Source organism: Lissotriton vulgaris, chromosome 7 (assembly GCF_964263255.1).
Source record: "Lissotriton vulgaris chromosome 7, aLisVul1.2, whole genome shotgun sequence".
NCBI classification, from domain to species: Eukaryota; Metazoa; Chordata; class Amphibia; order Caudata; family Salamandridae; genus Lissotriton; species Lissotriton vulgaris.
The window spans coordinates 544,714,170-544,958,726 of NC_141695.1; the positions used below are offsets into that span (position 1 = coordinate 544,714,170).

Here is a 244,557-nt window from a genome sequence, read left to right on the forward strand (position 1 = left end):
TAGCAGGAAGGGTATCTAATGTAGTAGGGTTATTAAAAATATCATCCAAAGGAGACGATTTAGGAGAACTAGCAATGTTGCGTTTTATGGTTACAATTTTCTCTCTGAAGAATTCATTCAGAGAGTTACACAACTTCTGGGTGGGGGCTATTGAGGGGGCTGTCCTATCATCGTCACAGAGCTCATTGACTATGTTAAAAACATCTTTAGTTTAGTTGGAAGAGGTTAAAATTTTTGGGGAGAAGTAGTTGGTTTTATGTTGGAGCAATGTTTTTTGGAACTCCTTTCTTGCGGTACAGTACACTTTCCTGGCTTGAGAGGAGTAACTTTGTCTCCATTTCCGTTCCTTTTGTCGAACCCCCAGTTTAAGTTCTTTCAGTTCTTGAGAGAACCATTTGTGGGCTTCATTCCCTCTAATATTAGGGACCAGTACCAGGGGGGCTGAGAGGTCAGCTGCGTTGCGTAGCCAATTAGAATGCGCTCTCTCACCAGTGTCCAGGTCATCGTGCAGTGGTGGTACGGTTTTACTTAAAACATCAATGAATCCCGGAAGGTCCACAGATTTCCATTTGCGGAATTCTTTGCTCTTGCATGGTCTGGACTTGACATTTCCTCGTATTTCTAATGTGAAATAAATGATAAAATGATCCGACCATATACATGGACTGATAACAGGGTTGGGTAGAGATAGGTTATGCGTCCAGATCTGGTCCAGACTGTGGCCTTTCTGGTGGGTAGGTGCATGAATGTGCTGGTTTAAATTGAGATCTGTAAGCAGGTATTTTAGTTCAGCAGCTTGAGTATCTGTGTCTGTGCTGTCGAACCAGTAATTTAGGTCCCCAATAAGGATGATTTTAGAGTAGCTGACTACGTATGAAGCCAGCTGCTCCGCCAGGATAGATGGATATTTGGCCATGTATTGGGGGGGGCGGTAAATCAGGACCAGGATGAGGGACCCACTTTCAGTGTCAAGATTAATCACCAAGTTCTCGGTGTCCGGAAGGATCAGAGAAGGTAGTTCCCTAACATGAAGGGATTTCAAAATTATAGCTGCTACACCGCCTCCCTGCCTTCCCGGGTGTACGGTTGTATCCCCGCATACCTTATAAAGCCATGCTCCTCTTAGCATTCAGTTTTCGTAGCTCTGCAGCTTCAATTCTTTGTTTTGTTAGCACGATTTTGTCAACTTGTAGCTCTGAAAATAATGTCTGAAAATTATACTGTTAGCACCAGTCATGGCCGGTGCAGGGTGGGGGGGAAGTTGACAGATGATGGAATAGGGAAAATAAATTAACAAAAAAAATAAACCACTTATCTTTTGCTCACAGCATCGGCGACTTAGTGATGCAGCAAGCACAAGGTAAGTAGTTTTCTTTTAATTTTACGTTCCCGATTCGGTCGTCTGTTGATTTGCCCCTGCCCCGCCCGCCCCTGCTGCACCCCACCCTTGCCCCACCCATGCTCTTACCTGCACCAGCCGTGACTGGTCACCATTCAGACTATTTGTTTATAGGCCCTAAGCGCCTCTCTGCCTCTCTCTCTTGCTCTCTCTCTCTTTATCTCTCTCTCTCCCCCTCCCTCTCTCATGCCTGCATACAATCAGGATTGGCTTGTATATAACCTGTATATTGTTTGTGTATACCTCCACCCCGCATGACAGTGCACCTGAAAAACCCAGTCCTTCTGTAATTCCTTACTCCATATATACAGCTGCAAAGCATAGGCTTGAAGATGCTTTAGGCTGAATTATGAACAGTAAAAAGCTGTGAATAGTGCATATTACTGGGAACATGTGAGGTTTACCTTTTCGGTACAAGTGGTTGCACCGGCTTGGGGTTAGTGTTGTTTAAGGTTGGGAACATCACTTCCCAGTAAAAGCAGCTGAAACAAGTCACTTCAGTATTTCCAATGGATCTTTCTCATGAGCGACTCAGTAAAAATGACTCTGGATCATAAGTAATGTCTTATTTAGTATAGCCATGAAGGAAGGAGGTAGTTTACACATGTCTTTCCTTTGTCCTGATCAGGAGGAGGGTGTGGAGTCAAAATGCCTGAGCTAGCTTTTGTTCAACAATCCAGGCAGTGGCGGTTTCTCTCTGAGGGCGTCGGGGCTCCGCCCCATAACTAAAAGTGGCATGCTCAGACAATTTAAAAATCAGTTTTGTAAATAATAGTAAGTCACAGTAATCTCTATATTGTGGCTGCCGCAGCACTGTGATAGTGAGTGGCCGTTCGTTGTGGCAGCTGGCTGGAGGCATGTCACTGACTCATGTGACTCTGCTTGACTGCTTGCATGCTCCCCCTTGCAGTCCCAAAAAAGCCTTTGCCAGGCTGCCAATCTCATTGCCCTGAAGGCTGTGATGTCATAAGCTCGGCAAAGACCTAGCTTCAGGGCCCAGTCTCCACCCCCTGATGGCGTGGAGGCAAAGTTAGCCTCAGGCTTTTTATGTCCATGCCCGGTATCGCTAACCCTCCACGTCAATCAGAGAGTGGAGAGCTTTCCCAACTCATTACAGGGCGTGGTGGGACCAACCCTTGACGAGTTGGGAAAGGGATGTGGCAGGCAGGAAGCCAAAGATTTGAGTCTGCGCAGACTCGACCCTTCCAGTGCGTGTCCTGTGGTGGAACTGGAACTTTCTGGAAAGGCAGATCACGGTCGGAGTGGACACGGTCTAGCAGTTCGCCCCAATTGGGTGAGACTGTGACTCACTCATCTCCGTAGAGTTAGTAGTTGGCATAGCAGTTCACCAGAAGCCCCTGCCCAGGTAAGGCCCAGGCGGGCATTTTTTGAAGTTGCTAAGAGGAACAGCGCTGCGAAGGCCAGTGGATAACGATGCCAATGTAAAATGGTATGTTTAGTGTTAAGTATTTAGTGGCCTTCTATTTTTGTACAGACCTTCCAGTCCCTAAAACTGAAGTGACGTTAAGGTCCCGGCTTTAGCATGGGCACAGATATTTCAGAGTACAGTTGCACGGCTCAACAGCAGATGGCAGCAGGAGGATAGTGGAGTTGCCGTTTTCAACAAACAGCTTTTGAAAGGTATAGTTCAGCGTTCATAGTGTTCATGTCACGGTTTGGAAGCAGGTTTGAGTCTGTTAGATGCGCAACAGAATACTCATGGCACAGTATTGTATTGTAGTTGCATCTATAGTTATAGTGGACTTCAGTGGCATGACGTAAAATGATGCCTCCGCCACCCGTGCAGCGTGTGATGAGGGGGGCTTGGAGTCTCCCATATTCCACAGATATATTGGCCATGGCCGCAATGCCCCCCACCCCCAGGTTTGGGCTGCCCTGGAGGTTTGGGATGGCCCCCTGCACAGCTATGGCTGCTGGTGTCTGAGTTACACATCCCTTCCCTGTCTCTTACACCCCTGCTGACCGCCGAAGCGCAGTATTGCGCAGGTAGCACTTTGCCTTGGAGGCAAGCCTGGTTGGAAAGTTGTGCTTGCTCTGAGTCTGTCTAGGGTGTGTTTGATGCTGCGTGTGAGCGACTGGTGGGGAACCTTGTTTATTTTCCCTTCTTCACACTAGGGGCAGACTGAGGCAATATCCTTGCAAATATCTGAGAAATCCCAAAAGGTAGAGCTCACTGAAACATCATAAAAGCCGACAATCTCAATTGACTTGCATTGGTCGACAGCATTTTTTCCAGAAAGTGTAAACATTTATTTAGAGAAAAACATAGGAACACCTTAAATAAACCACCCCCTAAGCACCTGGGAGAGCTCAGGAGAACGGGTAGTCTGGATGTTTGAGGAGCCTATAGTTTGATCTTCAAATCAGCCTTGCACTGTAATGCATTGAATTGTTTCTTTTAATCTACACTCTGCCATGCCATTTTACACTTTTTGTTTAGTGTATCATTGACAATGACTAGGCCTCTTGGTGCTACAAACACGATTGCATCCAGGCTCCTATGAAAACTTTCGACAAGTAAACCAAACAAAAATATGGTACTGAAAAGGTCTGTAGTAATAATCAAATAATTCCAACAACAAGAGAGAAAGGGTCAGGAAAAACACTCTCATGCCCCTTATAAATCCATATACCAAACAACAAGAGAGTTTTAATATAAACATCAGTTGCAGTATACAAGAAAAATTATTTTCAAAATGCTTCTAAACCTTAGAAAAAGATTGTTATTCCAGTAGGAAAAATAGAGTGCACGTGCTCAGAGATCTAGCTAAAAGGACCCTCAGGCCCCAGCTTAACGCTGGTAGCCAGTTGTCTTCATTGGGTCCTCCTTAGTTGCTAGGAAAAGTGAAAGTGCGTTAAAAAGAGTGTGGACTACTCCTCAAGACTATTTTAATGAGAGGGTAGCTCTAACTCTATTAAAACCAATGTTTGAAAAACGTGATTATTTTTCAGGACTACTATGAGGTTGTGCAAATTTGAACCAATGAGTCCCTTAATTATGTGAAAGAAGAAAAAGAAAAGTGATAAAATACGGTCAACATCTTTCTGCTTATTGAGCAATAACTCAGCTCAGCATTCGTCAGGACCAAGAAGTAAAATACAGTACCACTCGATGGTCGGAACACCCTAAAGGGCTCAGACCTAAAGAATGGTTGCAAGGAACAATACGACCTGCAGTTGTCGAAGCTCCTTTAGGAAATTCTTCCCCAATTTCAATTAACTCCTCATTATAGGAGAAACAGAAAAAATCTGTAGAAATAAACAAATACACAAAGGCGTCCACATTACAAGCCCTTGAAAAAATACATCTACATTGGTAGTCTCTGATCATGTGCATGCGCCTACAGAGACCATGTTACGTGCGCTTTGAGAAAATAAATTTTTCTTTAAACTATTAGTAGGAAGAAAACATGCTTGTAATGTAACTATTGTACATGCAGCATTTCAAACAACGTCTTAACTTTGTCCGTTGTGCAAAGAATACCCACAAAAAGTGAGTGTTTACATAAAAACAGTGCTCGACGAACCATCAATGTAGTTTGGAAACTAAAGTGATGACACCAGAAACACCTTCACAAAGAGCATCTAGGGCACAGTACACTCCAAAAGAGGAAAAATCGGCCAGACACTTACATCATAACATGGTTTAGTGAACCCCATGGGCGTAGCGGCAGGAGGAAATCTTCACGTTTGGATCTAGCGTGAAAACAATGGGAATGAGTTTTTCTATCCTCTCGGAGCCGCTAATAAAACCATAATGGACTGTCGTTGCTAAAGGTGGAGATAAACTTACTAGTTTCCAAACGGCTCCCCGCTGGAAAACCTACGACAGCCACATCCGCCGCCCGTATCAACAACCGCGGTACTGATTAATGATAATAGTAAGAATAGTCTCTTGGTGCAGTCCGGCCTTCTGCTGCGCAGCGAGATAGGTGACCATGGGATCCCAAATATCCTTTGTTATAGATCACTAAGGCACCATCTCCTAAAAGTTGCTCCTGGCTGGCCGAATGCTTCATCTCTCAGTCAGTGTTTAAATAGTGGGACAGGGTTCTTGCCCTAGTGAATGGTGACCCTGCGCTTGGCCAATAAGAGCAAGATGGTGGTCAGCCTTCAGGCCCTCGAGGGTGCATCCTTCACATCACTAACCAATATGATATTCAATTCTATCAGGAAAAAGTACGCATTTTACTCTTTTGGGCCATCTTGAAAGCCACTTTATCTCACGCAGGCACTGGCTCAGTAGACAGAGCCAACCTATTTATGCGACATTGTTAAAATTAATTGTGGTTAATTGCAATTTAGAATGGTTTATTCATGAGACCTTGGAACTGAGGATAGTTTGAGGGGAGGCTGTGGCCTGTTTCTGTTTAGCACAGTGGTTTCCGAAAGTCTTGAAAATGCACCATTTGCCCACTCACGTTTCAAAATGTTCGGGGGGGGGGGCGCGCAACCCCCGAACCCTCCTTAGGTCGTTTGGGCTCACTCGCTGCACTCGCTTGCCGTGGTGTGCTCCACCACTAATTTTACGTCTCATCACTTTCAAGTCAAGTCAAAGTCAAAAGATCTTTATTCGGAATAAAAAACATCCATAAAAGTACAGACAAAAAACACAATACATTTTTTAAAAACATTCAATCGATTCAATTCAATAATTGCAATTGGAGAATTATCCGAGAACAAACGAGCAAAATCAAAATCCATTTACAATGTCCCAACTGTACAACATATATCCCTTCATAATAGCAAATCAGTAAGTTTTTATAAAAGAAGAGAATATCATACAATATTATTTAAAAACACTGTTTAAAAGCACTATTAAAAACACAATATTAAGACCATTATTAAACCATTATAAAAAGACTATCATAAATAAAAAGTGCAGTGTGCAATAGTTTATACATCAATATTAAGGGTGATTCTCGATCTGACGGCAGCTTTGAGAAAACAGCTCATCCTAAAAATGACTTCATCTGATCCTAATACCAGAAAGGACCGGAATGCCAATTTAAAATTAGTTAATCCATTTTTCTTACAATAGGGCATGAGAAAATGTACAGTGTATTTTTTGTAGAAACCACAAAAGAACAGGAAATGCATAAGACTTTGCTTCATGTCAGGGTTACAGGGGCAATTTAAGGTTTCGAGATGTTTATTATATCCCATCGGGAAGTTCAATAGATTGACTATACTCCCGTCTCGAAAACGAAACAGTAAACCCCTTACCCATCTTCCAAGATGCAAACGCAAATATCTGTACGGTGGGCCAGGTTTTTTGACGTGTAGATCAGAATAGGCCAAATATTTTACGACCGTGCATTTAGTCAGGTTCTTTCTGTCACGCTCTTCTCTGTATAGATCATACAATGCCCTTAAAATGATGGTCTTATGGGAGCGGTTTATTAGGTTTGGTGATGTGAACAAAGAGGCCAACCCCACACTTACAAGGCACTCTTTTACTGCTTTCAGCCATGGTATGTGATGTCCCCTGTCACACTTTAGACAATCCAGAATAATTTCGCGGGTCAATGTAGCAGCCGTGTTGTTCCAGATCTTTATCCAGAAAAGTGCTGGTCTGGATCTCACAAAATCCTCAATATAGGGGATATTTAATTCGTTATGGCATACATAGTTTGAAGAACAGATAACCCCCCCCCCAATACCTTACGACAAAATCTATTCTCTTCTATTTGAATAGGGGAACAGTTTGTGTAACCCCAAACCTCAGCGCCGTAAGTGCCGGTAGGCATACATTGGGTTTGGTATATCTTGACCAGGGGAGTTATTACATCAGCTTTGTTGGGCTGTCTCAAAGAGGTTACACAATTAATAGCCTTGCCCAACTTGTTCCTGGCATAAGAAACATGTGCATGCCACGTACCACTATTTGAGAATAACAGCCCTAAATAGGGAAAAGTGCTGGTGCTTTTTAGAACATTTGACCCTGAAATGATCTGGGGGATTTTGTGATTTTTTGGACCACAGCTCATGATTAATGATTTTTTAAAATTAGTTGTTAGGCCTAAATCGGCCATAAAAAGGACAAAACCTGAAATTAAAATACGGAGTGACTTGGGGGTGCGGCCCATCAGGACCGCATCATCCGCATAAAGTAGTGTGGGTATAGGGACTCCATTAATGTAAGGCACATCACTAGTTAAGGTGCTCAAAGTGCTGCTTAGCTTATTAATATATAAAATAAACAGGAGAGGGGCCAGCACACACCCTTGTCTGACCCCCTACCAATACTAATATCGTCAGAAACTTCACCCATTTGATTCACACGTACACAAGCTTTAAGATCACGATGTAAAAAAGCTAAAAAATGTACCAGATGGTCATCTAAGCCATATTCAAGGAGGGTAGACCAAAGCCGGGAACGGTTAACAAAATCAAAGGCCGAGCTCAGATCCATAAAACCAAAGTATAAAGGGGATTTCTTTGCGATATTATATTTTGCCATGATCAGGTTCAGGTTCAAGCATTGTTCCACTGTTCCGACATTGCTACGGAACCCGAACTGGCTCGGATGTAGGATGTTATTCTCATCAGTCCATGTTCTAATCCTTTTAAATAAGATTCGTCCCAAAACCTTTAAAGTATTATCTATTAAAGAAATTGGGCGGTAACACCCAGGATCCAGCCTGTCGCCCTTTTTAAAAATAGGAACAATAATACTACGTGACCACGTTTCTGGGATTTCCCCTTCAGTTAAATTATTAAAAACATTGCACAGCAATGGGGCCCAAAAATCTGGCTCACATTTTAGCTGGTCTATGGAGAGCCCATCAGATCCGGGCGCTTTATTCCCGGCGCTTTCAAGAATGGCATCAAATACCTCAGATGTGGAAATAGACATTGGGTGTGGAGGGGGTAACAGTAGAGGAAGACTATCTGGTGTTGCATAGATTTCACCAAAATGAGCAACCCAGGTGGGACCGGTAATATTACAATTAATTTCGGTCAGGGTCGAACCGATGGATCTTATTTCCTTTACCTCCTTCCAGAACCCAGTGGTATCTTTTAGGTCAGCAGATCGTGCCAGGGAATCCCAGTGGGTTTTCAGTAGATCGTTTGACCTAGTGCGTAAAGCACGCTTGTACTCTGCTCTGAGCAGCCTTACCCGTGGTATATCCCTAGGTTCAGCTTTTAAGGCAGCTCTAAGCATCCTGTTTGCTTTTGAGCATGGGGCATCAAACCATCTAGGCGATTCCTCAGCCTTACTAGAGGCTGGTCTGGAAATTTCGCCTTTAATTGTGGTGCAGAGTTCAGAGAACGCTTTAACCACGTTGATCCCAGAGTCCTCTGTGCTTAGACAATCTTTGATCAAACTTGGATGTTTTTTACATACTTCTGCCAGGATTCCCTTATTGTCTACTCCCTTCCAGATTACCCTTAACTTATCTGTCGAAACTTCCAGACCCGTTGCACCTATTTCACGTCTTGAACATTTACCCTTCGGCAATGATAAATGAATGGCAATTGGATAGTGATCACTGTGAATTTCACACACTACTTCTGCCCTTATTAATGCATTTGCAATGGCATGTGAAACGAAAACATAATCAATTGTTGTACCACCCCCATGTCCTATAAAAGTAGGGAATGGGGATGCATGGTCTTCCTTACCTACATGTTCCATGCAATTAACAAATTCACTGGTAGCAAGAAGATCTAACAGTTCTTTCCCTCTTTTACATGGGGGATTTCTTGGATGTACATGTGCATTAAAATCCCCCCCTAAACAAATGCCATCAAATTTCCGATGTACCTGACCATCCATGATTTCATTAATAAAATCAAATAAGAGAATAAAATTTCGGTTAGGTTGGGACAAAAAATCATTATTGTAGAAATTGATTAAACACAATTTTATCCGCTCGGTATACGAGAGTGCCATGAAACTAGGACAATTTGTCTGTAGTTCGTCAATTTTAGTTCCAGCACAAATTTTTATCCAAATGGACAATCCACCGCTAGGACGGCCAACCAAAGGGGCCGGGACAGTTCTGTTATGGCAGCTATACCCCTCAAACAATAGATCCTTCACGCACCAAGTTTCTTGAAACATCAATATGTCATAACAATTGACACAGTCCCGCCATGAGGGAATTCCCAACTTGGACTTCAGGCCCGCAATGTTCCAACTGAGGATGCTTAGGTTATTACCATTGTTGTTCCTTGGACTGGAACCCAGATTAATACTTGAGGCGGATTTAGGTGTGACATGTCCCTGTTGAACACTTAATGGACCAGATGAAAAAATCTCCTGTGTTAGCGGGTACGCCTCTCGAGATGGTTCCATTAACTGAACTACCTCAGGGCACACGGAAAGTAGTTTGGTGTTTTTGGTGGGCAGTCAGTCCAATGTGTCCAGGTCCTGGAAAATTCCAAACCTATTCTGCAATGGGAAAGCTGGGGGGGGTTGCATCATCTTGTGTGGAGGACGGTAGAAATATTTTAGTGGTAGTGGGGTCACCACAGTAGATGGGCCCTGTCGACCAGGATTATAGTTCAACAGGAATTTTGCAGTGCCAGGGTTTCTGAAGTTGATTACAATACAGTCCCCATTAATATTTTTGTAAAGGGGACCAACCCAGGTTACACGCCGTGTGGTTATGATTTCTTTTGAAATATCGTACCCCACTCCCTTGTGCTTCGTTAACCAGTCTATACACTTATTATGGAGTTGAACCCATGATTCTCCTTGACCTTCCTTAAGCGGTGGGATGCCAGCCAGCACTAAGACATAAGGACAGGCCTCAGGTGGGAGATGTAGGGCCGGGCCTTGATGTTTATTAGGTCTAGTGTCCTCATGCATGATCTTTTTATCGTGCTGGCTGGGATTAGCAGGACCCTTCTGTACTAGTGTGGTCTGTTTTGCTATAGTACCCTTTTGTGCAGAATTCATAGCTGCCCCGCTTAAGTCATTAGTGGAGACAGAAGGTTTGGATGAAATGACTTTCCCATGTATAGGGTTACTTGGTAATGAGGGAGTGTTGGTTTGACAGTCAGGCAGATTACTGCCAGTTATACCCTTATTTTTAGTCACCTTAGGTGTAACAGACTGTGTTGGGGTAGAAGTGGCTTGTTGTTCCACCATCCTGATGTTACCGGTGGTGGTGACACGAGTAGTGGATTCAAGGTCTTTTAACAGACGTTCTACTCTCATTTTGTCCAAGTTCGCTATGCCTTTTCTCTTTGCATCCTCGTTTTTGATTAAATTCTCCAATTTATCAAGTCTTTTAAAAATGTTATTAAATTGTTTGATCATTTGACCTTCCAAATTTTTAAAAATTGTCTCTGCAATAGTCTCGATAAGGTTCCCTTCTGACTTAGCATAATGACTAGGTTTGACATTTTCGTGGGGGGACTCAGTCTGGGTGGAGATGGATATATGATTTGACCCCTCGTTATTTATAACGATTGCATCACCCAGATGCGGTTGATCCTGTATAGGTGCTATGTGTTGGACCAACTTCTGTCTCTTCCCCTTATTCCACATGCTTTGTGGAGTTGGTTGGTTGACAGTCCGTAGGGGCTGCTTCCTTTTATTGTGGGTTATTTTGGCAGGGCCCCTCTTTCTCTTTGCTGCAACTTTACCCAATACCTTATTAGCAGACTCGATAGATGTTGTTTCTAAGGTATGGCCAAGAGTCACTTCTGGTGCTATGTACGTGACGGTGTCCTCATCGTCTAAGACAATTGGTACTTCAACAATGGGATGTGAGGGTTTTACAACAATTATTTCAGGGTTAATATGGGTGTGGGTATTGCCATTGAGACTGCTCATGGCAGGTGGTTGATTTATACTCAATGGGCCCATAGAAAATCTCCTTTCAGTCTCAACAATCTCGTTGAAAGCAGTATCTATCAATGCCTCAAACGACGTTAGCAATATTGCAGGGGATTCTGCGTCCTGAGTGAGAATGTCAACATTAGTGCATGTAGCGGTACAATCAGCCATTATAGGGATCCTATTGGGAGACTAACCTTCTTCTGAAGTGTTGGTGGGGTAGCCCGCCCGACCACTGTTGACCTCTGAGGGCCTCAGAGGGCCCGCCCTTTGCCCGGGCTTCGCCCCGGGCGTCCCGCGACGCGGGGGTTCTCCTCCCTTTGTAGGGCTCTTGCGCCCTCAGCAGCGCGACGACCCGCGTCACTGCACACGCGCCGCCGCGAGGCCTGCCGGGATTTGTGGTCTCCCGGAGCGGCGGCGCGGAGTCCGGTGTCCAGGGACTCTTGGCGGTGGCGGCGGAGATGTCAGCGTTCCTTTCTCGCCTGCCCAAATTACTCTCGTGGCGGTGGCGGCAAAATGCAGGTAAGTATGGCTCCCCCCGCTCTGCCGGGGTTCTCCTCCCTTTGTAGGGCTCTTGCGCCCTCAGCAGCGCGACAACCCGCGTCACTGCACACGCGCCGCCGCGAGGCCTGCCGGGATTTGTGGTCTCCCGAAGCGGCGGCGCGGAGTCCGGTGTCCAGGGACTCTTGGCGGTGGCGGCGGAGATGTCAGCGTTCCTTTCTCGCCTGCCCAAATGACTCTCGTGGCGGTGGCGGCAAAATGCAGGTAAGTATGGCTCCCCCCGCTCTGCCGGGGTTCTCCTCCCTTTGTAGGGCTCTTGCGCCCTCAGCAGCGCGACGACCCGCGTCACTGCACACGCGCCGCCGCGAGGCCTGCCGGGATTTGTGGTCTCCCGGAGCGGCGGCGCGGAATCCGGTGTCCAGGGACTCTTGGCGGTGGCGGCGGAGATGTCAGCGTTCCTTTCTCGCCTGCCCAAATGACTCTCGTGGCGGTGGCGGCAAAATGCAGGTAAGTATGGCTCCCCCCGCTCTGCCGGGGTTCTCCTCCCTTTGTAGGGCTCTTGCGCCCTCAGCAGCACGACAACCCGCGTCACTGCACACGCGCCGCCGCGAGGCCTGCCGGGATTTGTGGTCTCCCGGAGCGGCGGCGCGGAGTCCGGTGTCCAGGGACTCTTGGCGGTGGCGGCGGAGATGTCAGCGTTCCTTTCTCGCCTGCCCAAATGACTCTCGTGGCGGTGGCGGCAAAATGCAGGTAAGTATGGCTCCCCCCGCTCTGCCGGGGTTCTCCTCCCTTTCTAGGGCTCTTGCGCCCTCAGCAGCGCGACGACCGCGTCACTGCACACGCGCCGCCGCGAGGCCTGCCGGGATTTGTGGTCTCCCGGAGCGGCGGCGCGGAGTCCGGTGTCCAGGGACTCTTGGCGGTGGCGGCGGAGATGTCAGCGTTCCTTTCTCGCCTGCCCAAATGACTCTCGTGGCGGTGGCGGCAAAATGCAGGTAAGTATGGCTCCCCCCGCTCTGCCGGGGTTCTCCTCCCTTTGTAGGGCTCTTGCGCCCTCAGCAGCGCGACAACCCGCGTCACTGCACACGCGCCGCCGCGAGGCCTGCCGGGATTTGTGGTCTCCCGGAGCGGCGGCGCGGAGTCCGGTGTCCAGGGACTCTTGGCGGTGGCGGCGGAGATGTCAGCGTTCCTTTCTCGCCTGCCCAAATGACTCTCGTGGCGGTGGCGGCAAAATGCAGGTAAGTATGGCTCCCCCCGCTCTGCCGGGGTTCTCCTCCCTTTGTAGGGCTCTTGCGCCCTCAGCAGCGCGACGACCCGCGTCACTGCACACGCGCCGCCGCGAGGCCTGCCGGGATTTGTGGTCTCCCGGAGCGGCGGCGCGGAGTCCGGTGTCCAGGGACTCTTGGCGGTGGCGGCGGAGATGTCAGCGTTCCTTTCTCGCCTGCCCAAATGACTCTCGTGGCGGTGGCGGCAAAATGCAGGTAAGTATGGCTCCCCCCGCTCTGCCGGGGTTCTCCTCCCTTTGTAGGGCTCTTGCGCCCTCACTAGCGCGACAACCCGCGTCACTGCACACGCGCCGCCGCGAGGCCTGCCGGGATTTGTGGTCTCCCGGAGCGGCGGCGCGGAGTCCGGTGTCCAGGGACTCTTGGCGGTGGCGGCGGAGATGTCAGCGTTCCTTTCTCGCCTGCCCAAATGACTCTCGTGGCGGTGGCGGCAAAATGCAGGTAAGTATGGCTCCCTTCAAATGTCCCCAGCCGCCACTGAATCCAGGTGGAGGATTGTGATTGTGTTTCGTCTAATGGTGCGTTGTGTCACATCTCAAGAGTAAAGCTTGGAAATATGTTTTTTACTGAGTGTCGTTTGGTATTTTGCTTAATACAAAGGTCTAATCCATTGTATTTCTACTAGAAGGTGTCAGCTCATGCACATATTTTTATGACGATTTATGCATAGGACCACACAGCTCATTACCCATCAGAGCTATTTTACTGTATGATAGCCTGAAACTTGCCACATACTTTTTAACATTTACGGAAGTTAAATGTTTGTTGCTAGAACATCTTTACTATCCTTAAGAAAATGTCTCTGTGTCAAAGTTTGCAAAATAAATCTTAGGCGTCCTGTCGTTGACTCTGCCCCTTAGTAGCCCTGCCTCTTGCCCTTCATGGCTCTTCAGCAGCTATTGTCACCCCCACTTTATGGCTCCCGAAGTAATTATTTTTAAATTTCCAGCATTGAACTTTCTTGCGTTTGCTGTAACTTGTTAGTCCCAGGGCACTTTACTCATCTTAAAAGAAGAAAAAAGAGAAAAAAGTCAAACACAATTTAAACATGACGGATCGACGGAACTAGTTTTCAGAAAATGTGAGTCCTTCTGACACCCGACTTATGAAGGAACCTCTGAGGCCTCTCGAAGCAGCCCCTTACACGTATTAATGGGTTAGCAGCAGACATACAGTTTGACTTAAATGTCACATCTGCATTTTCATGTAAAATCCGGTAGGTGGCAGCAGCGTTCCAAATATTCCCCCTTAGCTCTGTCAAAATGTACTTGAGGCAATTACGCCAACAGAACTTTTGAATCAGGATGAAATTAAATGCTATGGATAAAAGGAGATCTACCTTAATGCCTGACCATGAACTGGAAGGTCTTACAGCGCTTAGGGTAGCACAGCCACATATAATTCCTTGTAAAGAGACAACAAGCCATGCCTATCTCTTATGTTTTTCCACTCATCCCTTTCACAATGACTTGTCAGGAGTTTTTGCTAGGCCTGGGACAATATCTAATTTAGAGAACCCGGTGGGCACTGCCTCCATATTTTCCAGGTGCCATACTCACCTGTTTCAAAGTATTAAAAGAAAAAGCACTCCAGTGAAAGAGAAAACATTGCATCTGGCGCCCTCCAGTGGGAACGACAAGTAAACTGCTTTTTTATTACATGATGGCCTCGGGCTTACTTTCCATTACAAATCTATTAATGCATTTTGCTGAAAGAGGCAGCGTTCTGTAAAGAGAGAGAGGCCTGGTACATAATACCCCGCTCTGAGCAACCCTTTGAGACAGCTCTTGTTTTACACTTGATGTTAAATCCCTATGTGGGTATGGAGCCCTCGTGCTTTGTAGCTAGGGTTGAAGTCTATAAACCTCTTCAATTTTTGCAGGTTTTGGGAACTGGGGAGCGAGAGGAAGGTGAAGAACTGACCAAGGGGAAGGATAACGTGGAAGTTAAAAAGCACTAAAAAGGTAATGTTTCTCATCTATAACAGTTGTGCTTCAGATTAGGTATACGCAGATTACCACATTTATAATATCCATGGTGTGTCATAGTAAACCTGAAAGTAAGAACAGTAAAAAAACGCATTTCAAGCTCATGAATCTGAAAAGTAGTCATTATTGCAGTAGAAAACTTTACTGCGATTTAACAATAGATTGCATTGCAGGAATCCATCTTTTTTTATTCTATTGGATTTGTAGAGTGCATGGCTACCCAATGGGCCTCCCAGCACTAAATGACCAACCAGCACTAATCCAACACTGAGTCCTATTGGGAGTATTTGTAAAGTACTGACCTAGCCCAGGAAAGTAGCAATACCCTTTATATAGAGTACAGAATTATGCACCATTACATGTTGGTAATATATACATTGCAAATATTTCAAAAGAAGAGCACGGAAAGACAGGCGCGGCTCATGTAGATAAGAGCGGTGGGGCAGTGGGGCAGGGCATGGTATGGTGGGGGAGTCAACAAACGATGGAATAGGGAAAATAAAATTAAAAAAATAATAAAACCACTTGCCTTGTGAGCGCAAGGGAAGTGGGTTTCTTTTTTTACAATTTTATTTTCCCTATTCCATCGTCTGTCGACTTAAACTCCAAGCTCTTTCATGCACCGGCCACTCCTGAAAACAGTTTCATCTTCAAAATGCACATGCCACTCTCTCTCTCTCTAAGCCATTGTTAGATTATTAGACGAAAGAGCAATTGTTCCCTTGCCTCTAATCTAGTTTCCATCAATTTTTCTGGATATACTTCTCTTTTTTGCCCAAGTCTGTACAATGTTTGTGTCAAAAGAATGCTCCCATTCAAACTTTCGATGAAGAAGCAGAAAGTGAGACATTTGGGGCCTTCGAGACCATCATAGCCACCTCTGCAGTCAGTAATGTTTTGACATCCAAGCTAATCATGGCAGCACTTTCTCCTGTATGTCACTTCCTGCTTCCTCTTCCAAATGCTTCCTGTTTCACTTTATTTCTGGAGCTGAAGGTCTCTGGTAACATAAAACTTGAAAATTCAGGGGCTTATTTACAAGAAAGTGCTGCAGCGCGGCACCGCAAGCCCTTTGGCTGTGCCACGCAGCAGCACTTTCAAAACACAGGGATACATCACATTTACAACAATATGATGCATCCCTGTACATTCCCCTGCGCTGGCGCACTATTGACTGCCATGCACCACGAAGGCCTCCAACCGCCATGGTGCAAGGGTCCCTGCGTTGTAGGGAGATTGTTTCTGTTCAGAAAGGGGTACCTTCCTGCACACAAACAATAACAAAAAAATAAAAAGAGGTGATTTTCTCTTCCTATGTGTGTTGCAGAATTCAGCACCCCTAGAAAAAGTCACGCCCCTTTCACACAGTGTTGCATGAGAAGGGGACATATTTACAAGAACAGGAAAAGCCACGCAGGGTGGCTTTACGTGTCCTTGTAAATATGGGGCAGGAGGATGAGCCAGCGGTGCGTCACAAAAAGTGACGCACTGGTGGCTCAAGGGGCTTGTAAATAGGCCCTTAAGTTTTGGTTCTGGCTCAAAACCACTGAAATTCTCTAGTTGCGGTTCGCAATGCTCACAACATAGCCATACATAAACCACAGGTATTTACTTACGGAAAAGTTTCTCAGGCTTTAGGCGAGTGACTCGCTACATCCCGCCATAATTTACTATGTGTACCTGTTTGACAAAAACACAGGGGCATATTATCAAGGGCCTTAATTCATGTGTTAGCGACCTTTTCCGGTTGCTAACGCATGAATTAATTATTGCCCTATTATCAAAGCTCCGCTAACTCCGGTTAGCGACGCATTTCATACGTTATTCATCGCCCCCACGCTGGGGGCCATGAATAACGCTAATGAGATGCAGGGTGGGCGTTCCCACGTCCAACCACATGTAAAATGTGGTTGGAAGTGGGATTGCCTTATTCACAAGAAAGGCCTTGGGAGAAGGAGACCTGCGATAAACGTGTCTATCGCAGGTCTCCCAACGCCTGCTTTTAGTACGTTTTAGGCATTGCTAACATGAGGGGGTGGATCATAAAGCTGAATCCACCCCCCCATATTATCAAGGCACACATTAGCGTGTGAAAACAGCGCTTGTTTTCACGCGCTAATGCGACCTATCGACGATTTCACATCGCCTGTTGGCTTTAGCATTGAGAATACGCTGCTAACAGGCGATGTGAAATTGGCGATAGATTTTTCCACGTTATCAACTCTGTGCGATATTTTTTGCACAGCGTTGATAATATGCCCCACAGTTTTTTACGAAAATAAATATTTATTTTCTGTATTTCCACAGCAAGTAGTTCTCCCTTAACACATCATTTATTGAATTCACTCGGGCTATCCTGTTATAGATAAGATGAGCTTTAAAAAGCATTTTACCCTTATTTAGAATGTACTCTTAGCAGCGATCAGAGATTTATTTGGTACTATTTTCTTGTAGGCGGTTGTTTTCTTCCCGAAGTCCAGGTATGCATTTTTTGCGCTACTCTTCATTGTCAGACAGGCACTTTTGCTTGGGAAACAGCCACTACAACGAAGCCGTTTCCACGAATGCAGTAACCACGCATGCTTTACAACGCATGCGTGGTTACCACTATAACCTTTACCACGCATTCCTTTACTATGAAATACGTAGTTAGGAATGTGAGTTAAAGGTCAAATAAAGAAGAGGGGGCTTGGGGGGGCTGGGGGGAGGGTCTCCCCCCCCAAAAAAAAACACGAGCGGAATTAAAAAAAGAAAACTTACATTAAAACGGACTTCAGTGCCCCTGTCATCAATGAAAGAGCCTCCACAACGTCATAGCGTAGCGTGTCCGTCATTATAGCAGTCCTTTTTTTATTTTCTTAGACGTGTTTTGACGCTTGTTTCTGTGGATGATGGAAGTAAGGGCTGCTGATAAAAGGGTGCAGGTGTCGGGTAAGAAAAAAAATCTATGATCAAAAAAATGACCCTGACTTAAAAGTAAGAAGTGTTTCTCTCCTTTCCTTCTGTAGACTGACCCCTCTCCATGCCTCATTTCCCTAGATATAGCCTACTAACGCTAAAAATAATAAGCACACATTTTTTAGCCTATCACTATCATTATGTACTATGGACGTAAGATGTTTCGAAGATGGTTTTTTCCGTAGAATAATCCTGCGCACAAAAATGCTGCGTGCAAAAGCCACTTGCGAAGTAAAATTCGCGTGGTAATGCCATGCGTGGTACTGGTTAGCATGGTATAATCATATAACCCTTTTGCTTATCATCCCGTCTAGATTTCACGGTGAATTGGCAACCAGGGTTAAGAATCTTTCTCGACTTTTCACATTGGACAACACGTAACTTTATTGACATCAGCGATTAACACTCAGTATGCTGATTTTAGCACTTTTTCAACAATCTCTTCTTTCTCTTCTGTTTGAGCCCGTCTCTCTTATGCAGTTTCTTTTCATTTTGTATTTATTTCACATCACAAACATGAATGCGAGTATATTAACCAATTGTTGGGCCATAGGATTTTTTCCATGTAAATATGCACACAAGTTGGTAATTGGTAAATTTGTTTGATTTCAGATATACCCCTGAGGAAGGGACAGCAGAGTTCCGAAATGCATCGGACTTCATGTTAATGGGAAGATAAAAGCTGTTTGTGCAAAGATTGCAATAGTTGTATACATTTTGGTTTTGATTGTAAAATCTTGTTTTAATTTACATGTAATTTTCTTGTCATACATTGTATGTCATACATTGAACATAGCAGATTTGATAGTGTGATTAATGTTATTTGCTATGCAATAATAATTTGAGAATGATACATAAACAGAAAATGTCTTCATTTATTGATTTTTTTAGTAATTCTGTATTACACATATGGGATTGTTCAGAATAATTATAGAACGTTTAGCTCCAAGTGAACCGTGCTCACTACATCCAGGCTTTGGGTCCTGTTAGATCCACTGTGTACAAGCTATACCAGCATCTATTTATCTGAAACAAGGATGTAAACTTTCATGCATTGTTTTTGCACCAACAGGACTGGCTTCTACAGTAGCAAAGGTGTAACAACTCACAATTCATTACTTAATGTCTCCTGCTGAACATGACAATAAGTTTAAGTTCAACAAATTACTTGCAGGGATATATCATGAAATGAATTGCGTGTTGTAGGAAGTGAAGATTTTGATTATTGATAAAGTGAGCTTCGTGCAGATGGGCAACGACCATTGACCTGAGAGTGCTTTAGCCCCCTCCCCTGTCAGCTGCTGTGGACAGGGCTAGTTGGGCTGGGGCTGCAGGCCGACAATCACATTAAAGTATTTTCTCCTGTAGACATTTAAGCTTGAGGAACCTCCTTTTGGCTTTTTTTTATTTCCAGCTGCCAATGCTCCCTGTTGTGCCCCCGCTGTTATGTTATGTTATGTTATGATAATTTATATAGCGCACGATTACCCGGAGGTGTCCTGGCGCTAGTTATCTTTCCAATACCCAGATACAAACAGAAAACGTAAGGAGAAAGAGAGTCTGTCATAGTTCAACGGAACTATTTGTGAAACAGCCATGTTTTCAGATTTTTCCTGAAGGATGTTAAATCAGTCGAATGTCTGAGATAATCGGGAAGGTCGTTCCAAGCCTACGCTGCCCCAAGTACGAAACTTCTACCTCCCCAAAGTGGCTTTTTAGATAGCTGGCACGGTAGTCAACTTGGCCCCCGAAAAGCGAAGATTCCTTGTTGGTGCATACCATATGAATTGTATTCTTAAAAATTCCGGTCCAGTACCATGTAGAGCCTTATAGACAGTACACAATGCCTTGAAACAAACTCTGTTTCTCACTGTGAGCCAATGAAGTTTTTTTATACCTCCAGAAATTGAGGCAAACTTTGGCGTACCGGTGAGAAGCCTAGCTGCAGCATTCTGCAGCATTTGGAGCTTGTTCATAAAGCGTTCCTGAATGTTTAAATACAGCCCATTACAATATTCAAGCTTTGATAAGAACAAAGCAGTAACCACGGTCTGTTGACTACCTATCGGCAAAAAAGGCAGATTTTTAAAAATTGTTTTAATAACAAATGTGGTTTTAGATGAAACTGCATTTATTTGGCCTCCAAAGTTGATTTTGTCATCCACAATAACACCTAAGTTCTTAGCCTTCTTCGTAGGTATAGGAAAGGAACCATCGATGGCGGCCAACAATTAGGAGTCCATCAATTATGGTCATTACCAAATAAAACCACCTCTGTCTTATCAGAGTTCAATTTTTTAACAGTTGTCCCCCATCCAATTGCCTACTGCTTCCATGCAGTCCTGAAAACGCCTCTCAGTCCCAACTTCCTGCCCGGGTAGGAGGGAAACCACAAATTGGGTGTTGTCAGCATAGGTTGTGCCTTTGTGTTCCCCCTTTCATGGTAAAGAAAGAACAGAGATGAGTTCTTAATGTTTCTGTGGTTAAAGGTGTGAAAGAATCAGCAGAGACAAAAGCTGCTTTTATCGGATCCTATTCAATCCACAAATATATTATAAAGAACTGGCGATAAAATTATCGCCGCTTTAATATGCTCTTGTGAATTCCTATAGCAGCCCAGGTTCTGGTGTTAACCTGGGCTGCTATGGGAATTTACAAGAGCATATTATCTAGCCCATTATCGCAGCTTTAGCGGCAGTTTCCTGCCGCTAAATCTGCGATAATTTTATCGCCTTTCTTGATAATATGACCCTAAAAGCACACAATAAGGATTTTTGACTCCCAAAAAAAAAGATATGAAATTAGTTGTACATGACATCACAAAATCAATATAAGCAGTAGTTTATTTTCTTATTGCTACAAGACGACTCACAATGTACAGAGTAGCAGACTCCTCAAATTAAGTAAAGTCAAGAATGTTCTATTAACTGGCTATCTAATCCATTGTCAGAGCTATAAAACGCTATATACATGCAGTTGCCAAATATGTAAAAATATGCATCAATATTTACATATGCATAGTGCCTTCTTCAGGGATCTAAAACCTGCAAGGCATGATTGTGACTTCCATCAGGAGCATCTCAGCCTTTCGTCCTTCTGACATTGGTAGAATGGGTATTACTATGGCACACGCCATACTTCTACATGGTGAAGAATTAGGTAAAGGAAGAATGGAGCCTGCTGTGAAAATGCACATTTGTTTTGTACACCAGGGGCAAGGGGAATGGTAAAGAGTGCTTTTCACAGTGAGAAAAGTCCTTTGTCTACACCCCACCAAATCTGAGGGTGATTCTTACAGTTCCCATTCTGGGAGGGAAAACAGCGGGAAAAGGTGAGATTTTGGCCCGGGAATGCCCCCTAAAAATATGATATTATGGGTGGTCCCAAACTTACAAGGCTAACCATGCCTTGTCATGCACACTTTCCACCTCTCTGAATGGGATTTACTATTGCAGATTCTCCACACTTGTGGGGGAGAAATCTGTAGTAAGAATGATTCTGATCTGGATGGAGGTTAATGAAGAGCTGGATGCCTTTTAAAGCTTGAGGTGGACTACTGTCCAAGAGCGATCCATCTCAGATGGTGAATTTGACAGTATTGTTGAATCGTGTGGTAAAGAGTTGCTTGAAAGTTGCCACAATCTATTGTGTACCAGAGGATATTGTTTCATGCTTCATGGTCTGAGAACTGAGGTTGCTGGTTTACTTTCTTCTCAAATAGTTTTCCAAGGTATCAGTTTTCATGGCTGATGGTCTGCAAGAGCATCACACATACTTGCAGCACTGGAATCTTGCTAGAGTTCTAGGCCGAGTTGTGGAATTCTCAGAGGATTCCCCAAAGTTTCTTCTATTGGTATTATACTTCAGACCTCCAATGGGTGTAGGAGCCTTTCTGCTTTTTTGATGGCCATTTTGTAGATCCTTTTATAATATAGTAAGTGGAGCTTGTCATCACAGCCATTTGACCCTTCCATTGACTTCAAAGGTTTTATTGTCTGTCTTCAATTTATTTATTTACATGTGGATTCATGCTGCATGGACCTTGCTCTAAAGTGGTAGAGAAGAGCTTGACAGAGGAAGAGTAAAAATGAATTCTAAAACAACACAAGAAAGACTATAATAAACATTGTAAGAAGTAGTACCTAGAGGGACCCAATTTGGTATGAGTTGGAAACAAATATATATTTACAAAGACTGAAAATGGTCCATGAAATAAGAATATTCAGGCACTGATAGTTGAAAGGTGGGGAGAAAATCAATGGTATCAAAAGTCTGCTTCATAGAGTTATGTGCCTGAAGTTAAGGGGTAGCAAAGAGGTTTAAATACAAGGACCTTACGGTCATTATTGGAATTTTCTACAGTCCTAGTTTGATCTGAAGGCAGGGGATAGAGTTTCAAACCCCCAGTACACTCCTGTATAAGGACTGTCTGAGAATTCTTGATTTCTTGAGGGAGGGTCTATTGAGCAGTAAGTTGTCGGAACTGTGTAGAGAGTGATGAGAATGTTTTCAGCTAGTTAGTGAGGAGTGCCTATGTAAATGTCTTATGTTTGTGTTGAGCCTGAGTGTCTTCCATCCATTGTTTGATCGTGTTGAGGCCTTGAGTGGTATAAGTTTGTTGAATCATTCAGATAGCCTCCACATCGGTATGTTACTGTTACATCGCAATTTTTACAACGCAATGCTGTTACAACGCAGCTTTTACAACGCTGGTTCCATTACATCGGATGCCATTACAACGCAGGATATTACATAGCAGATGCTATTACAACGCATACCATTACATCGTAAGTATTGGTAAGTATATGATTTTTTTTATTTTATTTAATATTATATAATTAATTTAATTATTATTAATTATAAATAAATATATTTATTTATGTTTTTCAATATTATAAATTAAATATATTAATGTAAGTAATTTTTTAAATAAGTATGAGTATAGGAGTATATGTTTTGGGGTACTGAGGTATATGTTTTGGGGTGTTTGGGTATTTTTAGGTTTTAGGGCAGGGTTTGGGTTTTGGGGTACAGGGGTATTTTTAGGTTTTAGGGCTGGGTTTGGGTTTTGGGGTACAGGGGTGTTTTTAGGTTTTAGGGCAGGGTTTGGGTTTTGGGGTACAGGGGTGTTTTTAGGTTTTAGGACAGGGTTTGGGTTTTGGGGTACAGGGGTGTTTTTAGGTTTTAGGGCTGGGTTTGGGTTTTGGGGTACAGGGGTGTTTTTAGGTTTTAGGGCTGGGTTTGGGTTTTGGGGTACAGGGGTGTTTTTAGGTTTTAGGGCAGGGTTTGGGTTTTGGGGTACAGGGGTGTTTTTAGGTTTTAGGGCAGGGTTTGGGTTTTGGGGTACAGGGGTGTTTTTAGGTTTTAGGGCAGGGTTTGGGTTTTGGGGTACAGGGGTGTTTTTAGGTTTTAGGGCAGGGTTTGGGTTTTGGGGTACATGGGTGTTTTTAGGTTTTAGGGCAGGGTTTGGGTTTTGGAGTACAGGGGTGTTTTTAGGTTTTAGGGCTGGGTTTGGGTTTTGGGGTACAGGGGTGTTTTTAGGTTTTAGGGCTGGGTTTGGGTTTTGGGGTACAGGGGTGTTTTTAGGTTTTAGGGCAGGGTTTGGGTTTTGGGGTACAGGGGTGTTTTTAGGTTTTAGGGCAGGGTTTGGGTTTTGGGGTACAGGGGTGTTTTTAGGTTTTAGGGCAGGGTTTGGGTTTTGGGGTACAGGGGTGTTTTTAGGTTTTAGGGCAGGGTTTGGGTTTTGGGATACAGGGGTATTTTAGGGTTCAGGGGTAGGTTTGTGTTTAGGGCTAATTAAATTATATTTACCATTTATAAATTAATTAAAATATATTTATTAAATTAAATTAATTATATTACATTAATTACATTTTTTAATTAAATTATTTAAATTAAATAAATTATTTTAATTAATTTAATTTAATTACAATTTTAAAAACATTTAAATTAAATTAATTTCATTATATTAATTAAATTAATTACAATTTTTATTAAAATTAAATTAAATAAATAGATTTTATTTTATTAAATTAAATTAATTACTATTTTAAAATGTATTTTAATTAAATTAATTAAATTAAATTAATTAAATTAAGTTAATAACATTTTTTAAAAAAAGGTATACTTACCTATACTTACGATGTAATGCCATGCGTTGTAATAGCATCTGCTATGTAATGCCATGCGTTGTAATGGCATCCGATGTAATGGATCCTGCGTTGTAAAAATTCCGATGTAACGGAATGCGTTGTAAAAAAACGCGTTGTACCGACACCAATCCTCCACATCTGGTATGCAATTATGGTATCAAGGATGCAACAAGATGAGGTTAAGATTGTTCCAATGCCTGTTGAAGGTCTTGTTGCTCTTTTCAAAGAGTTGGTCGTCCACCCGGAACACTTTTGTGCAGTCATGGTAGAACAACAACACTCTTTTTGAGTTCAGATGGTGGAGACACTCATCTTCCTTAGAGGGATGCAGGGGAGTAAAGAAGGGGAGCAGCATGATGGATTGACCCAGATGGATAGGGTTCCCAACATTTGGCTAGTTAGTGAGGAGTGCCTATGTAAATGTCTTATGTTTGTGTTGAGCCTGAGTGTCTTCCATCCATTGTTTGATCGTGTTGAGGCCTTGAGTGGTATAAGTTTGTTGAATCATTCAGATAGCCTCCACATCTGGTATGCAATTATGGTATCAAGGATGCAACAAGATGAGGTTAAGATTGTTCCAATGCCTATTGAAGGTCTTGTTGCTCTTTTCAAAGAGTTGGTCGTCCACCCGGAACACTTTTGTGCAGTCATGGTAGAACAACAACACTCTTTTTGAGTTCAGATGGTGGAGACACTCATCTTCCTTAGAGGGATGCAGGGGAGTAAAGAAGGTGAGCAGCATGATGGATTGACCCAGATGGAAAGGGGTCACAACATTTGGCGAAAATTAAGCACGGATGGGAAGCACCACTTTGTCTGGGAAAGACATCATGTCGGGTAGCGTGCATGATAGCGCCTGCAACTCACTCACCCTCCGGGTAGATGTTATCGCCACCAGAAAGGCTGTCTTGATGGTAAGCAGCTGGAGGGGAAAGTTGTGCAAAGGCTCGAAGTGAGCACACATAAGAACTAGATTAAGGTCCTACTGTGGCATACCAAAGGGTGTGGGAGGAAACAAGTGAGCCAGTCCCATCAGAACCTGGTCTGGCAGTTGCAAAAAAAAGCAGAAAGATAACCCTTGAGAGGACCCAAGGCAGAGCCCTGCTGGGCAAGGGTTAAAATGATTCGAAGAATAGTGGACACAGAAGCAGAAAAAGGGTCAATAGACCTTTCTGTACAGTATAATACAAATTTCTGCCAACAGCAGATGTAGATCATCTTAGTGGAGGGCCACCTGGCCGCCAAAATAATATTGCATACCTCGGGAGGAAGGTCAAAAGCCATCAACTGCTGCCGCTCAATCTTCATTCTTCATGCATGAAGGCGCAGAGTTGACGGGTTCAGGTGGAGGACCCTCCCCTGCTGCTGTGACAGAGGATTCTCCCGAAGGGGCAGCCTGGTTGCAGGATCAATGCTCATTTCAGAAGCTCTGGATAACAGACTTTTCTTGCCCAGTCTGGAGCCACAAGAATGACTTGGGCCCAGGCACTCCGGGTCTTCTTCAAAACCCTGGGCAGTAGTGGTATGGGTGGAAATCCGTACATCAGGCCTGAGCGCCACTCACGAGGAAAGGTGTCACTGAGTGATAGCCTCCTTGGAAACTCCAGCACGCGGTATTGCTGACACTGCACATTCTCTTCAGAGACAAACCGATCTAACCAAGGATCTCCCCAATGCTGAAAGAGACCTCGCGCCATCTTTGACTGGAGATGCCATTCATGTTCCGCTAGGCATCGTTGGTTGAGCTTGTCTGCCTGGCATTTAGAGAACTTGCCAGGCGTTGAACCACTAGGTTTATACCCTGCTGGTCCAGCCATGTCCAGAGACGCAGGGCCTCTCTGTGGTAAATATTTTACCGTATACGACCTGGGGGCAGATGATCAACGGGTGGTACAGGTACAGGTGGTACGGGTACATTGGTATATGCGGGAGCTACGTCGTCTAAATAGGAAGAAAGAAAAATGTCCGCTGCGGTCTTGTGACGTAATTTAGTCGGAACCAATGGAGGGGGCAGATCTTTCGGTATTTCCGGGGTCGCCTTGGGCAAGCCCTTGGCCAGGACTGGATACAGTCCTGTCATAATTACGTTGCTCTGTCTTTCGTGTTGTTCTATTCTGACTCGCTGTCCTTCTTCTAGTAGTTCTTTTTCTTTAGCTTTTTCGGAATCCTCTCTACTTTTCTCTACTTTTCTGAATGCTTTCTCTGTCCGTCTATGTGATTCTTTACGCCATAGTTCAATGGCATCTTTCTGTGACTGTCTGGCTTTCTTTTTCCATAACGCTTCCTCTACTCTCATGATGCACTCGGCATCCCATGTCCCTGTAATGGGCCATTTCTGATTCTCTGCTAAGTCTTTCGTATAATCCACCCACAAGTCTAGGTATAATATGGCGTCTAAGCCGTGCTTGTGGTACATAAAATGTCCAGGAGTATCCCTGGGTGGGATGGGAACTGCTTTTTCGAGTATCCCTTTCCTAGTTCCTATTTGTCGCAACTTCGAAAATAAAGGCATGGCTACCTTGATCTAGACTCTATAAACACAACAAGAAAATGCAAACAATCACTCATACCACGACATTAAAACACATTGAAACATTTCGGAACGAACAACAATAACTAGATAACTGGATACTGGATGTACTGCTAAACAGTACAGATACACTGCTAAAACAGTGCAGACCGGATCTGTGTACCCAAACCCGTCTTGACCGGACACAAATTAATGCACCCGTCTTGATGCGTCCCCAGCAACGGTACTCACCGGGAAGCACGGAACGGAAGGCCTCGGAAACTCGACTGGACTGGACCGCTACGACGTCACTGCTGCTGCTGCGCACTACGCATGCGCCTCGACACTACTGGTGGGCCTCTCGATACCTTGGACACTGCTCTCTCGGCTGGGCTCTGGTCGGGATCCTCCGCACTCCTCACCGCCTCATCTGGATGTCCACCGCAGTCTCCGTCATCTCCGTAGGCCTGAGGGAGATACAGGAAAACCTGCAGATGCGCATGGGGTCCGTCACAGCTGTAGTCGGGGCGAAACCTGCGACGCATCGCCGGCGCGTGGGGTGGGGGAGGGGTCCCTATTCGGGCGCCAAATTATGTGGTAAATATTTTACCGTATACGAGTTTGCCAGATAATTTCGGTCAAGTAAAGAAATAGCTCAATCAAATGAGAGGCAGAGTCCGTGGCATCAGAGTCATACGGGCTTTAATCATAAATGATGACTCGAGTCATGGAAATCTATTCCATCAATACAAGGGTTCGGATATGCAATGATGGCAGGAAAGATGTCAACGATTTATTAACAGTACATGACATATATAGTAAAATGACACAGTAGCAGTGAATACAGTAGGCGTGACAAGTGAAATGTATATGATAAGAACACATGTGCGTAGCAAAAAGGCGTGAATAGGGGTGTGCACAGAGGCGTGTACTAGAAACGTCACAGAAAAGTGTCATATGTGGGTGGATGCATAGAGAATTCTTGCAGAGTCAGCTGAAACCTGTGACCTGAATGCGCGCGCAGTTTATATGACGTGTGATTGACGTGCATCTGGAGGAAGCTAAGGGTCTGACTTTTAGCACTAGTAGAGGAGACAGAAGTCTGGCATGTCAGATCGACCTGTCCCTATAACATATCTGATATCTAGTATTTAGGGGATGTTTAATCTGGAGTAAAAGGTCTTTCGGGCAGAGGCTATTCTATACTGAATGTATGCGTGTCTAAGTGCAATGCACGGAGCTAGGGGCCTACCAGGGTAACGGGAACTGTAAATTTCATGAGGAAGACAGGAAGGCTTGGCCCTTTGCTCTGCAGCCGGGGATATGTTTACCTAAATCACTAGACAGGAATGTGTTTTCGAGGAGCTGAGCTGGCTACGCTGATAACTCGAAGGTAAAATACTGTTTTTGGCAGGCAGACCAGGCCGAGCCGGGCATCAGCTCGCTTGGCAGGAAGTAAGGCAGAGGTCAGGGATGCATCTCCATGCTGCAGCTTTCAGAGGCAGAGACAGAAGTGGCTTGAAGACAGAATTCAGGGCCTAGCTCGGCAGAGCCAGGAAAAACGTGAAAGTGCACCATGTAAAGACGGTAGCACGGCATACTTAGGAACTGAATTATCGATCCATTCATGGTGGATCTGATAGAGGACATGTTAACGTTGGACGCAAATGTATTTGCGTCTTCAGATTCGGTTGTGGAGGGAAATTACATGTACTTGAAACTCGTACATGGAGCCGTTGGGTTACACGTTAGGGGACACAATTGACCATAAAAATTTCAATTACCTCATTCCCTCCTTGTCCCCTACGGACCCTTCATGATATGTCGATGTTCATGAGACCATCAATCTGTTCATATAACATCATTTGCTCTTCTTTCTTTCTTCTGGAATGGGAACGTGAACTTGAATGGGGAACACAAGCTGTGGCGCACAAGCCGCAAATCGCTGGCCCACATTGCAGACATAGACAACAACTGAATACTATGGCCAATATGATTCCTAGGAATGACAGTAGTTTCCATCCCCAAGCTGTGATCACACTCCAGAGCCAACCGGACCAAGTCCAGGAGCCTGGATTCTGGTGTATCAGATGGGCAATTTCATGAAGTCGGGTAATGGCCTTATAGACTGATGGCGCGTTATTTGGAATAAACACGCAGCAACTGGATCCGATGACTCTACAAGCTCCGCCCCTATCGGCCAAGATGACGTCAAGGACAAGGCGGTTCTGAAGAACGACAAGCCTCATAGCAGACTGCTCCTCTGTTAAGTTGCCCAGGGCAGAAGTAGTCTCATTTACTACAGCTTCAAGTATTCTGGTTAATTTGCGTATCAGTTTACTATTGGAGACAGTGCCTAGATAGGGAAAGAATCCTTTATTGAAATCTGTGTATTGTTCCCATGTAGTTTCAGTCTGATCAACTATAGGGAGGTCTCTCTTGTGTCTAACAATGTTAAGGCGGGAATTCCTGTGATAGTCAGATGGGGCTAGGAATACTGGTGGCAATAAGAATGCAATGAAACAGGTACCATCCCAGTCTGGAGGTAAACGGACATAAACTGTCTGACCACAAATGAAATAGGAATGTCGGGAAGCTTTGAATGTAGACTTGCCTTTATCACTGAATTCGACCACAGTAGTACAGTCACTGTGACCTAGATGTACTGAACCTTTCTTTCTGACACATAATACACCTTTCGCTGGTAGAACTGATATGGATGGCAAGTCTGGACTGGTTTCTGACTGAACATTTAGAATCATGAGGTTAAGTGTAAAATTGCCTAATCCATACACTTCGTTTTCTAGATCTGTCCCTGTCATTTATGGAAGACCCTCCTTGTCTGGGAAACATGCCTTGTTCATGACTGTGTTCAGATTTCCCCATATCCAATTGCTTTGGGAAACTCTAGACTCGGTGTTTATAGAGGATATTAAACTAAACCATGCACCACAGGAACCATTATGTGTGAACGGGTAAGGAAAGAGGGGCAGAGCTCCCTTGTAGTTCTGATAGGGAGGGAGTCGGCCACATATCCAACAATTAGTAGCATTGTTGATCTGATGAGAATGGTGTAACATACGAATAAATGTATTGTTGCGCAGCGCAAGCCTGTAAGACAATTTGTGTGGAGGAAGAGCACTAAACGTGTGCTCGACAGTGTCATTAGAAAAAGAATGTGCAAGAGGAAAATACATGTATAGCATCCAACTCAAAATGATAACCGTAAGACTCAGAAAAAACATAATAAGTAATGTGCAGACGCATCTGCTCCGGAGACTTTTACAATATTTTCGTTTCTTGGTCTCCTGTCTATCTATCTCTCTATTTGGGTCTAACTTGTACATTGTCAGAAACTGCCTAACCGCTTCACCCGAGGGGGACTTAAACAATTAAACTGTCTGACTTACTAGACCTCAATTTCTGTCTGTACTCCTCTTGGGGAGTTTTCTCTAGAAGGGGGAGTTTGGTATCAGTCACTGGTACGTGGGAGTTCTGGGATTCAGATTTTGGCGGAAGTCCAAAGAATCTCTTGACGTGACTGGAGTGCACCCAACCCTTGCGCCCCTCCAGTTTAACAGCTGTCCTGGTTGTTAACAAAACGATCTTCGGCTCCTTCCAGCGGGGCTCCAAAGGGCTTGATCGGTCGAAATTCCGAACGACTACGATATCACCCGGGACCAGTTCATGTGGCTTCACCTCGGTGTTGTCTGGGAAGGCTGCCGCGACCTGTGAACGACATGATTGTAGTGCAGACATCAAGGAAGCAAGGTAATCTGTCAACATAGTACTATCAACATCAGTAATTTTTCGCGGCAGAGGTGTCCCCCACATATTAGGAGGCCTACCGAAGACCACCTCATACGGGGATAGCCCTGTCCTAGAATGGGCTACCATTCTCATGTAAAAAAGAGCAACTGGCAAAGCTACTATCCAATCTACACCCTTCTCTTTACACACTTTGGCAAGGCGAGTTTTCAGAGTCTGATTGTGCCGCTCCACGAGACCTGCCGCCTCAGGATGCCGGACACAGTGAAACTTCCACTGGTACCCCAATAGAAGCGAGACTTGCTTCATAAGCTCGGATGAAAATGGCTGACCGTTATCTGAATACACGACACGGGGCAAACCGTATCGAGGGAAAAACTCATGAACCAGCTGCTTGGCAGTGGTCGGGGCAGTGTAATCTGGGACGGGATATGCTTCTGTCCATCGGGATAGAGCACAAACGACTACGAGGACATACTTGAATCCTCGGCATCTTTCCATCTGGATATAATCCATCTGGAGGACTTCAAAAGGATAGTCAGGAGGATGAAATCCACCTTGCGCTACGGGAACACCTTTTCCTGGGTTGAACTGACAACAGATCATGTAGGTACGCACTTTCTGTTTTGCTGCTGCTCGTAAATGCTTGTTGAACCAAAGGTTCTGTAAACTGTCTAACATGGCTTTTTCTCCTAAGTGTGCTGGACTATGTGCTGTATTGATGATAACCTGGACCATAGAGTCAGGGAGAAACCATGTGGTCTTTCCCCTCGTCATCCATCCCTGATCTGTCTGGACCCCTCCTTGTTCAGCCCATTTCTTTATTTCATCTGGAGTAGCATGTGTCTGTATGTCAATGACATCTTGTGTAGGATCTTTGACTGTCATACTATGTGTCAGTGAAGTTACATCAGTCTTTGTCATGTCCGTCGTTTGAGTCTGAGTCAGTGCTGTATGTTTCGCTATTCGATCTGCAAAATCATTGCCCTGAGAAATCTTGTCTGTGACTTTCGTATGTGCCTTGCACTTCATGATAGCTACAGCTGTAGGCAAATGTATTGCCTCTAACAGGGCTTGAATGAGGGGACCATGTTGTATCTTGGATCCGTGAGAGGTCAAGAAACCTCTTTCTTGCCAGAGTACACCGAAGTCGTGTACGACTCCGAATGCATAACGTGAATCTGTGTATATGTTTACTTTCAAGTCCTTGGCTCGTATACAGGCTTGAGTCAGAGCAATGAGCTCTGCTGCTTGGGCTGACAAGGTGTCAATGCGATGTGCTTCTATGACTTCAGTTTCAGTGGTCACTGCATACGCGGCCACTAACTCTCCTGTACTTGTTCTCAAACATGAACCATCCACATAAAGTGTCAGGTCTGGATTGAGTAATGCGACATCTGTCAAGTCTTGTCGGGGTTTCGTAACTGTGTCAACTACATCTACGCAGTCATGTGGAGTAGGATCTGTTGTGCTTGATGGTAGAAGTGTAGCAGGATTCAGTGTATTGCAGCGTCTGATTTCTATGTGTGGTTGGAATAATGTCAATTCATAACCTGTCAGTCGTGCTATAGTCAAGTGTTGAGTCTGTGTTCTGTTTAGGAGAACCTCTACAGAATGTGGAACTTGTACTGTCAATTGATGTCCCAATACAATGGAATCACTTTGTCTGATTGCTAGAGCTGTTGCTGCAACTGATTTTAAGCACGCAGGCAAGGCCTGAGCTACTGGATCCAATGTACTCGAAAAATAAGCACACAGTCTGTGTTTGTCTGCTTGAACCTGAGTGAGAACCGACAACGCTGTGCCATCGCGTTCTGTGACAAAAAGCGTAAAAGGTTTGCTGTAACATGGTGTCGCTAAAACTGGTGCTTGACATAAGGCTTTCTTTAATTCGTCAAAAGCTTGTGTATGTTCCTGAGTCCAAGGGAGGACAGTCGAAGACGCTGCCTCCTGTGTTGTCAACTGTATAAGTGGTTTAGCTAGGAATGCATATTGTGGAATCCATTGTCTGCAATAGGAAGTGAGTCCAATAAAGGCTCGTACTTCTTTCTGTGTCTTGGGTTGCGGAAGATGTGCAATTAACTGAATTCGTTCGGGTGTCAGCTGCCTACCCCACTTGGACAGCAAGTGCCCAAGGTACACCACTTGCTGGGCACAGAATTGTAGCTTCGAAGGAGACACCTTGTGTCCCTTGTCCGCCAGGAAATGCAGAACTGTCAGTGATGCTTGTTCACATTCTGGTTCACTACGGGCGGTGATCAATAGATCATCGACGTATTGGAGTAGGGCAGTGTTGGCAGGCATGAGAATACTGTCAAGTTGTCTTTTCAATGCTTGGCTGTAGATACTGGGGCTTTCTGTGAATCCTTGAGGTGCGCGTGCAAATTTGAAGCTTCGGCCATTTAAACAGAATCCGAAAAGGTATTGGCTTTCCGGATCAATGGGGACGCTAAAGAAAGCGTTCTTGAGATCTATTACAGTAAAGAACGTCGCTTCAGAATCAATAGCTGTCAATAAGGACGAAATGTCTGGGACCACTGGATACTGTGGTACAATGCATTTATTTAATTCTCGTAAATCGATCACTAATCGATAAACTGGAGGTGCCTTTGGATCTGTACGTTTAAGAATTGGAATGATAGGGGAATTACAGACATTTGAGTCGGTTTCTACAACCACTCCTTGTGCAATGAGCTCGTCAATGATTTTCAGTAAAGCCACTACAGCATCTGGGGGTAACTTGTATTGTCGGATGCGTGGTAGTACTACTCCTGGCTTGAGTGTGACACGGTATGGAGTAATGTGCATACAACCTACATCAGTGGGGCCTTTTGCCCATAAATGTGCAGGAACATTCTGTAATCTGGGGTCAAAATCTCTCAATACATAATGTCCCTTAAAATCACGAAGAAACAACCTGACTCCTTCCGGAGAACAACAAATTACGGCTCTTAGAGCTTTCAGAGTCTTTATACCAAGCAAGTTTTCTGGACATGATTTCGTGAGCAATAAGTCTGTAGTACGAGATAATGGACCAACTGCTAGGGGAACAGGTTTCGAAACTTCATTAACAATAGGCTTTCCTGAAAATCCAAGGGAAACATTCTGTGAGTCTGAGAGGGGTGCCCCTGGAACCTCGTCATGACTGATGGTCGTTCTGCTTGCCCCTGTGTCAATCAAAAATGTTCTATCCTTTCCTAATACCTGACTATGTACATAAGGACCCTCTTGATCTACAGGAACCTCAATAAGAGGCAAGCCAACCTCCCTCTCTAGGCTGTTTCATGTGTATTGCTGGTAATCGGGATAGTCAGATTGTGCATACTGGTACATCTACTGTGTTACATGTTGTGTTGCGGCAATGGGTTGTGGCTGTGGTATCGCTACGGTCTGTTGTGGAATCTGCATAGGCTGAACATTCTGTGGAACGTGTTGTTGGACCTGGTCCTGTCTAGGAGGACGCGGTCTCTCTTTAGTTTTACCTGTGGCTATATTGTGTTTCAAGACTGCACAATCGTTTACATAATGACCTGGCTGTTTACAATAGTTGCATGGGCCTTTAACAGGAGCTGCTGAATTTGAATTATTGGATTGCGTCGTACCCCTTTTATGGCCGTCAGCTGGAACTGACTGAGCCACTAGTACTTTCATTTTCGTGTCTTTCATACGTCTCTGTTCGTGATCATGTTCCTCCCTAATTCTGTTCTGGTGGTACTGTAACATCTGTAACATTTGGGAAGGCGTATTTGCTTGCCATGTGCTCTCGACCTTCAATACACGATTCTTAACTTGGGGCAGGGAATTCTCGACTAATTTGGTTACGAAAAGGTGTGGGTATGACTCGCTACTTGTTTTCAAGCCACTATTAATAATAAAACATTTCTCGAATCGGGAATAAAAATCACTAGTGTCTTCGTCGTGTTTCTGTTTACAGGCTGAGATTGCATCCCAATCCTCCTTTTTAGTTGCCAATAACCGTGGCAAAACTTGTACTAACAATCCTGGTAATGCTTTAGTTTTGTCCCCAAGACCTAAACCTGGGGTTCGACCAGTTTCTTCTGCTTCTAATGCAGCCCAATTATTCTTTTTGTCTCCCACCTCCCATTCTTTTTCCTTGAGTTTCTCGTAAATTCCGGCAGGCAATAATACTTTCAATATTTTCATAATGTCGGGATAGGTGTAATCTCCCATGAGTAACATGTCTTTTATTTCACGGTGGAAACCTGCAGGGTCTTTATCATGGCTGGGCACTATTTTCTTCATTTCTAACAATTCCATTTTAGTTATAGGCGTGTATACAAACACGCGTTCAAGGGTGTCATCGGATTTCCTGACTGGATGTACTTCTAGTAAAGGATTCTGTTTGTCTAGGTGATATGGTTGTCTAACTGGGGGTGGAACGGAAACAAGATGTGGAGTAAGGAAAGTTCTATACTTGTGACGTTGTTCTAAGATTATTTCAATTAAATCGGTACCTAGACCTCTCCATCTTCTCATGAGTAAGTCTTGCAATATATTATATAACGGACCTGGGTCAGATGCTTGGTTTTCATACTGTATAATGAGGTGTTGGGTCATGTATATACCGGCTAGTCGCTGTTCTTCTGGAGTAAGACTCAAAAATGTTTGCACTACTGATTCGTCTTTATATATGCTGTCATCCCCGGCCCACTGTACTGCGGACCGGGCTAGTTCCTGATCACGTAAGGTATTGAGTTCGTGATAACCTACTCTTTCCTTCAGTACTTTATCAGTGGTTTGAAAAATATGTTCAAGGGAACATTGCTCTGGTATCGGACAAAGGTATCGTTTCTTGTTTTCTAGACGAATGGGTCTGTCGAAGGGCCTATCAAGAGGATACTGTCTGGGTAGTTTCTCTCTACCTACATACGCTATCATGCCTTCCCTCGCCTGTTGCGAGGTTTCTGCTGGATTCTCTGGTTCTTCCTCCTCTGACGTTTCTTTATCGTCTGACTCAGAAAGCCTTTCAGATTCTCGTCGGGCATGTATTGCTATTATTTCTTTACGGATCTTTCTAACCATAGCATGTATACTTCTCTCTCTATCATGTTTACCCTCGGCAATATTCTGACTCCATCTGTTCAATCTATCCATCTCTTCTTGCGGAAAACTGGGCTGGTCTTGTTCCCTTATCAAACAATTAACCAAAAATCGCATTATTAAACCTTGTGTCTCAACTTTCTGATGTGACATGGCTTCACCAACACACTCCGGTCTTTCTCCTGTTCTAATGAAATGATATATATTGTCTAGATGTTTTGGCATTTCTGGTAATAATATCAAATAATCTGTAACACGTCTTAAACGTAGGGATGCTAACATCATGGGTCCTGCTTTTCCAGGCACTGTGTCATATCTGCAATCTGTAAGCTGTTCTTTAAGTTTTTCAGCTGGGGCAGCTTTAGGTGTCCGCTGCATTGCTAACTCTCTCATTGTCACACGATGTAACTGTGGCGGGGTGCGATAACCTCCTGTAGCACCTCCCGAGGCGGAGGCTTGAGCGTAACCTGGCTGTAGGGTCGGTACTTGTAACGGAGTTGGGCCCTGAACAGCGCCAGGCCCAAAGGGATTAAGCGGATGAATACCAGGGAGAACAATAGGGGAAGTGACAACAGGTGCGGGAAGCGGTGCGGGAGGGGTCTGCTGTTGTGGACCTGGGGGCAGATGATCAACGGGTGGTACAGGTACAGGTGGTACGGGTACATTGGTATATGCGGGAGCTACGTCGTCTAAATAGGAAGAAAGAAAAATGTCCGCTGCGGTCTTGTGACGTAATTTAGTCGGAACCAATGGAGGGGGCAGATCTTTCGGTATTTCCGGGGTCGCCTTGGGCAAGCCCTCGGCCAGGACTGGATACAGTCCTGTCATAATTGCGTTGCTCTGTCTTTCGTGTTGTTCTATTCTGACTCGCTGTCCTTCTTCTAGTAGTTCTTTTTCTTTAGCTTTTTCGGAATCCTCTCTACTTTTCTCTACTTTTCTGAATGCTTTCTCTGTCCGTCTATGTGATTCTTTACGCCATAGTTCAATGGCATCTTTCTGTGACTGTCTGGCTTTCTTTTTCCATAACGCTTCCTCTACTCTCATGATGCACTCGGCATCCCATGTCCCTGTAACGGGCCATTTCTGATTCTCTGCTAAGTCTTTCGTATAATCCACCCACAAGTCTAGGTATAATATGGCGTCTAAGCCGTGCTTGTGGTACATAAAATGTCCAGGAGTATCCCTGGGTGGGATGGGAACTGCTTCTTCGAGTATCCCTTTCCTAGTTCCTATTTGTCGCAACTTCGAAAATAAAGGCATGGCTACCGTGATCTAGACTCTATAAACACAACAAGAAAATGCAAACAATCACTCATACCACGACATTAAAACACATTGAAACATTTCGGAACGAACAACAATAACTAGATAACTGGATACTGGATGTACTGCTAAACAGTACAGATACACTGCTAAAACAGTGCAGACCGGATCTGTGTACCCAAACCCGTCTTGACCGGACACAAATTAATGCACCCGTCTTGATGCGTCCCCAGCAATGGTACTCACCGGGAAGCACGGAACGGAAGGCCTCGGAAACTCGACTGGACTGGACCGCTACGACGTCACTGCTGCTGCTGCGCACTACGCATGCGCCTCGACAATACTGGTGGGCCTCTCGATACCTCGGACACTGCTCTCTCGGCTGGGCTCTGGTCGGGATCCTCCGCACTCCTCACCGCCTCGTCTGGATGTCGACCGCAGTCTCCGTCATCTCCGTAGGCCTGAGGGAGATACAGGAAAACCTGCAGATGCGCATGGGGTCCGTCACAGCTGTAGTCGGGGGCGAAACCTGCGACGCATCGCCGGCGCGTGGGGTGGGGGAGGGGTCCCTATTCGGGCGCCAAATTATGTGGTAAATATTTTACCGTATACGAGTTTGCCAGATAATTTCGGTCAAGTAAAGAAATAGCTCAATCAAATGAGAGGCAGAGTCCGTGGCATCAGAGTCATACGGGCTTTAATCATAAATGATGACTCGAGTCATGGAAATCTATTCCATCAATACAAGGGTTCGGATATGCAATGATGGCAGGAAAGATGTCAACGATTTATTAACAGTACATGACATATATAGTAAAATGACACAGTAGCACTGAATACAGTAGGCGTGACAAGTGAAATGTATATGATAAGAACACATGTGCGTAGCAAAAAGGCGTGAATAGGGGTGTGCACAGAGGCGTGTACTAGAAACGTCACAGAAAAGTGTCATAAGTGGGTGGATGCATAGAGAATTCTTGCAGAGTCAGCTGAAACCTGTGACCTGAATGCGCGCGCAGTTTATATGACGTGTGATTGACGTGCATCTGGAGGAAGCTAAGGGTCTGACTTTTAGCACTAGTAGAGGAGACAGAAGTCTGGCATGTCAGATCGACCTGTCCCTATAACATATCTGATATCTAGTATTTAGGGGATGTTTAATCTGGAGTAAAAGGTCTTTCGGGCAGAGGCTATTCTATACTGAATGTATGCGTGTCTAAGTGCAATGCACGGAGCTAGGGGCCTACCAGGGTAACGGGAACTGTAAATTTCATGAGGAAGACAGGAAGGCTTGGCCCTTTGCTCTGCAGCCGGGGATATGTTTACCTAAATCACTAGACAGGAATGTGTTTTCGAGGAGCTGAGCTGGCTACGCTGATAACTCGAAGGTAAAATACTGTTTTTGGCAGGCAGACCAGGCCGAGCCGGGCATCAGCTCGCTTGGCAGGAAGTAAGGCAGAGGTCAGGGATGCATCTCCATGCTGCAGCTTTCAGAGGCAGAGACAGAAGTGGCTTGAAGACAGAATTCAGGGCCTAGCTCGGCAGAGCCAGGAAAAACGTGAAAGTGCACCATGTAAAGACGGTGGCACGGCATACTTAGGAACTGAATTATCGATCCATTCATGGTGGATCTGATAGAGGACATGTTAACGTTGGACGCAAATGTATTTGCGTCTTCAGATTCGGTTGTGGAGGGAAATTACATGTACTTGAAACTCGTACATGGAGCCGTTGGGGTACACGTTAAGGGACACAATTGACCATAAAAATTTCAATTACCTCAACAAACCCACGACCCCACCCCACCCTGATTGATGCATTACCACATGGCGGTGATGTTGTATGTGAACACCTGCACTAACTTTCCCTTGACAGAGGGAAGAAATGCCTTTCATGGCAAACAAATCGCTTACAGCTCCAACAAATTGATGTGGAGCCACGACTCTGCCAGAGACCAGCGTCCCCTAATCTCCACCTTTCTCAGATGGCTGCCCCATCCCAGAAGTGACACAATTGTCATGACTGTGAGATCTGTTTGGGGAAGGGAGTGGGGTCTGCCATTGACTAATCACGTTTCATCAACCACCACCGCAGATCTCTTGCAGTTCCTTCCAAGTTCTGGACCACCTCTGTGAGATTTCCTTGATGCTGTGCCCAATGGAACTTCAGGTCCCAATGCAATGCCCGCATACACCACATGGCAGGCTTTACCCACAGGATCCAGGAGGACATGAGGCCCATCAGCCTCAAAGACAGTCTCGCCGAAATCTAGGACAGAGGCTGAAACATCGGAATCATAACCTGAATATCCTGGACTCATTGCTTGGGAGGATAGGCCCAAAACTGCACTGTTAGACTCGGGGGTCTCTGGTTGGCACAGGTATGCACTTGTGACAAACAGGGACCCTCTCCTCTAGTCAGGGTAAGAGAACTACTCCTTTTGAAATAACCCTTGCTCACCCTCTAGGTAGTGTGGCGCGAGCAGACAAGGTTAATCTTCAGGGCGATAGTTAGTTAAGCATTTATGATCACATACAAGAAACCCACTGACCCACCACAAACGGACGCCAGTCGTAAGATTGTATCAAAAATACGTAGACTTTATGTAAAAATATATGCAGGTTTATCACAAGACCATATAACGTTTAGCGAATGAAGGCCACCAGATTTAAATAGGCAATTGTTCGTAAGTGTTCTTGATTAGCAAGGTACGATGATAGGGAAAACAAACGTTGCGGACCCTGGATCCGATGCGAACTCGGGATGGAGTTCCAATGTACCTTGTGAGGAATGTCCGAGGTGTTTCAGGCGCGGCTACTGGTGAGGGCGGACCCTGGACAAGGCCAACGGTCCTCCGAAGGATCTATCCGGCTCGGAGCCCCCTCGAGGTGCGAGGCGGGTGAGGGGGATGGTGTGGAGGGTTGTGGCGATCCGGGATCTGAGGCAGCTCACGGGGCGAGGCGCCGTTCAGGTCTCCGGGGCGTACTACTTCTTAGCACACCAGTTCGTACCTGTGGATCTGTGTGGGGCGTCGCGTTCTCGGGCAGATGGGTGCAGCACCAGGCGTTCGGTACCGCAGTACATAAGACCTTCTTGGAGTGCGGCACAGCCTTGGTATGCAGGAGGGCAAAGCGAGACAGTCAGGTACGTTACGACGTACGGACCTTCCGAGGCTATCAGATGCGCTCCGTGCAGATTCCGGCGGGAGAAGATGAGAGGCGCACAGCGTGCTCCGTAGCAGGTGAGGTGACAGGAGAGCGGGCGGCCCGGCACAGAAGCGGAGAGCGACTCAAGCTTGAGCGGGGCTCTCGGCGGCGGGCGACCAGGCTCCGAGCTGTCACGACCTTGGAGGGCTAAGGCACCCGAGTCACAACTCTGGCCAGGGAATAAGAACTAAAGGCCTAACAGCAGATGGGCACAGGCAGAATAGAACCCAATGGTCCTGGGGTTCCGTTCAGGGGGCAAGCTTGTGATCAAGCCCATGGAGATAGTTTCAGGCACAAGTCTTCAAAGTCCTTTCTTGTCTTTTCCTCTCCGTTCTCAGCAAGGCACCACTGCAGGATTCCTTCTCCTCAGCTTCTCTTGGTCCTTCTAGTCGGGCAGAGGTTCGTAGTCGTCAAAAGTGGATCTGATTTCTTAGGAGCAGGGCTCCTACCTTTATACTCGATTTATTTTATCTTAGCAGGCCAGGGGGCCTGAGCCTGGTTCAACCCGGTTTTGGAGTACTCTGTTTAAGAACGCTGCAGTCTTCTTTCAGGGTGTAGGGCAGAGACATCAGACGCTCCACAGGAGGTGGAGCCAGCATTGTGGTGGTGGAGCACAACCCTATTCAAAGTCAAGGACTACTCCGCCCACCCATCCAGGTGTAAGCACTCTATCCACCACCTGGTCACCCTGCCTGTCCCCAGGAATTCCCCAGCCCTGTCACTCACACAAACCCAGACAGCGGATACACATCCTGGCAGAGGCGGGCTGAAATAGTCAGGCGAGCAAATGCTAACTTTCTAAAAGTAGCAGTTGCAAACACAGGATATTAAAATAAACCTCGCTAAAGGAAGTATTTTATTATTCTGAGTTCAGGCATACCAAACTCGACATGCCGCCGTGTTCTCTGAGCCGGTTGGGACTATAGGGTGTAATACTTCCAGCCGCTCACTTTGGCCTAAGAGGACAGGCAGCCCTTCAATAGTGAAGAACGAAAAAGGCGGTAATTCACTACTAGGACACGCCACACACATCCGGCTTGTCCTACCTTACGCTTACAATGCACCCTGCCCGTGGGCCTACCATAGGAGTGACTGATATGAAGGTTAGGGAAGGTTTAGGAACTGGCAAGTGTGGGCACTTGCACAGTCAGCGTGACAGTACCAGACTATACGCAGGGTCTGCAATGGCGGACCCGATACATCTTTTACTGGGCCGCTTCTGTGGGTGGCGCAACCAGCGCTGCAGGCCCACTAGCGGCATTTGTATCTACACGTTACTGGGGACTGACAGTAAACCAAATAAGCCAATCATGGCAACCAATTACGGATACACTTTACATAGGGAGCACTTGCACTGCGGCATGGTTTGGCCGTGGCGCAGTGCCCTGAGCATCGAAAAACATCTGGGGAACATCAGCAAAAAGTGGAAGGGAGACTCACGCCAAGGTGCCAGGTCTAACATGCACTGTGTCCAGAACAGCCACAATGAAACAGAGCATCTGAGAAGGAGTCAGGTGCGACTTTGGCACCTTTATAGAGAACACCAGCAAATGCAGGAGGTCCGCCATAGTCTGAAGGTGGGAGACGACAGCCTGGGCGAGGATGCCTTCAACGACCAGTCGTCAAGTTAGGGGAAGATTGACACCCCTAACATTCGCAGATGAACAGCGACCACCACCATCACCTTGGTGAACACCAGAGGGACATTGGTAATGCCGAAGTGGAACACAGTAAACTGAAAGTGCTTGTGGTTTACCTTAAACCGCAGATAACGCCTGTGGACCAGCAGTATGGGGATATGGAAATGCGAATCCTGCAGGTCCAACATTACCATCCAATCCTCTTGGTCTAGGGATAACAAGACCTGAGCTAAAGTGAGCATCTTGAACTTCTTCTTGAGGAACAGATTGAAGGTCCAAAGATCTAAAATGGGCCACAACTCTTTGTTCTTCTTCGGAATCAGAAAGTAGCAGGAATAACAGCCACTGCCTCCTTCTGAATCCGGGACCCTCTCTATAGTTCCCTTGACCAGGAGAGCTGCTACTTCCTCTTGGAGCAATTTTTAATGATCCTCCGCCAGCCGTTCTTGATTTTTCTGAAAGGGAGGGGGAAAAGAAAGGAAAAGAAGAGAACATTCCTCCTGAATGATCTGCAAGACCCACTTGTCTGATGTTATGGACCTCCAGCGGGAGAGATGATGATGGATTCTCCCGCCAACTGGAGTGGTGTGGTCTTGCAGAGTCAGACTAGGAGTTCTTGGAGGCTTTGGCTGCCGAGGGCAGGGTGGCGGACAACTTCTGGTTTCCATTCCTTGGTCAGAATGAACCGCGTCCACATCCCCGCACAACATGGAAAGTCTGTTCAGGACAGTGGCTGGGATAAGGTTGACACAGCTGGAAACCCCTTCTGTTGCCACAAAATGGGTGAAAGGTAGACTGGCCACGTGGAATGGACTAGGGCCGAGTCTGCCTTTTCCCCAAAAGACAGGTTTCATCAAACGGCATGTCCATCAGTTTGCCTGGAGATCGCCGGAGAAGCCAGTTGTCCTAAGCCAGGTGTGGCTTCGCAAGGCCACTATCGATAAAATCGCTCTGCCCAGTGAATCAGTTGTGTTAAGGCCACACCTCATGGCAAATTTTGCCTCATCTCTCCTGTCCTTAACTGCCTGAGAGAGCACAGTCTGGGCCTTCTCCAGGACTTGTGGCAGCCCTTGAGCAACTGTCTCCCAAAGGGAGGGGGAGAAACGGCCCAATAAGCACGCAGTATTCACCGAACGCAATGCCAGGCTGGAGGAAGAAAACATCTTCTTCCAAAGTGCCTCCAGCCTCTTAGATTCCCTATCTGGAGGGGTGGAAGGGAATGTGATCTGGGAGGTAGAAGCCTGCACCACCAAGTTTTCAGGGGTGGAGTGTTGGCTGAGGAACTCTGGGTCGCCCAGAGCTGGGCTAATATAGCATGCCACAACGCATGGAATTACATTGCGTTCTGTAACAACGCGGTCTTTACACTGACGGAGTTGTTACAAAGTGATGCCATTACTACGAAAGTCATTACATCGATTTGCAGTAGATGGCACTGTAGCATTAACTCCAGCCTACGCAACAGTAGGGAAGGTGTTGAAATAGTAAATTATATTATTCCTTTTGTTAGAGCGCCATCTACTGCAAGTCGATGTAATGACTTGCGTAGTAATGGCATCAGTTCTAACCACGCGGTCGTTGTAACAACCACATTGTAAAGGCATTGTGGCCTAATGACCGCGATGTAAAGGTTGTTTCCCAGCTGGGCGATGATGACGTGTAATGGTCCTATTCAAAGGAGCCCCTGTGCTAGGCTTGCACCACGTTTCTAGAAGAACATCAGTAAGTGCCTCATTGAAGAGCAAAAGGGGGTTCGGAGCTGGAAGTCCCAGGTTGAAGCCTATTCCTCTCCAGAGCCTAAAACATCCTCGAAATTTTCAGGCAACAACATTTAACCCCGGGGTTCAACTTCGGAATCATCACTGAGGGATGCTGCTCCAAATCCGTGTAATCGGGGATAAGGATGGGGCTGGTACCGCTGGTGGGCCCCAGTGGCACAGAAGGCACCGACTTTGGGTCCGACGCTAGGGAAGGTCATCGTCCTGGTTCCTGGATTGGATCCCTGAGGCCCCACAAGTGCTGTGGGCAGAGCCAACGATGTTGAATCCGATGGGGCCCCTTCCAACTCTGCAGGGCCCAAGGGCACACCAGAGGGGTTGGCGACTCAAATACGCGGCGCATGGCCTTGTAAAAATCTTTAATTTGAGCATGGGTCGTTCCCCTCTTCTTCGATTGGTATCAGGACCTCTGCGGGTTCTCACTGGTTGGTGTGGACTGTCAGGCCGCAAGGAGCTTCATAGCCCGCTCCTGCAAGGCCTTCGGAGCCATAGCCTGACAGTCCGAGCATGACTTTAAATCGTGGTCATGCTCGAGATACCAGAGACAGATGAGGTGGGGATCGATAACTGACATTATATGGTGAGAGGCACAGCATGGTTTAAATCCTGTCTAACTCGAAGACATCTTCGTACATGATGTTGAAAAAAGTCTATCAAAAAAGGCCTATCAAAAAGCGACAGGGGGTAGGTCTTCCCAGATCGGCACTTAACTGGCTAGGGTTACTCCCCCGTTAAGGGCACTAGTTTTGTATACGTTTTTGTCAGTTACTTTGTCCGCATGCCGGGGTGGCTCCTATATAGGTGATTGCAACGTCATAACCGACACGAACAACGCCGACGACATCATGCGGAGCCGAATGGAGCCACCAGATGCCACATGTAAGGGGTATTGGTTGAGAAAACTTTTCTGGATCCAGCCTGACGCCTGGGAAATTCAAAGGTAAGGAATCTGCAGCTACAAGTCGCTATCAGATACGCACCTTTAACCGCCAATCGCATTTTAGGGTGATCTCTTGTCCCTTACGTCGCTCTTTAACCGCCTCTTATTAACTGCCCAACAGCTAGATGTCTGGAACAGATTGTAAAATAAATAAAATAAAGCTGATCTTTTAGAGTTGTGTTTAATTTTTGATCCTGACGCTACCTTCCTGAACTCTGAGATAAGAGGTGGCAAAGAGGGTATGAGAGATTTCAAATAGCAAGTCATCCAGAAGTAGCAGCTGCTATCTTTGGTAACCCCAAACTGATTTCCATGTGTGATGTGCTTACCAGTTTCTGTCCTTCATGCACATTATTACTACAAATCTTTCTAAACATGAGTTGCATTTCAGTCTCTAAGAGTAACTGAGTGTTTCAAAACCAAGACAGGAGTTGAGCCATGAGTAATCACTGAATACAGATTCAACATCATATGCCTTATAGAGCTGGGACATGAGGCATCCTCATGCTCCTGGCAGCAAGAGTTGCCTCCCAGGCCAATACTTTATTGTACAAATAGTATGAAGAACACGTTACTTACCTTCAGTAACGCTTTTTTCTGGTAGATACAGTATCTGCCTGTGAATACCTCACCTTGTGAATATCCCCCTGCGTCAGCAGCATTCGGAAATCTTTTTGTAGTGTTGCGCCGATGTGGACCGACGTCACAGAGGCACGGCATCGCGCGCGACTCCGCTGACGTCACCGACACCATATTAGGCCCATGCCAGCGTGATGACATCAGTTCCGCCCTTTTTTCCGTGCCTTCGAAGCACACGGACGGACCGATGACAACAGAAATATACACAGTATACACAGTATACATATGTCAAGATAACACACAGTGTGGAACCAAAGCAGGAAATAAAACATAATAAACATTTCCTTTGACAGTTAAAATATATATTTACAATACAACAATACAAGTATAGAAGAGTGGACAACGGGGAGGCGGGTGGGTCAGTGAGGAATCCACAGGCAGATACTGTATCTACCAGAAAAGCGTTACCGAAGGTAAGTAACTTGTTCTTCTGATAGATACATCTGCCAGTGGATTCCTCACCTTGTGAATAGAGTCCCACAGCAGTCCCCACTCCCGGAGGAGGGTGTCCACTCTCCTATACCAGAAAATCCTGGAGGACAGCACACACAAAGTGGCCCTCCCTCCTCACTTCAGTATCTAAGCAGTAATCCTTCGTGAAAGTATGGTGGGAGTCCCAAGTCGAGGCTCTACAAATGCCCTCAACAGGAACACCCCTAGACATTGCAGATGTTGATGACTTTGCTCTAGTAGAGTGAGCTCTTATACCCTCTGGAGAGTCCTTACCCGCCAGGGCGTAGCAGATCTTAATGCAGAGGATAATCCACCTCGAGAGAGTGCGCTTGTGCACCGCCTTCCCCTTCTTGCAGCCAGCAAAACCCACAAACAGCTGGTCATCCAACCTGAACTCTTGTGTCCTGTCCAGGTAAAAGCTCACCGCCCTCTTAGGGTCCAAGCGGTGAAGTCTCTCCTCCTCCTTGGAAGGGTGAGGGGGAGGATAAAAGGTAGGGAGGGTAACAGACTGCCCCAGATGGAAAGGAGTTACCACTTTAGGCAGAAAAGCAGCCCTGGTCCTTATAACTATTCTTTCAGCATGAATGGATAAAAAAAGGGGGCTTAGAACTAAGAGCTTGAAGCTCACTTACCCTCCTTGCCGAGGTGATTGCCACCAGAAAAATTGTCTTGAAAGACAAAAGTCTCAAGGCACATGTGTGTAAAGGTTCAAAAGGTGAACCCATCAAAAACGTAAGAACAAGGTTCAAGTCCCATTGAGGTACAATAAAAGGTGTAGGGGGAAATTTGTTGGTAAGGCCCTTAATGAAACGTAAAGCAATAGGAGATTTAAAGAAAGAGGGCTGGTCTGGCAAACAAAGGAAAGCTGACAAGGCTGACAAATAAGCTTTGATAGTTGCCACCGCAAAACCCTGCTGGGCCAAAGAAAGAGCAAACTGTAGAATATTGGACAAACGAGCCCTTAAAGGGTCAACGGACTTCCCCCTGCACCAAGCAACAAACTTAGACCATCTATAAGAATAAATGGACTTGGTGGAGTCACCCCTGGCCGACAAGATGACATCCACCACATCGTGCGGAAGAGAAAAAGAACTCAGGTTGCCCCGCTCAATCTCCAGGCATGAAGGTGTAAGGTCTGGAGGTGGGGGTGTAGAACCTGCCCCTCCATCTGGGAGAGGAGATCTGCCCTGTGAGGGAGACGGAGTGGAGGACATGAGGAGAGGTGGAGAAGATCTGTATACCACACCCTTCTTGGCCAATCCGGGGCGATCAATATGACTTGGGCACGGTCTTGGCGTATCTTCCTCAGAACCTAAGGAATCAAAGGTATGGGAGGAAACGCGTAAAGGAGTCGAGAACCCCAACTCAACTGAAATGCATCCCCCAAGGCTCCCTGCATCGGAAACTGGAGGCTGCAGAATGACGGGCAGTGAGCATTCTCGCGAGTGGCGAACAGGTTTACCCGAGGAGTTTCCCACATCCGGAAGACGTGACGAACCACCTCCTGGTGAAGCCTCCACTCGTGGTCGGTGGAGAACTGCCGACTGAGATTGTCTGCACGAACGTTCAGAACTCCGGCCAGATGATTTGCCATCAGACAAATCTGATGGTCCTGAACCCAGGACCAGAGACGCAGAGCCTCTCTGCAGAGACACTGCGACCCCACTCCTCCCTGTTTGTTGACATACCACATTTCGGTCGTGTTGTCCATCAGGACTTGAACTGACTGACCGCGAAGGGAAGAGAGGAAGGCCTTGAGAGCCAGACGTATCGCCCACAACTCCAGAAGGTTGATGTGAAGCAACCTTTCTTCTGGAGATCAAAGACCCTTGATCTCCAGATCCCCCAGATGAGCACCCCACCCTAAAGTTGATGCATCCGTTATCACTGTGGCCACCAATGGAGGCAGTTAAAAAGGCTTTCCTTGTGACGGATTGCCTTCCACGCTCCACCAAGACAGATCCGCTGCAGTTTCTCTCGAGATCCTCACTGACTCCCTGAGATCTCCGCCGTGCTGATACCACTGCCTGCGGAGGCACCACTGGAGTGCCCTCATGTGCCAGCGTGCATGGTTGACCAACAGAATGCAAGAAGCCATCAGACCGAGCAGGCGAAAGACCTTCAGGACTGGGATGACCGCTCCATTGTGAAACAAAGGAATCATTTCCTGTATGTCGCGAATCCTTTGAGGAGGAGAGAATGCACGACACACAGTAGTGTCCAGTACCGCACCTATTAACAGGTTGCGCTGGGAGGGCACCAGGTGAGATTTGGGTACATTTATCGAAAAACCCAACCTGTGCAACAACTGAGTTGTCTCTTGCAGATGATGGAGCACTATCTCCTGAGATTCTGCCTTGATCAGCCAATCGTCCGGATACGGCAATACAGGTATCCCCGATCTTCTAAGATGTGCTGCCACCACAGCCATCACCTTGGTGAAGACTCGAGGCGCCGTAGTAAGACCAAGCGGAAGAACCGCAAACTGGTAGTGTTGCGATCCAACCGTGAAACGGAGATACTTTCTGAGCGACTTCAGGATTGGGATATAAAAATAAGCATCCTTCAAGTCGATCGACACCATCCAGTCTTCTTCCAGCAGTGCTTGAAGAACCTGAGCAAGGGTTAGCATCTTGAACTTCTCTTGTTTCAGATAAAGGTTCAAGTGTGGAAATTAGCAAAATTAATGTACATAAGCGGCGTTCATTTGCCTTCTCCCGTCCCCCTCCCTGTAGGCACCATGAATACCGTGAAACATTGACCGCATCATTCCGCCAGTAAAAGCCCGTGCCCATATGTACATGACAGCCATTTTAGGCACCATGGCCTTTTTGCCCGCTCATTGGAATCCCCGGCTTCCCTCCTGCGCGTATTCGAACACCCCCCCCCCTCTCACATGCATAGACCATAAAACCCTCTCCCTCTGCGCGACCCTGCTCTGAAAAGCAACCCTCCTGCTTGACCCACGCAACCCTCCCCATTTCCTCTCGAAGAAGCATCCTTCGCCTCAGCTGACATGACCCCCCCCAGCTGTACCTGACTGCCCCCGCTCTCTCATGTACTGGTCATAAGACCTCTCTCTCTGTGCGACTCTGTCCCTGGGAATCACACCCCGTGCCTGACCATCACCTCCCTTCATCCTATGAATACCCCTCCCTTGATGACCCCGCCACTGAGCCCGATTGTCCGCACGAACCACTGGTCATCTCCTTCGCCTGAGGATACAGTTCATTGCCCACCTGTATGCACTCGTCCCTCTTCAAAAGAGCTACTATTGATCACGACCTCCCCACCCCTCCGAGAATCGATCAGGCGCACATTCCAAAGGAATCAGCGGAACACTCAGCTGAGCAATAGCCCCCTCCCATTGTATGGTGTGAGGACCTGTACTGTAGCCACGTGTTGGATTGCGCCAGAACGGGGAGGGGTCGGGGATGTCTTTTCCTTGCCTCACAATGTCGTTATTATAATAAGGAATGTATGTGATGTATAAAAGGCGATGCCTCAGAGAACTTGTTAGAGCACCTCCCGAAAGACACTGTGTTTCGTGTCCGAAATGACAGGCTCTCCTCATGAGAAATAAAACTCTGTTCTTATGATCCTGCTTCCAGCGCCCGTCTCTGTATTTGGTAAACTATTCAGAATGGGAACTAAGAGGCGGCTTGCGCCAGCAGCCTGGGCATTGGTTGTAAATTGGGCTGACTTTCCACAATTCCCGAGATCCTTGAAAAATGGGATATGATTGGCATTAGTAGGGTGAGTAACCTATGGGTCAAGGGTAAAATCAAGACCTTCGAGGCACTGAAGGTAGAGTATGAGTTGAGTGATAGAGAATACTTCCGTTATGTCCAGATTACCCATGCGCTGCGTTCGGTTTTTCCTAAGGGCATGGACATTCCCGAATCCTCCCGAAAAACTAGAAGATCGGGTGCTTGACGGCCACGTGCCCGACAGCACCATTTCTTTGATATATAAGAAATTGATTAATAATCGAGTGGATCTGTTGGTGCGGCTTCGAGAGGTCTGGATTAGCGATGGTTTGGAATTGGACGATGAGGACTGGCAATCGGCGCTATCCTCGCCGAAAGAGGTCACGATTCCGGCCCGTCTCCGACTTGTTCAACTCAAAATCCTACACCGTATATATGTCACCGGCCCGCGCCTGATACACATGAGTTATTCAGTGGATGGGTTATGTAAGCGTGGTTGTGGATTGGTTGGTACCTTCCTCCATATAATTTGGGAGTGCCCGGGAGTGGTGGTGTTTTGGAATCGTGTGCATGCTGGGATGGAAAGAGTCACAGGGGTGGCATTGCTGCCCGAAGCAAGGTGTTGCCTGTTGAATGTCTGGGAACCGAATGACTATGATGTGGCACAAACTTGGTGGGCGACCCTTGGGAATATGATTGCTATGAGATACATTGCGCAGTTGTAAGGCTCCCAGCGGCCGTCCACGGTTTTGGCCTGGAAGGAGAACATGGACTGGTGTATGTTTAGAGAGAAGACGGTATATGTGGCACGAGGTAAACTCAAGAAATGGAATAAAATTTGGAGCCAGTGGAACTCCTACTGTGGGAACATATTCACGCCTCCGTTCGTGGAGACCCCGGAGGTTCCCCCTCTCCCCCCTCTCCCCCTGATCCGACATTCCAAGTATTGTGTAACCGTTATGATCACTGCTATTGTTTCCTCACTGGCCCCCCCTCCCCTATGTCAACGAAGTCTGTGTTAAATTGTTCTGCGGTCTCCTTCCCTCCTGAACACTTGTCGAATGTAATGCTTTATTGCCTTGTGTGTAAGTTCTTTCTTAATAAAATAAAAATTATACCCAAACAAAAAAGGTCCTGAGATCCAGGATTGGACGGAGCCTGCCATCCTTCTTGGGGATCAGAAAATACTGGGAGTAGCACCCTGACCCCTTTCCTGCTCTTGAACCACCTCTATTGCACCCTCTTTGAACAGAGCCAGGACTTCTTCCTGCAGGAGCAGCAGATGGTCCTCCGAACAATAACCCTGGCAAGGAGGGTAATTTGGAGGAAACTCCCGAAAAGGAAGAGCATACCCATTCTCCACGAGATTGAGAACCCAAAGATCTGATGTAATCATTTCCCAATCTTGTAGAAAATGAGTAAGCCGACCCCCAACTGGGCCCACATGATCCGGAATGGTGGATCTAGGGCTGCTTTGTTGCGGTGGCTGGGGGCTGGGAAGGGGAAGAGGAGGAGGAGGAGGCTTGACGACCTCTAGGACGAGCTCGTTGTCTTCCTCTGTATGACTTGTACAGCGTGTTTTGTTGTTGTTGTGGCTGCTGCTGCGATGTTTTATAGGAACGAAAGGAAGACCTGCCAAATCCTCTGAAGCGTCTTCCAGTAGAACCCCTGGTCTGAAGACCCAAAGATTTTGTTGTGGCCCTGCTGTCTTTGAAACGTTCTAAAGAGCGTCAGCTTTCTTGCCAAAACAATCCTGAACCATCAAATGGCAAGTCTATCAAAGCAGACTGAACATCTGCAGAGAACTCCAATGATTTCAGCCACACAGCTCTTCTAGTGGCCACCGAAGAGCCCATGACCCTCGCCACCGAATCAGCCGTGTCCAGCCCACTCTGAATCACCTGTCTCGCAGCAGCCTGAGTGTCCGAAATTACTTCCTGAAATTCCTTTCTATCCACTTCAGGAATTTTTGGCACCAACTGCTTCACGGAATCCATCAAGGCATGGATGTACCGTCCCATCAGACAATTTTCGTTAGTAGATTTTAATGCCATACTGGCTGAAGAAAAGACCTTTTTGGCCGCCTGATCTTGCTTCTTGGGCTCCTTTTCTCCAGGAACCTGCGGAAAAGCCCCAGCAGACTTCTTTGAGCAGGCAGCCTGGACAACTAAACTCTCAGGCAGGGGGTACGTTGATAAAAAGTTAGGGTCATTAGGAGCCACACTATATCTCCTGGCCACAGACCTTGAAACCGCAGGAGCTGTCAAAGGCTTCTTCCAGACTTCATAGATGGGTTCAGCCAAAGCATCATTAAATACCAGCATTGGCTCAATAACAGAAGAAGGTGAGTGAAGGACCTCTGTTAGAAGATTAGACTTATACTCAGCAGTGGGCAGAGTGATATTCAACAAGCTTGCTGCCTTTTTAATAACAACGTGATGTGGCATCACATCCTTGGAAGGCACGTCTGACACAGAAGCCAGATCCCACTCAGGAGACAGTTCAAGTTCACTGGCCTGTCTCAGGTCCTCAAAAGGATCATCAGAATCCCCTTACTCAACATCTGCAAACCGATACCTCTCTTCCTCCAGAAGTCTCTGGGCTTCACGCCTCGACCTCTCCTTCGTAAACGAAGCCGACGGATCCGGAACCGACTCCGCCGGAGCCGGCGTCGAACCCGAAGTTGGGCGAGGTATTTGAACCCGAGGTCGAACGGAATCCTGCCTCGGAGTCGTGGGCACCGGCGTTGAATGAATTGGCGTCGATGGATTCGGCGTCGACGGTTTCAGCGTTGATGGCTTTGCCGGCGTCGGAAAATGCCACTGCGGTGCTAGAGCTGGCATGAAAGGCATGAAGGGTGCAGGAGCATAAGCCTGGGGAACGCCCAAGTTAAACGCCATAGGACCCGTGGGACTAACAGGTGCACCAGAGGGGTACATTGCCCTGGAGTAAACTCCGAACATGGCGTTCAGCAACTGAGATGGATCCTGACCTGGAGCCAGAAAGGCTGGATAAGGGCCGCCTGGTTGCTCTCGAGGAGGTGGAGTCATATCGACGTCGATCTCCTACTCAGCCTGTGGCACCGGGGTCAACGAACCCGCAGGCACTAGAACCTCATCATCACCAACCTCTTCCACCTCACCTTCATCCTCCCGACCAGAAGGATTAGACGGATCCGGAGAAGGGTTCGCTTGCTGCTTCGGGTACCCTGGCGAATTTGCACGCGAAACCTCACCATCAGTGTCATGAGCTTCCGACGCCGAAGCCTCCGCTTCCTTACGAAGTAGCCTCACTTGCGACTTCGGCCTCGAACTCGAGTCCTTCCCTGAGTGATGACGTGACTCATGACTACTCTTCTTATAATTCTTCTTAGAGGTCTTTCAAGCATGAGCGGATGACGACTCTGAGCATGACCTCGATCGAGACCTCGACCTCGAACGCCGAGACCGAGACTTCGAAGTCTTCTTATCTTTCCTATTTTTTAGCTTTGCAACGAGGAGCTTCGTCTCCCTCTCCCGAAGGGTCTTTGGAGTCATCTACTTGCACGATGGGCAATCCTCGACATCATGGTCAGAGCTCAGACACCAGAGGCAGCACTCATGCTTGCTGGTCAGGTATGGACATAGTCTTGCCACATTCCCCGCAAGCCTTAAAACCAGTCTTCTTTGAAGACATCTCGACAGAAGACAAAGATACAGTGAAAATAACCACAGAGTAACAAAGTTACTACAAAGCTACTGTACGATCCCAGAAATCCGTTAGCGTCGACGATGCGGAAAAAAGGGAACTGATGTCATCACGCCAGCGTGGGCCTAATATGGTGTCTGTGACGTCAGCAGAGTCGCGCGCAATGCCGTGCCACTGTGACGTCGGTCAACGTTGCCGTGGAGCTACAAAAAGAATTTCCAAATGCTGCTGACGCAGGGGGATATTCGCAAGGTGAGGAATCCACTGGCAGATGTATCTATCAGAAAGTGTTGTGTGCAGGTTAATGCAGCATGAACTTTAGAAGGTAGTATCTGCCATAGATTTTTCCATAATCAATAGCATTCCACACTGTACCCAGTCTACTGACGTACGTGCATTATCCCCTTGCGTGCTGATGACAGAACGGTTCCGTCATCAGCATCGGTTGAGCTGTGCTGATGACGGAACCGTTCCGTCATGACTCCGCCCGTGCAAGGCGGAGTCAGCACAGGCGGAAAATACGCCCCGCACGCAAGGGGTTAAACAATGAATAATGACATTAAAGCTTATTATGGTGTGACTGTGAACAACACAGTGGCGGTGCGTCCATTGGGGGTGTTGGGGCGTTGCCCCACTAGCCTGGACGACCGCCGCTGACTGCACTGCCAAGATAAATAAGTGTGACTGCGTATTTTATTTTAAATTAAAATTAGGAAAAGCCGAGGGCACTAAGGCGCCGGGAAAAGCCCGACGGGATCGGGCATCCATTAGGAAGTGGGCCGGCTGCATGGGGGGCGGGGCTGCGGCAGAGAGTGACAGACAGGCAGGCAGGCAGCGCACAGGCAGAGGGGGTGACTGACGAGTCTCAGTCTGCGCATGCTAAATGCCGGAGAAGTCAAGATTTCGACTGGCCCGCGCATGCGCACATTTGAGACCTCCCCCCCCCCTCTACCTGGTGTGGACACATAGGCAAGGACCCGGGCCACTTGTCTGAAATGGGCAGATAGCAGTCTGCTCTTAGCCAATGCTAGCGCAGTGGCGCTGCTAACGCCGCGCCAGGATTGGCTACTTCAGCAAGATGGTGCCGCGCGTGGGTGTTGGCTGCTCTGAGCCATTGTCTTTGGTGATTGGCCACACTGCGCGTGCTGGAATCATGCCAGCAGGACAACAACAACAGTAAGTGAAAGTGGAAGTGGTCTGATGACTCATACTAGTAGTGAGGGCGCGTGACTGTGTTATTGCTGCTTGTCAGACTCGTCGTGACCAGACGTGTGTTGGTGTGTGTTGTGTACACTCACTGCTACTGGACTCGGACGGACCGCCTCCCTGCCTGCCTGGACGGGACCTCTAGTGTGTGAGACGTGAGACCGCATCCCCCCCACCCACCCCACGTAACTTAACTTTTATGACCAGAGTCTCCACGTTCTGCGCGGTGTGAGTCACGGGCTGCGGGATTCTGTAGTGTAGCCTACATTTGGATAAAGTGTCGGACACCCGTCACGACAACTTTGAATTGAAACCAATCCATTTTACCTGTGAAACAACGTTCAACTTCCCCAGCCCCAGGCTCAGGACATTCCCTCCGGCCTGTCCTGGCGAGAAGAGATGTGAGGGGTCGCGGGTCGTGTTATTATAGTGGCATCCGCACAATCATCAAGGCTCTCTGGGCCCTACGTCCGTCTTCGATCGATCACAGTAATAACTGATGCTATCAGTATCACTCACATTACGTATACCGGATTACTACTACCATGGGGAGTGAGCGGTGCTGTCGCGTGCAGGCCCGGTAACAGTTGTACACAGCACGTGCTGGTGCAGTGCAATCTGCCGCGGGAGGGGGGCACAGGAAGGCAGACAGGGGCTGAGAAAATATTCCATCGCCACTTACTCGGTAGTACTATTCCATCTGACTTGCAATCTAATTCAGCACACAATTTCGATGATAGCGCTGACACTGTGGTGGGGACCCTGGACCATAACCTGAGAATGCTGGGTGCTACTAACTGCCTTATTCGTACCGATGTCCCTCCGCCAGCATGCTAGGCTGTTTCACCAGTGGCACTACTGCATCACTAACTGAGACACCTGCTGACACAGCGAGCTCTGGTGATACGATTCTGGAGTTTGGGCACTATGCTATTACATGACAATAAACGTGCCAATCATCCATAGGTTTTTCCTTTTTTATATGCTAGTTTTTTAGGGAAATCATCTCTAAGAAGTAATGGTTAATTTCAGAGCCACTATTAAATCCTTAAAGAGTCTTCTCTCTCCAGTAATGCACACGGTTGTACTTTTGTCTCTATTTTTAGGTCGAGCCTGGGCAGCGCATACAATGCTCTGCGGCATGCTGTAATGGACTATGGAATAGAGGCCCTGCCTAATCTCCACCCATATTTGTCATTGGCTTGTGTCATTGTCCTTCGTAAATGATGCCTTCTGATTCCTTCATAGGCTTGTTAGTCCCTCCTTTGTACTGCCTTGTCTTCATTCATAACCTCTTATGAGGACTGGCCCTTTTACTTTGGTTGTTACACGGTACGTCTTTTTTAGTCTGTAGTGAGTTTCTCTTAATGCAGGCATGACATGCTTTCCTGCAACATTCAAGGGGCCATGGGTACTTTCACTTTCCGAGCACGCGGCTGAATGGCGGCCGCTTCCTTGATTAGGTCTCATATTTACAAGTGTTTGAGCTATCGACATTGTAAATGACAATGCCTTTTATTTATGTGTTAATTAGCAAAACAGATAAATAAAAGGCATTGTCATTTACAATGTCAATAGCTTGAACTCTTGAAAATGCAAGACCTATTGCATTGAGAATGGTTGTTATATTTTGCCATTCAGTCCTCTCATCTCCCAATTCTAAGCCTCCTTTTCTCGTTGAGTCACTCTTCTTATTTTCAACTCTTCACATGATTCTTTGTGCTTTAAATTCTGTATTAATGGTATTCCCTTGCTCCCTTTGCCACTGGATTCAAGCTAGCCTGGCTGATGAAACCGGCCCCAGGATGTTTGTTTCCAGTTCAGGGAAGACCTGGCTTGGCAGTTCGGGCTGGATTGTTCCCATGAGGCACAGGGTAAAGACTGATTTGCATATAGCTGGGTCTGAACTCAAGTGGAGAAGTGAGCTAAAGAATGTTGATGGATTCAACCTAGATCTGTAACTGGGGGTGAGTGTCTGAAAAGTTTCAGCGCTCTATCCATCATCTTCTTGTGTTTGCTTTGTTCGCCTTAAGTTGGCAGGGTATGCCCAGACATGGGTCCCATGCTCACTTTAACACTGAATTCAAGCTAGCCTGGCTGATGAAGGGTGTTACCCAGAAACCCGTCCAAGGGTGCTTGTTTTCTGTTCAGGGAAGACCTGGCTTTGCAGTTCGGGCTGGACTGTTCCCATGAGGCACAGGGTCAAGACTGATTTGCATATAGCTGGGTCTGACTTGAGGTGGCGAAGTGAGCTAAAGAATGATAATGGATTCAACCCAGATCTGTGACTGGGGGTGAGTTTCTGAAAAGTTTCAACGCTCCGGACATCATCTCCTTGTGTTTGCTTTGTTCGCCCTAAGTTGGCAGGGTATGCCCAGACATGGGTCCCTTGCTCACTGTGCCACTGGATTTAAGCTAGCCTGGCTGATGAAGGGTGTTACCCAGAAACCGGTCCAGGATGCTTCTTTCCAGCAAAGGGAAGACCTGGCTTAGCAGTTTTGGCTGGACTATTCCCATGAGGCACAGGGTTAAGACTGATTTGCATATAGCTGGGTCTGACTTGAGGTGGCGAAGTGAGCTAAAGAATGATAATTGATTCAACCCAGATCTGTGACGGGGGGGGAGTTTCTGAAAAGTTTCAACGCTCCGGCCATCATCTCCTTGTGTTTGCTTTGTTCGCCCTAAGTTGGCAGGGTAGGCCCAGACATGGGTCCCTTGCTCACTGTGCCACCGGATTCAAGCTAGCCTGGCTGATGAAGGGTGTTACCCAGAAACCGGTCCAGGATGATTGTTTCCAGCACAGGGAAGTCCTGACTTAGCAGTTTTGGCTGGACTATTCCCATGAGGCACAGGGTTAAGACTGATTTGCATATAGCTGGGTCTGAACTGAGGTGGCAAAGTGAGCTAAAGAATGATGATGGATTCAACCCAGATCTGTGACTGGGGTGAGTGTCTGAAAAGTTTCAGCTCCCCGTCCATCATCTCCTTGTGTTCGCTTTGCTTCATGTACTGTACACATATGTGTCATTCATAATAAATGTGCCTCTGCATACTTTTATTTATGCATCTATGAGACTGTGCTTGTGTGAGGTTGTGTAAAGGTGAGTCAGTGTGTATGAAAGTATACATGTATATATGTGTGTGAATTTCTGTTTCTGTTGATGTGTGAGTGTATGTTTGTCTGAGTGTCTAGAAGCCAGTGCATGGGTGTATCTGTCGCGTTAGTGCATGTGTTTATGGTTTTGTATACGTTTATGTAAAAGTATTTCCGTAATGTCAAATCAAAACACGTTTATTTCTGGGATAGCCCTTTAAACTTACTAAAAAATCAAATGCGTAGGTTTCATAATAAATACATGTAAATGCAAATGATAAAACGTATATACAATTTATACTCTATGTTCAATATACATAATTAAAGGTGCCTTTGTAAAAACATAATACAAAGATTTTAGTTCCATCAACTACAAATCATCTCTTAAATCATACAGTCATCAACTAAAAATCACCTCTTAGTATCATGCAATCATCCATTGAGACATTTACATTTTAAATCATTAATTTACAGTAACATGACCGTAACATTGTCCCCTGAAAATTGAATGGAGACGCCAAGCAAAGAACATAAATATGGTCAGGGCAAAAACAACGTCAGGGGTATCTGACATCATGATTTTGAGTGCTTTGCTATTTTGCCTTAATCCTAACAATCTGCAAAGGGGCCAAATCCATTCCTTTCTGATATATTCATATATGTTGCAAAAAAAGTAGATGTTCCTCTGTTTCTATGCCGGACAATTATCAGAATTATTGTTAGTCAACAGCCATTTTGGACAGAGGCTATTGATGGGTAAGGTCCCCAATCTGACTTTTACAAATAAGGATTTTGCTGCTGCTGGTATGATGTTATCAAGGTAAGCTTCAAAGCTGGGCTTATATTTATGATTGAAACATTTCTTAACCAGACAACTGCTGGGTTGCTGTTCTGTAACAGCAATCCAATATATGGGACCAGTACCATTCTTTGAACAGTCTCACTACACCGGCACTAATGGGGATAGAGGGAGGATCATCCAACATCACTCCAAAGTTCATGGAATGGAGCCAGTCCTCCACATATCTAAGCCAAGGCATGCTACAATTTTTGTCCAGGGCTCTTGGCTGTACAGCGCAAGTTGAAGAGTAGAACAGCGACTCATCCAGTAAAGTAGAGGTTTAGGGTTAGCTACATGGGTAATGTTTCTGAGCACTTGATCAACAAACATATGCCATGCAATAGGTCTCACATTTGCAAGAGTTTGAGCTACTGGCATTGTAAATGACAATGCCTTTTATTTAGGTGTTTTGAAAACCTGCAAGCGGTGCGTAAACATGCACTTTGTACTTATAGTCCTTGTTTATGAAAGGCAAGACTGGCAGTAACTGTGCATCTTTTACTGCCGGTCAGCAAATCAGCTGGAGTTTCTGGTGAATGTGACACTTAAAAACAAAACGAAAGGTAGATTATATATAGTTTACCCTTTATCTGCACTAGGACGTGCCTGTAGTTCGAAGATGTAGCCTTAAATCAACATGAATGCTCAATAACATATGTCAGAGTACTTTACAGCTCACAAACAGATAGTTACTGTTTTTTGGGGTTGTGCGGATTTGTTTAGAAGTCTTGTTTGGTTAACGTCTCTGAATGCAGGCGCTGCCAACAGAGAAGAGGTAGTTTCTTTGAAAGCAAGTTGCTCCACTCCCAATGTAGAACATATCAGACATAGGCTTTCCACATTTCTTTTGCTATCTGTAGTTACACTTGGTGAAACAAGACAAAGAGGCGGAGGGATATGACAGGCTGCAAAACAAACCAACTCTGAGGGCAACTTTAACTTTCCATTTCCTGAATTGTTGCTCCATGACATGAGATCCGGAGAAAGGGTATTGCTTTAGTGATAAGATAGAAAAGACACAGATGGGAAGGGCGTAGAATCACACATTATTTAAATAACCCTATAGTCACTGACACAGAGGACCATCCAGGGGCGGCTCTAGGCTCATGGTGGCCCTGAGCAGGGAGCGTAGGTATGGGGCCCCGGAAGAGAGGGTCCGGGTGGGGCGGAGCCCCCCCCCCTCGGAGCTCAGGAAGGTGTTTGGAAGTGGAACAGAGCCGGAGGCCGCCAAATCCCTGCCAGGGGCCACCACGCAAATATGTATCCATCCTCAGAGGATTATTATATTAAGGATATATATTGGTGTGGTGGCCCCTGGGGTTTGGTGGCCCTGTGCAGGTGCAAAGCTTGCACATGCCTAAGGCCGGCCCTGGACCATCAATCACCCAGTAAAAGAGGGTCAGACAAACTTGCAGAGGAGGTGCAAGCAAGTCAGTATTGTTACAATTCTGACTGTTGTACGGCCCCTTTATTTCACCTCTTGCATTTATCGTTGTTGGAGCTTCAGCAGTGCATACCGGTGTATCTAAATTATCTGATATTCAACCATATGTGGTGTAATGACCAGAGCTGCCGACATTGGAACTTGGTTTGAGTCTCGGCGGTGGCTTACTATCCTGTGATTCTAGGATTGAAATATACAGGAAACAATGCGTGCTCAGGAAGCTGCACACAGGCTGGGCGCGGAGTGGGAGGAGACAGACTGTGGGAGGTAGAAGGGGTGTGAAGGAAACAGAGAGCAAGCACAGGCAGGCGCGACGGGAAGGGAAGAAAAGAAGCAATAAAAATAAATAAATAAATAGAAAAATACCTTCTGTAGGCCGGCAGCGAGCGTTGTAGCCTATGCAGCTCTGATATTAGGAAAAACCTCCATGTTGATCATAGAGTGTGCGAGGAGCAGGAGGCAGGAGGCAGGAAACACATTTTAAAAATGAGTTCTCCCACAGAACAGATAAGGAAGGAAAGTGCAATGAAACTGTACTTTACCGGTGCGCCTCAGCCTTGAACAGAAGTGACCTGTTGGCAAAGCGATGAGTTAGGGGCAGCAAAGAAGAGTGACAGCAGAGTGAACCAATGGTAAGTCGCAGGCTGCTTTTTTTTTATTACAACAGGTCTTGCAGACAGCAGATGTGCACTGAAGCTCAACCTAAAAATGATTTTATAAACTATTCTCCTCAGTTCAAATATAATATCTATGATATTTTGACTCTGTGGCAAATCAGTGGCTCAGAATTGGACAGAGTCGCTGCTCTGTGTTCGAAAAATTCTCTTAGACAACCATGCAGTGATGTTTGTGCTGCGAAGATCCCACATTATTTTTTATTGTGATTCACTGGATCAACCACAACCATAATTAGGGCTTCTCTTTCATTCTTTTGGGTTCTTTCTTTAATTTCCTTCAGAGTTTGACCAATTGTATATATTCAATTATGCTTGCTGGAGACCTTTAGACACTTTATGGAAACATATATTTTCGATCTTGAAACTATCCTGATGATGACTCATTCAATTACTACAGGACTGAAACATCATTGCCATTTACATTTGTACCAAGGAGAATATTTTATAGAATGCTGTGATTATCCTATACTAGGTTTCTACCTTAACACTGTGTATTCATCACAAGCACTGAGCACTTTTGTTGTTATCTAAATAGAAACTATCTGAATAAATATTTTGGTTGATTGTGCAAATCGACTGCTTCTACAAATTGACACTTTTGTACAATCGGATCAATACAGGTCAACTAATAAAAGCAGTGTGATGAATTAATTCCTAGGGGACCCAGGTTTCTGTTATATAGAGTTACACTTATCAACGTTTACAAACGTATACGTATTGATGGACGCAAACATGGCAAAACATTCACTTATAATGAGATTAATCATTGTCACTTAGATTTAAATAGAAAAACAGTGAACCACAGCCAAAACACAAATAAATATTATATGTTTATATTAATTACATTACATTAACATAATGTACTATAGTCCCAATCCTAACGTAGCGAAAGCGAAATATTTAATGATATTAATTAGGTTAAATGACATTATTTGAAATAAAGAAAGTTGGTAATTATACCCATTCTATTATGATATAAATATTTAGTTACTTTTACACTAGTTATTTGTTCACTCCAAGCAATGGTGTTGATTTAATGGTAGGACACATGTTGTAATGACTACAGGGCCATTTTACAAACGAGAGCATAGCTTGATCTTTTTATGTCTGGCATTAATAAAGACCTTTTGCTCTTAATACAATGTCAGCCCTCTTCACCTATTGGTCTGCTGTAGTGTCATTCACATTTCGCTTCTGCCCACCACAGCACACGGCATGGGGCAACAATTTACTAAACTTCAGCCATCGGCAAGCCCGATTGAGTGATGGCGTTCTGCTCTTGCAAGCTGACGGGTACATTAACTGCCCAGGAATGGTACACATTTAAACATCACTTCCTAGCAGAGTAACTGTTCAAGGACACACCTAAAAGTTGATAGATTTCACCAATCACACAATTTAACGAGCAATAGCCGCCTTGCTTAAAACCACATTGTTATGTACACACGAACAGTATCAGTGCTGACGTAAACACTCAGCTTTGCCTCTGTGAATGTCTAAACATCATTCATTTGCTGCTAGTGTCAGCAGCTGTGTGTACTGTCCTGCTTTCAACAGTTTCTTGCAGGCGCTATATATAAAGGTATTTTATAAAGCTAATTAAGTTTAAAAGAAATCATTAAAAACAATCACTAAACCTTACTGAAAAAGTAATGTCTCTAAAGATATCATCTTATCAGCACACAGACACACTATATTAAAACGATTCACACTTGGAGCATGTTATTGCTACTGCAACAGTCACTGAACCTCACACTTCACCCTATGATTCACAAAGAACGTCGCAAGTGTATGCCCATATACGTACTCCTAAACACGGATGTAAATACACAACCTTTTGCAATTCCCAGACATTGGCAAAAGCACTCCAGGGGAACTGCACCAGTCACAGCTTTCCACGCGCCCTGCGAGGAGTGTCATGTGACCTTTGCTATGTCATCAAATGCAGCCGGACGTGTAGTATTGTGGGATGTAGTCTAGTGGTTGCAGGGTGGAGTCAGAGGGAGGAGCAGGAACAGGAGGAGCCGGGGAATAGGAACCAGGGGACAGTTAGAGTAGGGACGGGGCACGGAGAGGATGTATGAATAAAGAGTTGAACTTAGATCCCGGTGTCCGTGTATCATTGTAGTGAGGACACTACAACTGGCGACGAGGGTGGAATGTGGCTGGCTGCCATCCCGAGACCCTAGAAGATGTATTGTCCGGTCCCTGAGGGTCGTGCTGGCCGAGTCGCCGTCGCGACCTGTGAGCCTGCCGAAATCGCTGTTGGAAGACCAGCGATCAGCCCGTGTGCTCCGCGAGTAGCGACTCGCGTGGAGCTTCTCCCCCCCCTCCTCCTGGCGCAGCTGAGCAGAAGGCTGCTGAAGAGCCAGTGCGGGGAATTCGTTTTCAAATCTGGCGCAGTTTCGCGCCGAGAATCGACCCGTGAGGCGAGAGGCTGAAGTGGGCAGAAGTAACACTGAGAAGAGATCGGGAGCCCACCCCAACCCTACTGTGGTGCCTGGAGTCGCGCAGTGACCGCCGGAGCGCCGGGAAGACGAGCGCTGCATCGCCCAAAGGAATCGTGCTGCCTGCCGAAAAGACCTCACCCCCGATGCGTGAGACATCGCATCCGTCGTTGGAAGAGAGAATTGAGCCGAAAATTCAGCTTACCGTGATGGTGGGGAAGTGACAAGTCCTAAAGAGAAGTCCTGGACCAGAGGGAAGCTCAGGGTGAGTCCATGTGGAGTCTGCATGTGGAGTCAGACTGAATGCAAGCACATCTCGTGTAATTTGGGCGGCCATCTTGGAGTCAGGCAGCTGGGAAGGACATCCCCTGTGAAATTTGGCGGCGGCCATCTTTAAGTCAGGCGAGCAGTGTCTGGGAATAAGCATTGGTAAAGGACAAACAAACAAACATTGGCAAAGACCAAACAATCATTGGCAAAGGCAAGAGACATACAAACAAGCATTGGCAATTGCATGCAAACAAACATTGGCGGAAGTGAATCAACAAGCATTGGTACATGCAAATAAACAAGCAGTGAGACATGCAATTAGACAAACATTGATACATGCAAATCAACAAGCACTGGTACGTGCAAAGAAACAAGCACTGATCCATGCAAAGAGACACAAGCATTGATACACGCAGATCAACAAGCATTGGATAAATCGCGGCAAAGAAAGAAAACAAGTATTGCTGAAAACCAAACAAGCACTGGCGAACATAACAGAATCAAGCAGTAGCAAAGACCAAGCGAGCACTGGCGAAGGCCAAACAAGCATTGCTAACGTCCCAGCACATGACCAGACCGCAGGTTTCGACTAAATAAAGATCAATTACGAAGACGAGAAGACAAATAAACAGCCCGTGCCCTGCGAACATGATCCATCAAAATCCTCCTCTTATGGCGGGGGAAGAAATCGCACAACAGTTCAATCCCTGCTTTGAAGCACCACCCCCAGGGATGCAGACGGATACCTGGAGTCTGTGTCTCAAACGTAACCAATGGCTGGCCACATTGAGTGATTTCCTGGATGCCAATGGAGAACAAAGCGAGAGGAAGTGCCTAATGCTGCTCCTCCATTTGGTGGGTCCAGAGGGCCGATGCCCAATCGAAACATTTTCCGAAGAAGACACAGACATCTATAAAAGACTCCAAGAGAAGCTATGTGCCCATCTCTCCGCACAAACGGAAGTGGATCGAGAGCGCATCGCTTTCAACACAGCTCGGCAGGAACCAGGTGAACCACTGCCAACCTTCATCACTCGGTTAAAAAACCTGGTACAAGGCTGCCACTTCAACACCTTTACGAATGAGGACGCAGTTCGACTCCGGATAATTGAAGGCTGCGCAAACCCCGACACGAAGCTCAAGATCTTGCGAGGAAAGTGGTCACTGGAAGAAATCATCAGGAAGGCTGAAATTGGACTGCACGTCAAGGTAAGAGACAAATCAAAGGCCCCGAATCTGAAAGCAAATTACCAAGACGCCCGGACAGATAAACCTCAGAAAACAAACAGAACTGAAAGGAGAGAGAGTGAAGACAGACCAGCAAAAAGACAACGGGAAAGATACAGTGACAAAGAAAATAACACGGATTACTCAGAGTCAGATTCCTCAGCATCCGACTACTCAAGGTCAACCAAGGACTGCTCGGAGTCAGATGACCCAGAGTCAACCATCCAAAAGACAATTCCAAAAAGTTATTCACCCCCCAGGAGTTCTTCAAGGAGTCATTCAAAGGATGAAGAAAGAGCATCAAGTGGGACAGATCGCACTCCTGGACAAGAAGGCATCCTACACAGCAAGTGGGAGAGAAAGACTAACCATAGAAGAAGGGGTCGCACTGGTCAACACCGGAAGTCGGCGCAGGGACATCAGTCGACAAGCAGTGAAGACGAGTCCAAGGAAACATCTGGCCGAAGAACACATAAACCCCAAATCAGAGGTGTTGGAGCATCAAACAATTGGAAAGGAGAACCAGATCACACAAGACGGACTGGTCCCTCACAACAACAACAACCAGCAAGAAAAGATCCATGCATTCATGGGCCCCAAAGCATCCATGGGCCCCGCGACAACGAAGAAACAGAGCGCAGATGGGTAACATCATACGAGAAGGACGAAGAGGCAAAAGCTTGGGATCAAGCACAAGGAACAAGCACGGAATCTTCAAACAATCTCCCAAATGAGACAACATTGAAGATATTCCAACAAAGACACATGGAGAAGCTTTTCAAAGACAATTCTGAGGTGGAAAGCAGCTCGTCACGGACTACCCGGTTCCGAAGACCACCTAGTAGGACATTCCCAAATGAACACTCACAGAGGGAACTGACGGAGCACCCCTCTGATTCAGAAAGCACGTCGGTCCGATCTTTTGAGTCGGCAGAGTCATGGTCCCGACAACGACCACGTGCAACATTCTTAAAGAAACATTCTCAGAGGGAAGTGAGGGAGAACTCCTCTGATTCAGACAGCATTTCGGTCCGATCCTTTGAGTCGACAGAGTCGTGGTCCCGACAACGGCCATGGCGCCAAGCACCTGAACACATCAGCGAACCAAGGGACACTCTTCCCGTCGAGAGCGACGTGTCTCACACCAATGTCAATGCACACTCGATCACTCCACCAGACAACCTGTCGCATCGAGCACAGGTGCATCGCGACACTAATACCACACCGTCACCCCGGGTAGGGGCAGCAAGGTTGACTCGAAGGCCCTGGTCCTGGTCCTATAAAATGGAATCCGACATCGTGGCCAATAGCACTCAAATAAAAACGGACCAACCAGTCAATCCGCAAAGGAAGCCAGACATGTCAGGAGAACTAAGTCATCATCGGATGAGAACAAGACACGCTAACATTCAGCCGGCCCCAGGGTCTGTCTGTTCCAGGCGCGAGCAGGCGTGGGAGAGACAACCCGAGACAGCAAATCAATCTCTAAGTCATACCAAGATGACCTCCACCGTTCATACCTCACCGGCTGGCATCCCAGACTCGAAACAGGAAGACAGTGTTGTTCTTGACCTGACGAAGCAAAAGGCAGTAAAAATAAATGCGGTAAATGAATTACTGAACCAAGCCAAGACAGTCTCAACAGATAGCACCATACTGTCTGGCATACATGACCCTGAACTGGAGGACAGTGTTGCCCTCAACCGGACAAGACAAACGGAAGCAAAAGTAGATGCGGGTGCTCGGAAGAGGACCAGAACACTATCCACTCATGAAAGAGATCGAGCACCTGAACCAACAGTAGTTACACCACTGGAAGGAGACATGCTGACTGCGGAATGTGGGAGCAGACAGTTCACACGCAACGTGATCAAGAATGCCCCGATTAAGACAACAGAAAGATTGACCAAAGTCAAGCCCACCGCGGATTCGACACTACTGAGGCTTGAAGAACAGGCTGTCCGCCAACCTGTGTGGCGGATTGAAGAACTGCGAACACTGAGGACATTAAGCTCATTTTGTTAAGAAAGGGGGAGATGTAGTATTGTGGGATGTAGTCTAGTGGTTGCAGGGTGGAGTCAGAGGGAGGAGCAGGAACAGGAGGAGCCGGGGAATAGGAACCAGGGGACAGTTGGAGTAGGGACGGGGCACGGAGAGGATGTATGTATAAAGAGTTGAACTTAGATCCCGGTGTCCGTGTATCATTGTAGTGAGGACACTACAGGACGGTCAAAGGTACTTTTGATCTCCACGGGGAGTGGGGGGAGTGGTTCGTTCCCCTTGCTTCCTTGGAAGCGGAGTTATAAAATTAATTCCTAGATTAAATCTTTGAATGTTTTAGGTTTAAAGGGGTTGGAGAGAAATTTATGAAGTCAAGAAAAACACAAGTTTTGGGGCATTTACAAACGCTTAAGGGAAACCATTCCTGGAACCTCACATTTCCCATTGAATATATTCCTGCGTAACTGTATGCAGTCCTAAGGAGGTGAGCTTCAGATTTCCAAACATGTTGTCTCCGATGTGGCTCTGTTGTCAGGAGAAACCTCCACGTTGATCGTACAGATTGTGAGGCGCAGGAGGCAGGAAACAGATTTAAACAAGCATTTGCAATGCAATAGGTCTCACATAAGGAAAGTGTGAGCTATTGGTATTGTAAATGACAATTTTTTTTAATATGTGTTGGCTTTGAAAATATATAAATTAATAGCATTGTTATTCACAAAGCCGATAGCTTACACTTTCCTAATGCGAGTCCTATTGGCTATGGTAATGCTTTTTGGTAGCAAGCAAGGACAGTGCTGTTGTGGTGCTGAGTGATGCTGTTGTGGTGCTGAGTGATGATGTGGTTGGGCTGAGTGATGTGGTGGTGTATTAGAGTGATGTGGTCGTGTCCCAGAGTGATGTGGTGGTGTCCCTGAGTGATGTGGTGGTGTCCCTGAGTGATGTGGTGGTGTTCCTGAGTGATGTGGTGGTGTTCCTGAGTGATGTGGTGGTGCCCCTGAGTGGTGCCCCTGAGTGATGTGGTGGTGCTGAGTGATGATGTGGTTGGGCTGAGTGATGTGTTGGTGATGTGTTGGTGTATTAGAGTGATGTGGTCGTGTCCCAGAGTGATGTGGTGGTGTCCCTGAGTGATGTGGTGGTGTCCCTGAGTGATGTGGTGGTGTTCCTGAGTGATGTGGTGGTGTTCCTGAGTGATGTGGTGGTGCCCCTGAGTGGTGCCCCTGAGTGATGTGGTGGTGCCCCTGAGTGATGTGGTGGTGTCCATGAGTGATGTGGTGGTGGTGTTCCTGAGTGATGTGGTGGTGTTCCTGAGTGATGTGGTGGTGCCCCTGAGTGGTGCCCCTGAGTGATGTGGTGGTGCCCCTGAGTGGTGCCCCTGAGTGATGTGGTGGTGCTGAGTGATGATGTGGTTGGGCTGAGTGATGTGTTGGTGTATTAGAGTGAAGTGGTCGTGTCCCAGAGTGATGTGGGGGTGTCCCCGAGTGGTGCCCCTGAGTGATGTGGTGGTGCCCCTGAGTGATGTGGTGGTGTGCATGAGTGATGTGGTGGGGTCCTAGAGTGATGTGGTGGGGTCCTAGAGTGATGTGGTGGCGTCCTAGAGTGGCATGGTGGTGTCCCTGAGTGATGTGGTGGTGTCCCTGAGTGATGTGGTGGTGTCCCTGAGTGATGTGGTGGTGTTGTGTGGCGTTCAGCAGTGTGAGGCGTGCAGCAGTGTGTGGGGTGCAGCAGTGAGTAATGCAGCAGTGTTTAGCGTGCAGCAGTGTGAGGCTTGCAGCAGTGTGTGGTGTGCAGCAGTGTGAGGCATGCAGCAGTGTGAGGCGTGCAGCAGTGTTCAGCATGCAGCAGTGTGAGTAATGCAGCAGTGTGCAGCAGTGAGGCGTGCAGCAGTGTGAGGCGTGTGGCAGTGCGCAGCATGCAGCAATGTGAGTAATGCAGCAGTGTGCAGCGTGCAGCAGTGTGAGGCATACAGCAGAGTGAGGCGTGCAGCAGTGTGAGGCGTGCAGCAGTGTGTGCTGTGCAGTAGTGTGCGGCATGCAGTAGTGTGTGGCGTGCAGCAGTGTGAGGCGTGCAGCAGTGAGGTGTGCAGCAGTGTGAGGCGTGCAGCAGTGTGAGGTGTGCAGCAGTGTGAGGCATGTAGCAGTGTGTGGCGTGCAGCAGTGTGAGGCGTGCAGCAGTGTGAGGCGTGCAGCAGTGTGTGGCATGCAGCAGTGTGTGGCGTGCAGCAGTGTGTCGTGCAGCATGCAGCAGTGTGAGTAATGCAGCAGTGTTCAGCGTGCAGCAGTGTTCAGCGTGCAGCAGTGTGAGGTGTGCAGCAGTGTGTGGCATGCAGCAGTGTGTCATGCAGCAGTGTGCAGCATGCAGCAGTGTGAGGCGTGCAGCAGTGTGAGGCGTGCAGCAGTGTGAGGCGTGCAGCAGTGTGTGGCGTGCAGCTGTGTGGCGTGAAGTAGTGTGTCGTGCAGTAGTGTGCAGCATGCAGCAGTGTGAGGCGAGCAGCAGTGTGAGGCGTGCAGCAGTGTGATGCGTGCAGCAGTGTGTGGCATGCAGCAGTGTGTCGTGTAGCAGTGTACATCATGCAACCGTGTGCAGCATGCAGCAGTGTGAGGCGTGCAGCAGTGTGAGGCATGCAGCAGTGTGAGGCGTGCGGCAGTGTGCAGCATGCAGCAGTATGAGTAATGCAGCAGTGTTCAGCGTGCAGCAGTGTTCAGCGTGCAGCAGTGTGTGGCGTGCAGTAGTGTGTGGCGTGCAGCAGTGTGTGGCGTGCAGCAGTGTGTCGTGCAGCAGTATGAGGCGTGCAGCAGTGTGTGTTGTGCAGCAGTGTGAGGCGTGCAGCAGTGTGAGGCGTCCAGCCTTGTTTGGCCTGCAGCAGTGTGTGGAGTACAGCAGTGTGTGGCGCACAGCAGTGTGAGGCGTGCAGCATGCAGCAGTGTGAGGCGTTCGGCAGTGTGAGGCGTGCAGCAGTGTGCAGCAGTGTGAGGTGTGCATCAGTGTGAGTCGTGCAACAGTATGAGGCGTGGGGGAACAAATGCACTGAGAAAAAGTGGGGGGAGCACGAGCTGACGAAAGAGTGGGGGAAGGGATACTCGAGCCGACGAAAGAGTGGAGGGAAAAAAGCTTGAGCCGACAAGAGTGGGGAAAAAAACACTAGCAGACGAAAGAGTGGGAAAAAATGCACGATCTGACGAAAAAAGCATGAGTCAGAGAAGTAAAATGTGACCAAGTGAAAGACAGGAAAGTAATGAGCCATGTTGAAAAAAAAAAGCTCTCGGCATTGCTGTGGTAAGGGCGGGGGAGTGCATTCCTTTTAAGTCTGATGCGAGGGAGCGGCAGCCTTTGAAGTCTGATGCCGAGGCACAGACAAATGATGGTGTGTGATGTGGCTGGCGATGATGTGCATGCGCATAGCTCACATGAGCTGTACGCGATCTGCAGCGAGGTAGACTTTTCTTTTCTGCTTACTATAATCTTGCTTATTTATCCCTGTGGGATAGAATAGGCGAGACCTAAAAAAGAGTTCGCCCATGGAACAGATAAGGAAGGAAAGCGCAGTGAAACTGTCAGCCACGGCCCGGGGGGGATTTGACAGTTAAATAAATAATTAATTTTCCCTTGTCGTTGTCTGTTGAAAGTCCCCCCACCCAGCCCCACCATTCTTACCTACACGGGCCACGGTTGGAAACAGTACTTTACCGGTGCACCTCAGCCATGAACAGAAATGACCTGTGAGCTAAGCGAACCAATTAGGAGTCAGCAAAGAAGATCGACAGCAGAGTGAACCAGTAAGTGGCAGGCAGAAAGAAATTGTTTGTCTTTGATTACAACAGGTCTTGCAGACAGCGCATGCACACTGAAGCTCGACCTAAAAAACAGTGGGAGCATAGGTGTGCTCTGCAGCAAGCTAATTAACAACGTCACAAATTGTTTATTCTCTCTAGTCATAATATCCATTTTACAGTTTTCTCAAATCTCTGCTCCATAAAGGGCTGCCCCCTGAGCCTCTGCATGATAAATGAGTAAGGCTGTTGACACCAGCCTACACGTTGTCGTTCTGTGCTATTTTATTTTTTTCATTGCAATATGTCACAATTCTACAGATGCTCTTATGTCACTGGCCTGTGCCACAATGAAATGTGTAAAATAAAATATGTAAAATAATTGCATGCTTAATAATCTGAGAAAGATCTTCGGAAAGAGAAATTATTATTATTATTATTATTATTATTCTGAGTTTTGTATAGCGCCTGGTTACCAATAGGCATCCCAGCGCTTCCAGAAAATAACACTGCTGAAAGAATGAAGGGATTAAACAGAGAACAAAAAAGTTTTTAATAGTTTACGGAACCGAAGCAGACTAGCTTCCGATCGCAGCTGTAGGGGCAATGAGCTCCACAAGGAAGCCACATTTATTGAGAATCTTCTGCCACCCGTTCTAGCCTTTTTCACCCTGCCAACCTGGAGAAGATGTTGATGGTCAGAGCGAAGAGAACGAGAGGCCTTGTAAGGCTGGACCATCTCCTGAAGAATAGGAGGGCCTACCCCGTGCAGAACTTTGTGGGCAATACAAAGAGACTTAAATTTCACCCTGTCCCTCACAGGGAGCCAGTGCAATGCCCTCAATGCCGGGCGAGCAGATTGACGCCTTGGGAGATCCGTCAGAAGCCTGGCAGCCGCGTTCTGCACTTGCTGCAATTTATTCAGGGTAAATTCGGGCGCGCCCAGGAATAGCGCATTGCTGAAGTCCAGCCGCGAGATGATAAGTCCCTGGATGAGAAGCCTTCGAGTAGCCACTGGGAGCAGAGGCAGAATCTTCTGGGCTGAGCGGAGCAGGCCAAAGCACACGCCAGCGGTCTTTTTGGCGTGAGTTTTAAACGATAGGTCCTGCTCCAGGCTCTTGATCTCCTGCTTGGGGGGGGGGGGAGGTACCGGTCCCAGACAGTCTGGCCAGCTGCTGGGGGACAGAGATGGAGAAGAGTTCCCCAGCAGCATCAACTCCGTCTTGGAGCCATTTAGCTTTAGGGCTGAGCTGCACATCCACGTGTAGATCTTCTCAAGACACACGTGCAGCTTGTCGGGATGGTGCGCCGACTGGGAAAGGCCTACCACCAGCTGAGTATCATCAGCATAACTGATGATTTTAATACCCAGCGGCAGTACCACACTCTCCAGGGGGGCCATGTAAACGTTGAATAGAGTAGGGCTCAATGAAGAGCCCTGTGGCACACCACACTGGAGAGGGGTAGAAGATGATTTTTCATGGCCTTCCCACACCTCAAATGTACGACCTTCCAAGAAGGAAGCGAACCATTTGAGGGCCAGACCCGTGACCCCCACCCCCGACAGCCGTTGGAGAAGCACCTGATGGTCCACGGTGTCAAAAGCAGCGCTGAGGTCCAGGAGGATCACTGCCACTGATCCCCCCGAATCCAACATGCTCCTTGCATTCTCCACGACCGCCAGCAGGGCGGTGTCAGTCCCCTGACCGGGACGGAAACCCGTTTGGGAGTCGGCCAGGAGGGAATTGGCTTCCAAGAAGTCCGAGAGGCGGCTATTCACCAGTTTCTCAGCCACCTTACTGATACCCGGCAGCAAGGAGATAGGCCGAAAGTTGGCGAGGTCGGCGGGATCGAGATTAGGCTTTTTCAAAAGGGCCTTAACCACCGCCCCTTTCCAACTGGGGGGGACTACCCCATGGGCGAGGGACAGGTTTATCCAGTCCGTCACAGGGCCGCCGATTATAGAAGACACCTGTTTAAGATATTTGATCGGTGCTGGGTCTTTCGGGGAGCCACTCTTCATAGCCCTCAAAACCGCCAGGACTTCCTCCATCGTGACCGGGCCTAGGGAGGCCAGCTCCACCGATTGCATCTTAAGTTGAGAGCTGGAATTATCATCCAAAGAAGGGACCTCACCTAGCCGGGGAAGTGAGGCCAGTATGTTGTCAATTTTGCTTTTGAAAAAAGAGGCCAGTTCTGCGCATTTTTTGCGAGGGTCCTCGTGGAGAACCTGAGGTTCGGGGGCATGCAGTAGCTCCTTAATGACCCTAAAAGACTCTTTAGAAGAGTTGGCCGCAGAGCCTATGCGCTCTTCAAAGAAACCTGATTTAGCCACTCGGATAGCGGATTTATACCTGCTCAGAGCCGCACGATATTCTTTACGACTCTCCTCACTCCAATCTTTCCTCCAGGCCCGCTCTAGCCTCTTGCATCCCTTCCTCAGGGTTCTTAATTCCAACGAGTACCAAGGTGCGGAACCCACTCTCTTCCATCTCGTAAGTTGTTTCTTTTTGGGTAGGAGGGTGTCCAGAGAATCTTCGAGCCAGGCATGTAGATTTGCATCAGCGACTATCGGGTCAACTCCCCGAGGGGGCTGCGTAGCCTCCAGGTGTGCCGCCCAAGTGTCGACTGGGAGCCTCGAAATGGGTAGTCAATAACTTTTAACCAATAGAGCAAAATCTATATTGTTCTCAAATAAAGCAAAGCGCAGACAAACCAAACAAAAACTAAATATAATGAAAACCAATTAAAATAAATCATATCAATTGAGTCTGTTTTCTGATACAGCTGTTTAATCTTATAATGCAGAGATAAATGACAACAGCAAACAACTTGTACCTTCTAACAGAAAAATATATCGCAAAAATACTCCTTTACTACAGATAAAATATACAACTTTTGAGGCCAGTAGAAGTGGGTTACTTCACACAGAATGCGCCTTCATTTGGGAATGGGTACTTCCAGCGTATAATGCCTCCGTCTGCGCTGACACTGATGATGCACTTGTTGAAGGGACAGATGCGCAGGCGTGTGATGCTGCCACTGTGGCCGATGCCCACATGGGTCACTTCCCCTTCATCGTAGTTCCAAACCTTGATGAGCTTGTCATCGCCACCTGCATGCAAGAACAGAGAGTGTGTACAAGGAGTGGTCAATCATGCGCAGTTGGAACACCAAGTAAAAGGAGAGACAAGCATGAATAATTGAGTCCCTCAAATCACCTAGGGCCAAGGTTTAAGCACTCCTAACGCAACAGTGAAAAAAGTGTAGCATGTATGGGTAAAATTAGGTGCCTTAATCCCTTCTAATTAGCCAAGCAATTCAACAAACAAAACTGAACTTCCATGCTGTCTATCTACATCAAACTAAGAGGGAAAGGGATCTGCAAGCAAGATGTGTCTATAGAAAAAAAATGATTTTGTTTCTCAGATTCCACCAGGACACATGATATTGCTTTTTTATTTGTTTTGCTCTAGCACTAATCATGAGGTGACACCCTCCCTCTGGTCTATCAGACAAAACCAACCATGATTTGCAGTCTCCCTTGACTGATAAAAGATGGCAGCACAAAGCACTAAACAGAACGCTCCCATCTCTTACAAACTTAGGAGTGATGGCACAAGTCAAAATATGAAAATATCAGTGGGCTCAGTTACATCTATCCCCCCTAAAATAGCATCTGCAAAATCTCTCCTTTTGTCAGTATAGTGGCCCCACATGGTTTCAAAATGCACCATTTGTTCTCAGTTTAGGGATAATGCTTGCTTCCTCAATTGTGCACCTGAAGAAGTATTATAGTGGTATACAGATTTTTAGGTCTCGCCTGAGACAGCACATGCGCTATTGCTTCCAAGAAATGTAACTAGTTTATAGTGGGCTTAGAGACTGCCTATTGCTTACCATTGGTTGGATTCATTTATATGCTTCTCTTTGGTTAGCACATGCTGGTTTAAATTCCTTGTGTGTTTCTCCCTCCCCTGGAGCATGGTTCAAGTCCTTGTGTCCTTCCACTGCTTGCGCTTTCAGATCTACGTTTTGTCTTTTCATTGAAGCACTCCATAGGAGTGCATGTGTGTGCAGGTCATCTTCCTCATGTTCTTCTCCCACCTTCCCATCCCTCTCCGTGTTGTTGCTTTCCCCCTTCCATCTTTCTGTGTTGTTGCTTTACCTCTCCATGTTGTTGTGTGGTGCCTCCAATCCTGCTCTGTCCCATTGGTTACCCCTTACCATCAAGCTCTGTTATATTGAGTTGTTTTTTGTTTTGTTTTTTATAGCACGAACTAGACCTGAAGATATCAGGTATCAGATTGCTTTACATGAACACCAGTTTTGTTACACAAGGACACAGTCATTTGTGTTAGGCACGGGGAGATTAAATGATGTGCCCAGAATCACATGATGTTGAGCGCCGTTGCTGAGACTCGAACCCGGTTCCCCAGCTTCGAGGTCGACCGCTCTAATCATAAGGCTACATCCTCTCCCCCTTCTACTCCATCCCACGCTGTTGCTTGCCCCCTCCCATGATGTCTCGCTTTATTTCTTGCCGCCTACCACCACCCTGTCTCATCCCACATTCTTGCTTCTCCCCTCCAAAGTTGTTGCTTGCCCCCTTTACCTTCTTGCTGCATCCTTCATTGTTCCTTGCCCCCTCCTACCCCATCCTGTATTTTTTATGCCGCCTACCTCCCTCCTGCATTGTGGCTTCCACCCAATACACCAGGAAAAAAAGCCAAAAGGTTTGAACTACACAAACTATTGGCTTTGTCAATGCTTTTAGCCATATTACACAGCAAGTGCAGCCAAGTCGTAACCCTATTTTTTATGCTGGCTGGAGGGCCAGGAGGGGCATCTTCACCCTCCAATGTGTCTCCTGCTCTACCCTCCCACCAGCAACTAGAAAAGAAAGCATTATACTTGCTATGTTGTGCAACATGGCTAAAAACATTGACGAAGCCATAATTCACATAGACGAGACCTATTGGCTTTGCTAATACTCGCATTATTCTTGTATTTTTATGCACTTATTACCAATGATATGCTCTGCAAGGGCTTATTGACCATAATGAAAGGTAATCCTTCTCTGATGGTAATATTAGTGCCACCGAGTTTGTTGGCTTCTGCCCCCCAGGTTACAGCTTTACTATTCTTATGTCCCAGTACGGGTGAAACTAAGAATTAGAGACTTGTTATTGGCCCGGGAGCAACACACGGTTGGTGATGACATTCTCAGAACTGCAACAGAACCTACAATATGTGCATGGGAACTTAGTGAAGATTAAATTAAATTTCAATTCAGGTACAGGAACAGCTAGGCATCCTAGCCCTCCGGTTAAGGCAACAAGTTCCAAGAAATAAGTGTCCAAAAGCTGGGACACTAAGGTGAATAGGGAAGCTGGAAGTGAGGAACATAGGCTTAATCACAGTTTTATGCTTGTTGATAAAGCTCATATAATCAATACAGAATTTAATCCACGATTTTTTTAAAGAGGTGAGCCTTGTGATACTTTTGGATGATTGAGAGTAGGGTCAATGTTCTGAAAGTTGAGAGGCAATGAGTTACAGGTTGCTGTGGCTACAACGGAGAATGGTTGTTTTAGTGCTGCAGTTGTTATGAATTTAGGCGTTTTGAAAAGAAACGTTTTCTAACTTCTAAGGTCTCTTGAACCACCAGTGAAAATTTGTAATTTGTAATTTGTAACTGGGTTTTGTATCGCGCAAACTCACCGACAGGTCTCAAAGCACTTCTGACCAGGTACAGCAACAAGAAACAAGATGAAAGTATAGAAATGTCTAGATGAGCAGATCAACTAAGTACAGATGGGTATTTTCCAGCAGCGGTCCATGCAGGGTAGGGCAGGGGGTGAGGGAGTCGACAGGCGATGGAATAGGACAAATTAAATAAATAAATAAATAATATTCCGTCATCTGTCGACATTGCCCCGCCCCGCCCCACCCCACCGCCCCACCACGCTTACCTGAATGGACACTTGCTGGTATTTTTTTGATTGGTTCTATCTTCAATAAGTGGTCAGTGGAGATTTGTAATGTGGTTGTATCTACCTGACAAGTAAACAGGTCTTGGATCCGAATTTAGAACAGCACTGAGCAGAGCAATGAATATTTGTGAGATTCCTAGTCCAATAAAATTTCTAAACTCAATCCTTGAGACAACCAGAGAATGAACTGCAGTTGTTAGGTGACTGTTGCCATTGGCACTTTTTTTTCAGGCTATGTAGGTGGAAGTTGGCGAATAGGAGAATAATGTGAATTTTAAGTCTAGGGTAAAGGCTAGTAATTTGCCCAATGGTGTTAATGTTGCTGATAAACCCTCCAGTTTTAAAGATTCCAAGAGATTGGAATAACATTTGCTCCTGAGGGATATGGAGAGTATGCGATGGTATGGTGTTTGTACCTTAGTTGATGCTTTTGAAGTGTTTGCAGTTTTACAAGCACTTTCTTAGAAAGGCCTGTAAGAATGTTGCTGCAGTAACCAAGAATCTTTGAGAGGTATGAAGAAGAGGGAGAATGTTCTGAAGCAGGTGAAGATGGTAGAAAACGCATTTAGTGGAGGAATACACATGAAGCGTAAAAGTGAGAATATGGTTGTTGGACCCGTCTGCTTCTGAGAGTCCCCTCACCACTATGATTTATTTTGTTCCCCTGTACCTCCAAAAATTTGTCGCTTTTTATTTTTGTCTACCAGGACTTTTTGTGTGATTGTCTCATGGGGCTAGATGTTCCTTGACACTCAGTTACTCACGAGGTTTCTGGCACCTATGTACAAGGCACCTGGCGAAACCTGTGAGCCTGGAAACTGAGGTTGACAACCTGTGTGTGTGTTCAAACTTAAAATGGTGGACACATATTTCCCTCATGTGAGTGACTCCCATTGGAGCCTACATGAACTTTGGCCTTTTGAGGTTTTGGCGCCCTTTTGCTTGGCGCGCATTCCTGACAGGAATTCCTTTAGTTTCTTCAGGAACATAAAATGGCTGCTCCAGAACCCCAGGATGGTGGCTCTGAAGGACCAGAAAGTACCTCAAAAGTGCCATGTCATGGGCCTACCCAGAGAAGGTTCTAGAACCTTCTGGCTCGTGCTAGCACCCCAGGGCACTGGCTATATAAGGTCCAGTCCCTGGCGGCCATTTGAGATGAAGATCATTCCTGATTCCTGATTTGACCTTGACAAGGAAGGAGTTCTAGACTGACACCAGACTGACACCAGATTGACACCTGCCCTGTTGACCCCTAAGGCAGCTGGTGACAAAGGCAATAGTGCAGCTAAGGTTGCTGGCGTTGGATGTGACTGGCGTTCCAGTCAACAGCGTGGGCGGTGACCTAGCGCCTGTAGCGCCTGCCCAGCGACCGCCTTGAATTCCCCAAAAAGACTGTGGCCAAGTTCGAGTGCCTCTCCGCCCCCCCCGGTGGCTGAAGCGGCTGTGGAAGCGAGTCGCTAGGCGAGAGTGACGTCGCCGCGATCGTGATCCCCCCTGAAGTGCCCCCTTCGTGAATAGCGCCTACCGCGAGGAGCTCGGACGTCTCCGAGCCCCATCTGCGAAGAGCGCCTCCTGCGTGGACCGAAGGTGAGGTGGTGCGCCGGGGCGGGGAAGGCCAGCCTGCATTGGGCGGGACTAGCGAGTCAGCCCCTCCTTGTTGACCCGGGAGCTGAAGCTGTGGGCGGGAACCACCCCGAAGAAGGAAGTCGGAGGGAGGTCTGTGGAGCCCCTGCGAGCCCCGTTGCTGGCTAGAGAAGTACTGTGCTTGACTGCATCGTCCGCTACAGCTGATGTGAGGTGGGCCGTGTGTTCCGCTAAAAGACTGCGGTGTGTGAGAGTTAAACAGCGGCATTACTTTGACTGAACTGTGGAGTTTTTGCGACCTCCCCGGCAGCCCGTTCGTCGTCTTAAGACTCTGAACTGGTGCCGCCAGGGTTCTGAGGGTGAACCAGCCCTGTAGGCCAATATTGACCCCCAGCGCCAAGTATAGGTCCTCTCCCGGCGGCAGCCGAGTGTGAATGAGCTGCTAAATGTATTTCCTTGCTTTCTAGATACACGCGTGTGCATCGAGCGGTTACAAAAGAGTCCCAAAAGTAGTTCTGTATCCCGAGAAGCCTGAAAGCCTGTCGGGCTGTCCAACTAACTGTAAGAGTAATCTCTCCTTTCTCCACACTGGAAAAGTGACTGTATTTAAAAGTGATTAATTGGTGGCAGCGATACCAGTCATTGGTGATAACTAAAGTGATATTTAGTCCAGTCATTATTGTGCTAGACATTGCTGATATTTATTGTGATATTTATTCTGGTCATTGATATTATTTATTCTATTTATTCCAGTCATTGCTAAATTAATATTTATTCTACTGTATTCATATCTGCTATTTATCCAGTGTATTTATTCCTTAGAGCCCAACTATTTATTTATTTATGAGAAACCAGTATTCCATTGAACAAATGCTTACCAGAAATGTAACTGTGAAACCCTAAGTGAATTTGCTACAAACCCAGAGAACTTTTATATAAATGAATCGTATTTTTCCATAACAGTGGTGTGGTGTCCTTCTTTTTGTGTGGTGTACAGGGGGTTATTATCGGGTCCAAGCTGGCTTAACACTATAGCCTTCACCTGCCTAGCCACTCGAGTCAAGCTACCTTCCCCCTTTATGCTGGGCTTGCCCGCGCAGGTCCAACATAAAATTGGTGGCACAGCGGTGGGATTGCGAGCCGTGCTTGTTGTGAACCCCATAATAATTCAGTGTGCCCCACAGGTACACACCCGGAGTTTTCTCCCAGCGGCCCTCTAATTTATCGTTTTGTTTTTTCTAAATTCTTGTCTGGTGGTGGGTGGAAGTGACCCTCAGTTGTCCTTACCTTACAACCTACTTCGTGGTAGTGGTCCACACTTTTCGCTGACGAGATGGAATTCAATATGTCAGAGTTGGAGACCTATACTGTGGCGCAACTCAAGGATTTCTGTCAGGAAAGGGGTGTGTTCGTCAGGCGAGGGGCCAAAAGAGAGGAGCTCCGTACTAGTCTGCGAGCCTGGGTGGAGGCACACATGGAGGGAACGGTGGAGGAGGAGGAATTTGACAGAGATACTGTTGTTGAGGTAGTGACTGCAGGTCCCCCGAGGGTGGGTGAAATGTCAATTAGCCCCAAGGAAACTTCACGGGAGGGCAGCAGTGTATCCTCTAGAGGGTTGTCTGAAACTGAATTGGCCGACAGGAGGGAAGAAAGACATCTGAGGTTAGAGTTGGCTAGGTTGGAGCTGGAAGGGAGGAGGATGGAACACGAGTTCAGGCTAAAGGAACTTGACCTCAAGTCCCGTAACAACACTCCGGAGGGTGTCGAGTCTCAGGAATTTGCCAGGGAGCCCAGACCTCATTTACCTAAGGACGTGGTCGCCAGCTACACTGCTGGAGACGACATTGCTAAATGGCTGACAGCCTATGAGGTCTCCTTAAGAGCCCATGGGATCCATGAGAAGCATTGGGGTGGTGGATTGTACCGGTACATGCCTCCGACAGGTAGGGATGCCTTATTGGCCCTCGACCGGGAGGAACAGGTAAATTACCCCGCCATGAAGGTGGCGCTCATCAGGAAGTTTGGGTTGACCCCCGAGAAATACCGGCAAAGGTTCAGGGGCAGCCACAAGCTGAGCTCACAAAATTGGGTCGACTTCCTGGATTATGCCAAGAAAGCCCTGGAAGGGTGGGTCCAAGGTAGTGAGGTGGAGGACTATCACGGGTTGTATGACTTGATACTCAAGGAACATCTACTCGAGAAATGTCTTCCCGAGCTGAGGCAACACCTGGTAGACAGCAAACTTACTTGCCCCCGTAAGCTTGCTGAGGAGGCGGACGTCTGGGTAAGTACCAGAGTGTCCACGAGGGGGACGGGAGGAGAAACTCAGAAGTCCGGACAGGGCGCTCCCCAGAGGAAAGAGGGGGGAGATAACAAGAAGCAGGAGTTCTCCAAAGGCCCCCAAAATAGCTTTAAGGGGAAAAACACCTTCTCCAACTCTAAGGCTAACCCGCAGAAGAACCCTAATCCTGGCCAGAGTCAGCAGCCAAGGGTTGTCCATTGCTTTGAGTGCGGTGGTATTGGACATTATAAGGGAGACGTGAAATGCCCAAAGAGACCACCCCCTCCCACTGGAGGAAAGGCCCCGGGAGTCGCTAGTGCAGCGCTTGGGGAGGAGATGTCCTTGAGTAAGGGAAGTGAGTGGGCGGGAGTCACCTTAGTGTCCCTGGGTAATCGGGAGATGGTTCCAAAGATCCAGGTGCCCGCGAATACTGCCAAGTATGGGCAATGGGTCACCATCAATGGCCATAGAGGGGAGGCTCTGAGAGATACAGGAGCCAGTGTGACTATAGTTAGGAGTCATCTGGTATCCTCAGAGCAGGTGATTCCAGGCGTACTTCATCCGGCCGCGATGGCTGACGGCCGAACGAGCCACTATCCTGTGGCCGAGGTTCCCTTTGAGTGGGGAGGGGTTGCAGGTTCACTTCGAGTTGCCGTAAGCTCCGCCGTGCCAGTCGATTGTTTGCTGGGCAATGATATGGAGCACAATGCTTGGAAGGAGGTGGAATACCGGACTCATTCTGAGATGCTGGGTACACCTGAATGGGCCTGTGTGAGTACCAGGTCGGCGGCTGCTCAGAAGGAGAAGTCGCGTGGGTTGGAGCCTGGAACAATGGCCCACCCAGCTGCCGAAGAGGGAGCATCTCGAGGACAGGAGGAGCCTGCCTCGGTGTCCGTGCCCCGTGAGACGGATAGGCCACCGGAGGAGGTGGACCCGGAGTCCGCGGAGGAGGACATGGTTCCGTTGGAGGACCTGCCTATCCCTGCCGAGTGGCGAGTGGAAGGAGGACCGTCCAGGGAGGAACTGAGCAAGGGACAGAGGGATTGTCCCACCCTCGAGGGTCTGAGGCAACAGGCTGAAGCCCAGGCAGCAGGTAACCAGTCTGGGAACTATCGTGTTTACTGGGAGGATGGTCTCCTCTACAGTGAGCCCAGGGCGCCAGTGCACGGATTGTCACGGGCCCTGGTAGTCCCACAGTGTTACCGAGCCTTCTTGCTAGAGTTGGCTCATGAGATTCCATTGGCAGGACACTTGGGTCAGGACAAGACCTTTGCCCGGCTTGTCCCCCACTTTTATTGGCCTCGGATGAGGGTGGCGTCCGACACATATTGTCGGACGTGTGTGTCATGCCAAGCCAGTGGGAAAACAGGGATGAAGCTAAAGGCTCCCCTGGAACCACTTCCCGTCGTTGGCACCCCCTTTGAAAGGGTGGGCATCGACATTGCTGGGCCCCTTGATCCACCGACATCATCCGGTCACAGGTTTATCCTGGTACTGGTGGATCATGCCACAAGGTATCCAGAGGCTATACCTCTGAGAACCATCACTGCACCGGTGGTGGCGAAGGCCCTGATGGGGATCTTTACCCGAGTGGGTTTCCCCAAAGAAGTTGTGTCTGACAGGGGGACCAACTTCATGTCAGCATACATGCGGGCAATGTGGAAGGAGTGTGGAGTGACCTACCGGTTCACCACTCCTTATCACCCACAGGCCAATGGCCTCGTGGAGAGATTCAACAAGACGTTGAAGGGTATGATCAGAAGTCTACCCGAAAGCCTGCGGAGGAAATGGGACGTCCTCCTACCCTGTTTGCTCTTTTCCTACAGGGAAGTGCCACAGAAGGGAGTGGGTTTCAGCCCCTTCGAGCTTCTGTACGGGCACCCTGTACGTGGACCTCTCAGCCTGGTGCGAGACTCCTGGGAAAAGTCTCCCCGGAAAGTCCCCCAGGATGTGGTGAGCTACATGCTGGCCTTCCGAAGCCAAATGGCTAAGTTGTGGAAGCAGGCTTCTGACAACTTGGAAGCCAGCCAGTCTGTGATGAAAGCGTGGTATGACCACAATGCTCACCCGGTGGAGTTGGAGCCTGGCCAGAAGGTGTGGGTGATGGAGCCTGGAGAGCTGAGTGCCCTCCAGGATCGGTGGACAGGCCCCTTTGAGGTGTTGGAAAAGATGGGCAAGGCCACCTATTTGGTGGACGTGAAAACCCCTCGGCATCCGCATCGGGTGTTACATGCCAACCGCCTCAAACCCCACTACGAGAGGCCCGAAGTCACGTTGATCATGGTGACTGATGGATCGGAGGAAGAGGACACTGAGCCTCTCCCCGACCTGTTTGCGTCTCAAGAGAAGGATGGGTCAGTGGAGGGAGTGAAACTCTCACCATCTTTGACTTCTGAGCAGCAGGAGGAATGTCGCCAGGTCTTGGGGTCATTCGCTCCTCTGTTCTCCCTTGTTCCGGGTAAGACCCACCTGTGTACCCATGATGTGGACACAGGAGACAGCCCACCTGTGAAGTCCAAGTCTTACCGGCTGTCTGACAAGGTGAAGGCCAGCATCCGAAGCGAGGTAGCCAAGATGCTGGAGCTAGGAGTCATCGAACCCTCAAGTAGCCCTTGGTCTAGCCCGGTGGTTTTGGTTCCCAAACCTGCGCCACCTGGCACCACGCCCGAATTGCGATTCTGCGTGGACTACCGAGGACTCAATTCGGTCACGAAGACCGATGCTCATCCGATCCCTAGGGCGGATGAATTGATTGACCGGTTGGGAGCTGCCCAATATCTCAGTACCCTTGACCTCACCGCAGGGTATTGGCAGATTCCCATGACTGATGGAGCCAAGGAAAGGTCAGCCTTCTCCACACCTGATGGACACTACCAGTTCTGTATGATGCCCTTTGGGCTCAAGAACGCTCCTGCAACATTCCAGCGACTGGTGAACATGATCCTCACCGGAATGGAGTCCTTCTCCGCTGCTTACTTAGATGACATCGCTGTCTTCAGTAACAGTTGGGAGGATCACTTGCAGCATTTGCAGGCTGTTCTCCAGGCCCTGGAACGGGCTGGCTTAACGATCAAGGCCAGCAAATGTCAGATTGGGCAGGGGTCGGTGGTGTACTTAGGTCACTTGGTGGGCAGGGGAGCGGTGCAACCCCTTCAGGCAAAGATTGAGGCAATCATGGCCTGGAAACCCCCCAAGACCCAGACTGAGGTCCGAGCCTTCCTGGGCCTCACAGGTTACTACAGACGGTTCGTGAAAGGGTATGGCACTATCGTGGCACCCCTTACAGAACTCACGTCCAAGAAGCAACCCAGGAGAGTCATTTGGACGGAGGCTTGCCAGCGAGCCTTCGACACTCTGAAACAAGCATTGTGTAAAGCTCCAGTCCTGAAGGCTCCAGATTTCACGAGAGAGTTCATTGTCCAGACAGATGCATCCGACATTGGCATTGGGGCGGTGTTATCGCAACTCAATGAAGAGGGTCTGGATCAACCCGTGGTCTTTCTGTCACGAAGATTGCTTCCCCGGGAACAGAAATGGAGTACCATTGAGCGGGAAGCCTTTGCGGTGGTCTGGGCACTGAAGAAGCTGCGACCATACTTGTTTGGCTCGCACTTCCTGGTTCAGACAGACCACCGACCCCTTCGTTGGCTCATGCAAATGAAGGGGGAAAACCCCAAACTGTTGAGGTGGTCTATCTCCCTACAGGGAATGGACTTTCGGGTGGAACACCGACCCGGAGTTGACCACGCCAATGCAGACGGTCTCTCCAGGTATTTCCGCCTTAGTGTTGAGAACTCCCAAGGGGTTGGGTAGCTCTCCCCACTTTCAGCTGGGGGGGACGCGTGTTGGACCCGTCTGCTTCTGAGAGTCCCCTCACCACTATGATTTATTTTGTTCCCCTGTACCTCCAAAAATTTGTCGCTTTTTATTTTTGTCTACCAGGACTTTTTGTGTGATTGTCTCATGGGGCTAGATGTTCCTTGACACTCAGTTACTCACGAGGTTTCTGGCACCTATGTACAAGGCACCTGGCGAAACCTGTGAGCCTGGAAACTGAGGTTGACAACCTGTGTGTGTGTTCAAACTTAAAATGGTGGACACATATTTCCCTCATGTGAGTGACTCCCATTGGAGCCTACATGAACTTTGGCCTTTTGAGGTTTTGGCGCCCTTTTGCTTGGCGCGCATTCCTGACAGGAATTCCTTTAGTTTCTTCAGGAACATAAAATGGCTGCTCCAGAACCCCAGGATGGTGGCTCTGAAGGACCAGAAAGTACCTCAAAAGTGCCATGTCATGGGCCTACCCAGAGAAGGTTCTAGAACCTTCTGGCTCGTGCTAGCACCCCAGGGCACTGGCTATATAAGGTCCAGTCCCTGGCGGCCATTTGAGATGAAGATCATTCCTGATTCCTGATTTGACCTTGACAAGGAAGGAGTTCTAGACTGACACCAGACTGACACCAGATTGACACCTGCCCTGTTGACCCCTAAGGCAGCTGGTGACAAAGGCAATAGTGCAGCTAAGGTTGCTGGCGTTGGATGTGACTGGCGTTCCAGTCAACAGCGTGGGCGGTGACCTAGCGCCTGTAGCGCCTGCCCAGCGACCGCCTTGAATTCCCCAAAAAGACTGTGGCCAAGTTCGAGTGCCTCTCCGCCCCCCCCGGTGGCTGAAGCGGCTGTGGAAGCGAGTCGCTAGGCGAGAGTGACGTCGCCGCGATCGTGATCCCCCCTGAAGTGCCCCCTTCGTGAATAGCGCCTACCGCGAGGAGCTCGGACGTCTCCGAGCCCCATCTGCGAAGAGCGCCTCCTGCGTGGACCGAAGGTGAGGTGGTGCGCCGGGGCGGGGAAGGCCAGCCTGCATTGGGCGGGACTAGCGAGTCAGCCCCTCCTTGTTGACCCGGGAGCTGAAGCTGTGGGCGGGAACCACCCCGAAGAAGGAAGTCGGAGGGAGGTCTGTGGAGCCCCTGCGAGCCCCGTTGCTGGCTAGAGAAGTACTGTGCTTGACTGCATCGTCCGCTACAGCTGATGTGAGGTGGGCCGTGTGTTCCGCTAAAAGACTGCGGTGTGTGAGAGTTAAACAGCGGCATTACTTTGACTGAACTGTGGAGTTTTTGCGACCTCCCCGGCAGCCCGTTCGTCGTCTTAAGACTCTGAACTGGTGCCGCCAGGGTTCTGAGGGTGAACCAGCCCTGTAGGCCAATATTGACCCCCAGCGCCAAGTATAGGTCCTCTCCCGGCGGCAGCCGAGTGTGAATGAGCTGCTAAATGTATTTCCTTGCTTTCTAGATACACGCGTGTGCATCGAGCGGTTACAAAAGAGTCCCAAAAGTAGTTCTGTATCCCGAGAAGCCTGAAAGCCTGTCGGGCTGTCCAACTAACTGTAAGAGTAATCTCTCCTTTCTCCACACTGGAAAAGTGACTGTATTTAAAAGTGATTAATTGGTGGCAGCGATACCAGTCATTGGTGATAACTAAAGTGATATTTAGTCCAGTCATTATTGTGCTAGACATTGCTGATATTTATTGTGATATTTATTCTGGTCATTGATATTATTTATTCTATTTATTCCAGTCATTGCTAAATTAATATTTATTCTACTGTATTCATATCTGCTATTTATCCAGTGTATTTATTCCTTAGAGCCCAACTATTTATTTATTTATGAGAAACCAGTATTCCATTGAACAAATGCTTACCAGAAATGTAACTGTGAAACCCTAAGTGAATTTGCTACAAACCCAGAGAACTTTTATATAAATGAATCGTATTTTTCCATAACAGTGGTGTGGTGTCCTTCTTTTTGTGTGGTGTACAGGGGGTTATTATCGGGTCCAAGCTGGCTTAACACTATAGCCTTCACCTGCCTAGCCACTCGAGTCAAGCTACCTTCCCCCTTTATGCTGGGCTTGCCCGCGCAGGTCCAACAATGGTCAAATGTAACTCCCAAGTTAAAAACCTCCTGCACTATGGTCTGAGGTGGAGCCATGGAGTCAGGTCAGGTGAACGGCAGAGGTGAGGGACCAGCTAGGCAAGCATGAAGAATGTCCGAATTCTGAGTCTTTAAAGACAAATATTGGTGCTCCCAATGTTGGGCTTTTTTAGGCAATTTGCTACATGATGCTGAATCCCTGATTCTTCTGTCATTTGAACTAGATCTATGTATTGCGCACATCTGTGTTGTGATAGCCAATATTGTGAGCGTTTAGTACATGTGATAATGGAGCAAGATAAATGTTCAAGAGACTGGAAGACAGTACAGAACTTTGAGGTAAACCAAAAGTGATGACCGCAGCAACAGAGGTAAATGGTTCCAGCTCGTCATAATTAGTGTGATTAGTCAAGAAGGATTTGACCATGATAAAGCCACACCGGACTCTTGCATGTCACACCCAGGGCCGACTCAAGGGCGGTGTGACCGACGCCACCGCACTGAGTGCGGACTTCAAGAAGCTCCTTGTTTACAAGTTTATTTTGGTTTTAAAAGCAGGAGGCACTCTGTTTGAATGTTTATTTTGGTACAAAAGCACCTGCTGTCATGTTCCTTGCCTCAAGCAATTTCAAGGCAACAATAGAAATGTCAAGATAACTCTGGTTATGAATGTTCTTCCTGGAGATAGATCACAGTTTTGCCTAGTTGAGGTTTTGACTGATCATAAAATAGCACAGAGGATTAATATGCCTGCTGCAAAGGACATTTACCATGCAGATCACAAAGCGCATACAATGTAAATACTTCAGTGGGTTACTGCTTTTCTAGGAGACATCCTTTTGTTACTTGCAGTTAGTTTGTTAGTTAAAATCCTAACATAGAACAGTGAATGATTAACTGTCATCAAAGAACTGCATGCAAACTGCAAAGTATAGCTTAGTTAGAGCATAGATTCATGTTGCAAAAATGTTAATTTGGGTCGAAATCGATTCTTATTATTAAAGAGAACCCCCAACTATGGTGTTCCAATTTCAATTCTGAGATTGTGCTTCTCCGTACCAAGCACTCTTGGTACGGAGTACCAGTAACCAGTGACAAGTCACTCATAGACCTTGTAGTCCTCTGGCTTATGTACATTTCATGTATGCTGGTTAATACATGTATGATTGATTGTCTCAGTGTAATGTGTGTGCTCCACAGTGCTCTGACACCATACACTGGTTACTGGTATGAGTTGAGCTATATAACTAATTAAATGCACTTGAAAGAGAGTGGTTACGGGGACTTGATAGGTAACTGTTAAAAGGTGGTGATGAGGGAATGCATAGTGGTGGTGGTTAGCACCTCCACCATGGATAGAGGGGCACCAGCAGACATTGTCGCACCAGGCACCACCAGCATTAAAGCCAGCCCTGGTCACACCATAGTTGTGTGTGAAAATATCATGCATAGAAATATTGACTGACATCAATATTGCTTCCTAAAATTCTGTTTACAAAAATATAATCATTTGAGATGCAGACAGACAATATTTTTGAAAGCAATATTTAGTGGACAATATCTATGGCAAAATATAGTCTTGTAACACACTAGTCATCAAGGAGGAATTTATGGTTGATGGTTTTAAATGCTACAGAGTGATCTGGAATATCAATGTGCACAAGTGACAATTACTTTAACAGTGAGCCGCTCCTCTCTAATGTTTTGGACAGTGATTTTGGTGGCACAGTTGGAGTTGGAGTTGGAGTTAAATCCTCACTTGAAATCACCCCGAAAGTTGTTCGCCTCTAGATGAGGGGAAAGTTGTGAATTGACTACAGATTCAGGACTTCAAATCATTTTGAATCCATTAATGATGTCTATGCTTGAGAAGGAAACGTTATTTACTTGGAATGATAGTTTTTCATCATGGGTGTCTTCGCATACCTATAACCCTTTAGCTACTCACCAACCACAGGAATTTACCCAAATGGTTTTACACATGAGGAGAATCCCATGCCAAATCAAGGGTTCAAATGTTCTTGGGATAGGGCCTCAGAAAGGCTCCATTGAGCATGAAGATTGGATTTACATATGTTCCGGCGTGCATTTGTGCACTCAGTGGAACAGATGAGGAATTCCATCTTGGATCGTAAGGCTTGCCTGCAAATGTGTCAGATTCAGAGACTTGTTTCTCCACTACAAAGCCTAACTGTGCAAGAGTGCATCTCGATTCTGTTTCAGGCTTGGGCCAAGATTAAAACAACACTCTTACCTGTAACAAAATGTTCCCCTTCTGATGAAGTATCCATCCCGTTGATCGAGCCAGACAAGGAACCTTCAAGCTCTCGAATTGGTGAGCCATCAAACACCTCCCAGTAGCCAATCTAAATGGGAGACACAAAGCAGTGAGACTATAATGAGAAAGGTGAATGAAGTGAGAGAGACTTATTAGTTACAAGAAAACCTACTAAATCAAATCTGGTGCCATGCTCCGTGTTTTCACCCATATTAGCATTGCGTTCATACTGTTTGATTCACCATTCATGGCACTCGATGCAATAGGCGGGCTGTGTCTCTCAACCAGTCACAGAGCAATGACAATCTTGGGTCTGGGAGCACGAGGAATGGCAAAACCAGCCTGTGTTGGTCAGGATGTACGGGGCAACCTATATTAAGTTGTGCAAACAATCACAGTAATGAACGAGCTGGGCTTGCCATAGCACTGAAGCCAGCCTGAGCACTTTGCCCAACTGCTGTTTGTTTTTGTGCGGGTGGCGGGGGTGCATGAATAACAGGAGGGGGGTGAAGAAGTACCTCAATTCTAATAAGAAACAGGATTGTCCGCCCGCTGACTACTTATATGTTTAAATCTGAGGTTGTGCCTATTTTACCCTTTTATTAAAGGGCCATGCAGATCACTGTACCACACCAGAGTTACTCAGTGGTTTATTTGAAAAAAATAAGTGCCCAGGCTCTCGTCAGGAGGCAGCTTGCACCAGCCCATTTCTCCTGTTAGCACCCCCTAAAACAGAACAATCTGCTAAGCATGAAAGCGGGGACAGGAGGTGGTGGTGGAGCTGTACACGTTGGAGCTGGGGAACCAGGTTCGAGTCTAAGCGTGGGTTCAACATCATGTGATTCTGGGCAGATCACTTAAAAATAAGTGCCAGGGCTCTCATCAGGAGGCAGCTTGCACCAGCCCGTTTCTCCTATTAGCACCCCCTAAAACAGAACAATCTGCTAAGCATGAAAGCGGGGACAGGAGGTGGTGGTGGAGCTGTACACGTTGGAGCTGGGGAACCAGGTTCGAGTCTAAGCGTGGGTTCAACATCATGTGATTCTGGCCAGATCACTTAAAAATAAGTGCCAGGGCTCTCATCAGGAGGCAGCTTGCACCAGCCCGTTTCTCCTATTAGCGCCTCCTAAAAAAGAACCAACTGCTAGCCATGAAAGTAGGGAGAGGATATGGTATAATGGCCAGAGCAGCAGACTTCGGAGCAGGGGAACCAGGCTCGAGTCTCAGATTGGGTTCAACATCATCAATCGATCAATCAATCAACCAATTAATCAATCGAAGTTTATAAGGCGCATCTACTAATCCGTTAGGGTCATCATGTGGTTCTGGGCAATTCACTTAATCTATCTGTAAATGAATGTGTCCTTAACTGGTATTCATGAAAAGCACTGGTGTTGATGATTAAGTGTCAGTGCTGAGCACCAGAAACCACTGGCTCAAATGAAGCACTGGCTACACTGATATTAAACACTACCTAATGCAGAAGTTCTCTGGACTTGAACTAACTTTCCGTTCCCGACTCCATATACTCTGCAGTTAAACTGCAAACAAAGTGCAATGAGCACAGGTTGAAGGGTTACAAAAATACTCGTGCTTTGACCACTGGCGAGAAGAGGGAAAATATGATGGAACGTTTTAGAGGGGGTAGGGTAGCCAACAGCAGGAAGGGTACACAAGAGCAGCAGGTCAGAAGAGTATCCTTGCCAGAAGACTTTTGATTTTGTTTTCTTTTGCTGAAACAAATTAGAACACCCTAACCTATGGGCAGAACATATAGGCAGACAGGAACAGAATGTGTTTGGATGTTAATGACCAGTAACATACAGCTGGGCCAGCGGTGAAGGTTGGTTCCGGAGCAGGGAGGGTTGATACAAGGGAGTTCATTACAATAATGAGAGTATCTGCTTTCCCTTTTTTTGGCCTTGCTTGCCAGACAAGGTCATTTCATCTTCTTTGTCGATGCAGGAACGTCACAGCTAGTTAGGAAAGAGGAGGACCCGGCTTATGGATTAACTCGAATAGGGAATGAGCAGATTGTTTACTCCCCAAAATATAACTGTAGTATCAATCACTGATTATACATAGTAGAATAATACCATTTCAAAAGCTTCTTGAAAGGCCATATTCAGAATCAAGCCAGTAAAAACTGATTTCATATAGCGGTAATTTATTCAGGGCATTCAAAGGCAACTAGATTTCTTACTCATCCCCCCTCCCATTTACATGATTTGATGTGGACTTGTAGCTCACTGTGCCTACGGGCCCAGGTTTAACCTTACCAGTGAAACCCAAATAGGCCGAAACAATCTGGCAATGCCTGTGTTTCCAAGAAGAGAACATTTTAGGCTGGATGACCTCTTTTATTTTGGAGAGAGGCAACCCCTGATTTACATGCAGTCAGTCTTCTTCTGTAATAGCATGGATAATCGAGAAGAAATGGAACGCAAACCAGATTTATTTCCAATGTTTATGAATGAGTCAAGCATTCCTACCCATCATCCTTCTGATTTTCTCAGTTGCCGGGTGCATTGAGACCCCTCTTTCTCAAAGCGAAGGCAGACCACCCTGCCTTACCTTTCTGTCTGTTCCACCTGAGATGATCTGGAACTCCTCAGGATGGTAGCAGACACATCGGAATAAAGTGTTTGCCAGGATCATTTGATTTCGTGCAAAACGCCTGCAAAAAAAACCACCAGCAATTACTATTTGGTCAAATAGTGAACATAATGTACTGAACGGCGCTAAGTCTTGAGAAATACTGTGCATGATTCTGCTATTTAGATCGGGGTTGGGGTAAGTAACGTTGCTCGTGCTTTCAGAAGTGTGGATGGAGTAAGCAACGTCGCTTGTGCATTCAGAAGTGTGTTAAGGGTAAGCAATGTCACTCGTGCTTTCAGAAGTGTGTTAAGGGTAAGCAACGTCACTCGTGCTTTCAGAAGTGTGTTAAGGGTAAGCAACGTCACTCGTGCTTTCAGAAGTGTGTTAAGGGTAAGCAACGTCACTCGTGCTTTCAGAAGTGTGTTAAGGGTAAGCAACGTCACTCGTGCTTTCAGAAGTGTGTTAAGGGTAAGCAATGTCACTCGTGCTTTCAGAAGTGTGTTAAGGGTAAGCAACGTCACTCGTGCTTTCAGAAGTGTGTTAAGGGTAAGCAACGTCGCTCGTGCTTTCAGAAGTGTGGTAGGATTAAGCAAGGTCACTCGTGCTTTCAGAAGTGTGTTAGGGGTAAGCAATGTCACTCGTGCTTTCAGAAGTGTTTTAAGGGTAAGCAACGTCACTCGTGCTTTCAGAAGTGTGTTATGGGTAAGCAACGTCACTCGTGCTTTCAAAAGTGTGTTAAGGGTAAGCAATGTCACTCGTGCTTTCAGAAGTGTGTTAAGGGTAAGCAACGTCACTCGTGCTTTCAGAAGTGTGGTAGGATTAAGCAACGTCACTTGTGCTTTCAGAAGTGTGGTAGGATTAAGCAACGTCACTCGTGCTTTCAGAAGTGTGACTGGCGTGCTTTCAGAAGTGTGTTAGGGGTAAGCAACATTGCTTGTGCATTCAGAAGTGTGACTGATGTAAGCAACGTCACTCGTGCTTTCAGATGTGTGGTTGGGGTAAGCAACGTCACTCGTGCTTTCAGAAGTGTGGTAGGGGTAAGCAACATTACTCGTGCTTTCAGAGTGTGGTTGGGGTAAGCAACGTCACTCGTGCTTTCAGAAGTGTGGTTGGAGTAAGCAACGTCACACATGTTTTCAGAAGTGTGACTGGTGTAAGCAACGTTACTCGTGCTTTCAGAAGTGTGGTGGGGTAAGCAACGTCACTCATGCTTTCAGAAGTGTGACTGGTGTAAGCAAAGTCACTCGTGCTTTTAAAAGTGTGGTTGGGGTAAGCAACGTCACACATGCTTTCAGAAGTGCGACTGGTGTAAGCAACGTTACTCGTGCTTTCAGAAGTGTGACTGGTGTAAGCAAAGTCACTCGTGCTTTTAAAAGTGTGGTTGGGGTAAGCAACGTCACACATGCTTTCAGAAGTGCGACTGGTGTAAGCAACAATACCCGTGCTTTCAGACGTGTGGTCGGGGTAAGCAACGTAACACGTGCTTTCAGAAGTGTGGTAGGGGTAAGCAACATTACTCGTGCTTTCAGAGTGTGGTTGGGGTAAGCAACGTCACTCGTGCTTTCAGAAGTGTGGTTGGAGTAAGCAACGTCACACATGCTTTCAGAAGTGTGACTGGTGTAAGCAACGTTACTCGTGCTTTCAGAAGTGTGGTGGGGTAAGCAACGTCACTCATGCTTTCAGAAGTGTGACTGGTGTAAGCAAAGTCACTCGTGCTTTTAAAAGTGTGGTTGGGGTGAGCAACGACACACATGCTTTCAGAAGTGCGACTGGTGTAAGCAACGTTACTCGTGCTTTCAGAAGTGTGACTGGTGTAAGCAAAGTCACTCGTGCTTTTAAAAGTGTGGTTGGGGTAAGCAACGTCACACATGCTTTCAGAAGTGCGTGTGGTTGGGGTAAGTAACGTCACTTGTGCTTTCAGAAGTGTGACTGGTGTAAGCAAAGTCACTTGTGCTTTCAGAAGTGTAGTTGGGGTAAGCAACGTCACTCGTGCTTTCAGAAGTGCGTGTGGTTGGGGTAAGTAACGTCACTCGTGCTTTCAGAAGTGTGGTTGGGGTAAGTAACGTCACTCGTGCTTTCAGAAGTGTGGTTGGGGTAAGTAACGTCACTCGTGCTTTCAGACGTGTGGTTGGGGTAAGCCATTAAACAGGTGGCTTAGATTGGTTTTAAATAAGTTAATTTGTTTCCTACCAACGAAAAGCAAAAAGTATTTAATGTGTTAAAAGTGCTCTGGGAACCCAGTTCAGTCTTATAATTATCAGTGACGATCCCCCGATACATGTATTTCCTCCAGTGTTGGTAAGTTCCACAAATTCATGATTCTGATTTATTCCCTGGAGTCAGGCTTGAGTCACGCATTAACTCATCTCCACACCTGAGTTTAATTAAGGATGATCCCGACACTGGCGAAGGCCAGTATTTTTGGCATTAGTGTGACAAATCTACTTAGTTAATCCTCCCTCTGTCATCCACTTACACAAGATCCCAGATGATGCAGGTCCCGTCGGAGCTGGCTGTCAGGCACTCTTTGTCGTTGCTCTTGACTCTGATGCACGCCACGGTTGACTTGTGCTCCTTCATGGACTGCACCAGGCTCTGACTCTCCTTGCCGATGTCCCACATGCGCACCTGAAAGCCAGTGACACAGATGAATATTAGTGTTGAGCCTCAGAGTTACAGAAAGGCCAGGCCCTGCCATCCCAAGCGGACAGTTTCCTAAAACTCTTCATGGTGTGAAAAAAAGAGCATAACACAGCTTCCATTCAGCAAGTAAAGTTTGTAAATGGTGCACAGAGCGCAAAGATTTCAGACACGTTTGATACTCAGAAGGGCAGCTCTAGCCTTCGTTCAGGCAAAAACCATGGAATAATGTATTTGCCAGCACTTTCCATCTATTTTGTGAGAGTGCGCATTTGGTGCACATAGGAATTGTATGCATAGGTGAGAGCTGTGTGTATGTGGTAGTGTGGAAGCTTTTTCAGGGCAAACAAGGGTTACTGGGCCCATATTGTAAGAATACGAGCCTTCACACTGGGTGCCTTACTGTTGATCTCAAAACTGAGCACCAGGAGCCGCCCTTTAGTTCTTGACACTCAGGTAATTAGGTTGAGCAGTAAAAGACTTAGGGCATATTATCTAGGAACGGCGATAAATAACGCAAAGCGTGCTTACCGCTTTTTTATTTATCGCTTTCCATTGCTGGAATTTATTGTCTTGGTAGCGTGTTATTAACAACGCGTTTCTCCAGGGCGATACAAATTCCAGCGATAGCGGGGAAATTTCTGTTTTGGAGGGAACATCGCTGGTTTTCCGGCGATGTTCCCTGCAAAACGGCGATAACCGTGCTTATACGACCCTGTGGTCGTATCAGCATAATCCAACCCAATGTCAGGGATAGGTAAGTCTGCATTTTAGCAGACGTTAGTTTTTGGCGAAAACAGCGGTTTTCTCCAAAAACTAACATCTGCTTAAATGCTGGGGCAGCCTTGTAAATATCGCGATGTGCACATCGGCGATATTTGCAAGGTTGTACTGCCCAGTGACACCCACTTTGCATCTCATTAGAGATACAAAGCGAGACGTCGATAACAAGACTGCTAACATGCGCTAATGCATGTTAGCCCTGCCTTGTTAATAGGGCGAAAACATTATCTCCGCTTTTTTTGATTTTAAAGCCAAAGAAGCGGAGATAAGGCCCTTGATTATATGCCCCTTACTTGGGGATGTGGTGAGCAGCAGAAACTCAGAACACAATGATCCATATAATAGCAGTCAATAAATCATAGCCCAAATAGTGCTTTTACTCAAATATTAAGTTACTTACCTTTGATAACGCTGCTCCTAGTAAATATCTAACTGCAACTCACTCACTCACCTTGTGAATTGACTGGATTTAGAAACTTGCAATAGACCCCGTGAGACAGCAGATGGCACCAATGAGCTTCATGTTGCATCCAACGCCTCTGGATGTGACAGCTTGGATACACTTGCATGCGCCACGTCAGCGGGCTCACCTTGGTCAATATATCTTCTGTGACTCAGACTCGACTGAAGAATTAGGTCAGTGGGAAAAATCTAGGAACCCTTGTACTATGAAAAGTCTTCCATACAGAATGGGAAGGAGTGGAGCGGGGAGAAATCAGTGGATAGACAGAGTATCCATCAGAGGTAGTGTTAACAAAGGTAATTTATTCTCCTGATAGATGCTTCAACCGCAGATTCCTCCCGTGCTACTAAGCAGTACCTTGAAAAAGGGTGTGTCAGTAGTGGACTTAACACCATGAAGTACTACAGGACTGAATTAGACATTCTGGTTAACACTACGGACTTCAGAGTCAAGGCAGTCATGTCTGGTGAAAGGGTGGTCGGACACCCATGTGGCAACTTGGCAGATGTCTAACACAGGAATGCCACTCGCCAGGGCTGAATGATCCTCAAGGCTCTCAGGAACATTTTTCTGACTAAATATTAACACATCCTGCTACACAACACAATCCATCATAAGAAGGTCTTCTCCTTTGGTGCTTTACCTTTCGTCATACTGGTGAAGCCAACGAAAAATTGATTCCCCACACTACACTGTCCTATCAATTTAGAAACTCAGACGCCTTTTGGGATGCAACCTGTCCTCAAACGCAGAAAGGCCTAAACAGCGTTTCACTTAACATTGTCTACAGCAATCCTTTGCTGGGCAAAAACAAACAGGAGCACACTATATAATGTAGCATGAAGAGGGTCAATGCTGCAGTCATTGCACCAGGCCACAAACGTAACCCTACAACTAGCATAGATGGACTTAGTGGAAGGGCAGCAAGCTACCAATATCAGATCCACAATCGAAACCACTCAGTTGCTTCTGCTCAATCTCCATGCTGCAGGATTTAATTATAGAGCTTGGGTCTAGAACCCTGTCTGCGCCTGGAATAGCAGATTCACCCAAAGAGGCAATGAAATTGAAGGGCACAGGCCAAGGTTCAGGAGGTTAGAATACCAGGATAAATCCAGGGCTCTCAAGATGACCTGGGTTCAGTTCATCCTGAACTTTCTCAGGAACCATGGAATCAGTGGCAGTCTAGGCTTTCCTGTTTTCAGTTTCTATTTGTTGTGAATTTATGTGGGTTTTCCACTGTTCTCCAATGTATTAAAACACTGTAAAAGTCATTGCTTATCAATGTTTCCTCTTTTGTGCTCTGTGACAAATCACAGGCCTGTTGTTTTTCCAGTTCTTATAAACTATTTTGCTTTTATTTTCTTCCCTTGTTCGCTTCTATGGTCAATTCTATCTTAATTGTCCTACTCCTAGCTCCCTCGTTTCTATTCTTTCCTTGAATTTGGTCTTTCATGCAATGTTGTGATATTTCCCTCAGCTCCATTCCTGTCTCCTTTCCCTGTACTCAAATTAATCTTTCCAGCAGTCCAGTACCACCCCATGTGAGCATGTTTATTATTTATTTATTTATTTGAAAGTTTTATATAGGCCGAACCAGACCCCTGCGGGTATCAGAGCCCTTTACAGGATAGGTGTCATAGTTACATACGTACAAAGTAAATAACATAAGGTTCAATGTTGGTCAATGATAGCATAACCTTCCTAGCATAGATACATGGGTATAAGGTGCATAACAAAACATTCAATGTATATCAAGCAAAATATAGATACAGTATTCAGGAAACCTGGCTGGACAGTAGACAATAAAAGGTTCTATGTAGAAGATACATTGGGTAGCATAATAAGAGTAGTCCATGCTCATGTGAATGTTCACGGATGATTATATGTTTGCACCTCATTAAGATAAGCTTTTTGCACAAGTACCTTCAGGAATGCACTTCATTTCTAAAAACTTTTTCGATTACTATAAGTTTGGTTTTGGGTTTTACCGGCATCGTGCACCACCTGACCACGGGCTTGATCCCGAAAGAACCCACTCCCTTGGATGAATATATATATATATATATATATATATATATATATATATATATATATATATATATATATATATATATATATAGAGAGAGAGAGAGAGAGAGAGAGAGAGAGAGAGAGAGAGAGAGAGAGAGGGAGACACAGCAAAACACAAAGGGGTTGAGGCAAAGTCCTGCACCTATTGTTGATAGTGGCTTAATTTATGGCGATGGTGCTACAACACCAGGAAGTGCACCCCTTTACACTTCCTATTAGGAAAAGCCCAAACACATTCACAAGAAAAGATTTGGAGTTAGCACACATCAATTACAGATCTCATTTTAGATCATTATGTCTGAAAATGTCCATGGTAGTCAATGGATATAGCAGGTCCAGAGTTTACTTTATGGTTGAAAAACTTGTTATTTATTGGTAGAAATGTTCATTTGTTAAAAATCCAGTAATCATACAATTCATTTAGACAGCGCGTTTCGTCTCATGCAAGACTTCTTCAGGGCTTGAAATAATGTATGAGTTGTTTATGGATTTCCCTTAAGTAGAACTACGACACAAATGAATATGGTGTCAAAGTAATCGTCTTAATACGACGAAAACAGTGCAGTCCAAAGCGTTATACGGCAATGTAACCGCTAAGGTACAATCAGCGTCCGTGCTCGAGCACTTGAAGCACCAAGAAAGTACATCTCTTATTATTGTCTGCCATGGCCTGTACCTGCTTTGCCTAGTCACAGGGGAGTAGCTTGTTAATGAAGTAATAGGCATGACGTTATTTAAAGGTCTTTACGGGAGAAAACTGTTTTGCCTGTGTATTTCACACCATACATGAAGATTATTTTACACTGTTGATCTGCGCCTATCGAATCAGGTGTTTATTTGAAAGCTAGCTTAAAGACTGTTAAGCACTTATTATACTGAGTGTGTGAACCTATGTTTATTTGAAAGCAGTGTGTGGACTGTGCTCTTGCAGGGCATGACTGAGAATTGGACAAGGCACTTTCTCTTTGTGTTATGTACAACAGATACCTTCCAAGTGCATGTTTTGTCTTGGCGAAAGAATATGTTTTCAGTAAATGCAGTCACAGTTATTTGAACTGGTGATGTTGATAAGCCTTGTTCCAAGCATCATTTTGGCATGGATGCACTATGAATGAATGTTGAACAAGCTGGTCCTGGGGCTGTCACATGAACGCATTATTGGTGTGCATGCTCAGAACTGGTCCATGCACCTGTTTTTGCTCAAATAGTGCTGTCTGAAGGTCTTACTTGCAAACACATAGCAGTGGTTGCCGCTTCATGCTTCTGAGTCATAAACTAACTCAAAGATTTTCAGTGCTATGTATGCCGCCCAATTTTGGCAGAACTAGTGCATGGACCTCTTCTGGTCCTGAGCATATGCACTGAATATGTTCACGAGATGGACAAATCATTTTATAAGAGGGGATGTGGCTCCTATAGGCCCCCTTCTCAGACCATCACAATCTAAAACAAAGAAAAGTAGTGTTCAGTGAAGTGCTTATGGGAGGATGTAGATTCTGGAGGGATCTATATGCAAAATGATCTTTGTTGTCACAAACCCGATCCCTGAGCTTTCAAAAAACAAAGCTCCATTCTGCGCTCAGTGAAGGGCGGCAACACCATGGTAGTGCCGTTTACCTGAGACCCTGCTAAGACTTCAGCTGCGAACGTGTGGCCACTGCGAACGATGAGAAGTGAGTCAAAGCCATGAATGTTGAGCTATGTTCTCAAAATTGGAGTGGAAGTAATTCCTGGTGGACCAGGGATCTCGTGAATGGCCGGAAGGGAATATTAGGTGGCTGCCCATGTCCCGAACAGGTCATCGCAGGACCATACATCACAGAGGTAGAGGCTGCATTTGTACTACTTTGAGAACACCAAAACAGCCAAAGTGAATCCAATCTGGTATGTTTCAGTGTCTACTAAAAAAGCAAATACTCCATTCAGTTGTATTTTAATGATTATAATCCCGCTAGTGCAACCCCACTTAAAGCCCCCAACACATCTATGGGGCCCAAAAGATTGACAGAGGGAACTTGAACTGCCTCCCTGAAGACCTCGATTTGCGGCAGAGGTGACATGGTCCTGGGAAACTCTGGGGTCATCTACTCCAACACTGAAATCGGATCCGATTCTGACGATTGAGGCAGAGTTGGGGCTTTGGAGCAGCTACTGCTTGACCTTTTCCTGGAGTTGGAGTGGCAGAACGGAGACAAATCCCTGTTGGATCCCTTATACTTCTATCATGACTAGCCTCTCAAATTCATTTTGGACCTATCTGATGATGGTCTACGAGACAGATTCGGATCACATATAACCTCAGGACTTCAAGAAATGTTGTCCTCTCTTCTTGTGTTCGGTGACATAAAGCTCGGCCTTGCACTCCCTAATGGCCTTCAGTTGCATCGGGGAGCATCTGTTGCAGATCTGTGAATCGTGCTTAGTGCTGAGGCATGAAAGACTTCGCGTGGGTCCATGACTGATATCTGTTTGTAACATGTATGACAAAGCTTGAAGCCATTTTCCTAGCAATCTGTCCGTTTTTTGAATTTCTGAAGTTTCAAGCAGCAGCTCTTTGTGTCTCTGTGTCGTGATCCCCAGAGGCTTGCAGAGTAGATTCAGAGTCCGATGGCGAGGCCTGCTGGTGCACTGAAGCTAATGCAAGTTCCCAGATCCATTCCAACACCTGGGAGAATTCACACGGTGAGAAATTTGCAGATAGAACTGTCCATCAAAAAGTACTTAACTTTCCACACACATTTTGGGACACAGTTATCACTGGAGTAAAGACTGTGCAAGGACCCAGCTCGTATTGACTAAGGCTGTTCTCACTGGGAATATCATACCGATAAAGTTAGGGCAAGTTGAGACACATTGTTCCCTGAGGAAAGTTAGTGGGAATTAAACTTATCACACCACTCTGGGTTCCATGTTTCCACTTAATGCTCCACAGTGCCTTTTGTTCATTCCTCGTCATACAGGGCCCACTTCTGCCACCTGAGGAAGGTGCTGCACCACTTCCAGTGTTGTGTAGTCCTACAAGGCCCCTCCAGGAGAGACTGTGCTGATTCTGCTCCAGCTCTGCTGATGCGTTCGCTGTCTCTAGCCCTCTCATCTTGTGTGCAGGAGCGGGCTGCTGGCTGCAAAGGCAGATCTCTGAGTAAGGGAAAGGGCGTCACACCGATGGGGTCAGGAGAGTCTTCTCTTGGCTTCTTCCTCGGGCCCACACATAAGCCCACCGCTCGAACAAACCAGCCCACACTGGGTTGCTGTGGTGATCACAGTTGAGGTCTAGGTAACCGCCAATAGTAGTTGTAATCAGGGTATTTAAAGCCAATCTTCCAGTGGCGCTTCAGCTTCATATGATAATGAGCCTAATAAAGTTGCAACTTTTATATAGCGCTGTAGCATCCCAAGTGCGTCAAGCTTTCTGAGAAAAGCATCCAATGCATGTGCAGTTCTTCTTGTGCTTCAAGCCGTCACAGACACTTCTGCTTGTTGGCATGCAGCAGAGGCGCAGATGGCCTCGCTCCACAGCCTGGCAGTGCAGATCCTTCCCTAGGGAGCAGCAGGCTGCTTCACTAGATCCTGCCCTAGCTGCTCCCAGTCCTCCATTTGTGGGTAGCCTCTTCTTTACACATGGGTACCTCCAACAGCCCTCCACCAGCACGCCCCCTCAGCAGTCACGGAGATCCTTCCCTCAATGTGGTCTCAGGGCAGCTCTACTGGCAGGTGACAGAACTTCCAGGTTCCTGTTCCCAAACCTTGTAAATCTCGGAGGACAGAAGAGTTCAGTGCTGTTTGAACGTGGATACTGATTGATGAGAACTTTTGGTACGCTGACTTGACTGGTGGTTTCTATCCTATATATGTACAAAGTTTGCATCAGAGTTTGTATATTCCACAAGCCCAGCTCTCAGACAAGTTTCAGGCTGTTCCTTACTTTTGTGGATTTTTCCCAGATTGGGCAAGCCACAGACTTTGTCCTCTGCTGTCAGCAGGAACGTGGGTTGGGGACAGGAGCTCCATGTCAGGGGAGACCAAAAACAAATACTGTTGCTGAACTACCTCTCCCCCTCTTTTGGGTGATAAAATCAGCAAGAAGGAGGCCCTTTAAAAGGGCCCTTAGTCTCCTACCTTCCACACCCTAGTGTCTAGTCCACTATAAAATGCTCCCAGGACTTTTCTGGAGAAGCCCTGCAATTGATCTCTCCCCCTCATTCTCTCCCTCCTCCTGCCTCTCCCTCCTACTCCTCCGCCTCTCCCTCCTCCCTCTCTCTCCCTTCCGCCTCCTCCTTCTGCCTCCTCCCGCCTCCCTCCTCCATCCTCCTCCTCCTCCTCCTCCCTCTTCTCTCCTACCTCCCTCCTCTCCTTCCACCTCCTCCTTCCTCCTCTTAATGAATCCTGATCTAGTCCCACCTGGGTGGAGTGAGCATTACTGGGGACTGAAAGACTAACTTAAAAGCAAGATAGGCCAGTTGGTAACTCTGATTGACAGGTAAAAAGGCCTGTCCTTCCATTACAATCTGTTGCTGCCACCACTGACTGTCCTCCATAGCGCAATTAACTTATGGTAGACACACTCAGTATGGAAAGCTGCATATGGTGTGCCACAGTAGAGCAAAAAAGCTAATCTGAACTGCATTCCGTAACACAACTGATCAGAAATTAATAAATTCATCAGAAACTTGATTTAGGAAACCTACCACAGGTGTGTGTGTTCTCCCTAGCTATGCAGGTGACCTTTTTGCACCCCAACAGGTAGTGTATGTGTTTAGCATACTTGTGGAAGCCCAGTGTGTTTGTGGGTGGTATTCATGCATACGGTTGAAGATGTAGGGATAGTTGCATGTGGGTAAGCTACGTAGAACGGGGCACATGTGGGTGGGAGTATATGTTTGCTTCTTGTGTGGTAACTATCAACTTAAGCCTTGCTGTGTGTGGCAGAAGCATATGGGATTGTTTGAGTGGTATTAGTGCTGCTGGCAGTTTGGGTGAGTGTGTCTGTGTGTGTGTGTGTCTGTGTATATGTGGAAGGCTGTGGATGAGCCTGACTGTCGGGTTCTGGATGGTTTGCTGTCTAGTACATTGCTTGGTGATCCTGGTGTAGAGGGTGTTCCCCTAGTCTAACTTGCTGGTAGCTAGGGCCTGAGTGATAGTTTTTCTAGTATTCCCTGGGAGCCATTTAAAGACATTCCTCTGCATCTTCAGAATCTAGAAGAGGGATGCATTGGCAATGCTAAATTGTGCGGTCATGTCCTTGAGTGGGTGCTGGTTGTGGGTGTAGGTGTGGGCTCAAGTTCGGCTGGCCACCAGTTGGAGTCCCATGGTGGTGTTCTTGCTGAAGATCACTACTGCTGTCTTGTTAGTGTTGAGCTTGAGACAGTTGACTTTCATTCAGCTAGCGACTTCAGTCATGAGGGCGCTGAACTTTGTCTAGTATTCATGAGAGTACGAGTTGTATGTCGTTGGTGTAGGAGAGGATGTTGATGTTGTGGAACCAGATGATGATGGCCAGAGGGATCATGTATGCATTGAAGAGTGTGGGGCTGAGAAGTGAACCTTGAGGCACTCCGCAGATTAGTTTGTGGGTTTCGGAAGAGTAAGGTGCCAGGCTGACAGCCTGTGTTCTATCCGTTAAGGAGTGACTTTTGGTATTGATGACAGGTTTAAATCCCCATTAGGTTCATTGAGCCGATCATCCATCTGGGCAGGGCTTGCTTATTATTAATATTTTTTCACTTACACATGCGAAATTCTATTTACACCAGATTACTGGGTTAACCGGGCTTTGCACAATTTCTGTTTTTCTTATGCTGGTTGTGTAATTTTCACTCAAGGGGAACTTTGGTCAAGCACAAAATGACTTATGGAAACTGTGAAATTGGATGTGTGTCACTGCCACATGCAAGAGGGTGAATGTTTTTTTTGTTCCATATTCCGTTCATCATTTGTGTGTCTTTTGCTTTCTCATCCAGGGCTCACTGTAAAGTCAGAAATGATTTGTATATGGTTGGGTCTAAACTGGGTTGGCATGATGGGCAAAAGGACGATGGATTTAACCCAGAACTCTTGACTGGGGTGAACGTTTGAATTGTTCCTTCCATCATTTGTGTGTCTTTTGCTTTCTCGTCCTAATCGCACGGGTTATGATCAGACATGGGCCCCGGGCATACTGTGCCACTGGAATCTAGCTAGCCTGGCTGATGAGGTGTTATACCCCGAAACCAGTCCCAGGATTCTTGTCTCTGTTCCGGGGGGATCTGACTTGGCAGTTAGGGCTGTAATGCTCCCTTGAAGAGCAAGGTCAAGACTGATTTGCACATGGCTTGGTCTAAACTGGGGTGGCATGGTGAGCAAAAAAAAAAAAGATGGATTTTACACAGATCTGTTTACTGGGGGGGTGAATGTTTGATTTGTTCCGCATTCTGTCCATCATTTGTGTTTCTTTTACATGCTGTCTGCTGGCAGTGTTCACCACATTTTAGGAACTCTATAAAGAAGACACTGAACCAGTATCATGCTTGACTTGAGTCCAACTAGGCAAACTTTTTGTACAATTCTCATGCAAACGACTATCCACGAGGAATACTATAATAGTCATAATTTCAGTAAGAAATATGCATCCTGCACACTGAAAAATATTAAATATCGCCCACTCCTTCCTCTGAAGTGGACACAGTTAAATAAGTGTCATTTAGAATATACAGGATCATGAAAGCAGAAATGTATACGATGCAAATTCTTATCATTACTGTACACACGGTGACACGCACCATTCCCTCTCCGCCGCCACTGATAATCCTCTTGCAGTCACTGGTGGTAGAGATTGCTGTGACGCCCATGCTATGGGCGTTTTCAATCGTGTACATCAGGCGCCCGGTCTCTGGTGTGAACCCGCGGATTCTTCCATCATTCCAGGCTGGGAAAATAAGGAAAAGATCATGTTTTTTTAAATCATGTAGAATTAATAAATAAAGAGCGCGCATGTCTCCTTGGACAGGTACAAGGACATTAGGGAGGGAAATGAGGGGAATAACACGTGATGGTGGGACAGCTTTACCATACTCATGAATCAGATGGAATGACGGCTTTGCTATCGCTCGTGAGTTCCATGGTCGTGGCAACTTTCCATCTTTAATGACACTCTTGCCAACCCTCATGAAATCTTTTCTGCATGGCAAGTTAAAATTATTAGCCACACTCAGTGACACTCATCTAGTCTCCCATGATCTTTATGGCGTGAAGCAAGTCATGATCACCCTTCACCAGACCCGCGAAATGGGGTCATTTCATTCAACGCGTTTTTTATTATTTATAGATCTATGTGCACAGTACACACATAACAAGGGCAATGGAAGACAGTATATAGGCAAGTGGGGTGCAATGTATGGATAATACATAAACAAAAGCCGGAGATGGACAAGAAAAGTCTGAAATCAAACGCAAGATGGGACATGAAGAGGTCAATCTTCAGCGCGGTCTAGAGTGCCAAGGTGGTAGCATATGGAAGAATGGTGCACACAAGAGCAGTTTGAATCCTGGCAGCAACGCATGGGAGTGCGTACTTGTACCTTGTGTCGAGGTTTGGGAGATTTGTAAGTTTCCCGTTAGAGCCATTGGTTGTTATTAATGCTTTGCCAGTTCTCCGACAGTACTGGGATTAATTACATGGGTTACACCACTATTTGTATACCATACTTCTGACTCAATAGTGAATCCCCCCAACACTCAAAGATGGTTCTTGCCATCACTCTACTTCCACAGAAAAGGAAGGGACGCGTTTTGAAGATGCTTTTCACTCTGTGCAGGATTGCCTCGAGCTGATTGGCAGGAGACGTGTTCAGTTGCTTGCTGGGAGCGGGCCAACTCTGCCATTTAAGGAAAGCTTCTCAGGTCTCACCCCATCACTCATGTGATTTATGCTGTGGGCAGGTGTCTGTGACGCCTCACCTGAAATTACACTCTCACAATCCCTAAAACACTCTATGGTGCAGGCAGGTCAAGCTCCCTTCTCATCTGAAATGGTACTCTTGTCTTTTCTCCTAACCTCTGTGGTACGGAAAAAGTACCATCTTAGGTGGTTAATGAGCAAACCCTTCCCAACATCCTATAGTTCATAATAAATTCAAGAGAACACGTACCGGAGGCCGACGTTTCTCTGTAAAAGCCTCTGCTGGTTGGAACTCTCTCCAACGCTCCCTCAGACTGGAGTCCAACCACCTGACGTTCAGGAAAAAACTTAAAACCCTTCTGTTTCCTAAATAAACCCTCCACCCCTTCCCCTCAGTAGGACTCAAGCTTAACAGCGCGGGGATGCCTTCGGGTCACCAGGCGCTATACAAGTTTCTAAATAAATAAATAAAAATAAATAAATGGAGAGAGCGACACTATAACTGAGGAATGACCATCTCCTACAAACTATATGGTGTGGGGAAAGCTGGGTGCATTCCTCATCCGAAACAATTCACTTTCTGTCTCTGAGAAACCTAAGGACCTTGGCAAGCTATGGTGGCTCATGTGAAATGGCACAGCATTAACAGCAAGGGAGGTCAGGTTAGTCAAATGCTGCTCTTGGCACCTCTTGATATTTCTATGATCTGAGGCATAATGACGTCATATCGCACCTGAATCAATGCTCATGCTGCTGATCATGACCTTGATGGTGGGACAGCTCCCAGTGATACCCCACTTTCAATGATGTTCTTGCTATCTGTAATGGACTCTATGGTGTAAGGCGCCCTTACCTGAGACGATGCTCTTGCCATCTTTCATGAACTCTATGCCATAGCAGATCATGTTCGGCACAGTAATCCGCAACAGCTCCTTGTTGCTTGGGTTGTGCCAGACACGAATATCACTCTTCGAACAAGTGGCAAATAGCTCCGAAGTCCCGCTAGTAAAGAAGAAAAGAATGGTTATAAAGCAGGGACAGCACCAAGAGCAGCAAAGAAAAAAGAACATGGTTATGTTTAACTGAAAAAAATATATCACCCCTAGAGAGCTGATTACTAGAAAGAAACTGAATATTACTATTCCTGCCTCCTTCACTTACTTGTTCAGGAGGTGCAGGTAAGCTCTACTGTTTCAAATGTTCCTTTCTACAGTTCCGTCGGAAGATTACATCAAATGGACCCATCAGTAAAGCATTTAGCAAAGCACAGCCTGAAATGGATGGCTCTAGTGCAGCCATGGCCATTGGCGTGCCACAAGTGAGCTTGCGGGTGTACGTCTCCCAGCATGCTTTGCGCTTGGAACATAAAGACTACCAGATATGTGCCTAAAAAATGCACTATTTGTACACCAACCGCAAGAGTCATTAGCAATGGTATAATTCACATGAGCTACTGGATTTAGCATGGGGACGGCTTGGGTACAGCACAGGTATCTGAAAACTTTCACACCATCCCTGGGTTGTATTTTAGTGACACCACAATGCACCAAATGTCTGCCATACCCGGGCCATCCAATGAAAATGCCTTGGAGTCCCTCTTCCCTCTTAGCTTCATATAGGCGGCTTTCATACAGTTTCACCCTTAGGCCTGGAGAGGTAGGTAATAGGCCCAGGCTCGTATGTCGAGGAGACAGGGACTGCCCACGAACCCGTGCTGTACTCACAAAGGGAAGACGACGTCATGCACGGCCTCGTTGTGGCAGGTCGTGATGAGCTCCTCCTTGAACTCGGGGTAGTTGAAGCGGTAGATGTGCGTCTCACTCGTTCCCACGAAGAACTGGTGGCCCTGGCCTCTCAGGGTGATGGAATTCACAGCGCCCTGCAACTTTACTGACCTGGACACGAGGAAATACGTTTTATTTATTATAGAAATATCACACCTTTATTGATCTACAAGATTGTTTCCCCAGAACAGGCATCCTTTTGAGAATCATCTATAGAATAATGCCTATCTGCCATGGCGCCTCACTAACAGCTTCCCTACCTTTCCCTTTCTCTCACACTAGTTGCCATCTGTTATTCTCTATCGTTTCCATTTCATTATTTTCTTTCTTTTTTTCTGTAACATTCCCGAATCATCTTTCTACTCGCTTCTCATTTTGGGGCATATGTACAAGCCCCAAAATGAGAATCACCACCACAATGTCACTTTCATCAATGATGTGGTGGCGATAGGGGTGGAGCCTTATGTACATGGCAGCATTCAGCCACTTAACGTGGCTTAATGCTGCCTTGTACATAACATTCAGTCCACACCAAATGTTATTGTATAGAAGTTTATTTTCTACTTACAAAATTATTTTAAGAAACTTTTAAAATGTTTTGTTTGTATCAACTAAAGAAAGATCATAGGGGTCTATACACAAAAATGGGGTTTGTCAATATGTACAATTCGAATGAACAAAATAGGAAGATGTGTGGGTGATGCAGGGGAAGACGGTAAACAACATGAAATTCAATTCAACTCACTCAAGCTCGCAAACCTGGCATTCGTACTACAATCAATCCACATAAAAACGCTACACATACAACAAGTGGGGGAGTGTGAAAGTGACTATTTACAAGGGGAGAAAATTCCTATCCAATATGTACAACTAGGGTAAGCAAAAAAAGGCTTGATTCTTAATGAGAAAACACAAAAATACAATCAATATGAAAAAGTGAACAAACTTAAATTTCTCAATTTAAATGCACTATATGCAACCAACTAGCTGAATCTCTATCACCCCGATGACACATGGTCACCGTGAGGAGAAGTTTAACATTTATTCAATCTAGAGGGGTCGACGCGTTTCGAATCCCATTACTCCTTGGGATTCTCCTCAGGACCAAAGACAGACAAAATCTGAAAAACATAAAATCAACATAAGAAACAAACTCAGTCAGATATCAGCACACAAGAGAGACACTCTACTTAACATTCAGCCCAACACACACACATGTAGTACCTGTCGGGTTTTCTTGTCGGGTTCTTTGAAGGAAACTGTGAGGAAGAGAGGAATGGTCCGTGAGTATTCTATTCGATGGAATTGCGGGGCCTCAAAAGAAGAAGACAATTGCTGAACAACTTACGGAAATGTGTTTTGTAGTCCTTTGTAAAGTTTGACCTGTTTCTTCCAGTCTCAATAAATGGAGGGAAAAAGCTTCCGTTATGTGTCCATCTGTTGAGAAAATACCAGAACTCATAAACGTGATTGTAAAACGAGATCCTATCTGTCCTATTTAAAACTTGTGCAAAGACCGCTTTCAGCAACTCGAGCTCTAAGTTTAGCAATGAGCTCTTACCGTTCGTAGTCTTTGTCCGTGAACCTCGTTTGGCAGTGAATTCCGGCGCCGTGTTGAAACGTCATGAGTTGGGCGCTTATAACGATCATCATCAAGGCCCCTGGGGGTTCTGGGAACTGTAGTTTATGTAGATATGTTACGACTTTACTATAAATGATACAGTTCTGACATTTCATTAAGTCCTCTAGTGGTGGTGTTAAATTTGAGTATAAGCATTGCCTCCCTTTGTCTGAGCTTTGCTTCCAGGTCGCCTCCTCTTTTGTCAGGGTCGATTTTGGAAATGACCGTCCACTTCAGGTCGGTTTCGATATGTCCATTTTCTAGCCAATGTTGAACTAATGGCGCTGTAAGGACTTTCACCTTGATTCTTGATTTATGTTGTGAGATTCTTTGTCTTATCTCTTGGTTTGTTTTTCCGATGTATAACTTGCCACAGGGGCAAACAATGCCATACACAACATTATGGGTTTTACAGTTGGTGAAACTGTCGTGTTTCCAGAAGATTCCGTCATGTTCAAACAGTGATCCTTCCGTTGTTAGGGGGCAGTTGACACACGTCCCACATTTATGATGGCCTTTTATAGGTGGCAAGCCTACATATTCTCTCAATGTGGGGCCTGATGCTTTTGGTACCATTGCTCGTACAATCTGATTGGCAATGCTCTTGTCTTTTTTGAACGCAAAGAGCGGTTTGTTGTTAAATTGAGGGTCAAGTTCTTCTATTAAGTGCCAATTTTGGTGGATGTTTTTTTTTAGCCAGTTACACGATGGACAATAGGTAGAAACACAAACAACTCTAGACAGTCTTTCACGTTTCCTTCTTTTGAGTAGTTCTTCCCGTGGTGTCCACCACGCTCTTTTTTGGGCTTGTTTTAAGAGTTTAGACGGATAACCTCTCTGAAGGAGTCTCTCTCTTAGTACATTGGCGTGTTCAGTATATTCTTCTTTAAATGTACAATTCCTCCTGATTCGGAGGAATTGGCCTACCGGTAGGTTTTGTTTTAGGCTTCGCGGATGGTTACTTGAGAAGTCGAGTGCCTTATTTCTGTCCGATTTTTTCCGGTATAAAGTTGTTACCAATTCGCCGTTTGTGCAGTAGACTTCCACGTCCAAGAAGGTGAGTCTAGTCTTTGAGAATTGAATGCTAAATTGGATGTCCCTAGTACGATTATTCAACCATCCATGGAAATTCATTAGTTCGTCTTCATTCCCTGTCCATGTTAAAAAGATGTCATCAATAAATCGTACCCATCCTCTTATCCGATCCGTGTATGGGTTGTTGTTATACACGAAGGACTCCTCGTACTGGCTCATGAAAAGTACGGCAAGCTCCGGGGCGAAGGGGCAGCCCATCGCTACTCCCTTAATTTGGAAGAAAAAATCATCTTTGAACTTAAACTAGTTTCTAGTAAGGGCCATTTTTGCAAGTTCCAAGATGAAATTCGTGGGAATCTTCATTGGTCTATCCCTCCGGTCTAGATATAGTTCTAAAACCTCTAGGGCTTGATCTTGGGGGATTGTACAGCGACACTATATCCATACTTACGAGAAGATCTTGGTTCTCAGTGAATGGTAAGGTGTTCAACTTGGCGATGAAATCAGTAGTGTCTTGTAAGTAGGACTTAACTTGTGGCATAAATGGTTTCAGAAAGAAATCGATGAATTTTGAAATGGGCTCGAAAAGTGAATCACAACCGGAAATGATCGGTCTCCCTGGTGGAGCCTTTTCATCCTTATGTACTTTGGGGAGCACATAGAATAGTGGTATTCGGGGATGTTGGTTTTGCAAATACTCAAACTCATTTTTTCCAAGAAAACCCTATACAAAACCTTTGTTTAAGACAGAAAATAATTCCTTCTGCAATTCTTTAGTGGGGTCATAGTCAATTTTGCGATAACTTTCCTGATCTGACAATTGACGAGTAGCCTCTCCAATATATTCATTCGTGCCCCAAACAACGATCAATCCGCCCTTATCGGCTTGTTTTATTATAATGTTGTTGTCATTTTTTAGGGTGGATAATGCCTCTTTTTGGGCTTTAGAAAGGTTGGGTTTGATGTAGTTCCGCTTCTTTTTTTCTTCGAATGAAATGGCCGAGAGTACTGTTTTTTCGAATGTTATCACCTCCTTTGGAACCTTATAGGCAGGTGGGCAGAAATTCGATTTTTTCTTCAGTCCTGTTGTTTCTGAGCTTGGCGTTGTTTCTTGTCCCGAAAAGAAAGTGGTTAATCGAATTTTCCTGCAAAATTCTATAAATTCTGTTTTTAATCTAACAAAATCCATAGTTCTTGTTGGTACGAAGGTTAATCCTTTTTCCAAAACACTTTTTTCAATCTCTGTAAGAGGTCTCAGCGAAAGATTGTAAATTGATGATTCTTTTAATTTTTGTAGTTTTGCCGCCTCGTTGACATTTCCCATGGCTGATGATATCTTGTTTTGCCTCTTGGTTTTGTGTGGTCCTGTGCTCAAAAAGGCTGCTGTTGTTGATGTTGTAATTGGGAAGTATTCTGTTGGTAATTTGATTGAAAATTATGTTGGAAGTTTGGTTGATAGCCTCCTCGTCGTGGAAAAGGTTGTCGATAATTCCCACTCTCTGAATCACTGCCTCCGGAGGATGATGTGTCCGAAAAGGTTATATATTTATTCCGTGATCTACCTTGGTTGTCTGGTAGAAATCTTTTAGCCTCTGGTCTTGAATAAAAATCTGGTTGGAGGTATGGGTACGCTTTTTCAAAAGCAAAGTTTTTCTTGTCTCTCTCGAAGTTATTCTCCTTTAGAGTTACAGTGTAATCTTTGAACTCTAGTATTTCTTTATCGATTTTCTCCAACAAAGTCTTTGAATCAGTGATCTGTTGATTGTTTTTTATCGCTGCTTCCAGTAATTCGATCTCTTTTAGTTGTTCTTTCGACTGTCTTTGGGCAGTCTCAATGGTTAAAACCATGAGATCTCGGCTACATTTGGTTTTATATGAAACTGTAGCCCTTTTTATACAGCGCGTCCTCTGTAAAGATGACCGGTATGTTTTTGACTATTAGGCCCGTTGGAATTGTGCCTGCTCTTAGATGTTGAAGCAAATAGTGTCCGTGAAGATCTGTCCGTATTTGTTTTTTCTTTAGTCGAATTAGTTTGTCCGATTCATTGTTGGTTTGTGCGGTACTACTGAGTGTGGCTGAGCCAAACGAAGGAGGGTCCCTCAGAAGCTTTTTTATATGATCTTCGCTGTATGCGAAGGTTTGTTCTTCACTCATCCTACACGTGTCGGAGTGACGATGAAGCTGCGCCCAGCGGTTACTGAACACACACTCTACTCAAACACCAATCATTCATACTAACATAAGAAACAAAGAATAAGTAGAAAAGGGAAAATTATCAAAGAAAAAAGACAACTGGAAAAGAGAAAAAAACAATAAATGTAAACAAACCAGTGAATGCAAGGAGGAAAGTCTACCCCACTGAGTAGACTCACGCAATTAAGCGTGGAAAGCAATACCTCGCGGACAGGCGTCCGCTATCAAAGCCTTGAAGCAAAGAAGGGTTTGGCTTGAGCGCAGTAAGGCTACGCCTACAACTATATGAAACAAAACAAATGCCAGTACTGCTCGAGCTATTTAATCATAGACTCAATAAGCTGAGTTGACACTTCTCAACTTAGAAGGACCAAACATTCAGTCCACACCAAATGTTATTGTATAGAAGTTTATTTTCTACTTACAAAATTACTTTAAGAAACTTTTTACATTTTTTGTTTGTATCAACTAAAGAAAGATCATAGGGGTCTATACACAAAAATGGGGTTTGTCAATATGTACAATTCGAATGAACAAAAGAGGAAGATGTGTGGGTGATGCAGGGGAAGACGGTAAACAACATGAAATTCAATTCAACTCACTCAAGCTCGCAAACCTGGCATTCGTACTACAATCAATCCACATAAAAACGCTACACATACAACAAGTGGGGGAGTGTGAAAGTGACTATTTACAAGGGGAGAAAATTCCTATCCAATATGTACAACTAGGGTAAGAGAAAAAAAGGCTTGATTCTTAATGAGAAAACACAAAAATACAATCAATATGAAAAAGTGAACAAACTTAAATTTCTCAATTTAAATGCACTATATGCAACCAACTAGCTGAATCTCTATCACCCCGATGACACAAGGTCACCGTGAGGAGAAGTTTAACATTTATTCAATCTAGAGGGGTCGACGCGTTTCGAATCCTATTACTTCTTGGGATTCTCCTCAGGACCAAAGACAGACAAAATCTGAAAAACATAAAATCAACATAAGAAACAAACTCAGTCAGATATCAGCACACAAGAGAGACACTCTACTTAACATTCAGCCCAACACACACACACATGTAGTACCTGTCGGGTTTTCTTGTCGGGTTCTTTGAAGGAAACTGTGAGGAAGAGAGGAATGGTCCGTGAGTATTCTATTCGATGGAATTGCGGGGCCTCAAAAGAAGAAGACAATTGCTGAACAACTTACGGAAATGTGTTTTGTAGTCCTTTGTAAAGTTTGACGTGTTTTTTCCAGTCTCAATAAATGGAGGGAAAAAGCTTCCGTTATGTGTCCATCTGTTGAGAAAATACCAGAACTCATAAACGTGATTGTAAAACGAGATCCTATCTGTCCTATTTAAAACTTGTGCAAAGACCGCTTTCAGCAACTCGAGCTCTAAGTTTAGCAATGAGCTCTTACCGTTCGTAGTCTTTGTCCGTGAACCTCGTTTGGCAGTGAATTCCGGCGCCGTGTTGAAACGTTATGAGTTGGGCGCTTATAACGATCATCATCAAGGCCCCTGGGGGTTCTGGGAACTGTAGTTTATGTAGATATGTTACGACTTTACTATAAATGATACAGTTCTGACATTTCATTAAGTCCTCTAGTGGTGGTGTTAAATTTGAGTATAAGCATTGCCTCCCTTTGTCTGAGCTTTGCTTCCAGGTCGCCTCCTCTTTTGTCAGGGTCGATTTTGGAAATGACCGTCCACTTCAGGTCGGTTTCGATATGTCCATTTTCTAGCCAATGTTGAACTAATGGCGCTGTAAGGACTTTCATCTTGATTCTTGATTTATGTTGTGAGATTCTTTGTCTTATCTCTTGGTTTGTTTTTCCGATGTATAACTTGCCACAGGGCAAACAATGCCACACACAACATTACGGGTTTTACAGTTGGTGAAACTGTCGTGTTTCCAGAAGATTCCGTCATGTTCAAACAGTGATCCTTCCGTTGTTAGGGGGTAGTTGACACACGTCCCACATTTATGATGGCCTTTTATAGGTGGCAAGCCTACATATTCTCTCAATGTGGGGCCTGATGCTTTTGGTACCATTGCTCGTACAATCTGATTGGTAATGCTCTTGTCTTTTTTGAACGCAAAGAGCGGTTTGTTGTTAAATTGAGGGTCAAGTTCTTCTATTAAGTGCCAATTTTGGTGGATGTTTTTTTTTAGCCAGTTAGACGATGGACAATAGGTAGAAACACAAACAACTCTAGACAGTCTTTCACGTTTCCTTCTTTTGAGTAGTTCTTCCCGTGGTGTCCACCACACTCTTTTTTGGGCTTGTTTTAAGAGTTTAGACGGATAACCTCTCTGAAGGAGTCTCTCTCTTAGTACATTGGCGTGTTCAGTATATTCTTCTTTAAATGTACAATTCCTCCTGATTCGGAGGAATTGGCCTACCGGTAGGTTTTGTTTTAGGCTTCGCGGATGGTTACTTGAGAAGTCGAGTGCCTTATTTCTGTCCGATTTTTTCCGGTATAAAGTTGTTACCAATTCGCCATTTGTGCAGTAGACTTCCACGTCCAAGAAGGTGAGTCTAGTCTTTGAGAATTGAATGCTAAATTGGATGTCCCTTGTACGATTATTCAACCATCCATGGAAATTCATTAGTTCGTCTTCATTCCCTGTCCATGTTAAAAAGATGTCATCAATAAATCGTACCCATCCTCTTGTCCGATCTGTGTACGGGTTGTTGTTATACACGAAGGACTCCTCGTACTGGCTCATGAAAAGTACGGCAAGCTCCGGGGCGAAGGGGCAGCCCATCGCTACACCCTTAAGTAAGTAGAAAATAAACTTCTATACAATAACATTTGGTGTGGACTGAATGTTTGGTCCTTCTAAGTTGAGAAGTGTCAACTCAGCTTACTGAGTCTATGATTAAATAGCTCGAGCAGTACTGGCAGTTGTTTTGTTTCATATAGTGGTAGGCGTAGCCTTAATGCGCTCAAGCCAAACCCTTCTTTGCTTCAAGGCCTTGTACATAAGGCCCCCTTTCATGCTATGGTTAGCGTGAAAGGGTTGTACAGTGGGTGTCGCTATGGCCGTTTCACTGCAACACCCATTTATTTTGACGCTGGGCCATATGTATACAAAGGTGGCGTACATAGAAGGCAGAGCCAAATTAAGACCAGGTAAATCCTGGTCTTAAGTTGACGAAATGAGGAGAAATGCATTATTTCTCTTCGTTTTTGCTTACTCCATGTGCAGCACACATGGAAAAACCAAATGCCATGGTTTGTTTATGTACAGGAAGGTGCCCTTCCTGTACAGAAACAAACCTTTTTTTTAAAATGCCCTTTTGTCACTTTAGCATGAAGCAGCACACTTGAAAGTGACAGAATGGCATTTTAGGATTGTTTTGTGCAGAAAGGGACAACTTCCCACACATAAACAATCCTCCCCTGCATGCAGACACCCTTACACAATCGTGCAAGGGTGCCTGTGTTGGCGCTAAGTTGCTAAACTTAGCACCATCGCAGGGGGTAACGCAAAGCTGCACCACATTCTTGTAAATATGGTGCAGCCTTGCGTTTCAGAAGTGGCAGAGGGCGGCGTTAAGCTAAGGAGGCTAAGGCCGCGCTCTGCCACTTCCTTGTACATATCACCCTTTGGTTCTTAATTTGTTGCTCCCTCTTCCAGTTCACTCCTCCAAGATAAAACAAGCATTGGCAAGCCAATAGGTTTCGCCTCTGGGAAACCTATTGGTTTTATCAATGTTTTTTTAGAAATGGTACACACCAGCGCTTAAGGGTATGCAGCATGTATTAAAGTAAAAAAAAAGAACCATGAAGAGTTCAAAGCTGTCTGCATCATTGCTCTTTTAAAAACTTTAAGCCAAGTAGTACAGCAGCTAGTGCCACTGTGCAACCAGTCTATGCGTGGACCACGTCATGATTGATCTGAGTGTCCTGATTCGAAGCTCAGCCAGGAACAGGAAACCTGGGCATGTTCTTCACGCAGGTTGTAATGCAGCCTCTGTGGAGAACAGGGGAAGTGCGCATGACTGTGTGGCCAGCCCGCGACGAGCAAATAAAATTATAATAACTCCCAGTTATTATCATTTTATTTTTCCTTTGTTATACTGCTTAAAAGCAGTGGGGCGCCTTAGCGGAGGAGCCCCAATTGACGAGGAGGCAAGGGCTGCAGACGCCATCATGCAGGCATATGGTCTGCACAAAACATTTCTTGGTCAGAGGTTGTAAATACTGAAGCACCTGTTAACTCACCCTTGACAATACAGATGGAGGATACGGCTGGGTTGTTTAATAATACGTTTTTGGCCGGCACAGCAACATTTTCAGTCAATGTCGGGCCTGTGAGTTTTGCACAAATTTCGAGACATGTGCAGAGGTCTCACCAATCGAGTTTATACAAATGGGCTTTAGCACTTTCCCTTAAGAGGTAAAGTCAAAGAAAACCAACTAAATAACTGCCAAGCTTAAAGGACAAATGCGGAGGAAGCGATAGGGGGTTCTGAAGATGGATAATATGAGCACAGGAATAATGTTCAAAGTGGATCTATGACAGAATTTCGACAGACAGAATTTCGACCTACACAAATATCGGCGTAATTATATCGATAGCAAAAATATCGACGCCCTATGTACAACATGGTAAGTACCAAAATATCGAAAAAATAATATCGATGTTAAAAATATCGTTGTTAAATATATCGATTTTTTTAATTTAAAATAACATAAAAAATACTGTAAATAATACTTATTAATTACTTAAACATATTTAAATATATGTAATAATGGTAAAAAAATTAATAATACATATTTAATTTAACAAATAATAATTAAAAATCATATATAATATATACTTACTTAACAATAATTACTATTCCCACTCCAGTGGGTGCAACAGTAGGGAAAACTGACCCTGAACCCTAAAAATTCCCCTTTACCCAAAAACCTAAACCTGACCCTGAACCCTAAAAATACCCCTTTACCCAAAAACTGAAAACTGACCCTGAACCCAAAAAATACCCCTTTACCCAAAAACTGAAAACTGACCCTGAACCCTAAAAATACCCCTTTACCCAAAAACTAAAAACTGACCCTGAACCCTAAAAATACCCCTTTACCCAGAAACTGAAAACTGACCCTGAACCCAAAAAATACCCCTTTACCCAAAAACTGAAAACTGACCCTGAACCCTAAAAATACCCCTTTACCCAAAAACTGAAAACTGACCCTGAACCCTAAAAATACCCCTTTACCCAAAAACTGAAAACTGACCCTGAACCCTAAAAATACCCCGTTACCCAAAAACTAAAAACTGACCCTGAACCCTAAAATACCCCTTTACCCAAAAACTGAAAACTGACCCTGAACCCTAAAAATACCCCTTTACCCAAAAACTGAAAACTGACCCTGAACCCTAAAAATACCCCTTTACCCAAAAACTGAAAACTGACCCTTAACCCTAAAAATACCCCTTTACCCCAAAAATGAAAACTGACCCTGAACCCTAAAAATACCCCTTTACCCAAAAACCCAAAACTGACCCTGAACCCTAAAAATACTCCTTTACCCAAAATTAATTAATATTACAATTAAATTACTTCCCACCCTATTCCCCTATAAACCACAACCCGCTCCAGTAGTAAAACATATAATTTAGTTAAAAATAAACATAAATTATCAATTAATTATTCTATTAATCAATTAAAATAATTCATTGCCAATTAATATTTAATAGCAAAATAAATAAATAATTAAAAAATAATTTTTTCATTACAGATAACTTACTTCCCACCCTATTCCCCTATAAACCCACAACCCGCTCCAGTAGTAAAACATATAATTTACTTAAAAATATACATAAATTATCAATTAATTAATCAATTAATCAATTAAAATAATTCATTGCCAATTAATATTTAATTGCAAAATAAATTAATCATCAAAAAATAATTATTTAATTACAAATAAATTACTTCCCACCCTATTCCCCTAAAAACCCACAACCCGCTCTGGTAGTAAAACATATTATTTACTTTTATATATTTTTTATTTATAAAAACATATTAAACACATATTATAACAATTAATTTAAATACTTAACTAAAATTTCTAACACATATTAGTAAATCGAAATTACTTACATCGATATATATGCTATCGATATAAGTAATTTCGATATTACTTACATTAGGGTCGATATTCTGGCCATCGATATTCTGGACATCGATATTCTGTCCCATCGATATTAGCAACTCGATATAAGTGTAAGTCGAAATTAAAAAAATCGATATTTTGACTGTTTACCGTTCAAAGTCAATGTCCAGTATGACCGACCTCATTTGAATTACACATGTATTTTATTTCATCCTGCACGAGGAACACTACAAACAATGAAAATCACGCCATCATATAGGAAAAATGTAAGGATGCCCGGAAGCTGGGAGGAGAGAACATGGTCTGTAGATGCATTGGAATGGAGTGCTCATTCGGAAATTAATTTAAAACGTACCTTCAGAGTGAGTAACCAGCGGAAAGCCAGTGGCCAGTGATAGGAAGCTGTACTTGGGCCAAGCTCCATGCCAAGGCATGAACAGCAGAGCGGGAAGTGAATGCAGACGACATGTATACAATGTGATGGCCAATCAGAAGCATGTAAATTTGAGGGACGTTGAAGTCAACAAATGGTAAGTTCAGGTAAGTAAACATCCAACTGCATCTGTCCATGCAAAAGTTCAACATTGCTGGAGTCGTGTCGCAAGCATGATGCAACTCCAGCAATGCACGGGATGGCCTATTCGCAATACACTGCATTACTCTTTACGCCTGGTCCAAACAGGAGAAGGGGTTTGACACAGTGGCATCCCTGAAGTGGCGCAGTGAAATCTTGTAGATCTTGTAGATTTCACTGTGTCACTACTATGAGGCTTTTCTGCATGGGAACACCTACCCTGCATACATTATATCTGGCGCAGGTATAATGTGGCACAGGGCTTTACAAGGTGACGCATCTCCCTAGATGTGTCACATTGTAAATGGGTAGCAACGTGGCGCTTTGTTTACACCACAACTGTGTCTCAAAAACTGCAGCACAAAAGTGTTGCATGGGGCTTGTAAATTTGCCTCCAAATGCTTAGTTTCTGGATTTTTTGAAAGTAAGTCTATGTGAAGCACAACCTTAACAATAAACCCACTTACAAACTGAACTGCTTGAGCAATATTGTCCGTGGGGATTCAGGCTTTTGTGGGGCAGGCGTCACTTAAGGAAGACATGGCATCTTCGCACAAACCAACTAACAAAGAGAGCAATTGTGATATTGACACTTCAGATGATGATTGCTGCTTATTACATCAGGAGGAAACTCTTCTGGAGCATTCCCTGCTTTAAAATGGTCAAACTCGGAGCAGGCCCAATATGTTGGGTTGATAGATCCCACTTTCATCTGCTCGGTCCCACTAAAAAAAGCATCAAAAGTTGCTGATGCCATTCCAGGTAAGCTAAAAGCCCCCAAAAAGCAGCTGGTAATAAATGCTGAGCAGCCACAAAGTTTGCAGTATGCAATGTGAGTTGATTGGCCTACTGGCAGTGTGCAGAGGCATAAGGAGGGCCGAGCGGGACACCATTCTCCCAGTGATTCAGCTGGGCCTGCAAGTGGTTAGGCACAGGGGAAGTGCTACACAGGACCGTACAAAAGCAGGAATAAAGGCAAAAAAAAAGTCTGTGGTCATGTACCAGAGCAGCAGAAACTTCAGAGGAGGGGCTACTGGATGCATCTAAAGTTGATTGTCGGTGAGGAGTACAGGAGCTGAGAGGAGATTGTTTTTCTAGAGATCGCTTATTCTCCACAGTGCGACTTAAACTGATGACATTCAGGAAATAAGTGCCTTCACCTCCCCCTTAAATGTAACCCAATTCCTGATTGGGCTACCCTTTGCCCCAGATACTCCTGGCTAGTTTGTCTGCAGTTGCCTCAGAGTTCTGCCAGTATGATGTATTCTATGCAGCTCCGTAGACTTCTGTTTCCTATTACCCCTGACCATCATGGCAGGCTCGCCCCCTTCCACACGACTGCCCATATAGGAACCAACCCCATACTTTGTGCCAAGGGCAACAACAGATAGATTGGGGGCTCATGGCCACATATCTGCATATCCAGGTTGCTGGACTGCTGCCTTAGCCCAAGCCCTGACCCCGCACAGTTTAAACCCCCAACCACCACTTCCTAGTCTCCAAAAGAATATGAGATAGAGCTCACAGATTTTGTTTTTAATTCGTTTGCAGGTGTATGGTACACAACACGTTGTGAGATCAATGATGGGGCTGGGAGCTGTTAGCTTGAGAAACCACGGATAGATCCTCAGACTCTGTCCCATGACCACTGCTTTCTTTATCACTAACTAAGGGACTGGAAGAGGCAACAGTATTACCTCCAGTCAAGGCTTCTGCCATCAATGAATCAACTAATACAGAGTCGCTGACAGCTGGGTTTTCTTTGGCTGCATGTAGATAGTCATTTGCTGCTCCAGATAGCAATAGTTTCAAAATTGGACGTCCAACATGTGACTTCACATGGCCTGTTCCCTTTGAATAGACCTCTCCCTCCTTGAAACCCTCCTACTCTGGGGCATCCATATTGCTCTCCTTAGTAGCTCCACAGGTTCCTTGCCCCCGACACAGCATGGTTCTCTTTTTTGGTTCCATACCGTTAAGTAAACTTGAGCCGCTCTGGGGCTGAAGAATGCAAGCAGCAGATCCTCACTAACAGCCAGTCAGTCTTGAAAAACCTTGTGACATCAAAGCACCTCTGATCTAGAGCAACGGCATCCAAACACGTTAGTCCCTGCAAACAACACCCAAAACCATCCTTTTCGGCAATCATACAGATACTGCAGATTCAGCGTTCTGAGGCATGGTCATACTACGCTCAATCGAGGGCAGACATTCTGAAAATGCAACAAGCATTGTCAGAGATGGTGGGAAAGATCACTAGCCTCATCTCTGAGGTTGCCAAGCTACCACAAAGTATTTCTGACGCTGAGTAGGTGAGGACAGCTACATTTAAATCAATTGGCAATCATGATTGACAGTTTGCGGACCTTCAAAATAAGGCTGAAGATATGGAGAACCGTCAGAGGAGAAATATTCTGGGGATATTTAAAATAACGGAAGGAAGAGAGAGTGGGTGACCCAGTCAATATATGCGTATTTAACAAGGACCCCCTGAATAAGTGAATCTTGTAATTCCTAGGTCAGGGAAAACAGTACAATTGAGAAATATCAACCTAGGCAACTTAAAAGTTAAAACACCATAATGGTAAAGAATGATGAATAGTTAACTACAGCTGACTAAAAAACATTATTTTTTATTTATTAATTGAGACAGTTAAAAATTCATTCATATAACACAGAATCAAGATTAAAAAATTCACAATGTACATTTAACATAAACACCATTACATAGAAGTTAATAAACAGTATAACAAGTTCTTTATCTATAGTAGATAGGTGGCACAAAAATGAGTCTCTACGCGCGTTTCGGCGGCCAGCGCCTTCTTCCTGGAGCAGCCACGTAATATTAGTAAGAGATTTTTGTTCTATGGAGCTTGTCAGATAAAGTTTCTGCTTCTTATTTTAAGTCTTTCAACATCAGGTTTGGATAAAACTTTAAAAGACTGATTAGTCTGGTACTGAAATAATTCATGCCCGCCAACCGGAACCCTTTATATATATTTTCGCGTTGGATAGTATTCACGGTGAGTTCTTTCAAGGATATTCTAGGTATCTAGTAAGTATACCAATCTTTTCTCGATGTCTTGAATTCAAGTTCTCGTTCTGTGAACTGTTCTGTTATCAAAGTATTGGTTTTGTTGGCTTCCTATTAGCCTAAAGAATTTAGTTCTTTTGCTTCAAAAGTCTCGAAGATGTTGAGGGATTCTTGATTCTTGTATATGCGGGATTAATGTTAAAAGATCTGGGGAAATGATGATGTTCATCATTTCCCCAAGCTTGCTGCCATCAGACGTACTTACCCGCCGCCGGACATAGAGAGCCCTGCCGATCATCCTCAGGCAGGGAGATCTTTTAACATTAATCCCGCATATACAAGAATCAAGAATCCCCCAACATCTTCGAGACTGTAGTCAACTATTCATCATTCTTTACCATTATGGTGTTTTAACTTTTAAGTTGCCTAGGTTGATATTTCCCAGTCAATTCATCGTGCAATTGTTTGGCAAAGCTTTTCAGGACATGAGGGACTGGGACTCTGAGATCCAACTTGCTCACCATCTTCCTTTGAATCGTAAATGGATAACTCCAAGTCCATGCCGCCTCGTCCAATTCTAATCTATGATGGAAAATGTCTTCTTAGACAGGCAATCTCTCTCAAAGTAAGCCTCAATACTCTCGTCATGGTAGATGCAATGTCGATCGTAGCCTGCTCAAATCTCTGTAAATCTACTATGGACAGACAGTGGAAGCTGCACCAGTTTATTGATCCCTTGTAGGCCATTGGGGCACAGGTATTCCTCCAAGAACTGGCCCAACTGAAGATCACTGAGGATGGCTGAGTACTGATGTGCCACTCTGAGTTTGAGGCTTTGCAGGCTCTGACTTGCCTCAACAGTTCTTTCATTTAGATTTATTAATAATTGATACATTACTGATATTCTTTTTTTAATTCTTTTTTCTCTTTTACCAATATTACCTCCACTCTTTTTCTTCCATGTGTGTCTTTGTTTATATATCCGGTATCTGGCCATATTTTCGGCTTTCACACTACTGATTGGGTGTTGGTGTTGAGGCCGGGGTCTAGAGGAAAGCCGGATGCGGCATTGAGCACTAAGCCCAATCAGGGGTGTCAGGACATTGACAGCTCAGAGAGTTGGGATGATTCCTTCTGACTATCATGGGGGTGGGACCGGGCGGTCGGGGTTCAGTTTGGGGTGGGTGGTTATGCTATATTCCTCCGGGAAGGAGGGAATAGCTTACACTGTGATTAAGGATGGTGGAGAGTAAAATAAGTCAGAATATTCTCAGATTTTGTTGTTGTCTTTGTGTGTGGTGTTGAGGGTGCAGGATTAGGCAGTATATTCTGTTGGAATAATGACTAGGATTAAATGTATGAATTGGAATGTTTCCAACCTAAACTCACGATGTAAGTGTCAGTTGGTCAGGGAGAAAGTAGCAACTTATAGACAAAATCATTTGGCCTTAACCGAGATGGACTTAACGTATAAGGATTATCTCTTACTGAAGCAAATTGGCTATGACATAGTGAGCACCACCTCACAAACAGTTTCTTTTCAGGGGGTCGCTATATTATCAGCAAATAATTTTCAATGTAACATCTTGAAAACTGTGGCTCATCTAATAGGGAGATGGGTGTTTGATCAACTGTTATTGTATTCCCACAGATTTGTCATCTGTGTACTGTATGGGCCAAACATTGATGATCCGGAAGTATTGGATATGCGCTCCCTAGAGCTCTTAGACTGGGAAGAGCGACTGATTATTATGGGTGATTTAAATTCTGTCTCACTAATACACAGGTTACACAATCTAAGTTTTCATTTCCCCATCATCGGTTGACTAATGATGATTAGTTAACTTATACCACAGGGAATTAAGGAAATTATTTGCCAACAATGAAGATACAGCAACACCCTCAATTGTTTGGGATACCTTGAAAGCTTATATTCAAGATACCACACTACAGGTTAATATTTTTTTTAAAAATCAAGCTTCTCGGGATGCTGCGTGTCAACTGCGGTAAGAAATTCTAAGGCTCAAAATCTTTCATGCCCAGCCAATCGCTCAAGGCAGCACGTATGAACAGGCAATCTTTTCACAATAATTGAAAAACAGTCTGTGTCAGGGCAGGTATTAAAAGAGCAGATTGCAGAAAAGTATGCCAGGAATAAAGCGCTATAATATGAATATGGTGACTGGGTCAAGCGAGTTCTAGCTCACCAAATCTCGAATATGCAGTCCAAATGTATGATACAATGCATCAAAGATATAGATGGTAATCTTCATACGAACCCCGATTCCATTTTAGCCCCTCCGCTGCGTTCGTCGGCCAACCGCCGTCGCGAGCACTACCTCCGTAGTGCTGTGCACGTCCGTTGGCCGACGCGGCCCCACTAACTCCACTAAACTCTCGCACCGCGGCGGAATTGCAGCCATGGTTAGAGCAGTTCTCCCTGTTTTATCAGGATCTGTATTCCTTCGCAGCCCTATGTAGACTCCCAATCGGAGACTGTGATATACATACAAAAGTGTAGGCCACCCCCACCTAAGAGACGATCAGGTAGGCGAGTTGAAGCTCAGTTTTTTTTATAGATGAGGTGGAGGCGGCCTTGGCATCTCATCCCTCGGGCTAGGCAGCTGGGGAGGACGCTTTTCCCTTAGAGTTCTATAAGGTTTTTAAGAATATACTAGTTAGGGAATTCTTACACCTGCACAGCATATCTATGACAAAGGGGAAATATCTGACTCCTGGAAGGTAACAAATATTATAGTCTTTCTGAAGAAAGGCAAACCACCAGAGGACATGGGGTCATCTCCCTGATCAATTCGGACACTTAATGGTTTGCTAAGGTCTTAGCAATGAGACTTGCCCCTCTCTTTCCATTGATAGTTTCTAAACAACAGCATGGCTTTGTATCAGGTAGGAACACCGCCAGTCACATAAATACAGCAGACTCTGCGTTCAGTGGTGCAGGGAAAACCAACACTTGGATGGGTATGATCCAATTAGATGCCGAGAAGGCCTTTGATTGAATTGCTTGGGATTTTATGTGGGCTACATTGGATGCTTTTGGGGTTGGTGATAAATTCATACAAATACTTGCAGCACTATATAAGACCCCGTGTGCTAGGGTGATATCTTTTGGGAGGTACTCAAGCATACTGTAGATACACTGTGGAACTCGTCAGGGATGCCCGCTGTCTCCCCCGTTATTTGTTATATATATTGAACCATACTTAAGATCATTGTTACTGAACCCTGGCATTTCGCCACTGAGGTTCAGTGGCTATGATCTCAAAATTACTGCCTATTCAGATTATTCGGCTGTATATGCATCAGATCCACGGATTGCCCTGGGACAAGTTGTTAATGAGGCTGCTAATTTTGGTAGGCTCTCTTGGTATAAGTAAAATATCTCTAAAACACAGATCCTTATGAATTTGAGCTAGATGCCCCAATGGCAGGGGTAATTCCGACCGCTGTATATCTTGGTGTTAAATTGTGCCCGGAGGTGAGGGAAATCATTAAGTTGAACTATGAGCCTCTCTCGATGTCGGTCATTGCCAAAATGAAGGCATGGAATACTTTACCACTTACTATACTCTTACGATGTAATATTGTCAAAATGAGTATCCTCCCGAAATGTATTTATCTTCTTCGGGCCATCTTCTTAAGGTCCCAGACTCTTTTTTTCGATGCCTGGAAGAAGCTATTTCAAGTTATTTATGGGGCTACAGACGAGCAGGATGAGCAATTCAACTTATGAAGCTCCCATATAAACGAGGGGAGCTACAACTTCCCGATTTTAAGTTGTATTTCTGGACTGCGTTCTCTAGGTGTCTGTTAGTCCTGGCCGACCCAGATCAAGAAGACTTCTGCTATCAATTAGGGCTGGGTGTAGACTATAGGCTTTTCATATATCGATTGGGGGACCAAAACTATTATAAAAGGGTGCGTTTTAAGGTCCTGAAGGATGCCCTTTGTATCTGGCAGGAATTGTGTACCAAATATTCAATCTCTTTTTTAAATAATGCAACGCCGTTATGGGACAATCCTGTTTTCCCGTCAGTATTTCAAGATCCAAAGCTCTTTGCACAGCACATAGAATCCTCCAGGGGAAGGGACCCTCCATCCTAAGGAAGTTAGTGGTGCCCTATAAAGCTAACAGAGCTTTGCGCCCCTACCAGAAACATCTGCTTCAGGTTCCTAGGGTTCATAAGGCCCGGACTGGTGGTAGAAGATTTTCGGTCCACACAGCCACTCTCTGGAACGCGCTTCCGCTGAGGATACGCTTAGAGACTGGCACTCTTCATTTTCGGAAGCTTCTGAAAACACATCTATTCCCTATGTGATGTATCTGATCTGGCTCTGTGGATATTATTGCTGCCTGGACAAGCGCTGGGATGCCCGAGGGTAACTATGCACTATATAAAATTCTAAATAAATAAATAAATAAAGGGAAGGCCCGGGCTCGATATGGGGTGCATTGGAGATTGTTGGCAGATCAGTCCATTTGATCGATTTGAAGCTGCAACAATTCAAGACTATCTGTCTTTAATACAATACACCAGAAACAACCTCTAAATGGGGCCCCAATGCTCTCAGGGATAAAACTAGGTGTCCTAAATGCAGGCAACAGTCAGCAGACAGGGCCCATTTGTTTCTTGCATGTCCTGCTCTTCAGCAGTATTGGTCTGATGTAACTAAGTTAATGTCTCATTGTCTTAGCTTGCATATGGTTTTATCCCCTAAAGAGATTTTGATGGGTGTTCAATACGAATGTGATGCGGGATCAAGGGTCTAGTGTCAATAATGATAGTCAGTTCCCGGTTATGTGTGCCCTGTGTTTAGCTCTCTGATGCCTCCCCTAAAGCAACTGAATGGTGGTTGCTCCTGAGACAAATATATGAGTCAGAGTGGGTCCTTGCCAAAGCAAGAGGCCCGTCCTCACTCAGGGGGTCTCATCTTGGACATGACACATTATATCACTTATTAAGTAAAGTGGACATATGTTCTGCGTTTGACACTGTCTCGCATGCTGTTCTGCTGGAACGGCGGTGGGCACAGGGCATAGGGTGAAGAGCTTTTGGCTGGTTTGAAGATTTCCTCACAAACGCTCTTTCCAGGTGATTTAGAAGCGTTATACCTCTGACATTATCCCACTTCAGCAGGGAGTGCCACAGGTTCTGCACTGAGTCCTACTCTTTTCAATTTGTATCTCTGTCCTCTGGCATGTGTAATCGAATGCCATGCTGTGAGAATGGTATTGTCAGCTGACGACACTCAGCTAATTATCACAATAGATGTCAGTGCTGCAGCTAATTTTTAAATCATGTCTGTTTGACCTTGCAGCTTGGATACAGGCTAGCTGTCTAAAATTAAATGCAGACAAGACAGAGGTTATGGTGGTGGGGAGGCAACCATCAAGTTAGTCTACCACATGGTGGGCTTGTGTTCTGGGCCCTACGCCGATTCCTAACCACAAAGTGAAAAATCTCTGCATCCTTTTGGATGCTCAGTTATCCTTTGACAGTCAGATCAAGGCCACGGTGGGCACTTGATTTGGTGTGCTGCGGCTGCTGCAGAAGATTCTAGAGCTCATACCGAATTTAGCTCAAAAACATGGTAATACAAGCTGTTTTGGTTCCCCGGCTTGACTATTGCAATGTGCTCTATTTGGAGGTCACCTTGGAATGCTTTAAAGAGTAAAGAATGCAGCAGCCCGAATGTTATTACGAATTCCAAAATGGCATCCCATCAGTTCGGGTCTTGCTGAACTGCACTGGCTCTGCATTACGCACAGAGCCTCTTTTAAAGCTCTCTGTCTTACACACAGGATACGGAATCGGAGGGGTCCTAGTTACCTTGTTCCCCTGATTCAATGCCATATCCCTTCCAGATATCTAAGATCCAGTTCAGCAGCTCTGGCAGTGATTCCCAGAGTGCGCAGACTGCGTCTGGGGGGGAAGCTCTTTCAGACTATGGGTAGCAAAGCTATGGAACTCCATGCCATTGAACCTGAGACTCAAACCTTTAGAGGCAAGGTTCCAGAAAGACCTTAAGACCTGGCTTGTTAGGCAGAGGCAGTAGAACTAGTGGGCCTTACCTGTTGTCTGACCTTTTGGACTTTGGCTTGGTGCTATTGCTCAGCGTGAGGACACTCCTTGGAGTAACCATGCGCTCTACAAATCTCATATAAATAAATATAATAAAATCAAAATATTGTTTTCTTTTTTATGTATATTAATATGAATATAATGTTGCTTTCTGCTTTACATATTAACACTTTGTTAATTGAGACTTATGTCTTGAACATTCTGCCTTGGAATTGGATCAGAATAAATGAAAGGGCTGTGGTCAATGAGCGGCCCACTGCAGGAGTACAACCGTGCTGGTACACTTGCCATGCAGACTGAGAAAGCTGCTCTCCCAAGATGTGGTAAATGGTTGATCTGAGTGAGTACAAGTAGGAAACAGATGAATTTTAGCGCCGAGACGCCTGCGGGTATTCGCTGCGCTCTATAAATGTCAAAAATAAAATAAATAAATACATAAATAAATAGAGGATGGGATGACACAGGGATCAGTTGGAAATTGACTACCATTCAGTAGTGCTGGAGGGAGTGAACCGAGCTGATGCCTACAGAGCGGACAGTGAGGCCTACTGGCTTCTGGCGGTGATTAGAGGAGAACGAGGTGGGGTAATATGTAGTTGGTAGCTGTGCCAGACTTGACAGTAACTGGATCACAAAGTCTGCTGATAGATAAGGTAGAGGTAGGAGGTGCAAAGACAGGAGCTAGCTCGCTGCATGACAGTGGGCAGAGCCAAGACCTATAACGTGGCGAGAGTGGCCTGCGGCCCAGGTGTGACAGATACAAGTACACCTGGAAGAGACACCAACAGGCTAGCTCTTGACCACACCTAGTGGAAACAGAGCCTGGGCAGGGAGAGAAATCATTGAGTGGTTGAGAGAAAAATAAGCCACAGGCATCGTCTGGCCTATTGCTCAGGAAACATAGCAGGGCAGAGAGAGTGAGGGCTTTCACCCTAGGTAACGGACATGTGACACCCATTTTACTGAAAACAACATCCAGAGCAAGAGGGGCCCGTCTGAAGATTTACCCATGCGGAATTCATACCACAACTCAGATCTTCGTGTGGAACAAACCCAGTATAGTACAGGACAGGGGAAAACCCCTTGAAGGGTTGCCCGAACTGCAGTACAAGTGGCAGTGAGTCCCAAATGCTCAGCAATGGCTGGAGATCCCCCCTGAGTCAGGGGGAATCTATGCACTAGAGCGGGGAGGCACTGCAGCAGATTGAGAATTTGGCCTCGAGTTGGACAGCGACAACAACCAAGACCCAGACCAGCATCCCAGACCAGCAGCACAGGAAGAACCACAAGCATAAGGGCGCCCTCGAAACATTTCAGGAAGGGGCAAAGAAATGGCTTTGTCTACTTGAGAAGGAGATGCAACAAAAAATAAAATAAGTGAAAAGAGACCTAACCGAACTGGGAGAGTGAGTATTTCCTCTCAAAAACACAGTCAACAGAAAGAAATAGAATGCTTGAGACAAGAAGCCATAGCATCGAAAAAGTAAAAAGGCACCCAGAAGATTTAGAAAATTAATGCTGTAGAAATAATGTACTGGTCAGGGACGTATACAGAGACTATTTAGAGTGTCCACTCGTATCTTACTGGATAAAACTATAGACCATAGACTCTGGTACCGCAGGCACTAAACCATCAAATGTTCTCACAATCATACATTATAAACAAAAAAACAATTACGGAGGCAGCAAGGAGGTACATAGGTTTCACTTGTGGGCTCACTTGACACTCCTTTACCAAGTCTTGGCCTGATCATATTGCAAATATGAATTTACAGACTTCCTATACAAGCAGGAAGTGTCCAATAACACTAGGCATCCTTTCCGGATATTTTGCCAGTGGTAGAGACAAACACACCAAAAAGAGATTACAATCAGAGGCAAATTCATGCTGCAGTTGACAGACGAGAAGATAGGATAAGTGGATTCACCGACTGCCACCCAGATGCAAGAACTACAGTGGCACTCAAGGAATGATGCACAGCGCCACATGATGTAAGAATAGCTAGCGGCCCACCTAATAAAGATGACATAAGTGCCATATGGAGTGGAATGGAGTGGTCTAGGGTGGAGAGGCGAAGAGTAGAGGGGTGCAGAGTAGAGTGGCGTGGCGTGACAGAGTAGTGGTATAGAGTGGCATTGAGCTGAGTGGCACAGAGTGGCATAGACTAGGGTGCAGTGGCATAGAGTGGCATAGAATAGCATAGAGTGGCATTGTATCGAGGGGAAACAGCCTTTCGAACACAGGTTTAGCCATGCGGGCTATTTCCTCGCAAGCGGAACCACACTTCCCTTAACCACGCATATGCCATATGCGTGGTTAAGACAGTGCGCATACTAGATGCGTCGATGGGCAGGCACAGGAAGAGGAAGGATTGGGAGAGAGCGGCGTCTTGTTAGTGGGACTGGGGCCGGGTTTTCGAGAGGTGGGTTGTCCTTTTTAGAGGTGGGGTAGTTTTTAGGGCTCAGGTCAGGGTTGTTTATAGGGCAGGGGGTGGGTTTTAAAGCTCAGGGCAGGGGGGGTCAGTTGTTAGGGCTCAGGGCGGATGGGGGCTGGGTTGGGGTACTTTTTTTGGACTTGGGGGTCAGATTATAGGGCTCGGTGGGGGGAAAGGGACAGCTTTCAGTACTGGGGCAGTTTTAGGGCTCAGGGCTAGGGGGGTGGATCGGGGTAGCTCTTAGGATGTGGGGGCAAGTTTTAGGGCTCAGGGCGGGAAGGGGGAAGGGACAGTTTTCAGGGCTGGGGTAGTTTTAGGGCTCAAGGGTGGGTCTGGGGCGGGGTAGTTTTAAGTACATGGGGCCGGGTTTTAGAGCTCAGGGCAGAAGGGCTGGGATGTGATCTTTACCACATATTCCTTTACTATACTAAACATGCCTTTACAACGATATTGCATGATAAAGGCATGCGTGGTAAAGGCATGAGTGGTAAAGATGCATTCGCTGTTCGAGCCACGTTGAAGAGGCACGCGTAGTTTAGCCATGAGTGCTTCTGTCATACAACCGTATGGAGTGGTGTAGAGCAATATAGAGGATAGACTGGCGTGGAGTGCCACAGAGTGAAGTGGTATAGAGTAGGTTGGCACAGAATAGAGTGGCATGGCATAGAATGATGTAGAGTAGAGTGTCATACAGAGAAGTAGAGTGGAAAAGATGCATGGCGTGGGCATCAAGTAGAGTGGCGTAGAGTAGAATGGAGTGGCGTAGAGTGGAATGGAGTGGCGTAGAGTGGAATGGAGTGGCGTAGAATGGTGATGAGTATAGTAGCATATAGTAGAATGCATGGAGTGGTGTAGAGTGGAGTGGAGAAGAGTGGCATAGAATGGAGTGGCACAGAGTGGAGTGACACAGACTGCATCAGCTTAAAGTGGAGTAATTTAGAGCGGTGTGTAGTGGAGTAGAGTAGACTGGAGTTCCATAGAGTAAAGTGCCATAGAGTACAGTGGCAAAGAGTGGAGTGGCGTAGAGTGGAGTGGAGTGACATACAGTGGAGTGGAGTGGTGTAGAGTGGTGTAGTGTAGAGTGGCGTAGAGTGGAGTGGAGTGACGTAGAGTGGTGTGGAGTGGCATAAAGTGGTGCGGAGGCGGGTAGTGTAGAGTAGAATAGAAGGGTGTAAAATAGTGTGTTGTGGAGTGGCATAGAGTAGAATAGAGTGGCGTAGAGTGGCATAGAGTAGAGTGTTGTGGAGCACAATGGCGCAGAGTAATGTGACATTGGGTTTAGAGGTGTTGAGCAATGTAGAGTGATGTGGAGTGGCATTGAGTGGTGTAGGGTGGCATTTAGTAAAATGGTGTGGAGTGGCCTAGAGTGGAATGGCGCAGAGTGGCACAGAGTAGAGCAGTGTGCCATCCAGTAAAGTGGTGTAAAGTGGCGTAGAGTGGAGTGGAGTAGAGTAGAATGGTGTGGCGTTGAGTGGAGTGGCTTAAAGTGTCGTAAGCTATATGCCAGTATTAAAAGAAAGAAAGCATATTGGCGTCCAGGAATAATACTGAAACGGTTATTAAAAAACGTAGTGCGTTGCAAAAAGGCAAGGAAGAACAGAGAAAAGGAAGGTCACATGTAATTGTCCATGCTCCGGTGAGGAGATAACATAAGAAAGGAATGGAGGCGTATGGGAGCTAAGCAACAGAAATAATGCAAGAGAGTGACAAGGAAAATAACCAATGGTATGCTCTGGGTGAGTTATACGCCCACTAAATAGTAAAACAATACGCCTCACAGCACAGTGCATGGACTGTGTATGTGAGACCTAAAAAGCAAGGCTGTCATCCACCAACTACTCACCACAACCTAAGGCAAGTCTGGAGCAGCATGATACACTTACAGCAACTAAGATAATGAGAACTGAGAAGACAGCCCACAACATGACCTGGCAATGAGGATGAGGCCACAGCAGTAAGATAGAATAGTAAGGGATAGGTGTGGAGGGGGGGGTGAAGAAGAAGCATGGAGGAGACCTCCAACTGTGAGGAGTAACACTGGGCTAAATCCCAGAAGGGGAGACAAGCGCAGATATGAGTGCATCCCTGGGGGCAGAACATGGTAGGGCTGGGGAATGTTGTTAACAGTTGAAGAACCTTAAATGTACTAAAAGAATGTTGATTCCATTATGGGAAAATCAAGAAGTATGTCAGACTAAAATGTTAAAAAGTAGCAGCATAACACAGCTTTCCTGTTTGGCACGCACTTCAGTTCATACAAGAGCTGACATCCTTTTTCTACTTTTGTGAGCAGTTCATTCATAGAGCAAACAATCAACATAGAAAGACACTAGGGGGCCTATTTCGAGGGGAAGTTGCATCACTCTTGCACCGCGCAAGCTGGTGCCAGAGCGACTCAAGTACTAAATGAGATTTTTGAAGCCATGTTAGGCCACTTTCGTTTGCCCTGAGTGGCTCAGTAATTCTGAAGTAAAGCAACACAGATCAAATCGCTGCGTTACCTTACTTCACTCTGGTAGGTGTTCCATGGCCATAGCGTTGGTCTTCCCACTCAACTCCCATTTCATTCCCAGGTTTACCGGAAATGGTAAACTTGGGAATGTGCCAAAAATATACTTCTTCCTAAGGGAGGCATAACGAGGAGAAATATCTTTATTTCTCTCTGTTACTTCCTCTTACTATGTTTGCTGCATTCTGCAGGACACATAAAAGAGGAATAATATGTGTTGGACTTGACCCCTTTTGCAGGTTTACCCCTAAACTTTTTGCATCTCTCCCAGCCTTTTTCTCTGTTTAGTGTTAGTGGTTTTAGGCCACTGGGCACATTAGCTCTGTGGTCCGGTGTAAAGTGTGTGCGCTCTCTGTTACATTTAGTGGGAGGGAGAGTGGCCTGCCCTCCCAAAGGAATGCATGGGGATTCCCTGCTCAGTGTGTGTCAGTGGTAATTCCTCTTATGAGAGTAGCAGTATGGTCAAGTCTGGTATGTATGAAATTGTGAGAATAAATGCTGCGCAATGGTGTGCGCAGATTTATTATGACTATGTGAGAAAGGCCACTTTTAGAAGTTGGCATTTCTGTGTGCTATATGTCCGCCTGCCTGATGTGAATTGCATGTCTGGTTTTGGAGGGACAGGGCAGGCTGAGCAAGACGTGGGTTGAATAGAGAGATCTGCAGTTTGAGTATGGGGAGGGGTGACCCTTTGATCTGAGCAGGGCTGTGCCTGGCAAGGTGAATGAGCTCCACCTCCCACTGTGTGGCTTTGGCAGACCCCCTCTTCCTCAAAGGCAGGATGCAACCTTGTAAACAAAGTGCTCCAGGAACACACCAAACTGGCTCTGGCTGGGTTCAGTTACTTGTGACTTTTGAGACAAAGTTTTTTGGTGGCTTAAGTAAAGGGGCTGTGACCCCATGAAATGGTTCAGTTCCATGGTGCTCTTCTAGGATGATGTGCTATTTCTGATCCTGCTGGGGCATGCTGCATGCTGGTGCCCAGGAGGAACTGCCATGAGGGCTTGCCTCCCTGGGCCCTGCATTGCCGCCTTGATTGCTGAGGAGTTTTGCTTTTGGAGTTATGGCTCCCTGCGCCCTGTGAGCGCTATATTTTAATTCTTTCCTGGAGGAAAAACATGTTACTTTTGGATGCCAAGACGAACCTCTGTCCGCGTAACTAGAGGGAAAGGACTTTGAAACTTTCATCCATCTTGCTGAAGCAACTACCCATGGGCCTAATTTGGGCTTGCCGCCTACTGAAGTCTCAGGAACATTAGACTTCACCCATTAGCCGTCCGGATTCCTATTTGAGGGGAATTTTCCTTGCAGGTGAGGCCTCTGTTGAGAATTTCAGAGCCTCTGGTTCTACTGCGGGGAACGAGGGCTGAAAGTCATCGTTATCGCTATTGTGGGCTGCCACAGCTGAGGAGCTCTTGCCGCTGAGAGCCCGCGTTTGCCTGTGTTACCAAAGTCATCATTATCTCTATAGTGGGCCGCCGCAGCTGAGGAGCTGTTGCCGCTGAGAGCCCGCATTTGCCTGTGTTACTAAATTCATCATTATCGCTATTGTGGACTGCCGCAGCTGAGGAGCTGTTGCTGCTGAGAGCACGCATTTGCCTGTGTTACCAAAGTCATTGTTATCTCTATTGTGGGCCACTGCAGCTGGGAAGCTGTGGCCGCTGAGGGCCCGTATTTGCCGTCCTACGAGAATCATCGCTATCGCTATTGTGGGCCGCTGCAGCTGTGGAGCTGTGCAGCTGAGTTCCTGGATTTGCTGTCCTACGAGAATCATCACTATTGCTATTGTTGGCCGCTGCAGCGGAGGAGCTGTGCCGCGGAGTGCCCGCATTTGCCGTACTACAATAATCATCGCTATCGCTGCTGTGGGCCGCTGCAGCTGAGGAGCTGTGCCACTGTGTGCCCGCCTTTAAGCCCCGTACTTTCACATCTGTGCAGCACTCCGTGCCGGATGCAACGTTTAGGCCTGCACAGTTGGATTCTGCTGCATTGGCAGCCGCCCTGACACTTTGGACATAAGGCATTTTGAGCCCCTTTGAGAAGGCCAGTTGGCCAAGGGGACTGTTAGGTTTGTAAGGCGCCAGGCCCTAATGTGATGGATGTGGTGCTAGGAAATGTGATTTATGTTGTATGATTTACGCACCCTGTTTTATGCCTCTAAATGTGGTTTATGATTATGAGGTTTTGCATAATGTATTTATGTTGAGTTATCCTCTACTGTGGTTTATGCTAGTGAGATTATTTCCTAAGGTGAGTTATGCTTAGGAGGTTATGCTCTAATATGTTTAGGCTTATGAGGTTGGCGCAGGATATATTTCACGCCTAATGTGATACTGTGCATAATATGATTTATGTTACAGGATGATGCTGAGTCCAGTGTTTGCCAGTAATTACTGGTCGGGTTCTATGCTTATTATATGTTCTCCATTTACTATCTTTACTAAGTGATGATTCTGACAGTGGTCCAAGTGGCCCTGTCGTGGGTCAATGCAATCCCCTCTAAATATTGCCCAGCGCCAGTTGGCACAATATATATTGTGTGACTAATATTCTAATGTATTTTATGATAATACAAAGGCTTTACACATGGCATCAGGGATAAGCTTGACTGCTCGTGCCAAGCTATCAAGGGGGGAGCAGGGGTAACTCCCTTGCCCTGACTAGAGTGGTGGTTTCTTCCTGGCTTAGGTGCAAGCCTAGCTAGTCAGAAATCCCATTTCTAACAATATGCGTCTCAGGATTATTGTTGTGCAGGATGGTGCCCACTTCCTGCACAAAAAACAATCCTGCATGTAACAAAGACACCCGTTAATCATGGTGTAAGGGTGTCTGCATTGGCACTAGGCTACCAAATGGGCGCCAGCGCAGGAGAAAAGGCAGGAATGCGCTGTATTGACTCATATTATGGTGCATTCCTGCCCTTTCCCTGTCACGCTGTACAGCGCAGGAAGGCAACTTGCTGTGTTGTACTGCATGATAAGTGCATGAATAGGGCACTAGAAATTTAGATGACACCACAGTAGGTACAAGTTCAAATATGGCAGTGTAGGGATGATACTATAGCACACTTGTGTCTTACGAATTGATTAAAAACTGCTATAGCAATCATTGCAAGGTACTTGTGAACAGTCAGCATGTTGTGCCCCGCACAGCAGCTTTAGTCAAAAACACTATGGCCACAAGAAATGTGGAACTCACTTGACTGCTTTGTAGTTTGGACCTTTACAGAGCGACAGCTTCCCATCTCCAGAACCGATGACAAAATCTCCTGTCTTCAGCAAAACCAACGCTGTGATCCCCTATGAAAGAAGCAGAGAGAAACCAAAAATCAACAAAGGATATTAAAACGGTTTGCTCCATGATGTCACACCTCTCTCTTTCTCTTAGCCATTCAGATTGGTGCTGCTGAAGACAATATGTCTTTCCAGATTATAACATGTTTCACCTGAACTTTCATTATTTGGCATATTTCACTCTCCATCATTTCCTGAGAACTCTTGCATCATCAATAACCTGTATGTCCACTTGCTCTCACTCTCAGCGGAGTCGCGTATGGGGCAGTCAGGAAGCAGTCACTCCTGGACTTTCGTAGCAAATCTGCACGTGGACCCCAGAGTTCCAGAGGCTCATGAGGCATTGAAACTGATTTATAACAGTCAACTGTATTGCGACAACTGGCATATTCTCTAGGTACATATTAGAACCTGCACTAGATCTCACTTTTGTTAAATTAAACATCTTTTTACTTGAGAAACGTGAGTAAGGTGGGGATTTGTGTAACCTGTCCTGAAGAAGGAGCACAGACTCCGAAACATGTTGACACACACACATGGGAGGTAATGTACATTGCCCTGCATTCTACCCCTCCTTAATAGCGCCAGCCCGGGGGCCCATTAAAATTGTTTCTGACCCCACGAGTTAGGCTCTTTTTAAACATCACTTGCCGTAGAACCCCACCACTCACGCACATAAAAACATATAAAAGAAATAAACCCTCACGCACACCACACATAACCATCAGTTTGAAGTGCTCCCGCGTAGTCGTTGGTCGAAGCAAGCCGCATCCCGTAGAGGGGTGCGAAGACCCCAATGATGAAGCTTGACACCAAGGGTCCTTTTGGTGTGTGAGGGGTATTTTACAAACACAGGGTGTTCCCAACCAGAGTAGGGAAACCCTTCCATTATAAGAGTGGATTCTTCTTCTTGTTTATATACACTTGCTCTCACCATCAAAAACAATGATTTAATTTCCATTCTATTCACCTCACACAAATATCTTCCATGACATCAAACAATGGCTTCAAATCCATCTTACATACCCTGTACATCTAACTGAACTGCTCCATCACCACAAACAGTGACTTCGCTTAAATATCCTGTAATTTTCTGAGATCTTAATATTCCACAAAATGTGCATATCTGCAAAGATATCCTTCATCGCAAAACCCATACATCTCTACTGGCATCCCATGATCCCACACTATGCCTCCAGGAACGGTCCGGGCAGGTAAGAGCAGCGGGTGGTGGGTCTGGGTGGGGGAGGGAGGGTTCGACTAATAACCATGAGGAAACATTAAATAAATAATTAATTTTCCCTCCTCCTCGTCTGTCGAAACCCCCCTCCACATCGCCCCACCGCTCATACCTGCACGGGCTGCTGCTGTATGCCTCTATTATGACATTTACTCCATAACCCACGTCCTGAACAGCTCCACAAAATTTGCCTTCACACAAACATCCTGCACTTTCATGAAGATGTTGCTCCTCATCCAAGCCCTTTATATCGTCTCAGTCAGTCAATGTGCATCAATTCAGAATCAATTCCATCATCTATAGGCTGGAAACCTTAGCAGAGATCTACCTCACTTGTGACTGTACATCTAATCATATCTTCTCCAACATGCAGAATTTATGTTACTTTAGAGACATATCTATCACCTGCACGCTGGACATCTCATCAGATCTCCATTTACCAAGGTAGTACATCTCAGAGATCTCCATCAACACGCCCTCTACATCTCCTGTTTTGGAATATTCCATTAACCACCTTCCATACAGCAAGACATTAAAGGAAATATACTTACTTCTAATTCCACTTCTCCATTAGGGTATCTTTCCTGAATTCATAAAAATTAGGATTTCTCTGCGTAAGTGTAGGATTCCAGAAAACATTTCAATAAATGAAATATGTAAAATGTTCACCTTTTAGACAATTAAACACTATTTTAGCGTAATGAAATAGATATTGCTAAGCATTCACTTTAATTGTACCGAAAGCAAAGCAGGGAATGGGCATATAGGCATCGCTGCCTACACAGGAACATTTTGACAGTGCTCAATTAGGACAGCCAAGCACTCCACTGTCCCAGAATGCAGTTAGTTTAGATGTGTAGGTCGAAGTAAGGAAAGTAAATTTCCGTTTATATCTCTAGGCAGGTGGGTAAGGAGCTAGTTATTTTTAAAGTGGAGAACCATGGTGGACAACTAGGATTACCCGAAAAATGATGCTCCATCATAGCATCTTTTTTGATACTGATGAAAGTAAAATAGAAAAGCAAGTTCATCCCTCTAGAGGGTGCTACATCAGGAAAATATGAGATGTGAATTTGATCAAGTTGCACAGAGAGGCTTCACTTATTAAGTCAGTAAATTGATCTTCAGAGGACACTGCATAAATGTCAGACAGAGCACTTCTCAAAAAGTCAACAGAGGCTGTTCTGACTATTATGAGAAAATACATATTTCTTCTGGAGCATATATTGCTGGCTTACTCATAAAACGATCCACTGCAGAATACTATCCATGTCGCTACAGATTATTTCAAAGATGTCAAACCAATTTACACCAAATAACTTGTGATCTACATATTGCACCTTTTTGAAGATAATCCCATAGCAATGTCTAAGGGATTATCTTCAAATTGTGCACACTGCATCGCCGAGTTGGCATTGTAGATAATGCAATGTAAATTGTTTTATTTATTTACTTAACTCCATTCCGCCGTATGCCGGAGTTTACTACCCCCACCATGCCCCTCCCCCGCCTGCCCCGCCCCCACTGCAGCACTTCCTCGGTGAGCCGCCACTGACTCCACACATGGGGAAATATCTAAAGTCATGACGGACACTTTTTAAACCAATATTATCCAGAAAGATCAAAGGATCAATATCAATTCAGCAGGAAGTGTTGAGCAAACTTTCTGATTGACAAAATGACATCCCACAGTGAAAATCTGACAAGAATGTTGACCTTGAAGCTAGACACCTGGCATTTTGAGTGCCCTTTTCAGAATAAACATGAAAAACACTTTGGGGTTAAATTAGGATCTAAAAACTGCTGAGCGCCCTTCCAAGGTTGAGGCATTGTGACTGAGGAAGCCCTTTAAGGCTGAAGTTCCCTCACTTAGGATGCTTCTAGCACTAAGGCATTACTGCTACAGGCATCTTAGAGATCTTCTCAACACTGAAAGCTGTCAACGCCAAAGGAGATGCAGGCACTTAGAAAAAATGTAAAAGCTTAGTGGGCTGCCAGCAACCGAGGGGCCAGAGAGCGGTGTTGAGGGAAGGGGCAAAAAGGGCTGGAGTAAGACCCTTTAATGCACTAGACCAGTGCTCCCCGGCCCGAAGGTTTTAGAACAACAAACCCTTTGCGACCCACAGCAAACTTTAGTGAATATGAGGCGGGCGATTTTTCTATGTTACTAAAGCATTGTGAGCTAGGATACTGTTAAAAACAATAGATTGAAATGGCCACGAATTATCCACAAACATACAGTTTTACTGATAAAACTCTGTTGTACACAAATGATAATGTGGAAATCAGCTTTCCGTGAATATTTATCATTTATGCATCACCCAGTAAAGCTTCTTGATTCTTTGTTTCCATCACACTTCAGAATTAAAAAAAAATGTACTTCATTTTTGCTTTACTAACTGCTGAATGTGTACAGTTAATGTGCAGGTGTTTCCATTTTGTAATGTCTTACAATAAAATAACATCCTACAGCCTTTCCTTTCACACTTCCTGTACCACAGAAATTGACATGTAATTTACTTCACTATTCTTTCTCTGACTGCAAAGTGGGAGGACGTTTTAAACACCAATCCCCATGTTAAAATATTAAACAGCCATTTGTCAGAAGACATAGCCTGACATTTGACATCTGTCTTTGAAGTGCAGCAACGGACAAGAAAAACACAGAATTTAAAGGCATCTTCATTTATTGCTTGGACTTTCGCAACACACCATAAATCGGCTCGCGGCCCTCAGTTTGGGGAACACTGTACTAGACCCACCCTAGACTGGACAGGTAACAGAGAATATTTTAGTACAGAAAGGGCTTCTCAAACGTTCCCTCATATACTGTTCGATGCTAGAATGCACTTGTGCATACAACACTCAGTAAGAGGAGTCAGAAGGAAAGCGCATCTGAGATGATTTTTTTAGACATTTCTTTAGAGAAGTAAATTAAATCATCCCAGCAGCAAAAACAAAACCAAGGAGAGTCCAGCCTGTGACCTTGTTACTGTCTACCTCCCATTAACGGTGAAGACAGAATCCTTTACATCTAACACCACAAACCTGAGTGACAGTCAAAACCGGCCCTGGCAAAGTGCTCGGCCGGCCACCCGGGGGGTTGGGGGTGCGGCTGCACTCTTTGCCAGGGCCGGTTTTCGGCCGATTTTGTTACAGAGCCGATTTTGCAGCTATCCTGCAAAAACGGCCTTGTAACAACAAGCACTGTCGTTGCCAATAGGTCTCGCAGTAGGAAAGTTGGAGCTATTGGTTTTGTAAATGACAAAGCCCTTTATGTTTTTAAAATGAAAACAAAAATAAAAGGCCTTGTTATTTGCAATTGTAATAGCTCCAACTTTCCTACTGCGAGACCTATTGGCAACGCCAGTGCTTGTTATTGCTGGTGCTATTGATATAACAAAGTCAATTCGTCATTGGCAGAGAGCTGCGGCTCACGAGACTATAAGGGTCTGTACAAGTGCCGCACTGTTTACTGGTGGCCGAGATCTCGAGCTCCGTGAACAGCACTTGGCTGTCTGTAGAGGACCGGGCACATCACCCAGAGCTGTGGCACGCGGCGCAGAGGCCTACACCTGACGCACAGCCCGCCATTGGTGACGGAATGTTTGTGATTTCATGAGGAAACCTTACGTACCATAGCAAGAAAAGGTTGTAGGATTAAAACAAATAACCTTTGGATCTTGTTTTTTTTTTTTATTAGTTAAATGCTTCAGAGTCCACCATGGGCAATACATAAGTGAAGTCATATTCGAGGTTATTTTCATGGAGAATTCCGTTTTTTTGTCCTTAATCTGCAAACATGCATGTGCTTTTTATTTTACCTTTCCCAGGACAGTCGTGAATACGTTTGATAATTAAACAGTGCCACCCGCTCGTCAACTCTGCATTTCGTTCCGTGTGCTCTCCGACTGTTCTTTTGGGTGTCTTTTAGGATGCCTCAGTTCAATCAGAGCGGTACAAAAGGGGGTGGTGATGGACGAGGCATCTGAATCAATCAAACACTGGGGTGGCAGAGTGGGCTAAAGAACGGTGATGCAACACATGATTGGGGGTAGGAGGAGTAGAGTGTGCGTGTGTGTGGGGGGGGAGACACGACGTGAAGGGTGGAAGCAACAGGGTTGACCAGAAGCTACACGGATGGCATGTGTGGAAAGGGAAGAAGCAGAGGGCCTCATGCCCAGTAGTCCGAACAAGAAGTGTGTGTGTCAGTCGACCAAGTTTAAACAAGAAGGAGTGGGCGAGAAGGGAGGGGGGGAATGGCAGCAGCAGATGAGCCTGATTAAAGCTGATGAAAAGGGAGGGGGAGGAGGGAGTGCGATGCGAGCAGCAGCAGGGAAGGGGCGGAGAGGAGGCTCTGATGGAGAGCGACGCAACCACGACCATAGAAGCCCTGCAATATAAAATAATGAATCACGGAAAGCAGGATGTAAGGTTGTGACTTTGAGTGTTTGAAAGTGAACTCTACAGTTCTGGGTGGGCAGCTCCGAGAATTACGAACAGGGTACATAAACACATGAATACCAATGGTGTGACTAAACGTACACGCCAACAACCCTTTGGCTGCAAGGGTGCACCCCGGAATTAACAGATATAAGATGTGAATAGAGCACCCTCCTCAAGTCCTATACCTAATTATGCTCAAACAGTGATGCTCAAAAAACACTAGACCAGTTTTTTCACTGCTGAAATCCTTAAATAATTCCCACCAGCATAGACTATTAGAGCGAAAGGGAGAAAGAACGCGAGCCAGTAAGACAAATTGGGAGAGTAAACAAACGATGCGCGCTCTGTGCTGGGTGAGGGGGAGGGCCATTAGCCTGTAAGAACTCTGGGCGAGATCAAAGGAAGGGTGGGAGGGACATTGGCGAGCGAGGGGCGAGGGGGTGCAGCCTGGTGAGCTGAAGTGACAGCAGAGAAAACACAGATGCAAGATTTACAAAAGCAAAACATTATAACAATCTGGGAATACTCGTTCTCGAGTGCGTTGCAGCTATCACGGACTGCATTTGTGCTGAAAGAACTGTTCTACTATTGTTACACATAACACATGATTTACAAATATATCTGTATATTGTACATGGTGGGCCACTTGCGAGATCAAAAGATGCTTTAAAGACGAGCAGCGAAATTGATTTATGCCCGGTTTCAGTAACATTCAGCTATTGCAGACACGAAAGTTAAAGTGCAGCTTTATATACAGACACAACATTGGTGGGCCACTTGCGAGATCAAAAGATGCTTTAAAGACGAGCAGCGAAATTGATTGGCCTAAGGGCATGTTGTGTCAGAGGTGGGAGGTGTCTGGAAGCGGCACTGTTACTAAATGACGGAGGTGTGAGAGGTCTGGCAGGGAATAGATGGCCTGGCCGTGAAGCAGGGGGCGGGGCAGCGCTGGGGAAGCCTGTGGGAGGGTGATTGATGCCTTTGATGTGGGGAGGGAGGAGAGCCTTTTGCGAGCCTTGTGCAGGAGAAATGCATGCTGCCCATGCGCGTGCTTGTTTGATCATGTGATTCACGTGAACTTCATGAAAACCGCGGCTGAAAGCCCTTGGTTTGACGAGGATTTTGCCGACATGAATTCTCGCTCCGCTCAATGCGCTTGCGCGCATTGATAGGTCGCGAGACCTAAAAATGGCCCCCAGGGGCCCAAAACTGGACCCACCCATGCGGCCCACCGGGGATTGCCCGGTGCCCGCAACGGCCAGTCCGGGCCTGGTGACAGTACATGAATATGGAAAACTCAACACAAGATTCAGCAGTCACCAGAGACAGAAATCCCGGTCTGTCACTAACCCTGACAAAAGTACACATTGAAAAGCACCCCTGTTGATTGAAAAGAGAGTGAGGGAAAAAAGTGTATGAGTGGAAACACAAAAATATATGTTGCTTGGAGGAAAAAAGAATCAAAACAAAGACAGACACTAAAATATTGAATGGAGTTAAAAACTCCTCATAAGACTACTTCTGAACATAGTTAAAGATGAAATAGTCCAGAGGCCAGGGTTCGGGACCTACAGTTATAGAGAAAAATAATTACTTTGCAGTCACTGTGTGTGTTCTGGGATAGTAGAACTTTGGGTCTGGATCACAAAACATTTTTGACTGGCACCATTTCATGTCTGAGGTGGTACGTTAAGGCATTGCTTGTTCCAAATATCTTTTCATCCATAATATGAAAAGAGGATTCTAGAGGCGGTGATGTGTGACAAGAACGTGTGGGCATATTTCTTGTGTGGCATCTTCTTGTAGAAGTGAATTGTTTATGCTGCTGTATTTTTGTGCATTACTAAAATGTGATTTTGTTGTGCTGTATTGTGGTTGTTGTGCTTTCTTCTGTTTTGACTGTTTTCTTGTGATGTGATCTGCTATGCTTTAATTATGTTGTTATGTTACTTTATGGAAGTCATTTTGTTGTGCTCTGTTGTTTACTTTAGATATGTTAAGACATGCTGCCACACTTTCTCCCAAAAACAGCACACGCCTTGAAGGTTCCTGTGACAAGCAGCCATTTGCCACTGTCCAAGGTAGTTAAAATGTGGTGTTCTGCGCGCGGCGCTTTTCAAAATGATGTCCCTGCCACGATTTTTGTACGCGCTCCAGAATACGTTCGATATTATTCCGGCGAGCTATTTTCGAGAGGTGGAGAGCTTACAGAGGCGGCTAGTTTGGGACGGACGTACGCGTATCGCCCTTGCTAACCTAACGCTCCCCTGGTACGACGGAGGTATAGCGCTTCCGGATATCAGGCGTTATTATTGGGCCTCTCAGTTGAGTGTGATTAACCACGGAACGTACGCACCTGGTCCTAACCCGGCATTCGAGATGGACAAGTACCTGTTATCGGGCGGGAACTACAATAGGGTGCTCTATTCTAAAGTAGCAGGGAGGAAATTAACTGGACCTACCAAGATCGCTGTACGAGTCTGGCATGATGCGAATGTGGCTTTGGGATGGAGAGATCGACTGACCCATGCAACTCCTTTATATGCGTCCGAAAGATTGGGATGTCTCTGGAAAACGAAAGGTTTTGAGAAATGGGACATGATTGGTATTAGCAGGGTGGGCGACCTTTGGGTCAAGGGCATAAATTAAGACCTTTGAGGCATTAAAGATAGAATACGAGTTGAGTGACAGGGAATTTTTCAGATATGCACAGGTTCACCATGCTTTGACCTCGGTTTTCACTGTTGGCACCGACATACCTGAGTCCTCCCTGCTCGAAGATCGTGTGCTTGATGGTCATGTGCCCGATAGCACAATTTCATTAATATATAAGAAGTTGAGCAACAATTGGGCGGATCTACTTGTACGTCTCAGGGAGTTCTGGACTGGTGACGGTTTGGAGCTGGATGATGAGGACTGGCAATCCGCGTTATCTTCGCCTAAGGAGGTGGCTATTCCTGTCCGTCAACTCCTTGTCCAGCTTAAAATCCTCCATCGTGTGTATGTTACTCGTCCGCGCTTGGTTCGTATGGGTTATTCCCCCGATGGGTTATGTAAGCGTGGCTGTGGAATGGTTGGAACCTTCCTTCATATAATTTGGGAGTGTCCGGAGGTGGTTGAATTCTGGAACCGTGTGCATGCAGTGATGGAGAGGGTCACTGGAGTTATATTACTGCCTGAAGCCAGGCGCTGCCTGTTGAATGTGTGGGAACCGAATGATTATAATGTTGCTCAGACCCAGTGGGCGACCCTTGGGAACATGATTGCCAAGAGAGACATCGCACAGTTGTGGGGTTCCCAGCGGCCGCCCACGGATTCGGTATGGAAGGAAAGTATGGATTGGTGTATGTTTAGAGAAAAGACTGTATATGTGGCTAGGGGTAGACCTAGGAAATGGAAAAAAATCTGGAACCAGTGGAATGCCTACCGTGGAAATATATGTACGCCCCCTTTCGTTGAGAACCTAGATGTCTCCCTTTCCCCCTGATCTGACATTCCATGTATCCTTCACTTTATGTTACTATTGACTTGCTTCCCCGCTGACCCCCCTACTCTCTGTATTAGTTATATGCTGAATAACATTGCACTCAGAAGTCCTTCCTTTATGAACACATGTCGGTGTATATTGTACTATTGCCTTGTGTATTGCTCTTTCTTTTTTCTCAATAAAAAAAAAATGTGGTGTTCTAGTTCCTCAACTGTTAAGACACCAGTCACCCCAAAATTGTAGCAGAGACTGTGGGCCTTATTTAGAGTTTCTCAGATAGGATACAGCATTGAATATCCCATATGCTGTGTTATAAATATCATGTGCTAAAATCCACTTGTAATATGGTGGGCGTAAAGTCCACGAATTGTGTGACATAATATACCATCCTCTAAACGTAGCTCTCCCAGTGCTCACTTTATGTAGTTTATGCAAAGTCTGAACAAGGGCGGTGTTTCAGGTGCGGCGCTAAAATGGATACAATCATTTCTGACGGAACGGAGCTTTCAGGTCAGGCAGGGTACCCACTATTCCAAAGCTATGAAACTAGATCAGGGTGTGCCTCAGGGCTCTGCCCTGAGCCCCACCCCATTTCACTTATATGTATCTCCAGTAGTGAGTATAGTGGAGGGTTTTGGAATCAGGATTGTGTCATAAGCCAATGACACACAGCTGGTTATCTCGCTATCATGGGCACCGGGTCTTGCGGCATCCAACTTCAGAGCCTGCATGCAGGAGCTTGCCTCCTGGATGGCCAACAACTGCCTGAAGTTGAATGGTAGCAAGACAGAGGTGCTCATGGTGGGGGGGGCGTCTGTGTGGTCATCGGCATGGTGGCCGTCCTGTTTAGGTCCAGCCCCTTTGCCTTGTTCCCAGGCTAAGAACCTGGGCGTATGGGTGGATTCTGATCTCACATTTGAACCTCATATCAGACGTGTGGAGGGGACCTGCTTTGGTGTCCTGAAGGGTCTACGTAAAACTATGGACCTCCTTCCGATAGAAGCCAGGAAGACGCTAGTGCATGCACTTGTTACCTCATGTTTAGACTATGGCAATATATTGTATCTGGGTGCCACGATCAAAAGTCTTAATCTGCTTCAGGTGATGCAAAATGCGGTGGCTCGGTTTGTCCATAGGCAACCGAGAAGGGCTGCTTCCAAAAGGGCCTTGGATGCTCTTCACTGGCTTCCTGTCAGGAAGAGAATTGTGTTTAAGGCCCTTTGTACTTGCCATCACATCACACAAGGCATTGGTCCTAGGTACATCCAGAATCTTATCACTGTCTACAGGCCCGTAAGGTCCCTCATATCTACTGGGACTGGCCTGCTGGTTGTCTCTAAGGTCAAGAGGGCCAGGATGGGTGGCAGATCCTTCCGGCTCTTTGTGGCCAGGAGCTGGAATAAGCTCCCTCTTGAGCTTCGGTTGGAACCCTCCGAGACCAAGTTTAGAAGAGAGCTTAAAACATACTTGTTCCTTCATTGACAGGCCTGGGCGCCTTAGTCTGGGCATGGGGCTCTAGGATCTCTCACTTACTACAGCGTGGGGACACGCCGGTTGGTGTAACCAGGCGCTTTATAAGCTCCCTTATTATTATTATTATTATTATTATTATTATTATTATTATTATTATTATGTGATGCGCTTCTCAGATTCTTTATTCTCTTGTGCAAGCATTGATGCATCTGTGCACCATTTCCCACATTGTTTTATCATTATTTGAAACATATACAGAGATTCTCTTGGTTGCCCTGTGCTTTGTATACCATGAAGATTGAAAACAATGACACAGCAGCATGGAAACAGTGATACACCAGATTGGGAACAGTGAAATGTGAACATCACAACAATGAGGCGAAAGCACAGAGAAAAGGCATCACAAACACTGGAACAATGAAATATAAGTATGGGATTCAAGAAAGCCACGCATGGGAACAGTGAAAATCGAGAATTGGTATAGTGATAGGCAGGTTTGGTGAAATAGTGAGCAAGCCAACCAAAATTGTCCAGGAACATAAAAACAATGCCATCTAAGTATAGGAACAATAGTACATGCGTACAAGAACAATGGCACAGGGCGAGGAAAAGTATGGCACTGAGCCATGAGAACAATGTCTCAAGGGAACAATGACACCAAACGTGGGGAGAAAGACACAGAGGAAAGGCTAAAAAGACACAGGGGCATGACTAAAATTATGCAGGACTATCGGACTAGTATCAGGGGAGGATGGGAATAATAACATGCACATTTGAAGACAATATGGTATAGGGGCATGAGAACAATGACACAGGAGTATGGGAAAGATGCCACAGGGTATGGGGACAATGACACTTGAGAATGGAAACATTTTAATTGAAGCATGGAAACAATGTCACTGGAGCATGGGAACAAATGACATGGGAGCATGGGAAATATGCCATAGGGGTATGGGAACACTAGCACTGGAGCTTGGGAATGATGACACTGAAGCATGGGAACAATATCACTCGGACATGGGACCAATGACACTGGACCATGGGAACAATGTCACTGGACAATGGGAACAATGACACTGGCCCATGGGAACAATGACACTGGGCCATGGGAACAATGACACTGGGCCATGGGAACAATAACACTGGACCATGGGCACAATGACACTGGGCCATGGGAACAATGGCAGAGGATCATGGGAAGAATGACATGGGAGCATGGGAAATATGCCATAGGGGTATGGGAACACTAGCACTGGAGCTTGGGAATGATGACACTGATGCATGGGAACAATATCACCGGTACATGGGAACAATGACACTGGGCCATGGGAACAATAACACTGGACCATGGGAACAATGACACTGGACAATGGGAACAATGACACTGGGCCATGGGAACAACGACACTGGGCCATGGGAACAACGACACTGGGCCATGGGAACAATGACATTGGGCCATGGGAACAACAAGAGTGGGCCATGGAAACAATGGCAGAGGATCATGGGAAGAATGACATGGGAGCATAGGAACAATGTCACTGGTGCATGGAAACAATGACACAGGAGTAAGAGACAATGCATTCGACCACAGGATCTCATTTCGACTTTCTACAAAACCACCTCCTCCAACTCACCAGGCTGAACTTGTCCTTCGGTGGCCCGCAGCTGTTCAGTAGTTTGTTCTCCACATTGATCGTCAGTATGTCACCAGTAGTGGTACCACAGTAGAAAAGTTTATCATCTTCCGAGACCTACAGTAGAAAAGTTTGCTGTACTATTAGTGCACATCCATCCTATGTGCTACATATAGGTACTATAGTATAATAAGGAAAAGGGCCTGGAGCTCTGTGACTGCACAGGTCTAATGGCATTGATGTACTACGTCAGATACATTTTACAGAATGCTACAGATGTTGTACCATGTCTGGAACAGCTGTGCCTGCATGCATTTGGGCGACTGTATGACAGGGTGGAAAAGCTGACTGATAAGGAACATCTTGTTTCTAAGGTAGCAGTTTTAAACAATAACTGAGAAGGTAAAAAAGGTGCATCTGAATTACCTGGCATCTGTAAAGTGTAGGAAATTGTGCACTGCCCTCCCAGGTTATGGAGGACCAGTTTGAAATAGCTATTGATTTTTATGGTCATCCCATTACTGGCAAACAGTGAGCAGTGCTTCGAAAAGAGCATATGATCCAGGCACTAAAACAGCGTTTCTTCTACCGCAAATGCTCATAAGCAGGATAATCCATTAGAGTACGATATACTGCAAACAGAGGTGCTGAAAGTAAAGATCTGAGGATCACCAGCCTGTTCCTATAGATCCAACCCGTTTCCCCCTCTGAAGAGCCAGTTTGGACAGTGGACTACTGTTGTGGGTAAAATAAATCCAAATGTAGCCAAGTGGTAAGTCACAACAAGGTGGTTTATTGTTCCAGTTACAGAAGATGAAGATGATGAATAAGATGGTAAGTAGATAGCTGATAACCCCACCAGGAGCAGCTCCCTGCTGCTCAGCCTGCACACACCAAATGACACTCCCCACATCATCGGTCACCCATGCATTCCGTAACATCACCAAACATTCCAATACTCAGCCTGGCTAAGCAGTAGGGAAGATGTGACTGAGAGAAAGGAGAGGCAACAATCAAGTCACAATAACTACTTACTGCAATACAAGTGACAAGTCTTTTCAGCTGGCCCGTCTTGCACTCAGTGCCCCACATTTTCCTATTCGGCAGGTCCAGCTCCCAGACGCGTAGAGTGCCGCTGCAGAGACAAAGAGAAAGGAGCTTAAGGACCACACCACCCCTGATACATCCATGAAGATGTTTTGTTGTGGGTGCCTCTAAGTATCAAGCAGCATAGACCACCAAAGCAGAAAGGAGGAGCACAAAACATGAGCATCAAAAGAAATCATTTACAGCCAGTGGTGGCGAGTGAGGGTTGGAAATGTGGAATGTTTAAGCAGTGGTGGCTGATGGCTTTTGAAAGTAGTTGAGTCTAAATGCCCGCTCCACATTAGTGTAATTAAGCATACCCGACTTCCGTCAGGGGAGGTCGTTCACGCCAGGGTGGTTCTAGGCCAAGAAGAGTTTGAAGAAAAGCGGGGTAAATATTACATTTTACCAAACAGTTTAAACATAAATGTGCTGAAGAGCAAAGGTCCCCAAGGAGAACTCATGGGATAGGCCAGTCATTTAATGGAAGGTCAGGCTAGCCTGAAACTCTCAACGACTGATAGAGGATCATCAGTCCATGAAACCTTTGTGCAAATGGTGCAATTTGCAGACAGTCCAGAAAATACAATTTCACAGTATCCCTCAAGTTCCCTTGCGTTTATATAGATGTCTTTGTTAATTTTCCATCCTACTTCAGTGAAACAATTATCAAGCATATGTTATGACTGACTATCCCCTTGGAAGGACCTGGATATACAAATAAAGCCATGCAAACTCAGGCAGTACACAGCAGAGCATGGAACAATTGTACAGGATTATATAGCAGTGTTGTCACCGAGGTTACATAAACCTGACAGGTAGACAGGCTACACCAGTCTTACAGACTAGTGTTTCAATCAGCAGTAGTGGTTATCACTCAGATATCAGCTTTAAATATACTTTGTCATGCAATCATTTTGTCCACCAACGCCAGCCTTTCTGCTTATGAACGTAGAACATTTTGATCTTTAATAAACATATTTAATTTTGGAAAATATACTAATTTCCAACAAAGAAAAGCTTCTAATTTTCAAAAAAAAAATTCCCTGAATACCAGAGTTTCGTTTTCGTGAATACACGTTGGGTGCCAAAACATAAATTTGTCATGTCCAGCAAGTAGTCGCATGCACTAGTGTCACACAAAGATAGATTCTGTCATGCACACCCATGTATCACCATTTCATGCCTGAGAAATCCAAAATAAGCACGTATTAGTCACGAATATGCCAGGGCCAGCAAAGACGTCCACAATGTGCCAGGAATCACCATTGTGCCAGAGTCCTCAGTAGGGCTGGGTTTCATCATGCCATGAATGCTCACAAGCTGCCAAGAATGACTACCATTTTACCAGGGTATGTATTAAATTACTGTTGACACCATCATTCCATGGATGTTCACAACATGCCAGGAATCACCAGAAGTACACCAGAGTCGATATTATACCAGGTTTAGGTGTCATCATGGATGCCAATATAAGCATGGTATTACAGGAGTGTACCACTAGACATACTAGAGATGGGCGTGTCAAGAAAGGCACAATATACAAAATAATCCCACAAATATGCCAACATTAAACTAGGGGTCAGCACCATGTGATGGAGGTTCACAATATGCCCGGAAATTCTACTGGTATACTAAAACACTCTCTATTTTGTCAGGGCTAGTATTACAGAAGGGGTGGGCATCATAATGCAATCAATGTCCACAATATACTTAGTATCACCAGCAGTGTGACAGAGCTCCCATTATACCAAATGTGTGGGCACCCCCATGCTAAAGCTGTCCACAATATTTAACAACATACTACCATTAAAAGGGCCTTGAACACCTTCCTAGTCAAAATATGCTTAGATTAAGATCTATCTAGAATTGGTTATTTGCACTCACTGTTATACTGACTAGCCACGCTTGTTCTCTTGCTGCTTTCTTACCGCATATCTTTTACCTTCAAATGAACATGCCTATCTCAGCCTGAGCCTCATCCTCAGCACACTATTATCACTACTGTTACATGTAGGATTTTAAAAAATTGTAAAGTACAGGTATTCCATGAGATCCAGTTGCACTATATAACAATGACAAATAAATTATTATACCAGCATTAAACTAGGGCTAGGAACCATGTGACGGATACCCGCAACAGGCCAGAAAATACACCTTTATGCCACAATCAGCTTTTTTTTTTTGTTGAAAATTCTTTATTGTCAGGAGTTTAGAAGAGATATTCATATCGACATTTTGTAGTTGTAGCGACATAACAGCAATATAAGCCCCCAATGGGGAAAGGATTTAACACAGTTTGCATCAACAGTTATCAGTTCCAATTATGGCCTAGTAGTTGAACAGTGAATAGAACAGTCATACGTATTACATGGCCCAATTTCACCCCTTCTCCTTAACGCTCATCCCGTTCATACGATTTCGATTCAGTAGTCTGACTTCACCCATATGTGGTGTTAGTGGGAACATATAAGAAAAAAGAAAACAAGCCTAAAAACCCAACAACGGTCATCATTATACAATTAAGTGTGTACGTTCACATATAATATCCTACAGGCTCATACATTCAGCATTCCGTCTTCAGTAGCGGTGCATATCCTCCGCCTCCCGGTCCCCCCCTTTAGTATGCTGGCATATTCATTGCCACTAGTCCTTGTCTTCCTCCGATTCCGAGTCCTCACCCTCTGGCAATGCCTCACACGGGTCACCCCTATATTTGTTCCATGGCATCCACACCCGATTCCACTTGCGGGGGCAGGCTCTTAGTACATATACTGCTCTCTCCTTTACCATGAGAAGGTCCATGTTTCTTATCCACCCCGCCACCGTCGGTAACTCCGGAGCGCCCCATCTCTGTGCAATGTCCCGTTTGGCCACTGTCACTGCTAGTGTGACCCACAGTTGTCCATACCTGTTTAAGTCCGTAGGGTCCCAAATGTTCAACAGGCACTTACGAGGTTCCGGCAGGACAGATACATTGATGGCCTGAGAGACTGTGCGCATAATCTGTCGCCATAGTTCCCTGATTTGTGGACATTCCCATAACGTGTGGAGGAGAGTCCCTTCCTCCCCGCATCCCCTGAGGCAGTATGGGTGTGGTGCTCTCTGTATTTTGTGGAGTAGAGTGCGAGTGTAGTAGGTGCGGTGTAACACCTTGAGCTGCACTAGGCGGAATCTAGCTGATATGCCTACTTCCCTCGGCGAGGCCAGTGCCTCGTTCCACTCCGTTTCATCCATGTCGCCCAATTCTTCCACCCATTTCTCTTTAAGTTTGTGTGTGGGATCTGGCAGGTTGTTAATCAATTTTTTGTACGTGAGTGAGGTCGCTTTTTGCTCCATGAATTCGGTGAGTAGCCTATCTTCAAGTGGCGATGATTCTGGGAGTGTGGTGTCTGGTGGGATCGCTTGCATTAGAGCATGCCTGATTTGTACATATCGGTACGTTTCAGTGGGCCCCAGGCCGTATTGTTGCTGGAGTTGCTGGAAGGGAATAACCGTGCCTCTGTCCCAGAGGTCCCCCACCACCGAGATCCCTATGTCGTCCCATCTCGCAAACCCCTTACAAGTCCGCAGGTTACCCAGTGTTTTAGTGTCCCATAGCGGAGTTAGCCTGGTAATTTTACCCTTCCACCCTAGGCGTGATTGTGCCGTATGCCAGATTGTCGCTGTGTGGAACGTTGGGCCAAGCAGGGTTTTCACTTGCGGGTAGTTGTACAGCACCGAGAGCATGCCCTCAGTCCCCAGTTGCGACCAGTCCGCCTTATATGCGGGGTCCTCCCGTGAGACGTGGATCCAATGATTAATAACCTTAAGCTGTGACGCCCAGTAATATAGTTGGAGATTGGGTAGTGCAATACCCCCCTCGTACCAGCTCTTTACCAGTTTTGCCTGCGCTATCCGCGCCGGGCCATTACTCCACAGCAAGCTGGAGACTAAAGCCGCTACCCGTCTAAAGTACTGTGGGTTAACCACATAAGGGGAGTTTTCAAGCACATACAGAAATCTCGGGAGAGCCATCATTTTATAGAGCGCTGCGCGCCCTAGAAGGGTCAGTGGCAGTGCAGCCCAGTATTTGACATCAGCACGCAATCTTTGCAGAGGTGGCTGCAGGTTTTTGATATAGAACTGTTTAGAGTCATTCGTCACATAAATACCCAAGTACTTAAAGGAGGAGGTGGTTATTGTGAGAGGACAGTCAGCCGGCAGCACCGGAGCCGGGCCCTTAAGGACATAGAGTACAGATTTGGACCAGTTCAGGGTATATCCCGAGGCTCTGCCATGTTCATCGCAAACTGCCAACAGGGCGGGGACCCCTTCATTTGGTCCGGCCATGTATATTAACATATAGGGAGACCTTGTCCTCCCACCCGTCACTCCAAGTGATGCCCCGGAATAACGGCGTTGATCTAAGCAGGATTGCCAGCGGTTCCAGCACTATCGCAAACAACAGGGGCGACAGCGGGCACCCCTGCCTAGTCCCCCTCCCCAGTGGAAAGGTCGAAGATATGCGACCATTTGCAACCACCTGCGCCATCGGTTGGGTGTAGAGTAGTCGCACCCATGCCAGATATTGGGGTCCGAAACCCATGCGGGTTAGGACAGCAAATAGGTATTCCCACTCCACCAAATCAAACGCCATTTTAGCATCTAGGGAAAGTATCACAGCCTGCTCCGTAAGAAGATGCCCCATGGACCCTTCGTAGATTCAGAGCTGTGCTTCTGTGTGGCATAAAGCCCGATTGGTCAGGGTGTATCAGGGTACTCAGATGCTTGGTTAGACGACTGGCCAGGAGTTTCGCCAGGACCTTTGCTTCTGTGTTGAGCAGGGAAATGGGTCGGTACGAGGCACTGTCTGTTGGTGGCTTGGTTGGTTTGGGGATGGCCACAATGGTGGCCGTGCGTTGGTCGAGTGGAAGCAGCGCCTTTTTTGCGCTGTCTTTATACATGTCTAAGAGGGGCTTGGCCAGCACCGAGTCCATTATCTTGTACCATTCCACAGGAATTCCGTTTGGGCCTAGGGCCTTGCCTGACTGCAGCGCCTGTATTGCCAACTGGACCTCTCCCTCTGTCAGGTCAGCATCAAGTTCCTGTTGTGCTTCAGGTGTGAGCATGGGGACGGGAATGTGACTAAGTGACTCTGTAGCCTCCCGCTCAGTGACTGGCCGTGTCGGTGTGTAGATCCCCTGGAAGTGGCGAGCTAGAGCGTGGACTATTTGTTCCGGGTGAGTTTGCAGCACGCCGGCCGCATCGTAGAGCCTGTGTATCCCCTTGTTACTGCCACCTCGTTTGTCCAGCCATGCCAGCATCTTCCCTGCCTTCAGAATGCTGCCGCCCGCCTGGTCCTCCGGCTGCCCAGAAGAGCCCCCTCAAAAAAATCCCTACAAACTCTTCACTGGCTTCCGATCAATGAAAGAATTGATTTCAAAGTCCTTTGTATCGGTCACAGGATCGTACATGGCAAGGGCCCGGCCTTCCTCCGGAACCTTCTCTGCCCCTATACGCCCACTCGACATCTCCGCTCGTTAGGAGCAGGCCTCCTCGCTGTCCCCAGACACAAGAAAGCCAGAATGGGAGGAAGATCCTTTCGCACTTTGGCAGCACAGAAATGGAACTCTCTCCCCCTGAGCTTAAGAGTGGAAACATCAGAGCTCATCTTCCGTAGCAAGCTCAAAACACTCCTCTTTCCCAAAGGTTAGCCCGTCTCGTCTGACGGAGCAGATGGCTCTTCTGACAGCGCGGGGACACACTGTAAGTGTAACCATGCGCTTTACAAATTCAGAAATAAATAAATAAATTATCGCCCACATCATAGATTCGGTGTGCGGTGTTCGCGAGGTGCCCTTTGGTGATCGTAGTGAGGTGTGTCTGGTGTTGCTGCTGACGGAGCTGTAGTTCATGTGCTGTCGCAGGGGTGGGGTCTGCCATATGCGCAGTGTTCGCCGTGTGTAATGCTAATTCCAAATTAGCCAGTGCAGCTCTAGACTCCCTTTTATACCCAGTAATGGCTGATATGGACGCCCCTCGGAGGACCGTATTGTAAGCCTCCCACAGAACTGAGGGTGAGGTGACCGATCCTGTGTTCTCATTGAAATAGTGTGTGGTGGTTAACTTGAGTTTTTTCCTAATGTCAGGTACCTGTAGATAATTGGGATAGATCGGGTACAGCCTAGCTCGTTAACATTCTTTAGTAGAAAGGTGAAGGGAGATCGGGGAGTGATCGGAAATGCCTCGCGGCAGGATATCAAGTCCATCCACGGAGCTCAGCCCAACCCCTAGAAAGAAGAAGTAGTCAATACGTGAGAGGCTATTGTGGGGTGCTGAGTAGTGTGTGTATTGCTTCGCTGTGGGGTTCAGGTGACGCCAGACGTCTGTGAGGCCCATAGCTGACAAGAATCCCGGAAGTGTGGCAGTCCCTCTCTGGCGATCCCGTATGGGAAAGGTGTCCAGTAGGGGGTCTGTGATAGCATTGAAGTCCCCCCCCAGGATCACGTCCCCCTCCGGGAGATCAATAAGGAATCGGCTAAGTGCTGGTAAGGCTGTAGCGTGAAGTGCTGGGGGGATGTATACAGATATCACATTCAGGGCCTTCACCTCCCACTGGCCTGAGAGTGCTGCGAACCGCCCCTGATCATCCGTCTTGTGGCCAGTGACCAAAAAGGAGGAATTGTTTCTGAGGAGTATCCCGGTGCCCCTGGAGCCTGAGGTGAACTCGGAGTGTACTGCCATGGTGTACCCACGCCTGTTCAGAGCCTTACAAGTGGTCCCTGCTAGATGTGTTTCCTGCAGCAGCACTAATTCAGATTTATGACGTTTAATAGTTTGCAGCACCAGACCCCGTTTAATTTTGTCCCCCAACCCCCTGACATTCCATGTGAGGAGCTTCAGTGGGGGCACCTGTGTCGTTACAGGGGTACCCACAGCGGGTGTAGCTTGGTCTTGTTGTGCCATTTGAGTTTATGAACCATGATAGCAATGTGCAGCAGGATAATGAAGCCAGTGTGAGGAGGTGGTGCATGCCGCCTGTAGTTAGCAATGTATCTGTGCCTTGTAGAATCGCAATGGTGATGACCAAAAAACTTAACTTTAACTTTAACCTTGTAACTCCCATCCCTCCACCCCCTCCCTGCTCCCCTGCACCACGGACGAAATCCCAAGGTCCCAAGGGCTGTGTCCAGATCGTGTTGCACCCATCTCAGTCACTCAGCCCCTGCTAGGCTGACCAGAATCAAACGGGTCCCTCTCAAGATCAGAGTCTAGGCCCCCGGCCGCGCCCTGTTCAGTGGCCGGGCTGGCCGCACGGTGGTCCGGCGTTCTCTCACTACGGCGGTCCTGGCGGTCTTTGTGCGGGCGTTGAGGCTTGCCCACCGGTCTCCAGCCATCCAGCCACTCTCGTGCCACCTCGGGGTTGTCGAAAAACCATGTCCTCCCCTCAGCCACAATCCGCAGTTTGGTGGGGAAGAGCATTGAATAGGGCAGACCCCTGTCTCGTAGCGTCTTCTTGACTTCATTGAAGGATTTTCGACGTCTGGCCACCTCGGCTGTGTAGTCTGGGAAGAACGCCAGAGTAGAGTTTAGAATTTTCACCGGCGGCGCCACCCTGGCTGCCTGCAGAATGGCGTCCCTGTCCCTAAAGTTGAAGAGTCTGGCCAGCACCGGCCGTGGCGTGGCCCCTGGTTTGGCCGCACCTCCCGGGACACGATGTGCTCTCTCGATGGAGAAGAAGTTGGACAGGCCTTTAGGCTGCAGTTTGGTCTTAATGAGGTCTTCGATGTACAGGTCCATGGCCCCCTTCCCCTCCGATTCCGGAAGGCCTAGGATGCGGACGTTATTTCTTCTCGAGCGCCCTTCCTGGTCATCCAATTTTTCTTGTAGTTGTTTAGTGGTCTTTTCCAGTCGCTCCATCGCCACCTGAAGATCTGAGGTGTCTTCAATGAGGGATTTTGTGACTACCTCCACTTGCGACACCCTCTCCGACATTTTCTTAAAATCTGCTCGCAGCAGGTTCACCTCGGTGGAGATGGTGCCTACTGTCGCCTGGACCTCTGTGAGGGTTCTCATAATGGCTTCCAGTGTAACTTTCCCAGTTCCATTTGCGTCAGTGGAAGCATCGGTGGAAGCACCGGCGGAGTGTCGTCCAGGCCCCTGTGAGTGGCCGCTCTGGGCATAGGCAAATTTATCAAGCTTTGCTTGCGTCGTTGTCGTGCTCCTCGTGTTCTTGCCCGTCATTATGTTATGCTTGGTTCTACAGTGTCCGGTCTTTCAGTTGGTCCCTGCCCGGCCTCCTACCGTGCAAACCTTCCCCTTGGTGTTCGCCGTTGAAGCAGCCGGTAAAGGTTCAAATTGTGGCGTACCGCAGGGCCCAGGTCGCTCCCCGCCCGGAGTTTAGCCTTATGTTACAACCACGTGCGAGGCCTTCGTCGCCGTGGTTGCTGTCGTTGGAGTCAGTAGAAGGGTTTTGCTGCGTTGTTGGCGGCGTTTGCACTACTCGTACTCCGTTACGTTTTCCCGCTTCACGTGGGCCGTACCGCCGCCTTCTAGGTCTGTGACGGGCGGTTTGGAGACTGGCGCCACCACGGTGTAAGCGGCCCTCTTGCCCAACGGTGTCCCGGATTAATGTTGCTGCGGGGGGGTTGCGCCGACCCAGGCGTCCTCCGCCCTACCGTGCCGTGTGTGGTGGGGCGTCCGCACGGCAGCGCAGGTCCAGGATGGCTCCTACGCTGTGCGGGGTCTCGCCTGCCCTCGATGGTGTCGAAGTCTTGGCTTAGGGGGACCGGAGGTCGATCCCAGATGCAGCGTTATTTAAGCGCTGTGATGAGACCTGGCGTCAGGCGGGGAGGTGCGGGTGCCGGCTGAGGCCGACTTCTTCCGGCCGGGCAAGGTGACTTCCGGCCGGCCCGTCCCGGTACTTTAGGCCGGTGCTGCTGAGCTGTCGTAGGCCTCGCCTCACCGCCGGCGAATGGAGCACTTCCCGGCGTCGGATTTGCACCGGGGGCGGCTTGATGGGCGCCGCTTGGTTCCCGGAGCCGATTTCACCCCTTCGGGCTGGTCAGTAGACGGATGTGTATGCGGATTATTGCGCGGGCCGGTCTGCCTTGCGGAGCTCCCGAGTTAAGCTGCCGCCATGTTCGGCAGTTGGCCACGCCCCTCCACAATCAGCTTTTTAGGAGCGGCGCATCACCATGCCACTGATGACCACAATATACCAATAGTTATCACCATTAGGCTAGGTCATTTTTATACCAAAAGTGGATAGTTGTAGTACAATCATGCCATCAATGCCCATAATATTACAAATATTATCCCTATTATGCCAGGTCCAACATTTTACTTGTGTGGCCACTTTCACTTGAACACCCACAATATATGAAGAATTAACATTTTTTTCGCATTCAGAAGTTTATCAGGATTGGGCGCCATCAGGTCACGGATGGCCATAAAATATTTCTAATCCTACCCTGAAAGCTGTCACTGTAACCCATGTTGCAAATCACAATGATAGAGCATGATTTCTTTTACCTCAAAGTCCCTTGTAGCATAGTTCAATATCTCCTTAAACTCTTGCACCACCAATGGTGCCCAGTTCTACGCACCCTTCTCCCTGAGTCAGACTAATGAAGGTATCATCACCAATCTCTTTATGCCACTACCTTAACACAGGCCAACCAGAACTGCCTGTCTGTCTGTCTATCCTCAGCCCATCAAAGCACTCTAAGATAACCCCTCCAGTTCTACAGTGCACCTTTGCTTCTGGCTGCTCACTCGACGAGTGGAGATCAGACAAGGCTAATCATGCAAGCATTTCAGCAAATATTCAATATTTGGATGTTGGTGTACTCCTCCTGATAGAAACATGGCACACATATCTGCCTCAATCGACCATGGATAACCCTATCCTCCCTGGTATTGAATCCCGAGGCTAGACTGTGACCAAACATGTGGGTAGTGACTTTTATACACAAGGCTTTGCTGCCTACTCTTATTTCTCCAACTTCAGTCTAGTCAGTGACAGTGTCTAATTATAGACCCATCACCCTCCCCTGCCAGCTAAAATTGATCTACCACTCCGAGAAATAAGATCTCATCTGCAGACCACCTTAGGAAACACATAACTACCCAGCCTGTCTCCTATGATGTAATGTTTCTGCCTAGAAGACATTCATATACAATGGGAGAACTAATCAGATATCACAGCACCTAACCTTGCCTTATTTTTGTCTGACCATAGTTTCATCCTATATTGGGTTGACGCGCCTCATCACAAGGACAGAACCCTGGCCATATTCATTTTAAAACAAGACTGTCTTTGTGACACACCCTATAATTGTTGACTTGTCTGACCATCTAAGAATCCATTTGGCTGGAAAGGCAATAGAGCTGACATATGGCCCAGAAATAGGAGTCTTATTAAACATTCTCTTTCTTAGCCATTAAATGTGAGAGACGAAAAGTGTGACAGGAGACTACATTTCCAGTCCAGGAAGTTGTAACCACTGATGCTTCCATATAACCATTTGATTAACATGCCTGACCGGTTGGAAAGGAGCTAAGAAGCAGCCCTGTTATAAAAAGAACCTCTTTCATGAAGATCATCAGGTCACAAATCTCTCCAAGCCTCAGACCTTCACCTGGAATCACTGAGATTTTGTAGTAAAATACTGTGGATGAGATAATCAGCCCGCAATAACAGAGCATACGCTAGATTCAACACATAGAACAGTACTAGATCTCTGTGAATTTTAACTGCCATTCATCTGAGAGGGTTTCTTCATTCGAAGAATATTTAAAAAAAAGATGGTCAGGTGTCCGAACGTCAATTCAGAGCCCAGTATCCAGATTTCTCTTTGTCGTACGCCGCCCAACAGATTGAGAGCTGAAGCTACCCTTCGAAGGGAAATATTTTTGACAGCTACAGATGAAGCAGGACCATGATCTGGAAGGGTGTTATGCTCATCCCCAGCAGTCAGGGATGATAAAGAAGCCCTCCAATAGCTTTGAGGAAAGTTAGCCAAATCCTGATCAGTCTTGTAGCACATTCGACCGACAATGAATGGACTGAAGGTCTTGGAAACAGGCTTCAACACTGTAACAACCTCTTTGGGAGTGATAAGTACCCTATGATGCAGGCTTTTTGTTTTTGTAAATAAATGCATTCCCTTCCTTGAGAGTCAACAGAGCACGTCCCTCTGCGTCTCAAGCTTTGACGGCAATTATAACTTCTATTTCCTAAGGAAGCTTCAACCCCAGATATTGGCAGCTTGGTAATAAAAGAGCCTCATAGCAAGTGCAAGTGCAAGGACCCTGACAGCAAGAGGAAGGGCCTTTATGGCAAGCTCTAGGTCCCATAGGCTGCAAAATTATGAAGGTGACCTAAAGCACCATTAGGTTTCAGTTAACTCATCACATGATAATTATCATTTTATTTGTAATTGCAACTCCAGCCAGGTCGAATGGGGCGGGGACGAACCCTTACCGTCAGAGGGAGCAGGAGTGATTTGCACATAACAGCCTGGACACAACCATGCACACTGGGCATTTTCTCCATTGGGCTGTGCAACACAGCCCCGTAGAGAACATGCCCAGCCTCCCAGGTAGTCCCTGAGCGGCCAATCAGGACAGGAGCCTGGGTGCTTCTGGTGCAGCAGAGAAGAAGATGGAGGAGAGATGTGCTACAGTGAGAATAAGGTGGTACGTTTCTTTTTTCAGGCCTTCCCTCGCAACCCAACACCCCCTTTCTAAGGCAGCCACCACTGCCAGCTCCCAAATACCCTCTGTAGCTAACATAATCCATTCCCCACCCCATCAGGTGTCTGTGCCTAAATCTGCTTGGTGAACCCAGCAAGTGTAAAGAAACTGGGAATCGCTTTGGGAAATATTTACTTTCCAGCTGTCATGAACATCTCGTCACTGGTGTTAGAGTACATCAGGGTCTTGGCGTGGCCAACATTGAGGGCTGAAGCGGGACTTCCACAGATTGCCTCTCGCTTTGCTACATTCCATATCACCACACTGCAAGAGAAAGAGAAAACATATTCTGATTCTGCACAGCACCATTAAGGAGAGCCAATATAAAGCGTAATTACGCATCATCAAGCCTTTATTCTGATTAGAGTACGGTTTTTAAGTAAATAGGAGGGAACAAATGATTATTATAGATAATAGATTCAAGTATGTGAATAATGATTACCATGGCATTTTAATAAATGTTTAGAAAGAATCAGTAATGTGCTTGTACGTTATTTGTAAAGCCTTTGCCTGCCCTCTTGTGGCAGAAATCAATACATGCTGAAAACAATCAGGCAATGCGCTGACTCGATGTTGAACTTTGCATTAAATGTTTTTTTTAATGTCTTTGTCCTTTTTCGGTGAGTAGCATGCTACTCTGAAACACGTAAAGGTAGTGAAATATGAAATTTGAGAAGTGGACATGTGAGTCTGTTATTTTGATTGAAAAGGATAGTGGAAGGATAGAAGAGTGATGGATTTAGACTTTTTCTGTTTTTTTTATTTTGGAGGGTAGAGCAGTAGGAGGAGGCTTGGGATGAGTAAAACAGGATGTGGAGGGGAAAAGTCAGAGGGAAGAGTTTAGAAAGGCTTGCTTTGGGGGATAGTTATTCTAAAAGAGGTGTAAGATGATGCAAGGAGGGGTAGAGTAGGGGAGAGTCTAGAAAGGTTTATTTTGGGGATCATGGTAGTGTTATGGGGTTTGGGATGAATGAAAGAGTGGATGTAGAAGATATATCGATAGAGGTATAAAGTGGGAAATAGGGTAGTGCATTGGAAAGAATAGTAGAAAGAAGTTTGAGATGAGTCAGAGAGTTGAAGTAGAAGATATATTCAGAGAAGAATAGGGTGAGGCATAGGGTAGTGCATTGGATATGCTGAATTAGAAGAAAGTAGTAAAAATAGATCCATAAGTACAAGGAAAGTATATAGATGTTTAAAGGAGGTAAGTATATGTAGATTAAAGATATTGATAGAGGTATAGGATGAGAAATAGGGTAATGCATTGAATATGTTTTTTTAGGAGAAAAGTAATACATATATATAGATCCAATTACATGGAAGGTATATAGATGCATAAAGGAAGTAAGTATATGCAGGTTAAAGATGCATTAGATAAACTCTGGTTTTCAAGTATTGTTGCACTTAAAATGTATGTTTTTAAACATAATATTCTATATGTTTATACAAAGCAATACACATATATAGGTACATATCTATAGTACAAATAAATGCTTAGACACAGAGGGATATGCTGTATATTTCTGTTTGTGTATGGTGCTTATGTGGGGAAGAGACAATTCTTTAGTAGTTTTCTGAAGATAAGGTGGTGGTTTATTTTGAGGGGTAAAGAGTTCCATAGTTTGGCTGCTCGAACAGAGAAGGATGTGCCACCCATCGTTTTTTTTTCGCCTCTGGGGAGTTTGAGGCAAGGTGTCACTCTAGAGCAGACGTTCCTTTGTTGAATGTGTATGGTGATTTTATTCCTGATGAAGAGTGGCTCCGTTCCATGTATTGCTTTGTGGATGATACAAAGCAGCTCGAACATGGATCTTCTGGTAACTGGTAACCAATGCAGGGCTTTCAAGGCAGGTGAGATGTAGTCTTGCGGTTTGATATGCAACAGTAGTCTGGCAGCCGAGTTCTGAATCCGTTGTAGTCTTTTCATGGTCATAAAAGGTGTTAAATGTGTAAAAGACTCTGACACCCTACATCAAGAGGAGTATTATAAACAGATGGAGAGATGAGGAACACTGATGGAGGGTGGTAGTGAGGGAATTCATGGAGAAGGTCATGATGTGGAGGAGGTTAGATTGTCGCCACCAATGCCTAAGTCGGCTCTGGGCGGGTCCATAACTCTGTGAACTAAAATTGCCTTGCCCAAAGCAGGGCTGTTAGAATCAGTGTGCACAGCTCTCCTTAGTTTTCGGAGAAACCCTGGTAGGAAAAGTGCTTCAGGAAAGGCATACACTTACATAATTGACCAGGAATCAGAAGAGCTTCCAGGTGTGTCCTGGGATACCTTCTGGCATAAAGAGGGCATTTGGCACAGTTTAGGTGGCAAACAGGTTGAGAGGCAGAGCCCCAGATTTGTTGAAAACTAGCTGAAGTTGTTATATATCTACTCCCATTTGTGGCAGGTCCAATCGCGTCTGATGTGAGTCGTCACCACTGCATCCTGCAACCCTGTGCCACGCTCAATGTTGTGCAGAAAAAGCCAATGCCAAAGGGTTTGTGCTTCCTGAGAAAGAGACTTGTTCCCCCTTGCTTACTTATGTAGTAAAGGGGTTGACATGCTGTCTGCCCCTTTGGACATCTTTTGATTGGCAATCGAGGTGGAAAGGCGTTTAGAGGCAACCTGACTGCTCTCAATTCCAGTACATTGATAGGCATGCCAGACTTTTCTGCTGAACACAGATGGAGAGATTCTGAAGAACTCCCCATCCCTGATGGGATGGATCTGTAATGCAGTGTTATCTAAGCACCTACATGGTACAGCTCTTGTCCTGAGAAGTTGTTGTGTAGAAATACCCACCATTCTAGAGCGGAGGTAATTGAAACAATGTCTTTCCAGCGACCTGTAACTCACTTCCAATGGTAATCCAACTAGACACAAGGGGCCCGATGCAGGTAATTCTAATTTAACACTTCAAAAATACCTAATGATACCAAATCGGTATTTAAGAAGTGGTAAATTAGAGGGGGGGAAATGTAGGTAATTCTGAATCGGTAAATACCGAATCTGTAAGATTCGGTATTTACCGATTCTGTAAATACCGAATCGGTATCCCCCATTGATTCCTATGGGCCTTGAAGCCCATAGGAATCAATGTGGAATACCGAATCGGTATTTACCGATTCGGTAATTACCTATTCTTGCAAGGGTGCAGGGGGTGTCACTTTGACACCCTCAAGTACCCCAATTACAGGCTTGTGTGCCATGTGGCACACATACATGCCCTAAGGGCATGTCTGTGTGTCACATGGCACAGGTGTGCATGCACACATGTGCATGCACACCTGGATTCGGTATTTTACCACCCAATTGGATTGGGTGGTAAAATACCGATTCTGTAAGGCCTGTGGGACTCAGAAGAGTCCCACCTACATCAGGAACTTACCGAATCGGTAAAAATACCGATTCGGTAAATTTACAGATTCGGTAAATTTACCGAATCGGTAAAATAGGGCTCCTACATCACAAATGACCATTTACCGGTCGGTAGCGGCCGAAATCGGCCGTTACCGGTCGGTAAATGGCCACCTACATCTGGCCCAAGGTCTTTTATTTTCCCACTCCCTTTCTGTTCTCTGGTTTACGATGATCTCAGGACAACCCAGTGGGTATGCAAGAATGGTGTCTTACTCAAGAGAAAATTGTCTTCCTGGACATTTCTGAGGACAAGTCAGTGAAATGTGCTAGCAACATTTATAAATTTTAACATAAAAAAGTCAATTTATCCTACTGAAAATTCATCTTTATTTAGAGATTGGTTGATGTCATGGCATGGGGTCAGGGTGGCAGAAGTCATAACCTCCGATTTCTGTCTACCTCGTAGAAATCTCTGTGCTTACAGAGGAACGACTACCTCAGTGCTTTCTTTAGCTTTGCTCAGTGGATACCATGTTAATGAACAATTTAGCTACTTTTTAAATCAAAAATGAACTGTAAACTCCTATAGATGGAGTTGTTTTAGAAAAACAAAAGCTGTCAGTCTGACTTTTTATTCAATGTTTGGAAGTCATTGAAAAAAAAATTCAGGGCCTCCAGGCTTTTCCTGGCAAAAAGGGTCTATCAAAACGGGCTCTCTGAACAGGGCGGGTGTTCTGGGGTACTTAGATTGATGAGCCAATGCTCTTCGGGTCGTCTGTCTAAGGTTTCCGACAGCAGAGCCAGAGGAGGCTTTGCTGGTGGAAAAATGTACACAGAGATGGCGACGGAGAGTTTGATGATCACAATACAATTCCATGTTTGTACTCAGTCCACCCAACTCCAAATAAGGCCCGGAGTCCTTTTAACATTTCAACGTTAAGGATTTGTTCTTTCTGGCATACATGCTTTTGGAGGGAAGGTTATAACATGGAAAGTTAATTTGCATATTATGTTTACAGAGTGTAGAAAAGTTCACATTAACATATTTTAGATTTAACTACTTGAAATAACTTTTTAAGTATCCCTACTTTCAGGTACTCAGGGCTATCTGTTGAACTGGAAGTGAATTCACCTGCAGAATTGCCTCATAAAAAAACGTATTTGCTGATTATGAAACAACATAAGTTACGTGTACCTTTATTTTAGACCACACTGATATGCAAGGTCTACAGAGTCTGCAAGATACAAATGCCTCAAGACATCTGTATTGCATCAAAACCCAAGGTTTCAGGACAAATAACTGACTTTTGATAGGCAGGTGGAAATGGAAGCTGCAAAAACAGAGTAATGTGCATAGATTCTTACCATCCATCATCCTGACCACCTAAGGACACCAAGTACAAGTCATTTGGTGAGAATGAAAGGGCTTCAACCTTGACCTTGTGAAGAGAGAGTTTAGCACACAGCTCCCTTTTAGCATAATCCCAGAGCATAATGTCTGCCTAAGGAGGAGAGAAGAGGGAAAGAAGGCAATGAGGAGAGGTTTGTGAAAAGTACATACACATCCATCGCAACAGCTAACATCAAGGAAGGCAACGTGACTTACCTGGTAGCAATGGTATATCTAGAATAACAATTTAGAGAAAAACTCTGCACTGTTAGGCCTATTCTGACAGAGAGGAATGACTGCATTCTATAGTTTAATGGGGGGTGCAAAGTTGGGATATTACTAGATTGTAGGCATCGTATGGAAGCTGTAGAGACTGTGTCACACGCGTCATGGATGTACTAACTAAGGGAGGAGTGTCATCCTGGCAAGTCATATTGATGATGGTAAAAATAATCTTCTTGTATATATTCTCATACATCAATATATGAATCAATCAAATATACTATTTTCAAAAAAATAAAATACAGTAATGGTGTTACCAATACCTGCAAGAATCTAGAGCAACCTGGAATTTTAATGCTATAAATGACACATTTGCTTTTCTAACAAAGGGGAATTCGCCCTATGCAGTAATTTCGGGCTGCTCCAGATTTATTAGATATATTTCAAAAAGAAATATAAAATAAGGAATTTTTGCCTCATTGATGAACTTGAACAAGCATTTATTCCTTAAAACCTTAAAGACACTACTTTCTCTAGCCCCTAGAGTCCAACTGCATTATTACAATACCACCTGCAGTTCTACAGAAGTACTACTTCACGTACTACTACTAGCTGATATCTGCCTTTGTGAATTGGCCCAGGATTGCCCAACTCCCTACTAATAAAAGTTCAACAAGGGTCCACACCTTTGAATTTGTTTAACTCGTATATAAATATTCCTTCAATATTCTCATTGTAGATGTTTTGAGTACAATTCACAAAGGCATTAAAGATTTCCTTCATAGACTCATAAATACTTTTGTGAATCCGAACCAATGTGTTTAATGAAATACCATTGAAACATGATGTCCACAGAGAGGCCACAGATACAGTCTCTATTTTATGCCATGTGCTATCAATCAATCAGTACATTTATAGAGTTATGGAGGGGGGTAGGCGCTGCTACTGCTCGAAGAGCCAGGTCTTGAGAAGTCTCCTGAAGGCTAGTAGGTCCTGAGTCTGTCGCAGGTGGAAAGTTAGGGTGTTCACGGTCTTGGCGGCGAGGTGGGAGAATGATCTGTCCCTGATGGTTGTTCTTCTGATGCGGGGGATGGCGGCAAGGGTGAGGTTGGCAGAGCAGAGCTGGTGGTTCGGGTGTAGAGGGTGAGACGTCTGTTGAGGTATGTTGGTCCAGTAATGTGGAGTGCCTTGTGAGCGTGGGTGAGGAGCTTGAAGGTGATCCTCTTGTTGACAGGGAGCCAGTGCAGGTCTCTCAGGTGGGATGTGATGTGGCGGGATATGTTGAGGATGAGTCGAGCAGAGGTGTTCTGTATGCGTTGTAGTTGTTTCAGGAGTTTGCCGTAGTCCAGTCTGCTGCTGACGAGGGCCTGGGTGACCGTCCTTCTGGTCTCGGTGGGGAGCCATCTGTAGATCTTGCAGAGCATGCAGAGGGTGTTGAAGCAGGAGGATAAGACAGCGTTGACCTGCTTGGTCATGGGGAGCGATGCGTTGAGGACGAAGTCCACTTTGCATGCGTGGTCGCTGGGTGTTGTTGCAGTTCTTAGTGTTGTCGGCCACCAGGAGTTGTCCCACCTGGAGGGGGTGGAGCCGAGGAAGAGGACCTCCGTCTTGCCCGAGTTCAGTTTCAGACAGCTGTTCTTCATCCATTCAGCAATGGCTTTCATTCCTTCGTGGAGGTTGGTTCTGGCGGTGAAGTGGTCCTTGGTGAGGGAGAGGATGCTCTGGGTTCTGCCGGAGAGGAAGGAGGTGGTCCAGCCCAGGGCTTTGTTGCGGATTCCTGCACCGTGGAGGCATGTGCTTAGGGTGTGTTGGCAGACGGTGTCAAAGGTGGCTGAGAGGTCCAGGAGGATGAGGGCTGCGGTTTCTCTGTTGTCCAGGATGGGTCTGATGTTGTCGGTGGCGGCGATGAGGGTAGTTTCCGTGCTGTGGTTTTTGGCGGAATCCAGACTGGGATGGGTCCAGGATGTTGTCCTCGAGATAGCGGATATGTTGTTTGTTGAGGATCTTCTCGATGACCTTTGCCGGGAACGGGAGCAGGGAGATGGGCCAGAAGTTCTTGAGGTCTCTCTGGTCCGCCTTCGGTTTTTTGAGCAGGGCGTGGATCTCAGCGTGCTTCCAGTTCTCCAGGAAGGTGGCGGTCTCAAAGGAGGTGTTTATGATCTTGCAGAGAGGGGGCGCGCTGGTGGGGCTGGCTTTGTTGAAGATGTGGTGTGGGCATGGGTATGACGGAGAGCCAGAGTGGATGGTGTTCATGGTTTTGATGGTGTCGTCGTTGTTCACGTGGGTCCAGGCAAGCAGGGTGTTGGTGCGGGTGTTATGTTATTTTATTAGGTAATATTGTGGATAGAGATGGTAAATGAAGGTAATACAAATAGTGGTCTGCTTTGTAAAAGGACTGGTCACCTTGGGGTCTGTGATGGGCCCTCAGAATTCTTATTGATATTAATAATACTGAGTAGATGCCCTGTGATGGCTGAAAGACATAGAACCACTCGGGCATTAAGGGATAATCTTTATATATTAGATGTTGAGGTTGTGTGATCGGATGATGTTGACGAGCGGTGCCATGTAGACGTTGAAGAGGGTTGGGCTGAGAGATGATCCTTGGGGTATGCCACAGATGATCTTGGTGGCTTGGGATCGGAATGGTGGGAGGCAGACGCTCTGGGTTCTGCCGGAGAGGAAGGAGGTGGTCCAGTCCAGGGCTTTGTCACGGATTCCTGCACCGTGGAGGCGTGTGCATAGGGTGTGGTGGCAGACGGTGTCAAAGGCGGATGAGAGGTCCAGGAGGATGAGGGCTGCAGTTTCTCCGTTGTCCAGGATGGCTCTGATGTCGTCGGTGACAGCGATATGGGTAGTTTTGGTGCTGTGGTTTTTGGCGGAATCCGGACTGGGATGGGTCCAGGATGTTGTCGTCCTCGAGGTAGCGGGTATGTTGTTTGTTGACGATCTTCTCTATGACCTTTGCCAGGAACGGGAACAGGGATATGGGCCAGAAGTTCTTGAGGTCTCTCTGGTACGCCTTCGGTCTTTTGAGCAGGGCGTTGATCTCGGCGAGCTTCAAGCTCTCCGGGAAGGTGACGGTCTCAAAGGAGGTGTTTATGATCTTGCGGAGATGGGGCGCGATGGTGGGGCTGGCTTTGTTGATGGTGTTCATGGTTTTGATGGTGTCGTTGTCGTTCATGTAGGTCCAGGCAAGCAGGGTGTTGGTGGGGGCGCTATGTTATTTTATTAGGTAATCTTTAAGATAGAGTTGGTAAATGAAGGTAAAAGGACTGGTCACCTAGGGGTCTGTGGTGGGCCCTCAGAATTCTTACCAATATCAATGTTTCTGTGTAGAGGCCCTGTGATGGCTGAAAGACATAGAACCACTCGGGCATTTACGGATTCTCCTTATATATTTATCCCATTAGCTGTTTTAAAGTAGGCATCCAATGGAGAGCAATCAATGAGAGTGGAATATAGTCTTTACAAGTGGTTCTCAAAAAAAGTCTTTCATCGGGTAGGTTTTGAGGCCAAGATAGATGACATTGACATGAGCCCATTATAAAAGTGCTAAAAGAATTGAGAGCTGTATTGTGCTACATCTGGAAACATAACTTAAGTAATTTAAGGTAGAAAAAATAAAACCTATTGTATACTACATCAAAAACTAAACAGCAAGACAATGCTAATGCTAAAGGAGTTAATAATAATAATATTATTATTATTATTATTATTATTAGAATGCTACCATTATTTCCGACGTTGGGTTAGATTAGGAGCACAGCTTCTAATAACCTTACTGCCAACATGCTGCTGGGTGATAACAATAGTTATAGTAGGTGGGTTTATTTTCAACACTATACCCTGTGTTGCACTACGATCAAAATGACCTGATCTCAGGACAGAAAATGTGAATCTACATTTCTTGAGCAATATTTATCTTACTTAAAAGATAATCACAACACTAACCGAATGACTGAGGACCATGGAATGTCTATATCAAGTCTGTATAGTTGGGTTGAATATTCAGGTAGATACCAATAGATTGTACTTCATGCTGGCAATCAACTGATTTTGTTTTATAATATTAATGCGTATTGTTTCAATCTATATGGCTTTAAAGTCATTTCTGAAGTTTTACATGTGAGCACTACAAGAGAGGAGCATCAGGCTTACCAAAAGCTGGCACTCCACCAACTAGGAGAACTAACGTGAAAGCTAATGGTACAGCCAAACAAACGTTACTGTATCTCCCAGCTCCCATGGTTGGGGCAGAAGTGCTGACAGGTAGAATAAGGTTGACATGAATCAGGGAATTCCTTGTAGCCAGACCCAGAGCCCAAGGTGATTTATTCATCAAGAGGTTCTTATCTGCGTCATGTAAAAAAACTGAGATTTTGCATATTTACATAATTAAGCCCCCCACACCAAGGCCACTTTACATAAGGGTCTTGTTCAAGATCCCCTTTAGACAAAAAGCCAGTTGGCCGTGTTCTCTGGATAAATTTGCAGATACCTAAACACAGGACGAGATACTCCAGGTTGCTCCCGTCTATTCTGTCACTGAGTCCCAATGAAGACCCGCTGTTGAGGCTCAACCTGGCCCTCTCCCCTTTATCGGGTTTAAAAGTTGACATTTCGCAAAGCCTGGATTGGATTATTCTTCCAAAATAGAGGCAACTATGATTGAAACTATTACCCCTATTCAACAAGATCACATTTATAATGTACAAATAAATGTAACGGACAGGCTTCTTAATAATGACTATGACTGTTATATATATATATGACTTCCTCTTTTTATTCACTAACCAAATTCTCTACTGGGCGCTGTTTTTGAGAGCCTTCTCTCTCTCATCTTTCTATCTGGAGTGACCATATGTATATAATGTAATTACAATTTCAAGTTGCATATAAAAAACTCATGCATTCACTTTTTTGTGTGTGATAAGTATTGTTGGGTTACCCCATAGATATGTAAAGGTAGAATAAGGGTCAGTCTTTGGAACACTGTGCTGGAGGCAAGAATCTCTACAAAGCTTCCAAGAGGCAGCTTAAGCAATGGTGAAGCTTTTTCCAATGAAAATTGTTGCTTTCTAGAACTCTTACAGGTGGGGTGGCAGTATTCTTCGTTGGGCTAGGGACTTGGGTCCAGATGTAGGTCGCCAAATACCGGTCGGTAACAGCCGATTTCGGCCGTTACCGACCGGTATTTGGATATTGAGATGTAGGGGGCCTGAATTTACATAATCGGTAAAGTTACAGATTCGGTCTATTTACCGATTTGGTAAAATACCGAATCGGTAAATTTACCGATTCTGTAAATCCAGATGTAGGTGGCACTGAAAACAGTGCCACAGGCCCTTAGGAATTCGTTATTTACCACCAAATAATAATTGGTGGTAAATAATGAATTTCTGTGTACATGCACATCTGTGCATGTACACCGGTGCCATGTGGCACACATACGTGCCCTAAGGGCATGTATGTGTGTTACATTGCACACAAGCCAGAATCAGGGGTGCAACAGGGTGTCAAAGTGACACCCTGTCCCCCTTGTAAATTCGGTAATTTTACCAAATCGGTATTTACCGATTCGGTAATTGACATTGATTCCTGTGGGCCTCAAAGCCCATAGGAATCAATGGCAATTACCGAATCGGTAAATACCGATTCTGTAATTACCGAATCTTACTGATTCGGTAATTAAATCAGTAAAAATACCTAGATCCCGATTGCCAGTTCTTAAATACCGAATCGGAATGATTCGGTAGTTAAGAATTGGTAATCTGGGATTACCTACATCTGGCCCTTGGTGTCTTCAATCCACCACATGCCACCTAAAGTGCAGTGGAGGAATTCAGTAGGGGATATGAATCCCTCCAAAACACGTAGGCAATTGCCATAACCTCCCCACCATCAAAGCCAACAAAACACCAGGATTAAATATAGAAAAGGGGGTTGTGCTTACAGCTAACAAATCCAAGGCTGTAGTAACTGCCATTCCAAGAAGAGGAGAAGAACATATCACCCACAGATGTGATAGGGGTGTAAGGAAAGGGCTTTCTCCGCAGGAAAAAACTTTTTCACTAGAGAGAAAGAAAAATGTGCATTTGCCTAGTAGGCTCCATTCTGCCTGTACGAAGCTCTTCCCAGTGGAGAACTCAGAAAGTACACCTGGAAACCTTCACCTGGAACAGCTTTGAAAGGCAGACTTATGGAAATGTTTCTAAATAGAAAAAAGTTGAAAAAGTACATCCAGGTGGAAATGTGGATCTCCACCCACACTTCTGTAACTTTCTTTGAGAATAAAGCCAAATGAATCTAAATGCAAACCATTTGCAGAGTCAAAGGTTATCAAGGAAACGTGGCGTGGATCCAGCCATCATAAGCACTGAATTGACATTTATTGTCTAAAAACTGCTTCATTCAAGTCAGAATTTGGCGCACATGGTCAGTTCTGAGGCAAGGCAGCTGTAGGCAGGCAGGTAGGTGCAAACAGTAGGGGTACAGATGGCCCAAACAAATAAAAAACACAACTTCATTTCAATTGGAAGATGATGCACATAAGTAAAATAAGATTTCAGCTTCAAGAATGGCTCAACGTATTCACACCTCTACGTGAATAATACATTCAGCATCTTATAAAACATGAAAAAGATCATTCTGAATTCAGCATCTCTTCATAATGCATTCCCACAGCAGGAGGATACAATACAACATACTGATGACATTTTGCTTTTTTTTTTAAACTTATTTACCAGACACAAGTTACAAAAACTAGTACATATTTTGGGTGCTTAGAATCCACTTAAACGTCTATTGATAAGGTATTCATAAATCATCAACAAGATTCTTCAGAACATCAATCCACCTAATCACTTCAGTGACCCACTGCCACCGGCCATCTTCAAATAAATCAAGAATGTACTCATCCCCACCTGGACAAGGATTGTAAACGTACTCGAATGTTTTGGTAAAGAATAAACGTAATAAGTTTAAAATTGATTGCAATATGGTTTTAAAGGCAGAAAGAAAACTAGCCGAAAACATTAAAGCTAATAAACATATAGAAGAGTCTCAACTTGATCTGTCTATTAAACGCAGTACAGTCTATTCCCATATTGCGGACCGAGTCGCCTCTCAATATAGACAATACATATTAGAAAGCTATAAATTAAATGAACAAACAGGCAAAGTATTAGCGCAGAGACTACATCAAAAAGCAATATCTAATGACATTCTTAAAATTCGAGATCTTGGTGGGGTTGTTAGGATTTCAAAAGGGGATATACTAGCAGCTTTTAATGAGTTTTATCAGGCCTTATATCACCAACCTAATAACGTGGGAGATCTGGGAGTAAAGATTTTACAATATCTAGAAGGTGTTAATAAAACTGACTATCGGAAGAACATAAAATAATACTTAGTGCCTCAATTACCTGGGAAGAAATTGAAACAGCTATTATGGGGCTTGCCACAGGTAAGGCGATGGGACCTGATAGTATCCCTTTAGAATTTTATCGAGTATTTAGGAGAATTTTAAAAACAGCACTGATTAAGGTTTTCCAGCTAGCTTTTCTAGGTAACCCTCCTGATTCATGGTCATCTGCCACTATTGTAATATTTAAAAAGAAAGGAAAGCCTAGTGATGAGTTAGGGTCATACAGACCCATTTCTCTAATTTCAGCTGACATTAAAATCTATTAAAAAATACTTGCGAATAGACTAAATGAACTGATGCCGTCCCTTGTTTCTATAAGACAACATGGATTTATTTCAAAAAGAGACACTACGGATCATGTTAAAAAAATTATACCATTGCTGGACTGGGCACAGGCTTCGGAGTCCCCGGTTGCGGTGGCCCTGTTGGTCGCTAAAAAAGCGTTCGACAGGGTCGCCTGGGGATTCCTATGGGCTGTTATGGCCTGGATGGGATTTCCCAAGGAATACATCAACACAATCAAGGCACTTTATCTTAATCCAAAAGCTGCTATTAGGATCACAGATACACTTTCTGAATGTTTTGGGATAACGAGGGGAATAAGACAAGGTTGTCCTTGTTGTTCTCAATATATCTAGAACCTTATCTTCGTAAATTATCAATTGATGAGGATATTGCTCCGGTCATGATCCGACAAAATGAATTTACAATATTTGCATATGCAGATAATGTTGCCATTACCACTTCAGATATTAGACGGGCATTACCAAAAATAATTCACCTTGCAGAAGAGTTTGGAGCTCTATCGGGCTACAAACTAAATCTTTCAAAGACCCAGCTGATTCACTCGGAAAGCGACCGGCCTAATGACCTGATTTTTGTTCCTGAAGCGCAATATCTTGGGATTACAATATCTCCCAAGATTGAAGAAATTGTACGTCTTAATATTGAACCAGTGTTCAAATCCTCTAATAATATTCTGGAAAGGCTAAATATTTTACATTTCTCCCTTTATGGTCGTGCTAATATATTAAAAATGTTGATTTTTCCAAACATTTTATATTTATTTCGCACAATACCCCTTCTGTTCTCATCGTCTTATTTTATAAAAATGGATAGAATGGCATCCAGGTTTCTCTGGGGCTATCATCGATCTAGACGGGCTTTGAGATGGTGCTCCCTTCCAAGAATGAAGGAGGGTTGGGGGATTTCCAACTTCCGACTATATTATTGGCTTATTTCATTAAGATATATGGGCATATTAATCTTTTCTGATATTATTATTGATGAATCTATCCACCCGTCAATTTATGAAATGTTGCTAGGCGAGGAAGTCTCTCAATGTTTAGTCAAAGTTGTAGAACCTAGTTACTAGAAAAAGACTAAGTTTAAAACTATATTAACAGCCTTGATAATCTGGAGGCAAATTAAGAAGAAAATTATCCGGTGGGGTGATCTAAATTATTATTCCCCTGTGTTGAATAATCATATGCTACCTGAGATTTTTAATGATCAAATTATGAAAATATGGCACTCTGCTGGGATAAGTTTATTGGGAGATCTCTATAAAGGTACTCAGATAGCTACCTTTTCTAGCTTGCAAACAAAATATAAACTATCTAGAAATGACTTCTTTAAATACTTCCAGGTCTGGAGCTTTCTGGAATCCAAGGGTATTATTGATCATTTATGTATGACTAAAAATAAAATTTTAGAAACTAGCAGAAGGGTAAAAAAAATAGGTTTAGTATATCAGATGGCTATTAAACAAATGGATGATGATCTGAGTCTGATTGAGAGTAAATGGCAAAGGAAATTTGAAATTGAAAATGTTGATATAGTCAGATCTATTGAATTATCGATCAGGATGCTATTTAATGGCTCGCTTCAAAGTCAGCACTTTATGTCAATTTATGACCTGTATTATTCCCCGGCTAAATTAGCCAAATGGAAAGTTAGAAATAGCGATGAATGCAAACGGTGTGATGAAACAGCCGCTGATTCTATTCATATGTTTTTCAAATGTTCGAAACTTTCGCAATTCATTGCAGATGTTGAACTCTTTGTAAATAATAATTTGGAGATAACTGTAAGATTAACTCCTGAAATGGTAATTATTGGACTTCAAACGGATCAAATTGAAACAAGGTCAGCTACTGCAGAAGCTTTTTTATTTATCAGTATGGCAGTTTTTCGTTTTTGTATTACTTCTCGCTGGCTAGATTCTGAGCCTCTAGTTTTTAATCACTGGCAATCCAAATTGTTATCTATATATCAATTAGAAATGGCAATTTATAGATCCAAAGGTCTAAAAAGGAAAAAAATTGGACAAAAAGTTTGGGCACCTATCTCTAAATGGATTTAATTTGATTTGATTATATCATTCTAGTCCTAATGTTCTGTATAAATATATTGTAATTTATTTATTGATTGCTTAAACCATTTTGTTATCTATTATGCTCAATGTACGACTGATTGCTGAAATAAAATTAATTAAAAAACATTTTTTTTTTAAAAGGATTGTAAACGCCTCTCTATCACAAGGCACGATCGCAGACTGCCTAAAAGCAGCTCAGGTGTCATCTATACATAAAAAAACTAACGCAGATAAAACTGACCTCAATAATTTCCGCCCTATCTCCAACATCCCCACACTAGAAAAGTACTAGAAAAACATGTACAATCGCAACTCTGTGCTCACATAAAGAATTTCCAAATCCTTGACCAGCATGAATCCGGGTTTTGGAAGGGGCATAGTACCATATCGCTCTCACGCACGTTATAGATGAAATTTTTAAAAATGCTGGACCAAAATGATTCCTACCTCCTAATCCTACTTGACCTTTCATCCGCATTCGACGCGGTTAATCACGACAACCTCCTATCCATTTTGAAGAGCCGAATGGTTTTCTCGAGTCGGGTGTTACAATTGTTCTCATCCTTCCTTCACCACAGATTGCAAAGAATCAAGGCAGAAAATGTAGCCTTACAGCTAGAGCGGTTGTCCTCAAAGCTGGGGAACTGAGTTCGAGTCTTTGCAATGACGCTCAACATCATGTGATTCTGGGCAAATCACTTAATCTCCCTATGCCTAAAAAAAATTAATGTTTCCATCTCTAACGAAACTGGTGCTCATGTAAAGCGCTCTGATACCTGATATCTTCGGGTCTAGTTTGTGCTATCTAAAACTCTAAAAAAATAAAATAAAATAAAAACTCCCTCTCCCAGCCCTCTCCAGTACTCATGGGTGTCCCCCAAGGCTCTCCCCTATCTCCTATCCTCTTCAACCTTTTCTTGGAACAACTAACTAATTCTTTAAACTCCACAAACACTCTCTTGTACCCGGATGACACACAACTTTTTTTGAAAATCTCATCCCCGGACAACATCATCTCACTCAACACCACCTTAAATTCTGCGCAAAATTGGTTAACGGAGAACCATCTACTGCTCAACACCTTCAAAACGGAATTACTTTTCATTTCCTCCCGAACAACATCCCCATGCTAAACCTTTGGCTGAAGCACCTCACTGCCTTCAACTGCACCCCTCTCATCATAGACTCAGCCAAATCTCTTGGAATCACCCTGTACAAGCACCTGAAGATGAAAAATTCATATCAGTAATGTGTGTAAGGGAGCTAACCACTTGATGAGGACACTTAGAAATATCAAGCCATTCCTTCCTCAAAAGGACTTCAAACGGGTGGTACAAGCATTGGTCCTGCCGAGGCTAGACTACGGCAGCGCTATGCTCCGTGGCCTTCCCAAATACCCCTTGGCGGTAAACGGTCAAAATATCGAGTAAAAAATATCGAATGGACATAATACTGAGTTTAAAATATAGAATGGACAAAATATCGAATGGACAGAATATAGACATCAAAAATATTGTTTTTAAGGTAAGTAATGTAATATCGAATGTTAAAAATATAGAAAGTTAAAATATCAAACTATATAATATAGGTTATTAAAATTATCGAATTTTTAATAATATCAAATTTTTTATAGTGTTTTTTATGTTATTATATGTGTGAAAAGAGTGTATTTATGTTATAATTTATTTTAATTAATGAATTTTGTTTTTTTTATTTTTGCGTAATTTAATTCTGTAGCGGGTTGTGGCTTTATAGGGGAATAGGGTGGGAAGTAATGTAATTATAATTAATTAAATATGTAAATGTATTCATTGGTATTCATTTTTAATTAACTGTAAATTAATTTATATTTGGTCATTAATTAAATTTTAATTGGCAATTAATTTTAATTAATTGATTATTGCTAATTATGTTAATTTTACTAATTTCTTTTCTGTAGCGGGTTGTGGGTTTATAGGGGAATTGGGTGGGAAGTAATTTATTCATAATTAATTAAATATGTAAAATTATTTATTGGTATTTATTTAGAAATAATTGTTAATTAATTTTTTATGGGTAATTAATTAAATTTTAAGTGCCAAATAATTTTATTTGATCAATTGCTAATTATGTTAATTTTACTAATTTATTTTCTGTAGCGGGTTGTGGGTTTATAGGGGAATAGGGTAGGAAGTAATTTATTTATAATGAATTAAATAATTCAATTTAATTAATTGTATTTAATTTGAATTAATTGTTAATTAGTTTTTAATTGTTAATTAATTGTTAATTTGTAATTAATTTGTATTATTAGGTAACTCATTGAAATAATTAATTTTAATTTGTATTTTTAATTGATTAATTATTACATTATATTAAATTGGTAATTACTTTTAATTTATTTTTTATAGCTATTAATTTATATTTTTTAAATAATATATGAAGTATTTACTTTCCTTACTGTTGCACTCTCTGGAGTGGGAATAGTAATTTTTACCCCTACGCTATCCAACGCTTTTCCTACTGTTGCACTCTTTGGAGTGGGAAATAGTAATTTTAACCCCTAAGCTATCCAATGCTTTCCCTACTTTTGCACTCTTTGGAGTGGGAATAGTAATTTCAACCCCTACGCTATCCAACGCTTTTCCTACTGTTGCACTCTTTGGAGTGGGAATAGTAATTTTTACCCCTACGCTATCCAACGCTTTCCCTACTGTTGCACTCACTGGAGTGGGAATAGTAACTTTTACCCCTACGCTATCCAACGCCTTCCCTACTGTTGCACCCACTGGAGTTGGAATAGTAATTTTTACCTCTACGCTATCCAACGCTTTCCCTACTGTTGCACTCACTGGAGTGGGAATAGTAATTTTTACCCCTACCCTATCCAACGCTTTCCCTACTGTTGCACCCACTGGAGTGGGAATAGTAATTTTTAGCCCTACGATATCCAACGCTTTCCCTACTTTTGCACTCTTTGGAGTGGGAATAGTAATTTTAACCCCTACACTATCCAATGCTTTCCCTACTGTTGCACTCTTTGGAGTGGGAATAGTAATTTTTACCCCTACGCTATCCAACGCTTTCCCTACTGTTGCACTCTTTGGAGTTGGAATAGTCATTTTTACCCCTACGCTGTCCAATGCTTTCCCTACAGTTGCACCCACTGGAGTAGGAATAGTAATTTTTACCCCTACGCTATCCAACGCTTTCCCTACTGTTGCACTCACTGGAGTGTGAATAGTAATTTTTACCCCTACGCTATCCAAAGCTTTCCCTACTGTTGCACTCTTTGGAGTGGGAATAGTAATTTTTACCCCTATGCTATCCAATGCTTTCCCTACTGTTGCACTCACTGGAGTGAGAATAGTAATTTTTACCCCTACGCTATCCAACGCTTTCTCTACTGTTGCACTCACTGGAGTGGGAATAGTTATTTTTACCCCTACGCTATCCAACGCTTTCCCTACTGTTGCTTTCACTGGAGTGGGAATAGTAATTTTTACCCCTACACTATCCAACTCTTTCCCTACTGTTGCACTCTTTGGAGTGGGAATAGTAATTTTTACCCCTACGCTATCAAACGCTTTCCCTACTGTTGAACTCTTTGGAGTCGGAATAGTAATTTTAACACTCTTGCTATGCTACGGTAATAATATTGCATATTTTTTAATAATAATATGTTTATATATATATATATATATATATGTTTTAACAAATAATACTTTTTTATAACTTAAATTAATTATTTAATAATTTTAAGGTTATTTAAGTATTTTTAAGTATATTTTAGTTATTTATGTTTAATATTTTTTTAATTTTACATCAATTTTAATAAATTCGATATTTTTACAAAGTACATATTTATAAACAATATTTTTGATTCAATATTTTTGTACTTACCTGTTTGTAGATAGGACTTCCATATTTTTGTAGTCGATATTTTGGAGTCAATATTTTAAATGCCTATATTTTTGTAGTCGATATTATGTCAGTGATCCACCTTGGCTCCACTAAGGGCATGACTGAACGCTGCAGCCAGACTGTTCACAGGTACCAAACGAAATGAGTACATATCCTCAATCCTTAAATCTCTCAAATGGTTGCCCTACGAAGCTCGAATTCAGTTAAAGATTGCCGTTCTGGCGCCCAAAGCCCTACATTTCAAAAGCTTGAACTATCCTGTGGTGGGAGAGCCTCAAGAAGCGCTGTCACTCTCCTCCTGAAACCACTCATCTTTTGGAAGAAGAGAACTTGTCTCTGAGCCTTCTCCAGCGCTGCCTCAAGGATATGGAACTCTCTTCCAGCGGAAGTATGCAGAATCTCATCAACAACTGCTTTCAAACTGGACGCCAAAAGATTCCTAATGAACACATTTTTACCTTAACTGGGTTAGGATCATTTGTTCGAAATCATTGAGCCTACAACCATTTTACCTTCAGGTACTATCATGTGATGTTGCTAATCTGTACCGTATTATGTGCCCCTCTTCGTTGCCTGCTATCTTCCTGCTTAATGTATTACTATCCTGGTTTCATTTGGGAATCATGCCATTATTCCTGTTGTGTGTGCCTACTTGATGTCGATATTGGATATATGCTCTTCTTTTCCTCATAATGTATCCCGCCTCGTAGCCTGCTTTATACCTGTTTTTGTACTACTCTCTTTTATTCATCTGTCTGGGAATTATGCTATTATTCTTGTGGTGTATGCTTACTTGATGTCGTTATTCGATTTATGATTCAGAAAAGGGGGTGGAGATGGACAGAGTATCTGAATTAAGCAGAACACTCCTACCCAGTCAACAGATCAGGGCTTGATCCATCACCGTTTTTTAGCTCACTGCACCATCCCAGCTCAGAACCTGGCTACATGCAAAGTCTGTCCCTGGCCCAGTGCATCATGTGAACAGGGCAGACCAAACTACCAAGCCAATTATTTTACTGGAAAGGAAACAAGCTTCCGGGGACCGGTTTCTGGCATTACAGCCATCTTCGGCCCGGCTTGCTTGAATCCTGATGGTGCAGTGAGCAAGGGACTCATGTCTGAGCATACCCTTCCACGCTTATGGTGGACAAAATGATTCAGAAAAGGGGGTGGTGATGGACAGAGTATCTGAATTAAGCAGAACACTCCTACCCAGTCAACACATCAGGGCTTGATCCATCACCGTTTTTTAGCTCACTGCACCATCCCAGCTCAGAACCTGGCTACATGCAAATTAGTCTGTCCCTGGCCCAGTGCATCATGGGAACAGGGCAGACCAAACTACCAAGCCAATTCTTTTACTGGAAAGGAAACAAGCTTCCAGGGACCGGTTTCTGGCATTACAGCCGTCTTCGGCCCGGCTTGCTTGAATCCTGATGGTGAAGTGAGCAAGGGACTCCTGTCTGAGCATACCCTTCCACGCTTATGGTGGACAAAACGATTCAGAAAAGGGGGTGGTGATGATGCACTGGGCCAGGCCAAGCCATTTTATTAGGTGATCTTTAAGATAGAGATAGTAAATAAAGGTAATACAAATATGTATTTTATTAAACTGCAGCACATTGACTCAAAAAATGACTGAGACAGAGTTCTGCTTTGTAAAAGGACTGGTCACCTAGGGGTCGATGGTGGGCCCTCAGAATTCTTACCAATATTAATAATTCTGAGCAGAGGCCCTGTGATGGTTGAAAGACATAGAACCTCTCGGGCATTAACAGATACTCCTTATATATTTATCCCTTTAACTGTTCTAAAGTAGGCATCCAATGGAGAGTGTCGCGATTCACTTCCTGTCCTCTCATGCCCACCACCAGAGGGCTCAATTGTGGGGCTTTCCAGTATTCTAATATGCCTCCAGACACTCCCCTGCATGCATATCCTGACTTCCAGGCCTTTGGACATCATTTATGAATGGACATCCATTCCCAATCTATGCTGGGTTTTGCGGAAGCCAGTCTGCTCATGCTGGAAACGCCATTACCTATAATCCCCTGCTCACTGCTTTGTCTCCACCCATGCAGGCCAAGGATGGGTGGAGGAATTTAGTAAGCATGGGTGTAAAATCCGTTCCGCTCGTGGATTTCGCGGATTTTCGGTAAATTCGCATTCCGTGAACTCTCGCGAATTTGCCGAAAATCCGCAAATTCTCACGCGGTGGATTTTTTGCTTGGTGATACAATATTGCGGCGCGCGGCGTTCACTTACCATCATTCAGCGTTTGCCGAGTTGTTTTTCTCGATATTTTGCGAGTGCTGCGCCATTTTGGATCTTACTGCGGGATCCCGCGGGAGTTTGGCGACCGCGATTACGTCATCGCGGCTTGCCACCTTGCACAGCGAGTACGCCGTGATCACGTATCGCGGGAGTTTGCAATTGCGAACACGTAGATGCGGCGGGCAGCAACAATCTTGCACCCGCGAAATTACAAAATTTGCAATTCTGCACAAGAAATCCACCAGCAAGCAGCATAAACCTTCTGAAAATGATGATTTTTTATCAGAATAACTCCTCAGGTTGACATTTGCCTGCACTTTTTTTTGCAAGGAGTCCATTTTGGGGGGGGGGGGAGGAAGGAAGTGACCCACAGTCTCCAACTTCCTGTTCCTGTCTAGCAGGCTCCTCCCAGTGCTTTCTTCATGTGCTGGTCACTTTCATTTGGATTATTGACCTGGAAGGATTACTTTTTGTGGATGCTGCTGGATATTTGGTTTTGAGGCCTTTTTGACTTTCTTTGGATCACTTTTGGATTAAAATTCAACTTTCACAAGTAAGTTTGTTTGGGGCATTACAATTGCTGTTCTGCAGAAAAACGAGTTTTGCAAAACTGAAAGCACTCAGCAGGTGCAAAAGTTCAAACTCATCATTAGTAACCATTCCCTGTAGTGCTTCCTGAGGGGACCCTCCAGAGTTCAGTTGCCTACGTTTGTTTGGGGCATTACAGTTGCTGTTCTGCAGAAAAACGAGTTTTGCAAAACTGAAAGCACTCAGCAGGCGCAAACGTTCAAACTCATCATTAGTAACCATTCCCTGTAGTGCTTCCTGAGGGGCCCCTCCAGAGTTCAGTTGCCTACTTGGAACTATTCTATGACCCTGCTCTGACCCTCACAGCAGGCTCATAGAATAGCTACAAGTAGGCCACAAAGGTCCTGGGAAAAAAAATTGCACTGCAACAGAAAGCAAATTACAGATAAGGAAGCAGGTGGCAGACTGGAAGTTTAAATTCAGTGACACATTAATAATTCAACTCCAAATTAATTCATTTCAGTTGAAGCAGGGAGTGTGCTTGCTTCCCCCCCCCCATAATCTACAGTGATGACCCAGAGGGTGGCAGTGATGTACCAGAGGGTGGCATGGGTGAACCAGAGGGTGGCAGTGTTGAAACAGAGGGTGCTGTGAACCTGTGATGATGAACCAGACGTAGAAACAACATAGTCGCGACCGTTGCGAGCCGACAAGTAAGTTCGCAATTGCGAACTGGTACAAAACCCTCGCGAACTGGCAGAAACCCTTGCGAACACAAAAAAAACAAAAAATCTGCAAATTCGCGAGAGTTCGCGGATTTTGCGGCTTGCGAATTCGCGAATACGCAAATTCGTGAATGCCAGATTCGCAAAATTCGCCCATGCTTAGAATTCAGCTCACCTGTGGTTGGTTGCTGCTAGCCTGCTCACACCTGATGGATGTAATTACTGTGAGCTCTTTTAAACCCCAGCTCCCTTCAGCCAAGTGTTGGTCATTGTAGCTGTATAAAGTGAAACCGATCCTTGTGTCCAGTGTTGCCTGAGCCTTTGATATCCTTGTTTCCAGTGATTCCTGAGATTTAGGTAATCCTTGTTCCTTGATGCCGGAGCTATAGCTATTCCTTGTGCCTGAATTAGCACTGGCTGCAGTGCTACTTGTTTCCTGAGTTCCGGAGCTAAAGTTAATTTCTGTTCCTGTTCCTGGGCTTCAGCTATTTCTTGCTCCTGATTTGCTTTGCTTGCAGTGCTCTCTTGACTCCTTGTCACGGAGCTGCAGCTAGTTCCTGTTTCCTTGAACCAGTACTGCCTGCAGTGCTTCCTTGACTCCAGAAGCTTTAGTAATTCCCTGTTTCCTTGAACCAGTACTGCCTGCAGTGCTACCTTGACTCCAGAAGCTTTAGTAATTCCGTGTTTCCTTGAACCAGTACTGCCTGCAGTGCTACCTTGACTCCTGAAGCTTTAGTAATTCCCTGTTTCCTTGAACCAGTACTGCCTGCAGTGCTGCCTTGACTCCTGAGTCTTAGCCCACTTCTTGTTCCAGCCCCAGCACTGCCTTCTATGTTTTCTTGAATCCTTAACCTGCACTATTCTAGTATATTATTGTAGCCTCCCCTTCTGTATATCCTTTTCCAGTCCCTGTCTTTCTTCCCATTTCTTTAGTTCCAGTTCAGAATTTGTTGTCTTTCTATCCTGTGGTCTTGCTTCTGTTACCTTCTATGTGTGTTACCTGCTTTCTGTCAAGTGTGCCCTGTGATATCCTTCCTTTCCTGTTAAGCACTCCTCCTTGCTAGCTCCTTGTCTATTGTGCTTGTGTTTAGTTTTACCCCCTTCCTGTTACTGCCTTGCGTGTTCCTGTTTGATCGCCAGGATCCATGGGCACAGCTGATTACCTAGGTGGTGTTTCTTGTTCACTGTGAGAATTGTCTTTGAGCTACATATATAACATCACCATAGGTATAAGCTCCATAGACCCTGCCTGTGCATGCATATCCTATATGTGGGTATTTTCAGGCAGTATCTGTAACAGCAATTGTGGGTGAGTAACTTCAGTCTTATCGTGTGGAGCTCCTGAGTGCTTTACCCTTTATTGTTAATGTTGTAGTATGTATGTCTTGCACATCTGTCCTGGGTGTAGTTAGTCTGCCAAATTCCCTTATGAGTGCCCTTCCTTTCTGAGTCTTAGCCATGCTGCGGCACCACCAAGCATATTACGAGTTTCCTCTCTGCCATGGATTTCATGGTGGTGAGCCCACCATGAATACTGTGGTGGAGAGGAAACTAAGGGGGTGTAACAGGGCCTCCTGTTGCCTCAGGGCTATAGGGTGCATGCAGGGGGGCACATGTTGTGCCCCCCTGTGTTTATGCACCCTACTTCCTGTACGGCATGGACTGCACTGGTCCATGCCGTTCAGGAACTGCCTTTGACACTCCTATTGAGGTATCTTTTTCATAGGCATCGCCATGGAACCACCAAAGAACCACTTACCAGAGACTAACAATGTCATAATCGGATCCCCAATGTATGGATTTGGTGTTCTTGGAGTGGGCGCTGGCATGGTGGCACGCTCCAAGACTGCCAAAGTTGTAATTAGGCCCTAAGGGATTTGACCAGAATCACAGGATGTCAAGCATCCCTGCCAAGACTCGAACACGGTTCCCCGGATTCGATGTTCACCGCTCTGTCCATTAGGTGACATCTTCAGACCATCCTAAAAATTGCAAGCCAAGTTTTAACAGGCCTCAGTTGGACATGTTTGTTTATTAAGCCCAGTACCACTACAAAGTATGCTATATTATGTATGGGCAGTGTCCCCTATTATCAATGAAAGTCAACAACTGCAAAGAGACCTTGATTACAGAGCCATTCACTGCATCACGGATCCGCCAGTATATGGCCCTTATTGTAGACAATGTACTTTGTGCCCTGCAAGGTGTGAGACTCGATGCACAAAGACTGCATTGAGATCATATTTAACAGAAGCCTACACATGATGGCTAGCCTGTTAGCCTTGGAAGCCAGCCCAGTGCAAACACATATGGTAAATATCCAGCTGGAAAGTGAGAAACTATCCTTATCCACCAGGTTGAATACCATCACAACACATTGCATTTCTTATTTCTGTGAATTCCAGTTCCAGCTAGGCGCCTTTTCAGCCACAGGTGGGACCGCCATAGCAGTGGTTGCCTTCAAGTGCCGAGAAGAGAAATTCACGCATCTTGTGGGCTCAAACACCCCTGCACACGATGCCACACAAGTTACACTCTGAGGCCAATTCTGCTGTATCGTTCGAAATTAGAAAACAGAAGGTGCATGCTTTTTGCCCTCTTTTTATTTTTCTATTTTGACTAATTGCCATTAGATGAAGGCCGCTGGGTGGCTGGGCCTCGTTGGCTTTTGTTTACCTGCCTGAAACCTAAAAACATTGATGCAAACTAACACAGCCCTTTTTAGGAGACTCTGAACCAAAGAGGACCAGTGCTTCCCTCTTGTTTCATGTGTCATCAATCTCCTACCACAACTGCCAGCTCCCCCAGAGCTCACATCACAGTGCACACCTGCCAGTGTCAATGTGAACCCTTTCTTTTTAACAGGAGTAGCAATGTCAACACAAAGCAAGAACGAAAACAGGGTGTTGTTGTCCCTTTCAGGCCGCCATCTTCCTTAGTCTGCTCTGTGCATTGATCTCTCAGGGCCGGGCTGGGAACCAAAACCGGCCCTGGCAAAGTGCTCGGCCGGCACCCCTCCCCTCCACCCGGGGGGAGAGGGGGCCGGCCGCGCTCTTTGCCAGGGCCGGTATTTGGGCCGATTTTGTTACAGGGCCGTTTTTGCAGCTATGCTGCAAAACGGCCCTGTAACAAAAACGACCCCAGAGGCCCCAAACCGGCCCCCACCCGTGCGGCCCACCCGGGGATTGCCCGGCGCCCGCAACGGCCAGTCCGGGCCTGTGTGTGCCTTACCAGGCAGGCTGCATGCAGATCATTGGGTAACGCCATTTTGTGCAGAAAGGACTTTCAACATTCTGGTACACGTACGAGTGGATCCTCTAATGATTATACAAATAAGGTGACGATGTGCCTGCTTATAATGTCTTGCTAAGGCCCATATTCCGCGAGGATGGCCTAGTGTCTGTCACCACTGAATGTGCATGCTTGTGTGCCAGTGAGCTGAATGAATCCTGGGCCTCACATAAGTCTGTGTGTCAGTTCATGCATCTTGGCTCTGTGCGTCTCCCAAACACAGAAGGAAACAAGCATTTACAATGCAATGGTCTCGGCATAATTAAAGGTTGAACTATTGGCATTGGTCATGACATTTCTTTTTTTTTTTTAAATCATAAATAAATGGCATTGTTATTTACATTGCCAATAGCTTAATCGCTTGCATATGCGAGACCTATTGCATTAGCACCCAAACACAGAGGAAGTAGTAGAGTAGTAGAGTGAGTAGTTGATAGTGAGTAGGAGAGAGTTATTAGTAAAGAGAGTATTAGAGAGCGAGTAATAAAATGTGAGAGTCAGTATTACATAGTGAGAGAGTAGTAAAGAGTCCTAGAGCCACACACATTTACATGCACAGCGATGTAATGTGATGTATGTGTCTTTTAAAGCGCACTGTTGCCCTGACTGGGTATCTCCAAGGTGAAACCAGGCATCCCCGGCGAATGTGGGGGGCCGTTGTAGAGATGAGGCAAGCTAATGCCCAGAGTTGCCGAGTGTGATCCCTGGTTAGAGTAGGCACCGAGGCGAGAATTATCGAGTCCGCTGACCCTGGTCCACGACCCTGCCGCGTCTGGAATTGAACCCTGGTCCCGGGCCGTTCTCTGCTTCCGGGTCTGCCGCCTCTCACCAGTGAGCCACACCACTCCACTACACACCCTTACATATACAAAGTGTATTTTTATTTTCAGTAGTAAAGAGTGAGTAGTATAGAGTGATTAATTATGAGTGAGTAGTGTTTAGTAGAGTTTAGCAGAGTGTATAGTACAGTATTACAGTAAGTACTATACATTAGATGCTATTTAGCAGAGTGAGTAGTAGCGAGTAGTTGATATTGAGTATTACAGTGAGTAGAGAGTGTTTTGGAGTTGTATAGTAAGTATTCGAGTGAGTATTGATAATATTTGATAGTGAGTAGCATAGAGTGACTATTTGAGTAAATATTTGTGAGTAAAAGAGAGTGTAGTTGTAGTGTAGTTCCTATTTTCCTAATAGGCCCTGCGCATTGGAATAACATAATCAGTAGTATCGACGTAGAAGTGCTGATCTTCCAGGCCTCTACTGACTATGCTAAACTTAATTGGGTTTGTTACCAACTAGCTCAGAGGTCACTGGAAACTTTCTTCTCTGAATAGGAAGTGATCAGCTTCCTTGGTACAGACAAGAAGGGATTCAGTTTTCCAACAACCGTGCAACATGACAACTTTGCTCCTCAGATAAGAGTCAATCTCTAGAGTCGTGTGAACAATAGACAGTTATTTTACTCAGTCAGTGGTTGTGCAGTTTACTTTCACAATATGTAGAGAATAGAGAGACGGGCGTTTTCAATAAAGGGTAACATTTATTGAACAGTCTTTCTTCTCGTACAAGAGAAATGAATTGCCACAATTGCAAGACTTGTTATTATAAAAAGTACGTACAGTAAGATGAGTATTGCGAAATAATACTGTAAAAGCATTAATATGGTTTCTTAGCCATACAATGGTTTAAAATGAATAAAACATATATACATTCATATATACATTAGGCTTAAATACTCAACTGGTGCTTCTAACTACGCCTACCCCAGTGTACCTGACCTAAGCCTAATACTTGGGAGGGGAGTAAGTAAGTAGCTTTAAGTTAAGTTGGTTTTGCCAAGATTTGCTTCAAGAATTCTCTCTTTGGGTTTAGTCAACACCATACCTCTGGAATAGAATAATGGAGGTCTGGTATCTCCTTCAGGGACTCGAAATCCCAGTCACCCGCAAGGGTAGGCTGGAAACGCCGGGGCTGGATTTCTCTGCAGGAGAAAAGACAGCGTCTCTCTCAGCGCGTCGAGGAAGAGGAGGGGCAGCGTCCGCGGGCAGCTTGCATCTGCTGGGCTCTTGCAGGGAGACGGCAGTTCAGCTCCTACGTTCACCACACCATCGTTCGCTCATTAGCAGCGATAGCAGTAGCGATAGCAGCTATGGTATCATCAGCATAACAGCAGCAACTTCAGCAGCGTTTGCTTAAGGCAACGTTGGTAATATTTATACCTGAAAGGTGCCTTGTTTGACGTACGTTTTTGGACATAAGACGTCAATAAAGATGTCACTAGGAAGTGATCGTCTATCAGTGCTCATTAGAGTTTTATCACTAATCAAAACATAGCAAGCGGGCTTTCCCAGGTTGCTGAGTTTTTATCTTGTTGAAGAACTCGGACTGTTAATCTAGGAATCTTAGATAGTAACTTCTGCTATGTCATTGCACTAATTAGCTGCAAAGGAAGTGGCAGAGGAAGCGATTCTGAAATGTGGCTCTGTTCGTGTGAGGCCAGAGACGAGTTTCTGAATATTGCATTTGATCGGTTATGCCAATATAGGGAATAAATGGATTTATAGCCGTATAGGGGCATAAGGTCACAGTCTCGATCAGGGTCCTAGATTAGAACGCTACACCCACTCCACGAATTCATGTCCATCAAATTACTAAAACTAGAGCAATAAGATGCATGTGTAACATTGCCCACCCCAAAATACATATATGCATTTGAAATAGGCGTATTTCTAATACGTGAAAATGTAGGTACTGTACGTTTTTTGAAGCATAGAAATCATTCAAAAATTATAGCATATGAAATCAATGAACGATTTTGCAAAAGGTATTACACATGAAATATCTCTGAATACAGAAAGAAAGGGCGAGATAATTTCATCACATATAAATGCATTGCAGTAAAATGTGCTAGAGGCTGGTGTAGAGTTATTATGTCTCTAGATGTATCTAAAAATAGAAGTGGAAGCTTCTGTTCTCTATGAATAGTTCTACTTCAAGCAAATAATTTTTCGTGCCAGAAAAAGGGTGAATATTAAAAAGTGTTCAATTCAAAAGAATTCTTGCTGAACGGGGAAAATAGAGTTCCAACGCTTTTAGCAGTTTTTGTTGTTCAAAACTGAAGGCCGAATTCAGAGTTCATGGGAACGCTGTGTGTCGGAATGCTTCTCTAAAGTTATTGTTTCTGTTCGGGTGAGAACATCATATCAGACAGACTCTCAAAGAATTGGTCTACAAAATCAGGTGACAGTTCGACCAAATTCGATAGTGCTGTAACTTGGCAGGTGTGAGAATGATTGCTATCATCAAAGGCTGGATCAGCAATGTTCACAGAAGGCCGTACCTGGGTGATGTTGCTTTTGTCACTAGCCCCACGTTGGGCGCCATGTAGTGTAGTTCCTATTTTCTCAATAGGCCCTGCGCATTGGAATAACATAATCAGTAGTATCGACGTAGAAGTGCGGATCTTCCAGGCCTCTACTGACTATGCTAAACTTAATTGGGTTTGTTACCAACTAGCTCAGAGGTCACTGGAAACTTTCTTCTCTGAATAGGAAGTGATCAGCTTCCTTGGTACAGACAAGAAGGGATTCAGTTTTCCAACAACCGTGCAACATGACAACTTTGCTCCTCAGATAAGAGTCAATCTCTAGAGTTGTGTGAACAATAGACAGTTATTTTACTCAGTCAGTGGTTGTGCAGTTTACTTTCACAATATGTAGAGAATAGAGAGACGGGCGTTTTCAATAAAGGGTAACATTTATTGAACAGTCTTTCTTCTCGTACAAGAGAAATGAATTGCCACAATTGCAAGACTTGTTATTATAAAAAGTACGTACAGTAAGATGAGTATTGCGAAATAATACTGTAAAAGCATTGATATGGTTTCTTAGCCATACAATGGTTTAAAATGAATAAAACATATATACATTCATATATACATTAGGCTAAAATACTCAACTGGTGCTTCTAACTATGCCTACCCCAGTGTACCTGACCTAAGCCTAATACTTGGGAGGGGAGTAAGTAAGTAGCTTTAAGTTAAGTTGGTTTTGCCAAGGTTTGCTTCAAGAATTCTCTCTAAGGGTTTAGTCAACACCATACCTCTGGAATAGAATGATGGAGGTCTGGTATCTCCTTCAGGGACTCGATATCCCAGTCACCCGCAAGGGTAGGCTGGAAACGCCGGGGCTGGATTTCTCTGCAGGAGAAAAGACAGCGTCTCTCTCAGCGCGTCGAGGAAGAGGAGGGGCAGCGTCCGCGGGCAGCTTGCATCTGCTGGGCTCTTGCAGGGGGATGGCTGTTCAGCTCCTAAGTTCACCACACCATCGTTCGCTCATTAGCAGCGATAGCAGTAGCGATAGCAGCTATGGTATCATCAGCATAACAGCAGCAACTTCAGCAGCGTTTGCTTAAGGCAACGTTGGTAATATTTATACCTGAAAGGTGCCTTGTTTGACGTAAGTTTTTGGACATAAGACGTCAATAAAGATGTCACTAGGAAGTGATCGTCTATCAGTGCTCATTAGAGTTCTATCACTAATCAAAACATAGCAAGCGGGGCTTTCCCAGGTTACTGAGTTTTTATCTTGTTGAAGAACTCGGAGTGTTAATCTAGGAATCTTAGATAGTAACTTCTGCTATGTCATTGCACTAATTATCTGAAAAGGAAGTGGCAGAGGAAGCGATTCTGAAATGTGGCTCTGTTCGTGTGAGGCCAGAGACGAGTTTCTGAATATTGCATTTGATCGGTTATGCCAATATAGGGAATAAATGGATTTATAGCCGTATAGGGGCATAAGGTCACAGTATCGATCAGGGTCCTAGATTAGAACGCTACATAGTAAAGGGTGTGTAGTTGAGGGTGTAATAGAGCGTTATAGTGAGTACTGTAGAGTATTTATTTGTGTACTAATGTGAGTAGGGAGTATTAGAGAGTTGTTGAATAAGTACTTTAGTAGTAGAGTGAGTAGTAGTGAGTAGTTGATATTGAGTAGCACAGTGAGTATAGAGTATTAGATATTTGTCGTGTAACTAGTAGAGTGAGTAGTGAGAATATTAGAATATTAGAGAGTGAGTAGTGAAGAGTGAGTAGTAGTGTGCAGTAAGTTGTGTGTAGTAGACATTTTTTTGTAGAGTATTACAGTCAGTACCTCACAGCATTTTTTCTCATTACTAAATCTAGTAGGCAGTATTAGAGAGTTGTAGAGTACGTAGTACAGTATTAGAGTGAGTAGTAGAGAGTATTAGTAGAGAGTTATGAGCGGTACTGTGATGTATTCACAAAGGAGATGGATACTTCAAGATAGTGTATTCAAGTTACTTTATTTAAGTTAAGATCTTAAGTTAAAAGATAGAAAACCCCCATCAGGAGCAGCTGTCCTGCTGCTCAGCCTTCACCCAACTGACATTCACAAACCTCTAACATTCCATTCAACCAACATTCCACATCACAAGCATTCTAGCTGAGCAGCAGGAAGACATAGGATACAACATACTGCCAAGTGAATATAAACAATACGGTTAACCGATGCGACGGAGGCTAATGTGTATTAAACAGCCGAATAAAAAAAAACATAAGCAAAGATAATCAATTTGTTCTAGGGTATTGTTCTTAAATATAAACAGTTCACACAGCTCTCACAGCTCCAACAGCCCTCACAGTTCTCATTCTTCACACGGCTCTCACAGCTTACACATCTCTCACAGCTCAAATTTCTTACCCAGCTCACACAATTCTCATAGCTCGCATAGCTCACACAGCTTTGACAGCTCTCACAGCCCACACAGCCCACACAGCCCACACAGCCCACACAGCCCACACAGCCCAAACAGCCCTCACAGCCCACACAGCCCACACAGCCCACACAGCCCACACAGCTCTCACAGCCCACACAGCCCACACAGCTCTCACAGCTCACACAACTTTCCCTAAGGCCCACAGCTCAAGCGTAAACTGTATGAAGCAGACGTATAGCGCATCCTAAATATTGCAATACAATTAGTCAAGGATGCATAGGACTGCCTTCAAGCAGCCTTTCGTAAGGAAGAACACAATGCCTGATCACGGAGCTATCTTGAAGAAGGTTTATTCCAAAGGACAGTAAAGTATAGGAACAACAATATTGTAGAGTAATAACATTCAAGGAAGAGAGGCTAAGGCCCCGCCCGAGTTCCCCTCTTTGTTCGCCCCAACTGCCTCTTCAAAATAGAACATTTCCTGCACATTCCAACTCTCATCCCATTGCATCTTCACAGCGCCTACATTTCACGCAGGCTGCAGATACCGAAAGCACATCACGCTGCCCCTGGCAGCATGGACCCTTATACCTTCCATCCGAGGCTTCAGCAACAAACCATCATCATGCATTGTGTTACAGTAGAATTGGTTCACTGAAAGCAAGTTTGAAACTACATCTCCCGTAGGTATCAAATAAAGCTCTACGACTGGAAACAAACACAGTGTGCCGACAACACGGTGCTAAGTGTCCAAACCCCGAGGCAAAACAAAGGGAAGCTTTTTACGCATTTTAACCTGCCGTTGGTGAAATGGGGCTCTCACTAGGTACATGTACCTCTTACAGAATAAATACTTCAGCTCGAGCTGCCTGCACCAAGCGCTTCTTCTCGGTGCATCCAAGCAACTGCGTGTAAATAACCGCATAACAAAACAAGAAGGAGAAGGAAAAAAATAAAATACCGGACAGACAAAAGGAGACACGGATCACGCAGGCTGCAGATACCGAAAGCACATCACGCTGCCCCTGGCAGCATGGACCCTTATACCTTCCATCCGAGGCTTCAGCAACAAACCATCATCATGCATTGTGTTACAGTAGATTTGGTTCACTGAAAGCAAGTTCGAAAGTACATCTCCCGTAGGTATCAAATAAAGCTCTACGACTGGAAACAAACACGGTGTGCCGACAACACGGTGCTAAGTGTCCAAACCCTGAGGCAAAACAAAGGGAAGCTTTTTACGCATTTTAACCTACTGTTGGTGAAATGGGGCTCTCACTAGGTACATGTACCTCTTACAGAATAAATACTTCAGCTCGAGCTGCCTGCACCAAGCGCTTCTTCTCGGTGCATCCAAGCAACTGCATGTAAATAACCGCATAACAAAACAAGAAGGAGAAGAAAAAAATAAAATACCGGACAGACAAAAGGAGACACGGATCACGCAGGCTGCAGATACCGAAAGCACATCACGCTGCCTCTGCGCCCCTGGCAGCATATCAGACCCTTATACCTTCCATCCGAGGCTTCAGCAACAAACCATCATCATGCATTTTGTTACAGTAGAATTGGTTTACTGAAAGCAAGTTCGAAACTACATCTCCCATAGGTATCAAATAAAGCTTTATGACTGGAAACAAACACGGTGTGCCGACAACACGGTGCTAAGTGTCCGAACCCCGAGGCAAAGCAAAGTGAAGCTTTTCACGCATTTTAACCTGCCGTTGGAGAAATGAGGCTCTCACTAGGTACATGTACCTCTAACAGAATAAATACTTCAGCTCGAGCTGCCTGCACCAAGCGCTTCTTCTCGGTGCATCCAAGCAACTGCGTGTACATAACCGCATGACAAAACAAGAAGGAGAAGAAAAAAAAAATACCGGACTGACAAAAGGAGACACGGACAGCGGGAGGGGCGGGAAAGGAGACACGGACAGCGGGAGGGGGGGCGGGAAAGGAGACACGGACAGCGGGAGGGGGTGGGAAAGGAGACACGGACAGCGGGAGGGGGGCGGTAAAGGAGACACAGACAGCGGGAGGGGGGCGGGAAAGGAGACACGGACAGCAGGAGGGGGGGGCGGGAACGGGCACAATCAGAAGGCAACAAGCACTCACCTGGACTTCTTCCGGCGGCGGTCGGCCTGAAATGGCTGCCACTCTTCACAGCGCCTACATTTCACTTAGGCTGCAGATACCGAAAGCACATCACGCTGCCCCTGGCAGCATATCAGACACTTATACCTTCCATCCGAGGCTTCAGCAACAAACCATCATCATGCATTGTGTTACAGTAGAATTGGTTCACTGAAAGCACGTTCGAAACTACATCTCCCGTAGGTATCAAATAAAGCTCTATGACTGGAAACAAACACGGTGTGCCGACAACACGGTGCTAAGTGCCGCTTTGACACTGTAGCACATTCCATCTTGCTACAGTGTCTAAACATAGCGGGGGTCACCAAAGAGGCGTTAGGTTGGCTGAAGGCTTTTCTTATCAACAGGAGCTTTCAGGTCCAAAGAGGGACTTTTCTATCGGACAGTGTGATGCTTGAACAGGGGGTGCCTCAGGGCTCTGCCCTGAGTCCCACCTTGTTTAACTTGTACATGGCACCGTTGGCGGAGGTGGTACAATCGTTCGGCGTAGAGCTTGTCTCTTACGCCGACGATACTCAACTTCTAATCTCCCTGTCCCAAGCTCCCTCCTCCGAAGCCGACAATTTCAAATCCTGTATGTGCAAGCTTGCTGCCTGGATGAACGAACACTGCCTCAAATTAAATGGCACAAAAACTGAGGTACTTATAATTGGAGGAAATGACACTAAATGGACAATAGACTGGTGGCCTACCTGTCTGGGACCCTTACCCACTCCCAATCAGGAAGCCAAGAACTTAGGTGTCTGGATAGACAATAAGCTCTCCTTTGACAGCCATGTCAAAAAAACAGTAGGCAAGTGCTTTGGAGTCATGAAAACCCTCAATCGTACCCTGGACTTGCTCCCGCTGAACTCCAGGCGTACCATGACTCAGGCACTTATCACCTCCCGAATAGATTATGGGAACGTGCTACTGCTGGGCGCGACCGAAAAAAACATCAGAAGATTACAAGTCTTGCAAAACTCAGCCTCAGCCGCACGCCTAGTGCTAAGACTTCCCCGCAGAGCTCCCTCCAGACCTTCCCTGGCCACCCTCCACTGGCTGCCTATTAGCAAGAGGATACTATTCAAAGCTCTCCTCTGGTGCCACAGGATTATTCACCAAAAAGCCCCCTCCTACCTGTCCGATCTGGCGGTATTGTATGAGCCCAACAGATCCCTCAGATTGAAGGGAATGGGCCTGCTTAAAACATCGCTCCCTAAAAGAGCTAGAATGGGAGGTAGGTCCTTCGGCACTCTGGCAGCTAAGAAGTGGAATACCCTCCCCACGTACATCAGACAAGAAATCAACGAGGCATCTTTTAGAAAATTGCTGAAAACCTACCTCTTCACCCTATAGTTGTCTGTATCTCTTTCCCCCTCCTTCACTCTCTCTCCACAGCGCAGGGACACGCCAGGAGGCGTCACCAGGCGCTTTACAAACCCCTTTAATAATAATAATAAATAAGTGTCCGAACCCAGAGGTAAAACAAAGTGAAGCTTTTCACGCATTTTAACCTGCAGTTGGTGAAATGGGCCTCTTATTAGGTACATGTACCTCTAACAGAATAAATACTTCAGCCCGAGCTGCCTGCACCAAGCGCTTCTTCTCGATGCATCCAAGCAACAGCATGTAAATAACCGCATAACAAAACAAGAAGGAGAAGAAACAAGCACTCACTGGAAGACTCGTCGGCGGCCGGATTAGCACTGGCAAACAGTAACGGGGGAAAGGAGAACAAGCACTCATTGGAAGACTCGGCGGCGGCCGGGCAACAATGGCGGCCGCAACCATCCGAAAATTTCGGACTCGGGGGTGTGTCTTTGTGGTTCTAAGTGACGGATGGCATCACAGGTGGAAAGAACGCAAAGTACACGCCCCTGAATCCGAAAGAGACGGGCTTGTTTGGAGTGACGCCTCTCACCTCCAATGGCTGGCCTCCGTTTAGGAAGCCAGCCAATGGAGGACAGAGGTGGGTTAAAGCCCTGTTTCTAAATCTACTCAAACGCAACAGATCTTCCGACTTCCGGCTGGCAAGCCAGCCGTCGGTCCTCGACCTAAAAAGGGTTTTTTGCTTAAGAACTCTGAGAAGAAAAACTGAAAATTATTCCTTGATGCTTTGCGATTTCAGCTGAAAATGCCCATATATCAATTCAGAAATGGGTTGTGCCTGTATATGGAAAGCATTCATTCTTTAATTCTTTAAAAAAAAATGGCACAAGGACATATAGTCATGAAGAGAACTCCTACTGCGTATGTGACCTACCTTGAAGCCCATGTATGTGACTTGTCCGGAGGCGACATATCTCCCGGTCTTGGAGACAGCAACGCAGGAGACATTGTTGGTGTGCCCTTGGAGAAAGTGCTGCTTGCTGGTGTTGAGGTTCTGAATAATCACCATACACCCCAAAGGGTAAACAAGATGCTCTCTGTCGGGGTGGCTGATCAGGCCGGAAGGGACATGTCCTACCGGAAGAAGCAAAAGAAATGGAAGAGATTAGTTAGACTAGTTAGAGGACAGTTACAAAAGATACACAGCCCGCGCTCATCTACATACCGGCTTCCAACAATGATCAATAATAGGCATGGCACCCAGGGAAAACCCGAAACTGTGAATTGTGAGGAATCGGCCTGCATTCCCCACCACACCCGTTCATCCTAGTAGGATGGCGGGTCTCTTCACAACAAACACTGCTATATTACCTAGCACACTTCCTCTGAGGAGTGAAACTAGGCAGATACAGCACTTGGATCTCAATTAAAAAGAGTGGTGTGAGCACAGTAAAATTCCACTCAATCCCATTGAAGGCCAACAGCATAATCATTGTTATCCTCCTCTTCCTCAGGTGCTTCAGCTTTGGCAGTGTCCTAAACACTTCCTGGAGTTGGGGAGATGAAAAATTAAGGAAAATGCTTTTCCTGAGCCCCACAGGCATTTGGTTGACATCAATCGCATTAGATAACTTAGAACTCTATCCTTCCACCGCTTCCATATTTGGAAGTTCTCTTTGGCTTCAAGGAATTTTTTGTTAGGGCCAAACTGCGTTTTGGTTGTAATAAAAACACTTCATTGAAAATGGAAGCAGTTGCCAGGTAGAAAGACACAACTAGTGAAAAGTGGATAGCCACAATGTTCTGGTTGGGAGTAGACGCATTAGAAAGTAGGGTGGAAATACCACTAATGGAACAAGTCTTTAAATGTAGTTGAAGGTCGAGAAATTGCTAATAGATTGATGATAACGTTCATAGTGTGTGCTATGTGCAATGAAGTCCCTTAAAATGTCTGCTATGTACAGTGAAACATATTTCTCCTTTAGAATATAATGGAAACTAAATTGGCTCTTGAATATTGGGAAACGGCTCGGACACCGGGCACAGCAAATTCCCCTAGGTATTTGTTTTTTCTTTACTGTTCGGCTCTACAGGCCTGTGAAACATACTTAAAGTTCACTGAACAGCTGGGTGGGCTGGCACAGTCTATGGTAGGACCGCCCCTGAGCAGACCTGTTGCAAGCGCAAGGTGCAGTGGGTGTGTCGCGGAGAAATCCCAGTCCAACCAGAGGTTGTCCTAGAAAAGGCCGACTTTAGCACTGGTGGCACCCAATGAGACAATGTTTGTTGGTGCCCCCCAATGACTACCTCTGCCAATGATTCCCTCACTACCAACCTTTAACAGCACCCCTCAAGTCTCCATAACCACTCTCTCTGATGCACTTAGTTTTAAAGGGACACTCATACCAGTGTGCGATGTCAGAGCACTTTACATCACACACATGGTACACAGAGACAATCAACCATACATGTGTAAATCAGTGTATAGGAAATGTTACATAACACAGAGGATTAAAAGGTGTAGGAGTCACATGTCATCCATACTGGTAGGCAGAGTGTTTGGTCTGGAGAAGCACAACCTGAGGATTTAAAACGTAACACCATGGTTAGAAGTTCTCTTTAATAATAAGCATTGATTTCTACACAAATTAACCCTTTTTGCAACATTAGGATAAGGAAAAATGAGAAGCAATCAAAACGGTCTAATCTACACCTTGCAGTTTGTACGGAGCTCTGTTGACTGTTAATAGCTCACTATTCTATATGAGGATTTCAGCTTATAAATTGCAAGTAACAAAAGGATCTCTCCGACAAAAGTAGTAACCCACTGACTTGTTTACATTATATGCACTTTTTGATCTGCATGGTACACGTTCTTTGCAGGAGGCATATTAGCCCTCTGCGCTACCTTATGATGAGTCAAAACTTCCACTAGACAAAACCCCGGATCTCTCTCCGGGAAGACCATTAATCACAAGAGTGTTCTTAACATTTTTATGGTTGCCTGACAATTTCTGGAGGCAAGGACACGGCAGAAGGGGCTTTTAAAATCATAATGTACTTGCAAACCACACACCCCCACCTGAATTCAGCGCCCAGTGCAGTGGCACCGGTCACAGCGCCATGGAGCCGGCCCTGGTCCTATGTCTGTGAGAAGAGGAATACGTTGCGTAGAGTCTCAGATGGGGCAGCAGAAATCTATCTATGCCGTGCTGCAGAGGACTTTGCTTACCAAAATGTATGCATGGATGGCACAACAACTTGCGTAGTTAGTGCTGCACAATTATGTTCCTTTTGGAAGAAGACTTGAAATGCAAAGTTTCAAACTGCTGGATCCAGCGGGTGTGCTAGAATCCTGTTGAAAATGGCAGCACACAGACATTTCTTTCATCGTCGCCAAACGGAGAGCAGGACTAAGAGGAACTCACATGAGAAAGGTAAGGTACTTAAGATTTCTTGAGATGGTCATAGGAATGATATTACAACCATAGCCTTATTCAAGTCATCAACCGTTAACTGGCTATAGCCTCCAGAGAACCAACCTTCTAAACATCAACATTCTACGAGGAAAACATCCCAACATTGAAGAACCAAAGTACATAGGCAGCCAAGCAACTGCTACAGCACTGAGACCAAACATAATCACAGGCATCCAGTTTGGAAACCCAGTCCACAAAAGAGCAGGTTATGCTGATGACATTCTCATATTCATTGACAAAGCTAAAACCTCTATTTCAGAGCTGGTGAACATCAAGAAAAATGATGCAGTAGTATCTGGTTATGCTCTAAACTAAGAAAAGTCAAAGAGACATGCATTGAACTCCCTATATAACGTTGATCTACTAGAGACAACTACTAGATACCACAGGTTTCTGCTGGCAACCGCCTTAACTGAAATACATCAGCATTTGGTGTATCAGTGATTTGAAGTAATCTGCCAGATATAAAGAAAAGGTTACAGTTTCCAAGGTTAATGCACTTCTGGGCAACCAAATATTTGTCTTGATGGAGAAGATTGGAAACCGTGAAGATGATAGTTATGCCAAAGGACAACTACCTCCTAAGTACCCACCTTGCCTTTCACATTACCTCTTCAAATCCATAAATGTATCTATTTTCACATGTCTTTGGATACACAAAAAAAATGTAAAACATCATTGTTTAAATGGAAAAAAGCTTTGTGGTATATATCTGATGAACCTCTTTACCTATCAAACTGCTGATCGCTTAAGGCAAGGGGATCTGGGTCTCCTACCTGCAGGTAACAGAAACCTCTTTGGCTAGAAATCAAAATATACTTGCTCAAAACCGTTTGGCCTCCATCATCCCTAATAACAAATATTGTCATTATGGGATGACAGAAAGGTCAACATCGAAGAGAAACATAAACACACAAAAGTGAGGGGAGGAATGCTTGCAATTTGTCTAACTACTGGCAATTGCTCGGGGTAACAACACATTGTTCTTTTTCTCACCATGCAACCTCAGTTTGGACCCAGTCGTATACAAATCTGTCTTGACCCTGCTCATCATGGGAACAGTCCAGCCTGAACTGCCATGCCAGGTCCTCCCGGAACCAGAACACAAGCAACCCAGGAACAGTTTCAACCTAGTTATGAGCTCATAAGACGGGTACAGCCTAGTTCCAGTGACACCGTGAGCATGGGACCCATGTCTGGGCATACCCATGCCACTTAGGGCGGTGCATGAAACATACAAAAGGTGATGGGAGGAATGCTTGCATTTTGTCGAACCACTGGCAATCGCTCGGGTAGCATCCCAACCCATCATTCTTTTGCTCACCATTTCACCTCAGTTTGGACCCAGCCATATTCAAATCAGTCTTGACCCTGCTCTTCGTGAGAACAGTCAAGCCCATAAGTAGAGCAAAACCGGCCCTGAGTTGTTTGTGTTCCAGTTCAGGGAGGACCTGGTCAGGCAATTCGGTCTAATCTCAGCTCACATGATTCACTCTGCAACATCCAGAAAAGCCCACAAAGCCTATGAGGAAGACATTCTACCTTCAAGTCTCTTCAATGAGATGCCCTCTCACCTACCCTTGCCATCACCAGCCTCAGCATAGGGGTCTTTATAGGTGTCCTTAAGACTGAGCAGGGGTTCCCCTCCTTAAGAAACCTACCCTCAACACAGATGACCTTACCAACTTCCAGCCAAACAGTCCTTTACTGTTGTTAAGGAAAATCAATGAAAAAACAAACTCAACCCAGCAACAGGATCAAATCAGCAAAAACACACATATACATGATTACTAGTCTGGCATAGTACCATGGTACAGTATGGAAAGAATATACAATATGAGGGGTAGCACACCATTTGCTTTGAAAGTAATCCTATTTTCAAGCACATTTTTAAATTCAACATTGCATGCTTTTCACCGATGGCGTGCTCAGCCCATGCAGCACACTATCAACTGAACAGCATCCTAATGGGACCCATTCATGGCCCCAACCAGTGGCACAGCTTTTTAAATTACATTTGCATCCATGCTTTTCACTTGTCACTTAAGTTTTTATTTATATTCTCTTCATTCAACTCTTATCTGTTTCTACATTCATCGCTTTTTTTTCGTTTTGTCATACACAAGCAGGGATAAGCTATTTTCCATATTTCTTATGTTCCTGCGGGGCCATCCGAACCACTCCCAAGAACACGCTCCAATGTCAAATCCATAAAAAGCAGTTTATTTAAGTCCCAATGCATTTCAGACCTCCAAGGGTCCTTCGTCAGGGTAAAGTGAAAACAAATATGTAAACATGCATTACTTGACCTGGCGCTAAACACAAACATCACACTTTCAAACACTTCGCTGTTATTTTTACAATAGTCACTGTTCAAATGGACCCACAATTCATTATCAATACACTCTTTTTAATTCCTACTCCTCGAGTTACCATAATCCACCCTCTTACTCTGAATAACTGCCACAATGCTCTTACTACGTACGCTTCTGATATCGCTTATTGCCTTCACTACCGTACAGCATGGAAAGAGCCACTCTCCAAGTAGTTGATTGGACCATGTTCTTTAATAATAAAATAGACCGTTGCCTCCTAATCCTGCTGGACTCTCCCTAGCCTTCGATACGTTCAAGCATCAAGTTCCAAGCAACACCCTTGAAGTAGACATGGGCTTCTCTGACTGCCCTGAGATGGTTCTCCAAACAACATCAACTACAAGGTGCCAGACACGATCAGCCATTAGCAGAGTATATCAGGGATCCCCCGACCCCATCAGCATCAACCTCAACATTAAACCCACTCATAAGCTTACTCACCACAAGGAAGTTCAACATCGACCAATACGCTGATGACACTCAGCTCTAACTCAAACTCTCTTATACCAAAGAGGAATTCAAAAACTGCCCTAAACTAATCCCAAACTGAATGTCACCTACTTGAAGCTCAGCCAGTAAAGACTACATTTCTCTTGTTCGCCAATAGATCCAAGCAAACTGTGATTCAAGCCTGGGTCTTTGACATAAACTAAGATAACTTCACCCCCAGTTGACAGGCACTGCACGAACCTTTCAATTCACCTTCGACAGAGACCTCACATTAAAAAAACACATTGAAAGTGATACCCTTTCTCCAAAAAGCATATTTTAGAGAAACAGTACAAGACCAGCTTCTACCACACTAGCATGGAAGCAATACACTGCTCAACAGCCTTTGAGACACTACCCTGGATCCCCTGAAAGGAGTCATAAATACCAGGATACCTCTCATTAAGACTAAGAAATTCAACCATATCATCCCAATGCTGAAGGAACTACACTGGCTCTCCATCCAAGCCCATACCATCTTTTAAGCTACCTTAATTCCTACAAGACTATCAACAACAATATTGACCTATTATACCATTAAATTAACTCCTCAGGTGGATCGTACGGCACCAGAAGTCCGGACATCAACAGGCTAGAAACCATGAGTAAGATGGAAACTACCAGAAGTCAGATATTTTCCATCTGAACTAGCATCCCAATTGACATCAAAAGCACTCAGCAGTCCTTGAAGAAACTGAAGACGTTTCATGTCAAGGATAATTACCCTCTATGGGAATGTCCCATGCATGGTAAACAGGTGTGTTCCCCTGTCCTGAGTTTTTAAGCTGGGCCTGGTGTCATGGTACTTTAAGTGTGTGCACAAAGGATAGACTTGTCTCAGACTATGAGAACTCTTAGACTTGTTCTATGACCCGGAGCAGCACATCAAGCATGCCCTTATTTGTGACAGAGTACTACTGCCCCTGTAATGGGTTTAGTACATAGAGTGGTGGTGACAGCATACTATGCTTTAAGGATCACTAGTATGATCAGTCCTTTTAAGGTCTCGCCTGGCAAAAGCAGCGCATGCGCTGCTCTCGCCAGAGAGGACCTTTTGGAATCGATTCTCCCAAAGCCTTACATGCACACGTAGGGATGGACAAAGATGGCCTCTCCCGCCATTTATCGAAACCTGACAGCATGCACGTGCATGTAAGGACAGTGGACAGTCCGCCGCCATCTTGTTAAACACGGCGTGCTTTCATTTTAAGCAGTTTAAAGTGAAAGCACGCCGCCATGCGCGTGCACCTGCACTGCACGCCAGCCCAGCAGGGCTCCAATTTCTCAGAGGTAGTTTGCAGTTTGTGAAGGAGTGGGGATAGGTGAGACGCCCAGCACCTTATTTAAAAACACGCACAGTTCAATTAAGAAAAGGATTGAGGGAAGGGCATGAGGCAGTGATCGAAGGGTTATAGCGCTTCTGACATCAGAGACTTACTCGCTGACTGACGGAGTTTCATACTTTACTGGATTTTATATCCTGTGAAACAAAGCAAAGCTGTAAAGGGTTCTACCTGTGTCTATGTTGCACTTCCACTATGTGAGGGTTGACTGCTCACCACACTCCAGTGTAACTACAGGCTTTGCTAATGCTCGATATTTGATTCCCCCGGCTGCAGGAGTGTAGCGAAGCGGTGCTGTGGAACCGTTTTCCCTCGATACAAATTAAGTCCTTTTCTTGCACTAAGAAAGGCAGGTCATGCTGCTCTCCGGAAGCCGTCTGACAGCACCTTGTTAGAAGGCAACAAGCCAAACGGGCTATAATGTTTACTGCCAGAATTGCTACAAATGCTGGTCATCTGAAGCAATCTGGTTGCCTACACAGGTCTAACGGCTACATTAAGAGAGAAAGGATCAGTTTGCGCCCTCGACGTTGGTATGAAGGAGTTCTTCCCCCTACGTTCTGAAGGGAGAGAGAGAGAGGCGGGCACAGGACTAGCACAACCCGGGGAGGAATTTGACAAATTGTGGCTGGGACCCATCAAAGCTGAATGGGAGGAGACGAGGAGGGAGGTGTGTTTACAGGTGGGGCAAAGAGAAATGGTTTGTTACGGGAGGACAACTAACATTCTTCGGACAGAGCCAGTTTCAGCTCTGAGTGTGGTGAGACATTACAACACACGCAGACAGTGGTGAGCGCGGTGCTTCCCTGTTGCAGCAGCTTGAGCGCAAGGGTTAAATGTATCCAAGGATTTCCTGCTACTTGCAAGCACAGCGGAGCTCCCCTCTATTATGTGTCATGTGGGCTAAAATGTTCTGAGGCAGAGTCGTTAGAGAAACCTGCAATGTGCTCATTCGAAGTGAAAGCACGCCGCCATGCGAGCGCGCGTGCACTGTGCGCTAGCCCGGCCGGCAGGGATCCAATTTCTCAGAGGTAGTATGCAGTTTGTGAAGGAGTGGGGATAGGTGCTTAGGCAGCTCATCAGGAGTCAATACAGAAATGCAAGACATGAAGCCCCAACATGCCATTTAGATCTGAATATTTTTACAACAAAAAAGGTACATTCTACTACTACCTATTCTCACTGAACCTGCGTAGCAAATGCAATGCTAAGCAATAACTAACTAGAAAATGCTGGGATTTTGTTTGAGACTCGCAGGACAATAAATCACAGTGAACCGTGTGTTCTGTTACTATGTTTTCCGCCAATTACAGTTCACAATTAACAAACTACTATTCGAATTAAGGCCCCATTTCGCGATTAAATAGCACACTTGCTTCCATCACAAGAGCAGCTCAAACTTCATTAATGCCTATTGAAATAAGCATTGGCATAGCCAATAGGTCTTGCTTTTGGGACCTTATAAGTATTTAGATATGCAGCACAATATCCTTGGTGCAACAACATCAACTGTTGCATGGTTAAACACTTATAAGGTCCGAAAGGCGAGACCTGTTGGCTATGCCAATGCTTGTTATATGGGTCACTGGAGTGGATGTGTATGGACCCACTCATGCAAAAGTCTGCTACAATGCACTTGCTGATTTCCTTGCGCTAACATTCCGATTGTGTATTAAGCGTGCTGCGCATGTGCTCAGTGTGGCTCATACATGGTGTATAAGTGAGCCAGAGTAATGGGTGCCAGTGGAATCCATTTTGAGTGTCCCTGGCCTGGTACAAGATGGTGGGCGAGGACTGTACTCCCAGACAGCGTAAGTGTCTTGCTTATACAACTGCTGCTGTAGAGAGGAGATGTATACACTGAAATGAGGATAGTGAAGACAGGGCTCTTTTAGATATTCTATGAGGCCTTTTGGTTAGTAAGAAGATGCTGTTCACTCTTCCCGAACACTGTCATTTGGAGGATGGTAGGGTTGAGGCATGGGACTGCAGACTCTGTTATGAGAGATTAGGAATTAGGAAGTCTTTAGTTGAGTCCTGCCCCTATGTCTTACTCTTTTCCTGATTACTTATGCAGTGGGCTGAAGACAGTCACATTCAGTAACATCACAACTCCGTATGCCCTGTAACCTAACACCCATTTACGCCTCTGATGTGGGATGGAGACATTTCTGCTGAGAGAAGCATCACTTTACACAAAGGTTGCATCTGGAAAACAGCCTAGAAAGGACACTTGAAAGAAGAGCCACCCCAAACCAAGCATAGAGTTTGAGATAGTGGATCAACATCATATGTCTGAAAGCTGTGCATAAAAGTGAGAGTCAAACCACCATACTTTTTTTTCCATTTCTGAGTCTTCTATAACCAAGGAACTGAATACTCTGCAGAGTACTCATAGGGCTGCTATGCAACCATGGCAGGTGCCTTCATGACAGCCAGTCTCCAAGAGGTTAGGGAACATCACTTGAAGATTGGATCTCTTACTGGCGGACACGTGGACCTGCACCTGGAGTGCCCAAAAAACGTTCCTGCCTGCTGTGAGAGGGAAAGAATATGCCTGGTCCTGCAACAGGAGAGACTGTCCAGGAAGGAGGGAGGACCATTGAGTCCCTAGTCGCTGTGGGGCACCCAGACGAATCAGACAGGACAAGAGCAATCTGGAAGGACCCTGATGTGTGAGGGTCACCAAGACTCTCTCTTTGACTCCTGGCAGGAATTGCAATCCTGTGACTGTCACATGAACAGTTGGTGCTTTAATTTGGTGAGTAGAAGCCTGTGCAGTGCCGATTCTGTCAATCAGCTGAAGGCTAAGCACAATCTGCATCAGCCTAATTGCTGAAGGCCCAGTGAGGGGTTATACCTGCTGTCCAGTCACTCCAGACATGGGCTAGAACAGTTGACTTTGGAGGGACCCCCCTGAGAGTGCACCTAGTTATTATCTGATAGGTCCACATCTTCTTTAGGACTGCCATTTGTCAAGTGACTCACTGCATCGGTTATGGCAGAGTCGCTCTCGCCAGGCTGCAGTGACCTTGAAATAAAGGTTCGGCAGGTGTGCTGCCAAACGTGATCCTGTTCCCAGCGCTCCACTAAGGGCTGTGGTGTGCAGCAGGTCTTGCAAATATGCATGAGCGCTTGCCAGAATGCAGTGCTTAATTTGAGCCAGTGGTTGCTGGTATGGCTTACTGAAACTTTCTTTTGAGGACCGGCACTTATATTTCCTCACCAAACTTTGAGCAAGAGAGAAAAACACAAAGGAGGAAAGATGGAGGAGGAGAAATATGGAAATACAGTGGTAAAGAAAGAAAGCAAGCTTGAAAAATAACCTCAGAGAGTGAGATAAAGGGACAAGGATTATCTGATGGTGGATAAAAGAGGTTAAATAAAGTACACACAGCCTTAATATTCGACACCCCTGACATTCAATATCACGGGCTGCTGAGCAAAGCTTTGGGCGTTGGCTCTTATTTTTTTGTGCAAATTAAGAACTGCCAGAGTATATCTCAGCCCTGAAAAGCCCTTGAAAGAACACTTCCGGCCCACGAAGAGGAAGGTCTTGAGACAGAGTACACCATAAACTGTAGGAGATGGAGCTGCACCGAAACTGATTCATGCAACACCTGCCAACCCCTATAAAGTGAGGGTGGAACCTAGAACCATAGAGAGGGGACAAAGTGGGACCAAGGTGGGTGCAGCACTTACAAGAGATAGTATCCAAAGACACTGACTTATCTTAGCATTGAACTTTGTAGTATTTAGTACAACTGTGTGATTACAATATGTTTCTTTCTTGAAAAGTTAATCACTGGGCAGGGCACTCTTTTTATTGGGTCCGTTGTTTATTAATCTCACAACTTGAGCAACCCCCACCTCACAACCTCCCTGTGAAGCCTGTGACTTCTCACCCTCGCCCCAGCGCATTGAATGCAAAAGGGATTTTACTTGGTCCAATTTACAGAACCATAGCACGAAGGACCCCAGGACATCAATGGCAAACAACTTCAATTCCTATGGTTTAGACCCAGTAGCCCATGCCTGTCCCATGCCCCCTCCAAACTGGGCCTGACACACTACAATAGCCGAAGTGGTCAAGTCATGCAAGACCTGCGCCTGGATTATGCTGAATGACTGGTTCTGGGTCAATACTTGTCCTATGGGGACTGTCAAGCCAAAATAGAAATGAGAAAGTACCCAATGTACTACATTGTTCCCTCCCTATAGCAGTTTTTAAAATCAACACGATGCCAGGCAGCTGCGCCTTCTCCCTCTGCTGTCATTGAGGTGCTGACCCTTTCCCTCTGTGCTGTTTATGAAAGGGTTATTAATATTAAAACAATATCCTACTTTACCTTGCCTTTAACTTCATTATTGTTTTTAGAAAGACATTTAGCATTTAATACATATATCATGTCAGGTTGAATTTACATTTGATATTTGCATTTGTAGAAAATACTTGTTCAAAGATGTGTCATTTTAAGTGAGGGTCAAGTAAGAAACTATTTTGGAGAAAGTCAATTCAGGATCTGTGCTATAAAAAAAACATGTATGGTTTAATAAAAAAATTATTTAGCTCCACATATAGGAATATAGGTGTTGCGATGGACTTGGAACTTTAAGGGATTGTTGATTCTCACTATCGTAGGTCATCTAAGAATGACCCTATGTAAAGTATTCTAGGGTGGACAGTTGAAGTGGGAGAGCTGGAGGGTGAGGCTGCTTTCCATGGTTTGTGCTATTAATCGAATAAGGTTATTCAACTACCTTGCATATGACTTGGTTATCACTAAAGATTGTAATATTGGCGACAAGCACCTGAGAGGAGACATGCATCTCTTGGCACCAACCTCTCTTGAACCCATTGCGTAGCGAGAACTCATCACACGGGTAAAGATTGATTTAGTATATTTTTTGGTCAATATTTACCTCAGTGTCTATGTAGCTACAGTTGTGGGCACATTTCTGAACTGTCCACACATTGTATGTATGTATTGTATAGTATGGCGTATTATATAGCGCTAAACTGTCACCCTTAGGGTATCCTGGCGCTTGACTTGATCTGCCATACTCAACATTGTACTGCCTTATAGCTTTATACCGACCTAGGGAAGAGGTGAGTTTTTAGACCTTTTTTGAAGGAAGGGAGATCTTCTTTACTTCTCAAGGTCAGGGGTAGACCATTCCATAGCTTGGCTGCAGTAAACCTAAAGGAGCGTCCGCCCATCCGCATCCTTAGGATTTTCGGAATTACCACCCTGCATGCCAAGGAGGAACGGAGAGATCTGGTAGGGACGTACCAGGAAAACATCCTCTGTAAAGAGAGAGGTCCCTGGCCATGGAGGGCCCTGAAGACAATACATAATGCCTTAAACTCAATGCGCCGAGAAATAGGCAGCCAGTGGAGGTCCTGGAGCGCCAAAGAAGATGAGTCAATACGCCGTCCGGAGAGCGCCAGCTTAGCCGCCAGATTCTGCACTCGCTGCAATTTACAAACTAGGGCAGCCGGTGCACCGAGAAGTAGCGTGTTGCAGTAATCAAGCCTGCTTAAGATGATACTGCGCACTACCTCTGGTCGGGCATGAGCCGGCAGGAAAGATAAAATCTTCAGCAGTGTTCGGAGCAACAGCATGCACGTTGCCACGGTTTTATTGACAAATGCGTCCAGCTGCAGATTGGATTCAAACAGCACCCCCAGATTTCGAGTGGAGACTGCTGCTGCCCCTGTACCCTGGAAGGAAGGAGGCCAAAATTCCGATGGCAACGGACGAGGAATGCGATCCGAGGAACAATGCAATACCTCAGTTTTTGAGCTGTTAAATTGCAGTGAGTTCAAACTCAGCCACTCTCCAGTAGCTGACATGCATCGATGATAGGTCTCCTGCGACACAGCATCCCTACCCTCAAACGAGAAGATAAGTTGCCTGTCGTCCGCGTAGTTGATGACCGCAATGCCAAAGGACTTAATTAGACTGACCAGGGGGCGGAGGTATAGGTTGAATAAAATAGGGCTGATGGCCGACCCTTGCGGTACGCCCTGCCCCACCCGTCTGATGTCCGAACGATAGGGCGGTAAGGCCACCAATTGGCGTCTGTTACCAAGGTAAGAGACCAACCAGTCAAGGGCCCGGCCAACTACCCCACTCTCCTCAAGTCTCCTGATCAGGATGGCATGGTTGACCGTATCGAACGCGGCCGACATGTCGAGCAGCACAAGAAAGGCTGCTCGACCATAGTCAACACGCGAACGAAGGTCGTCCAAAGCGGTCACGAATGCAGACTCAGTGCCATGGGCTGGTCTGAAGCCAAACTGAGCCTCGTCCAAGCAGGTGTTAGCCTCTAAGAAACTGGACAGATGTTTTGTCGCCAGTTTTGGTGACTTTCCTAATCATAGGAGAGGAGATATATATATTTGAAAACCAATCACCTATCAACAGTTGCTGTGGCTCGTACTAGAGCAGCGAGGCAACTTGTTATTCCTCTTGCGGAGTATCTTTGGCATACGTTGGAAAAAGGATCAAGAGCAGTCACCTGCAAATACCTGTGCCAAGCGATGCATGCCACGTTGAGGGAACAAGCTCATTTTTCTCAGGAAAACATCAAAGTAGGACACATTAATGACCATTTTGGAGGATTGGGCACATTTCTGTTTGGATCTATGGGGAAATACGATATATCTACGACGCTGTGACAAAGCATACTGGGCAGTTTTTGGTCTCAGGTTTCGAGCTTCAACCGTCTCAACAGCAATTAACAGTGGTATTTGAAGTGGTCACTGTTCCTGAAGAAGGGATATTACGGTGAATGGCACACCTTTATGGTGCCTAACTGATCATAATTTGCATGGCGATTGCACAAGTTGTAGATGTACGGTGATAGGCACACCTGGGAGCATACTGCCTTACACTGTGCCATACTATGCAAATGTTGTTCTTTACACAGTAATAGGCACACCTCTGAATTGAGTTTGTCTGGTACTGCATTGGGGATATTTCCAACATTGTGATAGACCGGGTGCCTTTCAATCAATCAATCAATTAATCAAATAATCATTTATAAAGCTCACTACATACCTGTGATGGTCTCAAAGCACTGCAGGGGAGGAGGTGCTGCTGCTAGTGATCGAAGAGCAAGGTCTTGAGGAGTCTTCTGAAGGCCAGAAGGTCTTGGGTCTGTCGTAAGTTGGTGGGTAGGGTGTTTCAGGTCTTGGCGGCTAGGTGGGAGAAGGATCTGCCCCCGGTGGTTGTTCTTCGGATGCCGGGGACTGTGGCAAGGGTGAGGCTGGCTGAGCGGAGCTGGCGGGTGGGGCTGTAGAAGTTGAGTCGTCTGTTGAGGTATGCTGTGCCGGTCTTGTGGAGACAGTGCATGTCCCTTCATGCAGTGGTAGGCACACTTTGGCGTTGAGTCTGATTCTGTGCAGCACATTACTTAACTCAGTGACTGGCACATCTCAAAGTTTTTTTTAGGATTAAACTGATTGAACTGTCACCATGGCTTGGACAAACAAGTTCTCTACCCCAGTTTTCCTGTCAGAGAAGGGTTAACCAATTATACTGTGGAAGATCATATCTCTAAACCTCAACTACATCCTAGAAACAGAGCAGTAACTCCGAAATCACATAGCAACATAAATCATTGTCTCACCATACCATACTTCCAACACACTCCATACCTCGACCATCGACACTCCTGGCGCCTGAACCCACTATCACACTCAGCAACAAGCCCCTAGCACCCCATCTTACGCTGCTCTCTAGCTCCCCTCCTACCATCTCTAAGCTGCCCTTCGCCTCAGAGCCAATTTTCTCTAAGCCAGAACCCTCTGGCCAACAGTATCACACTATCATAGACAACAATACCCCTCCACCTCCTTCCCTTCTATCACATGACCTGAAATCCTACTCCCACAACTCATTAGTTTCCAGACTCGATGAGATTACACAAAATCTACAACCGCTAAAGGCAGATTTACAAACCCTTATATACATCACCATCAAATAGTCTACTAAAAGCTCGCCTTCTAGGAACCTGAATTCATTGAATCACAATCTTGCCCTACCCACCAATCATCTCCCTGGGCCTCATACACACCTCCCAACCATCTTGATCTCACCCTCTTTGAAATCTCTACTCCTGAGATGGAGAACTCTCTACCTCAAGATATGCGGTGGACATTGTAGACCTTATACTTGCACAGGACCTGGACTTCCTAATCCTAACCGAAACATGACTAAATGCTTTCTCTGCACCTATCCTTGACAAACTTGCCCCTCCTTGTTATGACATTACTAAACTAGATAGAGTTAGCCGACCAGTTGGAAACATTGCATGTATTCACCATAACTGCTTTTCTGTCTAATTCCCCTATCCTATCATTATTCGAATATCTTTGCATAAATATTGCCTGAAACAACAGATCTATATGTAAACTACACATGATGTACCATCCGCCTGGTTATAACCTCTCATTTTTGGAACAAATTATGGATATCATCCCAAAAAAAACGAATCAACACAGTAACAATATCTTCCTTGGAGACTTCAAACTCCACTGGAATGATTTGAATGACCCTGTAGTTAACAGCCTTAAATCCTTTCTTGCAGACCTCTACCTGACACAAATATGTGACAGCCCTACTCATAACAAGGGAGCAACCCGAGATCTTATCATTGCAATGTACAACACTATCCGCCTGGAATCTATCCTCCATTGTGACTTGTCTGACCACTATCACATCGCATTCCTCATCTCCAAACCCCTGAGAATAAACAACGCTCAAATAAAAACAGCAACGACATGGAAAAGAGGCACAATAAATATCAACATTAATGAATTAACATCCCTTAGCAATAACATCCTTCCACCTCCTGGAGACATGTCAGATGCTCAAGATCTTATAGGCCACTATCCTAGCTCCATATAGACTATTCTAGACTCAATAGCAATTATAGAACTAAAAAGATTATCTACTAAGGACTCTAAACCATGGTACAATGGTAGCCCCAATACCAAAAGACGCAACTTGACACAAACTGAACAAAGATGGAGATCCTCGCCTTCCCTTGAACACCTCGAACATATGAGATCACTGAGAAATACAGATTAAAAAAAGCATCAGAAACTCCAAAGCAAATTTCTACAGAAGCCAACTTGACCAGTCTAGAAATTGGTCAAAATAACTTTTTTAGCTAATTAAACTTCAATCGTATGGCCCCCCCAACTCTTCCCCAGCTGGATCTAATGCACTTCCTAATTGTGCAAACTGTACCTCCTTCTTCCTTGAGAAGATTGATCTTATTATAACTGATTTGCTGAAGGCACTGGGGCATGAGCCTCTTTTACATCACTTTAATCTTTCCACCTCCATGACTGTGGTACCATCTGGTTGTCCTGGACACTTTCTCAAAAATAACGCTACATGGAACTCTTTCAAAACCTTTAAGGAAATCGACATCCTCAAAATTCTGTCAGCTTTGAAACCATCAAACCACTTCAATGACCCTCTTCCCCCTAACATCTTTAATGAGCTAAAAGTGTTGATACTCCCACTTTGGACCAAGATCGTAAACACCTCCCTTCACCAAGGAACAATCCCTAATTGCCTAAAGTCTGGGCAGGTCACTCCTATCCTGAAAAAAACAACCGCAGACCAAACAGACCTAAATAACTTTCGGCCCATCTCTATATCCCAACTCTGCCGAAGCTCCTGGAAAAATGCACACATATCCAACTATGTAACCACATTGATTAATTCAGTATTCTTGATCAATTCCATGCAGGCTTCTGCCAGGGCACAGCACTGAATTGGCCCTTAAACACATAGTGGATGATGCACTAAAAATAATAGATCAAAATGAATCTTGCCTCTTAATCTACATTGACCTATCTTCCGCATTCGATACGGTTAAGCATGACTACATACTAGATCTATTGGAAAGCAGGATGGGAATCTTAGGTTCCATCCTAATATGGTTCACCTCATTTCTCCATAACAGAACAGAAAAGTCAAGATCCCTGTCTAAGACTGCTCCGGTCATGTTAGGTGTTCCTCAGGGCTCCTACCTCTCGTTGACTTTCTTCAACTTGTGAATGGAGCCATTAACGGAAATGCTAGATTCATCTAACATCCACTATCACATGTACGCCGATTATATTCAACTCTACTTACCCTGAAGACATTAGATCCCTCAACAGAACTGTTCTAAATACCCAATGTTGGCTAACTTGCAACCACCTAAAACTTAACACAATTAAAAGTGAATTTCTTCTAAATGCCCCACCCAATCATTCTCTCATTATTAATGAATGACGGAAGCAATTAACAGCCTTCAAAGTTACTGATTCAGTAAGATCACTGGGAATAACTCTTGATAAGAACCTTAATTTGTAGAAACACATCAGAGCTGCCACTAAAAAGCAAACCATCAAATGAACATCTTAAGGAAATTAAAACCCTTCCTTCCCTGCATATGACTTCAAGTCTGCCGTCCAAACCCAAGTGATTCCGAGGTTGGACTATAGAAGGGCTACCCTTAGTGGCCTGCCCAAATCCCAAACAGCCCCATAAAGGGCTTCCCTCAACGCTGCTGCAAGACTCATCACAGGATCAAAAAGAAACCATCACATCACCCCTGATTTGAAAGCCATCAAATGGTTCCCCTATCAAGCTAGAATTCAACAGAAAATTGCTTGCATTACCCACAAAGCTCTACACTTCAGCATCCCAAGCTACCTCGCTCAGAGGATCTAGGACCTTTTAAGAGGTCATAGATCCTCTGGAAGTTCCAGCACTTTACTACTGAAACCTCATGAATCCTCTAAAAATAAAAGCTATAACAGAGCCTTCTCGGGCATCGTACCAAGAATTTGGATACTCCCCCCCCCCCGGATCTAAGGATGAACCCTCCAACTACATCTTTCAAGAAAGGAGTTAAAACTATTGCTCATGAGCAAATGTCTGCCACAGACCCTAGTAACTCCCCCTCCAAGCAGTATATACTTATCAACCACAGATGAAGATTACTGCTAGCCTGTTTCACTATTGCCCTTTTGATTTCTCTGTGTCAATACTGAGTGGACCTCACCATTATTGGGGATGCTGCCTGTTGAATCATTTACTGTGTTAGATTATGATATTTTGATCACTGCTTCCTTTCATGTTTTTGCCTTGCCTGATCTAATTGTCCTATCTCTGAGAATATACCACCGTAAGCCAGACTGTACTAGTTTATGAAACCATTTTTACCACTTGATTATTATGGTATGTTTAATCGATTGGTCTTACAGGCAAAGCCACCACCACCTTATTGGGGTGCTGCTGTATTTTGTAATTCTGTATGTATTCTAATTTTTCTACATGTTTTATAGCATAACTATATCCTCTCTAACAAACGTAAAGCTCACTGCTACCCACGTGGGTTATGTTTTCACTTTATAAAACTCTATAAATAAAAAGAAAGAAAGAAAGAAAGAAATAAGAGGCAGAAGAAACTTGTTGATTCATATTTCATTGCCTTTGGGAGGAAAATTCTCTGCTGCTATAAAACAAATGGTGTTGCTCCACAGTTTAGGGGTGGAGAGCCGCAATATTTATGATAGTTTGGAAGCCATTCAAGTAGGCAATGCAGAGGGGGACACACAGTTTGTTTTTGATATGTCAGTCCTAATATTAGAGAAGCATTTTCAAGCAAAAATGAATGTAGTGTTGAAGCACAATAAAAAAAAATCCAGAACACAAGGGCAGTGTGAAAGTGCATGATATTATATAGCTTGCTTACGAACATTAGCACATGCCTGCAAATTTGATCCCTTGACCGACTCTCTCATTAGAGACCAATTGGTGAGATGCACAAACAATGTAAGGGTCCGAGAGAAATTGCTAGCCAAGAACCCAGATCTAAGGGAAGCTATAGCAATTGTGGAGGGGGTAGAGAGTACCAACACATGAGTATGGGAGCTGCGAACTATTGTTATTGTTATTGTATTCTTGTATAGCGCATGTACACCGACAGGTCTCTTAACGCTTTGGAAGAGAAGAACAGAATCTGGGCGGGGAGGTCTCCATGGTACTGAGAAGTGTTAGGTCGTATCTAATACTTCCTTAAAAAGGAGGGTTTTTAGCTGTTTCCAGAAGGGAAGCAGACCAGGTTCTTTACGGAGGGTATCGGGTAGCTGGTTCCAGAGTTGTGACAGAAGGACCGAGAAAGCTCGCCCTCCTTTGGAAGCAAAGTTACCCCGCAGGCATACCAGCCAGGGAGCTTCTACTGAACGAAGCGCCCGCCCTGGCAAGTATTTGATTGGGCGTTCCTTTATGTACCCTGGGGCGTGTCCGTAATGAACTTTATGGGCGATGCAGAGTCCCTTAAATTTCGCTATTTGCTTGACAGGCAGCCAGTGCAATTTGCGCAGCAAGGGGGTGGCGTGAGTTCTTCTGGGCAACCTGAAGATCAGCCTAGCTGAGTCATTCTGTACCACCTGTAGTTTGTTCGTGAGTTTCTGGGGAAGCCCGACATAAAGCACATTGCCATAGTCGAGTCGCGAGATGATAGTTGCTGATACAATAGTTTTCAGAGATGAAACTGAGAGCAGGGGAGCCAGTATCCTCTGCTGTCTTAGAAGACCAGTACATGTGCCCACCACCGAATTGACTTGGTTAGACATAGAGAGTTCGGAATCGATCTTGATTCCCAAACTTTTTACAACTGGTGATGGGCTAGGAGATGCCCCTAGCTCTTGAGGCCATAACAGGCCGCTCCATGGGTTGTTTTTTCCCGGAATGGCAAGGACTTCAGTTTTATCCAGATTAATTTTTAGGGAGTTTGTAGTCATCCAGTTTATTGTAAACCTGAGTAGGTTCTGAGCTAACTCTTGGGCTGCGGATCGAGTTATCAATACTCAGGATGAGCTTACTGTCATCCGCGTAATTGAAAACCCGGCATTCCATATTGGTTAGCGCGGCCACCAAGGGTTGCAGGTATATGTTGAAGAGAAGCGGTGATAGTGCGGAGCCCTGAGAGACCCCGCATGAGATATTGCCCTTTTCTGATAACTGATCACCAAGTTGGACCGTCTGCGAGTGTCCTGACAGAAACGATTCTAGCCAATTGTAGGCGTGCCCCCGAAAGCCCAAGTCCATCAGCCGGGTCAGTAGTGTTGTGTGGCTGACCGTATCGAACGCCGTAGAAAGATCTAAAAGAATCAGGGCGCTCAACTCTGTTATCGGCCTTCCTCCTGAGATCGTCGAGTACAGACAGCATGACTAGCTCCGTACTATGGTGAGCTCTGAACCCAGCCTGGCGAGGTCGGAGTCACTCAGTGATGGGAAAGACCCTGGTGTGTGTGAGATTGTAGGATATATTGGAGCTATAACCTAGCAAGAAGGAGAGAAAAATAAGGGTGAAGGAAAATAGAATGTTGCGGAAAGTTTACCAAATTAAGGTGCTTTCGCTGTGGTAACCCTAGTCATTCAGCGTACTGTACACAATATTACGCCAGGAATTTGGTGTGCAGGAAATGCGGTAAAAAGGGCCATTTTGCCCGAGTGTGTAAAGGTGAGGCGGGTCTAACTCCAAATGGTGGAGTCAGTCTTTGAGGATGTGGGTAAAATGGTGTTCGCTATAATACAAGATCCAAGTGAAGTGGATATAGGTCCCTTAAAGATGCCGGATGTCATATCAGATTGGATGATAAACATGTGGTGGTGTTGGCAGACTCATGTTCACCATATATGATGGTGGCTGACAAGAATTGTGAAAAGGAATTTGGTGGCGAAGTAACCCTGGTTAAGCCTGATATAAATCATGTGAGTTATGAGAGGGTGTGGAGGAATCCAAAATAGATGTTCTGCGTTATGCTGTCATGAGGATCACCTTTGAAGACAAAGAAAAGTGTATTTTGCAAAACGTGGGGATAACTTGCAGAGGTGGCGGCACCAGTATGACATGGGGATAACGAGAAATCCCAATGCTGTGCATCCAGTTATGTCTGTGCCATTAGAACAAGATCATGAAGACATCTTTCCCAATCTGTTAAATGACAAATTGGGTCTTCTTAAGAACTTCGACACAAGATTATTCCGAAGTAGAATGCGGTCCTGTGTGTTCACAAAGTGGAAAAGGTCCCTAATCTTATGCTAGAAGCACTGAAGCTTGAAATTGACAGGTTGGTGAGAGGATTGATAATTGAGGAGATTGAATCTTCTGAGTGGCTTGCCGTAATCATGCTAGGACCTAAGGATGGGGGAGGCAAATTCGTATGTGTGTTGACCTTCATGACCCAAACAAATATATATGGGTTGATCGCCAGCCTTTTTCTAATATTTCAGAGGCTCTGACCATGCTAGGTGATGGGGAGATTGATAGTGTGGCAGTTCTTTCGTCCACTTATCATCAGGTGAAATGAGTCCAGGCACTTGAATTCATTTGAAATGCCTCTGGGAGCTTACCATTTCGTGAAGATGCCTTTTAGTCTAGCATCTGCGGTGGCATGCTTCCAGAGGGTTATGAATAAAATGCCTGATGGAATCAACAATACCCTTTTCTTCCAGGATTATATCCTGATTCAAGGGAGGAATTGCGAAGAACATGATGAAACCTTAATGAAAGTGTAGGGAAGGTTAGCTGTTACCACTGTTTCTTTTTTGGGTCACACAATATCGGCAGAAGGAATCAAACCCAAGGCAGAATTGGCCGATTTCATCATTAAAACACCAGCACCTGCAGACAAGGATCAAGTGTGTTGTTCTGGCTGAGTTTTATTCTAAATTCATACCCAATTCTGTGTATTGGCTCAGCCCATTAGAATGTTGTTGAAGTAACACACGAAGTTCGAATTGTCTGATGAGTGTGGTAGAGCTTTCGAATCTGTCAAAAAGCTTATCAGTGTGTTTCCAACATTGAGATAGTTTGATGTAACAATGAGAAATATATTGACCATGGATGCAAGTCTCAAGGGTTTGGGTTGGTGCTTTCACAGAGAGATGGTGGGGAAGAGAGAGTAGTGGCATTTGCGTCATGAGCACTTAAAGGTGCAGAAGAGAGCTAATAGAGAGGGAGGTTTTGGCGTGTGCATGGGCAAGCAGACATTTTATGTTTTATCTGTGGGGGTACCGTTTGTTGTTCAGTCTTACTATAGGCCATTGGTCCATGTGCTTTCTACCAGAAAAGATAACTAAGTGACTCCTCATATTAAAATGTGGATAGAGGTATTGAGCAAGTTCAGTTTCCAAGTGGAGTACATTGTTGGTTTAAAAAATGTGGTTGCAGATTGTTTGTCACATCTTCCAGGAGATAGAGAATTAGGAAGCGAGTTGTTAGGAATGGAGGCTGTTCCAACTCTTTCACTTAGTTGGATTTGTGAGAGTGTTTTGCAGGAGAATGAGTGACAATCTGCGAGAGAGGCAGATGATGTGGTGAGAGAACTCAAGTGGTTTATTCTCAAGGGTCGGACCGAATACACAGCACTCTCTGTGGAAATGAGAGGATATTGGAATGCGGGACATGCACTCAGTTGGATTGGGGGTGAATTGTACAGGGGCACCAGAATAATTGCGTCCAAGGTCCTTAGAGAAAAGATAATCAATCTAGCACATGAGGGCCACATGGGGAGGGACCTCACAAAGTTCAAGGTGAGCGAGTGGTACTAGTGGCCTGGATTAGATAGTCAGGTAGAATGTGTTGTCAAGCATTGTGATTCACGTGCGAGGAATGACAAAATCAATGTTACCTCGAAGGCTCCATTATCACCAGTTGAGATTCCCTCTGAACCATGAAATAAACTGGGATTAAACTCTACTGGTCTGTTCCATCTTTTACCCCATAATGAACGTTATTTGATACTTATGGTAGATTACATGTCTAAGTAGGTGGTGACGAAGTGTGCAAGCTCAATGGACATCAATGTGGTTATCAACTTTTGTAGGAGGAATTTCTCTGTCAAGGGTTCCACAAGAAATCATAACTGACAATGATGTCCAGTTAACTTCCCATGAAATGCAGGAGTTTTTGGGTAATTTGTCCATTACACAGCTCAAGACTGCCTTGTATTCCCCGCAGGCCAAATCTTGTGTGCAGAGAGCAGTTGCTAAAAGAAGACCTTTGTCTGAAGGCTTGAATTAGGTGTGGTGGGATTACAGGAATACAACCAATTCTGTGACATTCAAGTCACCTTTTTTCTAGATGAGGGATCGCGTTGGCAACAGTAAGTTGAACCTGGCATGGTTTTGTGGAAAGGAGTCTAGAATGGAGCACTTGCAAGGTGAAGATATTAGAGAGCTCAAAAGAAAAGGGTGTTGGCTCAGAAGAGACTATCAGGGAAATTATAAGCATTTTTATGATCTGAAGAACTGCACCAAGGATAAACAATAAGAAGTTGGGGCGGACGTTCTGGTTAAAAAACGGTTTTGTGAGTAAAGTAGAATCAAGCTACATGGGTACTTCCTTGATTGAAAAAGTTATGTAAAATGTTGCTAATGATGTCAATGGGGATTTATGGAGCACATCTCATTGGTGTAATCTCAAGTTTTAAATCAGTGGAAGAGTCAAAAACAATGGGGGTATTTCCAGTCAAGGCTGTCATTGTGACAGTAAGGCCGTTGGCTCAACATCTTGATGCACTGGAAGGTGTTATATAAAACGCAAGTGGTTGAGTGAATATGTTGTACCATCAGCATTCACCAGTTCATGCATGCAGGGTCTTCTGCCTGTTCCGGCGTGAAAGGCGTCTGTAACAAAGACTTTTCCAGTTTCCCAATGTTGAGTTATGTTATGCAAAGTTCTTTTTTGCATATATTACATTTCAGTGTTACGTAAACACTGTTCATTTCTTTTAATGGTATTGGGTTTTTTTGGGGGGAGGATATGTGTTGTGCTGGACTTGGAACTTTAAGGGATTGGTCATTCTAACCATCCTAGGTCATTTTAGAATGACCACATGTAAAGTATTCTACGGTGGACAGTTGAAGTGAGAGAGCTGAAGGGTGAGGCTGCTTTCCATGGTTGGTGCCATTACTGAAATAAAGTTCTGCAACTACCTTGGATATGAATTGGTTATCATTGAAGATTGCAATAATAGGCTATGTATATTTAGTCCACTTGAAATATTGACGTATTTTGTTTTGTGGGGAAAACAGTTCATGTTTAAAAACTATTGTTTTTAACAGATGTCAATGCAGCGACATACAGTAAAACAGGTGATCAAAAAATACCATATTTTTAATCTAAGTCTTTCTCGCGTTTTTTACAACCCCTTTGCTCAATCATTGACATACCAGTTATTTTGATGGCTCACCTTGAGCTTTGGCTCTTACAGCCAAGACAGATACCTGGTTAGGCGATAACCGTGTTTCTAAAGCTGCGTTGTAGAAGTCGCCAACTCACCCAAGCTGCTCCCTCCCAGTTACCATATGATCAAACTGCGGCACCTCTGTCAGTGGCAGCTAGCATTGCTCGCGGGCGCGAGGGGTCGACGGGGAATTCGCATGGGGTGTCACGGCGGACGCTTCCAACAAGAACAGGAATCAGGCAGCCAGGATCTCTCCGGACCCACCCCTAAGCCAATCACAATGCAAGCAGCGTTGTGATAGGTCAGGACACCACCCAGCCAGGGACTAATGGGGTGGCCATGTTCTCCATGTAGGCTGCATAGTAGGGTGCGCATGACTGTTTTGGGCGTCCCCAGAGGTCCGACCAAACAGTCTTTGCGCACTCAGGATTGTGCAAACCACTCCTCCCCTGCCGTGCTCAAAGAGCTGAGTAGCCTCGCCTATACAAAGAAAACATAAGGTGGTATTAACTTATAGTTATTATCATTTTATGTTTTGGCTTTCTCGCACTGCGAGAAAGCAGTGGAGAGATGCTCCTCCGCCCTAGTGGAGGAGCCGCCCCTGACCTCCGTACAGGTCACCGTGTGCAGTGCTGCAAGAGGGAAATCAAACCCTGCTGCTCAAGCCTCCCTGTGTCAGTTCCAGACACCTCAGTATGCTCCTTGCCTTGAAGCAGAGATCAAGTCCTAAAAAGAGAAGTGAGGGGACTCACCAGGTTGGTAGAATGGATGCTACCTCACAGCGCGTCATCACAGGAAGTAACATCACCACTTGAGACATCAAAGGAAATTACAGCATGTGATATTGCATGTGGCATCACAGGAAGTGGCATCACAGCTCACATATGTTTAGAAGGTCTATCATGACTACATTTAAGTGCATTACAATATTTAACAAATTAGATTTTGCACTGGGGTTGTGCCAAAATATTGACACAAACCCGACGCAAAATTTGGGCGTCAATTAATGCTTTTTTTTTTAAACCCTGCCACAAAGAAATTGGCAACAATGAGAAAAACGGAAGTAAATCTGTTCTGCTTAAATGGTCTCAATGTCTGCAAATTATTTTGGGGTTAAGGCACTGGCGGCAGAGTTCTTTGTGTATCTGCTAAATCTCAGGAAATATTAATAAAAATAAGATAACTCTGGAGGATAACGTATTTGCTGGAGAGATGTGTTTTTTTTGCCTAGTCCTAGTTTTGAATCAAAGTAGCATAGCGTATTAATACGTTACCTGCAAAGCACATTATGTAACATGCAGATGACAGATTTTTATATAAATGGATAAGTGGGTTACTGCTTTTAAGACAAATCGTTTTGTTAGATGCAGTTCATAAATTGTCTCCTACACCTTACAACCCTCACTGTCTTATGTAAAACATCCTTGTGTATAATCTGTACATGTGATGTAAAGCACTCTGACACCCTGAGAGTAGCACTACACAAATAATTTAAATACCACTATTTTGTTTTATGTCTTTTATAGCACTCTAGCAATGTTGTAGTGCTAAAGCTCCTCCATTACATCTAGGTGTGAGGTTAGTTGCATTTAGGTGTGAGGCTCCCAATAGCTCCCAACAAAAAGAGTTCTAATGGTCCCTTAAATCCGGTTTTTGTTATGGGCGAAGCTGGAATCTGATAAACCCCTTCCCCACCTGCACGTCTGCTTGATGGGCACTGCTGAAAGTGTCACGTGTCAGAAAATTACACCTGGACGAATTCCGAATATTTCTTCGAATTCTGAGAGAATTGGCCAGGGTAGATAAACGGCATCTACCCGGATTAGGTAATTTCCGCCCAGACTCCCTCCACAGTCAAAAAACTCGGTAATTTCATGCCCTGCTCGGACGGACAGAAGTTGCTAATACCCAAAGGGAGGAAAATACAAGCAGCGATCCATATGTGAGGAAAAATTGCAGCGAAAAGCGCAATATAAGTCTGGCTCCAAATAAGGGCAGGCTCCTTGAATACTTATAAACTCTGACAACGGATAGCCTGGCCACAAAGTGAATAGTGCGTGTGAAAACTAAGTTCTTCTTACCGTTGAACCCAATGATGGCCTCGAGCTCCAGTTGGGACACCTCCTCCTGGGTGTCTTCAGCCATGGCCGGGATTCGGAGGCTGTTGTGCCCCGGTGATGCGTGGGGCCCCTGGTGGGACCTGGAACCCAGAAGTGTAGTTCCGATGAAAGGACGATTATCTGCGACTCTTCTGTACCGAAGTTAAATAGAGAGCAAGGACCTGGCTGCGCGTGGTTGGCGACCAGGTTCCTATAGCGACGGTCCATAGCAACGACGTTGGCTTACGTTCGTCACGTGATCATCACTGCACAGAAAGAGTGCGCGGAGACGGAGACCTGGAGCAGGCTCTTGAGGGTTGTTTGTTTACCTCGGGTGCATTGTGCCAGGCTATACTGTTGAGACACATTTCGGGAGGGAATTTCAAAAAGAAAAACCCAGAGACGCAGAGAGAGTAGTCTAAGGGATGGAGCTTAATCAGTTTGGAAGTCTGGGCGAAAAGGGAGATGGCATTTGGGATACAGTTGGAGTTCCGGGGCGGGAGGAAGAGGGTTATTAATTGTAGAGTTCCGGCCAGTAAGAAGGTGGGTGAGTTGTCTTTTTAATGGGTGGACCGTACGTAATTCTGAGTTACTCTTTGTGGTCTTAGGTGCTTCTCCATTGGTGCACTCTGCAGAACTCATAATGTCAGCCAGCTCCTATCTCATTAGTAGATGTGGGCCATCCAGCAAATTAATAAGGCGAGCAGAGCAAAGAGTCCGGCTTGGGTTCTTAGAGCCCGTCTAGCCATTTATTGTTCATTGGCTGACTCTTATCCGCATTACTCTCAACATTTGCATTTTATGTAATTTTTTCATGTCGTGTTGCTTTTCCTTTACAGTTCTGTTTCTTTTTCTAATTTCAGTCTTCTCCTGCACTTCATTTTAGCCACTTCTTCGCCATTTCGATTTTCTGTCACTGCTTCCTCTTTCACTTGTCATCATCTCTGTACATTTGCTGCTCTACATATTTACAGTCCTTCTTTCTCCCTTTCTCTGCTTCAATGTGGATGCAAAAGTGGTATAGTGTTTGTAAAGGGGACGCAGCATGTATGTATGTGTGTTCTTATATAGCTCTCAATGTTACCCTTGGGCATCTCGGCGCTTGCCTTGGGAACCCGTCCTGGTTTTTCCCTGTGAGATCACCCGTGCTGGGCATCCCCAAGGTGAAAGTCAGGCGGGGGGGCCGTTGTGGAGATTAAGCAAGCTTGTTGCCCAGAGCTGCATAGTGGGAACTTGTGCTTAGAGTGGGCACCAAAGCGAGAATTATCAAGTCCTTGGACAATTGGGTTCAGGACCCTGCCGTGTCGGGAATCGAACCCCGGTCCCGGGTCTGACCTCAGCTTCAGGGTATGCCTCCTCTAACCAGTGAGCCACACTTCTCCTCTCCAGCAAAAATATACTAACAGTGCAGCTTACACAACTGATGACATGGCATTTTAAAGGTGGTGTTGTACACTACGCTTGATACATTAATACATACAACCAATGCTTAATTTAAAAAAATAGCTACAACCTGAAGGAAATTAACTATTTACCAGTTCATATAGCACTCTTACACAAGGATATTTGTATTACGTTGACTCGATACAGAAAACATTTAGGCCAGCCATTGGTAAATTGTAGAGACCTTTGAGGATCATTTCTCTAAGGAGGAGTTTCATGACCTTCTTTCCAGTTTAATGAGTGCTATCTTTATGCAAAGTATGAGGTTGAATATCTTGCCTTCCACTCTTCTAAGACCCTTCTCAGCACAAACTCTTTCTGTGCATTTAGTACACATTACATGTGATATAGCAAGGGGCACTGGTGCAATGAAAATTGTCCCCTTATCTCGTGGTTTAATGGGAAAAGATAGCCAGAATAGGGGGCATCTTAGAGGTACAGGGTTGTGAGAGTCTGTCTTATAGAAAGCATCTTTTATGAATATGTGGCACAGATGTGGAGGAGTGTGCCTGGGGCAGTTGGTTAGGAGTTTGGGGGGAGCTTCCTTGGGGATATAGGGAGGTGGTACTTCAGTGCAATTACCGAACGGCAGTGGTAGTGGAAAGGAATGGGGACAATTCGTAGGGTACACAGGACAGGAAGGGTTGTATTTGAATACTTGGGAAAGGCATCTGTGTCACAGAGAGACAGGAAAGTCCGGTGGAGACATCTGTGAGTGGGTAGCTGACAGTTGTAACATCTTTGATACAGAGGGAGGGTGAATAAATTGGAACTTATACTGTCCCTTTGGAGGACCATGGCACACAGATATATGTGACATAAGAGGGCTGTGCGTCTTGTAGGAGGCCATCAATGTGGGGCATCTGGAGGCACCTATAGTTAGAGCTTGTAAGATACTCTGCACAAACTCAATTTTTTGTAAGTGCTTGAATAATATATCTTAAGGTTACTCCCCTCAGTAGTGCTGTTTTCGATAACCTTACAAGAATGAAAGGTTGACTCAAGCAAACCTGAATTCAGATGCATTTATTGTGTTGCACAGCATCTTTGTTGTGCTAATAATTGGCACAGGACTCAGCCTGGTATGAAAAAATATAGCCTTAGTCTGGTCCAGAAGTGCTGCGACACATAGGACCTTAATGTCAATTGACTTTAAGAAAGCTTTCAATTCTGTATGTGAAGCCTTTATGTTTGGACAATTGGAGTGCATGAATTTAGGCCCAGTTTGCCATTGCTAGACAAATTCTAAATTCCGGCCCGTGGGAGCAGATTAGGTTAAATGGGTTCCTTTTCTCCCCATTTGCAAAAAAAGGGTGACGAGGCAGTGGTGAGGCCTCTCAGCCATCTTAATCACCCTAACCATCAAGCCTTTGGCAGAGTGGATCTACAGGAACGTTCTGTTGAATGGGTCCATCTGGAGGACACATAGAAAGCTCCACATCTCACTGTAAACCAGTGACATCCTTCTTTATATTTAAGACCCTCCAGACATCGATGCCTAGACTGATGCAGATTTTGCTAATTTATGGGGAGGCCTCCACTTCTACGTTAATTAGAGTAAATCGTTGTGGGTGCTGGTGACTGTGAGAATGCAGCTACATCCGCTGGATTGCAGATGACCACAGATCATATTAAGTATGCTGGAATGCAGGTCTCATGGATTGGCCAACAGGCCTGGGAATTGAACAGAACCTCGCTATTTGATCAAGTTAAACGAGAGATAAAGGCATGGAGGTTATTGCTTGTTTCAGTGGTGGCAGAGGGGCTTTATTTAAAATGATATCCCTGCCACATCTATTGTATTTTCTGCAGAACTACCCGTTTGATATCCCAGATGCTTCCAACCGATCCCTTAAGTCAGCTATTTCAATGTTTCTGTGGGCAGGGATGCAACCCTGAATAGCGTTCAGAAAGTATGTGTTGTCCCTTTAAGACGGGGGCCTCAGGTTCGCTAATGTGAGGTTATATCACTGGATCGCCCAGGTGCTGCCAATTAACGATTGGCTGTATACTGATCAGGACAACCCCTGTGCTGGGTTGGAATATGTAGACATCCTGGGAATACTTGATTTACTCTATGATTCAAACAAGTGGTCACGCCTTCCCCCCAGTCACAGCAACGATGTTAAAATGCTGGTGGGCGGCTCTTCATTGGATTGGATGGGATTGGGTGCTGCTGGCTAAGAACTCACTGTGGCACAGCTCATGGCTTAATACACAGTACAACTGACTGGCTTCCGAGCATGGGACGTGATTGGGTTCTTTTGTCTCAGTGATTTCTGGGACACGGATCGCATACACTTATTGACATATCTTGTGAAGACGTAAGATATGCAGTAGACACACCTTTTTTCGATATCTACAGTTACAACATGCCTTAAAAGCCCATGCCATGGAACTCACTTCATTACTCTACCATAACCCACTGAAGTCCAAAGTCTTGTTATAGTGCCTAGCGTATAAACTCATATCTCGGATATAATGTACTTTAGTGAATAATACTGCGTATCCCCTCCAACAGTTGAGGGATAGATGGCCCCAAGATGTGGGTGATTTGGATGACACGGACTGGACGGAAGCCAAGATAGCCCCTAGGTTCCTCTTGGTGGCCAGGCGCCTGCGGGTCATTCAAATGAAACATTTGCACAGGCCTTAATATTGCTTATCACGACTAAATGGAATGAAACCTGGAATGTACTCACAATGTTTATGATCCATTCTGGTAGTGCCCGGTTGTTGGAAATAGCTCTATCTAGGGTGCTTTCTCTCGTTTTTTTGCTTTTGTCCCTCTCGGTTTTCCGCTAATCTATGTGCTAGCCTTGGGACTTTGAGAACTTTTGACACTGCCATTCAGTGCCAAGGTGCCGTGCTTGTTATTTACAGACTTATGATTAGTGTACACATGATTGGCTGATTTGAGTTAGCTGTAAGTCCCTAGTCTATGGGAAAGCCACATACCTAGGGCATGTAACTCAAATGCACCCCTGTTTACCTGTAGCGCTGGTTGTGCCACCCACGGCGGCAGCTTTTCAAACGTGCCACTGGTTTGTCATGGCAGGGTCTCTGTGTGCAGGTTCCTGTTACTTGGCTTGACATTTAAAAAGCTACTTGCCAAGGTTCTGCATCTCTCTCGCTACATTGGAGTACTCCCTGAGGACAGGGTGCAGAGTCGGGAAGCGGTAGGGCATGTGCGCTACATGCACTGGTAGTGTATGGCACCGTTTAGTGTGTTCAGTACAGTAGGGCCTGCTTCTCACAATGGATTCACATGAGGGATCTGTGGAATGGCTATTGAGCTGTATTTCGTACGTGCAGAAGAGTGGCAGTATAATGTTTGATTTCAATGAGTTAGTAATGGCAAATCCTCTCTGATGTCGCAAGTGGATTCAACATTACTACTGTGGAAATACCTATTTGTGAAAGAGGGTATTTCTGTGTGTGTGTCTCTGTGGACCTGTCAGCCTGTCTTCGAACCGCATCTGGGTGTTGAGGGGGACAGCTACTGCTGTGCATTCATGATACGACAGCCATAAACTAAAGAAACTGTAGACTTCTGACTCTGATGGAGGCTTTCCTGGGACCGGGGTACGATGGCAAACAGGACAACATTTAGAGAGGGCCCAGGCATTCCAAAGGTGGCCTTATGAACTGATCTCATCTTCAAAGGCCATTGTGGTTATAAATACTGGGGCTCTGCCCTCAGGAGTTAAAAACGCTATGGGGACTGAAACCATGCTACTCTGGTTCAATGCTGGGACATTAACAAGAAGAGCGATTGGGGCAGGAGGGACTGCAACTGGATTATCCATAGACTTGTGCTGGCCTTGTTGTGCTCCAAGAAGGGGGCTATCATTTGGTGGATTTTGCTTGGATGTTGCTGGCCTGCAGCTAATTTCCATCTGTTGTGGCCTGGGTCCCTAAGCAGTTTCCAAGGGCTGGTTGGCTGGCCTCCGGTCCACGAGACCCCAGGAACAGAAAGGATTTCCCCATTTCCATGAGATCATAAGCACGTGCAGGGTGTGGTGGAAATGGGCGGAAAAGATAGACAGTCGAGACAAGGACCGACCTAATGCGTGCGTGTGCTGAGGAATTTGCTCGTAAGATCAGCAGTCCACCTGGGGGTGCCATAGCGTGAGGAGTTTGAGAAGTGTGGGGGAAGTTTGCGGAGTCCGAAGGGCCCAAGGTTCTACCCGGAAACCTGTCCTAGCTTGCACACCGTAGCATGTAGTGTTCGAGGGCAGTTGGTGGACGTATACAGAGTCCGCAAGACTCGAGCTGGCAGCCTAGACTGTCTCTGACCTCCAGATCAGGCGAATGACAGTGCCTGACATCACAGCTTGAGTCTGAGTTCGCCTGCATCTTCTCCCCAGACCCGTGCCACAGGGTACTCTGTTGTTGAGAATACTCGCCAAAGGGGAACAATTCTCCCAATTGGAAGCGCACCAGCTTCTGGCGTCACAGTCTTTTGCCAACAGGGGAAAAGAAACGGGTCAGGAAAATACCTATGACTAGTAGGTATATGTCCATGCTGGTCTGCTGATTATTGAAGAGTTTGAAAATTGCATATAACTGAAAAGTTTATATCCATTGTATATGCCGTTTTGATTTCAATATGTTTGTAATACAAAGACCAGTGTTTTATACTTTCCTCGTGGAGTCTTTTTGTAGCATACACAGTATGTTGCTAGAGTGTGGGTTGTACCAATACATTACACTTTGACCCTGAGGATAAGCCTGAACAAGCTACCCTAGGGTGAGCACAGTTTGTAGGACAAGTGTATCTTACTCATTCTAAAGTGGATTCTGCCTGGCTTTGCTGCATCCCAACCAGCCACAAATCGCTGGGTCTAACACCAGGTATTAAGGTATATTGGTCACACATACACAGCACAGTATCTCAGACAGCAGGCAGACAGACAGAACTGGATCTCAAGAGAAAGCTGTTGGGACTGTTGGATGACTGGGGAGGGCCTAGAACTACCAGGATATTTGTAGCATTGGGTTTTCTGGTGTCCAAGAGGTATATTGCCAGGCGCTGAAGTAATGGTCTCAGGGGATGGACTATTGTGCTATCAGGAGGTGGTTGTGATAGATTGCGGAGTTGTACAAAAATAAATACCATAAAAGTATGGGATATGTGGTGGAACCACCAATAGAAATTTGTATTTATGCATACTGACTGTACCATGATAATTTAACTAATGCTATTATGGACAAAGCCTCGATGTGAAATATATGTTATAAGCAGAATTGTATTTTCTGTGATAAATTCGATAAATATAGTTGAAACAAATAGCACAGGGCCATCGATTGTTAATATGTCGGCGGATATATTTAATTATTTTTAGCCTGCAATCCGTTTCCTTTTTATTTCTTCAAATTTTTACCAATGGAAACTATCGAATAGGCACATTTGAGATTGGGCAAGATGGCGGCCGCATCTGTGGCCGAGTGAACAGACATCAGCCTTCCTCCCTGCTATACCCCTCCCTCCCGAGCAATCGTATGGGGAAGTAGAAGACTTACCGGCTTTGTTGCTACTGGATGATCTGGCGATCGTGGTCCTGGTTGTGGGGGGTAACGCTCCCCTTTAGGCTGGCAGCTTGCAAAACTTTTATCACCAAGACGGCAATACCACCGAAGGCTTTTAAGGCTATTGAGGGCGGTAAGGCGCGGGGGGTGCCGGCTACCTCAGGGGGCTCTAGGAAACTCACTCCGGGCCGGGATGGTGATAGTCCTGGCATTGGAGGACTCTGCTCTGGAAAGGGAGCGCCATGTGGATTACCGGGGTTGGGGGACACACAAGAAAAATAATATCTCTACCCGCGGGAGGCAGGCGGTCCCTGCCTTGTTCAAGGTACAGTCAGGGAAGAATAAGGGAGTGCGGGACCCAGCAACAGGAGGCAAATCAAGCTGTAACACTGCGGTCCCTCCTTCTATCCCAGGGACTGCCATTGTCTCTCGAGCAACTGCACCCTAGGTAAATGAGCCTCTGAGAGGCAAGCCGGCTGGTGGGGAAGATTGCGGGTCAGACTGCGTGTCTGATTGTGACAGGGTGAATGATGTGAATTCTCCTCCTGGCTTCAGTGGGGACGGTGGCAATCCAAAGCTGCTGATTCTCTCGGATTGTATCCCGGGAGCAATGGTTGAGACTCTGGTCCTTCAGTCAAAACAGGGCCTTATGGGAGATGGAGTTCCTTTCTGCCATAGTCAGCTAAAGGATGTAGCTGATATGACTTTCAGAGATTCGGGCTGTCTGGAACCCACTCCACTATCGTCTAAAGAGGTGGAGACTGCTGATAATTGTTATTCTCTGTCAGGCCAATCCAGTCTTTACGGTGAAGACAGTAATGGAAAAGACTGGGCTGGAGAAGAGAGTGATGTTAGTAGTCTGCATTGGGGGGAGGAGGAAAGCGATAAGACTCAGATGAATACAGGAACAGTCCGTGAGCTGAAAGAGCCAGGCATTTTCCCGGAGCAAGGCATAGCTGAGTCGCTCACATGGGATTATTCTTTCTCAACCAAGCTGAATGGTAACGAGGCGGCTTTAGGGGATCCATTGACAACTATTGGGGACGACAAACTCAATGACCCTGAGGAAGTCATGCTTTCAACGATATATCGGAGTATCATGACCCCATCCTGCGCAGACTAGAGCAGAGAGCTCTCGGACACAAGGTGTGTGTCGCAAACTTTAGAACTCGATGCGCCAGATGGCAAAGACATGCTCTGATTTTGCAATAAGAATCGGTGAGGCTGAGAACAGGATCTCACAACTGGAAGATGAGTTGGTTGTACAAAAAAATCTGACGGAATCTATTAAAGCTGTGAAAGATGATACAGTGTGGAAATTAACGAACTTGGAAAATAGGTCAAGGAGAAATAATTTGCGGATCTTGGGTATCCCTGAAGGTAAAGAGTCCGACGACGCCCAGCAGTTCGTGATTGAACTTTTTGAAGAGGCATTTCCTGAACTCCAACATTGGGACTGTAAAGTGCAAGTACAGAGGGCTCATCGATTCCCTTTCAACCAGCGCAAAAAAACTGGTCAGGTGGATAACCGACTACGTGCTATCCTTATATGCCTTAATAATTTTCTGGTCAGGGAGGCCTTTTACGACCTGGCTAGGTCTGTTTGTAAAAGGGTTGGGAAGGGCTGCGATTTTTTTGTAAGACCGGACTTCTGTCAGGCGACCGTTGAAAAGAGGTGGTTATTGTGTTGGAGTAAGAATTTTTACCTGCACAGCTATCCAAGGACACACCTGTCACCTGCACAACATAACCCCTGTGTGGGCCCTGCTGTTTAGAAGTTACAGGCCTCAGTTACGTTGACCTGAGCACTGCCATTTTCCCTTAGCTTAAACAGAAGCAGAAAAGCAAGTCTGACCCAAGATTCACCCAGCTGCTCTTGTCTGCAAGGCTCAGCACTCCTACCAGGCCCCCACCTCATTGTATATTTCGCACACACTGTAGAAGTCAAGTTCCTCTATAAATCTTGCAACATGCCCCACGTCCCCCACCTAAGCCATGAATAGAATAAAGGGAAGTTCCCACCACAGCTACGTCAAGCAAGATATCCGATAAACTGAGGATAAGTGTAGCGAAGTATTATCGCAGACTGCCTGATTGACACATGAATAGAACCCTTCAAAACAATAATAACACATTTGTGAATAATGACAAACTTCCAGTCAGAATGGCAGGAACTCAGTCTAGGCTAGTGTACTTGCCACACAATTACGAGAAGGTAGTCACATCTACACTAATGATGGGAAAGTCACCAGGCAGGGGCGTGAGGCGATAGAAGGATGTGTGGTTCGAGGTGACGTAATATAGCGTGACCATAGGCCCCTCACCCCTGAACAAGTATAAAAGGGTGGTCCGCCCGATTATCGTTGAACTACTCTCTGTCAGCACATGGGTGGCGGACAAGAGTTTTTCCCAGGGGTTACTCGAGATAGCCCCTGTTTCATGTACTTAGGTTTCATGTACTTAGATTCTACTCCATTGTATATTCTGCTGTAATGAAATGCTTTTTCCTTGTTACATTTAAAGTTGTATTCCATTATTTGAAATGTTATGCTTTCTCTGACTTTGTTTTATCCACACTGCATTTAAAGTCTTTGAACTTATACTTTCAGGACATCATACATGCAGTGGTGAGTGTGCCCAATAATATGTGCTTAACCTTTTCAATGCTATCTACCTCAGTTCAGAAGTGTACTTAAAGTATAGTCTCTCTCTCTCTCATGGCAGCTGTAAACTGTACTTTGTAAATTCGTACTGGTCCATGTGACTTTCAAGAGAATGCTGGGTACAGGACCAAGTACTATGTGGTGTTTATGCTATCACTGATTATTTCTAGAAGCTGTGTCTTCAAATAAATTGTACAACTCCAATCTTCAGTCTCCAAAAGCTCATATGTGTGTTTTTTCCTGTTTTAGAGCAAGAGGTCCAGGACAGCCCCGGTGCAAATTAAGCCGCCCTGTTCCCCTTAGTTCTCACTCACGGTCTCGACAGCGCGGCTTCTGAAAGCTGCTGCACTGAGTCCCCCTGGCCCCTTCTGCCCCTAATAAATCATCCCCTCCAACAAGTGGTGACCTCGTGACGTGATAATAAGGAGTTAAACTGACAGGATGCAGCTGGTTCCTAAGGAGGAAGTACTAAACTGCTAAACGACTATGCAGCCATCCTGCTGGACCATTGTGAGGGAAACACTGCGCTGAGGGTAAGCATACATATTATTGTGTCTGCCCGCCGCTGCGCTGTCTCTCTCTCTTGGGTTTGGCCGAATGGTGGGCTTTGTTGTGATACAGCGGTGCATCTGATGGTCCAGGCTTCCTGTCTATTAACCTTGTTATTTGATTCTACGCAGAGGAGGGATTGTGTGCTATCTGGAGATTGAACCTGACAGTTGGGTCATTATTGAGATATATGTGTTTCTCTTTGCTTTATAAATAGTCGCATGTTATTGCTACGGCTCGTGTAAATACAAAGAAGGATTGTGTCCGTCCTGTAACGCTTATTTTTTTACATTTAGCTTTTATTTAGCGGTTAAAGGAAGCCCCTGTTGCATATAGAGTACAGGGAAGGAAAGAACGCATGTGGCAGTTCTTTCAACATTTATTTTGATTGCAGTGCCCCTCTAAAGAGGGGACCCTTGACGCATCGATAGAGTGTTAAGGAAGGGAAGGTGAATTATACATCTTTCAGGCTTTTTAAGTGACCCTCTGAAAGTTTTCAGGGAAGGAGGACCGCGCGTGGCAGGTCTCTCAGCTATTGTTAAGCCTCTCCGCAGGGGGAGGGCCTTTGATGCATCTGCAACAGGGTATCAAGGAAGGAAAGGGTTGCGTCTAGCATCTTTTTCAGTATATTCGTGCAAGTGATCCTCTGTTTGATAGGAGTGACAGAGACGAGGTAATCTCTCATGTCAGTAGTCCATGAGAAAGAAGGAGTTTCAGCAGGTCCGATTAGCTACCGTGACCTTTGATCTTTCCTTAGTTTAGCGGTGATATCCCCTGCTGTATGTCCAGGGAAGAGTTCTGTGCGGGACTAAGAAGTTTATTTACTCATATTGTAGGCATTATATTTTCGCCAAGCTGAACGTGATTTATTAATTATTGTTGGTACGCCCCACATGTATAGGGAACACTCTAGCGCACTCTAGTGGCCATAGAGCGTGATTTATGTAAAATAATTGTTGAAGTGTTTACATTTTAATTTCCTCTTATTAGATGCCTGTTTAGACACAGACCGGCATGTTAGCGCCTAGTGTTTAATGGTGAATGTATTTTTAGGTTCATAGAACAAAACTTGTGTGATTCTTACTGTTTTCATGGTCTCTTTTGTTAGGAGTCACTGGCTGGCACAGAGGCTGACTATAGCGAGACTATACTATTGATACCTAAGTGCATTGTGATCGTTCATCTTTCCTTGACTGATTATAAACTGTGAACATTGAATGTCTGTGTAACACTGTGTTGTCTGGCCTCATACCAATATTACCACTTAAGGGTAAAAGGCCCGCTAAGTAGGGACTGCTGTGCACAACTGTGATGTCTGGCCCCGTACCATCATTATCATTTAGGGGGGGGCCCGCTAAGTAGAAATTGCTGCTAAATATATTTTGTGACCATCATTTGAAGACTGTTCTTTTAGCGAGATTCAATAACTAGGGAGATTGTAAATGCATTTCTGTGTTTCCCATGCATGTTGATCTGCCACTGGCTAAGCTGAAGAGAGTCTATAAGCTACGGCATTTCGAGCCACACGGTTGTCACACATATATATATTTCTTGTTTTCCTTTTTCTTGCTACTGTTAAACTGCGTGCCCTTCTGGCATTCAGGATTTCCCCTTCCCTCTACAAGCAACTGCAGGCTTCGCGAGGGAAGTCTCAGGGAAGTGCTCTGCGTTATTTTTGAACTACAGATCGTTTAGAATAAATAAGAAATGTTTTTATTTTTTTAACTGCATTGAATAGGATACATGAGTATAAGAGGTATCCAGTCATCGTAGAAGCATTGTGCTTGTGGTAAACTGTCCCGACCCCGAAAACAACGGACAGGAGGTCAGCCTGTTTTTAATACATATACATACATATAACAAAAGAAAGTACAGATGAGCTATAGTGGACAACAAATTGAGGTAGTCCTACACATATTGAACAATAAAATTGTATCAGTGCAGAACGTGAGCGCACAAACTTATAGAGAATTTAACAGAAAGGAAATTTCCTTAATATCTAGGGCATGGGACTTGTTGGGAATACCACTCACACAGGGTACTGAGATAAGGGCATCCACATTGCATCTAGTGAAACTGTGCCTCCCAGTGCCAACGTATACATCCCCCACTGATGACACACAACTTACACTCCAGTCAGTAGGTAGTGTAGTAAGTAGCGAAAGCCCTGATACTGCTCCTCAGTGTTCACTCACACCGCCTCCTCCAAGCACCAGCTGCCCGGAGGGGCAGGGAGAGTCACAGGATACCCTCACTCCCCTAGGCTGTGAGCATAACGCCCATGGGTTGCATAACAAGCTGCAGCAGCAGCTATCACCAAGACTCACAGAACTATTACAAAGACATCCTTCCACGACGCATTATCCAGAAATTTGGGCATATTTACAAAGCCGCATGTTGAAAGGAGATTAGTTTTGCCACATTCACTGCCACAGATAGCCTACCTCAAAGACAACTCGACTCTAGGAGATGAGCAGACAGCCCACACAAGATCCAAGACTACAGATTACGGTACACATAGTGAACGGCTGTGTTGTTGCCCTTTCTGAGGATACAGCAACATACCCTGAGTCTGTCTCACCCCTGACATGTACAGTCATTTTGACGCTAATCTCAGCCCTAGGAATTGACATAACACACTTGCAGCAGGTAAAACTGACAATAATACCCGGTGGCGTTGCACACTTACGCCAGCCTACACACCACACAGAAGGATAATGTCTAAACCCACAGCACATCCACCAGCCTATGACGCAGATGACATTAATTTAGGACGGGGTATAAAGACTGACATAGAACTCTTATCAGATGTCCAGGCAGCCAGAGGCCATGACGATGCCTCAGCCCCAGACATCTCAGATAATTCACAAGATAGTACATCAGAGAGTACATTAGGTCAGCTATCCCTAAGTTCGCAAAGCCCAATACTGCAGGATGCAGCTTCAGTAATGCCAGGTCAAATTGACACGCTATTGATAATAAAAATGAGACGTGTCCAACTCTGCAGCCCCCAGCAGGAAGAAAACAAAGAGAGCCATGAGGCCTCTAGTGGTTCACAGCACAGCTCCTACATGAGACTCCCCAGACTCGACAGCCCAGCACCCACTTCCCTCACTAAGGATCACGATACCCCAAGAACAAGAACAAGACATTATGGCCCATTCCGATTCCCGAGCCACCAGCATTGCAATACACAGAGTCAGTATAATGAGTGGCAGCCCCTTAACACAGGTCCTAAAAGAGAGGAAGAACACCTGCTACAATTCGATGAAGTAGAGAAAGACAGCGAACAGTATCCCTCTGAGGTAGTAACGGAGGGAGACATTAGCAGGAATAGGACAGAAAGTGACCTATGCCAAAGAACAGGTAAAGAAGTAGGGGACGTGTCACACACACAGTACTCAGGAAGCCCCACAGAAAATACAGCAGCCCTCCAGCAACTGTCATTATACCTAGCCAGTATAGGGGATAGAATGACTGAACAGATGGGAGCAAAGAAAAAAGAGGCACCAAATGAAGTAGCTAGTAGTGTGAAGGAGGTAGAGCCACACAGTGGTGGAGTCCAATGTATCATGCCACAGCAAGGGCCATGGATAGACTCACATCAGGAAGCACAAAGTGTAGCCCCACCACAGATCAACATAGCAGCTTCTCTCACAGCCAACTTAAGTGTGCCCCAAGCTCCGTCTACAGTCATTAACTATAGCACTCGACCACCTACGCCTATGCCTCAGACATCACCTCCAGTAGTTACACCACGTAGGCTAGAGAGACCACAGCTAGAGCGAGACAATTTGGATCTGCCAAAAATGTTCGAACAGGCAGAAGAGAGGAGAAGGCAGAGAAGAAGAGAGATAGAAAGAATTGCAGTACTAGGTAACTATGGGCGACTGGATGACGTCCAACAGGAATATGATGCATCAGGTACAGCAGGTCTGCACACCGCCAGCTTTGGTGTACTGCACCATATGACCCTTGACAGGCCAAGACCGCCACTGATCAATGGTCTGACGCCAAAAGAGATAGTGATACTTGGAGAAGGGAGTGACCTTTATGTCAATCCATTCTCAGATAAATTGGCAGACTGGACAGAAGCTAATGCATCTCGAATGAAGGTTTGGCCCCAAGAGGGTTCCTTTGAGCCAGATGAAATGGCCACTGCTGAAGAATGTATATTGCAGGGAAAAGGAAATGACGATTGGAACTATACCTACATGCGCGAAGGCCTAAGGGTCTGGAAGAAATACGCACGCAGGTATTGTCACACAAGACCCACAGGGGTAACACACCAGCTGCCCCTGCTGTCCAAGGAGGTCAATGACCCCCCTACCTCAGTAACTTGGTCCCTAACGGACAAAGAGAATTTAAAGAGAGAACTCCCACCCCTCATGGAGGGTGCGGGAAAGTGGATAGAAGCCTTTGAAAATGACACTTCAAGTGTGTCATTGGCTATTTGGGATATGAAAAGCCTACTCACATCCCTGATTGGAAAGGATGCAGAGGATATGTTTTCACGCATCAACACAAGGCTTTGCACCACTAATTCAGAATTAGATGGTGATCCTTTCAATAAAATAAGATCAGCGCTATGGAACGAACTGCGCCAGAAGTTTCCAGATGTCTCAGACATCGGATCTCTAATGTCACAAATAAGGCAATTAGCTATTGAGAACACAACTGCTGAATTAGAACAGCAGAAATTAAAGAAAAGAAAAACTCTTGATGCAGTTAGGCTAGATACACCAGTGAGTCAAGTGACTACTGTCACCAATGTTTCACAAAGTGCCTTAAATATACCAGGAGGTAACACACAGGTAACAACACATCAGATACAACAGGTACCTCAGCAACACATGCCTGTGTACAAAATGGTGCCCCTGACACAAGCCCCTGTATCACAAGGAGCTTCAGTCCTGCCCCCCATTGATTCGGTTTCACAGGGCACTATCCAGCAGCACAAGGCTGGAGGCAATTCAAGTCAGGATAAACCCACAGACAACTCTAGTGTGTCCCTTGTTGTCATGTCTCACAAAGATTAGAGAGGACCCAGTTGTGAATGTCATGATTAACAACAACACGTATAGTTTTTTGATTGACACAGGTGCCATATTCTCCTGCATCAAGGGGAGGGCACTGCCCACTTCCAACTAGAGCGCAAACACACTAGATTTCTCTGAAAAGATATTAAGGGTCCCTTTCACAGAACAAGTACGAATAGAAATAGGAGATAAAGTTATTGAGGAGCGTCTACTTCATGCACCACAGTCCACGTGATCTGATGGCCAAATTAAATATGAAAGATAAGAATATGTTTCAATGAAAAAGGCACAATGCCCTTTTCGGTTCCCAAGTGCACGCAGACTGTCAGTTCTATGTTTGCATTTTTGTTCAGAAATAGATAGTTATGTTATGTGAATGGTCAAATATAATTCACACTGTATATATCGCCAAATATTGCAAAATAGAGCAACTAACTAAAATTATTTATTCTTACGACCTAAAATTCAGCAGCAGCTGACACAGGCACAAGAAAGATATAAAATGATGGAATGGAATGCACACTAGTTGCATCGCATTTCTTTTCAGATGTAGACATGAGATCATGTGCTGCTGGGCCGATTGAGCATTTCATCCTTCTAAGGTGGATTCAAGAAATACCTTGAGTTGGGGACAATAGAGATCTGCTGTTTATCATAAATATACCATTCTGAGTGAACATGTGCATTACAAATAAGCCATCTTTATTTCTATAATACGATTCGTATATTTTACATATTGCAAATAGAAACAGCACATGTTTTCAGATATTAAAAAGAACTGAAAAGCCAACGGGGTTGTATTTTTTTACTTTCAGATCGCGTTCACAAGTAGCTTTCCTGGCCAAGTGCATATTCTGGGCGTAGAGCCAAACAGGAAAAAGGTTTCCTGTAGTCGACAGTTACCAATAAGATTGATGAGAAAGGGAAAAGTATTGTGTAATAATACGTAGGTCTATGGAAATGAGCAATGAAATGAGTGGCCCAAGATCACACAGTTAGGTGAAATAAATAGTAAAGGAATATGTTAAGATGAATGAGAGGAGATAAGGAATACGTTTTCAGATATGCACAGCTGTACAGTAGTTACTTCACACAGGCCCAGTGCTGGGAAAGTAAAAATGAATGCAGATATAAAGTAGATTTCAATGTTAAGAGGACGTATGCTGGGAGAAAGCAATGCTCAGTATTAAAATGTTGTCAGACTGAAGTGTGCGGATTTTAGAGGTGGTCGTATATCTGAATTATGAATATGAAAGCAGTAGCCGGAAGGCCCGGACATGCACCATCTCTATCCCCAGCACAAACTGACTGTGCCCCCCATTCTGCTTGCCCAAAATACACCCTCAACAGTGCAAGAAGATACATCATGCCCATACACTATTGGTAATACACAGCACTATGATTTCATTGCGCAGCTGCACCTTAGAGAGACACAGAAAAGTGCCCCACCTGAAGAAAAAAGTTGAGGAAAGAGAGGGGAGTACAACAGGATATTTCATATTTTATTTTGCAGACAGACAATGACAGGAAAGCCTGTCATGCCACAGGCCCTTCTGCAAATAGCACTCAGTCAGTTGCACCTTCCTACACAGGCCTCACATGATATCATGTCCACAACTTTGCAGACAGAGTGGTTCATCCCCAGTGCACATGAACAGATACAACCCTTTGTATCCTTTTTTAGGCTCCTTTTTAGAGCTCCACATTAACTATGTAGACATGATTGACAGATGCCTAATAATAAGACACATCATGTTAGTGGTGTGCCCCTTTTTCACGGTGGATTTAAGTTGGACCATGTGTTCATTATGACGCAAAGGCTGCAGCTAACTTCCTACTTCATGAGGTCATATGTCACTGAGGATTACTGGATGCCGTTGCAGTGACCCGCAGTGACAGTGGCGACAATGTTAGGCCTGTTCAAAGCCAAGATCAGTAAGATAAGTGCCACGATTGGGAAGGAATGGCTATATTGCCTTCTCGTTTGCTCTGTCTACACTTAGAAACACTCTCAGCTCTGATCATCACATCACATCTCATCGGCTTGTCACTGACAGATCAATGAATATGGGTGTTCTCTCCACCAGACTTAAATTAAGATACTGGGCCCTCTTCTGATATTATAAACGATGAATAGTTGTTCATTTATGTGCACTAATGCGTGCTCCAAAGTTCCTTTCCATCCAGATATCGAAGAAAAGAACAAGGGTCCTATCTCTGATGAACTTCCGCCTATCTGCCTTGGGACACACATCTTTGTAAAAGAAGCAGTCCGGAAGTGGAGAGACTTTAAATTCAATGAACACTTGCAAATGAACTTTTTGAGGTTCCACTCGTCACTGTCCAAGATCTGAACATTGAAGACATCATGTATCCACAGACTTTACAAGAATGTGAAGATTGTGTGATGGCCTACGGACTGAGACGCAGCAACAGAACAACTCTCCATGTCAAGATTTTAATTAATAAGATATGTACAAATATAATTATTTTCTTTGTTATGTTTGTAGTTTTAGTAACAGCATTCCACTGGTTAGCAGTGCGATCAGAGAGAGAAGTTACTAGCAATATTAGATTTGTAACGACCACAGAGCTTCCCATGCACAAGACACTTCCTGCTAACAAGTAAACTGGGATAAGCACCAGAAGTAGCTATGACACCTCTGTGCCTATCTTGACACTTTCTATACACCATGCTGACCCTACAGGGAGGGACTTGACACTCGATATCATCTTGATCCCCACTGTGCCAGGTACCCCAAGACGATCCCGCCAAAATAAAAGAAGTCTTAGACATAGAATGAGTAGCGAGATAGTGCCAGTTAGATATACATCGCATACTCGACTTATGGCAGACTGGGTTAGTAATCTCCAAGACACAGTTGTTTACACCTTCGACCAGCACTCTATGCCTGATTTTTCCTCCCAGCACCCTGGTATGTCAGTACAGAATGATGGTACCCATAACGCATTGTTAGATAACATGTGGTACAGAGACATGAGGGAGGTGGGAAGAAAAGCCACAAATGAGTCATGCTTTGTATGTTCTCACATTCCACACGCTGTAGCCACAGATGAATTGATCTTTGCTAAAGAAGTCCCACCACCCACAGCCAAATGTCTTTTACACTTGTTTCTTTGCCGCATACATGGGCAGATACAGCTCCACTCAGCCAAAGTAAATGATGATGCATTTGTAAATACAACAGAGTGGGATGACAAGTATGGGAACATTTAGGGACATCACTGATACATTGGAAATAGAAAGGAGAATGGAAGTTTACCATGAAATGGGAGTACCTGCCAATATGATACAGGTCTGGGAGTATCAGTTTAGAAAATTAGGGTACTTCACCTTCCCAACACCCCCATCCAAATGCCACTCACCTGAACATCACCGATGTAACTACACCCATGACACATGCCCTTGTCAGTGGAGACATATTCTGCACCTGAAGGCCAACATTTATTTCGACAATAAGTGGAATGGTCCACATGACATAATATGTAAGGCAGCCTCCTTGGGTAGCACAGCTATAGGACACGAGCACAAACATAATTTAAATGTGGAGACAGAAAGGGAGTGTGATGAGATATGGGGTAGGGAAACTAGAAGATACACGTCCAGTGAGGGTACACCATACACACGGGAAAAAGAATACAAGCTAAAGTCTCCTCTCCTTTGCTTCCTAGGTAATGGAACGGTACCTGTGGGCAGGAATGCCAATTACAAGAGCACTAGTACTAATTCGGACTCGAAGTACAGCACGTCCATCCTCATTGGCATCTATTGGGTATGCGGAGAAAATCTGTATCTGCAGCTGCCTCCCCAATGGCAAGGACTTTGTTCTATCTTGACGATGCATGAATGGCATCTCGTTGTCCCAGCAGTGGACATTTCCCGCATCCACACACACCCAATGGCAGGTGATGTCACCCTGCCCCACCACCGAAAAAGAGAAATCAATAAGTACTCCTCAGATGACACATTCCATGAGGTTCCGGAAGATTTCAACGATGCTGAACTTTTCTTTGGGGGAGCGATCCCCATGTTCCAGACAAAAGCCAATGCTCAATGGCTCCAAGTAACGAGATATGAACTGATGCAGCTTGTTAACAACACCTGTGATGGGTTCAACGCCGTGGATGAAGAACTACGACCTTTGAGACTAATGGTTCTGGAACAAAGCTATGTTCTAGACCAGTTAATTGCGATGAATAGTGGTGGATGCGACAGAATGGGAAAATAGTCCTGCTGTGTCTTCATTTTGGCCGATGATGCTGATAACGGAACACTTACAAAGGCCATTGAGGACTTGGACAATTTGGGGAGACAGATGCCTGAGGATGGAAGTGCAGAAGCAGATGTTTTAAGTAATTGGTCCAATTTGGACTGGATGCCTTCATGGCTATCTGCAGTACTAAATTTTATAATGCCTATATTATGTGTGCTTGTGGTTGTGTAATTTTGAACACAGATTATGTTGCATTATGTTAGAAGATTAAGGTCTAAGATAGTTGAGATGAACTACACAGGTACACACAGGGGACAAGGGGAAGATGTAGAGATAGCAGTGCTGAACATAGAGCATACCATCCCTGACCCTCACTCAGCGCAGGTCCCTCTGAAAGTCAGTACCTCCCTATGAGACCATGTGTAAGAGATTGGACCAGAAGAGGGTTTGGGAACTAATTCTTCATAAACTCGCCCTGGCCACCCCCATCTCCAGCTAAGTATGCAGTTCGAATGATGTTTAAAGATAAAGTTCGAATTTCGAACTTAAGGGGGGAATGTTGGAGTAAGAATTTTTACCTGCACAGCTATCCAAGGACACACCTGTCACCTGCACAACATAACCCCTGTGTGGGCCCTGCTGTTTAGAAGTTACAGGCCTCAGTTACGTTGACCTGAGCACTGCCATTTTCCCTTAGCTTAAACAGAAGCAGAAAAGCAAGTCTGACCCAAGATTCACCCAGCTGCTCTTGTCTGCAAGGCTCAGCACTCCTACCAGGCCCCCACCTCATTGTATATTTCGCACACACTGTAGAAGTCAAGTTCCTCTATAAATCTTGCAACATGCCCCACGTCCCCCACCTAAGCCATGAATAGAATAAAGGGAAGTTCCCACCACAGCTACGTCAAGCAAGATATCCGATAAACTGAGGATAAGTGTAGCGAAGTATTATCGCAGACTGCCTGATTGACACATGAATAGAACCCTTCAAAACAATAATAACACATTTGTGAATAATGACAAACTTCCAGTCAGAATGGCAGGAACTCAGTCTAGGCTAGTGTACTTGCCACACAATTACGAGAAGGTAGTCACATCTACACTAATGATGGGAAAGTCACCAGGCAGGGGCGTGAGGCGATAGAAGGATGTGTGGTTCGAGGTGACGTAATATAGCGTGACCATAGGCCCCTCACCCCTGAACAAGTATAAAAGGGTGGTCCGCCCGATTATCGTTGAACTACTCTCTGTCAGCACATGGGTGGCGGACAAGAGTTTTTCCCAGGGGTTACTCGAGATAGCCCCTGTTTCATGTACTTAGGTTTCATGTACTTAGATTCTACTCCATTGTATATTCTGCTGTAATGAAATGCTTTTTCCTTGTTACATTTAAAGTTGTATTCCATTATTTGAAATGTTATGCTTTCTCTGACTTTGTTTTATCCACACTGCATTTAAAGTCTTTGAACTTATACTTTCAGGACATCATACATGCAGTGGTGAGTGTGCCCAATAATATGTGCTTAACCTTTTCAATGCTATCTACCTCAGTTCAGAAGTGTACTTAAAGTATAGTCTCTCTCTCTCTCATGGCAGCTGTAAACTGTACTTTGTAAATTCGTACTGGTCCATGTGACTTTCAAGAGAATGCTGGGTACAGGACCAAGTACTATGTGGTGTTTATGCTATCACTGATTATTTCTAGAAGCTGTGTCTTCAAATAAATTGTACAACTCCAATCTTCAGTCTCCAAAAGCTCATATGTGTGTTTTTTCCTGTTTTAGAGCAAGAGGTCCAGGACAGCCCCGGTGCAAATTAAGCCGCCCTGTTCCCCTTAGTTCTCACTCACGGTCTCGACAGCGCGGCTTCTGAAAGCTGCTGCACTGAGTCCCCCTGGCCCCTTCTGCCCCTAATAAATCATCCCCTCCAACAATTGTGCCAATTAATACCAGTTTTCTAGGCAAAGGGGGCTTAGGGCTTTCTCCTTAATCCTGCTAAATTGAAGGTGGTTCATCAGGGGCAAACCTATTACTTCAAGTCTGAAATCCAAACAAAGGAATTCTCGCTTTCATTATAGTCTCGGGAGGGTATATGTGATCTAAGTGCCCTTCTCACACTATATACCATGCTGGGGTGCAATAGGCTATTCTTAACTCTGAGGAGGTTGTTTGCATAGTAGAATAGATAGCCATGGGGGGGGGGATCAGTTTAGCGGGGAGGGTGGAGGTTCAGCTTAACATCACCTGGGACTGTTAGTCCCCTTCCATATGTGGTGGGTGGCTGGGGAGGGTGGGAGGGAGATTGGGGTTTTGGGTGGAAGGGGAAGTGGGTGGAGGTGGGGGTGTGGGGGTTGGGTGGTTGGGGGTGTTATGTCGTTTATATTTTTTCATGATTCTTGCTGTTTAAGGAAATAGGTAAATATTGGTACAATTGGGAACTGCTCTCTGCTTCATTTGTTTAGGCTTGGTGAAGAAATTGGCTTTCTTAAAGATGACAGGTAGAAGGGGTGGAATATTTCTATGTTCATGGGATATCTGTGGCTTAAATGACAGAAAGAGGGAGTTATTAGCCAAGTGCATACAATTCAGGAAGATTGGTGTCCTTTGCCTACAAGAAACCCATATCTCTAGTAGTAAAAGTAGCTGGCTGAAGGAACTTGGCTTGGATCTTGTGGCATATACACGGCAAAGCACCACTATCAGCGGGGTGGCTATTTTTGCACGATGTGGTTTAGGGACATGTCAAAGAGTTAAGGAGGACCAATTGGGACGCTGGGTGATTATTGAATTTATGATTAATGGCGCCCCTTTACAATTTGCTCTATTTATGGATCCAATCTGGATGATCCTTAAGTTTCGAATTACTTAAGCATTGAACTTGTTAAGTGGCCACACCCGTTAATTCTCGGTGGAGATTTTAATATTCATTTGGAGAGTAATTTCAATTTGTCTAGCGACTCTTTATATCAAGGGCGGAAAATCAGGACCTTTACGGCTTTACAGGGGTTAGTCAGGGAGCACGGATTGGTAGATCTATGGTACAGACACAAACGGACGGACTTGGGATACACTTTCTATTCCGCCCCTCAGAATAAGCTGGTCCGCCTTGATTATTTTTTTGTATCATGTCAAATGGCAGAAGGAACCAGTATTACCATACCCCCTAGGGTTATTTCAAACCACAACCCTATAGTGGTGGAACTTCCATCTAGCGGGTTTGTCGAGGCTCCGAGATCATGGACTGTTGAACGTAAATTATTGCTGGATCAGTCATACTGCGAGCATATGGTT

At 45.3% G+C, this 244,557-nt stretch overlaps 1 protein-coding gene across 1 annotated transcript; it reads right to left on the reverse strand.

Moving 5' to 3' along the window:
• Positions 1-72,506: 72,506 nt before the first annotated feature.
• On the reverse strand, positions 72,507-221,996 carry CFAP52 (cilia and flagella associated protein 52). Its single transcript, XM_086928737.1, has 14 exons — positions 221,789-221,996; positions 195,681-195,880; positions 164,769-164,905; positions 160,187-160,315; positions 148,259-148,358; positions 147,224-147,340; positions 134,849-134,949; positions 105,950-106,120; positions 105,079-105,227; positions 103,108-103,253; positions 92,870-93,021; positions 90,370-90,472; positions 87,772-87,883; positions 72,507-72,841 (listed from the first exon to the last, which is right to left on the reverse strand). Exons 1-14 carry the CDS (start codon positions 221,850-221,852, stop codon positions 72,645-72,647), a joined length of 1,878 nt encoding a protein of 625 aa, XP_086784863.1. The 5' UTR covers positions 221,853-221,996; the 3' UTR covers positions 72,507-72,644.
• Positions 221,997-244,557: the final 22,561 nt, after the last annotated feature.

What these genes read in the sequence shown, in the direction of transcription:
- CFAP52 (XM_086928737.1), bottom strand. Translation starts at nt 221,852, where the DNA reads ATGGCTGAAGACACCCAGGAGGAGGTGTCCCAACTGGAGCTCGAGGCC. An exon ending in TCACATACATGGGCTTCAAG is followed by an intron (nt 164,906 to 195,680) that starts GTAGGTCACATA and finishes TCTCCTCCTTAG; the next exon opens with GCAGACATTATGCTCTGGGA. An exon ending in CAGGTGGAACAGACAGAAAG is followed by an intron (nt 87,884 to 90,369) that starts GTAAGGCAGGGT and finishes TCTCCCATTTAG; the next exon opens with ATTGGCTACTGGGAGGTGTT.